Source organism: Mastigoproctus giganteus, chromosome 4 (genome assembly GCF_048544385.1).
Source record: "Mastigoproctus giganteus isolate SK-2022 chromosome 4, ASM4854438v1, whole genome shotgun sequence".
In the NCBI taxonomy this organism is placed as follows: domain Eukaryota; kingdom Metazoa; phylum Arthropoda; class Arachnida; order Uropygi; family Thelyphonidae; genus Mastigoproctus; species Mastigoproctus giganteus.
In genome coordinates, this window is record NC_143578.1 from 85,063,891 (window position 1) to 85,323,240 (window position 259,350).

The 259,350-nt window shown below is 37.0% G+C and overlaps 1 protein-coding gene across 2 annotated transcripts; it reads left to right on the forward strand.

Annotated features, from left to right (window-relative positions):
- The first annotated feature begins 420 nt into the window (after positions 1-420).
- LOC150086881 (pre-mRNA-splicing factor ISY1 homolog) lies at positions 421-235,437 on the forward strand. Of its 2 annotated transcripts, none has more exons than XM_090371648.1 (9): positions 421-511; positions 54,656-54,678; positions 71,276-71,442; positions 96,655-96,767; positions 120,849-120,910; positions 124,672-124,727; positions 177,245-177,486; positions 210,113-210,205; positions 235,327-235,437. In XM_090371648.1, the coding sequence occupies exons 1-9, from the start codon at positions 509-511 to the stop codon at positions 235,435-235,437; spliced, it is 870 nt and encodes a 289-aa protein (XP_090227774.1). In that variant the 5' UTR covers positions 421-508. The 2 variants fall into 2 exon arrangements, with proteins under 2 accessions (XP_090227774.1, XP_090227775.1); XM_090371649.1 differs by lacking the exon at positions 421-511 and adding an exon at positions 34,173-34,385.
- The last annotated feature ends 23,913 nt before the right edge of the window (positions 235,438-259,350 follow it).

The following is a 259,350-nucleotide window of genomic DNA, read 5'->3' on the forward strand; positions in this document are numbered from 1 at the left end:
AAAAATGACTTATATCTAATACTCTGTTTTAAGGGAACGTTTCTTACAATCCCATCTAAACATGTCAGTTTTACATTTTCTTTTTGTTAGTCGCATTTCAAGTTTACAAACTTTACCAAAAGCTGTACTTTGCAAAATGTGATTTTTCGCCAACCATGAAATCAAGTGATTAATATTGCCACTGCATAAATTCATCAACTCCTTTAAACGGTTATTTTTGACTTCTTCCTCAGAATAAACTGCATTTGATATGCAATTTGGAGGTTTTTGTCTGGACATAATGTAGAGTCTTAAAATTTTTTATGGCACCCATTGATAGGATTTAACCCAAATGAAAATTTAAAAAGTTAGCGGTTTAAGTGTTAAATATAGCGGATTTTGAGTATGCGGCTAGCGGGAAGCATTATTGAGAGTTGGCAACACTATTTGGAATAATTGATAAAGGAGGCTCTGTAAACAGTTTGTAAAAGTCGATTATTTTCTCTTAATCGTACTGTATAATCTAATAATGGTAAGTCTTATAAAAATAATGGAATATTTTCTAAGATGTCATTTGGAATATTTATTCGATTGTCAAATTATATTATTTAGCAATCAAATACATATGTAATGTTTTAGTTTTTTTTTTTTTTTTTGAGGCTTGATCTAAAGAGTATATTCTTCTGGTCTCGGCCTTCTGATTAGAGATAATCGGAAATAAGATGTATGATTGAGTAGTACATAAAATTTCCTGGTGTGGTTCGCCACATGGGGCTTGGATGCGTTCCCTTTTTCGTGTTTGAATGTAAACATTACATTCAAAGGCGCCTCCTTAGCCAGGTGGGAAGGAGCAGCAGTGCGTAGCACACTCTTCTTGATTAGACCGCGTTCGAACCCGTCACCACTAAATACGGAGAATGCGGAAAAGTCAGGGAATGACCACCGCATATCCTGGAGCAATATGGCCTTAGTTGATAATGCTCCTAAAAACCAAATAACAAACAAACAATTACATTCAAACACGGGGGATACAAGAACTAATAGTTTAACAGTAGCCGTAGTCAGAGGTGAAGGTGATTCTTGCACAACTATTAGAATAAGTAGCGACCTGGAGTGTTGGGGGTTTTAGGGACGGATGGCAGTCATCCTGAAATAGGTGGGTATATGGGATGTGTTAGGGTAACTAGGAGTAGGAGCATGTATGCTTGCATGTTTTTTTTTTTTTTTTTATGAAAACCCCAAACACGAAAGGTATCAAAACCTATAGTACTTAGTACCGTGCATGGATTGAAGGAGAAGTATGGGGGGAGGGGGATGCCGGAAACTTTGCTCTAGAGACTAAACATGGGTTTCACCACTTCAAGCCTCCAATAAGCAAAGTGGTGGTATTTCACCGGTTGATGAAAGTCATCTACCACCTTGTATACCAATGCTAGAAGTATAGTAAATAAATTTGAAGTGTTGGTCAAGACATCAAAGGCGGATATTGTTGGGATAGCAGAGACGTGGTTTCACACAGATATAAGGAATGCTGAACTGGAATTTGGAGAGTACAATGTGTACAGAAAGGATAGACAGGATAGAAAGGGAGGAGGTGTTATGCTGTTAATTAAGAAAAATATAAAATCAAAAGAAGTGCATCCTGTTGATATAGATGAACAGTGCACTGTTGAGTCAATTTGGAGTGACATAAGCACTGCGAAAGCAAAAATGAGAGTAGGAGTGTGTTATAGGCCTAATGACTCGAATGAGTACAATGAACAATTGTACAGAGAAATAGAGTAGGCTAGTAAATCGGAATGTCTTATAATGTGGGATTTTAACTTTCCAGATATTGACTGGAACTTGTGGGTTGGTCACTCACACACTAGTCAGACTTTTGTGGATTTATTGGATGATTGTTTTCTGCAGCAGCATATTCGAGAGGCAACCAGAGAAAGTAATACTCTTAATCTGGTTATCAGCAGTGATCATTCGTGTATTAAGAATTTGCAGATAAAGGAACCACTAGGTGGCAGTGATCAGTATACTGATGTGGGATTTACTTAAAGATTTAATTACCATCAGGGGTAAAGGAAAGGGTTTTTGCTTCCGTAAAGGTGAGTACAGTGGTCTCCGACAGTTTTTAAATTCTGTACAGTGGGATCAACTGACGATGTTACCAACAGTAAATTCTAAGTGGGAAGCATTCAAGGAATTAATCTTGGAAGCTACTAAAAGTTTCATACCTATTAAGAAATATTGTTCAAGATTTAGGCCTAAATGGTTATCTAATGAACTAATGAGACTCGTAACAGAGAAGAAAAATGCATGGGATGCATATAAATTATCAAGCGACTCAGAAGCCTATGGCAGATATAAGCTAGTCTGTAATCAGGTGACAAAGGAGGTTAGGCAGGCGAAGGCAGATTACGAGAAGTCCTTGGCAAAAGATGCTAAGAAAAACAGCAAGGATTTCTTTACTTATATAAACTCTAAAAGGAAGGGGATGGATCTGATTGGTCCACTTGACATCGATGGTTCGACTGTTGATGATCCTGCCCAGATAGCAAACAAACTGAATGAGTATTTTGCATCTACATTCACACATGAGGAATTATTAAGGTTTGAAAATGGCAGAAGGTTAGCAAATTGTAGCATGATACTTAATGATTTTGTAATAACTGAAAGCAAAGTGGAGGAGAAATTGTTGAAGTTAAACATAAGAAAAGCACCTGGGGTGGATGGGATCTATCCAGTTATATTAAAGGAGGCAGCAAGGCAACTAAGCAAACCCTTAGCCATAATTATGAGAGCATCCTTGGACTCAGGGGAGGTTCCCACAGACTGGAGATGTGCAAATGTATCCCCAATTCACAAAGGGGGATCGAAGGGTGACACGAGTAATTACAGACCAGTTAGTTTAACTTTTGTTCCGGGTAAAATAATGGAGTCACTGGTTAAAGATGCATTGCAGGATCATCTAGACAAGACTGCAGCAATAATTCAGACACAGCATGGGTTTGTGAAGGGAAAGTCTTGTCTGACAAATTTGATAGGATATTATGATGTGGTTACAAAGGAACTGGATGCAAAAAATAATTTTGATATCATATATTTGGATTTCAGGAAAGCTTTTGACACTGTTGCGCATGGAAGACTATTGTACAAATTGGAGCAGAATGGTATTAAGGGTAAGTTGCTACAATAGATAAAAGGATGGTTAAGTGGGAGAAGACAGAGGGTGGTAATCAATGGGTGCTGCTCTTGTTGGACTAATGTTATTAGTGGAGTCGCACAGGGTTCGGTGTTAGATCCACTGTTGTTTTGTATATTTATCAATGGTATTGATGAAGGTATATCAGGCTTAATGTCGAAGTTTGCAGATGATACAAAGGTTGGCAGGGTTGTTAATGACAGTAATGGCAGTGTGCTACTGCAACAGGATCTAGATAATTTGGCCAGATGGGCTAAGAAGTGGCAACTGAAGTTTAACCTTGACAAATGCAAAGTACTGCATATGGGTAGAAGTAACCCCAGAGAAACGTACTAGCTGTGTGGTACTAGACTTAAGGTGGTAGAAAATGAAAAAGACCTGGGAGTAATTGTGCAGTCAGATATGAAGTTTTCTGAGCAATGCAGACAGGCTGCCAGGGCAGGTCATGGGGTTTTGTCAATGATATATAGCAGGGAGAAGGTGGTGATTGGCCCTCTGTATAAGGCAATGATCAGGCCATGCCTTGAGTGCTGCGTACAGGTCTGGAGGCCTCATTTTAGGAAGGATGTAGATTTACTTGAGTGTGTACAGAGAAGGGCAACAAGATTGGTGAGGGGAATGAAGGGATCCTCTTACCAAGAGAGGCTTAAGTTCTGCAAATTGCAGTGGCTGGAGACTAGGCACCTGCGCAGTGATCTGATTGAGGTGTATAAGGCCTTGAATGGATTGAGCACGCTGAATTCTGATGGGATCCTTCCACTTGTTCAGATTACGAACCTAAGGGGGCATAAATTCAAATTAAGAAAAGACAGATGTAGAATAGAATAGATGTGCGGAAATTTGCCTTTAGCCATCGAGTGGTTAATTGCTGGAACAAACTTCCATCTGTCATTGTGGAAGTTGATAGGTTGAATAAATTTAAGGAGGAACTGGACAGGCATTTGGAGGGAATGGTGTGATTTTTTTTTTTTTTTTTTTTGGCTGATGCTGCATAAACTCATACACTTGCTTTCTTGCATCATATGCCACTACTACTACTACTACTACTATTACGGTATTATTTCGACTCATTTTTTCGTTGTTTGGATTTTAAGGTTAGTCGTAGGAACAACGAATAAAAAATAATGGTGAGATATTGAGTTACATTTAATAAACCACTGCAAATATTGTGTGCAGTGGTTTAATAAATTGTTTAGATCAGTGGCTGTCATTTTAGTGACATAATGACCTCTTTTAGCTTGAAACACTTTTTGCGGTCCAATAGGATTTTTTTTAAGCCCCAAGTTTCTAGAACCCAGGGGCTGTCATCTGGTGAGTATGGCATGGCACATCCAGGGTCCTGAGCTGGCTATCATCATACTTCTCTTTCTTGGTGATTCCCTTCTACTTCTGACTCTCTCTCAGAGTATTTCAGAAATTTTTTTTTTTTTTTGCCTGGTGCAGCATAAGCCTTAGGCTTCCTTGCACCATATGGCTAACAATAATAATAACGTGGGTACATCCGAGTACCGTGTTACGGGCTTGGACGGATTCAAGCAAAAGAAGTGTGGGTGTTTTTTTTTAGACCTTCATTTTTGGCTAGTGAAAAAAAGGTTAGGTTAGTTTGCGCGACTAATTCGGGACGGATTCAAGCAAAAAAAAAAAAAAAAAAAAACCGTGCCCGCAAAGTGGTACCCGTGATCCACAGTATAACCACCTTTAGGGGCCATGGACTACAGTTTGTGAAACGCTCTCCTAAAAGATTTAGCTCAGCTTTTTTTTATATAACTTTCTCCCATGATTCTGCTTTAATTGATGTAGAGTAGAAGAAAAAGGATAAAAGTAAGTTGAACATCAGAAATAAAATGAAAACCCCATCTCCAGAGTCCTGCATGACCCAACAACCTAAGTGCTGTTGCATTGGATTAAACATAAAATAACACAAAAAAAAAATTTGAACACAGAGACGTCAATGTTTAATTGCTTTTTATGCAATTACCGTTCTTGTTAGAATGAGGTGATATTAGCAAGTCCTGAAGAGTATTGTTTCAATTATGCGGTTGTGTTCAAAATTTTGTTCTGAATGTTATTATTATTATTAGTAATTTTGTAATTGCATATTTCATCCGACGACTCTTAAGAGTCATGCTTGACTTAGCAGGTGATGTCTTACTTTAATTCTGATTTCTGTTTATTTTTACTTTCTTTTAATACTGCATTAAACTGGGCAGAGTCACAGAGGTAAGTTATTTAATAAGAACCCTAGATAAATCTTTTTATATTTTTTCAACAGTTTGTTTGTAACTAGAAGCTTTGCTATAATTCTCCCAGTAATTCAGATTATCTAAATGACTAGATCTAGCTTCCAGTACAGGCAGAATTGGATTTGTAATATGGATGGTGGAAGAATAAATTATAAAATGAAATATATGCATTGTCACTTTGTTTAGCCCATAAAGAGTAGAGAGGAAAAAAAAAAAAACTGCTGACTTCAATCCACTTAGTATTGAAAACTGCATCATAACTGAAAAAAAAAAAAAATAAAATAAATAATAATGTATTTGATAAAAGGCAAACATTTCTTTGCTTACAATGAAGCACGTTTCTTGGCAGATAGAAGTATACATTGAGCAAAACTGTACTGATCTAATAATGATGGCTATGATGAACAATAGTCATGCTAATGACCAAGCAACTGGTTCCTATTGGATTTGGAAATGAGGGTAGTGATTTTCTGGAACTAAGGATATGTGCATTAGCATTAGTAGTGGCATGTGATGCAAGAAAGCAAGCGTATATAGCATCAGACAGAAATAAAAAAAAAAAAAAAAAACTACTTCCCATTTACCTATCCATCTGCTCCAAAGGTTTGTCCATTTATTCTTTGAATTTATTTAATTATTTAAACTATCAACTTCCATAATGACAGATGGAAGTTTGTTCCAGCAATCAATCACTCACTTGCTGGCTAAATGCAAATTTTCACACATCTATTCTGCAACTGTCTTCCCTCGATTTGAATTTATGACCCCTCAAGTGTGTAATCTGAGCAAGAGGAAGAATCCCATCAGCATTGAGCCTGCTCATAGCATTCAAAGGCTTATACACCTCAATCATATCACCTCGCAGGTGCCTAGTCTCCAGGCACTGCAATTTGCAGAACTTAAGCCTTTCTTGTTAAGGGCAACCCTTTTTTTCCCCTCACCAATCTTGTTGCTCTTCCCTGTACCCGTTCCAGAGGCTATTGTGTGGAGACCTAAAATGAGGTCTCCACACCTGTATGCAATTCTGAGGGTGTGGCCCGACCAGTGCCTTATATAAAAGGATAATCACCTCCTTATCCCTGCTAGCAAAGTTCCTGTATATCAGGAATGGCCAACTTAATTTCTGATGCGATCTGCTTTTTTCCTTCAAAATGTGCCGTGATCTACCATCTCAAAAATTTCATTGCACAAGGTGCACAAATTGAGGGATGACTGTATATTTAAAATTCGTCGTGATCGACCGAAATTAAATCCGTGATTGACTCGTTGGCCAACCCTGCTGTATATCATTGACAAGATTCCATGACCTACTCCTGCAGCCTGTCTGCACTGCCCAGAAAACTTCATATCTGACTGTACAGTTGCCCCCAGGTCTCTTTCACTCTCCACTGCCCAGTGTAGTATTGCACAGTTGGTACGCTACTCTGGGGTTATTGCTACCCATTTGCAGTATTTTGCATTTGTCAATGTTAAAACTTCAGTTGCCACTTCTCAGCCTATCTGTTTAACTTTTCTAGGTTCTATTGCAGCAGTGTGCCGTTGTTATTGTCATTAACAACTCTGCCAACTTTTGTATCATCTGGAAACTTGGACATTAAGCTTGTTATATCTTCATCAATGTCATTGTTAAATATAGAAAACAATAATGGGTCTAACACTGAACACTGGGGAACTCCACTAATAACATTAGTCCATGAAGAGCAGTGTCCATTGATTACCGCTCTCTGTCTTCTTCCACTCAACTATCTTTTTAACCATAGCAGCAACTTTCCTTTAATGCCATACTGCTCCAATTTGTACATCAGCCTATGTGCAACTGTATCAAAAGCTTTTCTGATATCCAAGTATATGATATCAAAATTATTTTTTGCATTCAGTTCCTTTGTGATTACATTATAGTATCAAATGAAATTGGTCGAGAGAGATTTTGCCTTAACAAACCCATGCTGTATCTGAACTATAACTTCTTTAACCGGTGACTCTATTACTTTCCCTGGAACAGAAGTTAAACTAACAGGTCTATAATTACCTGTCTTCCCCTTTGATCCTCCTTTGTGGAGGATCAAAGGGGAAGACAGGTAATTATAGCCAGGTGGGAAGGAGCAGCAGTGCATAGTACACGCTTCTTGATTAGACTGGGGCTTGAGCCCGTCACCACCAAATACGGAGGATGCAGAAAGGTCAGGGAATGACTACCGCATATCCCGGAGCAATAGGGCCTTAGTTGCTAATGCTCCTAAAAACCAAAATAACAAACAATAACAAACCTTATATAGATTACAAGGGCAAATTTAGTGGGTTTGCAAAGAGAGGGGGATTCGTGCACATTCTACCCTAGTTATTCCCAAATTTGCGTCACTCCTGTTATGCTTGGAGTTTGAAAGTCTGTGTTTGTAGTACATGCATAGAGTTTTTTTTTTCTAATTTTGCAGCACACCCAAAGAAGATTGAGACAAACCAAGATGCTGGGGCAAAGTTTGGGAACCATGGTAATCTACCCTCTCAATGATACACTAGTCAGTACAATATATACATGTTACGCGTGGATATGTCGCTGTCTATCTGTAGATTTTTTTCTCTGATTAATATTTTCCTTTTTTCCCCCAGACCTATTTTGAACTTTTCAACATGCTTAGAAGATTACCGTGTTTCTCCATATCAGATGGTGTGACCCAGGAGGATCAAGACCGGGTGCTTAGATGGTTCTGGGGGGCCCTCCCTTTTCCTACTAAAGGGATTCATGTACAGTTATAACAATTTAACAGATATTTTGGGACCCTCTTCTGCCTCAGAGCCCAAGTACATTGCATCCAGTGCACCCTTGTTTTACCTGGTTTTGAGAAGGAGGATAGTCAGTATCATCATTTTTGTTGTATAAATGGAAAATGAAGCTTTGCAGTTTTTCAAATATTTTATTGCCATATTAATTTTTCCTATAATTTATTGACTGTATAGTATTGGCATATTTATTGTTTTCCCCTGTTTCCCATGGAACCTTACCAACTGCAATTTTGCCAAGCAGTACTTTTCAGAATTGAATCCTCTGTTGTTGATAAGGGATCACATTTTAACAGAATTAAAATATTGACAGGCATTCCGAAACATATAAAATATAAGTTGATATGAATTTAAAATGGAATTTCTTGGAACTTCTTGGAATTTTATGTAAAAAAGGCTTATTTTTACATGGTTTAACTGCAAAATACATACACTGTCTGTCTAGCATTCCTGAGACTTAGTTGTGATTTTTTAGTATTGGTAATGGTAAATGATGCAAGAAAGTAAGCCTATACAGCATTAGCAAAAAAAAAAGGAAAAAAAATCCTATTTCACCTATCCATCCCCTAAGTTTATCTAGTTCTTCCTTGAATTTATTCAGACTGTTCACTTCCTCAACACAGAAGCTTGTTCCAGAAATCAACCAACCATTGGCAGTAAGCAACCTTCTGCACATCTGTTTCACAACCATCTTTACCTCACGGCCCCTCATGTGCATAGTGTTAGCAAGAGGAAGAATTCCCTCAGCACTGACCTTGTTTAATCCTTTCAACACCCCAGTCAAATCTCCTTGCAGGTGCCTAGTCTAGATGCATTTGCAGTTTGAAGCTTTTCTTGGTAAGAGCACCCTTTTGTTTTCTCATCAATAACCTTGACTGCATCTTGCTTAAAATGAGATTTCCACACCTGTATGCAGTACTCATGTAACCACTGCTTCTTACAATGGAATAATCACATCCTTATCTCTTGGGGACTCCACTAATAACATTAGTCAACGAAGAGCAGTGTCCATTGATTACCTCTGTCTGTCTTCTCTCACTCAACCATCCCTTTATCCATAGCAGCAACTTGCACTTAATGACACATTGCTCCAATTTGTAAGGCAGTCTTTTATGTGCAACAGTATCAAAAGCTTTCTTGAAAATGCTTAGGCAATATATGAAGCAATATCTTTTTTGCACTTTTCATGGTAGTTTTAGGCATTGTACAGAAAGCCTAGACATTCCATAGAATGCTGGATTACACACATTGCAGGTAGCGTATACATTAAATAACTAGTGTTTTAGGGCATTTGTTCCATATGTGTCTGTTGTCATCACCATGTCCATCTGCATATAACTCCCAGTGGAAAAATTTTGATGAAATATTATTTTTGGTTCTTTTAAAAAGATTTGTCATGTGGTCACAAATTTCATTAAAATAAAGCCAATAGAAATTTAGCAATGTTTTTCATAAAATTTTGAGTTAGTGTTAGTGAGGCCAAATGATGCAAGGAAGTAGTGTTCCCAATCAGCGAAAAAAAAAAAAAAATACTAATAATATAAGATTATTAACATTTTTTTAAATTCCCACAAGGAACAACCATCTAACTCCACTTTGAATTTAGTCTGACTATTGCTTTATCACATTGAGAGGCAACTTATTCCAGTGTTTGACAATCCCCTACCCATAGAGTTATCTCTATAACGAGTAGTCCACAAGTAAGGAATCTATTTTGAGTAACTGCTGATGTAAATATAAGTTATTTAAAAAATAGTTCATAATCTTTTTTTTAAAATTGTTTAAGAATAATTTGACTATCAAAAAATTACCGTGAGTAAAGTGAACAGACGCTCTGGATTATGCAGGACATCCTGGATTTTAGTCGTTTGCCCTGCATTGCAAACCGTCCCGGAAAATGCGCCGTATTGGACATGTAGCCTCCATACTTATATCATGAATCACGATTTTGCATTTTTTATTTTATTCTGCATCCTTGCGACATCTTTAATCTCATGATACTGCTGGCTGACCACGTAAACAGTCATTTCACATCTGTCATTTGTGATTGAAGTGCAATTTTGCTAATTCTTGCATAGAATTTTATGAAGAAATAGCAAATAAGGGAGAATTATTAAAAAAAATTTGCTGTGCGGAAAAATATATTTAATTATATTATTTAATTTATATTGTTTTTATTGTTCAAAGAAGTATCTATTATTATTATTTCACAGAAATTCCTATATAAATTGGTATTTCTGTGAAATAAAAGAAATACATGTGGGAAAAAAAAAAAACAAATATAGGCTATATTTGTTTTTTTAAGAATGTGATATTTTATTTTATAAGTTTAGTTTGATTTATATTTTGTATGTGAATATTTTTTTATAAATAAAAAATTAAAAAAAAATATGTGTACATTGCTTTTTTTTTATTATTATTTTTTTTTATTAAAACTCCAAACATGAGAGATATTAGAACCTATAGTACTTAGTACCGTGCTTGGGTTCGAGGTTGAGAAGACGAGAGAAGATATTTGTTGACATTACTCTTGAACTTCTGTAGACTGTAATTTTCAGGAAATACATATGAAGGAAGGTTGTTCCAGAAAACGGCAGTTGAATGAATAAATAAGGAAGATGAAAAGTTTGGTTCTGTGAGTTTGAAGTTGGACAGTAAATGGATGTTGGCTGGTGGCGGCATGTGTTTGGACTGTTTTGAAAGAGAGAGAGAGAGAGAGAGAGAGAGCTGGAATTATAGAACCCAGTTCAGAAGAACAGTGCTCATGGAAGTATCTGTAGAAAAGGCATGCATATTGAACAAACTTCCAGAAACAGTACATCTATGAGACAGCGAGTGGAGAGACTCTGTTACAGACGATTCATTAATTAATCTAACTGCCCTCTTCTGAATGGAATCTAGAAGCCCGAGAGAGGTTTTGGGGGCACCGCACCAGATGTGGGAACAATATTCCATGGCAGGATGGATTTGCGATTTATACAGAGTGAACAGCTGTTTGGAAGGAATGTAATGCCGAGAGCAAAAGAGAAAACCAAGTTTTTTAGATGCAGAGGAAGCAATATTTGTAATGTGCTTGTGTCAGGAGAGATTAGAAGTCAGGGTAATCCCCAAAAGAGATATATCAACTTTACTAGAAATTGGAGTGTCACCAAAGATAAGCATAGGAGCAGAAGAATCTTTTTTGCAAGGTATAAGACAAGACTGAGTTTTAGAAGGATTGAAATCAACAAAGTTGTCATTGCCCCACTGGAGAATTACCTAGAGATTGGCATTTAAGGAATTGGTAGCAGGTATTCGAGAAGTTGAAGCTGATTGAGCAGGACAAGGTTTCTCAAAATGGAAAGTGGAATGCAATCTGCTATCATCGGCAAAACTGTGGATAGGATTTCCAGTCAGTGGAAGAAGATTAAGTTAGAAGACAGAGAGCCATCTACCATCACCCTCACTGAGCGACCAGACAGAAAACTGGATAACCAATTACAAAAAACAGTTGGCAAACCATAAGATGGAAGCTTGTTTAGAAAACCTTTATGCCAAACACGATCGAAAGCCTTTGAGATGTTGAGCAACTGCTTGTGTTTCACCGAACTTTTCCATTGACTCTGTCCATAAATGGGTAACATAAGCCAGAATATCACCAGTGGATTGATACTGAGGGAATCCATACTGGCGATCGTTGATCAGACTGATGGTTTTTAGGTATTTTAAGAGTTGGTGGTTAATTGATTTCTCCATTACTTTAGAAAGAGTAGAAGTAATTGCAATGGTGCGATAATTGGATTGGAGGGATTTGTCATCCTTCTTAGGAACTGGCTGGATATGAGCAAATTTCCAAACAGAAGGAAAAACACCTTTGGAATAAGAAAGTGAAAAAAGGTGACAAAGAACAGGAGTAAGTTCAGGAGCACAGGTTTTGAGAACACGTGGAAAAATACCATCAGGACCTCGAGCTTTCTTAGCATCAATATTCGTCAAAATCCTTCTGACATCCTTTTGATGGAAGACAACAGGAGGCATTGAATGGAATGTATTGGGAATGGTGGGAGGTGTTTTACCAAGATCATTAATACACAAGTTGGAAGAAAAATGGGATGCCAGCAGGTCAGCTTTATCTTTGGCTGAAGTGACAAAAGAACCATCTGGTTTTGACAGAGGTGGGAGCAGAGATGAGCAAATGTTGCAGCAAATAGCTTTGGCAAGAGATCAAAATGATCAGCTACCATTTGGACAAGAAGCAAGTTTTCTACTCTTAGCCTGTTCAAAATCTAGTTTGGACTGATTAATAACTGCTTTACAATTGTTGCAAGCTTTGGTGTAGGCAGAAAATGAAACTGAAGAATTGGAAACAAGCCAATTACGATATGCAACATTCTTCTCCTGAATGGCCTTAGCACATTTATTGGAAAACAAAGGTTTAGATAAAGGACAAGATTTTAAAGTGGAGTGTGGAATAAAGGATTCCATTCCTACAAAAATAATTTCACTGACATGATCTGAGTAAATGTTGATATCAGAAGTTTTGAAACAGTAGTCTGACCAAGGAAAAGAAATCTCGCAGGTCATCCTATTTTGCATTCTTGTAATGCTAAAGAACACAAGGTTGGGAATAGCCATGAGATAAAGGCTCCAATGGAGAAGAGACAATTAGCAAGTTGTGATCTGAGGTGCCTAAAGGACCCCTCATTTCGACCATGTACTTCGAAGGGTTGTTTGTGAGAAAAAGATCAAGCTTATTGGCTTGGGATTGTATGGTATTCTTGTAGGTATTTGAACAATCTGTGCAAGGTCATTAGTAATTGCAAAAACCTCAGCATCTCGACCAGCTGGGTCGGTGTGACTAGAAAACAGAAGAAGAAAACTTAGAAGCCAGCTGGAGTTGTAAACATTAAAATCACCATGGAAAATTGCCTCACTGTTAGGAAAGTTGGACTGGAGAAAGTCAAGTTGCAAAGAGAGGAAGTCAAAGAGGTCCAAGTGATTAGTGGAGTTGACAGAACGGTAGAGACAACAGATGAATTTGACAGAATGAGGTAGAGAGAGAGAGAGAGATTTTAAGCCAGAGAAGATTGAAAAGAGGAGATTCCATATTACCTAGTCTCTGACAGGGAATATCAGTACGGACATATGCACAAGTACCACCTTTGAGGCAAAAGGAATCATACAGCGAATAATTTGGGCAACTGAGATGACAGTTGTTGAATCAACCGATAACTGAGATTCTTTCAGAAAAAGTAGATGGGGTTTGGCAGACTGCAAGTGGAAATGGACATCGTTGAGATTTGTGAAATGGACTAGGAAATGTTTGGGAGGTTTAGATCTTTTTGCAGATAAGCTTACTCTATTAGTTCTTCAAATTGCAGCATCTGCAGACTAGGCACCTGCGAGGTAATCTGATTGAGGTGTTTAAGGCGTTGAATAGATTAAGGTCATCGCTGATGGGATTTTTTCCTCTTGCTCAGACCATACATATGAGGGAGCACAAATTCAAGTTGAGGAAGGATGGTTACAGAATAGATGTGCAGAAGTTTGCCTTTAGCCAGTGGGTAGTTGATTGCTGGAACAAGCTGCTGTTTGTTGTGGAGTTGACGCCTTATATAAATTAAAGGCAGAACTAGACAAATTATTGGAGGGAATGAATAGATGAAATCGGAGGTGGTTTTATTTTTTGGCTGATGCTGTAAAAGCTTGATTTCTTGAATCATTTGACACTATTAGTGCTAATGACAAGTTTTAGGAAATATGTGAGATGAGAGCTACATTGTGCTTGTTTATTCCTGGTGCCTTCCTGCTGGCTCCCTCCACTCCTCCCAGTTTGATCCAGAAGCTAGTAGTAATAGTGTTTGAGATGGCAGCAAAAGCAGATAAAACAGTGTTTTCTTATGGATGAATATTACAGAGAATTAGTGAGTGAAATATGTCATGCTAAAAGTGCAACAAAGAAGGAGGCTTGTCATTACTGGTTGTTAAAAAAATGTTGTAATGGTCATTTAACAGAAACAAAAGACATACAGCCAATAAAGGAAGTAGTGTGTTGTGTTTTATATGTTTGAGTGAGTTTTTTTTTTATTTGCTTCACGAGACACATCAGTCGATGGGAACATTGGGCGAAATCCTATGATTAAGGAACTGTCTAACGGGTACAAGAATATTAGTCGATTTGATATTGAACTGTATATCCACCTGTGTGAACCTTGCCAGCAAACACAGAACTATAAGAAAGGAGTTGTGGTTAAACCAATAATTTCTTCTGAATTTAATGTGTGTTGCCAAGTTGACCTAACTGATTTCCACACCCACCTCGACAGTGAGTACAAATTTATAATGGTTTACCAGGATCATCTAACAAAACTTATGGTGCTTAAAGCTCTCAAAACAAAAAGAGCTGAAGCGGCAGCTTACAATCTTATAGACATTTTTACGCTTATCGGTGACCTTCAATCCTGAAATCTGATAATGGCAGTGAGTACTCCAACAATGTTGTTTCCAGCCTTAAGGATTACTGGTCCCAACTTAAATTGTGAATGGAAATCTTGCCATAGCAAGAGCCAGCAGATTGTAAAATGGGCGATCCAAGATATAGGGGCGCCTCCATAGCCAGGTGGGAAGGAGCAGCAGTGCGTAGCACATGCTTCTTGATTAGACCGGGGTTAGAGCCCGTCACCACCAAATACCGGAGGATGCAGAAAGGTCAAGGAATGACCACCGCATATCCCGGAGCAATATGGCCTTAGTTGCTAATGCTCCTAAAAACCAAATAACTGACTAACTAACCAAGATATAGGAAACATGCTCACTACATGGATGAAAATGAAAAACTTCCATTTGGAGTTAAGGCATACAATTTGTCCAGTTAATGAAAAATAGAGCCTACTGTGCTGGTTTCAAGAGATCATCATATGAGGCTCTATTCAGCTGCAAAGTTAAGGTTGGGTTGAGTACATCAAATCTTCCTCAGGAAGTTATGCAAACCAGTGAAGATTTGGAAAAGATTAATTCATAGCCTAGCACTCTGAAGTGTTAGAATCCCTTAACAGTTCATCATCACTACAATCCCCTACAATGGAAGCATCGAAGTTATGCAAACCAGTGAAGATTTGGAAAAGATTAATTCATAGCCTAGCACTCTGAAGTGTCAGAATCCCTTAACAGTTCATCATCACTACAATACCCTACATAGAACAACAGGCAAAGACGACGCTACAATGGAAGCATAGTCTTTGCTTATTTGTTCTAAAGCTACGAGAGGGCTCACCAGTGCCCAGTTTGTGGTTAACAATATTCATGTAATCTGTGGCAACCATACTGGAGCGATGATGGGGGAAGAAGGTTATGGGGTTAGTCATTTTTTGTCCTCTTCATATCAACAACAAAAATGCTGCAAATGGTTGACAAAATGCAAAGGATAACATAGAACAACAGGCAAAGAAAATGAAAAGACTGACAAGTTTCTGCCTTGACAAGGGGCCACAGTTCAAGTTCCTATACCTGAGGTAGATAAAGGTAGAGGAGATGCTCACAGTATTTTGGACATGGCAAGTGAAGGTTTCTATAAGTTGGGGACATCACAAGGAGTTTTAAAGCAGTTATATGCAAGATCACAGTTTTTTTTTTTTTTATGTGGGGAACATTCTACCATGGAGTCATGGATTTTGAAGACCTATACAGATGAAGGGAACTGAAATTAGGAAAATGAGTGGTCTAGATCGAACAACAAATTTAGTCCGAACGAGCAAGCGCTGATCATGACAGACATTTTAGTAAAAGAGCAAACCTGTCCATCCAACGGAAAAAAACCAAGGAAGCAGATAGTCCCCTGGTGGTTGCTCTGAACTGACTATACTCAGGAGAAGGGCAAGTAGGCATTTTCAAAGAGCCAGAACATCTTGGCCACAAAATTGAGGTGGATGCACTGAGAGATTCATATAGAAGTGCTTCCCAACCTTTTTCTTGTCAGGGCACACTTGGAAAATTATAATTTTTGTATGGCACAGAAATAAACTGGGGCAGATTGAGGTGTCTATAGGGACTTCGTTAAAAAATTTATTACATTTGTGTTATATTATATATATAATTATGATAAGAAAAGTAAAATATAAACACTATGGATGATATTAAATATTTAATACTAAATTCATACAGAACTTCAGAATAAAATCTTTTCAAATTTTTTAAATGAGAAACTTGAGCTTGCTTCTGTGAACATAACATTTTTATATCTGGTTTTATTCTTGAAATGGCTACGCATAATTCCTGATCCAAACTTTTTAATGATGATCTTCGAATTCTTGATAGTCACCATCGATGAGAAACTTTGTTTGCACAAATAGGTGGTAGCAAATAGAAGAAGAGTGTCAACTGCTTTTTCTTCGATTGAAGGAAACTCCTTTCTCGCCATTAACCAAAGTTCGGATAACTTGATTTTCTTTAAATTGTACTTGAAGGGTGTGATCATTTCTTAAATCTAACAGCTCTTCTTTTCTTTCATTCATAAATGTAATGCTGGAATTTCTAGGGAAAGCGAATGGATTTTGAAATCCAATCAAATTTTTTTACATCAAGTATTTCAAAATAGTGATGAAGTTTTCTCTCAAGCAAACACAAATGTTGCTCTACTAATCCCAGTAATTCTTCTTTAGGATTTAAATTATAACACCGATTAAACATAAGTGATCTGTTTATAACCTCATTTTTCCGAAGTTGAATTTTTTCTTCGAATCCATAAACTTTGTCCATACACATTAGTACGTTTCATGTGATCCTTGCAATTTTTGATTTAGCTCATTCAGGTGCTCAAAAATATCAGTTAAGTAAGCTAGTTTTTGGAACCAATAAATATTCTTCATTAAATCTGCAAAGTAAGAATTATTCATAAAAAACATTTTTAACTCTTCTCTTAGCTATACACTCATGATAACTCTTCCTTCGGACAGCCAATGTACTTGAGTATGAAATAGAAGAGAGTGGTATTCCGATCCCATTTCTTCACACAAAACTGAAAACATGTGACTTTAACAGCTTGAATTTTATTAAATTCACCATCTTGATAACATCATGTAATGTGGAATTCAGATCCACAGGCAAACTTTTAGATACAAGGGCTTCTCTGTGAATAAAATCTAATCTACATTCACACATGAGGAGTTGTTGAGGGAGGGGAATGCCAAATGTGAATTAAACTCTGGCAGTGAGCTAGATGATTTTGTAATAACTCAGAGCAAAGTGGAGGAGAAATTGTTGAAGATAAACATAAAGGCATCTGAGGTGGATGGGACCTATCCAGTTATATTAAAGGAGGCAGCAAAGGAAGTAAGCAAACTCTTAGCCATAATTATGAGAGCTTCCTTGGACTCGGAGGATGTACCCATAGACTGGAGATGTGCAAATTTGACCCCTAATTCACAAAGGAGGATCAAAGGGTGACACAAGTAATTACAGACCTGTTAGTTTAACTTTTGTTCCAGGGAAATTAATGGAGGCACTGGTTAAAGTAGCTTTGCAGGATCATCTAGACATGACTTCAGTTATAGCTCAGACACAGCATGGGTTTGTTAAGAGGAGTGCTTGTCTGACCAATTTGATTGGATACTATGATGTGGGGCGCCTCTGTAGCCAGGTGGGCAGGAGCAGCAGTGTGTGTAGCACATGCTTCTTGATTAGACCGGGGTTCGAGCCTGTGACCACCAAAAATGGAGGATGCGGAAAGGTCAGAGGATGACCACCGCATATCCCCGGAGCAATATGGCCTTAGTTGCTAATGCTCCTAAAAATCAAAAAACAAACAAACAAACATACAAACTATGATGTGGTCACAAAGGAACTGGATGCAAAGAATAATTTTGATATCATATATTTGGATCTTAGAAAGGCTTTTGATACTGTTGCACATGGAAGACTGCTGCACAAATTGGAGCAGTGTGGCATTGGAGGCAAATTGCTGCTATGAATAAAGGGATGGTTGAGTGGGAGAAGACAAGAGTGGTAATCAATGGACACTGCTCTTCGTGGACTAATGTTATTAATGGAGTCTCCCACGGTTCAATGTTGGGTCTATTGTTGTTTTCTGTATTTATTAATGATATTGATGATGGTATATCAGGCTTAAACAGTTCTTGAATCACTGATGAAATCTATGAACTTTGTAAATACTACCATGCATAAGGCCTGATGTAGCCAAGTGGTCAGGAGTGAGAGTGCACAGCACGCGTTCCTTGAGTGGACCGGGGTTTAAGCCGTGACTACTAAATACAATAAATATTTGTATTGACAATTTATTGGCAACTCTACTGACTTGGTTGTCATGCCGGAGTATAAACATAAAATTGATTTATTTTTTTTAATGTCCAAGTTTGCAGACGATATGAAGGTCGGCAGCGTTGTTAATGACATTGACAGTACACTGCTGCAACAGGATCTAGAAAAGTTGAGCAGATGGGCTGAGAGGTGGCAATTGAAGTTTGACATGGACAAATGAAAAGTACTGCATATGGGAAGCAGTAACTGTAGAGTAACTTATCAATTGTGGGACTACACTGAGAGTGGTAGAGAATGAAAAGGACATGGGAGTAATTGTGCAGGGATATGAAGTTTTCTGAGCAATGCAGACGGTCTGCAAGAGTAGCTCATGGTGTTTGTCAATGATATACAGGAATTTTTCTAGCAGGGATAAGGAGCTGATTATCCCCTTGTATAAGGCAGTAGTCAGGCCACACCTTGAATATTGTATATAGGTCTGGAGGCCTCATTTTACAATGTCTGGAGATTAGGCACCTGCGAGGTGATCTGATTGAGGTGTATAAAGCCTTGAATGGTTTGAGCATGCTCAGTGCTGATGGAATTCTTCCTCTTGCTCAGAATAATTGCCTGAGAGAACATAAATTCAAATTGAGGAAAGACAGTTGTAGGATAGAAATGCAGAATTTTGCCTTTAGTCAGCAGGTGGTTGATTGCTGGAACAAAGTTCCATGTGTTGTAGAAGTTGATAGCTTAAATAGATTCAAGGCAGAACTAGACAAACATTTGGAGCAAGTGTTTGGATGAAATGAGAAGGGTGTTTTTTTTGGCTGATACTCTATAAGCTTGCTTCCTTGCATCATGTGTCTTTGCTAATGCTAAAACAGTGTATTACCAGAATTTCCGGCTTTTCAGAACGAACTCTTGATGCAAAACCTTTAACGCTTCCGATCATTGCGGCTGCACCATCGCTATACAAGCTTAAGCAATCTTTCCATGATATTTTATTTGTCTCAAAGTATTCATTTACCACTTTGAATATTTCATCTCCAGTAGTGTGATTTGGCAGTTAGCATTAGTAGAGGCATATGATGCGAGAAGCAAGCTTATGCAGCATCAGCCAAAAAAAAAAAAAAAAACACTTCCTCTTCACCCCTCCGTTCGTTCAAAATACCTGTCCAGCTGAGCCTTAAATTTATTTAGGCTATCAACTTCCACAACAAGGGATGGAAGTCTGTTCCACCAACCAACTACCCGCTGGCTAAAGACAAATTTCCATACATCAATCCTACATCTGTCTTTCCTCAATCTAAATTTATGCCCTCTCAGGTGATTATTCTGAGCAAGAGGAAGAATCCCATCGGCATTGAGCATGCTCAAACCATTCAAGACTTTATACCCCTCTATCAGATCACCTCACCGGTGCCTAGTCTCCAGACACTAATTTGCAAAACTTAAGCCTTTCTTCATAAGAGTAACCCTTTGTTCCATTCACTAATCTTGTTGCCCTTCTCTGTACTCGTTCCAGCAGCTCTACATCCTTCTTGAAATGAGGCCTATAGACCTGTATACAGTACTCAAGGTGTGGCAAGGAGAGGGAATAATCACCTCCTTATCCCTGCTAGAAAAATTCCTGTATATCATTGACAAGACACCATGAGCTACTCTAGCAGCCCGTCTGCATTGCTCAGAGAACTTTATATCTACCTGCACAATTATCCCTAGGTCCTTTTCATTCTCTACCACTGTCAGTGTAGTACCACAGAATTGATACGTTGCTCTGGGGTTGCTGTTTCCATATGTAGTACTTTACATTTGTCAATGTTAAACTTCATTTGCCACCTCTCAGCCCATCTGCTCAACCTTTCCAGATCCTGTTGCAGCATCATAGCGTCAGTACTGTCCTTAACAACCCTGCCAACCTTTGTATCGTCTGCAAACTTGGACATTAAGCTTGATATACCATCATCAGTATCATTTATAAATACAGAAAACAATAATGGACCCATCACTGAACCCTGAGGGACTCCACTAATAACATTAGTCCACGATGAGCAGTGTCCATTGATTACCACTCTGTCTGTCTTCTCCCCCTCAACCACCCCTTTATCCATAGCAGCAATTTGCCTCCAATGACACACTGCTGTAATTTCTGCAGCAGTCTTCCATGTGCAACAGTATCAAAAGCCTTTTTAAGATCCAAATATATAATATCAAAGTTATTCCCTGCATCCAGTTCTTTTGTGACTGCATCATAGTATCCAATCAAATTGGCCAGGCAAGACATTCCCTTAACAAAGCCATGCTGTATCCGAGCTGTAACTGAAGTCTTGTCTAGGTGATCCTGCAGTGCTTCTTTAACCAGTGCCTCCATTAATTTTCCTGGAACAGAAGTTAAACTCACAAGTCTATAATTACTTGTGTCAGCCTTTGATCCTCCTTTGTGAATTGGGGTCACATTTGCACATCTCCAGTCTATGGATACCTCCCCTGAGTCCAAGGAATCTCTCATAGAACGAATAATTTTCTTTCAAGCATTTCTCTTCAATGATTCTAATTAGTGCTATTAATTGAGCACAGTTACTATTGTCTGTAGATGCATGAATATGCAATGAAAATTTTTTTTAGATTCCATAATCCTCTGAATTAATTTTGTTTATATGTCATATGATATGTCTTCAATGCGTCTACTAATAATGTTATTTGAAAGTGGCACTTTTTTTTCAGTTTCCTTTGATTCTCTTGCCCCAAGCATAGTGTTAACAATTTCAATGCAGACTGGTAAAATAAGCGATACTGCAATCGTGTATGAGGCATTTTGGATTTGGCTGCCATTTAGGTGACCTTATAACTAGCCTCTTGCGATCGATTTGATACTGTTGTAACAAATTAAAAAATATTCAAATCTTTTTCTGCAAATTCAAATTAAGAAAAGACATGTAGAATAGATGTACAGAAATTTGCCTTTAATGACACCATTCCCTCCAAATGCCTGTCCAGTTCCTCCTTAAATTTATTTAACCTATCAACTTCCACAATGACAGATGGAAGTTTGTTCCAGCAATTAACCACCTGCTGGCTAAAGGCAAATTTCCGCACATCTATTCTACATGTCTTTTCTTAATTTGAATTTATGCCCCCTTAGGTTCGTAATCTGAACAAGTGGAAGGATCCCATCAGAATTCAGTGTGTTCAACCCATTCAAGGCCTTATACACCTCAATCAGATCACCGCGCAGGTGATATCTCCAGCCACTGCAATTTGCAGAACTGAAGCCTCTTTTGGTAAGAGATCCCTTCATTCTCCTCACCAATCTTGTTGCCCTTCTCTGTACACGCTCAAACAAATCTATATCCTTCCTAAAATGAGGCCTCCAGACCTGTATGCAGTACTCAAGGTGTGGCCTGACCATTGCCTTATACAGAGGGACAATCACCTCCTTCTCCCTGCTAGCAAAATTCCTATATATCATTGACAAAACCCCGTGACCTGCCCTGACAGCCTGTCTGCATTGCTCAGAAAGCCCATACTCATCTGGTGAGTATGGGCTTGGCACACCCAGGGTCCTGAGCTAGATATCATCATTTTTCTCTTTCTTGGCGATTCGCTTCTCTCTCTCTCTCTCTCTCTCTCGGTAACTCAGAAAATTTTTTTTTTTCTTTCCTGGTGTAGCAAAAGTCTCAGGCTTCCTTGCACCATATGGCTGATAATGATAATATGGGTCGAGAAAAAGAATAATTATCAGAGCATACAAATCCATATTTGTTATGTTTGGCCCCCATTATATTGCTTAAATAGCAGCTTTATTTTTATTTTTTGGACTACTTTGTTTGTCCTTTGAATCTGATTACTTTCTAGCTCTCTTCAAAATGTTTTCCATTATGGTTGGTAAATAAATATCTACAAAAGTTAAATTTGGTTAAATATAAAGTATTAATGAAGCAGTTTAATAAATTTACAGCAATACCTTGCACAGTATGGTTGATGCTTTGGAAAAAACTATTGATACTGCTGACTGAATCAGCACTAAACAGGGAATAGTTTCAGTGGGAAAAATAATAATGCATGGGGATCATTATAAGTACTGATTGAAGTCGCACTGTGCGAGGTATTGCTGTATTTTTAATAATTATTTGTTTTTAGATATAAACATTGATTTTTATTTCTAAAAGTAAGCCATTATACATATTATAATACGTATTACAAACTTATTATACATATATATCTTTTCAGTAGAATAATGTGAAAGTTAGTCCAAAATAATTCAAAAAAACCAATAAGCAAAACAAAAAAATTGTGACTAAAGTAAATAAAATTAATTTTTTCACACCGGTAAGAGAAAAACATTATCGTATTATTTAAAATGTTTTTCTGAGTTTCTGATTATTTTTAAATTATAGAAATTTTTCTTGCATAAGAAATGATTTAAATCGTTTTTTGCCTTGCATTAAAAAGATATTTTTCAAATTTAAGTTTAAAAAAAAAGAGTAAATGAAAAAAAAGAAAGAAAACATGATTTTTATACTTCTCTTCCAACAAAGGTCAGAATGAAGTGCTTATAAACTAAAATCCGTGGATGTTGGAAATCACATTCAGCTATACCTGATTAGCGATACTACAATTCATTCTAATTAGGCTATTAATTATATCTTTTCCTATAATAAAATTAATTGTGCAACAGTTCAATAAATTAATATACTAAAATAAATTAATTGTGCAACAGTTCAATAAAATTTCGAACTGTTGCACAAATCGGATTTGGTTTTTTATAACTATGAAAATTTTATAAAATTAAATCTCTCGCTGGAATAAAGTAATCTTCCTGCAGCACACTAGCATGCTGCAACACACCAGTTAGGAAGGTCTAATATAGAACTCTCAAGAATCAGCATACAGCTTACATTAGAGATAAGAAAAATAATCCTGGAGGAACACTTGGTGGGAACTTCTGGAAACAATGATCCTTGGGGAATTGTCTACAGAATACCTGCCAACAACCTGCCAACCCTAACCTTGTGTTGGGTAGAATCTTTTTTGATTAGACAATATTATCCAGACTGAGCCTGGGGACTATTTCCCTACCCAGATTGACATCATGAAAGAAAATACTGATCATGGCAATGTCAATATAGAACCTCTGTTTACTATAGAATTAGAAATACACTATCTAAAACCAAGAATAATAAGTGCCCAGGTTTTGTCCTATTAGAGGTTGAAATAATCGAAAAAACTAGCTGAAATAGTACCTAACAAATTAATAGACTTATACAGTTGTATAAGTCTATTAATGAAATAATGAGACTCATGGCAGAGAAGAAAAATGCATGGGATGTATATACATTATCAGGCAACACAGAAGCCTATGGCAGATATAAGCTAGTCTGTAATCAAGTCACAAAGGAGGTTAGGCAGGCGAAGGCAGATTAAGAGAAATCTTTAGCAAAGGATGCTAAGAAAAACAGCAAGGATTTCTTTACTTATATAAACTCTAAAAGGAAGGGGATAAATCAGATTGGTCCACTTGATATCGATGGTTCAACTGTTGATGATCCTGCTCGGATAGCAAACAAACTGAATGAGTATTTTGCATCTACATTCACACATGAGGAGTTATTAAGGATTGAAAATGGCAGAAGGTTATCAAATTGTAGCAGGGTGCCTAATGATTTTGTAATAACTGAGAGCAAAGTGGAGGATAAATTGTTGAAGTTAAACATAAGAAAGGCACACGGGGTGGATGGGATCTATCCAGTTATATTAAAGGAGGCGGCAAAGGAACTAAGCAAACCCTTAGCCATAATTAAGAGAGCATCCTTGGACTCAGGGAAGGTCCTCACGGACTGGAGATGTGCAAATGTATTCCCAATTAACAAAGGGAGATTGAAGGGTGGCACAAGTAATTACAGACCAGTTAAAATCCGGGTAAAATAATGGAGTCACTGGTTAAAGATGCATTGCAGGACCATCTAGACAAGACTGCAATTATAGTTCAGACACAGCTTGGGTTTGTTAAAGGAAAGTCTTGTCTGACAAATTTAATTGGATATTATGATGTGGTTACAAAGGAACTGGATGCAAAAAATAATTTTGGTATCATATACTTGGATTTCAGGAAAGCTTTTGACACTGTTTGCAGATGGAAGACTACTGTACAAATTGGAACAGAATGGTATTGGGGGTAAGTTTCTACAATAGATAAAAGGATGGTTGAGTGAGAGAAGACAGAGGGTGATAATCAATGGGTGCTGCTCTTCGTGGACTAATGTTATTAGTGGAGTCGCACAGGGTTCGGTGTTAGGTCCCTGTTGTTTTGTATATTTATCAATGATATTGATGAAGGTATATCAGGCTTAATGTCGAAGTTTGCAGATGATACAAAGGTTGGCAGGGTTGTTAATGACAGTAATGGCAATGTGCTACTGCAACAGGATCTAGATAATTTGAGCAGATGGGCTAAGAAGTGGCAACTGAAGTTTAACCTTGACAAATGCAAAGTACTGCGTATGGGTAGAAGTAACCCCAGAGGAACATACCAACTATGTGGTACTACACTTGGTGTGGTAGAAAATGAAAAAGACCTGGGAGTAATTGTGCAGTCAGATGTGAAGTTTTTTGAACAATGCAGACAGGCTGCAAGAGAAGGTCATGGAGTTTTGTCAATGATATACAAGAATTTTGCTAGCAGGGAAAAGGAGGTGATTGTCCCTTTGTATAAGGCAATGGTTAGCCACGCCTTGAGTACTGCGTACAGGTCTGGAGATCTTATTTTAGGAATGATGTAGATTTGCTTGAGCGTATACAGAGGAGGGCAACAAGATTGTTGAAGAGAATGAAGGGATCCTCTTATCAGGAAAGGCTTAAGTTCTGCAAATTGCAGCAGCTGTAGACTAGGCACCTGTGAGGTGATCTAATTGAGGTGTATAAGGTCTTGAATGGGTTGAACACACTGAATTCTGATGGGATTCTTCCACTTGTTCAGATTATGAACCTAAGGGGGCATAATTCAAATTGAGGAACGACAGCTGTAGAAAGATATGCAGAAATTTGCCTTTAGCTAGAGGGTGGTTAATTGCTGGAACAAACTTCCATGTCATTGTGGAAGTTGATAGGTTAAATAAATTTAAGGAGGAACTGGACAAACATTTAGAGTGAATGGTTGTGTGAATTTTTTTTTTTTTTTTTCTTTTTTGTTATTGGCTGATGCTACATAAGCTCATACGCTTGCTTTCTTGCATCACATGCCACGATTACTATTACTCTGACAGAGGGAATAGTCCCAAAAATATGTGGAAAAAAAGCTATTTTAAGATTAATTCTGAAAAACCCTGAGAAACCACCTATTGATCCCAAATCATACAGACCATTAGCCTTATTCCCTGTACTATGGAAAAGATATGCAAGACTAATAAACAACAGATTATTTCATACTACACAGAAGCAGGATTACATTCTCACAATTAGTATGGTTTTAAGCAGGGCAACTGTAAGGTGGATGCCATACAACACCTACTGACAACAGTCAAAAAATGCAGAGTTAAAGTATATGTTGGCAATCTCTATTGACCTTTGTGGGGGCATTTGACTCACTCTGATGGCCTAGTGTCCTTCGGGGACTCTGCCAAACAGATGCTCCATAAAACCTCTATAAGGTAATTAACAGCTACTTTAAAGATATATGTGTCTCAGCAAACAGAAGGTTCCGGGAATTGACATGCCCTGTGAATAAAGTTGTCAGCGGGGTTGCCCTTTCTTCTGGAACATTGTTCTGGATCAGTTTCTGTCTTTGGATCTTGGGTCCGGTGGAAAGCCTAGCCTTTACCAATGACTTGATTCCCCTTGTAAAAGGTAACACGAGATTGGTTGTAGAGCAAAGATGCCTTCTTGCAGTTCCATGAGTGGGCAAAATGCACATGCTCAAAATATCACTTGACAAAACCAAACAAATACTTCTAAAATGAACTTTAGACATAAGAAGACATAAGTAGTTGTATTAATCAAAATTAATACAACTACAATAAAAATGGTAACTGAACTAAAATATCCAGGAGTTGTCTTCAACTCAAAATTAACTTTTTACCCCCATTTGGCTTACTTGGCAAAGAAAGTGAGAAATTATGCAGACATATATTGCCAGGATCAGTAGAGCAGACAAGGGCCTCAAAAGAAAGATCCTGGTAGTCATATACTGTGCAGTGTTCCTACCTGTTATAACCTATGGAGCAGGTGCATGGTTCACCCGTTCGGCCATAGTAAGAAACAGGAATAAACTAGAATCAGTACAAAGGACAATACTTCTCACTATTACCAGCTCATGCTGCACTGTGAGCACACCAGCACTGCAGTTGTTTGCTGGTGCTCTCCCACTTTATTTGGAAGTAGCCAAAAAAGACTTATATTACAGACTTAAAAAGGGCATGCCCACAGAATTTCTGGTGATAGCCCCTGACACAGCCAACACCATCAAGGCTGAAAGAAAGAAAATAGCCACAAAGCTCCATGAGCTGTAGTAAACAAATTGGGAGCAGGAAACCAGAGGTCTGATTACCAAAAGGTTTCTGCTATAGGTGGCAATAAACCACCAAAGTGGAATGCCCCTGGACTCTTCAAACATTTATATTGGCAGGTCATGGCTCCTTAAAGGCTAAATTAACTTCCTTAGGGCTGACTGTGGTGAAAGTGAAGACTGAGCACACATTTTCTATGGTTGTATAATTTATGATATACAAAGAACCCAATTAATAGCACAGATTGGCCCCCCCTTTACAGGGGAGAAGACCATTTCTTCATAATGGAAGAAGAAAATTATAAAGCATTCACAACCTTTATTCAGAAATGTGCAGAACAATCCAAAGAAGGGCAATTCAGGATAACTGTATGCAGCATCCTGACAGTTACCTGATATGACCAAACCAGATTGACCAGAGCACCCTCCCAGGGCTACCCTGCCATGTTTAGGGACTAGGGAGGGGGCTCACAACAAACAAGAAAACATGTAGAGGAGGGAGAAGTGAAAGGCAGGCAGCCAGGGAAACAGCTAAGTTGAAAAATATTAGTAAGCTAGTAGCAAGGGAATGCAATGTAGAATGAAAGAAGAATGAATAAATGTTAGAAAAAAAGGTTAAAAAAAGAGTATGAAAGACTGAGTGAATGAACTGGCCACTGAATAATAGTGAAAAAGGCATTATGGTAAGAGAATGAAAGCTAGTTTTCATTAAAGAGGAGTAATCCAGTTTGAGAGCAGGAGAGAGTGAATGAGTGTTATGATAAATGGAAATGATTGAAGGAGCAAATGTAATAGGCTAAATGAATACATATTTAATAATAACCCACAGAGTATATACACTAACAATAAAATTATTCTCATACTAACAACAAAAACATATCCACTGCATTCTCCCGCAAAACAGTTGTAGCTGAGCCTGCACCTTAACTGAAGAATAACAGTAAGTTGAAGAGGCCAGAGAGTGCAGTGATGAAATAGACTTGAGTAAATGAAATGAAAGTCAGAAGAATGAATAAGAGAGTAAATGTGTGAACGACAGAACACAAACCATAAAATATTACAGTTAAGTATACACTAACTCTAATTTTTAAACTTCTAATAACCTTACTTATCTAACCTTAATTGTTATGTATTAGTATATTAATCTGCATTACATACCATTGCATCCCCCCCCCCCTTTGGTGTGTGAGAAAGAGGATGAATGAGAGGGGAAAAAAACATACAGTAAATCCTCAATTTAACGGACCCCGATATAACAGATTTCGGATTTAACAGACCAGACAAATAATAATACAGTAAGGTACACATTAATCTCGACCATATTATTTTTTTTTAGGTTATACAAAACTTTAGTGTTATTATTAATTAAAAATTAATAATAATTACCTATATCCATTATTGTTTTGATAATTACCTACTTTTATTTTTATAATCAAATTCAGGAAATTTTTTTTTTATTCTTTCTGAAAACGTGTTTAAATAGCTTTTTTCCCAGATAACATGAGCAGGCAGTGACTTGTGAGCTGAACGTGACTCAGGACACTAAACTAGAGGTCTGCTGACTTGCTAATGTGGCACAGAAATTAGAGCTAATTGAGAAATTAGAACAAGGTGTCTGAAGTAGCATGTGTTTGTGAAATTTACGGTGTAAAAAAACAAACTGTTTCTGATATCTGTAAATTAAAGGCCAAATTGCAACATAATTTTATATTGTAGGTTACATTTGATTTAACGGGATTTCGTCATTAACAGACATCCCTTCTCCTCTATTATCCGTTAAATTGAGGGTTTACTATATAACTTAACAGAAAATGTAAGTAAAAAAGGTTAAAAATTATTATAAAATGTTATAAAAAAAGGTAAAAAAAATCATAAAATGTAAGAAAAAAGCACAAAAATAGAATGAAAGTAGTGTGTGAATGTGTATTACGAGCGAATCAAATGTCTCTTTCCCTCTTTGATAGGATGATGAGTGGATGACATATGCCCCTGCCTGTCCAAGCAGACACCATGCTGTGGCTCTTTAGCTGGCATGGTGTGCGATGTTGACTGGCCACCATGGCTTGCAGCCCTGGCCAGTGTGGGATGGAGCACTAACGCAGGTGCTCCTGCATGGGGAACCTTTCCCTGTGTTCTTTCATCCTTACCACCTGGGTCGGTTGATCTCTCACTCCCCTATCCCCTTCCCCCAAACTTGGATGGAACCCTCTGCCCCTTCGCCTGATGGGTTCCCCACTGCCAGCTATAATATCCCATTCCAGAGCAGGATGGGCATGGCGCCTCCGTAGCCAGGTGGGCAGGAGCAGCAGTGCGTAGCACACGCTTCTTGATTAGACTGGGGTTCGAGCCTGTGAGCCACCAAATATGGAGGATGCAGAAAGGTCAGGGAATGATCACGGCATATTCCCAGAGCAATATGGCCTTAGTTGCTAATGCTCCTAAAAACCAAATAACAACAACAACACCAGGATGGGCATCCTGACCTGGGGGCTCCCCTTCTATCTACCCTTTCACTTAAGTGGGTGCCTTCACTACTGTCCCCCTCTATCCTTCTACTGCTTTCTCCCTCCCACTTCCTCTCCCCACTACCATCTTTCAACTTTCACTTTTTTTTTTTTTACTGGGCTCTCCCTGTCTATAGCCTTGGCTGCCATAGGGTTTGCCCCACCAGTGCTTTACACTCCCTACTGCCTGGCCTGCCTCCTCGTGGCGCTGGACTGTAAACTAGAGGTTTTTGTGTGAAAACACCGGCCTTTAGGCTAAGAGGCTGGATGAACAACACAACCAACATAACCCCATGCGAACACTCACTAACCTACATAAATCTGGCCTTTACAGAGTTTTGTATTCATCACATTGCTTGTTGTGGAGTTGGAGGAAACCCCCGGAGCCACATTACAATATACACTATTTTCAGTTGTGGAAAAAAAAAAATAATTGCATTGGAAGACATCCCTGTCAACAAGGAAATCTCAGTAAGATCATGTGCAACTCAGCAATCTACAGTTATTGGTGAAGGATTTTTGAAGTGCATGAGCAAAACCAAGTGCCAAACAATAAAAACTTTTTGTATAAGAAAGAAAGAAGGTACTATGTAATTCCAAGTGTAATTTTAAGTCTGCATGCTGTAATAATCAGTTAGTAATCTGTTAATAAATGAGCTGGAATCAGTAACATCCACACACTAGTCAGAATTTTCAGCTCCAGAAAACGATAAGTTTTTGAAGAAATTTTGCTGTTTTATTGATATTATTGTTATATTAAATTGTACTCTATAAGTAGCTTTGTAGTCCTAGTCACGCTTGTTATTTTATTTTTAATTTAGTTTGAGATTTTGTAGGTTACTATGTAATTATCTTTGACGCCATCAATGTGTTGACACTTCTCTGCTTACTTGAAACCCACTATCTAATCCAAGGTAATATCCTCTGGTTCATAGCATCACTCCTCCACAACAGGGCATTACAGATAGATGCTCATGGACAATTGCACAAGAAGGCAATATCTGCTGGTGTTCCACAAGGAGGATCCCTATCTGGCTTGTTATTTACAGCCGTCATCACTCCTCTTGTCCATAACAATGAAAAAATCATCATGTTATTCAGACAATACAAAAGTCCTGATGCCTGTTAATTCCAACAATCACCTTGAGGCTACAGTATGTATCAATAATAGTCTCATCAACATCTCCTCTTTCCTCAAACAGTATGGACTCAGTCAGTTTTCAAAAAACAATAATAATAGCCCTACAATAATAGGCTCAACGTTCAGTGGAACTGTGATATCTGCCACTCTTACCCACACAGATTTGTGTATAGTATTTGACCCAAAACTTCGCTTCTATGCTCATGTAGACAAGCTCACGTCCAGAGCAGCCTCTCTTCGATGGATAACTAAAAAACAATTAATCTATGTTAAGAATCCTTAGATTATTAGGAAATTCATTAGGATAGCAATTTATTCTCCACTTCACTGGGGATGCATTGACTGCCTGATATTATTGAAGTACAGGGACTGGTAGCCACAGTTAAAATGGTCTCAGACCAAATCTCAACACCATCCATTTGGGATTCGTGTTACTGGCAAATACCCAAGCTAGAACTTTGGTTGACCCTGATGCTCTGCTCGAAGCATTATATATATATATAACGCAAAAAAAAAAAAAAAAAAAAAATATATATATATATATATATATATATATATATATGCATTATATATATATATATAATGCAAATATAGAAGCATTATATATATACACAGTATATAATTTTATTGTTTACATAGAGGTACTAAGCCAACCGGGCTAGCCGGGTGGGTAAAGTGCCTGCCTGGCAACCCAAAGGTCGTGGGTTCAAATCCCGCCTCGGGCTTGGATCAGAGTAGAAAATGCAAAAACTTTGGGAGGTGCATTATGGCCACAGAAGCTGATGCAACAATAACTAACAAAAAAATAAAATAAATAAATAAAAGGTACTAAGTAAACATCAATTATAGATCACCACAAAATTAAAAATTTACTGTACACCTTTTTATAATGAAATAAACATATAAATTAAAAAATAATAAGTTTAAGTAACTTAAACCCAAATTACATGGCAACCCTGGAATGTTGTTGCGGCACCCTGGTTGAAAACCACTGGTGTAAGGTATAACCATTGGTGAGCTATAGTGGGGTCGCGAGAGTCCATTGTTAATTATTTATTTTTTTTGCAAGCCTATTGTTGAAACAACCATTTATTTTACAAATTAAATCCCAAATTCAATTATTGAGTATCCAGAGCCAGAACTATGGTGAGGGTGAGCAGGGGCCCAGGCGCAACGTTTTAAGGGCGAACTTGACCAGCTATGTATTTTAAAATTGCTTCTTTTTTGATTTAATTTCAGTCGGACCCCTGTTTAATGAACTTCTTTATAGTGAATTTTTTTGAATTCCTCTTCGTAATTACATTTAAAATAGTTTCCGTAGACGAATAAATTTGCCATATAATGAATGGATTATGAGAGACAATTTTGTAAGGATTGTTCCCAACTCTAGCCTTTAGTCAATTAGAAAGAGTAAATTAAGAATTAACGGAATTACCACAATGTTAGCAGTGCCTGTAAAAAATATGTAGACACCTATCCCACATAGTGAGAAGTCGCTCTAGTCAATATGCTTTCCACAGCCAGTCAGAAGATTAAAGCATAGTCCCAGATAATAGCCTCTGGTCAACCTATGTTGCACCCCCTTTACTCTGGCAAGCAGTCATCTATTTTTCCTAGAAGCAAGTGATCCACGCCTTTCAGTAAATTTCTCATGTCTATGTTTACATGGTAGTTGAATATCTGAGTGATTCCGACAGTTTGGACAGTATTCAAAGAACTAATGGCAGTAGTGATGTTGATGAGGGGAAAATGAGGACAACTATGATGTTAAATAAATTTTCCGAAGATGAAATGTTGGCAGATTTTGAAACTGTGTTGAGGCCTTCACTGTGAACAAAATGTTCCAAAATATGATGTCATACAGGCAATAATTAAAAAAAAAAAAAAAATTGTATGTGTGCCGAGCATGCATAGTGGAAGTTAAGTGAAACTTCTTTAGAATCTTTTGAAATGCTTATAATTTCAATGTTACAGTGGTTTAAGATTTTACAAATGTTTTACAAGTTTACAAAAGATTTTACAGATCTCTCCTTTGTACTCAGTGGAGGTGGTTTCGATGGTCGCATTGCACTTATATGTGCTCTATATGCCTTACAACGCTCACTATTAGTTTTCGGCATGTTGAATTATAAATTTGTTTCCATCGAAATTTGTTATGAAATACGGTAGAGAATGACGAAAGAAATATTTTAATTTTTAAAACCGGACTGCTGCTAGAAGCTGAGCTATAGCGATTTAAAATGTAAATGCGACACGTGCAAATTACGCCGTGGGTGCGCTCTAGGGATACTGATTGTATCATGCGATGAATCACTTCTGGTTGCATTTTTGTGGCAATTTTTGTCAATCCATGGACGCAAGTTACTCCCATGTGAAAACTGCCTGGGGCGCACCTAAAGAAGTTTTGCTTCAAAAACTATATCCATTATATCGTCACTCTCCAAAAAACCAGCGCAATTTAAGGATGATTGCTAAAGAACTTTATGTGGAAATTATAAAGATCGGTTTTGTGTTCAGGCCATGATGGGAAGCTTGTACCTTGTGGATGGCAATTGCAGTTTGGAGGAGGAATTATTCCACTTTGTGCAAACATTTTGAATGGGAAGTTAAATATTCGGGATTATTAAACCAGCTTTTAAATCTGGAATTTCTTAACGATTTAGCACTAATGACATCCTCTCTTACCATTCAGAAGCTTTACAAAGTCGCAGCATCACTAAAAGCAGATAAATTAATAATTCGAACTATCAATGCTATTCCTAATTTGGAAAATTCTGAAGCAGAAATTGAGAACATGTTGAAGTTGAAAGAATTTGAAGGAACCAAAGTCGAAAGACCACATTTAAAAAATTACCTGGTGACAAATTATTAAACTGTATTGTTTTATTCTTAAAGGATGGGCTATTAATGCAACAGAGTAATTTTAAATTAAATAAAGAAAATAATGATATCATTGAAGGAAAATACCTGGAAACATGGAATATGGAAGAACTTTCGTCTCCATGGCAAGAGGGTGAAAAACGAATAAGAAATTTTTCTAATAAAATATGAAATAGAAATTAATGATTTTAGAGATTTTGTCGAAGGCAGTTTATCTTTAAAATCGAGTAAAATTGCCTTTTCAATTAAAAAAGCCAGAAATATCCCTGAAACCATTGCTATTAGCAGTGGTTTCAAGTGGTGCTGAAGCTGAGCAAGCTTTCAGTGTAATTAATAATATTGTACAATAAAAAGAACCCCTTTTGACAATTAAACATGTTGCAGATACGATGACTATAAATCTAAGTAGAAAAGCACTGCTTCAATTTGATCTGGATTGTTATGTCAAATCTTTCCTCTGTAATCATTGCTCAGCTATTGAACAAAGCAGAAGATTGACAAGAAATATTAATAAAAAAGTAAATTCTGTATGGCAATTTTTAGAATAAAATTTTCTTGAATATTTGTGAAATAATTTTTTTTCATGTAATCTGATTTTTGTGTACTTTTTTAGAATAGTTTGTTTTTATATTCTAGGCTCTGATGTGCAAATTGGTTCAGGCAGTGGTTCTGACATGCAAATCGATCATCAGACCCGGGTATAGGGGCGAAAGACTAATTGAACCATCTAGTAGCTGGTTCCTTCTGAAGTTTCCCTCAGGATAGCTGATGCTCGAGGGAATCAGTCTCATCCAGTAAAGTGAATGATTAGGGGCCTTGGGGCCGAAATGACCTCAACCTGTTCTCAAGCTTTAAATGGGTGAGAAGTCCGGCTTACTTGACTCGAACCCCAGATGAAAGGATGTGAGTGCTTCCCAGTTGGCCACTTTTGGTAAGCAGAACCAAAAGCCAGAAAAACTGCGAGCCCATTGTTAAAATATTCATAGCTCATCACTGGGTATAACATAAAACTTGATAGCGTAATACGTATCACTGCATTTAGCATCTATTAACTTAGTGTAGTATTGTCAATTAATCATTTAAATTTTCATTGATTTAATTTAAAATTAATAATAATTAAGATTAAAATTAAATTTATTAATTTTCATTGTTAATCAATTAAATTGTATTTAAATGGAAATCATGCCCCAGATTAGATAGCAAAGCAATGGGCACAAAGCAGTGGTGGTTCTATGGCTTGGGGGAGAACTGAAGGAGCGATTCTCCTATGAATCACAGTCTGATGAAATGTGCTGCTTGTACAATGTTCATTGATTTCTGGAACAGGATCTGGTGCAGCCAAAGGGGGGGGATGTCATTTTGTTTGTTCAGTGCAGTGAATGTGAAGAAATTAGGTACCTTCTTAGATTTCTGATGGGCATATATGAGAACTTGAGGAGTAGATGCCCTCAAAGGAATTAAAATGGAGAGGACCCATCAACTCTTAGCTGCCGGACTTAACACGATAGCTCACAATTGTGCATAAGGTAACATAGCAGCTGGTCCCACAGCAGGTAGTTATAGTCAGAGAAATGGGAAATGTTGTGCAAGAAGGATAGGCCATGGTATATCTGCCAGGAGATAAAATAGATGATGTAGAGCAGATATCATATTTTAAGGACACAAAAGGTGATATTGTTCATGATGGCACTAATGATATTAAGAGTAGGAGATCTGAGGATTTACTTAAGTTCAGGGCAGTGTTGGGGAAAAAAGTCGTGAGTTAGGATTAGGATTGAATTTGAAAGTTTCTGCAATTCTACCCAGACACAGCAGTAGAGAGTACATGTTGAGAGCCTTATCAGTTAATTTGGCCCTGGAGAGAATGTGCAAGGCTCATGAAGGTCGAATTTTTCTCAGTATGGTCTGTGCTTGTTAACAGAAGACTGTTTTTACAAGGATGGGATACACTTAAATAAAAGGGTGCAAGGATACTTGCTGATGCTATTGAGGCAGCGATGGTGGGATGGAAAACTGCTAGCTTGTGGGATACACAGACTAATAGATTAACTAGAGCTGCAGGCAGAGGTGAAAGTGATTCTTGCACTGCTTCTATTGGAACATGCAACAAATTGAAAAGAAAGGTGTTGAGATTTGAAGCCCTGCTATGTGTCATCATGGAACAAGCGAATATGTGGGCTGTATTAAGGTGACTAAGAGTAAGAACAAGTGCATGTATACTTGCATGTACACTAATGCTAGGAGCATTGTAAATAAATTTGTGAATTTGAAGTACTAATTAATTGATGATGAAGTATCCATAACAGAATTCTTAAAGAAGCTCACACTGGCTTGTGTTTTTGACTTGGCAGAGAAGGCGGGGGGAACCACATCGCCATCTACAATTGAAAAGTGTTGGGAGCAAGGTTTGTGTGAAGCATTTGCAATTGCAAATGCTTCAGAGGAACAGTAAAAAGATGAGGAAGAAGAGTCGGACTCAGAAGAAGAATTTGAGGGGTTTATTCAAGAGGATGTTAACAAGGCAAATGCAGTTTATCAGGAACTGGTTATGCAGTCTGGCAGTCACGACATTTATGACTGGATTCATATCGATGACAATTGCCCTACTTATGAGTGTTTAAGTGACCAGACTCTTGCAGCAAATGGTCTAACTCCAAGCCCAAATTGAAGCCACATCTTGTGACAGCAGTGACAAAGAAGAAGATGACATGCCATTGCCTCTGCTCCCTAAAGTAACAGAGGCTTTAGCAGCCATGGAAACTGCACTTCAGTGGTTAGAATCAGAGAATGCAGATAGAATTCATATCCTTCATTTGAAATCAACTATTGAAGTTGCAAAAAAGAAGAAATGGGAGACAATGAAGCAGTTAACTCTAGATTCATTTATTGAAAAAAACTGACAGTGTAATCAGGTACTATGTAGACTCCACCGAATATCTCATAGCTAAAGTGACCAGATCCTTAGTATTCCAATGCAGGATATCAATTTTACAATCTCCTCAAAAAAAAAAAAAAAAAAAAAAAAAAAACAATACACACACACAGTTTTTAAATTTTTTTATTTATAAAAACATACTCATATTCTTCTTCTTCCAGTCACATAGCTTCCTGAGGAGCTGTTGTGGCCACCAACAAATTTCTCCAACTGCATCGATCATGTGCTATACGAGCAGCATTGCAAAGTGTTATGCCCAGAAGTTCACTGATCCCATCCTTCCACCTAGTTGCAGGTCTTCCTCTGCACCTCGTCCCCTCGGTTTTTCCTTCATTATATTCTTCAACAGAAAGTTTTCCCTTCTTATTATATGACCAAAAAACTTGAGTTTTCTTTTGTTGATACTGTGAAGAAGAGTTTTAGGCTTGCCAATTTTATTCAGTACCCACTCATTTGTTCTTCAATCCAAGTAAGAAATACTCAGTATTCTCCTGTAACACCACATTTCAAATACCTCAATTTTCTTCCTGTCAACTCTTTTCAGATTTCATCCTCCACCCTTTTGCTATCAGGGAAAAGGAGGTGATTGTCCCTCTGTATAAGGCAATGGTCAGGCCATGCCTTGAGTATTGCGTACAGGTCTGGAGGCCTCATTTTAGGAAGGATATAGATTTGCTTGAGCGTGTACAGAGAAGGGCAACAAGATTGATGAGGGGAATGAAGAGATCCTCTTACCAGGAGAGGTAAGTTCTGCAAATTGCAATGGCTGGAGACTAGGCACCTGTGTGGTGATCTGATTGAGGTGTATAAGGTGGCCTTAAGCATGCTGCTGAATTCTGATGGGATTCTTCCACTTGTTCAGATTATGAACCTTAAGGGGGCATAAATTCAAATTAAGGAAAGACAGGTGTAGAATAGATGTGTGGAAATTTGCCTTTAGCCAGTGGGTGGTTAATTTCTGGAACAAACTTCCATCTGTCATTGTGGAAGTTGATAGGTTAAATAAATTTAATGAGGAACTGGACAAACATTTAGAGGGAATGTTTGTGTGAATTTTTTTTTTTTTTTTTTTTGGCTGATGCTGCATAAGCTCATACACTTGCTTTCTTGCATCACATGCCACCACCACTACTACTACTACTACTACCACCTCCATAAGGGCAACTGGAAAAATTAAAGAATCAATGATTCTCAGTTTTGTCTTTAGGGGCAGATCATGATCTCTCCATAATTTTATCAGATCAGCGACCAACGTTTTAGCAATTGCCTGTCGTCTCTTTACATCGTTTGAGCAGTGATTATTTTTATTTATTCTTGACCCTAAGTAATCAAATTCATCAACTTCTTCGATATATTGCCCATTAACCTTTACTCTACTGGAATCGAGATTATCACCAATCACCATAATTTTAGTTTTACACACATTCAGAAACAATCCTTTTTTCTTACTTGCTTCACATACTTTCCTCAGAGTTTCTTTAAGATTATCCTTAGAATTCCAAATTAGCACAGTATCATCTGCATAACAAAGGTTGTTTATCTTCAGTCCTCCAATTTTGATGCCAATCTCTAAATCTTCCAAAGTTTCACGCATTATATCTTCAGCATAAAGATTAAAAAGTTATGGTGACAAAATACAGCACTGCCAGACACCATTACCTATTGTGAAAAAGTCCGTGTTTCCTATGTTTGTTCTCACAGTTCCTTCCTGTTCATGGTACAGTAGCTTAATCAGCTGAATTATATGGATTGGGAAACCCATAATAGTCATCGTTTCCCATAGTTTCTCATGTTGAACACAATCAAATGCTTTTGCATAATCTATAAAACAAAACTACTGGAACATCGAATTCTTTGCATTTTTCAGTAATCAGTCGTAAGCTTAAGATCTTATCTCTGGTTTCCTCTACCCATTCTGAAACCTGCTTGCTCTTCTGGCATTTCTTCATGTTTTCTTGAGATTCTGTTCAATATGATTTTAAGAAGAATCTTGCCAGTGTGAGAAATTAGGCTAATAGTCCTATAATTTGAGCAAATTTTTAGATCTTTTTTTGGTAAGGGGATGAAAATTGATTTCTTCCAATCTTGATGGCCACTGTCCCGTTTCCCAAATTTTTACAATCAGGTGCTTCCATGTCAAGTGGCCAAATTTTGAAGATGGTCCCTGCTCGACCATCTTCAATTTTGTTGAAACTTGGTGTAGATGTTTAAACAGGTTTCCAAAGAAGCTGTGCAAAAATTCAGTTCAAAATATAGTATGCTTGAGGCACCAGTACTTTTTTGTGGAGGTCACTTGTATTGCGGAGAAAATCACAAAACATTTTCAAAGTTTTAAGTGTTACTGTTGCACAACATTGAGAGGTAGTGCTCTGAAACTTGGCATACTTAGTTAACTTTTGGCAGAGAATGCAAAACTTTTGGTGTTCAGGCACAAAAACCTTCATTTTTTACAATATGGTCTAAAACTGGCACCAAAAATTTGTTGCGACAAATTTAAGCAAGACTTTTGAAAGTCATAACTTTGAAATAAAACCTTTGGTACCTTCTTCTTTGGACATTCCACTTACCAACTGCATGAATTCAGCCTAACTAAATATGAGCTCTTATACTTGTTTGCTGGCTGAGCCTTCAAAGATTGACTCAAAATTTAACCTATCTTTAGGGACAAATATCTTAATGTGGGACACCTTCAATTCTCTTGTTTTTGCCACCATTGGAAAGAGCAACAAGAGTCGTGGATTTTCAGTTTTGTGTCTTGCTACTTAAGGCCTAAAAAATGGCCTTAAATATTTTATATTTTCCACCTAATATTTGCATACTTATTTGATGAAGTTTCACATCTCAATAAGGACAGAACTATTGCATTTACAAGACTGAAATTTTCTGCAGTTACTCTGCCTTTTGGTTTAAGGAGAAAGGATATATTGCCAATGCACAAAAAGATCTGTATTTTTTACAATGGGGTGCAATCATGGGTTTCTTTAGTGCAAGTTCCCAAGCCTGAAAAGTGATCTTTATTCAGGATTCCATAAAGATAATATTCTATTGGTTTCTAAGCTTGAAAGAAGTTATAACTGCAACAAAATTTATTTAAAACACAATACAATTTGAAATAAGCAAGTGAGTGTGAAGATATTGAATCACTGCTTCGTAATAGACTGGAATTTTTCATTGATGGTTGATATTACTACTTCAGGCAAGCTATATTGTCGTCCCATTGTTGTTGTTTTTGGAGCTGGAAGATTGGCAATAATTTGTTGTTCAGGAATCCAGCAGACATCTTATATAGCAGGCCAGTGAAATGAGTGAGCTGCTCCATGAGGATTCATGACATTTACCAATACATCATGTTCTTCAAATGAAATTTCACAAATATTTCCAATCCACCAATTATTGTCACAAATACAGGCAATGTATTGGCCAGGTTGTAAATTAACAATTGGCACATACTGAATATTAGTTTTACTAGTCTGATCTACATGAGCTACAATTGATGATGGTGTGTCATTTAATACTCTGCAAACACAAATCTGTCTTGCATCAATAGGAATGAAGCAATGATTTTCTCTTGTTCCAGCAATAGTATGACCATCTATGGATCTTTTCTCTTGAAATGGCCTTACTTGCTCAATTTCCTCTTTAGAAACAAAACAGAATTTTATTCCAGTCACATGCTTGTCACAAAATTCAAACATGTTTCTTGGTGTTAGGATTTGGTTTTCAGTTGGGCGTTGGAGACTTCACTTGCTGCCAATCGTTTTATTGTTCCACCAATTTCATCACATGGTGACTTGCCATGGCTAGTGCCAAAGAAATTCCATTCAGCACTGATATCAAAATCCTTCTGACGATGACACAAGTTAATAAAATTCTTGAAATTCTTGTATTGAGCTGCAGAACCATCAAGTAGTAAATGTGCCTGATTTCTGCCATGAAACTCTTCGAATATTCAATTAAGTTGGTTAGAAAAACCTGCACTGCAATTGTGTCATGTTGAAGGCAGTCACAGATTATGCAGACATATCTTCTGAAGTTCAACATCCTTGTAATAAATGACAAATGGATACAATGTGGCCTGGTTATTCTCCCAATGGAACCCTTGAACAGCATCTTGCACAATAAATGAATAATTTTCTGCAAAATCCATCAAGATGACTAATTCTCCTGTCATTAGGTTTTCCTTTGACGACTTCAAATGGTAGCTTTGATGTTTAGCAATGTAGAGATGACAGGAAAGGTTAAATATCTTTGTACTCAACTCTTTAATAAAATCTTATGTTGTTAATTGCTTTGTGTTCAGTGTATCTCTGTCAGTGTGTATCTATTGCTTGAATTCAATAATATCTTCTGGTTCATTGTTTTCAAAAATATTCTCTAGAAACTTTTTTAATTCATCTATTCCTGGATTCATCTATTTCACACCGATGAAGCATACAATCTTTTTACTAAAAATCGCAGAATGTTTTACCAATGAGAACCTTGTAATCACATTCAACAGGACTTGCTGCTAGCATTAACTTGACATTTTGATGGATTGTGCATACACATACAGAATGTGTTCCTGGTGCACCAACTGACACACCACTTTGGTTGAAGTTCACAAAATTTAGAAAATCCAATGTCAGATCCATTTCTATCTCGATAAGTTATAAAACTTTTTTATAAAAAAATGTATAAAAAAGTTATAAATTACTACTCAGCAACTTGATTTCCTTCAAGTTGCTGAGTAGTAGTCACTTTTGCATTTGCATTTTTATTCCATCTGCATTTCTAATGGAAATGTAATCTTTCTTTCCAGGGCATATCCGACTAAATTCATCATCATCTTCAAAAAATTCCATCAATTTTTGCTTTACTTGCTCAGAAAGCTTGCTTTTTTCCAGGTATGGGCACGATTCCTTCTTCTGCTTTAAGTTTTCTAGCTTTTTTTTTTTTTTTTTTTTTATGTAAACCCCAAACACGAGAGGTGTTGGAACCTATAGTACTTAGTACCGTGCTTGGGTTGGAGGTTGAGAAGACGAAAGAAGATATTTGTTGACATTGGACTTGAATTTCTGTAGATTGTAATTTTCAGGAAATATGTATGAAGGAAAGTTTTTCCAGAAAACAGCAGTTGAATGAATAAACGAGGAAGATGAAAAGTTGGTTCTGTGAGTTTGAAGTTGGACAGTAAATGGATGTTGGCTGGTGGTGGCACGTGTTCGGACTGTTTTGAAAGAGAGAGCGGGAATTACAGAAGCCAATTCAGAAGAACAGTGCCCATGGAAGTATCTGTAGAAGAGGCATGCAGCAGAAACAGTACGTCTATGAGACAGTGAGTGGAGAGACTCTGTTAGAGATGAGTCATTAATTAACCTAACTGCCCTCTTCTGAATGGAATCAAGAAGCCTGAGAGAGGTTTTGGGGGCACCACCCCAGATGTGGGAACAATATTCCATGGCAGGGCGGATTTGTGATTTATACAGGGTGAGCAGCTATTTGGAAGAAAAGTAACGCCTAGAGCAAAAGAGAAAACCAAGTTTTTTAGATGCAGAAGAAGCAATATTTGTAATGTGCTTGTACCAAGAGAGAGTAGAAGTCAGGGTAATCCCCAAAAGAGATATATCATTTTGCCTAGAAATTGGAGTGTCGCTAAAGATAAGCATAGGAGCAGAAGAATCCTTTTTGCGAGATGACAAGACTGAGTTTTAGAAGGGTTGAAATCAACTAAGTTGTCTTTGCCCCACTGGAGAATTACCTGAAGATCGGCATTTAAGGAATTGGTAGCAGATTTTCGAGAAGCTGAAGCTGATTGAGCAGGACAAGGTTTCTCAAAATGAAAAGTGGAATGCAATGTGCTATCATTGGCAAACCTATGGATAGGATTTCCAGTCAATGGAAGAAGGTCATTAATATACAAGAGGAAAAGAGTGGGTGAAAGAACTGAACTTTGGGGGACACCGGCATTAGTGGAGAAGTTAGAAGACAGAGAGCCATCTACCATCACCCTCAGTGAGCGATCAGAGAGAAAACTGGATAACCAATTACTAAAAACAGTTGGCAAACCATAAGATGGAAGCTTGTTTAGAAGACCTTTATGCCAAACACGATCGAAAGCCTTTGAGATGTTAAGAGCAACTACTTGTGTTTCACCAAACCTTTCCATTGAATTAGTCCATAAATGGGATAAGCCAGAATATCACCAGTGGATCGACACTGACGGAATCCATACTGGCGATTGTTGATCAGACGGAAGGTTTCTAGGTAGTTTAAGAGTTGGCGGTTAATTGATTTCTCCATTACTTTAGAAAGAGTAGAAGTAATTGCAATGGGACGATAATTGGATGGGAAGGATTTGTCACCCTTTTTAGGAACTGGCTGGATATGAGCAAATTTCCAAGCAGAAGGAAAAACACCTTTGGAATAAGAAAGTGAAAAAAGGCGGCAAAGAATAGGAGTAAGTTCAGGAGCACAGGTTTTGAGAACAAGTGGAGAAATACCATCAGGACCTGGAGCTTTCTTAGCATGAAGATTCATCAAAATCCTTCTGATATCCTTTTGACGGAAGACCACAGGAGGCATTGAATGGAGCGTGTTAGGAATGGTGGGAGGTGTTTTACCAAGATCATTAATACATGAGCTCGAAGAAAAATGGGATGCTAGCAGGTCAGCTTTATCCTTGGCTGAAGTGACAACAGAACCATCTGGTTTGGACAGAGGTGGGAGCAGAGATGGGCAAAAGTTGCGGCCAATAGCTTTGGCAAGAGACCAGAATGCTTGGCTACCATTAGTTCATCATAAGAAGCAAGTTTTCTACTCTTAGCCTGTTCAAACTCTAGTTTGGACTGATTAATAACTGCTTTACAATTATTGCGAGCTTTGGTGTAGGCAGAAAATGAAACTGAAGAATTAGAAACAAGCCAATTACGATATGCAACATTCTTCTCTTGAACAGCCTTAGCACATTTATTGGAAAACCAAGGTTTAGATAAAGGACGAGATTTTAAAGTGGAGTGTGGGATAAAGGATTCCATTCCTGCAAGAATAATTTCACTGACACGATCTGAGCAAACATTGACATCAGAACTTTTGAAACAGTAATCCGACCAAAGAAAAGAAGTCTCGCAAGTCATCCCATTTTGCATTCTTGTAATGCCAAACAACACGAGGTTGGGAATAGCCATGAGATAAAGGTTCCATTGGAGAAGAGATAATCACCAAGTTGTGATCTGAAGTACCTAAAGGACCTCTCACTTCGACCGTGTACTTAGAAGGATTGTTTGTGAGAAAAAGATCAAGCGTATTGGCTGTATGATTAGGATTGTCCGGTATTCTTGTAGGTAAATGAACAATCTGTGCAAGGTCATTAGTAATTGCAAAAGCCTCAGCATCTCGACCAGCTGGGTCGGTTGCCAGCTGGAGGTTTGAACATTAAAATTACCAAGGAAAATTACCTCACTGTTAGGAAAGTTGGACTGGAGAAAGTCAAGTTGCAAAGAGAGGAAGTCAAAGAGCTCCAAGTGATTAGTGGAGTTGGGAGAATGGTAGAGACAACAGATGAATTTGACACAGTGAGGTAGAGAGATTTTAAGCCAGAGAAGATCAGAGAGAGGAGATTCCAAATTGCCAAGTCTCTGACAGGGAATATCGGAGCGGACATATGCACAAGTACGAACTTTGAGGGGGAAGGAATCATTCCGCGAATAATTTGGGCATCTGAGTTGAACAGTAGTTGAATTAACCGATAACTGAGATTCTGTCAAAAAAAGTACATGTGGTTTGGCAGACTGCAAGTGGAAATGGACATCGTTGAGATTAGAATTGAGACCACGTATATTTGTGAAATGAATTAGGAAGTCCTTGGGAGGTTTAGATCTTTTCGCAGATAAGCTTGCTCTATTAGTTTTACAATTCATGGTGTATTCAATAGTAAGAAAAAGTGGGTGGGACATGCTGTATGAAGTAATTAAATTTTTGGATATGGCATACACATGGTAAGAATCTACCCAGATCCTTGACATAACGTGGTCTCGACAATGCGCCCCGCATACACACTACTCGGACTCCCTCCAGTCACTATCTGGCAGAGTAGAGGTAGCAAGATTATACACTAGCTGATCCGGAAGCCTCTTAGAGAGTTACCAATAGGTTCGGTCCGGTGTACTAATTAGCGGCCGGCCTGCGAACACCGTTTTAGAGCTGTACCCTCAAAATGTAAGGAATATTGGATCTCACCACGATGTTAATCATAACCTCAAAATTCATTAATCATACTGCATGATGGAAGAGATAGGGAAGGGTTTGACCGGAACTTAGCTCTAGAGACTAAACATGGGTTCCACCACTTCAAGCCTCCAATAAGCAAAGTGGTAGTATTGCACCGGTTGACGAGAGTCATCTACCACCTAGTACTACCTGGTAACATAGAGGGGCAGCGTTCCTCCATGTGGTGTGGGTGCCACACCTCGACCCCTGCTTACTTTGGTTCACACCTGGGTGGTCACCCACCATGTACTTGTGCATGGAGGTTATACCCAGGATTACTAACAGTCCCACCATCTTGAAGGTGTAAGCAGAGGATTTGGCTGTCATAGACCGTCCAGACTTTGCCGAAATTATGTGAGACTTGAGTGTCACCCGAATATCAGTTCCATCAGCTTTTTAGACTCCCAGGTAGCAAGTACAGCTTGTCTGGCATTTCTGAGAGAATCTGTGACAACTTCAAGGACCGCTTTCTTGACCATTATTTCTGAGACACAACTCTTCCATTGTTTTCTTTATGGACCAACTGGAGCTAGTGTTAATATTTGAAGTATATCTGAATGACTTGATACCACTAACTTTTCTTTCAATCCTTTCAGCAGCTAATTTTAATCTAAGCAGTTTCCACACTGATGACTTGCACTTGGCTCCATGATTTCATTTGGATCCAAGCCACCAATAGATGCAATTTTACTGGCAATTACATCTTGTACTTGACTTGCCTTCCTTTTGGCATAGCCTTGTGAGTCTCTCTTAGCCATTCGCTGAAATTTCAGAGGAGAAATACCAATAGCCATCAAACTTGTGTTTAAGCTTTCAGTCACATGTATTTTGTCGCCATGGTCTGATCTAGATGAAGTTGATGTTCTTGTTGCTGCTTTTTGGCTGTTAGACTCTTTTCGGCATGATGGGCACAGCTTCTGGCCTGGTTTTATATCTACCTTTGTTAGGTCTTTCAGGTAGTCTGCCATTGACAAATCAATTGATCGTAAACTTTTTTTTCACCATATGATTTTTCTTCTGGAAAGAATTGTAACATGAATGCTGAAAAAATTCAAATTTTGTCAAAAGCAAAGCTTCATGATGTAGACAAATTGTCTTCTTCACTCAGTTTTAATCCACAATGTTGACCTATCAGGTGTTGTTCTTTAAATTCAAATTCTTTAAATAATTTTAACCCAGTTTTGCATGTATATGATAGCACATGACATTTAGAATTATCCATTTGACTGATGGTGCATGAGTCCAGCTTATCTCCAGCAAAATCTTCTGATTCCATGACTTTCATGCTGACTAATAAGTGGACGTTTCTGCAAGCAATGAAAACTTAATTAACTTTATTACAGTCAAAGAATAAAAAATAGAGGAACAAAATAAACAAACTGTTCATCGTGAAAAATATTAGCTATTTATACTGTTTTTTTTGTATTCTAGAATATTCCAGAGTTCTAGAATGTTCATCGGGTTTTTTTTTTTTTTTTTTGAAATTCAAGAATGTTTTATAATACTTGGGTATTCTTCTAGAATATTCCAGAATTCTAGAATATACTCTATTTCTAGATTATTCTAAACATTAGGCAGGATTAAGGAAGTATTCTGCAACAAAAAAGATCTCACAAAATAACAATACGACACAAAAAACTATTTGATTTTTAGGCTTAATTTTAAGGCCTTAAGTGCAAAGACACAAAACAGATAAACCATGATCCTAGTAGCTGAAACTTTGCTCTTTCCAGTGTTGGCAAAAACGAGAGAATTGAAGGTGTCCCACATTAAGATATTTGCACTTTAAGATAGGTCAAATTTGACTTTCAAATTTTGAGTCAATCTTTGAAGGAAAATATCGCAGCCAGAAAACAAGTATAAGAGTATATTTAGTTAGGCTGAATTCATGCAGTTGGTAAGTGGAATGTCCAAAGAAGAAGGTACCAAAGGTTTTTATTTCAAAGTTATGACTTTCAAAAGTCTTGCTTAAATTTGTTGCAACAAATTTTTGGTGCAAGTTTTAGACCATATTGTAAAAAATGAAGGTTTTTGTGCCTGAACACCAAAAGTTTTGCATTCTCTGCCAAAAGTTAACTAAGTATGCCAAGTTTCAGAGCACTACCTCTCAATGTTGTGCAACAGTAACACTTAAAACTTTGAAAATTTTTTGTGATTTTCTCCGCAATACAAGTGACCTCCACAAAAAAGGTGCTGGTGCCTCAAGCATACTATATTTGGACTGAAATTTTGTACAGTTTCATTTGAAACCTGTTTAAACATCCACACCAAGTTTCAACAAAATTGAAGATAGTCGAGCAGGAACCTCTAGGCCACTTGACATGGAATGACCCAATCATTTTATGAAAAAATTCGGCGCCATTCACACCTGTAACTTTAATCATTTCCGCTGGGATTTCATCAATTCCAGGTGACTTGCCACACGTTAGTTCTCTGATGGCTTTTTCAACTTCCTTCAGTGGAATTGGTTCATGATCACACTCTTGTAAAGGGGGTGGCGGATCATTAGTGCCAGCAGGTGTTCAGAAGAGCTGCTGACAGTATTCTTTCCACCTTCCTTTGATTGTGTTCTCTTCTGTTAAAATTTCCCCTTTGGAGTCCTTAATTACATTGTAAGTTTTGGTTGGAACTTTTGTCTTAAGGACTTAATTACATCATACATCTTTTTAGTGTTATTTCGTTTGTTGTGGTATTCAATTTCTTTACACTTTCGATTGATATAATCCTGTTTGTCCTGGCTTAAACAGTGCTTGATGACTTTGCTTAGTTCCTGATACTCCTCATTACCTTGTACACCCTGGGCTTTTGTAGTTCTTCTCTGTTCAATAAATTTAAAAGTGGCTTCTGTAATCCAAGGTTTCCTGATCTTTGACCTTTCTCTAATGTGTCTATTTGCTGAATCCTTAATGCTTTTTGTATTTTCCCACATTTCCTCAGGCAGAATCATTGTCTAGTTCCAATAGAGCTTGAAAATGATTGCCTGTTTCAAGCATATAATCTTTGGAATATTTTCTACATGCAATCGTTTAGGGAAAATCTTATTCATGATCTTTTTCAGCTTCAGCTTGAGAACGATGTGGAGTAGCTGATGATCACTGTCACAATCTGCTCCAGGAAGTGTTTTTGCTGTGATTACACTTGGACGCCACCAATCTAATCAGTCTGCATCAATCTAATTCCTTGTTTTATGATCAGGAGATTTCCATGTGTAAAGCCTTCTCGGGTGCTGTTGAAAGCAGGTGTTACATATGACAAGACTGTTCAGATGACAAAATTCAATTAAACTTCCACCCCACTCATTTATAGTGCCAAGACCAAACCTACCACATTCCAGACTAGAAGAAACTGTCATGTCTAATTTTGCATTAAAATCACCCATGAGTATCAAAACATCTTTTTTTGGGACCAGATCAAGAGCTGACTGGAGATTTTCATAATAAACGTCCATATCTTTGTCTGTGGATGTTGATGTCTGTGCATATGCAACTAAAACTGAAATTTACTGGCTGGCTCTGAACTCTAACCGTCATCATTCTACTATTAATAGGATTGTATCGAAGAAGAGACCTTGAACATTCCTTATTCAAAATGACAGCGACACCATGTTCTTTTACTTGGTCACTTCCAGAAAAAAAAACGAAAAACCCATTTCCAGTTTTGAAATGACCTTGTCCTGTCCACATGACTTCAGTTGCTCCTAAAATGTCAATTTTATACCTATCCATTTCATTGATGACCATATCCATCTTGCCTTCTTTTAATGGCGCCTCCGTAGCCAGGTGGGAAGGAGCAGCAGTGCATAGCACCCGCTTCTTGATTAGACCGGGTTTCGAGCCCGTCATCACCAAATACGGAGGATGCGGAAAGGTCAGAGAATGACCACCGCATATCCCGGAGCAATATGGTCTTAGTTGCTAATGCTCCTAAAAACCAAAAAAACAAACAACAACAGCCTTCTTTTAAACTTTTTACATTCCATGCGGCCACGTTTACCCTCTTCTTTTTAAATTTAATTTTGCAGGGCACACAGTGGCATCTGGGATCTGGTTAACAACAGTTTTTGGAGTTGTTTTTGTTGTGGTCTCTGTGGCATCAGATAATGTGTTGGTATGTCATTGCCTACCATATGGCTGATTTTGAAAGGGGCCAGCTTTAATCATAGGGAAAAAAAATATCACACTACTTAAAAAAAAACAAAAAACAAATATAGCTTATATTTGTTTTATTTCCCATAAATAAATATTTATATAAGTATTTTTGTGCAGTAATAATAATAAAAAAATATATATACTTCTTTTAACAATAGAAATTAAATAATATAATTAAATATATTTTTCTGCGGAGCGAATTTTTTTTGATAATTCTTCATTATTTGCTTTTTTTTTGTAAAATTCTTCACAAGAATTAGCAAAATTGCACTTAAATTGTAGTATTGCTTTCAGCATTTCTATTGTCAGTTGTATTTTTTTCTGATGTTCACAACTTATTTACTATCGAAAAAAACTTTCCGTTGCATAATTGGTTCCTGACAAATGTAATGCAGATAATTTGCATTATATTTGCCGTTAAGTATGGAGGCTACATGTCCAGTCTGGGACATTTTCCAGGACATTTTGCAATGCGGGGCAAATGACTTAAATCTGGGACTGTCCCACATAATCTAGTCACTTAATAGACAGTTATTTAATAGACTCATAATAGACAGTTATTTCAATGTCAAAATGCATGTCTTGTTATATCTACGATCTTAATCTTTAGATTCTTATTGATGTTTTTTAAATTGATAATGATAAAGAGTGCAAGCATTTTTGAATTTTATGTGCATGGACTTGGTTGTTTGTGAATTTTTGTTCTTAGCTGTCACTCAAAAAAATTTGAGCGAAAACTTTATTTCTAGCACCCAAAAAAAATGTATATGATTACTACATCTTTTTTTTTTTTTTCTTTTATCTATTTTCACTCATTCATGTGTAGCGATTATTATTATAGTTATGTCCTTTAGATTGTGGTAGTTTTAATGGTCAAACATCAGTAAATTTATGTCCAAATATGTAAATTTGATAAAACGCAGACTCAGTTGTAAGTGGTCCAAAATTTTGGATCCCACAACCGTGTTATATTGGGTCTATGGTGTAATTTAGTTTCTTTCATTCTAAAAAATAATGATGACATAAAGGAATTCATGTCATTATTTCCTTGTAATGAAAGAAAGGTTTTGTTAAATTCCTCTGGCCAGGTTGATTGTATTGAGTATAAATGAAAATTTATTTTATTTATTTATTCAAATTGCCCTCTGGGACATTTTCTGGGACTTGCGATGTGGGGCAAATGATTTAAAGCACAGTTGGTAGAATCGGCATCCTCTCCACAATGGGTGGAAAAAACCTGGGTCAATGACGAGGATTTTTACTGGCCTTTTTCACAATGTGGCTGAGTTAATTGGTCTCAGGCGAGGGTAGCATGATTTTTTCCCCCAGAAACTCGAATTTTTCATCCAGCGAACAGAAAATTGACCACAGAACACACACAGTCTACATATAGCATACAGAACAAACCCAATAACAACAACATATTCAGATTGACAGACCTAAAGCACTTAAATGATTTTGGAGACAGTTGACTTTAGACATTTTAATTAATTTCGATTTTAGAAAACTCATTGCTTGCTACAGTTATAATTACGGTGACCATACTTCCTTTATTATAAAGGACAGTCCTTTATTTCAGGAAGCTGTCCTTTAGATTTATTTATTTTTCAAAAACCCACTTTTGTCCTTTATTTTTGTTTAGTCATTTAACGTTTATTGTACGAATGGAACCGCTTAATACATGTTCTGATTGCACAAAATCCTTTTCTAATGCTTACTTCTTATAATGTCATGGCTCACTTAAAATGCATAGTGTTTTTTAGTATGTGTTTCGGGGAAGACTTGATGTAGTGAGTATGCTTTGCACGGAAACGAGTGATGAAGTTGATATTGAAATTGTATTGGTGAATTTGTAGTTGTATTTGTATTAGTGGCTGATTATTAGAATAGGGTCCCCCCCCTCCAGACTGCCTCAGTCTTAGGGTGTTTATCCTCCCCACTGTTTTAAATTAGGAAAATGAGTTCCAGATGCAAAGGAAAATGAGTTCCTTCTACCCATATGCAAAGTATTGCATATGGGTAGAAGTAACCCCAGAGAAACGTACCAACTGTGTGGTACTACACTTAAGGTGGTAGAAAATGAAAAAGACCTGGGAGTAATTGTGCAGTCAGATATGAAGTTTTCTGAGCAATGTAGACAGGCTGCTAGGGCAGGTCATGGGGTTTTGTCAATGATATATAGGAATTTTGCTAGCAGGGAAAAGGAGGTGATTGTCCCTCTGTATAAGGCAATGGTCAGGCCACGCCTTGAGTACTGCGTACAGGTCTGGAGGCCTCATTTTAGGAAGGATGTAGATTTGCTTGAGCGTGTACAGAGAAGAGCAACACGATTGGTGAGGGGAATGAAGGGATCCTCTTACCAAGAGAGGCTTAAGTTCTGCAAATTGCAGTGGCTGGAGACTAGGCACCTGCGCGGTGATCTGATTGAGGTCTATAAGGCCTTGAATGGGTTGAGCACGCTGAATTCTGATGGGATCCTCCCACTTGTTCAGAATACGAACCTACGGGGACATAAGTTCAAATTAAGAAAGGATAGATGTAGAATAGATGTGCGGAAATTTGCCTTTAGCCAGCGGGTGGTTAATTGCTGGAACAAACTTCCATCTGTCGTTGTGGAAGTTGATAGGTTAAATAAATTTAAGGAGGAACTGGACAGGCAATTGGAGGGTATGGTGTGATTTTTTTTTTTTTTTTTTTTTTGGCTGATGCTGCATAAGCTCCTACACTTGCTTTCTTGCATCAAGTGCCACTACTACTACTACTACTACTACTAGATTTTAAAACAGCGGCAAGGGGGGGGGGGGATAAACATTACTTAACACTAACCACAGTGGGTTAAGCATATGTCAATCATACCAAAATTTATTCACCCTTTTACATCTACACAATTAAGAGTTGAAAAATTTAAGGAAATATGTGATGTATACGCTCAGTATAAAAAACTACTAGGTTACTTCAAAACTAGATGGTTGACTCTTCTTTCAGCTTTAGAAAGGATTTTGAAAATTTTTAAGCCGCTACAATTTTTTTTTTTGGAACAAGAAATGTTTTATAGTTCTCAAAAACTTTTGATGATCTGTTAGCTGAATCATGGTTATTTTTCGTTCACAGTCCAGCTTTAAATTTTTATAAACATATTCTAAAAATTGAATCTCAAGATATTTCTGTGTGTGAAACTTGTCAATTTAAATTAATTGAAATTAAAGTTGAGTGAACAAAAACATCAATAATTTTTACCACCGAATATTAGGAAAATCATTTCAGAATTAGAAGCAAAACAAAACAACATTGATGTAAAATTATTTAATGGATCAGTTCAATCATTTTACCAAACCTGCATTGACTGTTTTAATCAATGGGACAGCGGCCTATTTGAATGGATTGTTTTGTGAGAAATTCCATTGTGGACAAAGGCCGAGGAGGAGAAGTTTGTTGTGTTAAAAATTATGTTACTAAGGAAAAACTAGAAGAGTGGCGACAAAATGAGGAAATGACCTGCCATCATAAATGGGTTGAAATATTTAGATATTTTACAAACAAATATCTTCTAAAAATTGTAGAATTTTGCCTTTTTCTCCTGGGATGAAATGCTCCTACTGAAAGAATATTTTCAGTAATAAACGTGGAAAAAACACAACTAAAAGTTGAAACAGTGGAAGCATGCATTTGTATTAAATGCAATTTTGATATGAGTTGTATGCAGTTTTATGACTTTTTAAAAGATGAGCAAGATATTTTTAAAAAAGTACATTCATGCAAAAAATGTGAAAATTGGGTTTCTTTTTTAAATAAATTTATATACAGTATATAATTAGAAGTTAGATATTTTTATTAGAAGATGCATTTTGTTAAATATTTTTGTAAAGTTTTTCTTAGTTTTGCTCTTGAATTTTCATTTGCAAAACAAAGTAATAAAAATTTTTTTATCCTTATGAACCTATATCAGATTTGCCCTTTATTTTTTCAAGTTTGTCCTTTGTTTTCTCAGGTTTTTCCTTCATTTTTTGGGTTGCTCTTTATTTTCTCCAAGAAAATATGTTCACTGAAGTTATAAGTATTCTGCTATGATAGAAACATTTGGAAAGAGTAATACTATTATTTTTTTTTCCAGAGTGCTGTTTAAATATATCTACTACTATGTCTAATTTGTGTATTTTTTTTTTTTTTTTGTTTACATCTATATAGTATTAAACTGTCACCCAAATCTTATGCTGTTTAATTCAGTCAGTTTGAATAATAATAAATGAAGTAAATTTCCATTTATATTCAATGCAGTCACCCTTGCTAGAGGAGCTTACAGCTTCATTGTAATAATTTTATTGCAGCTGATATGCATTGGTAAAGCCTTTTTTAATGCACTTTGTACAAAATGCTGCCTTGGTGATGCTCATTATATGTGCATTAAAGGAACCATTACTTTTAGACATGTTTCCAGAGTCATTAAAAGAATAAACATGGTGGTTGGAAATGTTCGTGAAATGATATGCAAAGTGAAAAATGCTTTCTTTTCAGCTCTCATGAAAACTGCATTGTATTCAATAGGAATCAGTTTTAGTATTCAGAAAATCATGTTACCTTGCATTATGTTTTGCTGTCTGGGAACACTTTTGTCCATTCAATGAGTGACTTCCATTACATTATGGCGGCATCAGAAGATGTTTAAGACCTGTGAACATACACTTGTAAGACGTAATACACAATATAGCGACATGGTCTAAATCACTGATGCGCCTAATAACAACAACAACATGCAAACTGGCCTGTGTACAGACATAACACACAATGATGCTAACTGGCCTAAGTTGCTGATGCTCCTTAAAAACTAGTGAATGAGCTTGTGCTTGCACTCTTTATAAATGATTATACTTAACCACAAGTTGACCAAAGTTATTGTTATCAATCAATAAATGACGCAACTGTTATTTGTTAAAAATACAAAGGCATGATTGAGGCTTACACTCTACAAAGGCATTTGTAGAGTGTAAGCCCAAGCCAAGCTGTGCCACTGCAAGGATGATAACAGTGTTCCCAGACAGTAAAGACAGAAAACAACTCGGTGTAGCATTATTTTCTTAAACTATTTTGTACCTTCCTTTGAAATAGGAAGGTACAGAAATAGTTTGAGAAAATAATGCTACTCTCCTATTTCAAAGGAATGTAAAGAAATATTCTGAGAAAATAATGCTGCCCTGCTTCTTTACTAAATAGCTTAAGTTTTTCATCCAAGAAGGTTTTAGTCCATTTGTCTGACTATCCCTGATACAGAAATGGATGATCAAAAACATTTTAAAAATCCCCCTGTTTATATAATGATAAACGAATAGATATATAGATAGATAATTATATAGATAAGGGAAAGGACAAAGTCATTATGCTGTTGCATTGAATCTCGTATGTTGCAGTGCTATAACACCAAGATAACTTACCACTGGTAAGTTATCTTGGTGGTATAGCACATAATGATGTTTTATACATATTGATGCTGTAGTGTAAGGACTGTCTTTTCTTTGTTATATTCACATGAGAGACTAACAGTGCATTTTCAAGAATGAGTTGTTTGGTGTTTATCAAACATGTCAATTCTTTCCCTACAAAAATTGAGTCTAAACTCTCTCTCTCTCTCTCTCTCTCTCTCTCTCTCTCTCTCTCTCTCTCTCTCTCTCTCTCTCTCTCTCTCTCTCAAATAAAACATTTAGGATAGAATTGAACTTTTTTAATGATTTTTTCTTAATTATAACAGGTATTTACTTAATAATAAATGATTTGCCCAATATTGTGCCACCTTTATTAATTTTTATTATATATAGTATAATAAACATGTACTTTTGTTTTTAAAAACTTAATTTTTTTTCTCTCCTCCCCCTACTTCCACAGGCAAGAAATGCAGAGAAGGCAATGTAAGTAAAAAATAGAATAACTATTTATAAACATAAAAGGCAAATGAAAATGAGTTTTATGTAGCTTTATAATTTCCCAACATAATCTCCAATACCTGTTTAGGCACATATTATTTGCCTACCTCTTCTGATAATTTGTCCAGTACCCTTTTTTAAATTTATTTAGATTGCCACACCAGAAGAAAACAACCAGAAGAAAATTTATTCCAACAATTACTCTGGCTGAAAGCAAATTTCCTCATGTCTATCCTGCTTTTCACTGGAGTTGCTTGAGGATTGTTCTAGTGTATTGCTTTTAACAAAATGACTCCTTCAGTCAGACCTATAAGTTTCTTGTTTTAATGGCTTTGAAGATGTGTGAGCATTGAATCAACATGACTGTTCCACTCTGACACATGAAGTGGCACAGCAGTTGTGATTGTGCGATGACAGACGTTCCATGTGTATTTTGTTGCTTGCTGTCTGTTTTGTGGTGCATGCATAATATTTCATGTACAATCACAGTTCATCCTAAGAAAGTATTTTCTTTAGTTTCATAACACATCAGATGATGGAGGCACAAATCCATTTAAAACTGTTTCTGTTCATTATTGAGGTATTCATCATCCTATAATGCAACCAGTCATGGGTAGATCCATGGCTACTTCTCACCAGAAGAAGGATTACTGGCTTCTTATGGTAAGAAAATGGATTGTATCATGCTGTGATAAATTGGATACTTTTTACTAAGAATTCCAGTGATTTTTTTGTAAAAAAAATAGGTGCCGGTACTTATTCTTTGCTATCAGGAAAAATTGAAAATTAAAAGGATATGAAAAGTACTCTAAAATTTTTTTTTTCCTGATAGTTACTTTCGTAATAATGTTTTTGGAATAAGAACAACAAATTTAGTATATTAACACAGTTTATTAAGTATAAATTTATTATTCAAATATATATAGAAAAATAAGTGAATAAATCAGTCAACTACTGAGTGCCGGGTACTCAGGATGACACGAATTGTCATGTGTGTAGTATCTCAAATAGAGTGCTTTATGGTAACTGAAAAAAGTTTCTAGTACCCTGGCTTGGCCTAAAACTTAGGAAATAACGAAAATGTTGTCTATTTGAGTCTTTGTAGTTGTGAATACCAAGGGTATGAGACGCGACTCCGACTTCTTCTTGCAGAAGCGATTAAAGTCTTGGGGGAGAAGCGACTGGCAGGTGAGGGCCCTGCAAGACTCTGCACCGGTGCCTCCCCACCATCACCGCCGCCTCAACACCGGCTCAATGAGTACCTCCTTGCTGGGACAACCCCTATTTAGCCACCATTTTGTCACTAAAAGGAGAGTTACTTAGTAAAAAGAAGCACTTTATTGAAGTTCAGTAAATTGAAGTGCAACAAAAAAAAAGATTTTGAACTAATTTTAACACAAAAATAAATGATAGATTTCCCTTGATAAGCATCGAATAACACATAGTTAATGTGATTTTTAAATTTTTAGCTCTGTTAGCGACGGAAATAGAGGGGGGCGAAAATTACTTACATTTTCCTGTCTGACGCCACCATTTTTAATTTTAGAAATATTTTAAAATTATATTTTAAACATACTCGTTGAGCTCTTTCCAATGATATTAGTATTAGTAACGGCCGCATGGTACAAGAAAGCCTATGGCTTATGCTGCACCAGCCAAAAAAAAAAAAAAAAAAAAAATCCGAACAAAACAATGATAAAAACAAAAAAATAAATAACTAAATAATAATAATTAATAAAAAAAAAAAAAGGAAAGGAAATTAAACCTATCATCCTATGCGCTTCCCTAACCCGAAAGTACTATCCAGATGACCTCTGAATTTCCCCAAACTGTCAGCCTCTACCACCCATGTAGGCAACTTATTCGAGTAATGTATAACTCGCTGGCTAAAATAAAACTTCCTGCAGTCCAATCTAAACATTTCCTCCCGTAACTTGAATTTATGTCCCCTAGTTCTAGCATCATTTATAATCTTGAAAATTTTGTCCTCATTCATTTTACTGATGCCTCTCAGAGCCTTAAACACCTCAATCAAATCTCCTCTAAGGTGTCTAGTTTCCAAACTCTGCAACCCACATATTCGAAGTCTTTCTTCATAAGGACGCCCTTTTGCCGATCTCACCAGGTGAGTTACCTGTCTTTGCACCCTTTAAAGAAGCTCGATGTCTTTCTTTAGGTGCGGTCTCCATACTTGAACACAGTATTCCAAGTGTGGGCTAACATAAGCCTTATATAATGGGATTATCATGTCCCTATCTCTACTTGCAAAAGTTCGATAGATCATCGATAGGACACCATGGGCCTTCCTTGCAACCTGTTTACAATGCTCAGAGAATTTCATGTCTGACCGTATCGTAACACCCAAGTCCCTTTCCTGCAGTACTGGGTTTAGTTGAACTCCACCAAGTGAATAAGTTTTTTTGGGATTACTGTTTCCCAGGTGTAATACCTTACACTTTGTTGGATTAAAGCTTAGCTGCCATTTTTCTGACCATTCCTGAAGTCCATCTAGGTCTCTCTGAAGAAGCTCAGCTTGACAGTGATCATTAACTACTCTACCAATTTTAACATCATCTGCAAATTTAGACATCACGCCCTCTATCCCTTCATCAATGTTGTTTATGAAAATTAAAAACAGTGGTCCTAATACTGATCCTTGGGGTACCCCACTTCTTACATCAACCCAATCTGAGGAATAGCCATTTATCACAACCCTCTGCCTCCTGCCCTGAAGCCATCCTTCAATCCATCTAAGGATTTTCCCAGTGATTCCAACCTATTCCAGCTTATAAAGCAACCGCTCATGTTGGACTGAGTCAAAAGCTTTGCTTAAATCTAAATAAACAATGTCGAAATTATTCCCTAAATCCAGCTCGTGAGTGACCCTTTCAAAATAGCGAACCAGATTTGTTAAACATGGTTTTCCCTTTACAAAACCATGCTGTGAGCATCCTTGAGAATTCCATTTCTATCCAAATGATCCTGAATTCCACCCTTGATCATTGCCTCCATGATTTTCCCTACTACTGAAGTCAGACTGACAGGTCGATAATTTCCAACTTCACTTTTAGAGCCTCCCTTATATATGGGAGATACATTTGTACATTTCCGATCCAAGGGAATCTCCCCAGAGTCTAGTGATGCTCGCATAATTAGCCTCAAAGGTTCAATGCACTCGCCGCCTCCCTTAAGATTATAGGGTATATTCCATCAACTCCAGGAGCCTTACTGGTCTGTAGGCTCAAAAGTTTTTTCGTTAAATAATCTTGCGAAATTTCAATATCATTAATTACATATTTTTTAACTTTGCTCCCACAATTTCCCATTGCCACAAAAGGCTTTTCATTTGTAAATATCGATGCAAAATAACTGTTGAGTTTATCTGCAACGGCAGCTGGTGTATTTATTACTATCCCCTTTCCCTTACGTAAAGGTCCGATCTGGTTTGTCCTGCTCTTCTTGGCATTTATATATGTGAAGAATTCTTTATCTCCCCCCCCCCCCCTCTTTGCTCTGTTTGCTAGTGATTTCTCATAAACTGCCTTTGCCTGTTGAACCTTTTCTGTGGCTCTATTACACATCACCTTGTAGCTGATACAGGCTTCAGTACTTTTTATTGCTCTGTAACCTTTCCATCCCACCTTTCTCTGCTCAAGTAATGTGGCAACTTCACTATTCATCCAACTTGGAACCCTTCTTGTGGAGTATTTTTTTAATGGTATATACGCATTCAAGGCATCTGTGATTAATGTTTTAAAAGCGTACCACAGTTCAAATGTATTCATTCTCTGCGCGATATCTACCCAGTTAATAGAGGCCATCTAGTACCTTAAGGCATTGTAATTTACTTTTCTGAAATTAAAACCCATTCCTTTGCCGTTTACTTCTGCTACCTCTCTCGTCATCATCCACCGTAGAACTCCGTGATCACTTCCTGCTACTGGTTCCTCTACTGTCAGCATTGTTATGTCATCTGATTCATGTGTGATGATGAGGTCTAGGATATTCTTTTCTCTAATACTTTCCCTGACATGTTGATACAAATAACAGTGATCTAGTTGATTTAAAAATTTTGTTCCCCATGTCCAGTTTCCTTCCCATTTACTCCACTCAATTAGAGGCAAATTGAAATCACCCATAATAAGGCATTGACGCTTACTTGCCCATTCCATTTGCACGTAGAGGCTTTTGTCATAATCTTCACAATCACCTGGTCTGTAGATTACTCCTACTCGCATTATACCTTTGTTTCCAACTATCTCACACCATACAGATTCTATACTAGCATGTGAAATGTCTGAATCCGGGAAAGCTATCGTCGCACTCAGGCTGCTTCTGATAAGAAACATTACCCCACCATCCCTTCTATCTATCCTATCCTTCCTAAATACATTATACAAGCTGTACTGAAACTCATCATCCCCAATTTCCGGGTGGCACCACATCTCTGTAAGCCCTATTATGTCCGCATTACTTGTTTTAACCAGCAGTTCGAATTCGCTCATTTTATTGACGACACTTCTAACGTTACTGTATAAACAATTAAGATTTACTGTTCTTGTATATTTAACAACCCTTGAAGTTTTTTAGGCTCTCTTCCCTGATATTAGCTACCCGCTCACGTGAAACGTTTCTGCCCCCAGAACATCTAGATAATACGTCCAGTTGGGGTAACAGATAAGAACTCTTAAGGTATGTGCAAGAGTTACTTTCACCAATATTATCAGATAAACACGTGTCAGTATTACCCACACCCTCCCCTAACTAGCAGTTTCCCTGAACCTTTAAGGTATCCTCAATAATACTGGCAAAAACTTTTGCACCACCTTTGTTTAAGTGTATCTCATCTCTACAAAACAAATTCCTTCTACCTACAAGTGTGGGCCATGCTGATAGAAATTTCCCCCCAAAGCCTTGCAGATTCCTTCAAGTCTTGAGTTAATAATCCCTCGTATCGTGTCTGGGCAGAATTGCAGACACATAGACATTATGGCCTAGCTCGCGACATTTCCTCAGCATGGTCCTGTATTTTTCCAACAAATCATCAGATCGTGTATGTTTAATATCATTTGTCCCCACATGAATAATAATATTTTCTTTACCTGTTGGTGACATCATCAATAGTTGCTCCCGGCAGACATACCCTGGTTCTGCTCCACCTATCCTTATTACAAAAAATATTCCGTTTCCCTGACAAAGGAATCTCTTTGGATTGGAGAAATGGAATCACGTCTAAAGATGCCCTTGTAATTAACCTCAATGGTTCAATGCACTTCCAGGTGGTCTACCCCAAAACTACTGGGTATATGCCATCAACTCAAGGAGCCTTACTTGCTTTTATGCTCAAGTTTTTCTAATAAACATTCATCTGTAATTACAAAATCACTAATTTCATATGGCTCTGCCTCACTCACACAGCCTCTTCTCAGCATGAAAGGTCTTTTGTCAGTAAAGACCAATGCAAAGTGCCCATTCAGTTCATCTGCAACATCAGCAGGGTTATCCAAGACTTTCCCAATTCAATGCATAAGATCCAATCTGATTAGCTTTCTTCTTCTTCGTTTTATTCATATACATGAAAAATTCCTTGCCTCCATTCTTTGCTCTCTTAGCCAGATCTTTCGCATATGCAGCCTTGGCCTTTCTAACCTTATCTGTTATACTATTACTGATCAATTTGTACCTGTTGTTTTTTTTTTGTTTTTTTTTATGAGAACCCGAAACACGAGAGGTATTAGAACCTATAGTACTTAGTACCGTGCTTGGGTTGGAGGTTGAGAACACGAAAGAAGATATTTGTTGATATTGGACTTGAACTTCTGTAGATTGTAATTTTCAGGAAATACGCATGAAGGAAGGTTGTTCCAGAAAACGGCAGTTGAATGAATAAATGAGGAAGATGAAAAGTTGGTTCTGTGGGTTTGAAGTTGGACAGTAAATGGATGTTGGCTGGTGGCGGCACGTGTTTGGATTGTTTTGAAAGAGAGAGCGGGAATTACAGGAGCCAATTCAGAAGAACAGTGCCCATGGAAGTATCTGTAGAAGAGGCATGCAGCAGAAACAGTACGTCTACGAGACAGCGAGTGGAGAGACTCTGTTAGAGATGAATCATTAATTAACCTAACTGCCCTCTTCTGAATGGAATCAAGAAGCCTGAGAGAGGTTTTGCGATTGCAAATTTGCAATTTATACAGAGTTGAGCAGCTGTTTGGAAGAAAAGTAACGCCGAGAGCGAAAGAGAAAACCAAGTTTTTTAGATGCAGAGGAAGCAGTATTTGTAATGTGCTTGTGCCAAGAGAGATTAGAAGTCAGGGTAATCCCCAAAAGAGATATATCATTTTGCCTTGAAATCGGAGTGTCACTAAAGATAAGCATAGGAGCAGAAGAATCCTTTTTGCGAGATATAAGACAAGACTGAGTTTTAGAATGGTTAAAATCAACTAAGTTTTCTTTGCCCCACTGGAGAATTACCTGAAGATCGGCATTTAGGGAATTGGCAGCAGATTTTCGAGAACTTGAAGCTGATTGAGCTGGACAAGGTTTCTCAAAATGGAAAGTTGATTGCAATGTGCTATCATCGGCAAAACTATGGATAGGATTTCCAGTCAATGGAAGAAGGTCATTGATATTCAAGAGGAAAAGAGTGGGGGAAAGAACTGAACCTTGGGGGACACCGGCATTAGTGGAGAAGTTAGAAGACAGAGAGCCATCTACCATCACCCTCAGTGAGCGATCAGAGAGAAAACTGGATAACCAATTACTAAAAACAGTTGGCAAACCACGAGATGGAAGCTTGTTTAGAAGACCTTTATGCCAAACACGATCAAAAGCCTTTGAGATGTCAAGAGCAACTACTTGTGTTTCACCAAACCTTTCCATTGAATTAGTCCATAAATGGGTAATATAAGCCAGAATATCACCAGTGGATTGACACTGACGGAATCCATACTGGCGATCGTTGATCAGACGGAAGGTTTCTAGGTAGTTTAAGAGTTGGCGGTTAATTGATTTCTCCATTACTTTAGAAAGAGTAGAAGTAATTGCAATGGGACGATAATTGGATGGGAAGGATTTGTCACCCTTTTTAGGAACTGGCTGGATATGAGCAAATTTCCAAGCAGAAGGAAAAACACCTTTGGAATAAGAAAGTGAAAAAAGGCGGCAAAGAATAGGAGTAAGTTCAGGAGCACAGGTTTTGAGAACAAGTGGAGAAATACCATCAGGACCTGGAGCTTTCTTAGCATGAAGATTCAGCAAAATCCTTCTGATATCCTTTTGACGGAAGACCACAGGAGGCATTGAATGGAGCGTGTTAGGAATGGTGGGAGGTGTTTTACCAAGATCATTAATACATGAGCTCGAAGAAAAATGGGATGCTAGCAGGTCAGCTTTATCCTTGGCTGAAGTGACAACAGAACCATCTGGTTTGGACAGAGGTGGGAGCAGAGATGGGCAAAAGTTGCGGCCAATAGCTTTGGCAAGAGACCAGAATGCTCGGCTACCATTAAGGCAGGGAGCAAGTTTTCTACTTTTAGCCTGTTCAAACTCTAGTTTGGACTGATTAATAACTGCTTTATAATTGTTGCGAGCTTTGGTGTAGGCAGAAAATGAAACTGAAGAATTAGAAACAAGCCAATTACGGTATGCAACATTCTTCTCTTGGACAGCCTTAGCACATTTATTGGAAAACCAAGGTTTTGATAAAGGATGAGATTTTAAAGTGCAGTGTGGGATAAAGGATTCCATTCCTGCAAGAATAATTTCACTGACACGATCTGAGCAAACGTTGACATCAGAAGTTTTGAAACAGTAATCAGACCAAGGAAAAGAAGAAAAGAAGTCTCGCAGATCATCCCATTTTGCATTCTTGTAATGCCAAACAATACGAGGTTGGGAATAGCCATGAGATAAAGGTTCCATTGGAGAAGAGAAAATCACCAAGTTGTGATCTGAAGTGCCTAAAGGGCCTCTTGCTTCAACCTTGTATTTAGAAGGGTTGTTTGTGAGAAAAAGATCAAGCGTATTGGCTGTATGATTAGGATTGTCCGGTATTGTTGTAGGTAAATGAACAATCTGTGCTAGGTCATTAGTAATTGCAAAAGCCTCAGCATCTCAACCTGCTGGGTCGGTGTGACTAGAAAACGGGAGCCAGCTGGTGTTGTGAACGTTAAAATCACCAAGGAAAATTACCTCACTGTTAGGAAAGCTGGACTGGAGAAAGTCAAGTTGCAAAGAGAGGAAGTCAAAGAGCTCCAAGTGATTAGTGGAGTTGGGAGAACGGTAGAGACAACAGATGAATTTTACACAATGAGGTAGAGAGATTTTAAGCCAGAGAAGATTAAAGAGAGGAGATTCCAAATTGCCAAGTCTCTGACAGGGAATATCAGAACGGACATATGCACAAGTACCACCTTTGAGGCGAAAGGAATCATACAGCAAATAATTTGGACATCTGAGATGAGCAGTAGTTGAATCAACTGATAACTGAGATTCAGTCAGAAAAAGTACATGGGGTTTGGAAGACTGCAAGTGGAAATGGACATCGTTGAGATTGGAATTGAGACCACGTATATTTGTGAAATGAATTAGGAAGTCCTTGGGAGGTTTAGATCTTTTCACAGATAAGACATTGTAGGCTTCATTGCATCGGATAGTTAGAATATTGCACTGTACCTATCCCACACTATCTTTTCTGCTCTGTGTGACTGGCCAGCTCTGCAGTCATCCATTTCGGCATTCTCTTCCTTCAATATTTTCATAATGATATGTATGCTGTCGGTCGTGGCTTCTGTGATTTTTAGTTTTAAAGTATTCCTATCTCCCCAGTAGCATTCACCACCAACCTGATTGATGTTGTCTGCAGACAACATCAATAAATTGAACTGTGACATTATCCAATTTAGACTTTGAAACACCAGGACCTGACTAGCCCTTACATGGGAAACAAGACATGGATTGACACCTAAAATCAGTATCTGAGTTGGGAAGTGGCAATTTGGATTATTACAACAGTCGATTTGGACTTTGGAGACATCAAGAACTGGGCTGTCCCTTCAAGGGAAATCCTCAACTCACCATGATAGAGATCATTGGCCTCTTGATGATCTACACTGGGTTCTCTTACCCACTGTACTTTTAGCCCTAATCCCTGGATCCCACTTGCCTGATGGATAAAAAAAAAAAAAAAAAAATATATATATATATATATATATATATACTAAATAGATACGTTATAGTGTAAAGTTAATATCTTTAAAGTTTGAAAATCCATATAGCCATAGTCCTGCCATATCTCCAGTATACATGAAAACCAAAATATAAATCATATTAAGTAAATTAATAAAATAATAAAATAATAAGCCCAACACAGGAAAATTATTTTGCAAGGAACTTTGTCGAGGGCTAAACCCTTACAAAATAACCAACCCATGCTAGACTGAGCCATCGGTTTCTGTTATCATCTGCCTGTATACTAACGCCAAAATAATATAATAACTATAATATAATAACTATAATAAATATAATAACCACTTTAACTATAATTTTACATCTTTACAACCTAAACTCAGTAATTTTATGGATGCTTTATATATATATATATATATATATATATATATATATTGGTACTTCGATCTTTTCACCATGGCGACGATTTGTATAGTGATTGAAATGCAGCGATTCCATGACCATTATTGGCCTCTTGGTCCTCTGTCGATATGGGGCATGATGGTCAGTCCATTTTATTTTAATTTATTTTGATTTTGTTATCGTTTGGTAGATCCTTTAACCCTTTTTTGGTGATATTTCACGTCTTTCGGAACTGGTACCTCTCGGGGGGTACCGTTAAATTAATATGTAATTGGCATTATCCTAAATTTTGTACAGTTTTTGTTAATTGGATTTAAAGTTCGAAATTATACAAGGGTTTCTGGGCTACTATTTACGTCTATTCTTTCTTTTCGTTCGTTTGTTTATTTGGGTTATTTTTATGTTAATTTTCGCTCTGCAGTTTTTGCCATACTACTGGCTTATGTTTTATTTTATTTAATTTAAAATATTGGATGTATTTCAGCTTCATATGGAGGAATTGCACATTGCTGCCTCTAATGAATGCTTAATTATTTATTTATTTATTCCTTTTATTATAATTTAACTTATGTTAATATTCAATATAATTCAATGATAGTATATATATATCTATATATATATATATATATATTTTTTTTTTTACTTGATTTCCATCCAGGAAACTCAGGCAACTCTGGCGGAGACCAGCCAGAGAAGCAATCTTTACTACCTGGCTCACCCCCTATTGGTGAATACAAGCAACGTGGGACCCCCGTGGCCAAGTAGCCAGAAGAACAACGGAACACGACACAAAACTACATAAACCACACATACTTCTGGCATTTATAGAATACTGTGTTTGCTCAGAAGAGTACTAAAGGTGCAGTTGTGGGAAACCACTGGTGGTGCCTCACCTCAAACATTATGCAGACTATGTATTTGCCCTCCCTCAGCAATCCATCTAATTAATAGATGCCATATAGCACTTTAAACTGTCAAAGTTCCCTCTTCTGAAGTTAAAACCCATACCTTTATCTTTGACTACTGCAACATCTTTCTTCATCATCATCCAAGTGACAATTGTATGAACACGAACCATTGTCAGGAAGTGATCATATGCTTTCAGCATATGATCACTTCCTGATGATCCTACCATTGTCAGGAGGTGATCATATGCTTTCAGCATATGATCACCTCCTGACAATGGTTCCTGTACTTTAAGCCCCGTGATGTCATCTGATTCATTAGTAATGATTGGGTCAAGAATAATCTCAACCCCAAGTACTTTCTCTAACATGTTGGTACAAATAATAATCACCCTGAACCCTTATGGTATCCTCAATGATACTGGCAAAAATCCTTGCACCACCTTTGTTCAAATGAATACCATTTCTACAAAATAGATTCCTTCAACCTACAAATGTGGGCCACACTGATAACCCCCCCCCCCCCACAGAGCCTTGCAGATTTCTTCAAATCTCGAGTTAATCCACAAGACTTTCAGCATATAATGTCTGGGCAGAATTGCAGACACATCATCATCAACCATTTTCAATCCACTGCAGGACAAAGGCCTCTCCAACAGCTTTCCAATTCCTTCTGTTTTGTGCAATAGCCATCCATTTACTGCCCACTAACTCTTGAATTTCATCTGTCCATCTCCATTGTTGTCTTCCATGTTTTCTTTTAGCTCCTCTTGGGTACCATTCTGTTATTTTCTTAGTCCATCTGTCATCATATCCTTGAGTTGTGTCCTGCCCAAGTCCATTTCAGCTCTTTAGTTTTGAATAAAAATGTCCTCGTGCCTCCGTAGCTAGGTGGGCAGGAGCGGCAGTGCTTAGCACGTGCTTCTTGATTAGACCAGGGTTCGAGCCCGTGACACCAAATATGGAGGATGCAGAGAAGTCAGGGAATGACCACCGCATATCCCCAGAGCAATATGGCTTTAGTTGCTAATGCTCCTAAAAACCAAATAGGACAAAAATGTCCTTTACTTGAGTTTGCTGCCTAATCCATGTATATCTCTTATCCAACAGTCTGATTCCTAATGTAATTTGTTCCATTCTTCACTATGTAGTTTTCAGCTTCTGTTCTATTCTTTTGGTGAATACCCAAATTTCACTTCCATAAGTCATGGTGGGGAGTATACATTGGTTCATTATTTTACGTTTCAGATGAATCTAATTATTGTTCTTCACTGTATGACTATATTTCCTAAATGCTATCCATCCGAGATTTATTCTTCTCTTGACTTCCAGCCATTTATCCTTATTACAGTTAATGACTTGTCCAAGATAAGTGTATGAATCCATCTTTTCAGTTTCTGCTCCTTCAATGATTATATCCCTTTCTGTGGCATACAGTCAGTTTTGTTATAACGTGCATTTTTGTAACACGAATTGGCCCCAACGCAACTGATATATTAGGGAACAATGTGAGTATAACACGATTTTCACTTTGGCTCGTGCACGATTTCGTCTGTGAGTAACACTAGGTGAATGCAAACTTAGCACCAAGCTGAACATAGCAACCTACGCAGCAATACATACAAGTTTACGAAGCTTAAAAATGTCAAACAGCGAATGTATGAGAGCTGTATTTTCCATTTACTGTAGTGGTATTGGTTGGAGAAACACTGTTGTTATTTGTTGTATCACAAGATAATAGGTGATATTGTAGGCCGACTGTCATTTTCAGGAGCTCACATTTTTCTATTTGAACAGAAATTTCTTGAGGCGGGATCGTGTGAGCGGAGGAGCACATTTCTGGAGGTCACTGCCATAAAACAATAAAAACAATTTGGTTTGTTGGGCTTTTCTGTTAGTGCAATCTAATTATAAACGGGTAGTAAACTCGATCTTATTGCATTTGTGATAATACTGATAGCTGGATTTTTACATTATTATGGTGAAATGTGTTTCCCCTTCCATGAAATCTTCAATCATATAAAAATCATAAATAAATTTTCAGAATATTTTCTTCATTCCTATTTTTTAAGCTTCGTAAACTTGGCTCATTTGCACAATTTGGGCGTCCCATGTTTGTCATTATAGATTGCTTATCTTTTTTACTGTTTTAAATTTTACAATCCAAAAAAAAAATGTCACTGAACAGAAATATCAATCAAGCAAGCTTCATATTTTGTCAAGGTAAAGTGCTATATTTACTGTAATGTTTGTTTATTTATTTATTAGAAATTTAAGATGCTTAAACCTGTGTTAGCAATTTTATCATGTTTCTAACTTTTTTTAGTGTTTTACTTACCAGGCTGAACTTTTTTTTTTTTTTTGAGTGCTCTCCCCTACCCTTATTTTTCCCTGTTGTTTTTAATGCGCAAAATACCATAACGCGGTGAATTTTAGGAACACATATAGAGTGTTATAGCAGAACTGTAACCTGCTTATTCATCATTACTTTTGTTTTAACCATATTTATCTTTAGTCTGAAATCCTTACTAATTCTGCATAACTGATTAAGATTTTCCTCTAATTTTTTTGGATCATGGCTTATGATCACAACATCATCTGCAGATTGTTAAGTGGTTTAGGTACTCTCCATTCACACTGATTCCTTTCTGCAACCAGTCCAGTCTCTGAAAGCTTCAAGGTCAGCAGTAAACAACTTCGGACATATTGTGTCTTCTTGTTGAATTCCTTTCCCAATTTTAAATTTGCGACTCTCTTTGTCTAGTCTAACAAAGGAGATAGCATTCGCATGTATTTTATTCAAAATCCTAATGTTATGGTCTGTCTATGCCTTGTCTTTCCAGTGCCTGAAACATTGCCTTAAGCTTTATGCAGTCAAATGCCTTTTCATAATCCACAAATGCCAGGCATAATGGCATTTTATATTCATTTGTTTTCTCCATTAGCTGTGATATTATGTGAAGGTGATCCAGAGTTGAGAATCCTGTCCTAAAACCAACTTGCTCTTTTGGTCGATTCTCATCAAGTATTCTTTCTGTTAGTAATGACCCTTGTGAACAACTTGTAGATGTGGGACAACAGACATGTTGCAGACACATGCATTCTGAACTAATGGAATTTTTTTAGCATAGTCCTATATTTATCTAACAGATGGTCAGGTCATGTACCTTTAATGTCATTAATCCCCACATGAATAATAATTCTCTCTCTCTACCTCCCTTAAAATCTGACATTCTGTTCGTAACATCAATTGTTGCTCCTGGTAAATGCACTCTGGTTCTGGACCACCTATCTTTACTATAAAAAATGTTACCCATTTCCCTGACAATAGAGTCACCCAATAAAACTAGATCACCTTTGACCAGAGCAGTCTGCACTTGACTTTTCCTCTCTAGAACCCAAATCGGCAGTGCATCACATGGAGGGTTAGGAGATACTTGAGCTCCTGATGAGCTCCCAGTTATGTTTGTTTCTAGGCCAAGCACTCCTTTCTTCAGTGACTCAAATTCTTCTCATAACTCACCAAGTTGTAATTTGAGATCAGTACACTGGTTGCAAAGAAAAGAATCACCAGATGAGTTAGGTCTGTCTACTAGACCAGCCTTAGAATACATGCCACAGGCTATACAAACAACAGTTGTGACTCTCACTGGAAATCCCTGCAGGAATTTCTGCTTTAGTCCTGCTAATCTTGAACTTTGTATCTTTTTTAATACCTGTTTATTGGCCACTTTGATATGACTTGCCTGTTAATTAATCATTTTGATGTGTAATTTCATTTGTTAAAAGTTAAAATTTTGTGTTGAGAATTATTATCAGTGGTTAAAGGAGTACTGCAGGATCATCTTGATAGGAATATAGTTAAAAACGAAAATCAAACAAATTTGTTAACGGGAGACTGTGTGACCAATCTGATTAGGTACTTATGATTTAGTAACAAAAAAAATAATTTTGTCATCATATGCTTAGAATTCACTAAAACTTTTGACCTGATCCACACGAAAGACTGCTGTATAAATTGCAGCAATGTGGCATTGGGGCAACTTACTGCTACGAATATAAAGGGAATAGCTGAGTGGCAGAAGACAAAGAGCAGTTATAAATGGGTACTGCTCTTCTTGGACTGATGTTATTAGTGTAGTCTCTCAGCATTCAGTTTTTGGCATCCCTTTCCCATATTGTTTACAGTATTTAATGATATTTATGAAGGCATATCAAGCTGACCAAGTTGAGCAAGGTGGCAAGGCAATTAATGACAGGAATCAAGACATACTACAGCAGCAAGACTTAGATAAGCTAGGCAGATTGTCTGAGGAGTAGCAATTGAGATTTAATATCGATAAATGCAAGGTACTGCATGTGTAATCCCAGAATATCATACTGGCTGGGTAATATCACACTCAAGGTGGTGGAGAATGAAAGAGACCCAGGAGTAATTATTTATGTATAGTCTGACAGGTAGTTCTCCATGCCGTGTAGACAGACTGCTAGAACAGCTCATTGGGTTCTATCAGTGACAAACAGGAATTTTTTCAGCAGTAATAAGGTGGTGTGATTATCCTGTTGTATAAAACAGCGATTATAAAACATCTCAAATATTGCATACAGATCTGCAAGCCTCATTGAAGGAAGGATGTGGAACTGTTGGAACAGGTGCTGTGAAGAGCAGTAGATAAGTCAAGGACACAAAAAGGATATTTTTATCACAAAAGACTTGGGTTCTGAAAATTGTAGTGCTGGTAAATAGGCACCTGCAAGGAGACCTGATTGAAGTGTTTAAAGCTCTAAATGGATTAGTAAAATAATTTCTGATGATATTCCCCCCCCCCCCCAGCAAATCACATTAGAGGACATAAATCGAAAAAGGATGGTTGCAGAATGTCTGAAATTTTCTTTTAGCCCAAGAGTGATTGATTATTGGAACAGACTTCCACCTGATATTGTGGAAGTCAATAGTTAAAGGAAATTTAAGAAAGAATTGGACAAATTATGAGATGGATAGATAAGGTGGGTAGAATTTATTTTTGGTGATGTTGCATAAGCTTCCTTCCTTGCATCAATTGCTACTTATAATACTAAATGAGAAGGATGATTCTGACCTGATAAAAAGTGGTGTTTTTATAATCGCCAGGGAGCACAAATTTCATCAGCTGGCAATGCGTCATCTTTATGTATGAAATTTTTTGTGTATTAGTTTCCAGTTCTTAGTATTATTGAAGATAAAAGGATTAGATGATGAATTAGATGTTTTCAGTGTGAGAACTTATCAAAAGCTATTAGGAAAGAAGGAAGAATTGCTGCACAGTGATCCTTGGTTGGGAAACTGACTGAATCATTTCAAGTTCTTTTTGCCATTTTAACAATTTCTCACAGCAGTGCTGAGTGTAAGGATATTCAACCAGGCAAAAAAAAAAAAAAAAAAACTCTCAGTTCAGTCTCTTTTTGCATAAACAATGTTGACTGAACATTTCTGAAGAAGGCAAGCCCTGCAGCAGTGTATTCCTTGAAGCAAGTATAATCAATTGTTAGTGGCTAACTGACAATCCAAGCAGAGATTCATGGACTGCAAAAGCCTAGATGTGCTAATGTTTGAAAGCATACTGTATTAGTAAACAGTACAGTGGCCTTATCTTAATATAAAATGCATATGCTTTCACTGAAATTTAATTTAAAGAAATTCCTGTTTTACTGTTCTTTTTCTGAAAAAAATCATGAAATACTTGCCTCCTTCTGATAAAAAAATTATGAAATCTTTTGCTTTCTGGAAGTCAGAGGTTGGCAGCTTAGGCACTTTACTCAAAGACAGTTGTGCCTGCACCTATTTATCATTATATTCCAGCTATTACATTGTATGGAATGTGACAACTTTTTTTTTTTTTTTTTTTTTTTTTCATTTTCTTAGCTGTCTGCTAAAAATTCAGATACATTTTTGAAACTTGAATTTAAAATTGCATCACTTTGTTCACTGAGGTAGCTAATGTAATGTAATTAGTGAGGTTAGAATAGCTAATGTAATTGATATCAGTAATGATAAATAATATGTTAGTATTTGATCTTTAAGATTTTTTATTAATAAACTCTTTTTATAGGACCACTCTTGCTAGATGGAGAGCAGCCCAGCTAGCTGACCAAGGTAAAGGACAGCAAGAAAGACGACCATACCTGGCATCAGAGTGCAGTGACCTTCCAAAATCAGAAAAATGGAGAATGCAAATTATCAGAGAAGTGGCAAAAAAGGTGGCTCAAATACAGAATGGTAAATTTTGAATTAGAAAAATGTTCATATTATTTTTTATAACTTGCACTTTTTGGAACTAAACTTTTGTTTATTTTACAGTTAAAAGTTGAAAAAATATTTTATTTGAAAATTTAGTTATAAACCAAAAAAACACTTCCTAGCAATTTTTTATGTACTTAATGTTTCTTAACCCTTCAGCCCTCAACCAGGTTTCAGAATATGGTCACATGGGATCAAAAATAGCCCCAAAATTCAAACACAGTGCAGATGTTTATGAATATTTTTATAAATTGTGTTTTTCTTATTATTTCATCTATGTTCACCATTAAATTTAGCATTTCTGGAACTTATTAGTTATTATTATTATTATTTTTTTTAATCTTAATTTTTTTTTGAAATGCCATGTTTTGATATCCCAATTTTTTGGAGATTATAGGTGGCTTCTGATAGATGTCTCTGATTGAGATTTATAGAGTCTGGTCAATAATACTATATGGACTAACTAAATATTTACAATAATTAGTTAAAAATCTCACAAAAGTATTTTAATGCCAAAAGTCATGACATGAATATTTTCACCTGAATGTTTAGTAGCTTGTAAGTGTGATTGTGTATGAGTATTTTTCGTTACTTTTTTTTTTTCAACTAGTTACTGATTCTGTGGCCATGCTAAATATATGATATCCATTTTTAATAGTTATTAAAAAAAATAACTTAAGTGATCATGTGAGCCAGTTGCTTCAGTTTTAGTTGTTTGTGCCGGCAGTAGTTTTTGAATTGAATTGTGTTATATTTATAATGTTTATAAACACAAACACTCCTGAAAACAAAACCAAAACTTGAACTGGTTTTGTTTTAATAAGCAGTTTTGCAGTATTTTTCACTTAGATGTTTAGTTGTTTATTAAAACAGTGTTTGAATGTTGTCACTGTTATTTTTTTTATCCTCATTAGTGATGCTATAACTGGGGGAGAATAAGATGTTGATTGCAGTTTCACTGGTCTTTCTTTTTCTTTCTTTTTTTTTTTTTTGTAATATAGATAAAATTAATCTTCATGTATAGTTCTGCAAAAAGAAAAAATTGTTTCTGCACTACAAGTTAGGATGAGAAAACACAAAGAGCTATTCCTAGAATAAAAATGCTGCTTGTACAGTAAACCCCCGCTATTCGCGGGGGTTACGTTCCTGAGAAATGGCGCGAATACCAAAAACGCGAATACTGAGTTCTGGCTTCCATAGTAATAAAGGGGTTCCGTTCCAAAGTATGAAATATATAAGAAAAACTAGTCTAAAATTTTCTCTATGTATGTATTATACGTACCTTCATAATATGACTATGTACATCGACAGTATATAGTGAAATGCAAGCATATGACATCGAAATGAAAATAAGAAACAATTTAATATTAAATGTAATATTTATTAGAAATTTCAAGCAAATCTTTCAATCCAACGCTTTTGCTTTAGCTAAAAAACTTATTCCGCCAGTTCTATCACCAGTTTCGCTAAAGTGTTGATAAAGGAGTTTTGCCTTTTCACGAATGATGAAAAGGGGAATTTTATTTTGAGTTCGGTCTTCTATCCACAGATTTAAAGCCTTTTCCATTTTTTCTAATTTAACATCACGAGTTACAGAGCAAATTTTTGAAGCAATTAGCGCGTTTTCACGGACGCTACGGTGGATTTTTTCTTCCGATTTTTTGATTGATCATACCTTGACTCATTGATTTTATATTGTTTTGCCACTGAGGAGACACTTTCACCATTAGAAATTTTGCCTAATAACTCAATTTTATTCGCCAATGTCATCACCTTCTTTGATATTTTCACATTTCCCTTGTTATTCGTAGCCATATTTTTGTACGGGTTAGAAAGAACTTGTCCAAATAAAGTCACTTTCTTCCATTAACACACTCGAAAAAGTCTGTTTTACATTGTAAAATGGTAGATTTATCACTTTTGTAAGCATATCAATTATTAAATTGATAAATTTATTCAATTTATAAGCATATAAATTAAAAGCAAACGACGAAACCTTCCATGGCAAGCACATAACACATACTGAACAAGGATTAGCGAGAAACATACAAACTCGCGATTTTGTCACCCCTCTCCCCCCACCCACTGAGCACTGTTTTGACCGGGAAAGATAATTTTAGCCACGCCCATGTTTTTTTATGGCGGAAAATGTTCACGGCGCTTTAAAATTCGCATTTTTTTAGGTTTCATTTTATATTAAATCAGCGATCGCGAATACAGATACCGCAAATAGCGGGGGTTTACTGTACTCACTTTGACTTAGGATACTTTTCCTGTCAAGTGCTGTCAAAGGTTACCTAAACTAAGGGTGTCTAACTCATGGCCTATTGCTTTGTTTTGTGCAGCCATGAAGTCTAGTTTGCTATACAGGGGTCCATAAAAGTACTTCCAGCTTTCTGGAACTTGTTCATGATTTTACATAGCCATTTGGTTTCTTGGGATTATATTGTTATATAAAATTTGTTTGAAAAAATTGAATTATCTAAAGAAAAATTTAGAGCAGTTACATTTCTTTCTTTCCTTCTTTCTTTTTTGGTAATGTAGATAATATTGAACCACTTTGCAACAATAAACTTGCCTCAATCACATTGCCAAATTATACAAATAAAAACATTGAAAACCTAGAGCACAGTTATGATAACACAGATTATATGACATCAGATATACAATGCATGAAATGTTAAAATCCTCGATTCACATCGTTCACATGTGAAGGAAATTCAGCAGCTGCAGCTAAATAATACCAGCTTCCAATTGAAAATTTTAAGTGTGGAAATCATTGTCGGTCTGTGTTTACTAATTTGGAAGTTACTGTTGATCTGTGTTTACCAATGTGCAGGAATTTTTAAGACTATAGAACAGTAATATAATGTAGCATTATTGGCAACCATGTTCTTTATGAAGTAATTAGTGAAAAATCAACCAGCATTTTCTGAATCTCTACCTACACAAGGATTTTTTATATTAAAGTGTGTTATATGTTATAAAGAGAAAGGATTACATCCTTATTATGTGCAGTGGGTTACATGGACTACCACTTGGAGATGTTAATGACAATCATATGCCATTCTCTTGATAGCTTTTGTATAAAGCTTGTCTCAGTTTCATAAGCTGTATACTGTGGGTGTGTAAAGGCCAATTTGTTAGAGCAGGATTACAATAATACCTGTTTAATTCAAAGTTCAAGGGTAAAAAATATTTCTATTTAAATAGTTCAAAATATCTGTACGAGTTCAAATATTTATAGTTTAAATAGTTTAAAATATCTGTCACCTTTAGATCTCCCTTTGTGAATTAGGGATACATTTGTGCATTTACAGTCTGTGGGGACTTCCATAATTATTGCTAAGAGTTTGCTTATTTCCTTTGCCACATTCTTTAATATAACTGGCTACATCCCATCTGCCCCCAAGTGCCTTTCTTATGTTTAACTTCAACAATTTCTCCTCCACTTTGCTCTTAGTTTATTTCAAAATCATTAAGCACCTGTTACAGTTTGATATACATCTGGCATTTTCTTCCCTTAATAACTCCCCCATGCGTGAATATAGATTGCAGAATACTCATTCAGATTGTCAGCTATCTGAGCAGGATCATCAACAGTCAATCCCTTGATATCAAGTGGACCAATCTGATTCATCTCCTTCTATCTAGAGTTTATATAACTAAAGAAGTCCTTGCTGTTTTTCTTAGCATCCTTTGCCAAAGGTTCCTCATAATCTGTCTTCTCTTGCCTAAATTCCTTTGTGATTTGATTACAGATTAGCTTATATTTATTTCACCTGATAATTAATACGTATACCATACATTTTTCTTCTGTACCATGAGTCATTAGTTCATCAGAAATCCATTTAGGCCTAAACATTGAACAGCATTTCTTAATTGGTATGAAAAGCCCAGTAGCTTGCACGATTAAATTCTTGAATGCTTCGCATTTGGAATTTGCTGCTGGTAACATCATCAGTTGCTCCCACTATATACAATTTAAAAACTCTGTAAGACCACTGTAGTCATCTTTATGGAATAATATCTTTAAGTAATTCCATATCAGTACCATGCGATCACTACCACCTAGTGGTTCCGTTATCTGCAAATTCTTAATACACGAATAATCAGTGCTGATAACTAGATCAAGAGTATTACTCTCTCTAGTTCTCTCTCTAGCATGTTGCTGTAGAAAACAATCATCCGATAAATCCAGTCTTGCTAGTGTGCAAGTGACCAACCCACACGTTTCAGTCAATATCTTGGAAGTTAAAATCCCCCATTATTAGACAATCTTATTTACTGACCCACTCTGTTTCTCTGTACAGTTGTTCATTGTACTCATCAGAGTCATTAGGCCTATAATACACTCCTACTCTCATTTTTGCTTTCCCAGTGCTTACATCACACCAACTGTCAAGGAACAATATAACCTTGTCGTTTTTTCACCATAAAAAACCAAAAACCAACCAACCAACATTACACCAAACTGACTCAACATTGCACTGATCATCTATGTCAACTGGATGCACTTAGATTTTGTGTTTCTTAACTAATATCATAACCCCCTCCTCCCTTCCTATCCTTTCTGTTCACATTGTACTCCTCAAATTCCAATTCTGCACTGCTTATATCAGTATGACACCATGTCTCTGATATTCTGACCAACACTTCAAATTCATCAAATTTATTTAATATACTCCTAGCATGGGTGTACTTGCACCTGTTCTTATTCTTAGTTACCTCTAACAGAGGCCATGTATTTATTTGTTCCATGATGACTCCCACCAGTCTCTGAAACTCCCAGCACCCTGCCCTCCAATCCAATAGAAGCAGTGCAAGAATCACTTGCACCTCTGCTTGCAACTGCTGTTAATCTTTTAGTCTGTGAATCCCCCTCAAGCTAGCAGTTTTCCGACCCATCTAACACTGCCTCGATAGCATCAGTAAATATTCTTGCACCCATTCTATTTAAGTGTATCCCATCTCTGTAGAAGCAGTCTCTCCTGTTAACAAGCACAGACCATTGTGAGACAAATTCTACCCCATGAGCCACAATCTCTCCAGGGCCAAATTTATTGATGGAGCTCTCATCATGTACTCCCTCCTATCTTGTCTGGGCAGAATTACTGACACTTTCAAATTTAACCTAACTCGTGACTTTTTTCCAACATTGACCTATACTTGTTAAGTAAGTCTGCAGATCTCTTACTCTTAATGTCATTAGTGCCAACATTTATGACAATATCACCCTTTGTGGCGCCTCCGTAGCCAGGTGGGCAGGAGCAGCAGTGCGTAGCAGACGCTTCTTGATCAGACCGGGATTCGAGCCCGTGACCACCAAATACGGAGGATGCAGAAAGGTCAGGAAATGACCACCGCATATCCCCGGAGCAATATGGCCTTAATTGCTAATGCTCCTAAAAACCAAATAACAATAACAACAATAACAATCACCCTTTGTGCCCTTAAAAGATATCTGCTCTACAACATCATCAGCTTTTGCCCCTGATAGATGTACCCTGGTCCTATTCCACCTATCCTTTTTACACTATATATTACCTGTCTCCTTAGGGACCAGCACATTCTGCCTTGGAGAATCCTGTTGCCTTGCCTGATGCACAAGAGGGAGCTCTGCCATTGAGTTGGGCAGCTGAGGGCTTGATGGGTACTCCACTTTAATACCTTTTGAGGGCATCTATCCTGCTCATCAGAACACTGAGTTGGCACCTAATTTCTTGACACTCTCTGCACCTAGCATACACAAAGACATCCTCCTTGGCTAGATCATATCCTGTTCCAGAATGATCTGCAAACATATCACATGCTGCACATATTTTGACGCTGTGATACTTTGGAGAACCACCGCCCTCGGTTCTCCCTTGAGCCACAACACTCCTGTTACTTTGTGCTCCTTGCTTTGCTGCTCTAGTCTGGGGCATGATATTTAATTGAATACAATGAAAATTAATAAGATTAATCAATTTAATTAATCAGATATCAATACCACACTATATAATAGATTTCTAAATGCAGTGATACGTACTACACTATCTAGTTTTATGTTAGCTATTTTACCACAACTAAAAATTTAAATTCCCTACCACTTGCTCTATACTATCACAGTGGCAGCAAGATTAGAACGAAACAATGGGGTTTATATGTATTAAGTTGTAACCTACAAAATCTCTATCTATATTAAAAATAACAAGCGTAACTAGGTCTATAAAGCTACTTATAAAGTACAGTCAGTTCTGCTATAATGCACATTTTGGCAATGCGACTGATATTTTTGTGAACAATGTGGGTATAATGAGATTTTTGCATAGGCTCATGCATGATTTCGTCTGCAAGTAAAATCAGGTGAACGCAAAACCTGGCACCAAGCTGAACATAAAGACCTGCACAGCGATACATACAAGTTTACGAAGCTTAAAAATTGTCAAATGGGTGAGAGCTATATTTCCCATTTACTGTGGTTGTACTGGTCAGGAAGACACTGTTGTCATTTGCTGTATTCACAAGATATTGTTGGCCAACTCATGTTTTCAGTAGCTCACATTTTTCAGTTCTAACAGAAATTTTGTGATAGCGTGAGCAGAGGATACATTTCTTGAGGTCACTACCATAAAGCAATAAAATAATTTGCAGTTCACAGTTTATTGGGCTTTTATGAGGCCTCCGTAGCCGAGTGGTCAGGAGCGGGAGTGCAGCAGCACACGCTCTTTGAGTAGACTGGGGTTCAAGCCCCTGACTGCTGAATACGGTCGATCTGCCAGCCCGCACTGGACCAGCGTGGCAGACTATGGTCCATTTCCCTCAGAATGAATTGTTGAGGAGGCTTCCATCCTGCAGTGGGTTGATAATGGCTGCACTTTACCTTTTTTTTTTTAGTAAACTCGATCTTATTTGCGATAATACCAATAGCCGGAATTCTGTGGATTTTTACTTTTTTATGGTGAAATGTGTTTCCCCTTCCACGAAATCTTCAACCATATAAAAAAAAAAAATAAAACATTTTCAGAATCTTCTTTTCATTCCTATTTTTTAAGCTTCCTATTTTTAATGCACGAAATTATTACTGCCTATTTCACTTGTGCGTGCCGTGTTTGTCGTTATTGATTGCTTATCTTTTTTACTGTTTTACCATAAAAAAAAAAAGTCAGTGAAATGAAATATTAATTAATATGTATATATTACAACGCTATATTTATTGTAATATTATTCCCAGCCCAGATAAAGGGTGAGGGTTGGTGTCAGGAAGGGCATCCAGCCGCAAAAATTTCATGCCAAAACAATAAAAACGCTTACCCCATATAATGGGAAAAAGTGAGAACAAAAGAAAAAAAAAAGTTATTGTAATATTTATTTATTTATTTATTAGAAATAAAAGATGTTTAAACCTGTGTTAGCAATCTTATCGGGTTTCTAAATTTTTTTTAGTGTTTTACTTACCACACTGAACATTTTTTTTTTTTTTGAGTGCTCTGCCCCACCCCAATTTTTCCTGTAAGCCCTGTTGTTTTTAATGCGTGAAATGCCATAATGCAGAGATTTTTAGGAACACGTGTACCTCAATATAGCAGAACTGACTGTACAATATAATATGACAATCAAGTAAATAAAATGGCAGAAAAACTTATATTTCTTGGAGCTTGAATTTCACTGCATCCACTTGGAATTACTCTCAGCACCTTCTCCAATCTCTGCATGTTAATATGTTAAAATAAGCGTTATGTTGTTTATTATGTATAAATGTTTGTTACATATTTTTGCAGAATATTATACAATATTATACAAAGGAATAAAAGAAAAACATGATTTTTTACAATAAATTCTGTTATTTTTGTTGTTGGCTTGTTTTCACTTTTCCTTTAAATTTTTATTATCTATAGTAGTAGTAGTAGTAGTGGATGTGATGCAAGAAAGCAAGTGTATGAGCTTATGCAGCATCAGCCAAAAAAAAAAAAAAAAAAAAATCACACCATTCCCTCCAAATCCTGTCCAGTTCCTCCTTAAATTTATTTAACCTATCAACTTCCACAACGACAGATGGAAGTTTGTTCCAGTAATTAACCACCCGATGGCTAAAGGCAAATTTCCGCACATTTATTCTACATCTGTCTTTTCTTAATTTGAATTTATGCCCCCTTAGTTTCGTAATCTGAACAAGTGGAAGGATCCCATCAAAATTCAGCGGGCTCAACCCATTCAAGGCCTTATACACCTCAGTCAGATCACCGTGCAGGTGCCTAGTCTCCAGCCACTGCAATTTGCAGAACTTAAGCCTCTCTTGGTAAGAGGATCCCTTCATTCCCCTCACCAATTGTGTTGCCCTTCTCTGTACACGCTCAAGTAAATCTACATCCTTCGTAAAATGAGGCCTCTAGACCTGTACACAGTACTCAAGGTGTGGCCTGACCATTGCCTTATACAGAGGGACAATCACCTCCTTTTCCCTGCTAGCAAAATTCCTATATATCATTGAAAACCCCATGACCTGCCCTGGCAGCCTGCTTGCATTGCTCAGAAAACTTCATATCTGACTGCACAATTACTCCCAGGTTTTTTCATTTTCTACCACCTTAAGTGTAGTACCACACAGTTGGTACGTTTCTCTGGGGTTGCTTCTACCCATATGCAGTACTTTGCATTTGTCAAGCTTAAACTTCAGTTGCCACTTCTTAGCCCATCTGCCCAAATTTTCTAGATCCTGTTGCAGTAGCACACTGCCATTACTGTCATTAACAACCCTGCCAACCTTTGTATCATCTGCAAACTTCGACACTAAGCCTGATATACATTCATCAATATCATTGATAAATATACAAAACAACAGTGGACCCCACACCGAACCCTGTGGGACTCCACTAATAACATTAGTCGACGAAGAGTAGCACCCATTGAATACCACCCTCTGTCTTCTCCCACTCAACCATCCTTTTATCCATTGTAGCAACTTACTCTTAATACCATTCTGCTCCAATTTGTACAATAGTCGTCCATGCGCAACAGTGTCAAAAGCTTTTCTGAAATCCAAATATATGATATCAAAATTATTTTTTTGCATCCAGTTCCTTTGTAACCACATCATAATATCCTATCAAATTTGTCAGACAAGCATTAACAAACCCATGCTGTGTCTGAATTATTGCTGCAGTAGATGATCCTGCAATGCATCTTTAACCAGTGACTCCCATTATTTTACCCAGAACAGAAGTTAAAGTAACTGGTCTGTGATTACTCGTATCACCCTTCGATCCCCCTTTGTGAATTAGGGATATATTTGCTCATCTCCAGTCCGTGGGGGACCTCCACTGAGTCCAAGGATGCTCTCATAATTATGGCTAAGGGTTGGCTTAGTTGCTTTGCCGCCTCCTTTAATATAACTGGATAGATCCCATCCACCTCAGGTGCCTTTCTTATGTTTAACTTCAACAATTTCTCCTCCACTTTGCTCTTAGTTATTACAAAATCATTAAGCACCCTGCTACAATTTGATAACCTGCCATTTTCAAACCTTAATAACTCCTCATCTGTGAATGTAGATGCAAAATACTCATTCAGTTTGTTTGCTATCTGAGCAGGATTGTCAACGTCGAACCATCGATATCAAGTGGACCAATCAGATTCATCCCCTTCCTTTTAGAGTTTATATAAGTAAAGAAATCCTTGCTGTTTTTCTTAGCGTCCTTTGCCAAAGATTTCTCGTAATCGCCGTTGCCTGCCTAACCTCCTTTGTGATTTGATTACAGACTAGCTTATATCTGCTGTAGGCTTCTGAATTGCTTGATAATTTATATGCATCCCATGCATTTTACTTCTCTGTCACAAGTCTCATTAGTTCATTTGATAACTATTTAGGCCTAAACCTTGAACAGTATTTCTTATTAGGTATGAAACTTTTAGTAGCTTTCACGATTAATTCCTCGAATGCTTCCCACTTAGAATTTACTGTTGGTAACATCGTCAGTTGTTACCAACAGCTGACGATGTTACAGAATTTAAAAACTGTCTGAGAACTCTGTACTCACCTTTACAGAAGCAAAAACCCTTTCCTTTGGTAATTATATCTTTAAGTAAATCCCACATCAATACACTGATGACTGCCACCTAGTGGTTCCTTTATCTGCAAATTCTTAATAAAATGATCACTGCTGATAACCAGATCAAGAGTATTACCCTCTCTAGTTGCCTCTCAAACATGCTGCTGCAGAAAACAATCATCCAATAAATCCACAAACGTCTTACTAGTGTGCGAGTGACCAACCCACAAGTTCCAATCAATATCTGGGAAGTTAAAATCCCCCATTATAAGACATTCTGATTTACTAACCCATTCTATTTCTCTGTATGATTGTTCATTGTACTCATTTGAGTCATTAGGCCTATAACACACTCCTACTCTTATTTTTGCTTTCGCAGTGCTTATGTCACACCAAACTGACTCAACAGTGCACTGTTCATCTATATCAATTGGATGCACTTCTTTTGATTTTATGTTTTGCTTAATTAACAGCATGACACCTCCTCCCTTCCTATCCTGTTTATCTTTTCTGTACAGATTGTACTTCCCAAATTCCAATTCTGCATTCCTAATATTGTGACACCACGTCTCTGATATCCCAACAATATCTTCCTTTGATGTCTTGACCAACACTTCAAATTCATCAAATTTATTTACTATACGTCTAGCATTTGTATACATGCAAGCATACATACACCTATTCCTATTCCCCCTGACACATCCCATATACCCACCTGTTTCACGATGATTGCCATCAGTCCCTGAAATCTCCAGCACCCCTTGCTCCAGGTCGCTACTTATTCTAATAGAAGTTGTGCAAGAATCACCTTCACCTCTGCCTGGGGGTACTTTTAACCTTTTAGTCTGTGAATCTCCCAAGCTAGCAGTTTTCTGACCCACCTAACACTGCCTCGATAGCATCAGCAAATATTCTTGCATCCTTTCTATTTAAGTGTATCCCATCCCTGTAGAAGCAGCCTCTCCTGTTAACAAGCATAGACCATGCTGAAAAAAATTCTACCCCTTGAGCCTTGCACATTCCCTCCAGAGCCGAATTGATTGACAAGACTCGTGTACTCTCTCCTATCGTGTCTGGGCAGAATTTCAGACACTTTCAAATTTAATATATTTAATAATTTTTTCTTTCAACAGTCAGTGTGAATGATAGGATTAACAGATTGGGCTGGATATGGTCTGAAATTGAAGATGTTTCTTCCTAGGTGTGCAGAAAGTTGTTAAAATGTAAAAATTCCAAATAGTTTTATTTTATGGAATGGGCTAGTTTTGTAGTACAAACGAGAATAGTTCATCAGTCATTTCATAGATAGAGCCACAGGAAGATGTTAACTGTTAAACAAACAGTTGTGTAGGTTGATAAGGCATTTTTTTTTTTCTGATTAACAGTTTGCACTTTAACTATTTAACTGATTAACAATTTGCACATTTGCACAATTGTGTCCTTTGTTCCAAAAAAAAACTCTGCTACCAATTGCGTATCTTAAAATAAAGAACTAATCATTAGGATTCCACTGCGTTGCTCACTATATGTCTCTACATTGCACACGTGAGCTTATACACTCATTGCCATTTGTTACGTTTAATATGTTCAGAACTCATCATTTTATAGTTATCAACTTCGAGTTTACTTGCTTTCTGTTTTGAGGTTATTTAAGCTAAGTAATTTGGAAGACATGTCCGCCGCTATGCTACTCTGACTGGTCATGTTGAACATACCTTGCAGCAAAGAAGAAACATGCCATTTCGTGTTTCTGGAAATGTATTCAGGATTGTTCTTAAAGACTGATTAGGAATACATTTACACGTATATATTGATACTACATGGGTAGTACATTTCTTTAGGACAGCTAGAGAAAAACTCTGCTACCAATTGCGAAATTTCGTAATGGTTACAGCTAGCTGTAGCCATTGCACATGATAGGCTTAACTGGTTTTGTCTCAAATTGAAGATATTTCTTCCTAGGTTTGCAGAAACATGGGAAAATATAAAAATTCCGAATAGTAAAAAATTACAGAAAGGGCCAGTTTTCTCTATTAGTGCTGCCTACCTTAAAAGACAGAATAATTTTATTTTACAGAAATAAGAAATGAGAGAGGATTCGACACATACTGGCTTACCTGCTCATGATCAAACATGGACTACGTTTCTTTAGGAGAGCTAGAGAAAAACTCTGCTACCAATTGCAAAATTTTTGCAATGGATACAACTAGTTTTTTTTTTAAATGCTGGATTATTTATTCTCTTGGCCAGCATTTTTTGCTGTGACAATGCAGTCATATTAGCCACTAGAAAGCACAGCTGACTTTCTGAATGAAAATTACTTCTGGAACTAAAGTTAAAAGCTAGATTTCTTCTTTTATTATAGGTAGAAATTTCACACTATTAATTGTAAACACCTAAAAGAATCTAACCTAATCAGAATTAGCATTCCAAAAGGTAAGAATTAAATTTACAAAATAACACAGAAAGTAACTTGAAAAATTATCAGAATTAAGTTTATAATATTATAAAAATTTAATATATAAAATATTAAAGAAATTAAGTAAAAGAAAAAGTTAGTCTACTGAGTTATTTATCTAAACCACTAATTCTTTAGGTTTTGAACCCGCATCTGTATAGCAATAAGAGAATATGTTGATACAAGGATAGTTTATTGCCTCCTTGGCAATGAACTACCCTTGTATCAACATGTTTCAAAAATTCCTTGTTCCCTTGCTTTGCCTAAAGAGGGTAGAGAATGAGAAATTTCTGGCTTCTCAGCTGGCTTCAATTTCTCATAATCTGCCTTTGCCACCCTAACCTTTTCTGTGTTACGATTGCAGATTGACTTGTAGATGTTATAGGCTTCAGTACTTTTCATCGCTTGGTATTTTTCCAATGCTTTGTTTTTTCTCATCCATTGAACTGTTAGCTGATTATTCATTCATCTTGGCATTCTCTTTATGCTATATTTTCTTAGTGGTGTATTTGCATTCATGGTTTCTGTGACCTATGGTCACAGAAACCATGAATGCAAATACATCATAAGGTATACTTAATATACCATAAAAGGTATACCATACCATAATTCTAATGTATTTGAGCACTTAAAGTGGTTAATTACATTAGAATCACCTACTGGGGAGAAAAATACAAAAAAACACCATTTTTGTTTCTGTTTCATTACAGGCCCCACTAGGACTGCAATGGAAAAAAAAAAAAAAAAAGGTAAAAAATAACAGTATTCACTTACGTTGTCAGACACCAAACACCCCTTGTAACTAATAAATTGACAAAACAAAATTGAAAATACTCTCTCATCATTTAGAGAAAATTGGTGGAGAAAGGTATATGGAAGGATATTCTCAAATTTAAAAAAAAAAAAAATTTAAAACTGAAAAGAGTCGTATGCATCAGACACCAGTGACAGACACTCTTTTGACAGGGATTTTGGTAAGCCAGGAAGAGGGCTATTCCTCTTCGTGCCTTACCAATCCAACTTTTTTTTTTCTGTATGAGACCAAGATGTAAATGCCTCAGTGTGATGCTATTCAGACTAAGGCATTTAATATAAAACTGTCAGTTATATACATTTTCTATATATAACTGATAATAAATATTTTCTATCTGTCAGTTAATATATTTTTAAATAAAGCAAGGCACCAGGGAGTCAGTATTTTTTCCACCATCACCTTGCATCAGCCTGCCAAGCATGTGCAACATCAGTAATCCGAATATTCAGCAAGGATGCTCTGAACTCGAGCTCTGAATAAGCTTTAGTTGGGGATTCCGCTATATGATGCAGCAAAATTTCAAGCACATGTGTCACAATAAGTAAAGCAGTAAACAGTTTTACATTTAATTTTTCTTTTTTTTTATTTCACAGTACATCTCATTTCATAACATTCTAGCAACTGTGGCAACTATATTTATTTATTTTGTTTAATAGAATTGGATTTAATAGGTAGGCCTCACACACCTGTATAATTCATTAAAGTGTGGTTTTACTATGTGACACACACAAACACACACGGTCTGGCAGTAAAATTCCCTGAATGGTACAATAAAAAGAACAAAGGGAAGAAGCTCAAAAATGGTTTTATTTTTATTCAAAATAATCACCATCTGACTGAATTCACTTATTACACTGTTGTAAAAGTTTCTGAAAAGAGTCAGCAATGACATCCAAAGTGATTATGTTCAGTTCTGCTGTTACATTTTTCTTTATGTCCTGAAATCTCTTTTGAGGGCAGCCCTTGAGGAATAGGAAGACATCTGCTGATGCTAGATCAGAAGAGGGGTTGGATTATTGATCAGTATAATATAATTTTTCATCAGAAATGTATTCAAAACAAGTGCAGAATGCATGGGGCATTGTCATGCAAGAAGAACCAGCTGCTTTTCTCTCAAAATTACAGCCTCACCCAGGAAATGCTCTTCAATGATCTTTCAAGCATATATGTAGAGCACAGCATTGATGCAATGTTCTACATACAGATGGTACATATTCCTTGTGAGTTAGACCGTGTTTGTCAAAAAAACATGATCAGCATCATCTTGGTTTTTTTTTTTTTTTTATGAAAACCCCAAACATGAGAGGTATTAGAACCTATAGTACTGTGCTTGGGTTGGAGGTTGAGAAGATGAAAGAAGATATTTGTTGACATTAGATTGAACTTCTGTAGACTTTTCAGGAAATACATATGAAGGAAGGTTGTTCCAGAAAACGGCAGTTGAATGAATAAACGAGGAAGATGAAAAGTTGGTTCTGTGAGTTTGAAGTTGGACAGTAAATGGATGTTGGCTGGTGGCGGCATGTGTTTGGACTGTTTTGAAAGAGAGCGGGAATTATAAAGCCAATTCAGAAGAACAGTGCCTATGGAAGTATCTGTAGAAAAGGCAGGCAGCAGAAATAGTACGTCTATGAGACAGTGAGTGGAGAGACTCTGTTAGAGAGGAGTCATTAATTAATCTAACTGCCCTCTTCTGAATGGGATCTAGAAGCCTGAGAGAGGTTTTGGGGGCGCTGCCCCAGATATGGGAACAATATTCCATGGTAGGGCAGATTTGCGATTTGTACAGAGTGAACAGCTGTTTGGAAGAAAAGTAAAGCCGAGAACGAAAGAGAAAACCAAGTTTTTTAGTTGCAATATTTGTGATGTGCTTCTGCCAAGGGAGATTAGAAGTCAGGGTAATCCCTAAAAGAGATATATCATTTTGCCTAGAAATCGGAGAATTGGTAACGGATATTCGAGAAGTTGAAGCTGATTGAGCAGGGCAAGTTTTCTCAAAATGGAAAGTGGAATGCAATGTGCTATCATCAGCAAAACTATGGATAGGATTTTCAGTCAATGGAAGAATGTCATTAATATACAAGAGGAAAAGATTGGGGGGAAAGAACTGAAACTTGGGGGACACCAGCATTAGTGGAAGTTAGAAGACAGAGAGCCATCTACCATCACCCTCAGTGAGCGATCAGAGAGAAAGCTGGATAACCAATTACAAAAAACAGTTGGAAAACCATAAGATGGAAGATTGTTTATTAGATCTTTATGCCAAACATGATCGAAAGCCTTTGAGATGTCAAGGGCAACTGCTTGTGTTTCACCAAACTTTTCCATTGAATTTGTCCATAAATGAGTAACATAAGCCAGAATATCACCAGTGGATCGACACTGACGGAATTCATACTGGCGATTATTGATCAGAAGGAAGGTTTCTAGGTAGTTTAAGATTTGGCAGTTAATTGATTTCTCCATTACTTTACTAGAACCATTATTTCGCAGACTTTTCAAGTTCCATATACAGATTACACATTATCCATAAAGCATGTTATAACAGCTGGTCATTAATTTGGAAAGGTTATCCAGGAAATAAAATCTACCAAATAAAACCTGAACCAAAGCTGTGGCTCTCCAGCTTCCGAAAAAACAGGCGAGATAAAATAATTTTAGGAAGGCTAAGGATTGAGCATACTCACCTGTATCTATTAACTAATGACAGCGCTTCCCAATGTACATCATGTCAAGTACAACTGACCATTCGCTGTTTGTTAGTGGACTGTCCCCACTTTCATAATATCCACTTAAACACCTTTAAATCAATAGCTAATACACAGTCATCAATAAATTTATTACAGATTCTGGAAGATGATATTAATGATAAAGAACTATTTACTTTCCTAAATCGTATAGGAATATATCATAAAATATAGTTATCACAATGAAGCTAATATTTCATATTCACCATTAGAAAGACACAATATGGCCCTAGCAGCCTATGTGTCGTTAAACTCAACAACAACAACATCCATTACTTTAGAAAGAGTAGAAGTAATTGCAATAGGGCAATAATTGGGTGGGAGGGATTTGTCATCCTTTTTAGGAACTGGCTGGATATGAGCAAATTTCCAAGCAGAAGGAAAAACATCTTTGGAAGAAGAAAGTGTAAAAAGGCAGCAAAAAACAAGAGTAAGTTCAGGAGCACAGGTTTTGAGAACAAGTTGAGAAATACCATCAGGACTTGGAACTTTCTTTGCATCAAGATTCGCGGCACCTCCGTAGCCAGGTGGGCAGGAGCAGCAGTGCTTAGCACACGCTTCTTGATTAGACCGGGGTTCGAGCCCGTCACCACCAAATATGGAGGATGCGGAAAGGTCAGGGAATGAACCACCGCATATCCCCGGAGCAATATGGCCTTAGTTGCTAATGCTTCTAAAAAAAAAAAAAAAAAAAAGTCAAAAAAAATGTCAGAGGCATCAAGATTCGTCAAAATCCTTCTGACCTCCTTTTGATGGAAGGAGCTAGATGTTGAATGGAGCGTGCTGGGAATGGTGAGAGGTGTTTTACCACGGTCATTAATACATGAGTTGAAGAAAAATGGGATGCCAGCAGGTCAGCTTTATCCGTGGCTGAAGTGATAACATAATTATCTGGTTTTGACAGATGGGGGAACAGAGATGGGCAAAAGTTGCGGCCAATTGCTTTGGCAAGAGACCAGAATGCTCGGCTGTGATTAGGGCAAGAAGCAAGTTTTCTACTCTTACTCCGTTCAAAATTTAGTTTGGACTGATTAATAACTGCTTTACAATTGTTGCAAGCTGTGGTGTAGGCAGAAAATGAAACTGAAGAATTGGAAACAAGCCAATGCAACGTTCTTCTCTTGAACGACCTTAGCACATTTATTGGAAAAACAAGGTTTAGATAAAGGACAAGATTTTAAAGTGGATTGTGGAATTCCTACAAGAATAATTTCACTGACACGATCCGAGCAAACATCGACTTCAGAAGTTTTGAAACAGTAATCCGACCAAGGAAAAGAAGAAAAGAAATCTCACAGGTCATCCCATTTTGCATTCTTGTAATGCCAAACAATATGAGGTTGGGAATAGCCATGAGATAAAGGCTCCGTTGGAGTGGAGACAATCACCAAGTTGTGACCTAAGGTGCCTAAAGGACCACTCACTTCGACCGTGTACTTAGAAGGGTTGTTTGTAAGAAAAAGATCAAGTGTGTTGTCTGTATGGTTAGGATTGTCCAGTATCCTTGTAGGTAAATGAACAGTCTATGTAAGGTCATTAGTAATTGCAAAAGCCTGAGCATCTCGACCAGTTGGGTCAGTGTGACTAGAAAACAGAAACCAGCTGGAGTTGTGAACATTAAAATCACCAAGGAAAATTACCTCACTGTTAGGAAAGTTGGACTGGAGAAAGTCAAGTGGCAAAGAGAGGAAGTCAAAGAGCTCCAAGTGATTAGTGGAGTTGGGACAACGGTAGAGACAACAGTTGAATTTGACAGAATGAGGTAGAGAGATCTTAAGCCAGAGAAGATCAAAAAGAGGAGATTCCAAATTACCAAGTCTCTGACAGGGAATATCGGAACGGACATATGCACAAGTACAGTCGATTCCAGTTATTTGGGACTCATCGGGACTAGTGCACTTTGGCCCGATTAAGCAGCTGCCCCAATTATCCAAAGTTTCATATAAATAGTTAAAAATACAATGTACCACTTCCTTTACAATTAGTTCACTCTGCAATCAAATCTCATTATGATGGACTTGCCATTGTAAAGTACCGTTCACTATATGATGTGTAGTAAGCGCCTGTCATTGTGACTATGTTTGTGAATTGAATTTTAATTCTATTAAACAGCAATTCTAATGAGCGAAAATAGGAGGAATATTATCCATAGGCTATAAAAGTAAAGATATATTAAGTACCTTTATTACCTTACCAGTTAAAAAAATAAATGATACGTGAAATTCGGAAGAATATACATGATAATCGGAATAATTAATACGTACTGTAATATGTACATACTAACTAAACTAGTTGACATTTCTGTTCACTGACATTTGTGGGTGAGAGTTAAAATTTAAAACAGTAAAAAGATAAGCAATCAATAACAAAAAACACAGCACACACAAATTGCAAGTAACACAATATGTGCAAGTGGGAATGGAGTAACAAGTTACAAAGCTTTAAAAATAGGAATGAAGAGAAGATTCTGAAAATTATTTTTTTTTTATGATTGAAGATTCCATGGAAGTGTAAACACATTTTAACATAACCCACAGAATTCCAGCTGTCAGTATTATCGCAAATTCAATAAGAACGAGTTTACTATCCGTTTATGATAGATTGCACTAACAGAAAAGCCTAATAAACAGGTGACTGCTAATTGTTTTATGGTTGTGACCTCCAGAAATCTGACCGAACTACGTGGTACGGTCGGAGACAATCGTAGGGTAATCTCCAGTGCTGCGGTCTCCTGCCCCGATTAAACAGTATTTTGTTCCAATTAAGCAAACTAAATCCTGGCTATTTTCTTGATTGGATTCTGGTTTTTAAGATTTGTCCCAAATAAACGGCTGTCCCGATTAACCGGTGGCCCAAATAACCGGAATCCACTGTACCACCTTTGAGGCGAAAGGAATCATACAGCGAATAATTTGGGCAACTGAGATGAGCAGTACTTGAATCAAACGATAACTGAGATTCTGTCATAAAAAGTACATGGGGTTTGGCAGACTGCAAGTGGAAATGGATGTCATTGAGATTAGAATTGAGACCATGTATATTTGTGAAATCAACTAGGAAGCGTTTGGGAGGTTTAGATCTTTTCACAGATAAACTTACTCTATTAGTTTGACAATTCATGGTGTATTCAATAGTAAGAAAAAGTGGGGGGGCATGCTGTATGAAGTAATGAAATTTTTGGATATGGCGTACACATGGTAAGAATATACCCAGATCCTTGACATAACGTGGCCTCAACAATGCCCCTGCATACACGTTACTTGGACTCCCTCCAGTCACTATCTGGCAGAGTAGAGGTAGCAAGATTATACACTTGCTGATCGGGAAGCCTCCTAAAGAGTTACCAATAGGTTCAGTCCGGTGTACTACGTAGTGGCCGGCCTGCGAACACTGTTTTAGAGCTGTACCTTTGTTTGGCAAAAAAAAACGTGATTAGCATCATCTTAATTCTGGACGTCTGTAAACAAAACTTTCTGAGCCTTGGTGATGATTTTGAAGTCCACTGCATGCTCTGATGCTTCGTTTCTGGGTCATACTGAAACACCTATCACTCATTTCCAGTGATAATACAGTTAACGAAATTAGGATAGTCTTGACAAGTCTGGATGGTCTCTGCGCGATGGCTTTATTCATTGCATCTGCTCATTCATGAGGCTGTGCAGCACAAATTTCACGGACCTTTTCTCTAAATTTTCATGCAGAATTTGGCAAATCTTCTCCCTATTCATATCCAACTCATCAGCCATCATTCTGATGGTCAAATGACTATCTTTTGCCACAATTTACTCAAACCTTTGCATTTCTGTCCTCATTTTGACAGGTTGATGGGCACTCATTTCTTGGGTCTTCACAGACATCCGTACATCCACTGTGAACTGCTTATACCATTCAAACATGCTGGTACAACTTTCATCACCATAAACAAATTTGAACATTTAATAAGTTTATACTGCAGAGTTTTCCAGTTTAAAGCAAAAATTAATATTTGTTTGTTTGATCCATTGCAAAATCATGACATGGAACATTATAGCACTACTAACAAAAAACATTTCTACTAACAATCTCTTTACCTCCATCTGTTGTAGGAAGTTTGAACTACAGCATACCACTTCCATTTATTTTCAAACTCATGGAACAGGACCACAACAGCACCAATTTGGGAACTTTATCACTACACCTCGTATATATATTCAGCAAATGTGCTGTAATGTGCCATCATACAATGCGTATATCAAGTTAGATGCATACTTATTTGTCATCTGGTCTGCCATTGTGTACAACAATGGCAGACCAGAAGGGATCCTCTTATCAAGAGAGGCTTAAGTTCTGCAAATTGCAGTGGCTGGAGACTAGGCACCTGTGCGGTGATCTGATTGAGGTGTACAAGGCCTTGAATGGGTTCAGCACGCTGAATTCTGATGGGATCCTTCCACTTGTTCAGATTACGAACCTAAGGGGGCATAAATTCAAATTACGAAAGGATAGATGTGCGGAAATTTGCCTTTAGCCAGCGGGTGGTTAATTGCTGGAACAAACTTCCATCTGTCGTTGTGGAAGTTGATAGGTTGAATAAATTTAAGGAGGAACTGGACAGGCATTTGGAGGGAATTGTGTGTTTTTTTTTTTTTTTTTGGCTGATGCTGCATAAGCTCATACATTTTGCTTTCTTGCATCACATGCTACTACTACAAATTTGAAATTATGTGCATGAAACCTACACACTACCACGTTACTTTTTCTTGATATTGTCATATCAATTTTTGGTTGTCCATCAATGCGTATTACATATTTTGATCTATTATATATTTTGTGTATAAAAAGTTTTATTCAGTTCCTATGTGTAGATAGTCTTATTACCTGTAATGTAAATATTGAAATAAAAATTGAACTTTTAAAGTGGTTTCTAACATGGTTACAGACATTGAAAGAAGTTGTACATTCAAAAAAAAAGGATGATCTGATGAACAGCTACATATTATTTTAAAACAGAAAAAAAAAACATTCTAGACAAACGACATTGTTATTTTTTTTTAAAATGCGATAAGTTCCTCTGCATGTTTGTTTTCATTTCAATAAATTTTTATTATTTTTGTTTATTAACTTTTGAGAAATACTTCCGTTTTTGATAACTAATTGTTTACCAGTCATAGCATAATATGTACTGTGTGTTTGTGCGTGGGGTTTCTACCCATTCCTCTTTTAGCAGGTTTGTCTCTGTTTTTATATATTTTTTTGTCCCTAAAACATCCCATTTTTGACCACATTCTGTATTTTCTCAAAACTTTGAAGGAACATGACAGCAGAGTCCTGACTGTCATTATCACCATAGTTGTTCAGAAGCTTCTATTGTTATATTCCTTCCCCAGTTATGAGTACCAGTGGCCAATTCTAGACAGAATTTAATAAGCCATAATTTGCTTGTTGGTGAAGTGTGAGTTGAATTAAAAAAAAAAAAAGCTGACTATCACAACCTACTAAAAATGGTAGAGTATATCTTATCAGTTCATATTAGCAGTGCCAGAGCAGAAAGAGTATTTACAGTACATTTGTGGACTCAAAAAATTTGTGGACTGATGTAAAATAGAGTAAATGTAGAGTTTGTAAGAGCAGAACTATAAAGTAGAATTATTTCAATAAAAATTGTTCAGAATGTTTTAACTGTTGGAATGCAACTAAAATTAAAAGCAGCTATAGAGGTAACAAAAAAATTTATTTAAAATTTTTGAAGTTTGTTATAATATTTGTGTAATATAATAAAATTATAATATACAGGGTGATTCACTACCAGTGCGACGAACTTGCAGGAGGTGTAGGGGGCACAAAGACGAATCGGAATCGCATAGCATTGGAGGGTCCAAAATGCCTTCGTCATGCGGTAGAGGACGTTGAATGGGAGGTCGCGTGAACAGCGATCCTGCTGGAAGTCAGCATTTGCGAACCGTTTCTGTTGAAGAAACCAAGTAGCAAAAGTCCTCCAGAGTGGATAATCCGCAGGCTCCAATGATTGGACGTGTTGCAGATGGTATGAACTCATTTGGTTTGTTGACAGTATTGTCCATACAGTGGATTGGGAAATACCCAATCATTGGCCTATCGCTCGAGTACTCGTACTCGGATTGCCTTCTGCAAGACGTAGAACATTCTCCTCATTGTCTGGTGTCCTCGTCGTTCGCTCTTGATTCATGGTACCTCTCGTGAAACAACCAGTCTCATGTAACCTTCTGTGCACACGTGCGAAAATCGTATGATGAGGAGCACGCCTGTACGGGAAACGTTCCTGGTACAAGCGCAGAGCGGCGCGCCCATTACAGTCCGCAGCTCCATACGCGAGGTGCATGTCAGCCAGTTCAACGTTTGAATACTCTTCTATCCTACTGCCTCGGGAACCGGTTCGCAAATGCTGACTTCCAGCGAGATCGCTGTTCACGCGACCTCCCGTTCAACTTCCTCTACCGCATGACGAAGGCATTTCGGACCCTGAAATGCTATGTGATTCCGATTCGTCTTTGTGCCCCCTACAACTCCTGCAAGTTTGTCGCACTGGTAGTGAATCACCCTGTATAACAGGGGTGGCCAACAAGTCGCTTTAATTTCGGTCGATCACAACGAATTTTAAATATATTTGATAAATTGATTAGTCAAAATCTAAATATTATTATTATGCACCCCACTGCATAAGCTTATTACAAATCCGCTGAACCACGTGACTACTCTTGTCGCCACGCAGCCGCTAGGCTTATCAAGTGAAAATTCATGCAGTTACATTGTGGAGAGCATTGTGTGTGTATGTGTCGAATTCTTATTTAGCTTACTTAATATTAATAACTGGACAGTACTTAAACGTTAATATAATAACCTTTGATTTAAAATGAATACTACGAAATGGAGTAAAATGTATCATTTTCATCAAGAGTGAGAACTAGAATACTTATTTGTAATGTTGTTTGATTTGCAATGCTTCTGTGGCCATACCCAAAAAAGGAAATTTAGAAAGTGCACTTCAGTGCACTCCATGGTAAATACCAATCGGATTATCCGCCTAATAGTGACCTTAGAAAAAATAAATTAAAAGAATTTAAATCTAGATTATTTGCACAACAAAATTTCTTCATTTACAATCTAAAGCAGTAACTGCAGCATCATTTGAAGTGAGCCGTCTTGCAAAAATATGCAAACCATTTTCTGATGGTCAATTCATCAAAGACACATTTTTAGAAATAACAGATTCTCTTTTTGAAAATTCCAAGAACAAAAATGAAATTAAAAGTGCTCTTTAAGATCTGCAATTATCTCGAAATACTGTGATGTGCCGCATAGTAAAAATGTGAGCGAACAATTGCGTGCTCATATTGCTAATTGTGCCCTTTTCTTTACAACTGGATGAATATACAAATGTCAGTGACATAGCTCAATTGCTCGCTCGTTTTTATTCGTATGGTGTTTGATGATTCTGCCACTAGAGAAGAACTGCTGGGTGTGGTTTCGTTAAAAGAAAGAACTGGAGGTCTTGATATATTTAATACATTCAAAAATTTTATTTGCTTAAATTGCCACTATTTAAGCTCGTATCAATAATAACAGATGAAGCTAAAGCAATGACGGGGCATCTTAACGGATTCATTGCATTGTGCCAAATGAATTCCCAGATTTTTTGAGTTACCACTGTATCATCCATCATAAAGTGTTAACCAGCAAAAGATTAAATACTAAAAGTGTTATGGACATAGCTTTAAATATCGTGAATTCCATCAGAGGACACAACCTCTTCAAAGGAGACTTTTCAAAATGCAACTTGATGAAAATTAACCAGATCTGATATTATACACAAATGTGAGGTGGCTGAGTCGGAGCAAGTTTCTACAGAGATTTCGAAATTTGCTGAATGAAATTAAAAATTTGTTTATCAAAGGGGAGATGATTATCAGTAAACAAAAAAATATGGAGTGGTTATGTCATCTGTTTTTTTTTTTTGGCAGATTTCACCAGTAAATTAAGTAATCTGAATTTGGAATTACAAGGAAAAAAATAAAAATGTGGATGACATGATTAATAGTATTTCTGCATATATAAATATCAATTTTCACAATGGCTAAAGATCTGAAAGAAAAAAAATTTGATCATTTTGCAAATATTAAGATCATATTGTTTCTGAAATTGAGAAAGTTGTTGATGATTTTAAAACCAGATTCAGTGATTTTAAAACAATTGAAGAAATTGTTCAATATATTTCTTATCCATTTAATGTCGACTTAGATACAAAACAAATTTCAGAAAAATCTCTGAGATTTTTCACATGCAGAAAATATTACTTGAAAATGAAATTATTACATTACTAAACGATATCTTCTTAAAAGCCAGATCATCAGAAAAAGACTTTTTGGAAATATGTTTGCCGAGAAAAGTACCCAAATGTAAAAAAATGCAGTGAACTTTTAAATTCCTGTTTTGGTTTCACATCTCTATGCGAATCGGCCTTTTCTTATTTGAAACAAGCAAAAACAAAGAATATCTCTACTTTTACGGACTTGCATACAGAAGATTCTTATCACAGTATATTCCCAATTTTGAAAACTTGGCAGATGACATGAAGCCACCAACTTCACATAAATTTAAAATTTAAATACACGTGAATTTAAAATAAGAATTCTGAATTGTATTTAATTTTAAAATTTATAAACAACATTTTTCAGTATGTGTTGATAAACTTTTTTAACCATGTGTAATGAAATTCTTAAGATGGTAGATCGTGGCACATTTTGAAGAAAAAAGTAAGATCGCATCACAAATTAAGTTGGTCACCCCTGGTATATAATAATAATAGACTAAATGTTATGGTGGAGGTTTTTTTGTCCCACTTTTTTTGCTTTTGAAAAGTGGACTCTATGTATATATAAATGGGATAAGTAATGACAATTTATAACTTTTATGGAGCCTGTTGCATACAAATGTGCATGCTACAGCATTCATTTCTACTATGCTTTTTTTCTCCCTACAATATGTTTTGCACATAATATTAGGATCAGATGTGTTTATGTGAGATTTTCTTTCAAAATTAATTTTTTTCAAATAATTAATGCACACTTCCACTTGATAGTTGGTAGAGCAGTTGGTCACTTGTAATGTAATAGTTTCTATTTACAGCTGGCTTGGGAGAATTCCGAATTCGTGATTTGAATGATGAGATCAACAAATTACTCAGAGAGAAAGGTCATTGGGAAACTAGGATTAAAGAACTTGGTGGCCCTGATTATTCAGTTAGTAAGAAAAGTAAAACTTTGAAAGCTTTAAATTAAGAGGTCTTGATTATGTTTCTGCATCTTATCTTTCACACTACTAGTTTTAAAACAATTTGCTATTTATAACTAACAAAGATCTGTGTGTTAGCATAGAGTTTTTTTAAACATCACACATATTGAGATAATACTGAACAATAATATTTTTTAATTCTTTTCAAATAGAAATACAGTAAACCCTCGATTTAACAGACCCTGATATAACGGATTTCAGATTTAACGGACCGGACAAATAATAATACAGTAATGTACATATTAATCTCGACCATATTTTTTTTTAGGTTATATAAAACTTCAGTGTTGTTATTATTAATTATCTATTTCCATTATTGTTTTGATAATTACCTACTTTTTTTTTATAATCAAATTCAGGAAATTGTTTTTTATTCTTTCTGAAAGCGTGTTCAATAGCTGTTTTCCCAGATAACATAAGAGCATGTGGTGACTTGTGAGCTGAACATGACTTGGGGCACTAAACTGCAGGTCTACAGACTCGCTTTGTTTCAGTCTCAGTATGCCTCAAGCTATCGTGTGGTCAAGTTGTATACAGAGTGTTTCTGTGATTTCTGAATTGTGACTTTTATTAAATAGTTTTGCAATCTTTACAATTTAAAATGGCATCATGGGATAGAGGACTTAAAAGAAAGTGTGTGAATTTAAATGTGGCACAGAAATTAGAGCTAATTGAGAAATTAGAACAAGGCTTCTCAGTAGCACGTGTTTCTGAAATTTATGGCGTCAAAAAACAAACTGTTTCTGATATCCGTAAATCAAAGGCCAAATTGCAACATTTTTCTTTAAAATACAGTGTTGATAGCTCTAAATGTGGTTCTACAGAGGGGAGTAGAAAACACATGAAAGTTGCACAAGATAAAAAATTTAGAAGAAGCTGTGTATAAGTGGTATGTTCAACAGAGATCTAGTGGTGTTAATGTATGAAATTTGAGTTGAAATCTGCATATGAGACCCTTGGAAAACACATTGGATTTAATGTTAAGGCAAGTGATGTGTGGCTGTGGCATCTTAGAAAAAGGCATGGCATTGTGAACAAGAAAACCTGTGGTGAATCTTTAAGTGCAGACACTTCACAAGTTGAGCCATTTAGAAAATTTATAAATGAACTTATTAAATCTGAGGGCCTTATTTTATCACAGGTTTACAATGCCGATGAAACTGGCCTGTTCTATTGTGCTGTTCCTGAAAATACACTGGCCTACAAACATGAACACTGCACTCCTGGTCACAAGTTAAGTAATGTGCGAATTTCTGCTTTAATTTAATTTCTGCTTTAATTTGTGCAAATGCTGATGGCTTGCATTGCCTGAAGCACCTGGTGATAGGGAAATCAACGAAACCACGCACTCTTATAGACATTATGAATCAGTTGCCTGTTATTTACACCAGCTCAGAGAATGTGTGGTTTACTTCAGAGATTTTTTCTGACTGGTTCTTCAACCACTTCGTCTCTGATGTAAGGCACTTCCAGACAGAGGTTCTAAAAATTTCCCCCAATAATGTAAAGGCATTGTTGCTTCTTGACAACGCTCCTGCTCATCCTAGTGTTGAGAAGTTAGGATGGCAGAATTAAATATCTTTTTTTTGCTTCCTAACACAACTTCAGTTGTTCAGCGAATGGACCAGGGAATAATTGCAGCTTGCAAGAAGCTGTATAAGAAGAACTTTTGGAAGAAGTAATGGTTGTGTTGGAGGATGAAGAAGATGCAAAACAAGTCACAAGAGGAGCCAGGACACTTCAGAATCTGATCCCACAACATTAAGTCTGCACTTTTAACTTTGCAGCTGCTTGGAAGGAGATGAAGACTATGACTTTGGCAAAAGAAGTTGTGCAGTCCATTCCATTCCAGTTATTTGGGACACATCCGAGACTAGTGCATTTTGGCCCAATTAAGCGGTTGCCCCAATTATCCAAAGTTTCACGTAAATAGTTAAAAATACAATGTACCCCCCCCCTTTACAATTGGTTCACTGTACAATCAAATCACGTTACAAAGAACTCAACATAGTAAAGTACCGTTCACTATACGATGTGCTGTAAGCGCCGGTCATTGTGATCATGTTTGTGAATTGAATTTTAATTCTATTAAACAGCGATTCTAATTAGCGAAAATAGGAGGAATATTATCCACAGGCTATAAAAGCAAAGATATATTAAGCACAAATTTACCCTTTATTACGTTACCAATTAAAAAATTAAATGATACGTGAAAATTGGAAGAATATACGTGATAATTGGAGTAATTAATACATACTGTAATAGGTACATACGAACTAGTTGCACGTAAATAGTTAAAAATACAATGTACCCCCCCCCCCCTTTACAATTGGTTCACTGTATAATCAAATCACGTTACAAAGAACTCAACATAGTAAAGTACCGTTCACTATACGATGTGCTGTAAGCGCCGGTCATTGTGATCATGTTTGTGAATTGAATTTTAATTCTATTAAACAGCGATTCTAATTAGCGAAAATAGGAGGAATATTATCCACAGGCTATAAAAGCAAAGATATATTAAGCACAAATTTACCCTTTATTACGTTACCAATTAAAAAATTAAATGATACGTGAAAATTGGAAGAATATACGTGATAATTGGAATAATTAATACATACTGTAATAGGTACATACGAACTAGTTGACATTTCTGTTCACTGACATTTCTGGGTGGGGGTTAAAATTTAAAACAGTAAAAAGATAAGCAATCAATAACAAAGAACACGGCACATACAAATTGCAAGTAACATGATACGCACAAGTGAGAACAGAGTAACAAGTTACAAAGCTTTAAAAATAGGAATTAAGAGAAGATCTGAAAATTAACTTTTTTATATGATTGAAGATTTTATGGAAGTGTAAACACATTTCTTCATAATAACCCACAGAATTTTTTATTGTTTTATGGTTGTGACCTCCAGAATTTCGACCGAACCACGTGGTACCATCGGAGACAATCGTAGGGTAATGTCCAGTGCTGCAGTCTCCGGCCCCGATTAAACGGCATGCTGTCCCAATTAAGTGAAGTAAACCCTGGCTATTTTCTCGATCGGTTTCTGTTTTTTAAGATTTGCCCCAAATAAATGGCTGCCTCGATTAACTGGTGGCCCAAATAACCAGAATCCACTGTACAATATTGAACTGGATTTAGATTTTGATGGATTTGAGGCAAATGACTTTCGGCACACCCTTATAAATGCTGGCAGCCAGGAAACAACTGAAGATGATGTTCTGAAATTACTTGAAAATGATGGTGATCCTGGCTACCAAGTCCTCATTGAAGAAGAAAATGTGGACAAGGTTCAATATGGAAGAAGAAGACATTGAGGAAGAGCAAATTACACCAGCACGGCCTACACTGTCTGAAATGAGAAATCTCACAGACATCACCATCCACTACATAGGGACATCTTCTGACCCTGAAATTGTCCCCTAATATGAATATTTTCGGCAGTTGAGGGCAATCATTATTAAGAAACAACAGAATGGTAAACAACTGAAGCTGTACGCTTTCTTTAAGCGAACGTCACCGACTTCCACTCCTACTTCACCTCTAATTTGTGAACATTTCAGAAGAATCTGAAGCTGAGTATTCCCCTTCACCTCTACCTTCAGATATTGAATAACAACTACTATACTACTACCTCTGTGGTCACGGCAAAATACTCTTCAACTACACTGTCAAAAAAGTGTGTAAATATTACGCATGCTTTATTATAATATAATAATTTTATTTTGTACAGTACTGATTATTGTATTAAAGCTTTTTTAAGAACAAAAAAATGCCCCCCTCAGGTTACATTCAATTTAATTGACTTTTGGCATTAACAGACACCCCCCTTCTCCCCCTATTAGTCCGTTAAATCAAGGGTTTACTGTACATGATTCTGATGTATTTGAATGCAGTGAATTTAAAATCCTAAACATTGAGATGGTAACAAATTACCCATATTATCAAATTTTATCTGTACTTTTAAATTACAAAGGAAATATTAAAATTTGATATCACCTATCAGTTTTGTGGGAAGTGGAAACAAAAATTGTTTATATTTGAAACTCCATCACTATTAGCTTGTACAGAGATTAGATTGTATTTAAGATTCTTTCTTTTTCTTTTTTTTTGTGAGGCATCCACCACACTCTCACGTATCCATCATTGCTAAAACAAAGTGAATTGTGGTTCTATGACAGTCCTCATTTAAATGTGTATAGTTTACCTTTTAAGTATATTTCTTATTTATTGTGTTCTTACTAGTTTACCAACACCATATGGACTATAATGGTAAAATATTAGGGATGCCAGAAAGTAATGTTTTGTAGCAAATGACAAACCTGTTTTTCAGTCAGATAATGAATTATATAATTGTTATTTTTACCAAGCACAATTGCCCATCTTGAAACCAAATGTTTAATCTCCTCTTTTATAAGAAGAATTTTGAGATTCTCAATTTCACCTCATCAGTATTTTTAAGAATTTCACCACTTAGTGTTTCAGAGAGCTGAACAAATGGTAGTGTGAAAGTACTTCATCCTGCAGAATGACATCTTTCTCATTGACAAATGCTGGATGTTTTTCTGTTAAAGCTTCATTCAGACATTCCATTTATTGACAATTGATATTGGTTGTGGTGGTCTTATCTGGTTCCTAGTACTTCAAAGTGAACTGAACTATGTTTCAACCAAACATGCTACAAGACGACTTTTTTTTTTGGGTGTGGAACTGGCAGCTGACCTGGAAAACACCACTGGTGCTTGCATTTTCTGTTAATTGGCAGAACTAATTTCTTATCTCCACTAACAATTTGATTTAAAAAGGTTCCTCTTCCTGTTTTTCAGCAAAATGTTGCAAATTGTTGATCCTGTACCTTGGACTCTGTTTTAAGCTGACAGTTCATGTGGAGCCCAAATTCCTTGTCTATTGACGATGTTGCTCTTGCACAGTAGACCCCGATGAATTAGGTTTTCTTGATAACTTCATGATGATATGACATGAATGCGCCTCAGTGTTTGAGAGTACAGCTCTGTTAGCCTTCCTGAACAGAAGGCATCAGAAAGGCTGAAATTTCTGATTGGGATTTTATGAACCAACCTTGCAGGCAACTAGTGTCTGCAAATGCCAGTGGCTGATTCATCTAGATGTGCCAAGATGAGGGAAGTAGGCATTAAAAATGAATAAGCTTACAACCTAGTGATGAGAAATATCCATAATGTGTGAGATAGGTGTAGTAGATGAACAGAGCAGATCTTTTTCGTGGTCATTATTGATCTCTTACCCTGTTGAAATTCACACAATGATAAGTATCACTCTCTCTAATTGTTTTGTTAGTCATCCTGTATGGGGATACCTAGAAAGAAAAATTGCTATCAAAATTTAAAGAATAACATCTGTTTCATCTGAAAGCACATTTTGGCATATATTTTATTTTTTTGGCACTGCTTAATATCTGATGAACAACATCCAAAGTTAAGTTACATAAAAAAACATTTTTTTTACAGCATCCCCTACATTACACCTAATTCTGTTTTTGCACCAACTTTTTTTACATGAATTTGATTTAACACGAATTCAAAATAAATATTTCATTCTCTTTTTACGCGAGTCATTTTGATTTAACACGATTTTTGTGAATTTTTTTTTTGCCTAAATTCTAAGAAAATTATTTGTAACATATTTGTACCATTTCTATATTACACGCACCAATAGATTGGATAACAGCTAGTGTGTGCATTTTGAAACGCGTGCTTTTGTTTACCAATGTGTACGTTTAGGTATCTATGGATCATTGTTTTTATTGAATTTGGTGCACATCTACAGTATTCGTGCATTGTATCTTCGGAAGACATTTAGTAGTAAGCTCTATTTCAAAGTGAAAGACTTTAGTGAAATTTGTGCACATATAAATTTATTAATTTTGCTGATAGTCAATAAATTGTAAGTTTACAAATTTTTCATACATTTTTTTATTAAATATAACAGATATTTTTCAGTAGCCCTTATATAATGTCGAATAATTCGCCAATTACCAAAATGAAAAGGAAAGTGATTTCTTTGGAACTTAAAATTCAAATTTTAGATCGTCTTGCAACTGGACAAGGGGCTACGTCTATAGGAAAGCATTTTGGTGTACATGAAGCTACCGTAAGAACTATTAAGAAAAATGAAGCTGCAATTAGGAAGTCGGTATGTTCTGAAACAAAAGTGTTAATTCATCATCATATACAAGAGATATTGTCAAGGAAAAAATGGAAAAGGCTCTGGTAATATGGATAGAAGATCAGTCACAAAAAAAGTACCAGTAGATGGAAATGCCATCAAGCAAACAGCACTAAGAATTTACAGACAGATTAAAGAAAAGGAGCCAAGCACTTCATCTCAGTTAAACTTAACGAATTTCTCTATGTTACGAATTTTTTCGCAAAACATTGCACCTTGAAACGAAATTACATGTAAAATTAACCCCCCATAGTGAAGTATTAGGCTCTCTATAACGAATTTTTAAAAAAATTAGTAAAAGCATTTTAAGGTTTTCAAGCATTTACTGCTAAACGACTGCTCAAATATACTGCCTCATTCCTTCCGAAATTGCGCATTAGCATCTGGAATTAAATAATCATCCTTTTAGTGAACACTTGTGGCCATTGATGCCCGTAGGAGGGTCTTTATTTCATTTTTGTTGCAGTTATTAAACCAAATGGGTTTTCTTAAAAGTGGTCGTAAAATTTACAATAAATAGGGTAGATTTGTAAATTGATGTTGGCTCAGGGGAAAACGAAATTCGCTGCGGTAAACTTGAGCATGCTGCGGCGGCAATACATAGAATGCTACCATAGTCGGTTTTTAGTAACGCCTACTGAGTGACATTCGCTTCTCTCCTCAACTGTACCATGTGACCTTCCTGTCAATCATTATATGATATGTCTGTTCTCATCTAACTGGACTCCCGGTAGATTGTTTTCGTGAATTTTTTTTTTAATTTCGTTTGTCATCAATCACATAGGCTATATGCTCTTGTATTTTTTTTTCTGAAAAGTAACATACAGCAGTAACCATAAATTTTCTTTTGTGTATATATGAATGAAAGCAGAATAAAAGAAATTCACAGTCGTATATTTCTTCAAAGTGATTGATAGGAAAGGTCACGTGATACTGTTGAATTAGCAAGTGAACGTCATTGAGTAGGCAGTTCTAACAATTCACTATATGGCCAGCGCAGCGAAGTTTGCGGTGTATGTATCGGCAAGAGCTGCAGTCGAGTAATTCTTACAATTGCGGAAACAATATCGAAAAGAAAGTGTTTTAAATATTAATGATAAAGCAAAGATTGTTATGATATTGACCAAGGTTTTAAGAAAAAGATGTTGCAGAGAAATATGGCATACCTGCAAGCAGTTTATCTACGATTTTAAAAAATCGAGAATCAATTTTAAATGCAATTGAAGGAGGAGCAGACAAGAAATGAATTAAGTTGTGTATATACGAAGATGTTGATAAAGCTATTCTAAAATGGGTGCAAATGATACGTGAAAAGAATATACCAATATCTGGCCTAATAATTAAGCAATAAGCTCTGAAATTTGCACAGTCCCTTTGAATTTCATTCCAAGGGACTGTGCAAATACAGAATTTAATGCGAGCACTGGGTGGCTAGATAAATTTAAGAAGCGCCGCAGAATTGTGGAAAAGGTTATTTGTGGAGAAAGTGTTAATGTAAGCAAAGAAGATTGCAACAGTTGGAGGAACAATACCTTAAAGAAGACTTTGGAAGAATATGAGCGTAAGGATGTTTTTAATGCTGAAGAAATGGGTTTATTCTTTTAAATGTTTACCGAATAGAACACTTGCTTTTAAGGATGATAAATGTTTTGGCGGAAAACAAAGCAAAGAAAGAATTACTGTGCTAGTTGGAGCAAATATGACAGGAAGTGAAAAATTAAGACTTTTAGTCATCGGAATATCAAAAAACCCAAATTGTTTTAGAGGCACAAAATCTTTGGAAGTTGACTACACCTTTAATAAAAAAACATGGATGACAAGTGATATTTTTGAAGAATGGATATTAAAACTAGACAAGCATATAACAAAAAAATTAAAAAAGAAAATCGTGTTGGTAACTGACAACTGTCCGGCACATCCTGCCAAACTTAAAAGTGCGAAGTTGTGGTTTTTACCACCAAACATAACGTCAAAACTCCGCCAATGGACCAAGGCATTATTAAAAATTTTAAATTTCATTATCGAAAGAGAATAATAATGCAGATTGTCAATCCATTATCAGAAAATAGAAACTTGGAGGTTTAAATTAAACTTAGAGATTGCATCTCTGAACTGGCAAGAGTTTGGACAAACGATGTCACTGAATACACTATTCAAAATTATTTTTCGGAAGCGGGATTTGCATTGAATACAGAAGTCGAACAACGGCTGGACGAACAAGATGAACTGCCCCTTTCACAACTGAAAAACTATTGGACATTATTAGAATTGTCCTGAAACATCGAATATGAAATAACACTAGATAGTTATGTTTATGTAGATCACAGCAGAACATCCAAATGAAGATGAAATACTGCTGAACAGTGTTAGACATGACCATGATCACGAAGAAATTAACAATGACGCTGAAGACGCATCAGAACAACCCGTAGAAAAGCCGACTCACGAAGAAATGATTAACGCTTTTAAAACAGTTCGTATGGGTCTACAGTTTTGTGAAAATGTTCCTGATAATGTTTTAATGCTTTGAATAAATGTGAGGTTTTCTTTGAGAATCAGACAATTTTTTTAATTGTACTGTGCAAACTAAAATTACAGATTTTTTAATTTGTGATACTTACCGACGAAAATTGTGTAAACGTAATTTAAATAAGTATGTTTTTGAAATAAAATACATTAAAAATAAATGTAGATTCGTTTTCATTTTCTAATTAGATAACAATTTCAAATAAAAAAGATATTCTCTGTATAATGAATTTTTTCGCTGGATTTATCGAATTCGTTATAGAGAAGTTCGACTGTATTTACAATACAAGTTTTTTTATTTTTAATCAATGTACACAAATCAAAATACCTAAAAGAAACATGAAGATTAGTAACCCTTATGGAAATTATGTCATTTTTTGCATTGCATTTTCGTGACAAATTAGTTTTACTTCGGTCAGAAATTTAGTAGGTACTGCCAAAGATGTGAAAACATCTTTGGCAGTACCAAAGTAAAAGTATATGATATAAAACATCTTTTATATCACATACTTTTGATTTCAGGAAAGCTTTTGATACTGTTGCACATAACAGACTGCTGTACAAATTGGAAGTGTGGCCTTAGAGGAAGTTACTGCTATGGATAAAGGGATGGTTGAATAGGGGAGGACAGAAAGTTGTTATTAACAGACACGATACTTTGTGGATTAATATTATTAGTGAGTCCCCAGGGTTCGGTGCTGGGCCCATCATTATTTTCTGTATTTAGTAATGATATTGGTGAAGGTATATGATGCTTAATCTCTAAATTTGCAGATGATATGAAGGTTGGCAGGGTGTTAATAGCAGTAATGATATTATGCTACTGCAACAAGATCTAGAAAAATTGTGCAGTTGGGTTGAGAAATGGTAACTGAGGTTTATCATTGTGACAAGTGCATAGAACTGCATATGGGTAGCACATTACATAGCACATAGTGTAGTGGAAAATGAAAAAGACTTGGAGGTAATTTTGCAGTCACATATGAAGTTCTCAGAGCAGTGTAGACAGGCTGCTAGGACAGCACATGGGGTTTTGTCAATGATGTACAGGACTTTTGCTCGCAGGGATAAGGAGGTGATTATATCATTATATAAGACACTGGTCAGGCTACATCTTGATTACTACATACAGGTGTGGAGGCCTCATTTTAGGAAGGATAAAGAACTACTGGAGGGGGGCTACAGAGAAGAGCAACAAGGTTGATGAGGGGAACACGGGGGTGCTCAAGAAAAGGCTTCTGTTCTGCAAATTGTAGTGTCTGGAGACTACGCACCTGTGAGGTGATCCAATTGAGTTGTTAAGGCTTTGAATGGACTGACCAAGCTCAATTCTGATGGGATTCTTCCTCTTACTATGCACATGAGGGGACATAAATTCAAACTGAAGGATGGTTGCAGAATAGATGTATGGAAATTTACCTTTAGCTACTTTAGTTGTGAAAAATCAACCACCTAAAGTGGTTGATTTTTCACAACATTGCCTGGTGTTGTATAAGCTTTCTTTCTTGCATCATTTGCCACTACTAATAATAATATTAAGAATTAGATATTATTAGCAGGGATGGAATGTCTTCTACGCACTTGGTTTGACTTCCTTGTACAAATGTATGCAATAACAAATTTTTGTTTGTATCTGTTTAATAGTTTTGAATTTTATGGAATGAGAATATATTATATTAAATATCTAAAATTTTTAAGCTGTAGTATTTTTTACTATATATTAAATATAATATACATGGAGAATAAACTCTATAAAAAATTAGATAAAAATTATGATATAAAGACTTTGTTGTTATTGTTGGACTGGATTGTATTCAGTTTAACAAAACTATCCCTTCCAATCAAGTCAGAGGAGTGGTATATTAATTAGATGCAAAAGGTATGAAATAGCATGAAAATGACATTAGGCAGATTGAACAGAATGTTGAATGGGCATTGGCAAGATTTGAACAGTTTGATAAAGTGTGTAAGAATATTAAAAGGGTATCTTGATTCCTCTTGCGTATGTGATATCATTAAAAAAAATTTTTTTTTGTTTTCACTGAAAAACAAAATGTAACGGTAATTTTTAATAATCTAAACCTATCCCAAGTTGCATTTTAGTAAATATATTTTGATAAAATTATAATATTTGACTTTTGAGCAGTACTGGAAGCAAAATGCAGAGGAAGTATACTGTGTATATGAGGATTAATTTTACCCGCTGTCTTGCATAACATTCACATGATCACAAGATTAATTAGACATATGGTGCCCTTGAAGCACAAAAGTGACAGCAGGCAAAGTGAAGAGAATTTTGTTGTAGGTGTTAGCATAATTTGAAATAATATGCCAAAAAATTTTAAAATGAATGACTGTGTAAACATTTATGGCTATTGCTGATTCTTTTCATTTAGGAAAAAAGCATATATGAAACTGCCAGATGTTAGTTTCATGTATATATTATTATTATGTGACATAGAGCAAAACAGAAAGAAAAGAAAATAAGTTGCAGCTGAAATATGTTTAATGTTAAAAAATACATACAGGAAAGTAATACAAAGCTTTTGGACAGTATGGTGCCCTTCATCAGTTTTGATTAATCTAAAAATCTAGAAATATAGATAGAACCTATATTTCTAGGTGTAATGACAGTCATGTATGGTGAACTGCGTGTATGTATGCAACAATTAGCTGTTAGAAGGCAAAGCTTGTGGCTGTGATGCATGGAATGTTGTAAATGCCAACATTTGTCAGCCATGAGGATGGTTGCTTCACTAATGGGATGGACATGACGTCCTCTGTTCCTGTTAAAGGAATCGTTACAGCATGAGATGTGCAGTGATTCCAACCAGGCGTGCCGACGGTAATGACAGGACTGATCAATAATCATGACATCGTGGTGTGGGTCAATGTCGTGCTGGGTTGATCAGAAGTGCTCAGCAATGGCTGAGTGTTCCATGTCCGCTAAATGGATAGTTCTTTCGTGTTCAGAAATGCGATTGCTGAGCCTCCTGCCAGTTTTCCCAACATAGCAGCTAGTGCAATCACGGCAGGAAATACGGTAGACTAATCCATGCTGCAGCAAGGGGGGGGGGGGAAACCAATGTTTTAACTCTGGAGTCTGGAGACGAGGGAGCGGAATTTCCTCCCCGGGAGTTGTAGGCATTTTATCCCATGAGCCTTTAAGACTCTAGAAATCTGCTGTGATAGGTTTGGGTAGAATGGGATAAAGGCAGTCATTACTGTGAATGGTCCTGTTGGCTGCTACATGGTCACGAGCCTGTAGGTCACACCTATTGAGAGTATTGGTGGGAGTAGCCACACCTCGTAAGATCTGTCTTGACCCTTGTAATCTCAGTGTGCCTCTCATCTGCAGAACTAGAGTGGGTCCAGGCACGGGTTAACAGGGCTTGCACTGTGCTGAGAAGATGGCTGCACACGTGTGCTAATCGGTAGTTGGTGAATTGGCCAGCACACATCAGCTTGCAATAGACTGTTGTCTTCAAATGTGTGCCCTCGCACCAGAAAAGGGTATCCAATAATGGAAGGGTATTGTCTGACTCCAGCTAGATGAATTGTATAAAAGGCAACAGAGAGTTAAGGTGGTGCAAAAGCCGGTTTCATTATATTTACATTTTTATTAAAAATAAATGCGGCACCCACAACATTAGTTCAAATTCGCCTAACTCTCAACTGAGCACCTTACATCTTAATAAATAAAACATTATAAAAACATAAAATATATAAATTAATTAAAAAAAAAAAAAATTACACTAGCAACTCATCCATATCTTAGATAATTGTGGCCACCAAACAATTCTAACATCACAAACAGACTTGTAAAACTCTAAATATTGTCCAGGTCTTGGTAAAAATCTTATAGAATTTTATCTTCAGACATGATTGAACTGTTATTTAACAAAAATAATAATAATAGTTGACATGATAATATAATAGAAACACCAATTTGATAGTATGAACCAGAGCTGTAATGCTCAATACTTTCTATGTTGATATCAATATTTGTAAAATAATAAGAGAAGTTTACCTCAATGTAATACATAGAACACTTCCGTGTGATACTCTCCAGCAATTAAAACAAAAAGTCGAAAATCTCACTGTAAAAAATAATTAAAAATCAATTGAACACAAAAATAATTAAAAATCAATCTAAGGCAATTAAAAATTAAATAAATTAAAAGAAATTTGACGAAAAAATTGGAAAACAATTTTCCTTCCTCCTTCAATTTCTTTTAATTAATTTATTTAATTTTTAATTATTTTTTACTGTAATGTAAGATTCGATTTTTTAGTTTTAATTGCTGGAGAGTATCATACAGAAGTATTCTACGTATTACATTGAAGTAAACTTCTCCCTAAAATCCACTCATGCACACCTTCTCGACGGTAAGCCCTGTTACGTCACTTAGGTGGCAACGAACGTGTAGAGTGGTTCTCTTTCAAGACGCCTGGTCAGCGTGAAGAGGAAAAGACCAAACCCTCCAGCAATGAGAGCACAACAATACAAATGGCCCTCAGTCCCCAGCAGCTTTCACTCTCCCTCTTACGGCAGCGAGAGGATCAGAGTGGAAGCAGAGGGCGCTAAGAATCTCTGGGTACGACCAGGCTGCCATGCACAGAAATTGAACTTGGCCTGATATAACGTACGATCACTCATCGGTGGTCCTTGAGGTTGTCACAGACATTCTCTCAGATATGCCAGACAAGCTGTACTTGCTATCTGGGAGCCTAAAACGCTGATGGAACTGATATTCGGGTGACACTCAAGTCAAGTGGACCCAATTTCGGCGAAGTCCGGACGGTCTGTGACAGCCAAATCCTCTGCTTGCACCTTCACGATGGTGGGACTGTTAGTAATCCTGGGTATAACCTCCATGCACAAGTACATGGTGGGTGACCACCCAGGTGTGAACCAACGTAAGCAGGGGTCAAGGTGTGGCGCCCACACCACATGGAGGAACGCTGCCCCTCTATGTTACCAGGCAGTACTAGGTGGTAGATGACTGTCATCAACCGGTGAAATACCACCACTTTGCTTATTGGAGGCTTGAAATGGTGGAACCCATGTTTAGTCTGTAGAGCTAAGTTCCAGTCAACCTTTCCCTATCTCTTCCATCATGCAATATGATTGATGACTTTTGAGGTTATGATGAACGTCGTGGCGAGATCCAATATTCCTTACATTTCGAGGGTACAGCTCTAAAACGGTGTTCGCAGGCCGGCCGCTAGTTAGTACACCGGACTGAACCTATTGGTAACTCTCTAGGAAGCTTCCGGATCAGCTAGTGTATAATCTTGCTGCCTCTACTCTGCCAGATAGTGACTGGAGGGAGTCCGAGTAGTGTGTATGCGGGGAGCATTGTCGAGGCCACGTTATGTCAAGGATCTGGGTATATTCTTACCACATGTACGCCATATCCAAAAATTTCATTACTTCATACAGCATGTCCCACCTACTTTTTCTTACTATTGAATACACCATGAATTGTAAAACTAATAGAGCAAGCTTATCTGCGAAAAGATCTAAACCTCCCAAGGACTTCCTAATTCATTTCACAAATATACGTGGTCTCAATTCTAATCTCAACGATGTCCATTTCCACTTGCAGTCTGCCAAGCCCCATGTACTTTTTCTGACAGAATCTCAGTTATCGGTTGATTCATCTACTGCTCATCTCAGATGCCAAAATTATTCGCTGTATGATTCCTTTCGCCTCAAAGGTGGTACTTGTGCATATGTCCGTTCTGATATTCCCTGTCAGAGACTTAGCAATTTGGAATCTCCTCTCTTTGATCTTCTCTGGCTTAAAATCTCTCTACCTCATTGTGTCAAATTCATCTGTTGTCTCTACCGTTCTCCCAACTCCACTAATCACCTCTTGGAGCTCTTTGACTTCCTCTCTTTGCAACTTGACTTTCTCCAGTCCAACTTTCCTAACAGTGAAGTAATTTTCCTTGGTGATTTTAATGTTCACAACTCCAGCTGGCTTCCGTTTTCTAGTCACACCGACCCAGCAGGTCGAGATGCTGAGGCTTTTGCAATTACTAATGACCTAGCACAGATTGTTCATTTACCTACAAGAATACCGGACAATCCTAATCATACAGCCAATACGCTTGATCTTTTTCTCACAAACAACCCTTCTAAGTACACGGTCGAAGTGAGAGGTCCTTTAGGCACTTCAGATCACAACTTGGTGATTGTCTCTTCTCCAATGGAACCTTTATCTCATGGCTATTCCCAACCACGTGTTGTTTGGCATTACAAGAATGCAAAATGGGATGACCTGCGAGACTTCTTTTCTTCTTTTCCTTGGTCGGATTACTGTTTCAAAACTTCTGATGTCAACGTTTGCTCAGATCGTGTCAGTGAAATTATTCTTGCAGGAATGGAATCCTTTATCCCACACTCCACTTTAAAATCTCGTCTTTTATTTATAAATTTTGGTTTTCCAATAAATGTGCTAAGGCTGTTCAAGAGAAGAATGTTGCATATCGTAATTGGCTTGTTTCTAATTCTTCAGTTTCATTTTCTGCCTACACCAAAGCTCGCAACCGTTGTAAAGCAGTTATTAACCAGTCCAAACTAGAGTTTGAACAGGCTAAGAGTAGAAAACTTGCTTCTTGCCCTAATGGTAGCCGAGCATTCTGGTCTCTTGCCAAAGCTATTGGCCGCAACTTTTGCCCATCTTTGCTCCAACCTCTGTCCAAACCAGATGGTTCTGCTGCCACTTCAGCCAAGAATTAAGCTGACCTGCTAGCATCCCATTTTTCTTCCAGCTCATGTATTAATGATCTTGGTAAAACACCTCCCACCATTCCCAACATGCTCCAATGAATGCCTCCTGTGGCTTCCGTCAAAAGGATATCAGAAGGATTTTGATGAATCTTGATGCTAAGAAAGCTCCAGGTCCTGATGGTATTTCTCCACTTGTTCTCAAAACCTGTGCTCCTGAACTTACTCCTATTCTTTGCCGCCTTTTTTCACTTTCTTATTCCAAAGGTGTTTTTCCTTCTGCTTGGAAATTTGCTCATATCCAGCCAGTTCCTAAAAAGGGTGACAAATCCCTCCCATCCAATTATCGTCCCATTGCAATTACTTCTACTCTTTCTAAAGTAATGGAGAAATCAATTAACCGCCAACTCTTAAACTACCTAGAAACCTTCCGTCTGATCAACGATCACCAGTATGGATTCCGTCAGTGTTGATCCACTGGAGATATTCTGGCTTATATTACCCATTTATGGACTAATTCAATGGAAAGGTTCGGTGAAACACGAGTAGTTGCTCTTGACATCTCAAAGGCTTTTGATCGTGTTTGGCATAAAGGTCTTCTAAACAAGCTTCCATCTTATGGTTTGCCAACTGTTTTTAGTAATTGGTTATCCAGTTTTCTCTCTGATCGCTCACTGAGGGTGATGGTAGATGGCTCTCTGTCTTCTAACTTCTCCACTAATGCCGGTGTCCCCCAAGGTTCAGTTCTTTCCCCCACTCTTTTCCCCTTGTATATCAATGACCTTCTTCCATTGACTGAAAATCCTATCCATAGTTTTGCCGATGATAGCACATTGCATTCAACTTTCCATTTTGAGAAACCTTCTCCACTTGTCCTGCTCAATCAGCTTCAACTTCTCGAAAATCTGCTACCAATTCCTTAAATGCCGATCTTCAGGTAATTCTCCAGTGGGGCAAAGACAACTTAGTTGATTTCAACCCTTCTAAAACTCAGTCTTGTCTTATATTTCGCAAAAAGGATTCTTCTGCTCCTATACTTATCTTTAGTGACACTCCGATTTCTAGGCAAAATGATATATCTCTTTTGGGGATTACCCTGACTTCTAATCTCTCTTGGCACAAGCACATTACAAATATTGCTTTCTCTGCATCTAAAAAACTTGGTTTTCTCTTTCGCTCTCGGCGTTACTTTTCTTCCAAACAGCTGCTCACTCTGTATAAATCGCAAATTCGCCCTGCCATGGAATATTGTTCCCATATCTGGGGTGGTTCCCCCAAAACCTCTCTCCGGCTTCTTGATTCCATTCAGAAGAGGGCAGTTAGGTTAATTAATGATTCATCTCTAACAGAGTCTCTCCACTCACTTTCTCATAGATGCACTGTTTCTGCTGCATGCCTCTTCTACAGATACTTCCAAGGGCACTGTTCTTCTGAAATGGCTTCTATAATTCCTGCTCTCTCTCTTTCAAAACAGTCCGAACACGTGCCACCACCAGCCAACATCCATTTACTGTCCAACTTCAAACCCACAGAACCAACTTTTCATCTTCCTCATTTATTCATTCAACTGCTGTTTTCTGGAACAATCTTCCTTCATACGTATTTCCTGAAAATTACAATCTACAGAAGTTCAAGTCCAATGTCAACAAATATCTTCTTTCGTCTTCTTAACCTGAAACCCAAGCACGGTACTAAGTACTATAGGTTCTAATACCTCTCGTGTTTGGGGTGCACATAAAAAAAAAAAAAAAAAAAGACAGGATATTAGAGCTGGAAAAGGAATTAGAAAATGTGAATTGGAATATCATCGGTTTGGCTGAAACAAGAAGAAGAAATGAATCACTTATAAGTTTATCAAGTGGAAATCTGCTGTACACCAATGGAAACAGTGAAAGGAGTGAAGGTGGAGTTGGGTTTCTGGTCCATAAAGATTTTAAAAACAACATTTTGGAATTCAAAAGTCGAGCACAGAGGGTGTCAAGACTAATACTCAAGATTTCTAAGAGGTACAAGCTAAAGATTATAATGATGGCACCAACATCGAGCCATGATGATGAAGAGGTTGAAGAAATGTAGACTGAAATTGAGAGTCTTCTAGATGAGCAGAAAACCCACTACACTATTATTATGGGGGACTTCAATGCTAAGGTTGGAAAAAGGCAGAACAGCGCAGAAAGAGGAACTATAGGAAATTTTGGAATTGGTGAAAGAAATAAAAGAGGTGAAAGACTTGTGGAATTTGCAGAATCTCAAGGAATGTCAGTAATGAACACTTTTTTCAAGAAAAGGGTGAACAGAAAGTGAACATGGAAGAGTCCAAATGGATTAACAACTAATGAAATCGACTTCATCCTCACTAACAGAAGATATATTGTGAATGATGTTACCGTCCTGAATAAGGTAAATGTTGGAAGTGATCACAGAATGGTAAGATGTACACTTGATATAGATGTAGGAAAGGAAAGGAAAAAACTGACTCGAGTAAATAATACAAAGGTCTTTGAAATAACAGAGGAGGAGAAAAAGCAGTATGTACTGGAACTTAAGAACAAGTTTGAGCTTCTGCAGACTGCTCAGGACCAAGATATCGACGAGGAATATTACAACTTTCTGAAAGTGATAAAGCCCAAGAAACCTATAGGGAAACAGAAATCCAAAGAAGAAAAAATTAGCCAAGAAACACTTGTCATGATGAACCAAAGACGACAAATGAAGAGCAAGAAAAACACTGACAGGGAGAAAATTGAGTATACTGAGTTATGCAAAGCCATTAGAAAGAGACTCAGAGAGGACATAAGAAGATTTAACACAAGAAAAGTAGAACAAGCATTAAGGGAAAACAAAGGATTTAAATCAGCAGCCATGAGCAGTAATACAGAAAGACAAATGATACTGAAACTGAAGAATAGCAATGGTGTACTTATAAACAGCAGAGAAGGCATAATTCAAATAGCAGAAGACTACTATAGAGAATTATACAAGGAGCGAGGGAATGATACCAGCAGTGGGGAAGATGGATTGCAAAGTAGCAACACATACGACATACCCGATATTCTTCCTGATGAGGGAGAACATGCATTGAAGAAAATGAAGAATCGGAAAGCCCCGGGGGAAGATGAAGTTACTGTAGAGTTGTTAAAATTGGAAGGAAGAGACATAACACAAAAACTGGCAAGGCTCTTCACAAAGTGCATTAGAAAAGGTGTGATGCCTAAGCAGTGGAATAATGCAATCATAGTTTTGCTGCATAAGAAAGGAGATAAATCAGAAATTGGAAATTATAGACCAATTAGCTTGTTATCCCATATCTACAAGTTGTTCACAAGGGTCATTACTAACAGATTAGAAAGAATACTTGATGAGAATCAACCGAAAGAGCAAGCTGGCTTTAGGACAGGATTCTCAACTATGGATCACCTTCACGTAATATCACAGCTAATGGAGAAAGCAAATGAATATAAAACACCATTATGCCTGGCATTTGTGGATTATGAAAAGGCATTTGACTCCATACAGCATAAGGCAATGTTTCGGGCACTGGAAAGACAAGGCATAGATACTCCATATATTATGATTTTGAAGAAAATATATGAGAGTGCTACCTCCTTTATTAGACTAGACAAAGGCAGTAGGAAATTTAAAATCGAGAAAGGAGTTTGACAAGGAGACACAATATCTCCGAAGCTGTTTACTGCTGCCCTTGAGGAAGCTTTCAGAAGATTAGACTGGTCGCAGAAAGGAGTCAATGTGAACGGAGAGTACCTAAACCATTTACGATTTGCAGATGACATTGTGGTCATAAGCCACGATCCCAAAGAATTAGAGGAAAATCTTAATCAGTTATGCACAGTTAGTAAGGATTTTGGACTAAAGATGAATATGGCTAAAACAAAAGTAATGATGAACAAGTATGCCACGGAAAGGGAAATAATGATTGAAGGAGCAGTAATTGAAAAGGTGGAGTCATATACTTATCTGGGACAAGTTATTAGCTGTAATAATGATAAATGGCTGGAAGTCAAGAGAAGAATAAATTTTCGATGGATAGCATTCAGGAAATATAGTCACATACTGAAGAGCAATATCCCAGTTTGTTTGTCTGAAACGTAAAATAATGAATCAATGTATACTCCCCACCATGACTTATGGAAGTGAAACTTGGGCACTCACCAAAAGAATGGAAGAGAAGCTAAGAACTACACAGCGAAGAATGGAACGAATTATATTGGGAATCAGACTGTTAGATAAGAAGAGAAACACATGGATTAGGCAGCAAACTCAAGTAAAGGACATTCTTATCAAAACTAAAGAACTAAAATGGTCTTGGGCAGGACACATAGCTAGAAGACATGATGACAGATGGACTAAGAAAATAACAGAATGGTACCCAAGAGGAGCTAGAAGAAAACCTGGAAGACAAAGGCGGAGATGGATAGATGAAATTCATGAGTTTTTGAGTAGTAAATGGATGGCCAGTGCTCAAAACAGATGGAACTGGAAAGTTGCTGGAGAGGCCTTCATCCTGCAGTGGATTGAAAATGGCTGATGATGATGATGATGAAACTTCTCTTATTTTACAAATGAAAACACCAATAAATCAGGTCTATCTGGGCATGATACATTGTATGTACTAACATAACACAAAGAACTAAATTCCAAATATGGTACCCGTCAAACCAAAACAATAAAACATAAGCGCAGTAATTCCACAGTATTAATTAAAACCACGTGTTAAATCCAACATATCTTCCAAGCAGTTACAAGTCATGACTTAAAATTTAATCAAGAAAACATTTACCAGTTGGTGTGTAAATAAAGAAGTTATATAACGTCAAAAACAAAATCCACTGATATGTTCAATCCATTCTAGAACCGTTTATTACTAGTAATTTCTAATAGGGCAAAAGTCGGTTGCCCGACTCCCGGGGAATAACCACAAACACATCACCCATGTAGCAACACCAAAAGGCAATGAGATTTGGTAGACCCACAAATGTGCGACTCCCCAATTCCTCCATTGCAATGTCTGCTGTGACTGAACTAACTGGGGAACCCCTGGCTGTCGTGTATCTGCTGGTAAATGGAGTCACCAAACATGATGGCCCCACCAATCAAGCACAGTCTAAGGGCAGCGCAAATGTCCTCTGAAGTTAGAGAAGTCCTGTTGCTTAGGGTCTGGTCGCTATCCAGAAGCTCCTTGGCACACGTGATGGCTAGTTCGACAGGGATTGAACTGAAAAGAGAGACCACATCAAATGAGGCCATAACTTGATCATTCAAGATGTATAGGGTACGAATCCGATCTATAAACTCCCCACTGTTGGAAACGTTGGCAGTCTTGCCCACTAGGGGGGGGGGAGAGAGTAAGCTCGAGACGAACTTACTTGTAACTTGGTGAACCACAACAGGAGACGATAGGTCTTAAGGGTACTCCTTCCGTATGGACTTCTGGTAGTCCATAAAACGTGGGATCTGGAAGCCAGAGGCATGTAGACAACAACGTGCGGATTCGGTGACCTTCCCTAATTAAAACCAACTGTTGATGAGGTTGTTTACCTTGGACCCCCATTGTTCCAGGGTCTTGATAGGAGAGATGTTTACTGCTTGGTAGACTGAGGCGTCTTTCGCTTCTTAGTTGGAATGGTTCAAGACAACTCTTCGATGCCCTTTGTCTGCTGGAAGCACAACGATAGAAGTATCCTGCTTCAATGCGCAAGAGCAGAGATTTGTCGGCCACTGAGATTGGACATGACAGGGCGAGCATGATGTAAGCTTGCTGCGGTTTTTATGATAATCATATTCACCACCTCTTCATAAATGCGTGTCAGTGATGCTTCAACACCCAAGGAAATATCAGTAATGGGTAGTCTGCGGGGAAGAATGGCGAACTTCATTCCTAGGGTTAGTAAATCTAATTGTCCCACAGATAAGCGTTTATCTAAGTTCGTCTCAGGCTTACTCCCTACCTTAATGGGCAAGACTGCCAACACCTTTTCCAACAGTGGGGAGTTTATAGATCAGATTCGTACCCCATCCATCTCGGATGATCAAGTCGTGGCCTCATTTGATGTGGTGTCTCTTTTCAGTTCGATCCCTGTCGAACTAGCCATCACGTGTGCCGAGGAGCTTTTGGATAACAACCAGACCCTAAGCAACAGGACTTCTAACTTCAGAGGATATTTGCGCTGCCCTTGCCCCTAGACTGTGCTTGATTGGTGGGGCCATCATGTTTGGTGACTCCATTTACCAGCAGATACACGGCGCAGCCATGGGTTCCGCAGTTAGTTCAGTCCCTGCAAACATCGCAGTGGAGGAATTGGAGGGTCACGCATTTGTGGGTCTACCAGATCCCATTGCCTTTTGGTGTCGCTACGTGGATGATGTGTTTGTGGTTATTCCACGAGAGTCAGGCAACCGACTTTTGCGCCACCTTGACTCTGTTGCCTTTCATACAATTCACCATCGAGCTGGAGTCAGACAATACCCTTCCATGCTTGGATAACCTTGTCCGGTGCAAGGGCATGCATTTGAAGGCAACAGTCCATCACAAGCCGATGTGTGCTGGCCAATTCACCAACTACTGGTCAGTGCACACACACGCAGCCATCTTATCGGCACAGCACGAGCCCCATTAACTCGCACCTGGACCCACTCTAGTTCTGCGGATGAGAGGTGCACTGAGATTACTAGGGTCAAGACAGATCTTTCGAGGTGTGGCTACCCCCACCAGTACCTTAGATAGGTATGATCTGCAGGCCTGTGACCACATAGTGTCTAACAGGACCATTCACAGTAATGACTCCGCCATGACTGCCTTTATCCCATTCTACCTAAACCTGTTACAACAGATTTCTAGAGTCTTAAAGGCTCATGGGATAAAGTGCCTACAACTCCCAGGCAGAAAGTTGCGATTCCTCATCTCCAGCGTTAAAATATTGGTTTCCCCATTGGATTAGTCTACCATATTTCCTGCCATGACTGCGCTAGCTGCTACGTTGGGGAAACTGACAGGAGGCTCAGCAGTCACGTTTCTGAATACGAAAGAACCGTCCATTTTGCAGACGTGGAACACTCAGCCATTACTGAGCACTTCTGGTCGACCCAGCACAACATTGACCCACGCCATGATGTCATGATTATTTATCAGTCCCACCATTACTGTCACCGCACCTGTTTGGAATCATTCCACATCTCGTACTGTACCGATTCCATTAACAGAAACAGAGGATGTCGTGTCCATCCCATTACTGAGGCAACCATCCTCATGGCTGACAAACTTTGGAATTTACAATGTTCCCATGCATCACAGCCACAAGCTATGCCTTCTAACAGCTAATTGTTGCATACATGCAGTTCACCAATACATGGCTGCCATTACACGCATGTAGGTTCTATATTTCTAGATTTTTAAATTAACTGTCAAAACTGATGAAGAACACCATACTGTCCGAAAGCTTTGTATTACTTTCCTGTACGTATTTTAACATTAAGCATATTTTAGCTGCAACTTGTTATTTTCTTTTCTTTCCATTTTGCTCTGTCTCACTTAGTAATAATATATATAATGAATCCAGAGCATGTAGGCCTTTATACTTATTTTACAGTTTCAGTTGGGATCGCTTACAGTGGTCACGTTGGAACATTTTCTTTAAATCATACATTACTAATTCACGCATACTCAGACTTGTTAAGTATCACTGATAATATACTTACCATAAATTTAATGTTTTGGCAGTGAAGATATTCCCTCTCCCCCTCTCACATTACTGTCATAATATGTTTTTTGTTAGTGTTGTAGGTGCCTCTGTAGCCAGGTGGGAAGGAGCAGCAGTGCGTAGCACACGCTTCTTGATTAGACCGGGGTTTGAGCCCGTCACCACCAAATACGGAGGATGCGGAAAGGCCAAGGAATGACCACCGCATATCCCGGAGCAATATGGCCTTAGTTGCTAATGCTCCTAAAAAAAAACCAAACCAAAACCGTTAGTGTTGTTGGCCGACCTGGCTAGCCGGGTGGGTAAAGCGCCTGCCTGGCAACCCAAAGGTCGCGGGTTCGAATCCCGCCTCGGGCTTGGATCAAAGTACTGCAAAAAACCTTGGGAGGTGCACTATGGCCACAGAAGCCGATGCGCCAATAACTACCAAAAAAAAAAAAAAAAAAAAAGTTAGTGTTGTTTTGATTGGAACTGTGTGAATCAGTGAAATTCCCATGAAATTTCAAATCTTGATGCCTGTGGATTTCTTTTGTAGAGTGCGGCAAAAATTAAGATATATAAAAAGAAATATATAGTAGTTGAGGATCTTTGCAGATTGTTGGTATATACCCCCACTTCTATATAAGTGGGCATGTTTAGTTTTTCAATAAATTTCAAATTGTGTGTGATTCTGGTATGGCCATTTTTGAATATCTACACTAGTACCTTGTATAGATTTCATATAAAACACCTCCAAATTCTGTTGGCCTCTTAATTTTTCCTAGTCACTCTGTTCTATATATATTTGTAAGTGATTTTGCTATCATGTCTTAATGTTGTACTATATTTATAGAAAGTTGGTCCAAAAATGTTGGATCATGAAGGTAAAGAAGCACCTGGAGATAGGGGATATAAGTAAGTTAAAATATTTTTGTGGTTATTAATAAATAAGTTTAAAGACTTATTTCTTTGTTCATAAATACAATTTAGAAACTGGCAATAGTTATTCATTAAATAAGCAAAACAACTGATATTTTAAGGAGTCCTTATGTGCTGTGATGTAATGACTAGATCGTAAATATAGCTTAGCTTAATTTTCAGCACTCACCTCATAGTAATCCGCTTAGTTGGTTGAAAGTTTTACCACATACATGGCGCCTCCGTGGGCAGGAGGAGCAGTGTGTTACACACGCTTCTTGATTAGACCGGGGTTCGAGCCTGTGACCACCAAATACGGAGGATGCGGAAAGGTCAGGGAATGACCACCGCATATCCCCGGAGCAATATGGATTAGTCTACCTAATCCATAAATTGAAAGAAATTGAAAGTGTCTGCTGCCAGACATGATAGGAAGGAATACATGATGAGAACCTTGTCAATCTCTTTGGCCCTGGAAAGTCTGTGCAGGACTCATGGGGGTAGAATTTTTCTCAGAATGATGTGTGCTTGTTCACAGGAGAGACTGCTTTTACAGGGATGGGATACTCTCAAATAGAAGGGGGTGCAAGAATATTTTCTTCTGGATTGGAAACTGCTAGCCTGGTAGATACACAGATTAATAAATAAGTGCTTTTTGCACTGCATCTATTGGAACATGCAGCAGCCTGGAAAGCAGGGTGCTGGGGATTTCAAGGCCTGCTTGGGCTCCTCATGGAACAAGCAGCATGGGCTGTATTAGGGTCTAAGAGTAAAAACAGGTGTATTTACTCTTAGATGTTTATACTTTCATGTACATTAATGACAGGAGCAAAGTAAATAAATGTGATTAATATGAAGTGATGGTCAAGTCATAAAATGCAGGCATTGTGGGGATAACATACATCAGGTAACTCAGATGTAAGGGATGCAGAATTTGAATATGGAGAGGACATTATACTCTTAGTTAAGAAGTGCATTCATTTGATATGGGTAGCCAGTGCAATATTGAATCAGTTTGGTGTGACATAAGCATTGGCAAAACAAAAATGAGAGTAGGAATGAGTTATAGGTGTAATTGACTGTACAACTGTATAGTGAACAACTGTACAGACATATAGAGTGGGCCAGTAAATTCGAAAATCTTATAATGTAGGAATATTGACTGGAACTTGTGGGTTGGTCACACTGGCAAGTGTTTGTAGATTTATTAGATTACTGTTTTCTACACCAGCATATTAGAGAAACAACAAGAGAAAGTAATACTCTTGAACTGATTATCAGCTGTAACTTTTCATGTATTAAGGATCTGCAGATGAAAGACCCGCTTGATAGCAGTGATCACAGGGTGTGGGATTTAATTAGAGATGTCACTACTGTTAAGGGTAAAGGACAGGGCTTTTGCTTTCTTAAAGGTGACTACAGTGGTCTCGGACAGTAAATTCTCAGAAAGAAAATTCTAAATAAGGAAATATTCAGGGATGTAATTGTAAGCTACTAGGCTTTTTATCTCAACTAAGAGATACTGTTCAAAGCTTAGACCCAAATGGATGTCAGATGAACTGATGAGAATGTCGGCGGGGCATTTCATGGCATGAGGGTATGGTACAGCAACAAGATCTAGAAAAATTAGGCAGACAGGCTGAGAAGTGGCAATTGAAGTTTAGCATTCAAAGATGCAAGGTACTTAATATGGGTAGTAGTAATCTTAGATTAACATAACTGTATGGTAGCACTTAGTGTGTAGCGGAGAATGAAAAACACCTGGGGGGTAATCGTGTGGTCAGATATGAATTTCTCTGAGCAGTGCACACAGGCTGCCAGGACATCCCTTTGGTTGCTGTCAATGATATACAGGAATTTTGCCAGCAAGGATAAGGAGGTGATTAAGTCGTATCCCAATGTATAAGTTAATGTTTAGTCTTTGTCTTGAGTACTGTATACAGGTCTGGAAGCTTCATTTTAGTTAGGATGTGGATCTATTGGAATGGATGCAGAGAAGAGCAATGAGATTAGTGAAGGAAACAAAAGACTGCTGTTACCAGGAAAGATTTCAGTTCTGCAAATTGCAACATCTGAAAACTAGCAGCAACATGGAGGCCTGATTGGTGTGTCTCAAGGCCTTAAATGGATTGAGTATATTAAATGTGGATGGCACCCTAACAAATGAGGTAGGTAGTGTTTTTTTTTGGCTGATCTTTTATAAGCTTGTTTCCATGCATCATTTGCCACTACTGATACTAATACATATGGGAAAAAGTTAGTGAAATTTACAAGTGTTGTCAAGAAGATTTGTATGCTCATATGGTTCCATGAAGTGCTACAACTTCAACATTTAAGACTGTTAGCACATACATGTTGTATAATTATGAATGAATTTGGTAAATTGCATTCTGTTTGGCAGCCATCTGATTTTCTGTTGCAAATTATTAAGACCAAGGCATGTTTCCTTACACAGTTATAAATTCCCAGCTGGTTTATTGCAAACATTAAGTTAAATATTGACATTAATTATAGCCTGATGACCTCTGTTTACTCTGTGTTACTAATCTAATATTAAAAAAACAGGCATTTTTTAAATTCCTTACCTCTTAAATATTTAAATTTAACTTAAATATAATTGTCTTTTGAAATGCAGTTCACCCCATATTAAATTCTATTCAGAGAACAAGTTTTTTGAACCAGATTGAAATGAAGTTTTGCAAAAAAAAAAAAAAAAAAAAGCTGGAGGAAATTTCAGTACCTTTCAATATACCATTCAAGGTAAAGAAATAGATTTTTGCTGGTCATTTCATCAAAATCAATGTGAAAGCCTACTAGATGCTACTGTGGAAGAAATAAAAATTGATATATAGTGGTCTTTAGATTAGAAACTGAAAAATGCACATGGAATCATGAAATATGGCAAGTTATACCAAGTTATTCTTGGCATTTTAATAAATCCTCATACCGAGACTGTCACAGCATATTCAACCAGGGGATGGACAGACTGAATTCAGATCTTCACCTTTTGTCGCAATTTTGGAAATTTTCTTGACAGCCAATTCTGAACAGCACTGCCATTGTTATAAACATCCTGCTAGGCTGTGGCTGTTTATGGGTGAATCCTATTGAATTAATAAATTGATAGTAGTAACAATAATAATAATAAACAAAACTTTGACAGCATTTCTGAAGAGGTGCAGATTTCTTCTACAATATCTTTCTTGAAGCAGTCATAATCAGTTGATATCTAACAGATTATCCAAATAGGCAGAAAAATATTAAATAAGCTGATGTCTGTATTTTAATATGAAATGTGTATTTTGCCAGTTAAATTTAATTTCTAGTGCACTGTGGACTTTTAAATAACCTCCTGTTCTGTCCAAAAAATTCTCTTGTTTTCTTCCTGTATTTTGTGAAAAACACTTCATTTTTGCTCAAAAGCTTCCTCTTTTTTTTTGCTGCCTACAAATACCCAACTTTGTGTGTGTGTGTGTGTGTGTGTGTGTGTGTGTGTGTGTGTGTGTGTGTGTGTGTGTGTGTGTGTGTGTGTGTGTGTGAGTGAGTGAGTGAGTGATTAAAAGTTTATTACTGTAAGAGAGAAGTATAACCTCAATAAAGACTTGCCTATTTTCTCAGGCTTAGAATAGTAAAAAGGAAATAGTAATACAGCAATTCCCTTGTTTCCAGTAGCCTCTAGCTGACCCTTCTTTGTATTTCTATAAAATATATTTTGCCATGTTTTGTTCATTATAAAACTTTCTTTTTCAATTTTTAAGGTATTTTGGTGCAGCCAAAGACTTGCCAGGGGTGAGGGAACTGTTTGAACAAGAACGTAAGCAAATAATTTTTTTATATGATTATGTTCAATGAAAAATGAAATGAAAATAAAAATATTCTAATTAAATATTTTTGTTGCACTGCATGGATATTACCTAGTTACTGTTAGTAGTAAGATATTGGTAAATGATTGGCTCAGAGATCAATCAAGTGTAAATCAGCAAAACTTTCATTTTTGCAGATTAGTAAAGTGATCATTATTTCACATTGTGGTCATACCACCACCTTACTTTTCAAAGGTCCAAAGGACAAAAAAAAAAAAAAGAAGCATGTTTAGATTTCAGATTTAATTAGTACAGTGGATTCCGGTTATTTGGGCCACCGGTTTATCAGGGCAGCCGTTTATTTGGGACAAATCTTTAAGAACAGAACCCAGTCAAGAAAATAGCCAGGGTATACTTCGCTTAATTGGGACAACATGCCGTTTAATCGGGGCAGGAGACCGCAGCACTTGAGATTACCCTACGATTGTCTCCGACCATACTATGTGGTTCAGTCATATTTCTGGAGGTTACAACCGTAAAACAAAAAAAAAAAAACAATTAGCAGCCCCCTGTTTATTGGGCTTTTCTGTAACTGCAATCTATTATAAACGGATAGTAAACTCGATCTTATTGAATTTATGATAACACCAACAGCTGGATTTCTGTGGGTTATTATGGTGAAATGTGTTTACACTTCCATGAATTCTTCAATCATATAAAAAAAATAAATTTTCAGAATCTTCTCTTCATTCCTAATTTTTATGCTTCGTAACTTGTTAGCATTAGTAGAGGCATACTGTGCATATGGTATGTAGTACTTGCTGCTGCAATTTTCAGAACTTAAGCCTTTCTTCACAAGAGCAACCCTTTGTTCCCCTCACCTATCTTGTTGCCCTTCTTTGTAATCGTTCTAGCAACACAACATCCTTCCTAAAATGAGGCCTCTAGACCTGTACACAATACTCTAGGTGTGGCCTGACCATTGCCTTGTTTAATGGGATAATCACCTCCCTGTCCCTGCTAGCAAAATTCCTATATATCATTGACAAGACTCCATGACCTGCCCTGGCCCATCTGCACTGCTCATCGAATTTCATATTCAACTGCACAATTACCCCCAGGTCTTTTTCACTTTCCCCTTCTCTGAATGTAGTACCACACAATTGGTACATTTCTCTTTGGTTATTGCTACCCATATGCAGTACTTTGCATTTGTCAATGTTAAACTTCAGTTGCTACTTCTCAGCCCATTTGCCCAACTTATCTAGATCCAGTTGGAGTCATCAACATCATTGATAAATAAACAAAACAACAATGGGCCCAACACCGAATCCTGGGGAACTCCACTAATAACATTTGTCCATGAAGAGCAGTGTCCATTGATTATCATTGTCTTCTCCCACTCAACCATCTCTTTATCCATTGTAGCAACTTACCCTTAATGCCATATCTCTCCAATGTGTACAGCAGTCTTCCATGTGCAACAGAATCAAAAGCTTTCCTGAAATATATATGATATCAAAATTATTTTTGGTATTCATTCCTTTGTGACCACATCATAATATCCAATCAAATTGATCATACAAGACCTGCCTTTAACAAACCCATGCTATGTCTTAACTATTACTGCAGTCTTGGCTAGATGATCCTGCAATGCTTCTTTAGCATTAGCATTAGTAGAGGCATACAATGCAAGAAAGCAAGCTTATGCAGCATCAGCCAAAAAAAAAAAAAAAACGCTCTGATTTCACTCCTCCGTTCATTCCAAATATCTGTTCAGCTCAGCCTTAAATTTATTTAAGCTATCAACTTCCACAACAAAAGATGGAAGTTAGTTCCACCAATCAACTACCCGTTGGCTAAAGGCAAACTTCCGCACATCTATCCTACAGCTGTCTTTCCTCAATTTGAATTCATGCCCTCCCAGGTGATTATTCTGACCAAGAGGAAGAATCCCATCAGCATTGAGCATGTTCAAACCATTCAAGGCTTTATACACCCCAATCAGATCACCTCGCAGGTGCCTAGTCTCCAAACACTAATCTGCAAAACTGAAGCCTTTCTTCGTAAGAGCAGCCCTTTGTTCCATTCACTATGTTGTTAGAGCAGCCCTTTGTTCCATTCACTATGTTTTTATAGCAACCCTTTGTTTCATTGTTACTCCGTTCTCACTCGTGCTTATCGTGTTGCTTGCAATTTGTTTGTGCCATGTTTTGTTATTGATTGCGTATTTTTTTTACTGTTTTAAATTTTAATCCCCACCCACAAATGTTTGTGAACAGAAATATCAACTAGTTAGTATTTAAATATTACAGTATGTATTTAAGCTATGCACATTAGCATAAATTTATTTTTATTTTGCTTGCTAACCTGTGGAAAATATTCTTCCGATTTTCACACATAATTTAATTTTTCAATTGGTAAGGTAATAAAGTGTAAATCTGTGTTTTATATCTTTACTTTTATAACCTGTGAATAATATTCCTCCTATTTTCGCTTATTAGAATCGCTGTTTTTTAATAGAATTAAAATTCAATTCACAAACGTGATCACAATGACCAGCACGTACTACATATCGTATGGTGCACAGAGTAATAATATCTTACTACTCTGTGGTATAGTGAACGGTACTTTACTATGGTGAGTCCATCATGATGTGATTTGATTATATAGAAAATCAGTCATAAAGCTGTATTTTTAACTATTTACGTGAAGCTTCGCTTAATCGGGCCAAAATGCACCAGTTCTGATGTGTTCCAAATAACTGGAATCGACTGTATTAGTATTAGTAATGGCCACATGGTGCCTTATGGCTTATGCTGCACCAGCCCAAAAAAAAATAAAAATAAAATAATAATAAGAAAAAAATAGCAAAAAATACATAAAATAATAATAATGAAAACAAAATAATAATACTAAGAAAATTAAAAAAATAATAATGATAATAAAAATTAATGAGAAAAAAGGAAATGGACAACCTATGCATTTCCCCCCCTCCCTTAGGTAATTATCCAGCTGACCTTTGAATTTCCCCAGACTGTCAGCCTCTACCACCCATGTAGGTAACTTATTCAAGTAATTTATAACTCACTGGCTAAAATAAAACCTCCTACAATCCAGTCTAAACAACTCCCACCATAACTTGAAATTATGGCCCCTAGTTCTAGAATCATTTATAACCAGGAAAATTTCATCCTTATTCATTTTGCTTATGCCTCTCAGAGCTTTAAACACCTCAATCAAGTCTCCTCTAAAGTGCCTAGTTTCCAAGCTCTGCAACCCACATATTCGAAGTCTTTCCTCATATGGACGCCCTTTTGCCAATCTCGCCAGGCAAATTACTCGTATTTGGACCTTTCAAGAAGAACAATGTCTTTCTTTAGGTGCAGTCTCCATACTTGAACACAGTATTCTCTGTGTGGTCTAACAATAACCTTATATAATGGAATTATGACGTCCTTAACTCTATTAGTGATTGTTCAATAAATCATCGATAGGACACCATGAGCCCTCCTTGCAACCAGTCTACAATGCTTGGAGAACTTCATATCTGACTGTGTCGTAATATCCAAGTTCCTTTCCTCCAATACCAGTTTTAGTTCAATTTTTCAATTCCTAAAAAAAGTCTGCTAAACACTTTAAAGAAAGTCTTTTAAGAAAGTGGTAAGATATTTGTCATATATGACTTATTTCATTTTTGGTCTGATAGAAATTACACCTACTTACTTGGAAATTATAACAATATTTAAATCTCTACATTTTGAATGTTCATCTTTAAAATATACTGGCCTGAGCCTTATAACATTTTAGGAGTTATTCATCTAGTGAATAATCACATCAGTACTACTCTATCAGTTAACCTTCAAAGGAATCAGAGTTAGCCGAGTGGGTAAACTACCTGCCCGGCAACCCAAAGGTCGCGGGTTCGATTCCCGCCTCGGGCTTGGATCAAAGTACTGCAAAAACCTTGGGAGGTGCAATATGGCCACAGAAGCCGATGCGCCAACAACTACCAAATCAAAAAAAAAAAAAAAAAAGAATCAGAGTTGTAATATATTGGGGAAGGAACACTGCTGAGACTAAACTTGAAAGATTTGATATATTACTGAAAAAATGGTTTAATCAATTCAAAGTAACTTTGAAAAGTCTGAAAAACAGAAAACTTTTGAACAAGAACGTAAGCGAATAATTTTTTTATATGATCATTGTTAAATGAAAATAAAAACATTCTAATTAAATATTTGTGTTGCTCTCATGGATTCTACCTAGTTGTCTTGTCATTCATGTGTTGTACTGTATTATATTATGCCCAAAAAGGAGAATCATCAGACATTCATCCTTGAACATCTGCTTCTCCTTTGAACGGTTTTCTTGATTCTCCTTGAATGATTTTAATAATACAGTAAACTCTTGATTTAATGGACCTCAATTTAATAGACATCAGAAATAACGGGTACCATCCACCAAACCAAGCTGTACAGGAATTGGTGATGTGACTGCCTAAGTCTGATATTATTTACTATCAGTTAAAATATTTTCACAATAAAGAAAATTTAATTTGCATTAATGAGATGGCTAACCTTTCTTTCACATATCAATATAGTTTAAGAAAATCAGATAGTAAATCCAAAATACTTTGTGAAGCATTTTTTTTCTCTTTCTGGCTATTGAAGTAGCACGTTGAAAAACTTTACCCGAGTTGTGTTTACAGTTGCAGCTGTTATGAATAAACTATAAACAAGTCCAAATTTATATATGGGGAAAGAGTCCAATTTATAAGCAAATCTCATGCATGGCATGAGAAATTTTGCTCTTGTAATTTAGCTTATAATGCTTGTAATAATACATTCAGCATTGCCAACAAGAAATTCTGTGTAAAGTTTTAGGAGTTATATACTTTTCTGAGTTTTTATCAGGTGCTGTAGTTCACAACTTTGTATGCTATTTTTCCCTTTTTATAATGGCATCTAATAAGGGTAGTGAGAAAAGAAAGTCAGTCTGTAAATCTGACCATTCCTAATAAACTGAAGTTAATCGAGAAGTTGGAGTCTGATGTTTTGATGGATAGTGTGTATGAGGAGTATGGGGATGTCGGGGAACCAACAGTTTTTGATATTTGTAAGATCAAGGAAAAGTTCAAGCAGTTTGTTGTAGAGTTTGATGTTGGTTCTACCCGAGCAAAAGTCAGGAGTAAATGTATTGCTTGTGTTTCACACCACCTCTTCATGTTGAAAAACTGAGTGTCTAAGAACAGTAATGCTTACTTTCAGAAGTCAGTAACACAAATAATGTGGGTGAAAGGTACGTGGAGAGAGAGAGAGAGAGAGCAAGAGAAGAGCTAGCAAATAACCCTTTGACTGCCTATTGATTTTGCTGACTAAAGTGGAATATTGATGGTTATCAAAAACATGAAGTTGGCTAAGGACAAGGAACCAAAGCTGTGGCTCATTCCAGCTTCCTGAAAAGCAGACGAGAAGAAACAATTTTAGGAAGGCTAAGGATTGCGCATCACCTCACTGACCTGTATCTATTAACTAATGATAGTGCTCCCCAGTGTACATCATGTGAAGTACAACTGACCATTTGCCATTTGTTCGTGGACTGTCCCCACTTTCAAAATATCTGCTTAAACACCTTTAATCAATTGACATTACACAGTCATCAATAAATTTTACAAACTCTGGGAAATGATCTTAATAAAAAAGAACTATTTACTTTCCTAAATCATATAGGAATATACCATAAAATATAACAGGTATTACATGAAGTTAATATTTCATATTCACCATTAGAAAGACATAATATTGCCCTAGCAGCCTATGGACCTTAAACTCAACAACAAGGATAAGGATTATCCTCATAATCATATGGCATCATTTGAACTTCTAGTAGTATTCAGCAATTCTCGAGAGACTCTGAATAAGCTTTATTAGTTTTTACTGCCACTATACAACACAGATATTATTTAAAATCCTTCTAACCACATAATTGGTAAATGCAGTAAAATTCAGTAGAATATTGCAGTGTTTAAAATTTAAAAAAAAAAAAATATATATATATATATATATATATGTTATATTAGATCACTTTTCCATAACATTCTAACAACTTTGGCAACTATATGAATTTCTTCCAAGTTTAACAGGCCGTTTTTTTTTTTTTCTGAACATTTTTCCCTTTCTGGTAATGTATCGCCTTATTCGTATGGGTGTGTGTGTGGGGAACCTAGTAACAAATTGAACAGTGTGATGATGGTGAAATTCAGTCTGTAGCACAGACTTGAGTCGACATGGCTTGTTTATTCGAGGTATTAAAGTATTGTTGATTTCAATAACCCTACTTGAGGTTACCATTTAAAAAATAATAAAAGTCAGTTATTTTCTAATGAAGCCACCCACTGATTTGCTTGATGAAGTTATTGTTTATTAAACTATAACTAACATCTAGGACTTGTAGTACTTCTGACTGTTTTGCATTTACTTAACATTATTTCAAATAATTCCGTTTTCACAATTTCTTTAATCAAAGCCTCTGTAATGGAGTAGTAGTTAAATCCTTTTTTTTATCCCCATATGTTTTCTCATTTTTTTTTCTTTGTTAGCACTGATAATTGTTTCGTTATTTTTGTTACTGCTCATTTCTAAATACAATTTTTTTTTTTTTTTTTTTTTTTCTTTTTGGTGCAGGTGGGCAGGAGCAGCAGTGTGTAGCACACGCTTCTTGATTAGACTAGGGTTCGAGCCGGTGCTCACCAAATACGGAGGATGCGGAAAGGTCAGGGAATGACCACCGCATATCTCCAGAGCAATATGGCCTTAGTTGCCAATGCTCCTAAAAACCAAATAACAACAACAGCAATTTTTTTTTTTTTTTTTAAACTCAGTTATTCAATAATTAGGCTTTAGTAACATTTCTACAACTGAATTAGTGCAAAAATATTTCAGGTTTATCAATTCATCAAGTATTACCACATATTAGAAATTCGTTAGATAGTATGAATCAGAGCTGTACTACTCAATATGTTCTACGTTGATAATAATATTAGTAAAATAATAAGAGGAGTTTACCTCAATATAGTGCGTAGAACACTTCCGTACGATACCCTCCAGAAATTAAAATGGAAAAAACGAAAAAATTGACAACTTACCGGTACATTAGAGTAAAATATAAATAATTAAATAATCAATTTAACACAATTCAAATCAGTTTAAAACAATTAAAATTCAAATTAACATCGAAACAGGCCTATCTAACGAATCTAACGAATATATTCGTTAGATTCGTTAGATTCTTTTAATTGCATTAATTTGAATTTTAATTGTTTTAAATTGATTTGAATTGTGTTAAATTGATTATTTAATTATTTATATTTTACTCTAATGTTACCGGTAAGTTGTCAATTTTTTCGTTTTTTCCGTTTTAATTTCTGGAGGGTATCATACGGAAGTGTTCTACACACTATATTGAGGTAAACTCCTCTTATTATTTTACTAATATTAGAAATTCGTATATAGCCAGGCCTCGCATAACGAGTTTCATTAATGCATTTTTTAGTTACCATGATTTGAAAAAATTGTACCACTTTTTACTTTACACAATGCAAATTTCCAGTTAACGTGACCTTTTTTATGTGATAGTTGAAAAAGATTTGACTCGCGTGCTAAGCATCAAACGGCCAATAAACAAGTGTTTACCTGCTGCCTGCCTCAACGTGTTCGATCAACCATCGGAAGTAGACGTGTTACTTGTTTGTCTCCTGCTAATAAAGTCACATGCAGACACATTTAAAAATTCAAATTTTCTACCACTGTTAATTATGGATAAAAGAAAGAGTGAAAAACTTGAAGTTATTAAAAAACATGAAAGTGGTGCAAACCATGCAAAAATCATAAGAGATCTAGGATACAGTGAGTCTAGCTTGAGCCATAAGGACAAATATAAAGAGAAAGGTAAAGTTTCATCAACTTCTTTTGTTTTACAAAATACTAGAAACAGCTCCAGTAATGATTGAAATCGAAAGACTTTTATCAATTTGGATAGAAGATTGTAATCAAAAAAGAATTCCATTATCTAAGGAAAATGTTCAGAGCAAAGCTATTAACATTTTTACTAAGTTCAAAGAAACAAAATATCAAGGGAAGACTGAAATGTTCGTTGTTAGTTCAGGGTGGTTTGAACTTTTCAAAAATCGAGCAGGATTGCATAATGTTAAAGCAACAGGGGAAGCTGCTAGTGCTGATGAAGATGCTGCAGCCAAATTTCCTGCAGAATTGCAAAAAATCATTCAGGATGGTGAATACAATGATCGGCAAATAAATAATGTAGACGAAACAGGCCTATTTTGGAAATGGATGGCAACTAAAACTTATTTGGCTGCAAATGAAGCATCACAACCTGGGTAAAGGTAAAGTGAAGCCATTATCAACCCACTGCAGGATGGAAGCCTCCTCAACAATTCATGCTGAGGGAAATGGACCATAATCTGCCACGCTGGTCCAGTGCAGGTTGGCAGATCGACCGTATTCAGCAGTCAGGGGCGTGAACCCCGGTCTATTCAAAGAGCGTGTGCTACTGCACTCCTGCTCCAGACCACTCGGCTACGAAGGCCTGGGTATAAAGTCTCAAAAGATTCACTAATGCTTTTATTAGGGAGTAATGCTGAAGGTGATTTTAAATTGAAGCCTATGCTTGTATACCGTACACAGAATCCTAGGGCTTTAAAAGGATACAGCCATCGAACTCTTCCAGTCATTTTGCATTCAAATAAAAAAGCATGGATAGCCAAAGCCCTATTTGAAGACTGGTTTATGTCTCATTTCTGTCCAACAGTTGAAGCCTATTGCCAGAAAAATAATCTTACTTTTAAAGCTCTATTGCTTTTAGATAATGCACCTGGAAATCCTTCTGCACTTGGTGACTTAAATGAAAATGTGAAAGTTTGTTTTTTTACTGGCAAATACGACTTTGTTATTGCAATCCATGGAGCAAGGGACAATTGCAACTTTCAAGGCTTACTATCTCCGTAGAACATTTGCACAGGCACTTGAAGCTACAACAGGAGACAATGCAATTTCTGTACCAGAATTTTGGAAAAAATATAACATACAAGTGGCCATTGAAAACATTCATGCAGCATGGGAAGAAGTGACAGCCAGCAATTATGAGAGCAGTTTGGAAGCATCTTTTACCCCATTTCGCAAACAATTTTACTGGCTTCAAAAAAGCAGTTCAAAAAGTTATCGAAGGCATAATTAATATTGTTAATGACCTTGGTTTCAAAGGCTTGGATACGGCTAACATTCGAGAATCGCTGAATTCGCATTCAGAACAGCTTAGTAGGCGCCTCCTTAGCCAGGTGGGAAGGAGCAGCAGTGCGCAGCACACGTTTCTTGATTAGACCAGGGTTCGAGCCCGTCACCACCAAATACGGAGGATGCGGAAAGGTCAAGGAATGACCACTGCATATCCCGGAGCAATATGGCCTTAGTTGCTAATGCTCCTAAAAAAAAAAAAACCAACCAACCAACAGCTTAGTGACAACGATCTCCTTCAAATAGAGGAACAGCATGCGTACAAATAAGCTGAAGAAAAAGAGTATGAGCCAATTGAAAATGTTACCGCAAAGGGGATAACGGTAAAAGAACTAGGCAAAATCTTTCATATTGCAGAGAATCTTAAAACGTAATGGACGTTGATCCTAACATCGAAAGAAGCATGTTATTTTTCCAGGGCCTAGAGAGCTTTTTGTCGGCTATCGGAAATTGTATGAAGAAAAGAAAAAGAAACTAAAACTGTTCAAATATTTCCGTAGCAAATAGTTAGTTTCTTCATTATGTATTTTATGCAATAAACATGTAATTCTATAATTATTTTTATTATCTTTTACATAGTATACAGTTAAAAAGTTTATTTAAAAGGTATTTTTAAAATTCTTTATGAACCTTCCCTGAAGGCCATGGACCAATTATAATTTTTCTTTTCCTATTAATTATTATATTCGATTAACACATTTCCGTTTTGTGCGATGCTTATGGGGCAAATTAATCCCATTAATCGAGGCCAGCCTGTATATATATATATATATATATATACATATATATATATATATATAATCCAATTAATCCAAAAATTAAATAGAGAGAAATTCATATTTATAGATAAATTCATTTTCACTCTACTGGTTTGCCATGCTACTGGCAAAAATCCTATTTTAATTTAGTTTTTATATATATATATCAGTAGTTATTCTTTAGTGTGTAAAGAGCTAGAAAACTACAAGATAAATTTTTATAGATGGTTAATGTAACAAAAAATATAAACAAAAAAAGGTCACAGACATTGAGAAACACATTACATAAAAATTTTTTTATGTAATAATTTTTTGTTTAAAAATTGAGAAACATATTACATAAAAACATAAATAGGGGACTAATCAAGATAATTATAAAATAACCTTAAAAAGTAGGGGCGAAAATCATCACCAGGTTAGTATTAACTTTCATTCACCATTTTTCTTAATGCTGTCTGGTTTCCTATTATAACTTAATTACTAGCGATAGTAAGCACTCTTTTCTCTAATGCTATCCCATTGATTATTTGGTTAGTTACTCTCCCTTCTTCAGTCTGTTCTACATGCCCATATCATCTAAAGTTTGCTTTGTTTAACTTTGATTGGATGTTTTTTACCTAAAGTTTCCTTATTTCTTCATCTGTAATATGGGCTTGCCATTGTTTCCATCTGTTCCATTAATTTTTCTTAAAACTCTGATATCTGAAGATTATAATTTTTGATTATTTCTTTTATTTCTTCCCCAGCTGTTAGATCCATAGGTTAAAATAGATTTAAAAACTGTTATTGAACAGTTGGTTTTGTCTTTCAGCTAATATCTGTTTTGATCTAAATGTAATTCTCTAATGAGCCTCTTACATTTTGTCCTTTACTTATTCTCCCCCCCCCCCATGTTTAATCTTCCAACTTCATTAAAAGTTCATTTCTAGATACACAAAATTATTAACATGCTCCAATTTTTGGATATATTTAGTCTGCACTCCACTATAAATTTTCTTTATCTTTTCTAATTTCATAACTTTTGTTTTTGTGCAGCTAATTTTCATGCCAAATTCTCCGAGGAACCTTTATCTGTTTTATTCAGATTCTTAAAGCTGTTCCAAGCTGCTATTTAACAGCACTGTACTACCTGTGTGTAATAATAATCCAGTTTTTACTTCTTCCACACTAAACTTTGTCTAATTTTTGTTCATTCATTCATTACATGATCCTTGAAAATTAAAGATAAGTGGTGGTACGGGTAGCCTTGATTCATTCCCAGTTTAAGCCATACTCCATTTCCTTTGATCATTTTATTATTTTTATATAAACTTTTTATTTCACTTAAAGGTGCCTTTTTTGTTTATTTATTATTTTTTTTAAGCTCAGTAAAATCCTAAATACAGGTTTTTATTATGTTTCCATTACTTTTCTGTAATTTGTCTTAGTGTAAATATTCGATCATACTATCTCCTGTTTGGCTTAAAACTTGACTGCTTTTCCTGAAAGTTGTATTCAACAATATTTCTAACCCCTCTTCTCTAAGATACTTGCATGGCTTTTACATGACTAAAGAATGAAATACTTCTGTAATTTTCACATAAAACGTCTGTTTGCTTCCTTTCCATATTTGATCTTTTTCCTGACCTTTTCTAACTCAGTATCAACAGTTTGTCAGCTTTCAATGATATCTTCAGTTTTTTTCATTCAGCAGTTTGTTAAAATATTTACTCCATACTTCTAAAATGTGCTTCTCTTCTGTTTTAACTTTTCCCTTTTCATTTTTATATGCATTAGCATTAGGGCTTGCATAAAACCGAGAAATTTCAAAACTGAGTTTAACTGAAGTTTACTCTTAAAACCGGTTTTAAAACCGATTTTCTCAGACTTAGGGAAAATAATTAAAAGCTTATAACACAGGTATTTATTTTATCTTGGGTAGATTGTACAAATCGTAATCAAATCTTTTAAACAAAATCTATCACCTCTTATAGTAAAAAAAATAAAAAAAAATAATTAAAATGCTCCAAAAAAGTAACCTGCTGGAGATTATACAAAATTACAAATTGTATTCAAATCCTTTGAATAAAAACTATCTTCTCGTATAGTAAACAAAAAAAATAATAATAAGCCCTATAATAATAATAATAAATAAATAAAACTAATGTGAAAAAAAAAACAGCTTGGAGAAATTACTTTACTATTTATTGCTCAGCTTTTTTCTGAAAATGATCCTTTAAAAAACACAGTATATTAAGAAATTTTCCTGATAGACTTGACCTTATTTTTGTGTTAAAGAGACCAGTGATCGAAAACACTCTCTCAGATTGGACACTTGTTGGTTTAATGGTCAGCAGTGCTCTATAAACTTTCTCTAGCTTTTCACTTCTACTGTTAGTTGCCTCCAAAATTTTAAATTCTTTGCTGATTTCCAATTCACTCGGATATTTTGAAGGCTCTTCAGTTAATCTCTTTATTACACTATCATACTCTCGCATGAGTGTATCTCCAACATCGGAACTAGAAGAGTCTTTGTTTTCTTCTAAAAGAACAGCTTGAGATTCGTTTATTTTCAGTTTCTTCATTCAACGCTAAGACTCTTTCGGAATGTTTTGCAAATAATCTGTGATAAATCTCTTCAGCATGCTTTTTCAAAACTTGCTTACTTGGAACATCAAAAGTTCTTGAACCTGAATCTTCTTTCCTAAACTTTTTGGGTTTGTGTAGATAGCTCAGTAAAGCCACAGTTGAGCAATTTCGTCTTGCATTGTAACACTGCAAAAGGCTTTGGTGAAACTTTAAAGCAAATGGATTTTCTGCTGTATCAAGCTTAGCAAGCAGAAATTCTATTGAAGACTGCTTTAAGTAAGTCTGTATCTTCTGAGATTATAGCCTTCAGAATAATTTCAACTGGTCGCAAAGTTTCACAAAGCAATTCAAGTGTTTTCCAGTCATCGTCAGACACAGCTTCAGTTAACAGTACTGCACATAGAGCATTTGGAATGCAATTTTTCAATTTCAAAAATCTCTCAATCATATAGAATGTGCTATTCCATCTAGTCTTGCAATATAATATAAGTTTATATTCTTTCCCATTAAATTTTGCTTTAACAAAATTTTGTAATATGTCATTTTTGGTAGGCGATTTTCTAAAAAAAGCTTGCAAATTTTTCTGACTTTGTTAATAGTTTGTGCAATATTGGCCACTGGATTGAAGAAACAAATGAGCTCATCGGTAAAGTCAGCTTGATAAAGCATGCCTTGCTGTCTTTCTTCACTCATCACTATTTTCTTCATTATTTTCATTTTCTTCATTGTCTTTGGGAGACTCCGAGACTGTGGCACCATAATTGATTGCCTTTTCATAAAGTACATCTATAACTGACAGATGTATACAATGGGCTATACATTGTTGATGATTAGGTGTAATTTTCTTGACAAACTTAATCATCATTGCTGCTCCATCAGTGGTGCAGGCAGCAATATCCTCATCCAAGTTCAAACCAAATTCCTTCAAGTGTCCATTCACAATTTGCTCAGTTCTTCTGCTATCAAGTGAACCATTAATCTCAATAAGACCTAACGACCAATGATTGTCTTTTGAATGCACATTTATATTCATATACCTTTTATTTTGTATAGACGTATATTCGTCTAGAGTCAATGAATACCGTGCACCCAAACCAATGAATTTTTGAAATGCTGAATTAGTTCTTCTTTTAGTTTTATAATAATTCAGAACCATATTTTTAATTCCATTCACTGAGCTGGTGGTAATTTGTCGTATTTATTTCTCTGAAGGTGAAGGCTTGATTGTATAAATTCACTCTTGGCAATTGAATTAAAAGAAAATCCATCTAAAACAGCTAATTTTGAAATCTCTTCTTCCATAGATTTTTTAACGATAAAGTTTTCTAATGTTCTTACCATTTTTACGGGAGGTTCACTGTTATCTTGTTTAATGTCAATGTGATGCATTTTCTTTAAATGCAACATCAAAGATGATGTAGATCCTCCAGACGACTTCATTATCTTCTGACATTTTGACCATTGTGCTTCATCTTTGCTTTTTCGAGCAAAATAATTCCATATATATGATTTCATCATATTAAGAGTAATAAATATTAATTAGTAGGAATTTATATCACCGACAATTTTAAATAAAAATATTGAAGATAACGAAGGCACAATACTATGAGTCACTCCCGCAAGCACTGAATGAAGAGTCTAAACGAGGCAAGTTTCAAAATTTTCACGAAAGAAATTTTTTTTTTATTTACTTGCAATTTTTTCCCCCAATTTTTTTTTTTTTTTTTTATGAGAACCCCAAACACGAGAGGTATTAGAACCTATAGTACTTAGTACCGTGCTTGGGTTGGAGGTTGAGAAGACGAAAGAAGATATTTGTTGACATTGGACTTGAACTTCTGTAGATTGTAATTTTCAGGAAATACGTATGAAGGAAGGTTGTTCCAGAAAACGGCAGTTGAATGAATAAATGAGGAAGATGAAAAGTTGGTTCTGTGGGTTTGAAGTTGGACAGTAAATGGATATTGGCTGGTGGTGGCACGTGTTCGGACTGTTTTGAAAGAGAGAGCGGGAATTATAGAAGCCAATTCAGAGGAACAGTGCCCATGGAAGTATCTGTAGAAGAGGCATGCAGCAGAAACAGTACGTCTATGAGAAAGCGAGTGGAGAGACTCTGTTAGAGATGAATCATTAATTAACCTAACTGCCCTCTTCTGAATGGAATCAAGAAGCCTGAGACAGGTTTTGGGGGCACCACCCCAGATGTGAGAACAATATTCCATGGCAGGGTGGATTTGCGATTTGTACAGAGTGACCAGCTGTTTGGAAGAAAAGTAACGCCGAGAGCGAAAGAGAAAACCAAGTTTTTTAGATGTAGAGGAAGCAATATTTGTAATGTGCTTGTGCCAAGAGAGATTAGAAGTCAGGGTAATCCCCAAAAGAGATATATCATTTTGCCTAGAAATCTGAGTGTCACTAAAGATAAGCATAGGAGTAGAAGAATCCTTTTTGCAAGATATAAGACAAGACTGAGTTTTAGAAGGGTTGAAATCAACTAAGTTGTCTTTGCCCCACTGGACAATTACCTGAAGATCGGCATTTAAGGAATTGGCAGCAGATTTTCGAGAACTTGAAGCTGATTGAGCAGGACAAGGTTTCTCAAAATGGAAAGTTGAATGCAATGTGCTATCATCGGCAAAACTATGGATAGGATTTCCAGTCAATGGAAGAAGGTCATTGATATACAAGAGGAAAAGAGTGGGGGAAAGAACTGAACCTTGGGGGACACCGGCATTAGTGGAGAAGTTAGAAGACAGAGAGCCATCTACCATCACCCTCAGTGAGTGATCAGAGAGAAAACTGGATAACCAATTACTAAAAACAGTTGGCAAACCATAAGATGGAAGCTTGTTAAGAAGACCTTTATGCCAAACACGATCAAAAGCCTTTGAGATGTCAAGAGCAACTACTTGTGTTTCACCGAACCTTTCCATTGAATTAGTCCATAAATGGGTAACATAAGCCAGAATATCACCAGTGGATCGAGACTGACGGAATCCATACTCGCGATCGTTGATCAGACGGAAGGTTTCTAGGTAGTTTAAGAGTTGGCACAATTGATTTCTCCATTACTTTAGAAAGAGTAGAAGTAATTGCAATGGGACAATAATTGGATGGGAGGGATTTGTCACCCTTTTTAGGAACTGGCTGGATATGAGCAAATTTCCAAGCAGAAGGAAAAACGCCTTTGGAATAAGAAAGTGAAAAAAGGCGGCAAAGAATAGGAGTAAGTTCAGGAGCACAGGTTTTGAGAACAAGTGGAGAAATACCATAAGGACCTGGAGCTTTCTTAGCATCAAGATTTATGAAAACCAGGAAGACCACACGAGGAAGACCACACAAACAAGGAAGACCACACGAGGCATTGAATGGAGCGTGTTGGGAATGGTGGGAAGTGTTTTACCAACATCATTAATACATGAGTTGGAAGAAAAATAGGATGCTAGCAGGTCAGCTTTATCCTTGGCTGAAGTGACAACAGAACCATCTGGTTTGGACAGAGGTGGGAGCAGAGATGGGCAAAAGTTGCGGCCAATAGCTTTGGCAAGAGACCAGAATGCTCGGCTACCATTAGTTCATCATAAGAAGCAAGTTTTCTACTCTTAGCCTGTTCAAACTCTAGTTTGGACTGATTAATAACTGCTTTACAATTGTTGCGAGCTTTGGTGTAGGCAGAAAATGAAACTGAAGAATTAGAAACAAGCCAATTACGATATGCAACATTCTTCTCTTGGACAGCCTTAGCACATTTATTGGAAAACCAAGGTTTAGATAAAGGACGAGATTTTAAAGTGGAGTGTGGGATAAAGGATTCCATTCCTGCAAGAATAATTTCACTGACACGACCTGAGCAAACGTTGACATCAGAAGTTTTGAAACAGTAATCAGACCAAGGAAAAGAAGAAAAGAAGTCTCGCAGGTCATCCCATTTTGCATTCTTGTAATGCCAACCAATACGAGGTTGGGAATAGCCATGAGATAAAGGTTCCATTGGAGAAGAGACAATCACCAAGTTGTGATCTGAAGTGCCTAAAGGACCGCTCACTTCGACCTTGTACTTAGAAGGGTTGTTTGTGAGAAAAAGATCAAGCGTATTGGCTGTATGATTAGGATTGTCCGGTATTCTTGTAGGTAAATGAACAATCTGTGCTAGGTCATTAGTAATTGCAAAAGCCTCAGCATCTCGACCTGCTGGGTCAGTGTGACTAGAAAATGGAAGCCAGCTGGAGTTGTGAACGTTAAAATCACCAAGGAAAATTACCTCACTGTTAGGAAAGTTGGACTGGAGAAAGTCAAGTTGCAAAGAGAGGAAGTCAAAGAGCTCCAAGTGATTAGTGGAGTTGGGAGAACGGTAGAGACAACAGATGAATTTGACACAATGAGGTAGAGAGATTTTAAGCCAGAGAAGATCAAAGAGAGGAGATTCCAAATTGCCAAGTCTCTGACAGGGAATATCAGAACGGACATATGCACAAGTACAACCTTTGAGGCGAAAGGAATCATACAGCGAATAATTTGGACATCTGAGATGAGAAGTGTTGAATCAACTGATAACTGAGATTCAGTCAGAAAAAGTACATGGGGTTTGGAAGACTGCAAGTGGAAATGGACATCGTTGAGATTAGAATTGAGACCACGTATATTTGTGAAATGAATTAGGAAGTCCTTGGGAGGTTTAGATCTTTTCGCAGATAAGCTTGCTCTATTATTTTGACAATTCATGGTGTATTCAATAGTAAGAAAAAGTGGGTGGGAAATGCTGTATGAAGTAATGAAATTTTTGGATATGGCGTACATGTGGTAAGAATATACCCAGATCCTTGACATAACGTGGCCTCGACAATGCTCCCCGCATACACACTTCTCGGACTCCCTCCAGTCACTATCTGGCAGAGTAGAGGTAGCAAGATTATACACTAGCTGATCCGGAAGCCTCCTAGAGAGTTACCAATAGGTTTGATCCGGTGTACTATCTAGCGGCCATCCTGCGAACACCGTTTTAGAGCTGTACCCTCGAAATGTAAGGAATATTGGATCTCGCCACAACATTCATCATAACCTCAAAAATCATCAATCATACTGCATGATGGAAGAGATAGGGAAGGGTTGGCCGGAACTTAGCTCTAGAGACTAAACATGGGTTCCACCACTTCAAGCCTCCAATAAGCAAAGTGGTGGTATTTCACCGGTTGATGACAGTCATCTACCACCTAGTACTGCCTGGTAACATAGAGGGGCGGCGTTCCTCCATGTGGTGTGGGCGCCACACCTCGACCCCTGCTTACGTTGGTTCACACCTGGGTGGTCACCCACCATGTACTTGTGCATGGAGGTTATACCCAGGATTACTAAAAGTCCCACCATCGTGAAGGTGCAAGCAGAGGATTTGGCTGTCATAGACCGTCCGGACTTCGCCGAAATTGGGTCCACTTGACTTAAGTGTCACCCGAATATCAGTTCCATCAGCGTTTTAGACTCCCAGATAGCAAGAACAGCTTGTCTGGCATATCTGAGAGAATGTCTGTGACAACCTCAAGGACCATTTAAATCTATTGTATTTTAAAAATTACATAAAAGATAAATTTGGTGAAGCTGCTTTTTGGAGAACATTTGATCGCAAATTTAATAGGAATAAAGAAGCAAAAAACTTTCTATGATTGTAATTTGATGCAATATTCAACGAATCCGTTTCTAGTGGGTAACCATCAATAAGGCGCGTTCCATAACTTGCCTGGCGAACAAGATAGATGGAACGGAGAAATGTTGAGCATTTTCTTTTACGCTATTGCTCCGACTCACTCAGTCGTAAATGAGTACACCTGCATCGTGCCATGATACAGGTGGGAAGATAAACGGCACACCTCCTAGATTTGGGCCACTTGCCCATGAGATTCGTACCTAAACATAAAATAAAATTAAAAAAACATGTTTAAAACGTAAAGCAGTTGAACGATCCAGACAATCGAACAAACAAAAGGAAATGTGCCTAACAAAAAATTATATTCGAGGGCTAACTAAAAAAAATATTAGAATCTGGTTTTAGAAGTTCGGTTTCGGTTTTAACAACTCAATATGAAAACCGGATTTAACCGGTTTATAAAACCGGTTTGCAAGCCCTAATTAGCATATATGCATAATGTGCCTATTGTTTTCACAATGACCGTCCATCCATATGTAGTACTCCTAATTGACAGATTTTCATAAAATTTTATATTTAGTTCTTTTAATAAAATTTGTCTAGCCATTCCAAATTAAAATTGGTCCAATGGAAATCTGGAATTATTATTTTTTTGTCCATCCATCTGCATGTAATAACCTGCAGATGGATGTAATAACCTGCAGATGGATGTAATAACTTGCAGATTTTCATGAAATTTTATATTTTCTGCTTTTAGAACGATCTCTCAAGCTTTCCCAAATTTCTGGGAAAGCTTGACAGATCGTTCTAAATTAATCATAAATCTGGCAATTATTATTTCTTTATCTCTGCCTGCATGTAATAAATTTTATATTTGGCTCATTTGGAAAGATTTATTTAGGCTTCCCAACTATTATTAAAATTGAACCAATATAAATCTGGAAATTATTATTTCTTTTTTTAATGTATATCATATAGGCCAGGGGTGGCCAACTTAATTTGCGATGCGATCTACTTTTTTTTTTTTTTTAATGTGCTGCGATCTACCATCTCAAGAATTTTATTGCACATGGTTAAAAAAAGGTAATCAGCACATATTGAAAAATGTTTATAAATTTTAAAATTAAATACAATTCAGAATTCTTATTTATTTTAAATTCATACGAATTTAAATTTTTAATTTATGTGAAGTTTGTGTCTTCAAGTCATTTGCCGAGCTTTCAAAATGAGGAATATACTGTGATAAGCCAACCTTAAAGAATCTTCTGTATGCAAGTCCGTAAGAGTAGAGTGATTCTTCGTATTTGTTTGTTTCAAATACGAAAAGGCCATAGATATGTGTAACCAAAACAGAAATTTAAAAGTTCACCGCATTTTTTTTTACAATTGGGTATTTTTCTCAGCAAACATATTTTCAAAAGACTTTTTCTGATGATCTGGCTTTTAGGAAGATAGCATTTCACATTTTCAAGTAATATTTTCTCCATGTGAAAAATCACAGCGTTTTTTTTTTTTTTTTTTTTTTTTTTTTTTCTGCAATTTGTTTCGGGTCTAAGTCGACATTAAATGGATAAGAAATATGTTGAACAATGTCTTCGATTGTTTCAAAATCATCCACAACTTTCTCAATTTCAGAAACATATTTCTCACTATTAAATTCAAAAACAACATATTTTTGCAAATGATTTTTCATATTTGCAAAATGATCGAATTTTTTTCCTTTGAGCTCCTTAGCCATTGCCAAAAATTGATATTTATATGCAGAAATACTATTAATCATGTCACCCACATTTTTTCACCAATGAGGCAAAACATTATGACCATCTACCTAGAAGTCTTCAACTTTAAGTCTTCCAACACCTGGAAGTCTTCCTCATGTTCCGCAAACCAGTCTTAAACAATCCAGGCGGTGTGGCATAGCACATTATCCTGTTGAAAGACGGCACTGTCAGAGGGGAAGACCGTTGTCATGAAATGTTGTACCTGGTCAGCAATGATGTTTAGGTAGGTGATAGACATCGGAGTGCCTGTTACCTGGATGACTGGACCCAGGGTAGTAGTAGTAGTAGTGGCACATGATGCAAGAAAGCAAGTGTAGGAGCTTATGCAGCATCAGCCAAAAAAAATGCTTTCGGCGATGTTAAGCTGGGTATCCCAGCTTAACATCGCCGAAAGCATGAACCGCTGCCACCGGCTTGTTTCATCCCACAGTGCATGTGCGCACCATCACTTCCACAGATAAACGACGCACATGTACCTGGCCATCCACATGGTTCAACAGGAAATGTGATTCATTAGACCAGACGACCTTCTCCCAATTACCCAAGGTCCAGGTTTGATGCTCGCGTGCCCATTGTAGGCGCTGTCCTGCCAGTGAACTGTGGTAAGCACGGCACCCGGAGCGGCCTGTGGCTATGCAGCCTCATTTTCATCAGAGTTCGATGTACTGTGTGTTGTGACACATTACTCCCCCATCACCTGCCAAGGTGATGGGGAAGTAATGTTGAGGGGAAGTTGTTGAGGAGGCTTCCACCCTGCAGTGGGTTGATAATGGCTGCACTCCCATCACCAGCATTCCAATTACTGATGAGTTGCACCACAGTAACCCTTCTGTTGCCACGTACCAACCGAGAGAGCCTTCGCTCACTTCGCACATCGATGAGCCGTGGTCATCCAACATCTCGCTGGCAGTTCGTGGGTTTTCCCTCCTTGGACCACTATTGGTAGGTACCAACCACAGCTGACTGTGAGCATCCCACCAGCCATGCCGTTTTGGATATGCTCTGACCCAGTTGTCTGGCCATTACAATTTGGCCTTTGTTAAATTCGCTTAAGTCCACTGCCTTTCCCATCTGAAGAACAAGAGTAACACTGATTAACGGAGCTCAGTATCAGGTGTTTTTTATACAGTGTCCCGACCCGTGCACATGCCATAGTTCACCTGCAGTTCCTTCGATTTGCGTAACAACTCGCTGGTTGTCTCATCAGTGTATTTTTTCCTTGTAATTCTAAATTCAGATCACTTAATTTTCTGGTAAAATCTGCCACAAAGCTAGATCACACAACCACTCTGTATCTTGTAGCTGCTGTTAATCGACTCCACTTTGAACAACAAATTTTTTAATTTCATTCGGCAAATTTCGAAATCTCTGCAGAAACTTACTCCGACTCAGCCACCTCACTGTGTGTAATATCAGATCTGGTTCATTTTCATCGAGTTGCATTTTGAAAAGACTCCTTTGAAGAGATTGTCCTCTGATGGAATTCACGATTTTGAAAGCTATGTTCATAACACTTAGTATTTAATATCTTGCTGACTAACACTGTTGGTGGATGGTACGGTGGTAACGCAAAAAATCTGGGAATTCATCCTTTTGGCACAATGCGATGAATCCGTTAAGATGCCCCATCATACTTTGACTCCCTCTGTTGTTATTGATATGAGCTTAAATAGTGGTCATTTAATTTTTTCAAAAAAAATTTTGAATATGTTAATATATAGACCTCTAGTGCTTTCTTTTAACGAAATGATCCCCACCAGTTCTTCTCTAGTGGCAGAATCATCGAAAAACATAAGAATAAAAACAAGCAATGAGTTGTATCATTGACGTCTGTAGATTCACTCAGTTGTAAAAAAAAAAAAGGACAGACCATTAGCAATATGAGCATGGAATTGTTCGCTTACATTTTTACTAATTTTTTTGATGCATTGCATCACAGTATTTCGAGATAATTGTGGATCTTGAAGAGCACTTTTAATTTAATTTTTGTTCTTAAAATTTTCAAAAAGAGAATCTATTATTTCTAAAAATGCACCTTTGATGAATTCATCAGGAAATGGTTTGCATTTTTTTGCAAGAAGATGACTCACTTTAAACGATGCTACAGTTACTCCTTTAGATTGTAAATTAGGTGTCATGAAGAAATTTTGTTGCATGAATAATCTGGATTTAAGTTGTTTTAATTTTTTTTTTAAGGTCACTATTAGGCGGAAAATCCAATTGGTATGGAGTGCGTTGAAGTGCCTTTCTAAATTTCCCATTTTGGGTATAGCCATGGAAGCATTGCGAATCAAACAATATTTTTCTTTTATCATTACAAAAAAGTATTCCAGCTTCCACTCTTGATGAAAATGATATGTTTTACCCTTTTTTGTAGGATTCATTGTAAATCAAAGGGTATTAAATTAACCGTATAAGTACCGTCCAGTTATTAATATTAAGTAAGCTAAATAAGAATTTGACACACACACTATGCTCTCCACAACGTAACCGCGTGAATTTTCAGTCCACAAGCCTAGCAGCTGCTTGGCAACAAGAGTAGTCACGTGGTTCAACGGATTTGTAATTAGCGTATGCAGTGGGACACATAATAATAATAATAGCATTAAGATTATGACTAATCTATTTTTATATATATTTAAAATTCATCGCGATCGACCTGTTGGCCACCCCTGATATTAAAGAATAGTACCCCCCCTCCGAAAAGTGGAACGTAGCCTTTTTTCACTTGTGAATGCATATAAAAGCCTAATAACATCTTTACGCTTTCATATGCTATAAACAGACTGAATGGCCGACAATAAAATGACACCCGACACCCTTCAAGGACTTCGCTGCTGAGTGTGCCATGCCGAAAAAGTGGTCCAAGCATCGAAATGAACATGGATATAATTGAAAACCACCATATAAGCGGGGCCCCTTCTGTATTTTAGCCGAAGTACTAGATATTATGAAGTAATGGATATTATGTATTCTGATTGAAGGTACAAATGGGTATATGGTGGACGCACAGAAGTATAGAAGTACTGAAATGCTTTCAGTTTGTGCATAAGTCATTGCTTGTTCCTTTTTGATGTGAAAACATCATTGGCGGCACCTACTAAATTTCAGACAAGTAAAACCAATTTGTCACGATTTTGTAAAGTCATACCCGATTTGTAGATTTGGTCGGCAAACTGGAAATGGTGATATTGCGACACCACGAAATTGTAACAGAATAGTGAATTCCAAGGGGACAAAAGAGGTGTCAGTAATGGAAATGATGTCATTGGACGTAATTTCCAGTTTATCAATCAAATCAACAAACTGAAAATCATGATTTTGCATGGAAATGATGATTCTGTGGCACGGCATTACCACAGAATCATCATTTCCATGGTACAAAATCACGTGTCGACATGTTTTTGTTGATTTTAAGCACCATTCATGCGACAAGGCACGAATGGTGCTTCAAATCAACATATCTGTTGTTTATCTGGCATTATTTTCTTGTAACATGTGAATGTATGTTTGTGAGTTTGAAGCTTCAAGCTCCCCGTAGCCTCGCTAGAGGAGACACACTAACTTGTCGATCATTGCAATAGCATCTTCTTTCTTCTCACTCAAAGGATCTTTGGGAGCGTTATTTAGCCACAGCAAAATGCGCACACGTGGACTACTGCAACGTTGAAATTCTGTGTGCTTGAAAAAGTTGATCATGTAAAATTGACCAAACGGGCTATAACGTTTCGCCTGCAATATGTTCATAATTACATCCACAATCTTCTTCAAGTATATCGCACAAGTTACAGCGTGTTCGTTCACTAGTGTCGCCTTCTGCACTAATATCATACCCCTTATTCTGTAACTTCTACAATAGCTGAAGCAAGCATGGCCAACTGATTTCATTGGCACTCAGAATCAAGAACATTGTAGGTTTACTGAGCTGTCTAATCATAGTGAATAGATTGCACTTATGTTCAGCCTAGTAGTGTAGTAGGTAGAGTTTGGAATTGTCCTTAGGAAGGCCAAATTGTTTTCAATACAGCTGTTAATGTAGTCTTTGGATTGAACTTGCTTGCAGGTCATTTTGTATCTTTACCTATGTATTTGAAAACAAAATACATAGGTAAAGATTAGAGATTTTGTCTTCGACAAAATCTCTAAAATCATTAATTTTTATTTCATATTTTATCAGAAAACTTAAATTTCTTATTCGATTTTCACCGTCTTGCCAATGAGAAGAAAGTGCTTTTATATTCCACGATTTTGGGTAGCATATGTTTAAAATTTCTTTCAATGGTATCGTTATTTAATTTAAGCTCACCCTGTTGCATTAATAACTAATCCTTTAAGGATGAAACAATGCATTTAATAATTTCCCTCGAGGTAATTTTTTTTTTTTTTTTTTCAATGTAAAAAAAAAAGCTTTAATACAATATACAGTACTGTGCAATATGAATTATGTTGCAATTTGGCCTTTGATTTATGGATATCAGAAACAGGTTTTTTTTTTTTTTTTTCGGCGTAAATTTCATAAACACGGCGTAAATTTCATAAACACATAAACATAAACTACTGAGACGCCTTGTTCTAATTTCTCAATTAGATCTAATTTCTGTGCCACATTTAAGTTCACACTTTCTTTTAATTCCTCTATCACTTGATGCCATTTTAAATTGTAAGGATTATAAAATAATTTAATAAATAAAGTCAGAAATCACAGGAAACACTGTATACAACCTGACTGCACGATAGCTTGAGGCAGACTGAAACAAAGCAAATCGATAGACCTGCAGTTTAGCGTCCCGAGCGCTGTTCAACTCATAAGTCACCGCTTGTGCTTATCTGTAATCTGGGAAAACAGCTATTTGAACACGTTTTCAGAAAGAATAAAAAAAAGTTTCCTGCCTACAATTTCCTGAATTTGATTATAAAAATAAAAGTAGGTAATTATCAAAACAATAATGGAAATAGGTAATTATTATTAATTTTTAATTAATAATAACGCTGAAGTTTTGTATAACCTGAAAAAAATATGGTCGAGATTAATATGTACATTACTGTATTATTATTTGTCCGGTCCGTTAAATCCGAAATCCGTTATATCGGGGTCTGTTGAATCGAGAGTTTGCTGTACTTGAATTACTCCAAAGAAATCCATAGTTCAAAACAGTAAAGGGAAAATGATTGAATGAAACATCATTTACCTTGCTTGGTCTCCAATTTTCTACACCAGCATTGGTTGGGCGCCTCCCTAGCCAGGTGGGAAGGAGCAACAGTGCGTAGCACACGCTTCTTGATTAGACCGGAGTTCAAGCCCGTCACCACCAAATACGGAGGATGCGGAAAGGTCATGGAATGACCACCGCACATCCCGGAGCAATATGGCCTTAGTTGCTAATGCTCCTAAAAAAAAAACCAAAACAAAAAACAACCAGCATTGGTTGACAGCTTGTCATCAATTCCTTCATCACTGTTACAAGATATTGCCAGAATCAAAAATAACATCGTCACTACCGGACAAAAGTAAATCAAATTCTGAATCGGAAAGCTCTAAAAATTTCTCAATTTCTTCATCAGAAAGGCCTTTACAAGATGGTTGATGCCATGACTAAACACAGTTTCTGGCAGATAGTAAATACCCAATGAACAGTAAAAATGAAGAAAAACTTCGGTCACCAGCTGTTAACAGTTGAATGTAAACAATCAGTTAATTTGTCAAATTATTTATATGAAGTATAAATAGAAGGCAATTCAATAATTACACCAGAATAGTGGAAAACAAGCTATATAATTAAAGCTAAAACAAGCTTGATGCAACATTAGACTGGAAGAGAAATTTTACGATGGTGTGTGAGATAGGACATTGGACCATAAAGGGTTAAGAATTACTGTCTACTTTGTAATTCAATTATTTCTTTCTTTTAAAAGTATACATCAAACATTTTATTACGCTGCTCCGAACTGTAAAGAAAGCAGAAAATGTATACAGTATTCCTTCATATAGAAGGTCATGTGAAACCAACAGGCATAGGCAGAGACAAGACTTCACTTTTATTGATGCAATATGTACAGATGGAAGACTGTGGACATACCTAAGCCACTCCTTGTTGGCTGTTTAGTGTGGCCCTGCAAATTAGTTTCTCTGTAAACAGTGCCTCAATATGGAAGTGATTTTTTCTATAAGAAATTGATAATTATATTGTTGTTTAAAGTGCAGTTATTTTCAGAAGAAAAAGAATGCTGAAATGTTTCCAGCTGAGCTTTTTGTTTGCATTTGCGAGATAGGCTGGACAGATGAAAGAGTCAAGATTAAAATCTTGAAAGGTCAACTTATGTTACAATATATTGTACAGTTAAGGATATTAATTTTTTTTTTTTTAAGATAACTTTTTCAACATTGCAGTAAACTGTTTTTAACATAAACTTGTGCTGAGGCAAAAAAAAAAGTGAACTTTCACATTCGCAGCTGATGATAAAAACTTTGATTTTATCATTGTGATGCATTTCACTAAGGGAATAACATGATTTAATAATTATCAGAAAGATGTCACCAAGTTATTTGCTATTTTGCTTTCCACTACTTAGATTAAGTTTATTGTTGCTATATTTAAATAAAAGATAAAAAGTTAAATTATTTAGTCTGCAGTAGCATAAACCATGAGGTGGGATGATTGCAAGTATGGAAAGAGAGAGAGAGAGAGAGAGAGAGAGAGAGAGAGAGAGAGAGAGAGAGAGGGTAAAAAGTAACAGTAAAGTAGGAAAGTCAAAAGATATGTGAATAAAGTGTAACTATACCAGCTGTTTCAAATAAGTATATTCCTGTGACAGATAAGTTTACATTGAAGTTTCTAATTTTGAAAGTTCTTTCAAAATTAGACACTTTGTATACTGTAAGTTGTGTCTTTTATTTATATTGAGCATATAACAAACAAATGAAAGGAATGTTCATTATAAAAAAGAAAATCATTCAAATTATTGACTGTATTTGTGAATATTTAATTTACAGTCAGATAAGATGAAGTGCATGGAGCAAACATTTTCTTTGGTAAAAGCAAGCAAATTTGGAGCTTGCAAAATAAGTTATAAAGTTTCCTTTAGTAACTAGATATTTTTAAATTGCACAAGCTGAACTAATGAATGAGGGCGCTGACTCTCTTTAAAAATTATAGCTGTGAATTACAGGCTCCGAAAAAGCGATAAGTGTTTGCCTTTTATTTACCTAATTGTTATTTTATATTGTACTTTATACGCAGTCTTATAGTTATAGTTACGCTGGTTATTTTTAATTTAGATAAAGAGTTTTTGTAGATTACTACTTAATATACATGGGCGCCTCCGTAGCCTGGTGGGAAGGAGCAGCAGTGCATAGCACACGCTTCTTGATTAGACCAGGGTTCAAGCCCGTCACCACCAAATACGGAGGATGCGGAAAGGTCAGGGAATGACCACCGCATATCCCGGAGCAATATGGCCTTAGTTGCTAATGCTCCTAAAACCAAATAACAAAACAAACTTAATATACGTAAAACTGTTATTTCGTTTGAATCTTGTAGCCATTGTTTTTGTATAGAGTAGTAAGAAATTCAAATTTTTAATTGTGGTAACTAGGTAGCTCTAATATATAATTATATAGCGTAATACACGTCACTGCACTTAGGATTCTATTAGATAGTGTAATATTGACAATTAATTAATTAAATTGATTAATCTTATTAATTTAAAATATCATGCCCCAGACTAGAGCAGCAAAGCAACTGGCACAAGGTGGCAGGAGTGCTGTGACTCGGGGGAGAACTGAGGGGGGCTATTCTCCAATGCATCACAGCCTAAAAAAATGTGCAACTTGTGAAATATTTCCGAACTCTCTGGAACAGAACATGATCTAGCCAAGGAGGATGTCTTTGTGTGTGCCAGGTGCAGAGAGTGTCTAGAAATTTGGCATCAACTCAGCATTCTGCTGGACGTCTATGAGAGCTTGAGGTGTAGGGTAGATGCCCTCGAATAAATTAATATGAGGGGCCCTGTCAAGCTCTCACCTGCCCAACTCAATGCCAGAGCTCACTCCTGGGCATCAGGCAACACAGCGGCAATCTCCAAGCCAGAATGTGCTGGTCCCAAAGGAACTAGTTATTGTTGGTGACTCTGTTGTCAGGGAGACAGGGAATATATTGTGTAAAAAGGATAGATGGAACAGGACCAGGATATGTCTGCCAGGGGCAAAATTAATGACGTTGTAAAGTATATATCATCTTTTAAAGGCACAAAAGGTGATATTGTTGTACACGTTGGCAACAATGACATCAAGAGTAGGAGATCTGCAGATTTACGTAACAAGTACAGGTCAATGTTGCAAAAAAGTCGTGAATTAGGGTTAAATTTGAAAGTGTCTGCAATTCTGCCCAGACACAATAGGAGGGAGTACATGATGAGAGCCTTGTCAATCAATTCAGCACTGGAGGGAATGTGCAAGCCTCAAGGGGTAGAATTTTTTTTCAGTGTGGTCTGTGCTTGTTAACAGGAGAGACTGCTTCTTCAGGGATGGAATAAACTTAAATAGAAAGGGTGCAAGAATATTTGCTGATGCTATCGCGGCAGTGTTAGGTGGGTCGGAAAACTGCTAGCTTGTGGGGATTCACAGACTAAAAGGTTAAAAGTAGCCTCAGGCAGAGGTGAAGGTGATTCTTGTACAACTTCTATTAGAATAAGTAGCGACCTGGAGCAAGGGGTGCTGGAGGTTTCAGGGACTGATGGCAGTCATCGTGAAACAGGTGGGTATACGGGATGTGTCAGGAGGAATAGGTGTATGTATGCTTGCATGTATACAAATGCTAGAAGTATAGTAAATAAATTTGATGAATTTGAAGTGTTGGTCAAGACATCAAAGGCGGATATTGTTGGGATATCAGAGACGTGGTGTCACAGTGATATTAGGAATGCAGAATTGGAATTTGGGGAGTGCAATGTGTATAGAAAGGATAGAAAGGGAGGAGGTGTTATGCTGTTAATTAAGAAAAACATAAAATCAAAAAAAGTGCATCCAGTTGATATAGATGAACAGTGCACTGTTGAGTCAGTTTGGTGTGACACAAGCACTGCAAAAGCAAAAATAAGAGTAGGGAGTGTGTTATAGGCCTAATGACTCAAATGAGTACAATGAACAATTGTACAGAGAAATAGTGGGCTAGTAAATCAGAATGTCTTATAATGGGAGATTTTAACCTCCCAGATATTGACTGGAACTTATGGATTGGTCACTCATACACTAGTAAGACTTTTGTGGATTTATTGGATGATTGTTTTCTGCAGCAGCATGTTCGAGAGGCAACCAGAGAGGGTAATTCGTGTATTAAGAATTTGCAGATAAAGGAACCACTAAGTGGCAGTGATCACAATGTACTGATGTGCGATTTACTTAAAGATCTAATTACCATCAGGGGTAAAGGGAAGGGTTTTTGCTTCTGTAAAGGTGAGTACAGTGGTCTCAGACAGTTTTTAAATTCTGTACAGCGGGATCAACTGACAATGTTACCAACAGCAAATTCTAAGTGGGAAGCATTCAAGAAATTAATCGTGGAAGCTACAAAAAGTTTCATACCTATTAAGAAATATTGTTCAAAGTTTAGGCCTAAATGGTTATCAAATGAATTAATGAGACTCGTGACAGAGAAGAAAAATGCATGGGATGCATATAAATTATCAAGTGACTCAGAAGCCTCTGGCAGATATAAGCTAGTCTGTAATCAGGTCACAAAGGAGGTTAGATGGGCGAAGGTAGATTACGAGAAATCTTTGGCAAAGGATGCTAAGAAAAACAGCAAGGATTTCTTTACTTATGTAAACTCTAAAAGGAAGGGGATGAATCTGATTGGTCCACTTGATATCGATGGTTAAACTGTTGATGATCCTGCTCAGATAGCAAACAAACTGAATGAGTATTTTGCATCTACATTCACACAAGGATTATTAAGTTTTGAAACTGGCAGAAGGTTTTCAAATTGTAGCAGGGTGCTTAATGATTTTATAATAACTGAGAGCAAAGTGTAGGAGAAATTGTTGAAGTTAAACATAAGAAAGGCACCTGGGATGGATGAGATCTATCCAGTTATATTAAAGGAGGCGGCAAAGCAACTAAGCAAACCCTTAGCCATAATTATGAGAGCATCCGTGGACTCAGTGGAGGTCCCCATGGACTGGAGATGTGCAAATGTATCCTCAATTCACAAAGGGGGGATCGAAGGGTGACACGAGTAATTGCAGACCAGTTAGTTTAACTTCTGCTCCGGGTAAAATAATGGAGTCACTGGTTAAAGATGCATTGCAGGATTATCTAGACAAGACTGCAACAATAATTCTGACACAGAATGGGTTTGTTAAGGGAAAGACTTGTCTGACAAATTTGATAGGATATTATGATGTGGTTACAAAGGAACTGGATGCAAAAAATAATTTTGATATCATATATTTGGATTTCAGGAAAGCTTTTGACACTGTTGCACATGGAAGACTATTGTACAAATTGGAGTAGAATGGTATTAAGGGTAAGTTGCTACAATGGATAAAAGGATGGTTGAGTGGGAGAAGACAGAGGGTGGTCATCAGTGGGTGTTGCTCTTCGTGGACTGATGTTATTAGTGGAGTTCCACAGGGTTCGGTGTTGGGTCCAATGTTGTTTTGTCTATTTATCAATGATATTGATGTAGGTATATCAGGCTTGGTGTCGAAGTTTGCAGATGATACAAAGGTTGGCAGTGTTGTTAATGACAGTAATGGCAGTGTGCTACTGCAACGGGATCTAGAAAATGTGGGCAGATGGGCTAAGAAGTGGCAACTGAAGTTTAACCTTGACAAATGCAAAGTACTGCATATGGAGAGAAGTAACCCCAGAGAAACGTACCAAATGTTTGGTACTACACTTAAGGTGCTAGAAAATGAAAAAGACCTGGAAATAATCGTGCAGTCAGATATGAAGTTTTCTGAGCAATGCAGACAGGCTGCCAGGGCAGGTCATGGGGTTTTGTCAATGATATATAGGAATTTTGATAACAGGGAAAAGGAGGTGATTGTCCCTCTGTATAAGGCAATGGTCAGGCCATGCCTTGAGTACTGCGTACAGGTCTGGAGACCTCATTTTAGGAAAGATGTAGATTTGCTTGAACGTGTACAGAGAAGGGCAACAAGATTGGTGAGGGGAATGAAGGGATCCTCTTACCAGGAGAGGCTTAAGTTCTGGAAATTGCAGTGGCTGGAGACTAGACACCTGCGTGGTGATCTGATTGAGGTGTATAAGGCCTTGAATAGGTTGAGCATGCTGAATTCTGATGGGATCCTTCCACTTGTTCAGATTACGAACCTAAGGGGCCATAAATTCAAATTAAGAAAAGACAGATGTAGAATAGATGTGCGGAAATTTGCCTTTAGCCATCGGGTGGTTAAATGCTGGAACAAACTTCCATCTGTCGTTGTGGAAGTTGATAGGTTAAATAAATTTAAGGAGTAACTGGACAGGTATTTGGAGGGAATGGTGTGTGTGTTTTTTTTTTTTTTTTTTTTTGCTGATGCTGCATAAGCTCATACACTTGCTTTCTCGCATCACATGCCACTACTACTAACTGTTGGCGGCCAGAACATCTTTAAAATGCTGATTTTAAATGAAAAAAAAAATACAAAAATGTTTTTAAAAAATTTTTAAGAAAAAGATGTCACAAATCTTACAAACTTTTATCCAAAAAAGTTGAATATTTGTTACATTTTGGTTTTATAATGTGCATTGAATGAATTTCCTTATGCTTGATTTGTTAATTAATATAAAGAGTTTTAACTTTAGAAGTTGTCCTTTTAAACTTAGCATATTAAAGATGTTATATCTGTTTCTTAAAACTGTAATGCAAATCATCTGAAGATTTTCTGTGCCATTACTAAAGAACTCTTATTTCAACAATGCCCTCTAGTAATTTTTGAAGTTACACAAACAGAAATGAATCTATTTATCAAAGGGTGCTTAGGTATTTCCCTATCTGTGTCTGTAATGAGAGAAATCCAAGAAATGTCAAGGTTATAGCGGCTAATCTAATATTATACATAATATTTTAATGTCTTAAATATTCTTTTAATGGCATGGTGAACAAGTATATCAAGAACTGGAATTTGGTGAAATAATGAGAACTTAAACCTGTATGGGGTGTAATCTTCAATTAAGTAATGCTGCCCTTATGACACCATCAAGGCCTGTAATACTTCTCTTTACCACTAACACCTGAAATACTTCTGTTTTTGTTTAACGAATGCCTTCAGAAGGGTACTTTTCCAGAGGCTTGGAAAATAGCACTGGTCACTCTAATTTCTCGTTGACATAAAGGGTTTTTCTTCTGTAAATATCGATGCAAAGTAACTGTTGAGTTCATCTGCAACTTCAGCTGGGGTATCTAATACTATCTCACATCCATTACATAAGGGTCCAATCTGTTTTGTCCTTTACTTTGCATTTATATATGTGATGAATTCCTTATTCCCCTCTCTTTGCCAGCAATTTCTCATTATCTGCCTTTGCCGGCCTAACCTTTTCTGTGGCACTATTACAGATCAATTTGTAGCTTTTATATGCTTCTGTACTTTTTATTGCTCTGTAACATTTTCATGCTGTCTTTTTCTGCTCAAGTAATCTGCCAACTTCATTATTCATCCAACTTGGAATCCTCATTGTGGAGTATATTTTTTAATGGTATGTATGCATTCAAGGCTTCTGTGATTAATGTTTTAAAGGTATACCATAGTTCAATTGTATTCGCTTTCTGTGAGATATCTACCCAGTTAATAGAGGCCACGTAGCACCTTTAGCCATTGTAAGTTCCTTTCCTGAAGTTATTTCTTTGCTTTTACTGCTACCTCTCTCTTCATCGTCCACCATAGAACTACGTGATCACTTCCTGCTACTGGTTCCTGTACTGTCAGTCCTATTATGTCATCTGGTTCATGACTGATGATGAGGTCTAGAGTATTGTTTTTCCTAGTATACTTTCCCTGACATGTTGATACAAATAGCAGTCATCTAGTTGATTTAAAATTTTGTCTCCCATGTGGAGTTTCCCTCCCATTTGCTCCAATCAATTAGGAGAAAATTAAAATCACCCATAATAAGACATTCACGCTTAGTTGCCCATTCCATTTGCATGTAGAGGCTCTCATCATAATCTTCACAATCACCTGGCCTGTAGATTACTCCCACTCTCATTATACCTTTGCTTCCAACTATCTCACACTATACAGATTCTATATTAGCATGCCAAATGTCTGAATCCAGGAAAGCTTTTGTCGCGCTCAGGCTGCTTTTGATAAGAAGCATGACCCCACCACCCCTTCTATCTTCCCTAAATACATTATACATACTGTACTGAAACTCGTCATCCCCTGTTTCCGGGTGGCACCACATTTCCGTAAGCTCTATTATATCAGCATTATTTGTCCTAACGAGCAATTCGAATTCACTCATTTTATTGACGACACTTCTGACATTACTGTATACACAATTAAGAGTTAGTGTTCTTGTGTAATTAACTACCCTGACACACCCCTTAAAGTTATTTAAGTTTGCTTCCCTGGTATTAGCTGCCTGCTGATTTGAAACGTTTCTGCCCTCAGAACATCTTGCTAATAAGTTCTGTTGCAGTAACAAACAAAAACTCTTGATGTAGGGTTAATTTTCAAGTGTTAATTTGACCAATATTATCACATTAATGCATATATATATTACCTTTATCCTCCCCAAACTAGCAGTTTCCCTTAACCTTTAATGTATCCTCAATAATACTGGCAAAAACTTTTGTATCCCATCTCTACGAAATATTCCTTCTACCTACAAGTGTGTTGTTAACTACGCATAGCATATAATATTTCTGCATATAATCCTTCCTTTCATGCCTGGGAAAAATTTCAGACACAGAAATTGTGACCTAACTTGCGGCATTTCTTCAGCATGGTCCTATATTTGTTTAACAAATTGTCAGATTGTGTATGCTTAATATCATTAGTCCCCACATGAATAATAATATACTCTTTAACCCCCTTCCCCCTTAAAATCTGACATATTGGTGATATCATTAATAGTTGCTCCTGGCAGACACACCCTGGTTCCAATCCTCCTATTCTTATTACAAAAAATATTTTCCGTTGACTATTAGCCACTAGTTAACTTAAATAAAATCATGAAGGCATGTCTAAGGTTCTACATGCTATAAAATACCAGGATTGTGGATGAAACATTTGCGGTGAGGTACATTTAATCAAACAAGATGAGTTGAATGATTTAGTTCAAGACTTAAATTTGCTGAAAGAACAAGCTGTACTTTAGGTTCTAGGTTACAGCAGTGGAACATACTTGCAGCAGGAACGAAGATTTCAGTGTTTCGAAAAAGACATGAAAAGTTTTCGGAATATTTTGCTATGGAGGACAGTATGTGTTTCTGCAAAGACATCATTGGCTTTCTGAAAGAACTAGGTGTCGTGCATAAGTCAGATGAATGGCCTGTATTTATAGATGCCTCAAAATTAAGTTTAAAAGCAGTTTTGCTTCATAATGGTAACAAATTTCCATCGGTTCCTGTGTTTCATTCGGTTGGACTTAAAGAAAATCATGAATGCACACCAATAACCTTAAGATCACTGCACATGTGCAGTGATCTTAAGGTTATTGGTTTGCAGGGGAGAGTTCACAAAATGTTGTTGTTTTTTGTGTTTGTGGGACAGCTGTGCGACAGAACATTATGTTGTGCAGCATTGGGACAAGTGGGACGAGTTCATACCAGGACAATGTAATGTAAAATATATTCCTTTAGTGCAATCAAACAAGGCTCTTCTTCCACCAATGCACATCAAACTTCAATTGATAAAAAATTTAAGAATGGAATAGATAAAGAAGTTAACGGATTTGCATACTTGAGAAGTGTGTTTCCTAATTTAACATATTCCAAACTTAAGGAAGGAATTTTCGTAGGACCCAAAATTGGAAACTCCTGAAAGATAATGTTCGAAACCAAGTTAAAGGAAGTTGAATTGGCAGCTTGGTGATCATTTAAGACAGTTTTACATGGTTTTTTCAGTAATAGGAAAGAAGAAACTATGAAATATTGGTGTCTAATTTACTGAAATGCTACGAAAACATGGGCTTTTGAATATCGTTGAAAATTCATTTCCTTCATTCCATTCTCAAATTTTTCCCCGAAAATCTGGGAGATATGAGTGATGAACAAGGGGAGCAGTTTCATCAAGATATTTCCACGATGGAAAAGTGGTACCAAGGTCTCTGGGATTCTGTAACGATGGGAGATTATTGCTCGTTCCTTGTGGAGATTATCTCCCTTTTTAAAGGAAAATTACAGGTGATTATTTATTCTTCTTCTTCTTTAATGCTGCTGAATGGTGTTTGCGACTTCGTTTTGATATTGTTCTCTGTCTAGCGCTGCGTGTAGAATTTGTGCTGTTGTCATGTGAAGCCAGGTGTTGATGTTATCTAGCCATGCCATTTTCGGTCTGCCTGGGCGTTTCTTGCCTTCGATCTTTCCCTCCAGGATGAGTGGTAGTAGGTGATATTTTTGTTGGTTCCTAGCGATGTGACCTAGGTATTTGCATTTCCTGCTGATGATGGTTTTGAGCAGGTCCCGTTCCGTGTGCATGTCCTGCAGGACCTGTGTGTTGGTTATCTTGGCTGTCCACGGAATTTTCAGCATTCTTCGGTAGAGCCACATTTCGAAGGCCTGGAGCTTTTTTGTAGTGGCTGATGTTAGAGTCCAGGTTTCTACACCGTAGAGCAGTATTGGGCAGATGTAGCATTTCAATGTGTGTAATTTGAGCATGATGTTCAAGCTTCTGTCGGTGAGGAGGGTTCTCCATTTGGTGAATGCCTGCCTGGCTTGTTCAATTCTGCTTTTGATTTCGGCCTCATGGTTCAGCTGGTCATCAGTGAGTACTCCGAGATACTTGAAGTGGTGTATTTGCTCTAATTTTTCGTTGTTTAGTTTGATCGTGATTTTGCTTGCAGTCCTGCTGACCTTCATCACCTTTGTTTTCTTTTTGTTGATTCGTAGCCCCCATGCTTGGCTTTCTATGTCCACTTCATTCAAGATGGTCTGTAAATCTTGTTCTGAATCCGCTATTAGTGCTGTGTCATCGGCATATCTTAAGTTATTGATGTAGTGTCCATTAACTTTTATGCCGATGTTCTTGTCAGCCAGTGTTTGGTCGAAGATAATTTCTGAATAGATGTTAAAAAGAATGGGAGATAATGGACAGCTTTGCCGGACGCCTTTTTTTATTGGAATTGGGTCTGTCAGGTCGTTGTCATAGCGAAGCTGGGCTGTTTGATTCCAGTAGAGAGTTGTAATAAAGTTGATATCATTGTTTTCAAGCCCAAGTTTTCTCAGTTGGTCAATTAGGCGGTCGTGGTCTTCTGAATCGAAGGCTTTCTCGTAGTCAATAAAACATATATACACGTCTTTTTGATGTTCATAGCACTTTGTAGCAATATTTGTAAACAGAAAATTGCTTCTCTGGTGCCTAGTCCCCTGCAGAATCCGAACTGTGTGTTTCCTAGTGCACTTTCGCACTTACATCTTATCCTTGCTGAATCACCTTGAGGAAGACTTTTAGCACCTGGCTCATTAGACTGATCAGCCTGAAGTCTTCGTATTTCCGGCTGGTAGCCTTTTTTGGTAGGGCCACAAAGATGGATTGGAGCCATTCAGATGGAATGTCGTTGTTGTTGTAGATTTGATTGAACCATTTCGTTAGTTGTTGGATGTTGCTGTAGTCTAGTTGTTTCAGCAGTTCCACATGAATCTGATCAGGTCCACAGGCCTTGCCTGGCTTTGTTATTCGGATGGCATGTTCCACTTCGGATGTTAATATGTGGAGATTGTCTTCCTGTGTTTGTTGTTGCGTTTCTGCCGGTTTTCTGTTGGTGCCGAACAGATTGTATATATAGCTCTTCCAGGTGTCGAGTTTGGCTTGTTTGCTTAGTATAGGTTGATTGTTGTCCGTATATAAACTTGGGATAGGAGCCGGTTTGTAGATGTTTCCAGCTTCTTTAAGCTTCTTGTGCAGGTTATAGTTGTCATTTTTCTTGATTAGGTCTTCGATTTCTGCACACTGATCTTCCATCCATTTTTCCTTCGCCTTCCGGATTTCCTGTTTGATCTTTTGTTGTATTTCTTTGTATTTTTCCCGGTTATTGTTGCTTTTGAATATTCTCCGTTCATCCATTAGGTCTAGTATGTGCTGGGTCATCCACCATTGTTTCTTTTTCGACGCCTGATGTCCTAGCAGGGTTTCTGCTGTTTCATTGATGCACTGTTTGAGTGAACGCCCGAATGCTTGCACGTCTGTTGTTACTGCTTCGATCGATCGGATTGTAGTGTTGAGATGAAGCTGTACTTGTCGCCTGTTGGCGTTGTTCTTCAGTTTCTCCAGGTCGATTCTTTTTGTTGTGCTTGTGCGTTTGACTGCTCGTAATTTGAGACGTAGTGTTGCTATTACTGGGTTATGGTCTGATGATATGTCAGCTCCGGGGTAAGTTTTTGCCTTGAGGACACTTGACTTATATCCGATGTTGATTAAGATGTAGTCAGTTTGGTTCCTGACGATATTGTTGTCAGAGTCTTGTGGTGAGGTCCAGGTGTATAGTCGTCGAGGTGGTAGTTTGAACCAAGTGTTGGCAATGCTAAATTTTTCTTCTTGGCAGAACTGGACGAGTCTGTCGCCTCGTTCATTCCATGTCCCCAAGCCATGTTCTCCGACTATGTTTTGTAGCTTTCCTTGACCGATTTTGGCATTAAAGTCACCGAGGATGACCGTCATGTCGTGCTTCTTCAGCGACTTTAAAGTGTTGCTTAGCTTGTCGTAGAACAATTCAATTTCTTGATCGTCTTTGTTCGCTGTTGGTGCGTAGACCTGGAGCACATTCAGGTTGATCTTGTTGCCTGCTAGCTGTAGTAGTGCGATTCGTTCCGATATTGGGGTGAAACTGGTGACTTTGTTGGCCAGTTGTTTGTGGACAACGAAAGCGACGCCGTATGTCTGCTTGGTGTTCTCTTCTCCTCCGGAACAGAAGACGTGGTGGTCGTTTGATATAAACTTCTTTGTTCCAGGCCATTTGGTTTCACTTAGCCCAAGTATCTTGATGTTAATGCGTTCCATTTCTTGTAAAGCATTGGCTAGTTTTCCTGGTTGTAGTAGGCTTCCAACGTTCCATGTAGCTAGTTTCAGAAAATTCTTCGACGCAAGCTCGGAGATTCTTAGCACCCCTGTCCCATTCAAGGGACGCCGAGACTCGGGGCCGTGGTTTATTTTGCTTGCTATCATTGAAGTTTTCAAGGGAAGGATAATCCAAGTAGTTTCCCGTTGCTTTCTTGGATCACAATTTAGTTGAAAAGGTCGTGTGTGGACCTTTTGAAACGGGTTTCGTCTGACGTCTCCACTGAAACCTTTCCGCCATGGGAGGCCCTTCTGGGAGCATATATCTTTCGGTGCTTTAGTAGTTTAACAAATTAAACTACTAAACCTGCCGCAGCCATATAAATGGAGTAGCTGTTATTCAGTGATGAAGCTGCCTCGTGATGTCATAATTTTACGCAATTTATGCCGAATTTCTAGTCACCATTGACCAAGCAGGTGGCACTGCTGTAGTTTTATCTCCTGGAAACATCCAAATGGCTGACTCGGTAAAATTACTGTGACCTTGAAAATACCAATAATGTATAACTCAGCAAAATGTGAGTATTTTTGAATACAATTTGGTATCCTGAAAACTTCTACATCAAAGCTATCATGTAGCACAACTATTCTACTAAGAATTCCCAGTGACTGATTATAGTTCCTTAAAAATTTAATGACCTTGAAATTTCCTATGTCCGAACATAATAATGATAACCATTTTAAAAAAGTTCAGTCCGAAAAATAAAACCACGTTTAGGTCCCAAATCTTAACCTATCACTCACCCACACTTATTTTATCTAAAATATAACTTCTTTTTGAGCAACACTCCCGAAAACCTTCTTTATTTATTAATTTTTAAAAGTGCACTAATTTAGCTAGCATACAGCTGGTGCCACCAGCGCCACACTTATTTATTTATTTATTATTGAAATATAACTATTTTGCAATGAAATATGATATTTTTTCCGAAGTTAAATGAGTTATAGAGAATGTATATTTTTTTACACGTATTACAAACTTGAGAGGTGCCTCCGTAGCCAGGTGGGAAGGAGCAGCAGTGTGTAGCACACACTTCTTGATTAGACCGGGGTTCGAGCCCGTCACCACCAAATACGGAGGATGCAGAAAGGTCAGGGAATGACCACCGCATATCCCGCAGCAATATGGCCTTAGTTGCTAATCCTCCAAATAACTAACTAACTAACAAACTTGAATTATACGTATATATATATATACACAGTCCAACTTCCCTATAACGAATTCGATAAATCCGGCAAAAAAATTTGTTACAGAGAAATTTCGTTATACAGAGAATATCTTTTTTATTAGAAATTGTTATCTAATTAGAAAATGAAAACGAATCTACATTTATTTTTAATGTATTTTATTTCAAAAACATGCTTATTTAAATCACGTTTACGCAATTTTTGCCAGTAAATATCACAAATTAAAAAAAATCTGTAATTTTCGTTTGCACAGTACAATTAAAAAATTGTCTGATTCTCAAAGAAAACCTCACATTTATTCAGAGCATTAAAAACATTATCAGGAACATTTTCACAAAACTGTAGACCCATACGAACTGTTTTAAAAGCGTTAATCATTTCTTCACGATTTGCCTTTTCTACGGGTCGTTCTGATGCGTCTTCAGAGTCATCTTTAATTTCTTCGTGATCATGATCGCGTCTAACACTGTTCAGCAGTATTTCATCTTCATTTTCGATGTTTCCAGATGATTCTAATAATGTCCAAAAGTTTTTCAGTTGTGAAAGGGGCAGTTCATCTTCTTCGTCCAGTCGTCGTTCGACTTCTGTATTCAGTGCAAATCCCGCTTTCGAAAAACAATTTTGAATAGTGTATTCAGTGACATCGTTTGTCCAAACTTTTGCCAGTTCAGAGATGCAATCTCTAAGTTTAATTGTAACCTCCAAGTTTCTATTTTCTGATAACGCATTGACAATCTTCATTGTTATTCTCTTTCGATAATGAAATTTAAAATTTTTAATAATGCCTTGGTCCATTGGCTGGAGTTTTGACACTACGTTTAGTGGTAAAAACAACTTCGCACTTAAGTTTGGCAGGATGTGCCGGACAGTTGTCAGTTGCCAACACGATTTTCTTTTATTATACGCTTGTCTAGTTTTAATATCCATTCTTCAAAAATATCACTTATCATCCATGCTTTTTTGTTAAAGGGTGTAGTCAACTTCCAAAGATTTTGTGCCTCTATAATATCTTGGGTTTTTTGATATTCCGATGACTAAAAGTTTTAATTTTTCGCTTCCTGTCATATTTGCTCCAACTAGCACAGTAATTCTTTCTTTGCTTTGTTTTCAGCCAAAACATTTATCATCCCTGAAAGCAAGTGTTCTATTCGGTAAACATTTAAAAGAATAAACCCATTTCGTCAGCATTAAAAACATCCTTACGCTCATATTCTTTTTTAAGGTGTTGTTCCTCCAACTGTTACAATCTTCTTCGCTTACATTAACACTTTCTCCACAAATAATCTTTTACACAATTCTGTGGCGCTTCTTAAATTTATTTTAAGAAGACTATACTATAAATTTGTATAGTCCAAGGGACTGTACAAATTTCAGAGCTTGTTGCTTAATTATTAGGCCCGATATTGAGATATTCTTTTCACGTATCATTTGCGCCCATTTTAGAACAGCTTTATCAACATCATCATATATATACAACTTAATTCGCTTCTTGTCTGCTCTTCCTTCAATTGCATTTAAAATTGATTCTCGATTTTTTTAAAATCGTAGATAAACTGCTTGCAGATATGCCATATTTCTCCGCAACATCTTTTTTCTTAAAACCTTGGTCAATATCATAACAATCTTTGCTTTATCATTAATATTTAAACACTTTCTCTTCGACATTATTTTCGCAATTATAAAAATTACTGGACTGCAGCTCTTGCCGATACATACACCGCAAACTTCGCTGCACTGGCCATATAGTGAATTGTTACCGCCTACTCAATGACGTTCGCTTGCCAATTCAACAGTATTACTCACTTTGAACAAATATACGACTTTGTGAATTTCTTTTATTCTGCTTTCATTCATATATTCACGAAAGAAAATTTATGATTAACGTATGCTGTATGTTACTTTTCAGGGAAAAAAAAAGAAAAAAAACAAGAGCACATAGCCTATGTGATTGATGACGAACGGGGAAAAAAAAAAATTCATGAAAACCATCTACTTGGGGGGGGGGGGGTCCAATTAGATGAGAACGACGGACATATCATATAATGATTGACATGAAGGTCACGTAGTACAGTTGAGGTGAGAAGCGAATGTCACTCAGTTGGCGTTACTAAAAACCGACTATGGTAGCATTCTATGTATTGCCGCCGCAGCATGCTAAAAGATTACCACAGTGAATTTAGTTTTCCCCTGAGCCAACATCAATTTACAAATCTACCTTATTTATTGTAAAGTTTACAACCACTTTTAAGAAAACCCATTTGGTTTAATAACTGTAACAAAAATTAAACAAAGACCCTCCTATCGGCGTCAATGGCCACAACTGTTCACTAAAAGGATGATTATTTAATTCCAGATGCTAATGTGCAATTTCAGAAGGAAGGAGGCAGTATATTTGAGTGGCTGTTTAGCAGTAAATTCTTGAAAATCTTCAAAAATGCTTTTACTAATTTTTTTAAAACTTCGTTATAGAGAGACTAACACTTCGTTATATGGTGTTAATTTTACATGTAATTTTGTTTCAAGGTGCAATGTTTGCGAAAAAATTCGTAATATAGAGAAATTTGTTAAATAGAAGTTCGTAATCGAGAAGTTCCATTGTATATCGCTTTATTTAACATTAAACATTGCTACATATTTTAATATAGACTTGATAGACTTTTTATGGCGATTTTCGGAATTAGCATGTTTATTTCCTCTATAATCACATATATTTATTGTGGCAAAAAATATTTTTTTGTCACAATAAATATATGTGATTTATGGCCGGTGCTGTGTAAGCTTGTTTCTGTGCATCATTTTTCCACTACTAATGTTAATATTGTGTCCAAGTATGGAGGCCACACCTATTTAAAGGCCTCCATAATTGGACCTTAAAAAAATAAGCCTGTCCAGTTACCTCTAAATAGGCAGTGTGACTAGATGAGATTGGCTAAAGAGTGCTCATATGAGGAGAGGCTTTGAATATCTGTTAGAAAAGATCTCAATTAAGGTTTATAAGGCTTTGTGGTGTGGATAGTAAACAAAAGAATAAAGATAAATTTTCACAGTATTAAATGATACTAGAACCAGGGTATAAGGTAACTATAGCAGTAGTTGATATTTAAGAACATGGCTATCTTTCATTTTGTGTTATTAATCCAAAAATATTTATAAATTTAATGATTTTTCATATAAGATGTAATACTGTTAAATATTTATAAAATTATAAAGTTCAAATTTAAAAAAAAAATTCGCAAAAACAAGTACAGTCAGTTCTGCTATAACGCGGTACATGCATTCCTAAAAATCTCCGTGTTATGATATTTCTCATATTAAAAAAAAACAGGGCTTATGGGAAAAATAGGGATGGGGCAGAGCACTCACAAAAAAAATGTTCAGTTTGGTAAGTAAATCACTAAAAAAAAAAAAAAAAAAAAAAAAAAAGTTAGAAACCCAGTAAAATTGTCCAATAACACAGGTTTAAATATCTTAAATTTCTAATAAATAAATAAATATTACAGTAAATATAGAACTTTACCTTGACAAAATATGAAGTATGTTTGTTTGATATTTATGTTCACCGACAGTTTTTTTTTTTTTTATTGTAAAATTTAAAACAAAGAAAGTAAAAAAGATAAGCAGTCAATAAAGACGAACATGAGACGCACAAATTGCACTAGTGAGACAAGTTTACGAAGCTTAAAAAGTCATGGAGGGGATGTAAAAACCCACAGGAATTCCAGCTATGGGTATTATCACAAATGCAGTACGGTCAAGTTTACTACCCATTTATAATTAGACTGCACTAACTGAAAAGCCCAATAAACTGGGAACCTTATTGTATTATGGTAGTGATCTCCAGAAATGTGCTTCTCAGCTCACGCTATCATGCCTCATGAAATTTATGTTCAAACAGAAAAATGCAAGCTCCTGAAAAACTGAGTCGGCCTACAATATCACGTGTTATCTTGTGAATACAGCTGATGACAACAGTGTGTCTCTGACCAATACTACTACTACAGTAAATGGAAAATATAGCTGTCACACATTTGACGTTTGACTTTTTTAAGCTTCGTAAACTTGTATGTATTGCTGTGCAGGTCACTACGTTCAGCTTGGTGCTGGGTTTAGCATTCACCTAGTGTTACTGGCAGACAAAATTGCACATGAGCCAACATGAAAATCGCGTTATACTCATTGTTCCCTAATATATCAGTTGCATTGGAGCAAATTCGCATAGTAAAATGTGCATTATAAAAGAACTGACTGTAGTTGATATGAGTAAATATTGTAAATGTGAGTAGTTGTGCATTTTTGTACCAATACATACAAAGAAGTTTTGGTATCTTGGAATTTTTTGTTTTAGCAGTCAACTTCAGTTTAATTAGAGAGAAGAAAATTGCATGAGTTGCATATAAATTATCAGGTGATACAGAAGAATATGGTTCATATAAACTAGTCTGCAATAAAGTCACAAAGGGGTTAGGCAAGCTAAGGCAGATTATGATAAATCTTTGGCAAAGGATATGAAGAAAAACTGCAAAGACTTCTTTACAGTATGTAAACACTAGAAGGAAGGGGAGGAATCACATTGGTCCACTTCATATCTATGGTTTGACTGTTCATGATCCTGCTCAAATTGCTGACAAATTGAATAAGTATTTTTTATCTACATTTACACATGAGAAATTCTTTAAAGAAGTAGATGCCAGTAGTTTATCCAACTCTAACAGGGAGCTAAATGATTTTGTAATAACTGAGAGGAAAGTGGAAGAGAAATTGTTGAAGTTAAACATAAGAAAGGCACCTGGGATGTACAGGATCTACCCAATTATATTAAGGGAGATAAGCAAACTCTTAGCCATAATTATGATAGCATCCTTGGATTCAGGGGGAAGTCCCCGTGGACTGGAGATGTGTAAATGTATCTCCAATTCACAAAGAGGGATCAAAATGTGGCACGAGTCATTACAGACCTGTTAGCTTAACTTCAGTTACAGAAAAAATAATGGAGTCACTGATTAAAGAAGTAATGCAGGATCATATAGATGAGAGTGCAGTTATAATTCAGTCACAGCATGGGTTTGTTAAGGGGAAACATTTCAGCAATTTGATTGGATACTATGATTCGATCGAGTGAACTGGATGCAAAAAATAATTTTGATTTCGTATATTTGGATTTTAGGAACACTTTTGATACTGTTGCCCATAATAGACTTCTGTACAAATTGGAGCAGTGTGACATTAAGGGCAAGTTACTGCTATTAATGGATAAAAGGATGGTGGAGTGGGAGAAAACAGAGAGCTTATCACTGGACACTGCTCCTTGTGGATTAATGTTATTACAGGAGTTTCCCAGGGTTTGGTGCTGGGTCTATTGTGTGCAAGCCTCACTTTCACATTTTCCTTCAATATGAAGAGTCTTTCATCAAATTAAGATCAATGTAAAGTATCTGTTCAAATTCATCAGCATCATCGGTTGCAGTTATCTAAGACTTTTCCACACCCATTACACTGGTCAACATGTAAAATGTTATAAAAACAAAAAATCTGGACTAATTTCATGCTAGTGAACATGAAATTCGCAGTAAAATTGGTTGATTGGTTCTTGTTTTCGAATTACAGTTGGGATCTCGTATTAGTGAGTTACTGTATATTATCAACTACGCCTCTCGTCAAAACGCATCACCGCAATTTCAGTATTGCTGCGCTCTTATCACACGATTGGCTCACTGTGCACCACATGATAAGTTGTTGCCTCAAATGCATCTTCAACTATGTTGCAGTAATCCTTGAATTCGGCGTCACTGGGTGATTTCTTCTCAGTTAATGGTTGTTCTCTGTGAGATTCCTACTTTTTTGCAGTATTTATGTCGTGTATGCCTAATATATCGTGTAATTGTGTGAATAGTCTGAATGACTTCTGTTACATATGTGGAGAAGTCATGTTAGCTTCAAGAAAGCGTCCCTTAACTCGAGCCATAAAAAAAGGCTTACTTCTTGTACTTAGAGTGTAAAGTAGGTGACCAGGACAAGAACTGGGCTATACACATATGCTGCACTACCTGTTAATCAGAACTCAATGCATGGGTGAATTGGAAGGGATGTTTTATTCCTTTCGCAGTACCCATGATATGGAGGCAGCCAACAAACTGTCACAGACTGTTACTTCTGTATGGTGTCATCCTATTAGAAAAGGGATGCCAATGAAGAAAAAGTGGACAGTGACACACCCAAATATACCATCTGCAATTCATCCTGTGCCTCATGGTCAAGTACTACCTATTCCTGAACCACCCAACCATTTTTCTGTACATTCTGATTTAAATGACTCTGATGAACTTCAATTTGATGTAAACGAAGTACAGCAGCTATCTACATCAAGGGGTCCACTATTTTGTCCAAACCTTTATCCTTCTGTATCACATATGGTCACAGAAAGTGAGCTTAATGACCTCATTGGGGATCTCGAACTGCCAAAGAATGAGGTAGAGCTTTTGACCACAAGGCTACAACAGTGGAATCTTCTGGATCATTCTGTGAAAGCGACAACATTTCGTACTTGAAATAAAGACTACAATAAATTCTATCAAACAAAAGGTGAACTCATTGTTTGTATGTTGATGGTCTAATAGCAGCAATTAACATCAGGCACATTCCCTAAGAATGCCGACTATTTATAGACACTTCTAAGGTTAGCCTAATGCTGTGTTATTAATCATCCACAAAAAAAGAAACATACGCAAACATGGAGAACATCCTCTTAAGTGTGCACTATTAAAAGTATGAGTGGCAGATATGTGGTGATTTAAAGGTAATCGGCATTTTATTAGGACTACAAAAGGGTTACACTAAGTATTCTTGCTTTCTCTGCGAATGAGATAGTCGTGCCAAGGATATGCACTACGAGAAGAGGAGTTAGTCTCAACGAAAATCATTAACACCTGGAATGAAGAACATAGCATTTGAACCTCTGTTAGATCCAAATAAAGTTTTGCTTCCACCACTCTACATCAAACTGGGGCTTGAAAAATTTTGTTAAGACTTTGGAAGTAAACGGACTTGCATTCATATACTTGCAAAAGAAATTCCCAAGACTTAGTACAAGGAAGATTAAGGCGTTTTCGTTGGTCCACAAATAGGCAACTTCTCAAAGACGAACGGTTCAAATGTGTCCTTAGTGATAGCAAGAAATCAGAATGGAAAGCCTTTCTCTGCAAGTTGGATAGTTGCGCCAAGGATGTGCACTACGAGAAGAGGAGTTAGTCTCAACGAAAATCATTAACACCAGGAATGAAGAATGTAGCATTTGAACCTCTGTTAGATCCAAATAAAGTTTTGCTTCCACCACTCTACATTTGGTGCCTCCGTAGCCAGGTGGGTAGCAGCAGTGCATAGCACACACTTCTTGATTAGACCGGGGTTCGAGCCCGTGACCACCAAATACGGAGGATGCGGAACGGTCAGGGAATGACCACCGCATATCTCCGGAGCAATATGGCCTTAGTTGCTAATGCTCCTAAAAACCAAATAACAAACAAACCACTCTACATCAAACTGGGGCTTGAAAAATTTCATTAAGGCTTTGGAAGTAAATGGACCTGCATTCATATACAGGAATCCCTCAATTAGCACGATTAATTGGTTCTCCAAAAATGGCGCTATGCGATTCTAATTTATTCCAAGAGCTATAATATTACAATCTATTTTTAAACCTTAAGTATTATTATTAATAATATTTAAAAATTAAGTATTATTATTATTAAAAATACGTTTTTTTTATGGCAATTTAATGTACAGCAGTATAAAAGCAAAGGATAATTAAAAATATTTGCAATACAGTAATCAAAAGTTTATTGAAATTAAAAAATTACAATATATAACTCACTTTATTTCTTTGTAAAATATTTCAAAAGGGTGGTTTGCGTAGACTTTTCTTTTTTCCTTTCATCATAAATTCGCTTGTATGGATACACATCTTTTTCACTGTTCCTGTGAATTTGCATACTGTGCTCGATATCTGGGATGCATCCATGATTAGTTGTTTCAAATTTTAAGCTGCATGAAATATTCCTTCAAGTTCTTTTAATGTTAACTTCTTTTCTTCAACATTTTCTTCCTTGTAAATTTCCACCTCATCATATGCTCATTGTTCATCAATAGGTCAGAATCGCTTAATTGTTTTGAATGTGATTCCAGCAATTTGCGAACATCACTGTTGTCAATTTCATCAAAGCCTAGATCTCTTCCAATATTTGCTATTTCATCAATAACGGTGTTGACATGAGTGAAACTACAGAAATCATTTGTGCAATGTGGCAAAATATGCTTCCAAACTGCTCTCATATTGCTGGATGTTACTTCAGACCATGACTCACAAATATTGTCTGTTGCTTTCCTGATGTAATTTCTTCAAAATTCAACTAAAACTGCACCATCTCCAGTTGAAGCAATTGTTGCTTCAATTGCTTGCGCAAATGTTCTGTGTAAATAATAGGCCTTAAAAGTAGCGATTATGCCTTGATCCATAGGCTGTAAAAGACTTGTCGTATTTGGAGTTAAAAAAAAATAACTTTCACATTTTCACACAAATCAGAAAGTGCTGGTGGGTGTCCAGGGCATTGTCTAAAATTAATAAAGTTTTGAATGCAAGATAATTTACTTTCGGACAAAAATAGCTAGTGAACCACTCTTCAAATGAAGCTTTCGTGACTCAAGCTTTTCTATTAGAGTGCCAAACAACAGGTAGGCTTGCTTTATTAAAACCTTTACCGAAAGATCTGGGAGTTTCATTTCTATAGATATAACCATGGGTTTTAATTTCAAATCGCCTTCTGCATTGCTTCCCAATAAAAGTGTTATTCCATCTTTGGAAACTTTATAGCCTGGTCGAGCCTTTTATTATTTTATTTTTTTGCCATTCGTTTCCAAAAAAGGCCTGTTTTATCGACATTAAATATTTGTTGATCTGTGTAGCCACTGTCATCAACAATTTTCTTTAAAATTTCGGGATATTTCATGGCTGCATCTTTATCTGCACTTGCCTGCCTTTATCTGTGCTTCTCCAGTCAATGCAACATTATGCAGTCCTGTTCTTTTCTTATAATGTACAAACCAGCCTTTACTGGCTGTGAAATTTTCTTCCGTTTCTGCTTCAATCACTTTTTCTTTTGAAGAACTTGCTTGAACATTTTCTTCAGCTACCGCCCTACCCAAGTTTTCTATTGTTGACTTTTCCTTTAACATTGAAAAAATACTCAAGGCTTTTGTTTTTATGGTCATTGTGCAGATTGGAATTCTTTTTTGATTGCAGTCTTCTATCCAAATGGCCAAAAGACGTTCCATCTCAGTCGTCGGAACACTTCTATTTCTTGTGTTTTGTGTGCATGCTGACGATGAAGCAAGCGTACCTTTTTCCTTATATGCACTGGCTGTACTTAAAATCGTCCGAACCATTGATTCAGGCATTCCAAGATGTCGAGAATTTGTGGTTTACTATCACCATCTTCAAATCTTTTTGACTTCATCAACTTTTTCATCTAGCATTATCACTTTTCTTTTTACCAGAGGCACTATCAGATACACTTTTCTTTTTATCCATAGTTAATAATTACATAATACTATATAAAAAAATTTAATAGAAATTAATGTAATTAATTAGTATGCACAGTAATTAATGGCGGTAGATACACGGGAGTCTACACGTTAACACGTAACGTAAGAACAACCGAAAGCAACTGATCTGCATATACGTAATAAATGCAGCGCGGCCGGTGTTGTCCTTCAGAGTGCATAATGTTAGAAAATATTTCAATTGTTGAAATAATCCATTGAAATAATTTCAATGATTCAAAGAAATGGTTTATTTCAAACATACATGTTTGAAATAATCCATTTCTTTTTATTTTCTTATGGTAGAAAAACAAGGTTCCTACACCGTATGTTGCATTCATTTTTGTTTATTTCTCGATAACGCTTTTCGATGGAGAAGGTATGACGTAATGCAAAATAAACTGTAAATCCCTTTTGTGAACAGAGCCATGCGCTCACTAAGAAAACAAGCTATGTGTTTCTATAATGTTCTCTAATGTTATGCATACTTTAAGCCCACATGTACAACAATATCACCTTTCTGCCCTTAAAAGATATCTGCTCTACAACTTCTTTACCTTTTGCACCTGGCAGACATACCCTGGTCCTGTTCCACCTATCCTTTTTGCACAATATATTTCCCTTTTCCCTGTGTATTTACATTCATAGCTTAGTACTGACTTTTGTAGCATCACCAGCTTCAGTTTCTTTAGGCCAAGCCAAAATACTGCGCTAATTGAAAATTGGTCGCTAAATATAAACCGTGCTAATTCGAGTCTCGCACTAATCTAGGGATTTCTGTACTTGCAAGAGAAATTCCCAAGACTTAGTACAGAGAAGATTAAGGCGTTTTCGTTGGTCCACAAATAGGCAACTTTTCAAAGACGAATGGTTTGAATGTGTCCTTAGTGATAGCAAGAAATCAGCATGGAAAGCCTTTCGAAATGTTTCATCTGGTTTTCTAGGAAATGTTGAAGCCAGCAACTATAGGCAGCTTGTGGAAGATCTCATTACTTTTTACAAAAAATGGGTGCAAAATGTCATTGAAGATGCATTTCACTGGATCCTCAATGACACCAAATTTCTTTCTGCCAAACTGTGCTGCTGTCAGCAACAAACATGGCGAGCGCTTCCTTCAAGACATGGTGCCTCCATAGCCAGGTGGGAAGGAGGTAGTGCGTAACACACGCTTCTTGATTAGACCGGGGTTCGATCCCATCACCACCAAATACGGAGGATGCAGAAAGGTCAGGGAATACCACCGCATATTCCCGGAGCAATATGGCCTTAGTTGCTAATGCTCCTAAAAAAAAACAAAATAACAAATAACAATAACCTTCAAGACATCAGCAATGGAACAAGGATACAAAAGCAAATGGAGTGCTGCCATGTTAGCCGATTATTGTTGGATGGTGAAAAAGGATGTTCCCAAAGCTGAATACAAGGAAAAGTCAAAAAGGTCTCGTGCTTGATACAGGTATGTTTGTAGTTACATCTTACTGACGTATAAATAAAAAATACCTGGTATAAATATAAAAAACTACTTTTTTTCGAAAAGAAGAGCCAATCTGCCTTTAAGCACTATTTCTGTGTTTAGAACCCCAAAATCTATAAAGTAAACTTACTTTCATGCCCGTAACAAGATATGACCCAAAATTTGTTGTTCAGTGTTATTGGTGCCCACATGTACAACAATATCACCTTTCTGCCCTTAAAAGATATCTGCCCTACAACTTCTTTACCTTTTGCACCTGGCAGACATACCCTGGTCCTGTTCCACCTATCCTTTTTGCACAATATATTTCCCTTTTCCCTAACAATAGAGTACCAACAATAATTATATCCTGTGGGAACTGCATGTGTGTTGCCTGATGCACAAGTGTAAGTTCTACATTGATATGGGCAGCTTAGAGCTCTATGCCTCCCCATCATTTTATATTGAAGTGGAATATACTTAATGATATTACTATTTTAAAGGGGGCGCCTCCGTAGCCAGGTGGGAAGGAGCAGCAGTGGTAGCACACGCTTCTTGATTAGACCGGGGTTCGAGCCCGTCACCACCAAATACGGAGCATGCGGAAAAGTCAGGGAATGACCACCGCACCGGAGCAATATGGCCTTAGTTGCTAATGCTCCTAAAAACCAAATAACAACAACAACATATTTTAAAGGGGAAGGGATTTTGTTGTTGTAAAGGCAATTCCTTTCAACTGATGATGTTACCAACTGCAAATTCTAAATGGGAGGTTTCAGAGAAGTAATCATAGTAGCTACTAAGTTACTGTTATTGATAAAGTGATGATTTGAGTGTAGAAAATACAGGGTGGTTATAAATGGGCCTTTCTCTTGGAGTAATGTTATTAGTAGAGTCCATCTGGGTTCAGTGCTTGGGCCTCTTACTGTTTACACTGTTTATTAATGAAGAAGGCATATCAAGCTTATTGTCTCAGTTTCCAGATGATTCTTTTGCCAGAGTGGTTAATGACAGGAATCTAAGCATGCTACTGTCTCTAGACCTTCTCAACCCATATGCTTATATATTAGGCAGATGGGTTGAGAAGTGGCAATTGAGTTTTAATATTGGTAAATAGAAGTTACTGAATATGTACAGCAATAATCCAGAATCACATACCAATTAGGTGGTTCATGCTGAATGTGGTGGAGTATAAAAGAGACGTTGGGGTAATTGTACACTCCAACAACGTTCTCTGAGTAGTGCAGACAATGCTGGTGGGATTCTGTCAGTGATATTTAGGAACTTTGTCAGCAGAGACATACAGATCTGGAAATTTAATTTTAAGGAAGATGTGGATCTCTTGGAACAGGTACAGAGAAGAGCAACCAGATTAGTCAAGAAGACAAAGGGATACTCTCACCACAAAAGGCTTCGGTACTGCAATTTGTAGCACTTTCAAGAAGACCGAATTAAAGCGTTTAAGGTTTAAAATGCATCGAGTAAAGTTGAGGATGGTATTCTAGCTTTTTCTGAAACAATGTGCCCAAGGGGGACGTAGACTTAAATCAAACAATAATACCTGCAGGGTAGATATGCAAAAATTTGGTTTCACCAGAGAATAATTGATTGTTGGAACAAACTACCATGTGGTTTTGTGGAATTGAATAGTTTGAATAAATTTAAGGAAGAATTAGTTATATTATTAGAAGGGATAGACAGATGAGGTAGGTAGTGCTCTGTTATTTATTTAGTTTTATCTGTTATGTATAAACATGCTTTTTTTGCATTGTTTTCCAGTACCACCACCACCACTACTACTATTATTATTACTAATAAACAATCAGCTGTGAAACAAAGCTCAGAATGAAAGTGGCATTATTTTTTTAGTGTCATTTTTGCATGACTTTAATCCCTCAGAAACATTAAAGATGTAATTTTAACTTTAATGAAAGTTAGTTGTTGACTTTTAAATAAAAAGTATTCTTAAATTTTTAACTTTTAAATAAATTATATCCATTTATTTATAATTTTAGCCCCTCCACCACCAAGAAAAACACGAGCAGAATTGATGAAAGATATTGATGCTGATTACTATGGATATCGTGATGATGATGATGGCATACTTGTCCCTCTAGAGTTAGAGAAAGATCAAGAGACTGTAGAGGATGCCTTAAAGGAGTGGAAAGCTAGGAAAGAAGCTTTGATATGTGGTGATACTCAAGTATCTAAAGAAAATGATGAAGTGGATATCTATGCTATAGCAGATGAGCCTCTTGTAGGATATAATTTTTTTTTTTTTTTTTTTTTTTTTAATTTTTGTACTTTATTTTATTTCTGCCTACATTTCATATTAAACTTGTTATAAAATTTGAACACTTCACTTACAAAAACAAAGTTTTTTTATAGTTTAAAATAAATTAAAGGCAGCTGATATAATGTAGTAATTTCTGGAAATGAAGAAAATCATTGGATAATATTTTGGGATATAAAGAGTGGAAAGCTGAGAAGGAAGCTTTTATATTTGGTGATATCCAAGTACCTAAAGAAAAACAATAAGGTGGATATATGTGCTATAACAGAGAGCCTCATATATAGAATATAATTTTTTTTCCTTTCTGCTTTAGCTTGCTGCTGCAAAAATATGAGAGGTATTTCATAGTATTTCAAAATGCAAAAACCACAAGTACAGAAACCAAGTTTTTTGATTAGGTTTGTATGTGGAATATTAACTCTAAATAATATAATTAAATATGACACTTTTTTTTTTCTACTTGACAAAATTATAATTTATTGGAACAGTTAAAATTTTAAACAGATTTCCTAATCATGTACAGTAACCAAATAAACTAGTATTATGACTTTTCTGAACTGAGCTGTAAAAATTTGTCTTTGGGCAGGAAATGGGTTTCCTACATGAATTTTAATTGGAAACTGAAATTATTACCACAGACTAGATCTTAAAATACTACAGTTCAGCACTTTCACCAGAAATAATTTTAAGGTGTAGTGGAAACAAAATTAAGGAAAATATTTTTTAAAGTATGAACAATAACATAAACAAGAATAATAAAAGAACAAATTAAAATAACCATCTTTAAACCTCCCCTGTAAAAATCATTACTCTTGCTCTGGAGGGCTCGCAAACACTCTGCTTGAACTGGTCGCCATCTGCAAAATGGTTTCCATGGAGTGCCTTCAGCAGGCCGAAGAGGTAATAGTTGGAAGGTGCAAGATCTGGGCTATGAGAGAGGTGAGGAAGAACAGTGCACCCCAGTTTTGCAGTGACCTCCATCGTGTGCAGACTGGTGTGGGGTAGTGTGTTGTCATGGATAAGATTTGTGTGTTGTGATGTGGCAGTCCTCTTAGATCAGCACATTGATCTGGCTCTTGTTGTCTGTTGTCACTGACATTACTGGCCAGCCACTTTTGGGCTTGTCAACAATGTCACTTTCCCTAAAAAAACTCAAATCCTGCACACCGCCCTTGAGGATCTCATGAAAGACTGTAACAACCGGATAACCACTGGTGTTAGGGGACAGATTGTTTCCCTCTGGACAAAGTTGGGGACAATTCTCTACCAGACGAACCTAAAATATGAAACAACTGCTGTGAAACTGGAGGCATACCTAGACGGTGGGGCAAATAAAATGCAACAGTATGCCCCATCTTATGCACAAGCATTGAGGACGTCAGCCGGTGAATCAACAATAAAAAGCAGTGCACCTGCTGCAAAGAAAAAGACCTTGCCAAAACAACCACACCTGGTGGTACTGCGACCAACAACCATTGAGGAAAATCAAACAAGTGAACAACTAAAGATGCAAATCATGACCAGCCTAAAAGAGGAATTCAAGACAACCAGAATAAAGTCGGTCAGGAAAACTAGAAATGTCAGAGTACTGATAGAGAGACAGAAACAAGGGATGAAGTGCAAAAAAATATCACTAATACCAAAATCACTGAGCTGGGGCTCACAGTGACTACCGCTAAAAGAAAAGGGCCCTCAATAGTTATATATGACCTGGATAAAGACCTGACCCCGGACCAACTAACAGAGGAAATCTATCAAAGAAACCTGATGTCTGCTCTCCCGGAACACAGAAGGGATTAAGCCTGATATACCTTCGTCAATATCATTCATAAATATATGAAACAACAGTGGGACCAACACCAAACCCTGGGGGACTACACTAATAACATTAGTCCACGAAGGGCAGTGTCCACTGATTACCACTCTGTCTTCTCCCACTCAGCCACACTTTTATCCATTGTAGCAACCTGCCCTTATTACCATACTGCTCCAATTTGTACAGTAGTCTTCCATGTGCAACAGTATCAAAAGCTTTCCAGAAATCCAAGTATCTGGTATCAAAATTATTTTTTTGCATCCAGTTCCTTTGTAACCACATCACAGTATCCAATTAAATTGATTGTGAGACAAGACTTTCCCTTAACAAACCTGTGCTGTGTCTGAATTATTACTGCAGTTTCTAAAATTTCTGCAGATCAGCACACAGAGTCAGAGCAGTAGCGGATCAGATCCGTATCAGTGCTGAAGAGGAGAAAGTAGACATCGTGATAATACAAGAGCCATACTTACACATGAAGATGGTCAGGGGATATCCCCTGACCTACAAGATAGTAAAATTTGAGGACGACACCCCTTGGACCACAGTCACAGTCAGAAATCCTGATATTACTGTGACCAAAATCACACAGCTTTGCACAGCCTGGGATGCATGTGCCCACCTCACCACAGCTCTGGGGGCATTTTATGTTATTGCCCTCTACTGTCACCTGGGTGAAGATATAACCTTCACCACAAGATACCTCCAACTGGCTGCCGACACCCTTCCCAACGCTAAAATTATAGTCGGTGCAGACGTGAACTGCCAGTCACCAATGTGGCATAGTCACACGCCAGACAGACATGGCACAGAAACGGAACTATATTGGAAGAGTTCCTTGCAAATTTAACGTTGACAGTGTTAAATCAACCAAACAATCTGCCCACATTCAGTAATACACTGTGGGAGGCCACCATAGATGTCTCCTTGACTTCCAGGAACATCGCTAATAATACTACTGACTGGTCTGTCCAAGAGGCCTGGACAACGTCCGATCATCGAGCCATTATGTTCCAACTCAACAGATCACTGAATAGGGTGCTTGCAGCTAGACAAACTGCTCACAGATACTCCATATCCAAAGCAAACTGGGAACTCTTCCAAAGTACCTTAAAAACCAGCATACAACAAAGATAGGGGAGTTTGAGCGCCTCGAAGACCCAGATCACCTCCAAAACAAGATAAACAGAGATCATAACGCACACAAGCGACATTGCTATTAAAAAGAAAAATCCAAACCCTGGGGCTGTGCCCTGGTGGAACCTAGAACTGCAATGACTCCGGAAAAAACACAAACCAGAAGAAAGGCCTTTCAGCGGGCCAGGCACTCCTGGCCGATGGCGGAGGTCAAAGTACACCGACAACGCTACAAAGAAGCAAGGAACACTTACACAGCCCAAATCAGAAGCTGTAAACAGCAATCGTGGGAGCGCCTGGTCTCCACTATGGGAAACGAGAACCCCTGGGGAATCGTCTACAAACTGACCATGAATAAACTCCCCCGAGGGGAAGTTATTGCCGCCACCATATTGACCAAGGAGGCATGTCCACAACCTGAGAGCAGACCATTTTCAATATCCTGGACATAGTCTTCCACCCGGCTATACAACTGGAGACAACAGAGCAGATCCGACTCTGCTTAGAAAATGAAAGCTATCAAACAGCAACGACAGAACCTCACTTCACCGTGGAGGAGCTCAACAGTGCTGCCACCCTCATTAGGGGAAATAAATGCCCTGGACTGGACCTTTTGGAGCCCGAAATTATCAAAATGACAGTAGAGAGTGCCCCAAGCCTGTTGCGCAACCTCTTCAACCTCTGTCTTCACTGTGGCACCTTCCCGACCTCGTGGAAGAAAGCAAACGTCAAACTAATCCTGAAAAATCCGACCAAACCACCACACCTCCCAGAGTAGTACAGACCGATCACACTTCTCACAGTTGCAAGTAAACTACTCGAATGCCTCCTCTATGGACGAATACAGCAATATTATGACGGCTGGCCTCACCCAACCAATTTGGCTTCAGGCGGGGTTGCTCAGCTGTGGACGCCTTAACACACCTACAAGAACAAGTAAGAAAATGCACCAAGAAGTATTTCCTCGTGATTGCCATGGACTTTGCTGGGGCATTCGACACACTTTAGTGGCCGAGCATCTTGGCAAGGCTTCGGGTTGCTGGGATCCCAGGCAGCCTCTACAGCGTCATCAAGAGCTACCTCACAAACAGATCCATCAGGATTGTTGCTCCCTATGGGACCCTCTCCAAGAATACATTTCGCTGCTGTCCACAGGGTTCGGTCCTTGGACCACTACTGTGGAACATAGTAATGTACTCCATCCTAGCCATAGACCTTGACGAGGTAAAATCACAGGCCTTTGCTGACGACCTCTTACTAACAGTGTCAGCGGACTCAACGGCACAACTGGAGACATTAGCAAACCGGACTCTGTCCACCCTTCGGGAATGGGCAAAAACAAACTCCATTCTGCTCAAGGGGTGCCTCAACCTCAGGCGGCCTCCACAAATCAAGATTGACCAGAAAAAAATTAAATTCTCAAAGCAGCTAAAGTACCTAGGCATGATTCTAGATCTGAATCTATCAATTCAGGACCACCTGAAATACTTGCACACAAAAGTCAGACGATACACTGCATTGGTTGACAGAGTCACTCGCAGATGGGTGCTACGTCTTTTCTATAAAACCATCTTCACCCCAATAGTCACGTATGCATCTGGCGCATGGTATCACAAAGCCATAACTGTTGTAAATAAACGAATCATTGACTCAATTCACCGATCAATCCTTCTGACCATTACTCGAGCTTGCAGCACAGTGAGCACGTATGCCCTGCAAGTCCTTGCTGGTGTCCTTCCACTGGACTTAGAGATCATTCGATGGGGCCTCACGTACCACCTGGACAAGGGTATCCCACAGACATGTTTGGAATTCACCACCGACATCGTCAATAGCAAGACTGTGGAAAAGAAAAAGCTGCAGGTGTGGCAGGATAGATGGGCCACCTCGCAAAAAGGCGAAAGCAGCAGAAAGTTTCTGCCCAACATTGGCCGGGTTTTTCCGAACTTCCCACCCTGGTTTTCCCCGGACCTACAAGTAACATACCTACTGACAGGACATGGAGCTCTGAATGCAAGGCTATCCCTATTCGGAATACAAGAAGATCCCACCTGCACCTGCGGGGAGCTGGAGAGCTGGCAGCACCTCATGCACGATTGCCAGCTCTGACGACCTCCGCAGTACATTCATTACCAAAATACAGTATCTACCATACGGCCCGTAGTACCATATCTTGGACACCAAGGAAGAATATCAGAATATCAGGCTTTCTCCAGCAATGCACTGGCCCTGTTCACAAGACGGAGAGCTCTTATCGCAGTGAACCACAATCAACCACTGACACAATAAGGAAATGAACAAACCTCGAAGGAAATCGTCCCGCGGAAGATGCCTGGAACCCAATGGCCTCCGATAATCAAGGCACTAAACTCTGAAGTGGACCTAAAGTCGGATCAATGAGAAATGACTCTATAAACAACATTGATGCAAACACTACATGGATGGGAAATGAAACAAGAAAGACCCCACAAACACCGACAAGCAAACCCGGACCTTTTGACTGTAAAGACTGCAGAATGGACGGGAACCACCCCATGAACGATCACGCTTTGGTCCGATCGTTCCTGGGAATGGACTAGGACCACCAGCAGCTCCGCTGCCAAATGCTATATGGTGAGCTGAATGGGGGGTACCCTTACCCTATTCACCTTAAATTCCCTATCCCCGGCCGGAGGGAGAGGAGACGTGCTCTGTTTCCTCCCTCCCCTGCCGACCCATCTCTTCGCCTGGTGAGGCATGGGCTTGCCTCACTGACCACCTGGGGTCGCCTTCTCTATCGTCCCCATGCTGCCTTTCACCCCCTCCCCCCAGTCTTCAGCCTCTTCTCCCACTCTACCTGTATACCTTATCCATGTCAGGGGAAGATAAATCTTCTTCGTCTCCCCCACCCGCCATCCAAACTTCCCTCTGGTGTGGCATGGGCATGCCATACTGCCTAGCAGGGGTCATCTCCTCTATCGACCCCTTACTTCTACTCCCCAGTCTTCAGCCACCCTCCCTCCCACCTTTATCATTCATCTAACATATAGCCCACACGTCTAAATTTAATAACAACAAAATTCTGCCCGACCTATTAGGCCTTTTAACACATCTCTCTAGCATTCAACCCCAACCAGCGATTTGCTAACAACAATCTTATTAAGAATTAACGCAAACTCATATATATATATATACAAAGGGTACTAGGAAAGTTTTGCAATATGACGCAACAATGAATCACAGGAAGCTGCTTGTTGCTGCATGTTGAGACATGTTCATACGTGCATAGTAGCCGCCGCGCCAAGTCGATGGACTCAGTTATTCATTAGTAGTGAGAGTGTAAAGTGCTTGCGATGGCATCGTGGTCACGAAATGAGATAAGGACAGTTTTTCTGTATAATTTCGTGCGTGGTTTAACCATAGACCAGTGCTTAGAAGAAATGACTCTTGCACTAGATGATGATTGTCCACATAGTACAACGATATTCAGGTGGTATAGAGAATTCCAAAGGGGAAATTTCACTCTGGAGGATTCTGAGAGGCCGGGAAGGCCACGAACGTCAGTTACGGAGGAAAACGTTACTGCTGTGAGGAAAATGCTTGACGAAAACAGGCGAGTGACCTACCAACAGATAGAGGATACTTTGGGCCTAAATGCACCAGCAATTCGTTCGATTCTGCAAGATCATTTGCACGTGAAGAAACTTTGTTCTCTCTGGGTGCCGCATCAACTGACTGAAGAGCAGATGACACGACGTGTGACTTGGTGCCGGGAGATGTTAAAAAAGTTTGATAAGGGACAATCTCGGTATGTGAACAACATCGTGACAGGTGACAAGACTTGGCTGTACTATTACGATCTGCCGACCAAGGCTCAAAACAAAGTTTGGGCCTTTGATGATGACGACACACCCGTAATTGTCAGAAAATCCCAATCTGTAAAGAAGAAAACGATAGCTGTATTTTTCAAATCGAGTGGAATTGTGGAACGTGTTTTTTTGGACACGCAGAAGACAGTCACAGCTAAGTGGTATACTGAACAATGCCTGCCTAAAGTCATTGGATCTATGAAGAACCTGCGGCCAAAGTCAAGAATGGACACCTGGTACCTCCATCACGATAATGCTCCAGTTCACCGTGCCAAAGCCTGCACCGAATATTTGACCACGACAGGACTGAAACTTCTCGAGCACCCTCCCTACAGCCCAGACATTGCTCCCTGCGACTTTGCACTGTTTCCGCATGTGAAAATGAAGCTAAAAGGGAGGCGGTTTTCCAGTGATGAGGACCTTCTACGGGCTTGGGACAATGAGTGTGCTTTACTCCCTAGTGAAACTTGGCAGAACTGGTTTAGATTGGTTTCGGAGGATGGAGAGGTGTATTGAATGTAGAGGAAATTACTTTGAAAAAATTAAATAAACAAAGCTGTATTGCAAAACTTTCCTAGTACCCTTTGTATATATATATATATATATATTTTTTTTTTTTTTTAGGTCCCAGGAAACTAGGTGGCAGGACCCACTAGGGGCCTGGCAGCCAATAAGCCGGACAAACAATGGGCACAACACATCACACTGCAGAGACATGGCCCACTCACTTTCAAGTCTCTGGCTTGAAAGTGTACTGTCCTCGATACAGCGAACACACGCAGAGATGGGAGAAATCCCAGGTGCCGTCTGACACGAACATACCTTATAATGTCACTTTCCCCACTCTTAAGGTGTCTTTCCCAACGTCTAACTGTACTCGCATATGTACTCACGTACAGATGGATTTCGATAGGTGTCACTCCTTGGTAAGAAATTCAATCACTACTCTTTGCTTGATATGTATATCTGTCACATCCACCATTTTGAACTATCCGTGTGCTGCACTCACGAGACTTATCACGGCACCACTCAGTGTGGTGAGACTAGAGACCTCTAGTGACCATTCAGTGACACGCAAAATGATCTACAGTGCAACATTTGAAAGCAAAAAATTAGGAGGCATTACTTTCGTACTGGTCCTCGCAGTTTAACTTCTGTTCCAGGGAAAATAATGGGGTCACTAGTAAAAGAAGTAATGCAAGATCATCTAGACAAGGCTGCAGTTATACTTCAGACATAGCATGGGTTTGTTAAGGTGTTTCTTGTTTGAACAATTTGATTGGATGCTACAATGTGGTCACAAAGACACTGGATGCAAAATGTAATTTTGATATCATATACAGTAGGCCCTCTTAATGTGGTTTGCTTTATGCTGATTCATTATAACATTGTTCTTATATTATAACCTGTCTCTCTAATTCTGTCACAACTTACTCTAATGCTCTTTTAACAGCGATGAAAAGTTGTGCATTGTGTTTGCTTGTATGTACATGAGCTCTGTGACCACAGTCATCACTCAGTACCGCATCCGTAATGGACAGTTTACTCTAACATTGTTACAAAGCAATTCTGATCATGGACAAGGCACCAGGACATCCCAGCAAAAGAGGGCTTAGAACATGTGAACAATCATATGAAATTTTTTTACATGCCGCCAAACACTACATCTCTGATTCAACCAACGGGCCAAAGTGTTATTGCCCTATTTACAGCCTGCTACATAACGAACACCTTTTCCCAAGCTTAAAGCGATCTATATTGGTGAAAATGTACCGACACTAAAGGAGTTTTGGAAATACTGCAACATTAAAGCTGCCATCTAAAATGTTTCCAGTGCTTGGGAAGTGACTCAGAAAACCACGATTGGAGTGTGCAGGAAAATTTGGAAGGGCTGCTTAAAGGATTTCCAAGAACCTGATGATTTGGTTGAGAATGTTAAAGTGCAAATTGCCGATCTCACAAAAGAAGCAGGATTGGATGAAATTTATGATGACAAGGATGACCTCTCTAATGAAGAACTTGTGGAAATGACAAAGGAAGAAGAGCATGCAATTGAGAGAGAGAGAGAGAGAGATGATCAAGACCCTACAAATGAAGAATCAATAAAGTTGCTAACTGCGAAAGGATTTAGTGAAACTTTCAAACACTTTGAAAAAATGTGTGATTATTTAGGGGAGAATGACTCTGGCATGGAAAGAAGTTTCAAGGTAATAAAAAGTTTAAAGAAAAGAATCCGTACATGATTTTGTACAATGAGAGGAAGAAGGCCAAAGAGCAACCCAAAAATCAACACATTTTTCAGTCCAAAGATATGAAAACTCGACAGCCTAGGTGAGGGGGTCGGCAACCTGTGGCTCTTTAACTTTTAGCCCACATGAAGCACAATTTGAAATGGAAAAAATCAAGGACATGTGGAGTGCAAGACTAAAATGCCTTATAACTGAAATTAAGGATTTGGAGTGGTAAAAGGCTGCCCTTGAAATTCTACACAAATGGATGGCAATAGATGTGTTTGGACTTCTCTCAGTTTTTGGTTCGACGAATTTCTTCTGGCAAATATTTTTGATCGTGAACTATATTAAAAATAAATCATGAAACCGTTTGAACAATGCGAGTCACTCAGCATATTTACAGATGAAAATTATGGCATACTCGCCTGATGTTGAGAGACTTGCTCAAGATGTTGAGCAGCAAAAGTCACATTCATTCGTACCTAATTGGACATTTGTTACATTTTTTCAGTATTAATAAATAATATTTCAATATATATTTTTTTAATAAAACACCTTCCCACTCTATTCCATTTCTTAAAAAACTCCTCCTCTCCCAGCTTGAGCTGAGGTGCAGCTCTTCGGATTCTCTCTCGTTTTTTTAATTAGATCAAACACGGCTTTTCACTCAAAAAAAGGTTTCCGACCCCTGGCCTAGGGCCCATCAAATTAATAAATTCATGATTTTAATTGATATTTTAAATTTTAATTTTGATTCATAATGTAGTTATTTACCACATAATTATGTACGTATTTAAGTAGAAAATTTTATGTAATTTTTTACATACTTTTATATATAAAGGTACTCCCTGACTTACGTAAGGGTTGTGTTCCGCAGAACTCTACGTAAGTCAAATTTTATGTAAGTCAGTTTCCCCAAATGCTTATGCAGCACTCGCAACTACAAGTACTGAATTTGATTGAAGCAAAAATACATGTTCAATGAGCATTAAATAGAATTATTCAATTTTTTATCTAATGCACAGGAAAAATTACAAAAATTTAAAATTACAAAAAGAGAGAGGAGACTGGCACAATTGTCAGCAAGTTTTGCCTTTCGAGCATCGTTGCAAAAATAACTCTCCAGCTGATAAGTACATTGCTGCGGAAGTTGAGGGCTATGGAGGTTTAGAAGAGTTTTTTCACCAACACATCACAAAATTTATCTGCAGCTGCAGAATCGCCACTGGCAACTTCACCACATACTTTAAGGTTGTGGAAACTAGTGTGATGCTTGAACCTATTAAACCACCCATTGCTTGCCACGAACTTGGCTTGGGGTTCGCCATACTTATCCTTAATACCTTCATAAATACTTCTTGCTTTTGCTTGAATGGCCATTGGACTTGGGGGCACTTGCTTCTGAATCTGATTTTCGATCCATATTATGAATAGCTTTTCCATTTTTGATATAGCACCTGAATGCTGTTTTGTAAACACTGTTGATCTTAAATGCGTTGATCCATGTTCTTTGATATGTGCATTGTCCTTTAAAATAACATTCACTGCTGAAGCATCATCATCATCATCAGCCATTTTCAATCCACTGCAGGATGAAGGCCTCTCCAGCAACTTTCCAATTCCTTCTGTTTTGAGCACTGGCCATCCATTTACTACCCAAAAAACTCATGAATTTCATCTATCCATATCCGCCTTTGTCTTCCAGGTTTTCTTCTAGCTCCTCTTGGGTACCATTCTGTTATTTTCTTAGTCCATCTGTCATCATGCCTTCGAGCTATGTGTCCTGCCCAAGACCATTTTAGTTCTTTAGTTTTGATAAGAATGTCCTTTACTTGAGTTTGCTGCCTAATTCATGCATTTCTCTTATCTAACAGTCTGATTCCCAATATAATTCGTTCCATTCTTCACTGTGTAGTTCTCAACTTCTCTTGAGTGCCCAAGTTTCACTTCCATAAGTCATGGTGGGGAGTATACATTGGTTCATTATTTTACGTTTCAGACAAACTGGGATACCCCTCTTCAGTATGTGACTATATTTCCTGAATGCTTATCCACCCAAAATTTATTCTTCTCTTGAGTTCCAGCCTTTATTATTATTTCAGCTAATGACTTGTCCCAGATAAGCATATGAATCCACCTTTTAAATTACTGCTCCTTCAATCATTATTTCCCTTTCCGTGGCATACTTGTTCATCATTACTTTTGTTTTAGCCATATTCATCTTTAGTCCAAAATCGTTACTAACTGTTGCATAACTGATTAAGATTTTCCTCTAATTCTTTGGGATCGTGGCTTATAACCACAATGTCATCTGCAAATCGTAAATGATTTAGGTACTCTCCATTCATATTGACTCCTTTCTGCGACCAATCTAATCTTCTGAAAGCTTCCTCAAGGGCAGCAGTAAACAACTTCGGAGATATTGTGTCTCCTTGTCGAACTCCTTTCCCGATTTTAAATTTGCTACTGTCTTTGTTTAGTCTAATAAAGGAGGTAGCACTCTCATATATTTTCTTCAAAATCATAATATATGGGGTATCTATGCCTTGTCTTTCCAGTGCCCGAAACATTGCCTTATGCTGTATGGAGTCAAATGCCTTTTCATAATTCACAAATGCCAGGCATAATGGTGTTTTATATTCATTTGCTTTCTCCATTAGCTGTGATATTACGTGAAGGTGATCCATAGTTGAGAATCCTGTCCTAAAGCCAGCTTGCTCTTTCGGTTGATTCTCATCAAGTATTCTTTCTAATCTGTTAGTAATGACCCTTGTGAACAACTTGTAGATGTGGGATAACAAGCTAATTGGTCTATAATTTCCAATTTCTGATTTATCTCCTTTCTTATGCAGCAAAACTATGATTGCATTATTCCACTGCTTAGGCATCACACTTTTTCTAATGCACTTTGTAAAGAGCCTTGCTAGTTTTTGTGTTGTCTCTTCCTCCCAATTTTAACAACTCTTCAGTAACTTCATCTTCCCCCGGGACTTTCCGATCCTTCATTTTCTTCAATGCATGTTCTCCCTCATCAGGAAGAATATCGGGTATGTCGTATGTGTTGCTACTTTGCAATCCATCTTCCCCACTGCTGGTATCATTCCCTCGCTCCTTGTATAATTCTCTATAGTAGTCTTCTGCTATTTGAATTATGCCTTCTCTGCTGTTTATAAGTACACCATTGCTATTCTTCAGTTTCAGTATCATTTGTCTTTCTGTATTACTGCTCATGGCTGCTGATTTAAATCCTTTGTTTTCCCTTAATGCTTATTCTACCTTTCTTGTGGTAAATCTTATGTCCTCTCTGAGTCTCTTTCTAATGGCTTTGCATAACTCAGTATACTCAATTTTCTCCCTGTCAGTGTTTTTCTTGCTCTTCATTTGTCGTCTTTGGTTCATCGTGACAAGTGTTTCTTGGCTAATTTTTTCTTCTTTGGATTTCTGTTTCCCTATAGGTTTCTTGGGCTTTATCACTTTCAGAAAGTTGTAATATTCCTTGTCGATATCTTGGTCCTGAGCAGTCTGCAGAAGCTCAAACTTGTTCTTAAGTTCCAGTACATACTGCTTTTTCTCCTTCTCTGTTATCTCAAAGATCTTTGTATTATTTACTCGAGTCAGTTTTTTCCTTTCCTACATCTATATCAAGTGTACATCTTACCATTCTGTGATCACTTCCAACGTTTACCTTATTCAGGACGGTAACATCATTCACAATATATCTTCTGTTAGTGAGGATGAATTCGATTTCATTAGTTGTTAATCCATTTAGACTCTTCCATGTCCACTTTCTGTTCATCCTTTTCTTGAAAAAAATGTTCATTACAATTTCCTATAGTTCCTCTTTCTGCGCTGTTTTGCCTTTTTCCAATCTTACCATTGAAGTCCCCCATAATAATAGTGTAGTGGGTTCTCTGCTCATCTAGAAGACTCAATTTCGGTGTACATTTCTTCAACCTCTTCATCATCGTGGCTCGATGTTGGTGCATAAATCATTATAATCTTTAGCTTGTACCTCTTAGAAATCTTGAGTATTAGTCTTGACACCCTTGGTGATGTACTTTTGAATTCCAAAATGTTGTTTTTAAAATCTTTATGGACCAGAAAGCCAACTCCACCTTCACTCCTTTCACTGTTTCCATTGGTGTACAGCAGATTTCCACTTGATAAACTTATAAGTGATTCATTTCTTCTTCTTGTTTCAGCCAAACCGATGATATTCCAATTCACATTTTCTAATTCCTTTTCCAGCTCTAATATCCTGTCTTCACCGATGAGTGATCGTATGTTATAACAGGCCAAGTTCAGTTTCCGTGCATGGCAGCCTGGTCGTACCCAGAGATTCTTAGCACCCTCTGCTTCCACTCTGATCCTCTCGCTGCCGTAAGAGGGAGAGTGAAAGCTGCTGGGGACTGAGGGCCATTTGTATTGTTGTGCTCTCATATGCTGGAGGGTTTGGTCTTTTCCTCTTCACGCTGACCAGGCGTCTTGAAGAGAACCACTCTACACGTTCGTTGCCACCTAAGTGACATAACAGGGCTTACCATCGAGAAGGTGTGCATGAGTGGATTTTAGGGAGGCAGGCCAACCGGACATCTCCTAAATCTTCTGGAATAGATAGATATTGGACCCATCAGTGTTTTAGGCTGAGTGTCTGATAACACACAGGAAACCTGTTCCCCTCTAAGTTGAATCAGCGAGACCTAATTCCATGCAATAGATGACAAACTTTGTCCTGCTTCGTACTCCCACCACTTGCACTTTCTGTTGATCGCTTTCCCTTCATCATTATAATAAGTAAATACAAATTAAGAGAAGATTCTGAAAATTTATTTATATGATTGAAGATGTCAGTGAAAGGGAAACACATTTCACCATAATAACGTAAAAACCCACACGATTCCAGTTATCGGGATTATCGCAAATGCAACAAGATCAGGTTTACTACACGGTTATAATAAATTCCGCTAGCAGAAAAGCCCAATAAACCGGAAAGTGCAAATTGTTTTTATTGTTTTATGATCACGACCTCCAGAAATATTCTTTAGAAAAATATCAACAAAACCATTCAAAATTGATCCTTATAACGGAAAATATGATAACGATGAAAGGGTAGCATTCCATTATAAAAATGACCTTTTAGAGACATAAATAGCTTAGTTATATAGCAAAAATTTCAACTTCCAAGGTCTTGTAATGAATTACCAAAAAAAAAAAAAAAAGTGTTACTGGGTCCACATTGCGATGTTTTCACAACACCTCCACTCATTCCTACGGGATACAAAATACATTTCCACGATTTTTTTAAGTTTACACCAGCTGGCAAAAACTTATCTAAAGTCAAATTTACGGTAGTCGAGTATTACGTAAGTTGGGAAGTGCCTGTATTATAAATTATTTTAAATAATTATATATAAAATAATATTTATATAAATAATATATGTATATAATTTTGTATATTAAACGAGTCAAATATGTCAAAATATTAAATATTTTGACACATTTGTGCGTCTATTCACTATCATTTATTATTGATCAGGAAATATCCTATGGCACAGACTGCACAAATGCATGTTACCTTATGGGAATGTGGTGCTCACTTATCATCGAATCACTTAGTGCTCTGTGTATTCAGATCAAATTATCAGCATTAAGCAGGGGTCACCTGTACTTGGATTTCAGGAAGCTTTTGATACTGTTGCACTTGGAAGACTACTATACAAATTGGAGCAGTGTGACAGTAAGGGCAAATTGCTGCTATGCATAAAGGGACGTTTGAGGGGAGAAGACAGAGTGTGGTAATCGATGGACATTGCTCTTTGTGCAGTAATGTTATTAGTGGAGTCTTCCAGGGTTTGGGGTTGGAATCGTTGTTTTCTTTATTTTTCAGTGATATTGATGAAGGCATATCAAGCTTAATTTCCAAGTTTGCAGATGATACAAAGAATGGCAGGGTGGTTAATGACAGTAATGATAGTATACTTCTGCAACAGGATCTAGAAAAATTAGGCAGATGGGCTGAAAAATGGCAATTGAAGTTTAACATTGACAAATGCAAAGTACTGCATATGGATAGCAGTAACTCCCGAGTAATGTACCAACTGTGTGGTACTACATTCAGGGGTAATTGTGCAGTGAGATATGAAGTTCTCTGAGCAATACATACAAGGCTGTCTGGGCAGCTCATGGGGTTTTGCCAATGATATACAGTAATTTTGATAGTAGGGATAAGGAGGTGATTATCCCATTGTATAAGGCAATGGCCAGGTCACATCTTGACCATTGCCTTATACAGGTCACTGCATACAGCTCTGGAAGACTCATTTTAGGAAGGATGTGGAACTGCTGGAACGAGTAAAGAGACGGGGCAACAAAATTGGTGAGGGGGGGGGGAAAGAGGTGGTCTTACCAAGAAAGGCATTCAGTTCTGCAAATTGCAATGTCTGGAGACTAGGCATCTGTGAAGTGATCTGATTGAGGTGTTTAAGGCTTTGAATGGATTGAGCAAGCTCAATGCTAATGGGATTCTTCCTCTTCCTCGGGCCACACACATGGGGCCACAAATTCAAACCGAGGAAGGTTGGTTGCAGAATAAATGTATGTGTGGATGTTTGCATTTAGCCAGCAGGTGGTAGATTTCTGGAACAAACTTGCACCTGTTGTTGGGGAAATTGATAGCTTAAATAAATTCAAGGAAGAACTAGACAAACTATTCGGAAAAATGAATAGGTGAAATGGAAGGTGTCAGTTTTTTTTTTTTTTTTTTTTTGGCTAATGCTGCTGTACAAGCTTGCTTTGCATCATATGCTAATGCTAAATAAAAATAAAAAAATAGAGAGAGAGAGATTCTTTCTTATTTAGAGTAACTTTAAAACTTTGGTCATAAATGATATTTACAAAACTGCAAAGTCTGATGCCAAATAGCAAAAATCTTTTTCAATTCTAATATTTTAACTTGTTAAAACTGGCTCTTTACTAATAAGCCATTTCGTGGTGACGTTTTCTCTATCTTCAGCATGTAGTAAGGTAATAAGGAAGTTTGCTTTTACCATATTCCTATGGCTTCTGGCTATAGTATATACTTCTGTGATGAAAATATTTAATTACTTATGCTCTGTGGATATTTCTCTCTTGTACCTTTCAGTATTTCAATTCAGTTATTTTAGCTCAGTTATTTCAATTCAGTTATTTTAGTTCAGTTCATTTCAGTTATTTCAGTTCAATTCAATTATTTCAATATTTCAGTGACCCTTCTTGTCGTCTGCAATACAATGAAAGATAATTTCTACACAAAAACAATGATGTATGCTTAACACCAAAAGAAAATATTAGCACTTTGCCAGCATATACCTTATAAATTAAAATTTTCCATTTATTCTTGAGATGGGTGAGGCTAGAAGACTATAATTAAGTAGTATATTCTTTGTGACTATGAATAATAGTGTGTAGTCACAAGCTAAAAGTGGATACCTTTGGTCATATAACATACAATGTGTTTTAATCCAATTAATAATTTTTTTTTTTTTGTTATGAATTCTCTTATTAGAAAACAAACATTGTGCTTCGGATAGCATAATGTAGAAAAGTGTATAATATTTCTTAATATTATACATAATATTTTATACATAATACTAAAAGAATATTTTAATATCTTAAATATTCTTTTTGTGGCATGGTGAATGAACAAGTATATCAAGAACTGGAAATTGGTGAAATAATGAGAACTTAAACCTGTATGGGGTGTAATGGGGTGTAATCTGCCTTTAATTTCTTACAGAATTACAGATTATTCTCAGACATTTCATGCTACTTTCTGTACCACTTCTTCAATTAAGTAATGCTGCCCTTATGACACCATCAAGGCCCTGAAATACTTCTCTTTACCACTAACACCTGAAATACTTCTGTTTTTGTTTAACGAATGCCTTCAGAAGGGTACTTTTCCAGAGGTTTGGAAAATAGCACTGGTCAAACTCATAAAAAAGCCTGGCAAACCATCATTTCATCCAAAATCTTAGACCAATAGTGCTGTTGGCAAACTTGAGAAAATTACTGGAGCGTCTTATGGCTATCTGTCTACACAACCTATTACAACCACAGGATTTAATATTTCCAAACCAATATGGTTTTTGTCATGGCAGGTCCTGCGAGGATGCTTTGGTAGACCTGGTTGTTCATCTGGTAAACTCAACTTATAGTTATGTTTTAGCTATATATATTGACTTCAAGGGTGTTTTCAATTCCCTTTGGTGGAAAAGTGCCCTAGAATGTCTTCATATTGCCAAGTGTCCTCTACAACTATACTTCCTTTTCCAGAGCTATTTTGACAACAGAATAATAACCATAAAATCTAAGTTCAATCAAGTTTTTAGGCAAGTCTTATGAGGGTGTCCCTAGGGATCTATCTTGGGACCACTTGTCTGGAACATGGTCCTGCAGTAGTGGATTTCTAGAACCTTTAAAAATGTTAAGATTTGTTAAGATTATAGCCTATGCCAATGATCTGACTATCCTTGTCAGTGGCAATACTCGGGCTGAGTTGGAATCTGTTCCCAATAGTACACTTCAGGACCGATATGAATGGGCTCTTCTTAACAAGCTAAAGATTAGTTCTCAGAAATCAAAAATTATGGTAATCGGAGAAAATTTAAATATCTCTTGTCCTCCTCAAGTTAAAATCAATAACGTTCATCTTTCTTTTGTCACAGAAACTAAAATCCTTGGAGTAACAATAGACAGAAAGCTAAATTTTATGACACATGTTACTAACTTGGCAGTTAAAATCAAGAACTTTGCTAGAGCATTAACAAGAATTTCAAGTGCTGAGTGGGAGCTCTTGAGAAGGACTTTAAAAATTTATTATAATGCAGTATTTATCCCAATGGCCACCTATTCCGCCAGTGCCTGGTTTCACAGAGCATTAATTGTTAGAATTAGAAACAAGTTACATTCTTTGCAGAGAACAATTTTATTATCTATAATTAGAGAATGTTGTACAGTGTCGACCCCTGCCTTACAAGTCTTAGCTGGAGATTTGCCCTTAGCTTACATTTGATCTTTAAAGGATTGTCTTACAGGTTAAAGAAGCAAATCCCGACAGAGTTTATGGGAATCCCTATTGACTGTCAGTAGGATATCAAGTGAATTATGGGACCTATTGACTGTCAGTAGGATATCAATATTGAATTTGAGAGTGTCTGCAATTCTTCCCAGACACGATAGGAGGGAGTATATGATGAGAGCCCTGTCGATCAATTCGGCCCTGGAAAGATTGTGCAGAGCTCAAGGGGTAGAATTTTTTTTCAGCCTGGTCTGTACTTGTTAACAGGAGAGACTGCTTCTACAGGGATGGGATACACTTAAATAGAAAGGGTGCAAGAATGTTTGCTGATGCTATCAAGGCAGTGTTAGGAGGGTCGGAAAACTGCTAGATTGGGGGGATACAAGGACTAATAGATTAACAGGTGCCACTGGCAGAGGAGAAAGTGATTCTTGCACTGCTTCTATTGGAATGAGCAGCAGCCTGGAAAATAAGATGCAGGATATTTCAGGGACTGCTGGGAATCATTGGGGTACAAGTAAACACATGGGTTGTGTTAGGGTGGCTAAGAGGAAGAGCAGGTGCATGTATACTTGCGTGTACACCAATGCTAGGAGTTTAGTAAATAAATTTGATGAATTTGAGGTATTGCGTAAAACATCAAAGGCAGATATTGTTGGGATTTCAGAGACGTGGTGTCACACAGATATAAGGAATGCAGAACTGGAATTTGGGGAGTACAATGTCTACAGAAAGGATAGACAGGATAGGAAGGGAGGAGGGGTTATGCTATTAGTTAAGAAACACATAAAATCCAAGGAAGTGAAGCCAGTCGACATCGCTGGACAGTGCAGTGTCGAGTCAGTTTGGTGTGACATAAGCATTGGGAGATCAAAATTGAGAGTAGGAGTGTGCTATAGGCCTAATGACTCTGATGAGTATAATAAGAAACTGTACAGAGAAATAGAGTGGGCCAGTAAATCAGAGAGTCTTATTATGGGGGATTTTAATTTCCCAGATATTGACTGGAATTTGGGGGCTGGTCACTCACACACTAGCAAGGCTTTTGTGGATTTATTGGATGATTGTTTTCTACATCAGCATGTTTGGGAGGCAACTAGAGGGAGTAATACTCTTGATTTGATTATCAGTAGTGATTCTTCATGCATTAAGAATCTGCAGATAAATGAACCACTAGGTAGCAGTGATCACAGTGTTCTGAAGTGGAATTTACTCAAAGAGGTAACTACCATTAGGGGTAAAGGGAAGGGGTATTGCTTTCGTAAAGGCGACTACGATGGACTGAGACAGTATTTAAATTCTATACAGTGGGATCAACTGATGATGTTACCAACAGCAAATTCAAAATGGGAAGCATTCAAAGAACTTATCTTGGAAGCTACTAGGCTTTACATACCAACTAAGAAATATTGTTCAAGGTTTAGGCCAAAATGGATGTCAGATGAACTAATGAGGCATATGGCAGAGAAGAAAAATGCATGGGATACATACAAATTAATGGGTGACATGGAAGCCTATGATAGATACAAGTTGATATGCAACCAAGTTACAAAGGAGGTTAGGCAGGCGAAGGCAGATTACGAGAAATCCTTGGCAAGGGATGCAAAGAAAAACAGCAAAGAGTTCTTTACTTATGTAAACTCTAGAAGGAAGGGGATGAATCAGATTGGTCCACTTGATATCATTGGGTCAACTGTTGATGATCCTGCTCAGGTAGCTAACAAACTAAATGAATATTTTGCATCGACATTCACACATGAGCAGTTATTCAGCGAGGGGAATGCCAGAGGTGTATTCAACTCTGGCAGTAAGCTAGAGAATCTTGTAATAACTGAGAGTAAAGTGGAGGAGAAATTGTTGAGGATAAACACAAGAAAGGCACCTGGGGTGGATGGAATCTATCCAGTTATATTAAAGGAGGCAGCAATGGAAGTAAGCAAACCCTTAGCCATAATTATGAGAGCTTCCTTGGACTCAGGGGAGGTACCCATGGACTGGAGATGTGCAAATGTGACCCCAATTCACAAAGGAGAATCAAAGGCTGACACAAGTAATTATAGACCTGTGAGTTTAACTTCTGTTCCCGGAAAATTAATGGAGGCACTGGTTAAAGAAGCACTGCAGGATCATCTAGACAAGACTTCAGTTATAGCTCAGACACAGCATGGTTTTGTTAATGGGAAGTCTTGCCTGACCAATTTGATTGGATACTATGATGCAGTCACAAAAGAACTGGATGCAGGGAATAACTTTGATATTATATACTTGGATCTTAGAAAGGCTTTTGATACTGTTGCACATGGAAGACTGCTGCACAAATTGGAGCAGTGTGGCATTGGAGGCAAATTGCTGCTATGGATAAAGGGGTGGTTGAGGGGGAGAAGACAGAGAGTGGTAATCAATGGACACTGCTCATCGTGGACTAATGTTATTAGTGGAGTCCCTCAGGGTTTGGGTCCTTTATTGTTTTCTGTATTTATAAATGATATTGATGATGGTATATCAAGCTTAATGTCCAAGTTTGCAGACGATACGAAGGTTGGCAGGGTTGTCAAGGACACTACTGACACTATGCTGCTGCAACAGGATCTGGAAAGGTTGAGCAGATGGGCTGAGAGGTGGCAAATGAAGTTTAACATTGACAAATGTAAAGTACTACATATGGGAAACAGCAACTCCAGAGCAACGTATCATCTGTGGTACTACACTGACAGTGGTAGAGAATGAAAGGGACCTGGGGGTGGTTGTGCAGGCAGATATGAAGTTTTCTGAGCAGTGCAGACGGGCTGCAAGAGTAGCTCATGGTGAATTGTCGATGATATATAGGAATTTTTCTAGCAGGGATAAGGAGGTGATTATTCCCTTGTATAAGGCAATGGTCAGGCCACACCTAGAGTACTGTATACAGGCCTGGAGACCTCATTTCAAGAAGGATGTAGAGCTGCTGGAACGAGTACAGAGAAGGGCAACAAGATTAGTGAATGGAACAAAGGGGTACTCTTACGAAGAAAGGCTTAAGTTTTGCGAATTACAGTGTCTGGAGACTAGACACCAGCGAGGTGATCTGATAGAGGTGTACAAAGCCTTGAATGGTTTTAGCATGCTCAATGCTGATGGGATTCTTCCTCTTGCTCAGAATAATCACCTGAGAGGGCATAAATTCAAATTGAGGAAAGACAGATGTAGGATAGATCAGCGGAAATTTGCCTTTAGCCAGCGGGTGGTTGGTAGGTGGAACAGACTTCCATCCCTTGTCGTGGAAGTTGATAGCCTAAATAAGTTTAAGGCTCGGCTGGACAGGTATTTCGAACGAACAGAGGGGTGAAGTGGTTATTTTTTATTTATTTATTTTACTTTAATTTTTTTGGCTGATGCTGCATAAGCTTGCTTTCTTGCATCAAATGCCTCTACTAATGCTAATGCTAAGTGTGAAAAAAAGAGAATCTGGAATGAATTGTTGAAGGAGTGGCAGACCTGCTGGGACATAACCTCTTTGGGATTGGTGACAAGATGCTTCTTCCTTTTTTCACAATAAAAAAGTACACTCATGGCTTTCCATTGATCTATACATGTCTTACTTGACCACAGGACACAGATCATTAAATCGGCAACTTTTCAGGTTCAAGTTGGCTATTACAGATTTATGTCTTTGCAGTGAGACAGAGAATTGGGATCACATATGATATTCATGTACTAACTATGAGGATTAGAGAAGAACTCTCACAAATTGTGTTCTACAGCCTGGCCAGGAATATTTGCTTATCCAGAATGCTGAGATTTTTTGGGCATTTCAAACTTTTGCCAGAGAAGTTTTTAAGAAAAGATGGCAGCTGTTATCTACAGTTTAATCTTCTCCTGGATCATCTGGGATCGGGATCATTACCTCATAATTGTTCTCATGGTCTTGAAAGGGACCTTGATTGAGATCTCATTTGATACTGTAACTTCCTTTGTCTTAATTTTTATATCAGGTGGCCAATGAGTCGATCACAATCTACCAGTCGATCGCGGCATTAATTTCGGTCAATCACGACGAATTTTAAATATACAGTCATCCCTTGATTTGCGTGGTTGGGTATAGTACCAAAATTTTATATTTCACAGTGGGTTTCGCTACCTGTGCGTTATTTATTTATTATTTTTTTTTTATGAAGCTTCAAAAATAGGAATGAAGAGCAGATTTTGAAATTTTATTTATTTATTTTTTTGCATGATTGAAGATTTCATTGAAGGAGAAACACATTTCACCACAATAATGTAAAATCCCACAGAATTCCAGCTGTCGGTATTATTGCAAATGCAATAAGATTGAGTTTAGTACCCGTTTGTAATTAGATTGCACTAACAGAAAAGTGCAAATTGTTTTTATTGTTTTATGGTCGTGACATCCAGAAATAGCTTTAGAGAAATATCACAAAGGCATTCAAAACTGATTCTTATAAGGATATAACCAAACAGAGCAATGAACGGTGATGTGTTTGTCCGGTTATTTTGGAAACAACTTCCTCATTCGGGAATCCTCTTCATCAGTTATCCTACGTTAGCTCTTCTTGATTAGACTGGGGTTCGAGCCTGTCACCACCAAATACGGAGGATGCGGAAAGGTCAGGGAATGACCACCACATATTCCCGGAGCAATATGGCCTTAGTTGCTAATGCTCCCAAATAAACAACAACAACCTACGTTAGCTGTTCACACAGAATATTTTTCAGGTTCGCACAACTTAAAGTGTTTTAGTCGGTAAGCATTGCTTTTGCTGATTTAATAACTGGACAGTACTTATATGTTAATTTAATACCTTTTGATTTAAAATGAATACTACGAAAAAGAGTAAAACGTATCATTTTCATCAAGAGTGGGAACTACAATACTTTTTTGTAATGGTGAAAGAAACATGTTGCTGTTTGATTTGCAATGTTTCTGAGGCTATACCCAAAAAAGGAAATTTAGAAAGGCACTTCAACGCACTCCATGGTAAATACCAATTGGATTTTCCTCCGAATAGTGACCTTATAAAAAATAAATTAGAAGAACATAAATCCAGATTATTCGCGCAGCAAAATTTCTTTGTGACACCTAATTTACAATCTAAAGCAGTAACTGTAGCATCATTTGAAGTGAGTCATCATCTTGCAAAAAAATGCAAACCATTTGCTGTTGGTCAATTCATCAAAGATGCATTTTTAGAAATTACAGATTCTCTTTTTGAAAATTTTAAGAACGAAAATGAAATTAAAAGTGCTCTTCAAGATCTGCAATTATCTCAAAATACTGTGATGCGACGCATCGAAAAAATGAGTAAAAACGTGAGCGAACAATTGTGGCCCATATTGCTAGTGGTGTATCCTTTTCTTTACAACTGAATGAATCTACAGATGTCAGTGATACAACTCAGTTGCTCACTTTTATTCGTATGGTTTTCGATGATTCTGCCACTACAGAAAAACTGCTAGGTATGGTTTCGTTAAAAGAAAGAACTAGAGATCTTGATATCTTTAACTCATTCAAACATTTTATTGAAAAAATTAAATACCACTATTTAAGCTCATATCAGTAACAACAGATGGAGCTAAAGCAGTGACATGGCATCTTAACGTACTCATCGCATTGTGCCAAAAGGATGATGAATTCCCAGATTTTTTGGGTTACCACTGTATCATCTACCAAGTGTTAGCCAGCAAAAGATTAAATGCTAACAGTGTTATGGACATTGCTTTCAAAATCGTGAATTCCATCAGAGGACAATCTCTTCAAAGGAGACTTTTCAAAATGCAACTTGATGAAAATGAACCAGATCTGATATTACACACAGATGTGAGGTGGCTGAGTCTGAGTATGTCTCTACAGAGATCTCGAAATTTGCTGAATGAAATTAAAAAACTTGTTGATCAAAGGGGAGATGATTATCAGCAGCTACAAGTTACGGAGCAGTTGTGTAATCTGGCTTTTTTTTGGCAGATTTTACCAGTAAATTAAGTAATCTGAATTTGGAATTACGAGGAAAAAATAAAAATGTGGGTGACATGATTAGTAGTATTTCTGCATATAAATATCAATTTTTGGCAATGGCTAAGGATCTCAAAGAAAAAAAATTCAATCATTTTGCAAATATGCAAAATGATCATTTGCTAAAATATCCTGTTTTTGAATTGAATAGTGAGAAATATGTTTCTGAAATTGAGAAAGTTGTCAATTTTGAAACCAGATGCAGTGATTTTAAAACAATTGAAGACATTTTTCAATATATTTCTTATTCATTTAATGTCGACTTAGGTACGAAACAAATTGCAGAAAAAATCGCCGAGATTTTTCACATGGAGAAAATATTACTTGAAAATGAAATTATTACATTGCGAAACGATATCTTCCTAAAAGCCAGATCATCTGAAAAATACTTTTGGAAATATGTTTGCCGAGAAAAGTGCGCAAAGGTCAAAAAAATGCAGTGAACTTTTAAATTCCTGTTTTGATTTCACATATCTATGTGAATCGGCCTTTTCGTATTTGAAACAAACAAGGATGAATAATCGCTCTAATCTTACGGACTTGCATACAGAAGATTCTTTACGGTTGGTCTTATCACAGTATATCCCCAATTTTGAAAGATTGGCAGATGACACGAAGACACAAACTTCCCATAAATTAAAATTTTAAATACATATGAATTTAAAATAAGAATTCTGAATTGTATTGAATTTTAAAATTTATAAACAACATTTTTCAATGTGTTGATTAACTTTTTTAACCTTGTGCAATGAAATTTTTGAAATGGTAGATTGCGGCTCATTTTGAAGGAAAAAAGTAGATCTCATCACAATTTAAGTTGGCCACCCCCTGTTGTATATAATGTTTAGCTGAACAAAAAAAAAAAAAAAAATTTTTTCTCTCCATCTGGAGTGGGCCCCCAGAGGGATCTGGGTCAGTGGCTCAAATTGGGACAGTACGAGTACTATTGGAACTGGTCCATCTTCCCGTGGTGTGGACACACACACATACACAATACACACAAACCTACATTCCCACATCTGGCCCTTTTCCAGGGGTACTGTTCTCCACAGAGATAAGAGGCAGAGTTGAACTAACGTTCTAGGAGCTGCCCTTTACATATAAATGTGTCCACATGTTATGGCACCATCAGCCTCACATACCAACAAGTTGAGGCTGATAGTGTCATAAGGACAGCATTACAAGAGTTCACTGAAGAAGTGGTACAGGAAGTACCATGAAACATCTAAAAATAATCTTTAATTCTTTAAGAAATTAAATGCAGATTACACCCTATGCACGTTTAAGTGCTCATTGTTTCACCATAAGAATGCGTGGCATACTGGGGTATAAAGTTCATGTGGCACATGATTTGTATGGACAAGAATGATTTTTTTTTTTTTTTTTAGTTGTTGGCGCATCGGCTTCTGTGGCCATATTACACCTCCCATGGTTTTTGTATTTTCTACTCTGATCCAAGCCCGAGGCGGAATTTGAACCCACGATCTTTGGGTTGCCAGGCAGGCACTTTACCCACCCGGCTAGCCTGTCGGCAACAAGAATGAATAGGTGAAATCATAAAACTAATAATCTGAAGTCAATGATGCAAAATAATATGTGCAAAAACTCAAGCTTCTACCCATTGCACTGCAAGATGGTAGGCTCCATAATAGAGTGGATTGTGATTTATAAAGTGGGGCCCATTATAAAAATATGATTATTTCTGAGGTTGAGGTCATGGTTTCTTTTGATGTAGTCTCCCTGTTCATATCTGTTCCACTACAACAGACAGTAACCTGTACAAGATGGATTTTGGACTGGGATTCTGCATTGAAAGACAAGACTTTTCTCTCCACTGATGACATTTACACTGCTTTAAGTTTGTTTGACTGGTAGTGTGAGTGTATTCAATGACTCTTTGTACTGACAGATCTAGGGCACAGCTGTGAGTGCCCCCGTTAGTTCCATAATGGCTAATATTGCCACGGAGGAACTAAAAGGTCATATCAGTCTTTGTTATTGATATATATTGATGATGTCTTAGCATTCATTCCAAAGGAATCTGAAGTACAGCTCCTTTAGCATCTCTCTCTCTCCCTCTCCCTTTCCCCATCTTTATACAGTTGATCATAGAACTGCAAACAGACAACATTCTGTTTTGGATGTCTTGGTGTGATATGTAGGTACACGTTTTTCAACTACTACCTATAGGACACCTATGTGTGAGGGCCAGTTTACCAACCTGACGGTTTGCACACGCTCCTGGATACTTACACAACACCTCTCGGCCAAGCATGGGCATGTTCTGGTTCTACTTCATAATAGAGACTTCTGAGGTAAGGGCAGAGCTAACTGGGTGTGGTTATCCTTCCCATGTTCTTGATAAGTGTGAGCTAAAGCCCTGTGACCATGTAGCCCATCTGAATTGACTTTCTCATGAAGATGAGTTTGTCTCCACCGCATACCCCCCCCAAACTATCTCAATATTTGCAGTCACCTTGCCAAAATTCTATGAATCTACCATATACAATGTGTGCTTGATAGAAAATTCAAGTCTATTATTTTGAGGGCGAAATTACCCATCCCTTCATATTTGCAGGGTGGCTTTGTTTACCGTATCAAATGTCTGGATAGTGGAGTATATTACATTGGTGAGACTGCCAGGAGATTAGAAGGTTGCATTTCAGAGCATAGGGAGGGCCATTTTGCACTGATAATTTTGATTTTAATTTCGCTTGCTCTGCTGTTGCTGAACACTACTGGAGTGAGCAACACAACCTTGATCCCTGTTGTGACATCCAAGTTATTGACTACTTGCATGATTACCTCCAGCACTCATGGGTTCATTGTGAATCACAATGTTGGGATCTGTATCCACTCTGTTATGAAGTCAACCATCTTTCAATGCAATAACTGCTGGCATGTACCTCGTACATATTATTTTGCATCACCAATCTCAGATTATTAGTTTTTATAAACTCACTCAGTAACTTTTCCATACTAATCATGTGCCATATGAGCTCTATTTATACCCCAGTATGCTGTGCATTCTTTTAAGCTGAAGAAGAGGCACCTTGCCTTGAAAGCTTACTGTATTTTAACACCTATTGATTTTATTAGTTTTCTTTTACTAAATTTGTATTTTATTTAATTCTTCTCTTTTATTATTTTGTTTATGTAACTATATGAAAGTTTATTTTAACTATAACTATATATATTTTAATATTTTATTTAATATATTTTAACTCTGGATTGGTTGTTGCAAGAAATTTTCTGTGTTGCAGCATGAATTTCCTTTGTTTGCCTTAGTTATTATTTAAGGCATTATTCCTCAACAATTAAAAAAAAAAAAAAAAAAAAAAAGACAAGAAAATTTCAGGACAACCAGCCAATTTGACTGTTTGAATTCAGCAATGAGGAATGCAAAATTATTTTATTATTCTGTGTTTTATCATTCTGGAATAATTTTAGACTGTCTGAAATTGGCTCTGTACATTGCTGTTTGGTGGTGGTCAATAAATTTTATATTATATTAGAGAGAGAGAGAGAGAGAGAGAGATGTAATATTTTTTATACATATTGCACATGCTTAGGTAAATATACCCATTTCATGAAATGGAGTGCTCCTTCAGTAACTGCATCATGGTTTTATACCATGTGATAGAAAGATATTATATGATATGCTGTAGTATGCAATTCAGCTTGACAGTGGGCAAGATGAAAGACTTTGTGACTTTGAATGTGGCATGGTAGTTGGCATCAGGTGCACTGGTATGAGTATCTTGGAAATTGCAACCCCTGCTGGGGTTTTTACATATCACTGTGTCTTGGGTGTATTGAGAATTAACAAATAACCATATAACATTCAGCCAAATCCATTCCTGTGGTCAGAAACAGCTTGTTGATGTAAGAGGCTAACAAGGCTTGTGCAGGGTAACAGCAAGGCTATAGTCAATCAGATAATAGCCCAGTACAACATTGTTAACTAAATAGATATTTCAGAGCAATTTTTTATACCTTGTTAGAGTGCTGGTATTGCAGTTTAGGACTGAACCTGGTTTCACTCCAGTTATCAAAAAAACGAGAAGATATAGTTACAGTGGTCTCAGCTAGGGCTTACAATTTCGGTATTTTTAATTTATGAAACTGGGATACCGGTATTCCAAAAACAAACATTTTTCTCAATAAATTTCGATGACAATTAGATGCAATAAAGCAAGGAAAAAACAACTAGTGTAATTACTTGAATTCATGTTTTAAATAAACTTTTATTGCAATAATAAATATTCTGAAAAAAATCATTAAAATACGGTTATTCTAAAAACAAAAAAATACATATTGTTACTGCAAAGTTTAGTTATGTTTAAGCATCCACACTACCTGTCCGAATGAAGTGAGCTCTTAAGAAACATAAGCAATCAATATTAGTATCATTTAAAATGGATCTGATTTTGGTACATATTTGATTAGCGACAGAAAACGCCCTTTCAGATTCTATTCTGGTACTATTGTACTCAGATAATCGTAGACGATCTCAGTCCATATTTTCTAGACTTTCAACTTTTTTAGCAAAAATAGTTAAAAGTATTTCATTAATTTCCGACTCAAGTTCATCTTTTAAAATCTTATTGGAGTCGGGCAATTTCTTATTTTGGAAAGAATTTGTGGAACACTGATGTTCTGTTCCATGTTGGTCTTCCTGGTTGAATTATGTTCATCATTTTCTGAAGGAGAAAGACGTTTTATTAAGCAAAATATAATTTTCACTAGTATCTTTACTGAGTCTTGGAGAGAGCAAAGAGTGGGGATAAAGAATAAAGGGTGCAAAGAGTGCAGTTAAGGAATTCTTCACATATATAAATGCAAAGAACAGAAGGACAAATCAGATTGGACCCTTATGTAATGGATGTGGTATAGTATTAGATACCATAGCTGAAGTTGCAGATGAACTCAGCAGTTACTTTGCATCGATATTCACATAAAAAAAAAACCCTTTGTGTAAATGAGATATTATGGAAGTGAAGTTGAAAAAAATGTAATTAATGATGTTGAAATTTCAAATGATTATTTAATGAGAAAACTTTCGTGCCTATAGGCAAGTAAGGCTCCTGTGGTTGATGGCATATACCCTATAATCTTAAAGGAGGCGGCAAGTGAGTACATTGAACCATTAAGGCTAGTTATGAGAGCATCACTGGACTCAGGAGAGATTCTGTTGGATTGGTGTAAATTGGAACATAAAGGTGGTTCTAGGAGTGTAACGGGAAATTAGTGACCGGCCAGTCTGACTTCAGTAGTAGGGAAAATCACGGAGGCAATGATCAAGGGTGGAATTCAGGATTGTTTAGATGGAAATGGAATTCTGTAGGATACACCGCATGGTTTTGTAAAGGGAAAATCAAGTTTAACAAATATGGTTAGCCATTTTGACAGGTCACTCGTGAGCTGGATTTAGGGAATAATTTCGACATAGTTTATTTGGATTTCAGCAAAGCATTTGACTCAGTCCCACATGAGTGGTTACTTTATAAGTTGGAGCAGGCTGGAATCATAGGGAAAATCCTTAGATGGATAGCTGGATGGCTTCAGGGCAGGAGGCAGAGGGTTGTGATAAATGGTTATTCCTCAGATTGGATTAATGTAAGAAGTGGGGTTTCCCAAGGATCAGTATTGGGACCACTGTTGTTTTTGATTATCTTAAATGACATCTATGAATGGATGGAGGGCATGAGGTCTAAACTTGCAGATGATGTAATGATCAGTAGAGTAGTTAATGATCGCCACCAAGCAGAGCTTCTTCAGAGTGACCTAGATAGACTTCCGGGATGGTCAGAAAAGCGGCAGCTATGCTTTAATTCAGCAAAATGCAAGGTCTTATACCTGGGGAACAGCATCCCCAAAATAACTTATACACTTGGTGGAGTTGAACTAAAGTCAGTAGTGGAGGAAAGGGACTTGGGAGTTATGATGCGGTCAGACATGAAATTGTCCGAGAATTGTGGACAGGTTGCAATGTTGCATGGTATCCTATCAATGATTTATCGAACATTTGCTAGTAGAGATAACGTCATAATCACATAAAGGTGATTTTATAACCTTTATGTGATTAAATTATAAACAATTATTTTATTTTTTTTTTTCAAATTAGTACCGAAAAACCGGTATTTTTTGTATTAATTCCAGTATTTGAATACCGGAAAAAAATTACCTAGATCTCGGTATTGCAGGCCCTAGTCTCAGCATTTTGACAGTGTAGGATTGGATAAACATTGTCTGGTCTGATGAATTTTAATTCCCGTTGTTTTACACTGATGGAAAGATCAGACTGGTGAAAACAGCATGCTTCCACGAATTGATCATACCAGGTGTCAATGGTGCAGGCTGATGGTGGTATGATGATGTTGGGAGTTTTTCACGCACATTGGGCACCCTTTGATTACTAATGGAGAAACATTTGGATGGCACAGGTTATTTGGAAATTGAATCTGACCAAGTGCATCCCTTCAGTGCCATAGTGTATCCGTCTGCGAATGAATTTTTCCAACAGCATAATGCTCCATGTTATAAAGTCCAAATTGTACAGAACTGGTTCCAAGAATGTGAGTGAATTCAGCCTACTATGGTGCCCTCTCTCACCAGATCTTAATCCATTTGAGCACCTGCGGAATGAGGTGGAGTGAACTATTCAGAGTAAAGATTCACAACCAATCCAATTTGCAACAGTTGTGGGAAGTGGTTAAAAGCATCCCTGTAGTGTGCCTTTGACACTCTGCTGCTGAGTCCAGGCTAGCCTTCAAAACAGCCTGGATGAAATGGTACCTAATAAAGTGACCACTCAGTTTTGTTTGTAAATGTTATATTTTTTTACTGTGTAAGTATGTATAAAATGAAAAGTTACAAATATAAAGGAATACAAAAACAAACATGCTTATGGTAACAACTTGGAACACAAGATGTGGCAATAAATTTCTGTTCTGGTCATGTTTTTTGAGTTTGAAAATCAACGGAAGTGGTATATTGTACTTCAAACTTCCTGCAGTACCATCAGCTTCATGAAATGAGTACAGAGTTGCAAAAGTTTGGAAAATTATGGCAAGTGAGATTTTCGTTTGACTCTAAGAATGATGGCTGATGAGTTAGACATGAATAAGGGGATGATTTGTAAAATTCTGTGTGACGATTTAGGGAAAAGCAAGGTTTGTGCAAAATTTGAGCCAACATAGCTTCACGGACTAGCAGAAGTAATGTAGAGTGTAATCATAATTTACTTGATTGTATTGTCATTGGAGATGACTGTTGGGTGTTTCAGTACAACCCAGAGAAGAACAATCAGAGCATGCAGTGGACTTCACCAAGGTCCAAAAAGTTTCATTTACAGAAGTCCAGCATTGCTTCAATGCTGATAATTTTTTTTGACAGACGGTGTGATTCAAAAGGAATTTGTACATTAAGAGGAGAGAGTTGGTGCTGTATTCTACATACAGGTGTTTCAAAGACTATTGAAGTGTATTTCCCAGGTGAGGTCACAATTTCGAGAGAAAGGCAGCTGGTTCCTGTTGCAAGAAAATGCCCTTGCCCATTTTGCACTTGTTGGGAAGACAATGATGAAAAAACATGGCATTATACAGATCAATCATCCACCTTAATCTGCTGATCTAGCACCAGCTGACTTCTTCCTCTTTCCCAAGATGAAAACTGCCTGAAAGGAATGCGATTTGAAGATGTTGAGGATATAAAGAAAAATGTAACTATTGAACTGAACATTATCTCCTTTGGATGCCTCTGCCAACTGTTGAGAAACTTTTAGAATGGTGTAATGAGTGCATTCAATCAGGCGATGATTACTTTGAATAAAAATAAACCCATGTTTGAGCTTCTTCACTTTGTGTTCTTTTTATTACACTAGTTCAGGAACTTTATTGCCATACCTCGTATGCAAAAAAAAAAGTAAGGATAATGTTTCATTTTAACAATGAAACCTTAATTACAATAGAAATAATATATTTATACAGCTTTCCAAGTAAGAAAAAAAAAAAAAAAAAGACACATACTTTAAATAGAATTAGTTAACACATTTGCTGCTAACTTGACCTATAACCTTAATGAACTGAATTCCAAAATTACAGGATTGAGTCAGTCTGAATTGGGGAGGGCAGAGGCATTTTTGGGCTTTCTCCTCACTATGGCTGAATTAGTCAGCCACTGGTGAAGTTGCTTGACAAAAATATCTGGTTTTCTTCTGTCAAATTGAAAGAAAATGGTTCTTAAAGTCGGGGAGTTTTTCATCCATATGGATTAAAATCCCCTTCATGCACAATTGCATCAACCAGCAGTGACTGTTAATCAAGCAGATTCATTCCTTCAATGGGTTAAAGTGAGTCTAAAATACGTTCTTTCACTTTTTCATTAACAAAGTTGCATGTATAAAAGTAATACCAGTTGGGAAGTTGCTGCTGTATTTAATTTACATATGACATTTAGTAGATTATACTTTAATTTCTTTTTGCTGTATAGAGTGACGAAGAAAACAGTATATCAAAAACAGAAACAGATGAAGATGGACAGCTAAGGTTCATTGCTCATGTTCCAGTTCCTTCACAAAAAGAGGTAATACTATTTTTGTACAAATCATTGTTATTTACCAAGTCTTTAAATGCAGTAGATACCATGTTGGATTCGAAGAAAAACCCTGAATAAAAATCCTTCCAACCATTCTGTAATGAAATTGGAGTTATTTTTGATTAATACTAGGGGAAAACTCAGGCTGTAACATATAAATGCCTCGTATGTCAATTGCATATTTTTAAAGACTAGTAAAAAAAAAAAAAAAATTCACATTTAATTAAGTTGATGGGATAATGAATCTACTTTGATTCTTCTATGTTATAACTAAAACTAAATTCATGGAGTTCATCATTATCATTTTTCAAATCTGTTATATCCAGTGAGTGACGCGCTCCATTCACTATTAACTTTTACGGAGTCCAGTTTCCATTAGATTTTAGCCCTAAGCCTTACTCTAGCTAGGATGAGCTGCCTTCACTGGCCTAGACAGAGTAAGGTATTATTCTCTTTATGTTTACTTTTTTTGATGCCATCAACCTACCCTCCTCCTTGTTCCACTTAAGTAACTTCCATCCTCTCTATGTGCCCATACCATCCTAAGTTTGCTTCACTTACCTCTCTGATTGAATATTTTTACTCCGTTATATTTTCTTTTCATTATTTGTAGTATGACCTTGTTATTGTCTGTTAGTTCCATTTATATTTCTTAAAATTTTCATTTCTGGGGATTCAATTTTTGATCAGTGCCTTTATTTCTTACTAACTCATAGCTTAAAATAGGCTGAAAAGCTGTTTATGAATACGGGATTTTTGCCTTTTGGCTAATTTTTCTTTTGCACCAGATGAATTTGTTTAACTATCTTCTGTACTTCGTGCTTTATTTTTATTGCTTATTTCCATGTCTAATCTTCCAGCTTCATTAAAGATTGTTCCCACTGTGGCTCTAGCGATTCTCAGAGAACTCTTACCAAGTGATATAGTTCTATTTATTTTCTAGTGCCATTTTCTGTTTAGTTTACTCCAAGTTCTGTGGTTCTGTATTTAAAAAGTTTTCAAGTGGAAAAGGAAATCCACCTTTATTTTCATAGCATATACAGTAAACCCCGCTATTCGCGGTATCTGTATTCGCGGTTTCGCGTATTCGCGATCGCCGATTTAATATAAAATGAAACCTAAAAAAAATGTGAATTTTAAAGCGCCGTGAATGTTTTCAGCCATAAAAAAAACATGGGCGTGGCTAAAATTATCTTTCCCGGTCAAAACAGCGCTCAGTGGGTGGGGGAGAGAGGTGACAAATTCGCGAGCGTGTATATTTCTCGCTAATCCTTGTTCAGTATATGTTATGCGCTTGTCATGGAAGGTTTCGTCGTTTGTTTTTAATTTATATGCTTATAAATTGAATAAATGTATCAATTTATAAATTGATATGCTTAAAAAATGATAAATCTACCGTTTTGCAGTGTAAAACAAACTTTTTCGAGTGTGTTAACGAAATGTGGCTGGCCTAAAAATCATTCAGAAACTGCAATCTGGGGATTTCCTTTTTGAAATGACTGAACATAGACATCATGGACAAGTTCTTTCTAACCCCTACAAAAATATGGCTACGAATAACAAGAGAAATGTGAAAATATCAAAGAAGGTGATGACATTAGCGAATAAAATTGAGTTATTAGATAAAATTTCTAATGGTGAAAGTGTCTCCTCAGTGGCAAAACATTATAAAATCAATGAGTCAACGGTACGATCAATCAAGAAATCGGAATAAAAAATCCGCCGTAGTGTCCGTGAAAACGCGCTAATTGCTTCAAAAATTTGCTCTGTAACTCGTGATGTTAAATTAGAAAAAATGGAAAAGGCTTTAAATCTGTGGATAGAAGACCGAACTCGAAATAAAATTCCGTTAAGTTCACTCATCATTCGTGAAAAGGCAAAACTCCTTTATCAACACTTTAGCAAAACTGGTGATAACAGGCGCCTCCGTAGCCAGGTGGGAAGGAGCAGCAGCAACACTGCGTAGCACACGCTTCTTGATTAGACCGGGGTTTGAGCCCGTCACCACCAAATACGAGGATGCGGAAAGGTCAGAGAATGACCACCACATATCCCGGAGCAATATGGCCTTAGTTGCTAATGCTCCTAAAAAAACCAAAAAACAAACAACTGGTGATAACACTGGCAGGATAAGTTTTTTAGCTAGCAAAGGCGCTGGATTGAAAGATTTGTTTGAAGTTTCTAATAAATATTACATTTAATATTAAATTGTTTCTTATTTTCATTTCGATGTCATATGCTTGCATTTCACTATATACTGTCGATGTACATAGTCATATTATGAAGGTACATATAATACATACATAGACAAAATTTTAGACTAGTTTTTCTTATATATTTCATACTTTGGAACGGAACCACTTTATTACTATGGGAGCCATAACTCAGTATTCACGTTTTCGGTATTCGCGACATTTCTCAGGAACGTAACCCCCGCGAATAGCGGGGGTTTACTGTATATCTATTAACTTAACTATCTCTAACAGTTGTTTGGTCATTGGTGGCGTCGCTGCTGCCTCCACATGGCAGGGCTATAAACCTGGGAGAAGAAAACAAAGCCAGGACTAAAAAGATCAACAGTGAATGACAACAAATAGTTCCATTATGAATATTTTGATTCAGTTCTTTCATACAAACAAGACAAACCAAATGCATCTAATGCAAAGAGACAAAGAAAAGAGAGAGAGAGAGAGAGAGAGAGAGAGAGAGAGAGAGAGAGAGAGAGAGAGAGAGAGAGAGAGAGAGAGAGAGGAAGAAGAAGGAACAGAGACCCCCTACTGCTCCTTTTTTTTTTTTATATTTTGCTTTTTATATTTTATATTTTACAAACTATCCACTGAGTAAGCTTCCCCCATTTTTAATTCAGAAATGTCTTGAAAATGTGGCTGGCCTAAAAATCATTCAGAAACTGCAATCTGGGGATTTCCTTTTTGAAATGACTGAACATAGACATGCAGAGAGAGAGAGAGACTAATGAAAATATTCACCATCTGCAGAATTACCACAAACGTGACCCACATGTCACCCTGAACCCCTCTAAAGGGGTTTTTGCAGAGTGGGATCTGCCCAGTGTATCAGAGAAGGAAAATGTACAAGAACTAAAAGATCAAACAAAGTGAATACTAAAAGAATAGTTATTAAAAAAAGGGGGAATGCTTGTTCCTACTCATACAGTTATCCTCACTTTCAAAACACCAATAATTATAAAAGCTAGATACCTAAAGTGCGACCATACATTCTAACCCAATCTAATGTTTTAAGTGCAAAAAATTTGGTCACTCATAAACAGCCTGCAGAGGTGTAGCCCTTGTTCCATGTGGATCTAAAAAACACACCCACAAAAATTGCACTTCTCAAGTCCAAATTTGTCCAAAATGTGAAGGTGAACATACAGACCTTTTCAAAGGACTGCATCCCCTGGAAAAGAGAGAAAAAAATTCAAAAATATAAGGTTGAGCATAAAGTCCCATACCAAGAAACAAAGAAGTAGTTTCTGCTACCTGGTAAATCATCAACATATGCATCAATAGTAGATAAATCATCAATATATGCATCATCACAAGCTACATTTTATATCAACACAGACTGATTGCTCAGTGTGTCCGAATACTTCAATATCTGACTGGGCACGGTCGCTGCTCTCCTTACCAAATGAATAACTGTCCCAGAAACCTATCACACTTGCTGTGAAGGCATTGCTAATGATATCTCCACATAAAAATCATACTCAACAACCAACAGAACAAAGATAATGTTGTGGATACTGAAGAAATCTCATATCGAGATTGATGTAATTCTCGAAATTCATCTTAAAGATGAGATGGACATTTATTTATTTATTATACTAAGCATTCCCTGCCAAAAACTGGCATCTCCACCATATCATACAATTCCGTACTTAGAGACATCGATACATGAATCCACTTATACAGTATATGTAAATACACATAAATACCTATATTTAAAACACAGATCCAGTTAGTAAAGTCCAATGAAAAACACTCAGGAACTACAACCCCATTAGATGAAGAAGTGTACTAAAGCATGAAGCATATAGTAGTAACGTACCAGCTTGTGCGGTACTAAACTCAGGGTAGTGGAGAATGAAAAAGACCTGAGGGTAATTGTGCCGCCATCAGATATGAAGTTTTCAGAGCAGTGCAGACAGGCTGCCAGAGTAGCTCATGGGGTCTTGTCAGTGATATACAGGAACTTTGCTAGCAGGGATGAGGAGATGATTCTCCCTTTGTATAAGGCGAAGGTCAGGCCACACCTTGAGTACTGCATACAGGTCTGGAGTACTCAAGGTGTGGGTATTTTAGGAAGGATATAGAGTTGCTGGAACAAGTACAGAGAGGGGCAATGAGATTGGTGAGGGGAACAAAGGAGTGTCTTACCAAGAAAGACTTAAGTCCTGCAAATTGCAGCATGTGGAGGAGGCCCTGCGAGGTGATTTGATTGAGGCGTTTAAGGCTTTGAATGGTTTGAGAAAGCTCAATGCTGATGGATTCTTCCTCTTGCTCAGATTATGCACCAGAGGGGAATTAAATTCAAATTGAGGAAAGACAGTTGTGGAATAGATGTGTGGAAATTTGCCTTTAGCTATCTGGCAGTTGATTGCTGGAACAAACTTCCATCTGTCGTTGTTTTGGAAGTTGATAGCTTAAATAAATTCAAGGAAAAAGTGGACAACCTTTTAGAGTGAATGGATGTGTGAAATGGGATTTTTTTTTTTTTTTTTTTTTGGTTGTGCTGTATAAGCTTGCTTTCTTGCATCATATGCCTCTACTAATGCTAATATAATTAAATTACAATAAAATAGTTTTATTTTAATGTAATTTAATTAAATGTTACATAAATTATTTTGCCTATAAATTACAATGAAATACGGTGCAGTAATATGTACACTAAATATAGTTATGTACATATCAATCTTTTCATATTGTGAAATTCTACTATTTTGATATAACTTGTTCATTGTATTGAATTATTATTAATTGGTATTGAATTAAAAGACCATCCTTAAAAATGTTCCGAAAGAGGAGTCAATTTGGAGTGTCATGTTTTTAATCAAAGGTGGACTGAAGGCTTTCTTCATTGAGTACGAAGAAAAAGCAATGTGTTTGATGTGTAAGGAGATTGTGTCAGTTTTTAAAGAAAAATGACACTGCAGCATAAATCTTATGGTCAATATAAAGGAGTGTTGCAAAAATAAGTGTTCAAAGTTACAAAACAAATTAAGAAAACAACAAAACACACTGAAAATATATCATGCAAGAAATTTATCTTCTGTAAGTGTCAGTTATCAAGTGACACATTTGATCACTTTTGAAAGTAAACCATTCAGTGATGGTGAATTTGTTAAAGTGTTTGTTAAAAGTTGTGGAAGAAATTTGTCTGGAGAAATGAACAATGGTACAAGACATTAGTTTGTCTCAACAAACAATTATGCAAAGAGTAGACAATATTGGAAAGAATTTGTTCGAACAACTTTTGGAAACACATAAAACAAATGAAATATTTTAGTATGGCACTGTATGACAGTACTGATGTAAATGACACAGCCCAACTCCTTATGTTCATATGTGGAATTAATGATAATTTTGTATCAGTTGAAGATTCAGCTGATTTACAGAGTATGCGTGGAATAACTACAGGTGAAAATCTTTTCCAAAGTTTTTGCCAATATATTGAAAAGTTAGGATTGAATATTAAAAACCTGGTAAGAGTCACAACTGACAGTGCAAAAAATATGATTGGGAAAAACATTGGACTATGGGTAGAATAACCAAGAAAATGATAGATATCGGAGCTGAACCTATGATTAGAATTTACTGCATTGTGCATCAAGATAAAGTATTGGATCTCCAGTAGGTTATGAATGTGGTTATTTCAACTGTAAATTTTATATGATCATATGGCCTTAATCACTCTTTGTTTCAACTGTTTCTTTCAGAAATTGAAACTGAATACAAAGGTGTAATTTTACATAGTGCAGTGAGATGGCTTAGTTGTGCAAAGTGTTATATCGTTTCTTTAAAATGCATCATGAAATTGATATTTTTATGACAGAAAATGGGAAACCAATAAAATAACTATCAAATATGGAGTGGCTCTTTGATCTTGAAATTCTTACAGACATTTCTCGTCATTTAAATGCATACTTAAATTAAAACTACAAGGGAAAGGAAAATTGGTCTCTGATTTGTATGGTGACATCAAATCATTTCAGAATAAGTTGTTATTATATAAATCCCAAATTGAGCAAGACAATTTAGTTCACTTTGAATGTTGTACCGAGCTAAAAGAGAAACATTTCCAAACACTCGTTGTCTCTTGTTATTACAGTTACTTTTTGATGAGTTTGAGAGTTGATTTGCTGATATAAGATCCCATGAAAAAGACATACGCTTGTTTGAGAATCCATTTACTTCTGTGGCTGAAAACTACAATCCCAGCATGCAACTTGAAATTATTGATCTTCAACCCAAAACATGGCTTTTAAAAAGTATTATAGACTGCGAAAATAAATTTCTTGAATTCTACAAGGCTTTCCCATCTGAAGATTTTCTGCTAATAAAAGAAAATGCCATGAAAATGGCTATTTGTTAGGATCAATGTATGTTTGCGAGCAAATTTTTTCACACATGAAATCAAATATTTAAAAGAAAGAATAACCTTCATTCCATATTGAGAATTGGCTTCAAAAATTTTCAGCCAAATTTTGAATAATTGTCTAAAACCATCCAGCCTTAATAATTTCATTAAATGTTAGGTTTTGTTCAATAAATGTTATTGTGCATATTACTTAATAATAACATTTTTGAATATTTTCAATTTTAGGTGTATCATTATATTTGTTTATTCACCTTAAAATTGAAAATTAGTGATCTTTTCAGGTTGTAAATTTTCTAAAGAGAGCATTTAAAAGCAAAAGTAAGATATTTTTTTAAAAAACAAAAGTAAAGTTTTTTTAAAAAATCAAAATTAAGTAATATTTTTATAATTTTAATAAAATCTAAAAAAATAAATCACTAACATAGATTCATTGCACATAAGTGTTGGGAAGTTGCATTTTTTATAAATAGCCTGAAAGTAAAAAATGGTAACATGAAAATAGAAACTTCCTTTTACATGTAACAAGATATGGAAAATGTAACACACTAATTTTTTGAGAATCACTCAGTGTGGCTTGCGAAACAAATCTAACTTTGAATGTGGCTCCTGTATAGGAAGAGGTTGAACACCACTGCCTATGTCAGTAAGGCCAGAATTGTACAGAACTGGTTGCAGGAATACGAGAGTGATTCAACCTATGGCAGTGGCTGGAGCCACTCACCTAATCTTAATCGAACTGAGCTCCTGTTGGATAAGGTGGAACGAGCTCTCAAGAATAGAAATCCACAACCATCCAATTTGCAACAACTCTGGGAGGCAGTCAAATCAGTATGAATTCAAGGTCAAGGTGCGTTTGATTAATTGCAGTTTCCAGGGTTTCTCCTATATGCTGCTTTAGCATTAGAAAAGGCAATTTTTTCAAATGCTAGACCTTATTTATGTAGGTGTGCGAGTATGTGTTTTGTTATGTTGAGTGATGGCACCTGGCAACTTCGCAGCCAGGGGACACCGGGTCCTGTGCCCCCTGACTCCCAACCTTGGCCACGAGGAGGCATGCCAGGGTCCACATTCTACCTGAGACATTATTATTATTGAAACAGATTTTTTAAATGGAACATATTCAATTTAAAAAATCTGTTTCAATAATAATAATAATTACTGAAGGATTTCTAAAAAATAGCTGATGCACTTTATTACTATTAAATTATTACTACTAGATCATTTACTGTGGCAATCAGTCAAACCTGGAGCCCCAAATTTTCAAAGAAAGGAAAACAGAAGGAATAGTGTGGGAATTGGATGAAAGCAAGAGGATAAAAGGAAAAGGCATCCCCGAAAAGAAGAAAATAGAAGTAGAGAGAGAGATACAAAGAATTTAAAGGAAAGGAGAGGGAAGATACAGGAGAAGTAGGGGAATTGATTAGGGAGGAAAGAAATAGAAGTATGGGAAGAGGGAGATATCCCCTGAAAAATAAGTGAGAAGATTATAACAGTTAATTGAGTATAGAGAAAGAAATATAGTGGAGATAATCAGCAAATAAATAATATTTCCTCATCTGCAAGATTAGCAGCATGGGGAAAGAAAATAAGTTACACTCAAAAGAAGATATGGAGGCAGCCAACACCTTCTATATGGTGCCTCCTTTTAGAAAAGGGATGGCAGTGAAGAAAAAGTGACGGTGATATACCCAAATATGAAATTTGAAATTCGTCCCATGCCTCATGGTGAAGTACTACCTATTCCTGAACCACTCTATTGTTTTTCTGTACACTCTGATGAAGATGAAGACACTAATGAACATCAACTTGATATACACGAAGAAGTACAGCAGCCGTCTACGTCAAGGGGTCTACCGTTTTATCCAAGCCTTTATCCTTCTGAACCACAAGATTATAGAAAGTGAGTTTAATGAACTCATCAGGGATCTTGAACTGCAGAAGAATAAGGCAGAGCTTTTGGCCTCGAGGCTACAACAGTAGAATCTTCTAGATCATTCTGTGGAAATGACAGCATTTCATACTTGAAATAAAGACTATGATAAATTCTGTCAAACAGAAGTTGAACTCACCGTTTGTAGAGATTTGATGATCTAATGGCAGCAATGAACATGAGGCACGTTCCCAAAGAATGGCGATTATTTATGTATGCTTCTAAGATTAGCCTTAAGGCTGTGTTATTACACAGTGGAAATAAGTTGCCTTCAATACCTCTTGCATATGCCATCCACAAAAAGGCGCCTCCATAGCCAGGTGGGAAGGATCAGCAGTGCGTAGCACATGCTTCTTGATTAGACCGGGGTTTGAGCCCGTCACCGTCAAATACGGAAGATGCGGAAAAGTCAGGGAATGACCACCGCATATTCCCGGAGCAATATGGTCTTAGTTGCTAATGCTCCTTAAAAAACCAAACAACCTTCCTAAACAACCATCCACAAAAAAGAAACATATGCAAACATGGAGAACATCCTCTTAGGTGTGCACTATCAGAAGTATAAGTGGCAGATATGTGGTGATTTAAAGGTAATCACCATTTTATTAGGACTACAAAAGGGTTACACTAAATATTGTTTGTTTTCTCTACGAATGGGATAGTCATGCCAAGGATATGCACTATGAGAAGAGGAGTTGGCCTCAACGAAAATCATTAACATCTGGAATGAAGAATGAAGCATTTGAACTTCTGTTAAATCCAAATAAAGTTTTGCTTCCACCACTTTACATTGAGTGGTGGAAGCAAAACTTTATTTGGATCTAACATGTCCTGTTCCGAAAGGTTCAAAGAAAACTAATAGTAGTAATTTTAGACCAATATAAAGTGCGTCACTTTTTTTTTAGAAATCCTTCAGTGATTATTATTATTATTGAAACAGATTTTTTAAATGGAACATATTCAATTTAAAAAATCTGTTTCAATAATAATAATAATTACTGAAGGATTTCTAAAAAAAGGTGATGCACTTTATATTGGTCTAAAATTACTACTATTAGTTTTCTTTGAACCTTTCGGAACAGGACATGTTAACCAATCCTCTGGAAATCACCATGTTAATTAAAAATACTAATATTTAAATACAGAAAAATCTTGCAGCTTTAATACAGTGGGAATTTGATAGTTAGCAATTGCAGATGTATTGGAAAATTACTTTTTGATTTTCTTAACACTCGATGCCATAGTCATCATGCATAAGAATGTTCAGCAGATGTATCTTCATATTTAACTGCATATCATTAATAGTGTACAGTCAAAATATGAGCTATCTAATCAGACACATTGGCATTTACCATTAAATCATTTTCCATACAGGGCCACATGCCTTAAAATGTACCTTTTTTTTTTTTTGCATAATTTTCAGTCTCTGTAATTCTGTGTACAGTCAGTCCTCGTATAGCACGATAGTTGTGTTCCTAGAAACCCTCGTGCAATGCAAAATTGTGCAATATAAACAACAGGCCCTATGAGAAAAATGGGGTTAGGTGCCAACCACCCAAGATTGAACACACATTTGTAACGAAAACATTACCAAACACAATAAATAATCATAATAAAATACTTACGCATTTTATTACGACTATTACGTAATAAAATATTGCTAATGCTTTTACTTCTATCGTAAGCAAACTTGTTTTTTGTTTGATTTTCTATCCAAACAGATGACAGGCGTTCCATCTCTACCAATTCTTTGTGTCTTAATCTAATGGATTTTAATTACACTTTGAGTTGTTCCTGCTATGAAAGTTGTTTTTATTTTCTCTGCATTCTTTCTAATTCTCGGCGTTGCCTCATTTAGGTCTGTAGCATGTGCAATATCACATGGTCTTTCATTTCGCTCAAAGCGTTTCACAATTTCATATTTTTTTTCTCTATCGACAGAGGCGGACTGGCCTAAGCCTTACCGGGGAAACCCCTGTGGGCCAGAGGCCAGTGTGATTTTGGCCATAAACACTAGTATGAGGCCACTATAAAATTTCCTAGGTAAGAATTTTTGACCCAGTTCGCCTCTGTTTATCGATATTGCTTTTCTTTTTCTCTCTGAATCTGCAGTATCTTCACCAGGACGCTTCCTTTTCACACCTTTTAAGTATTTTACTCATTTTTAGGGAATAAAGCACAATTACAAAATGAGGGGGCACGCTTGATACACATAAACAAAGCTGCGCGTGTGTAGAGCAACTGAATAAACAACACCATAAAGGCAGAGATACACTATTAACACTTCACATTTTACTAAAGCACATTTCTAGGGGTTACTACCATAAAACAATAAAAAACAATTTCCAGTTGCGTTTCTGCTAGTGGAATCTGTTATAAACTGGTAATAAACTCGATCCAATTGCATTTGCGATTATACCGATAGCTGGAATTGTGTTGGTTTTTACGTTATTATGGTGAAATGTGTTTCCCCTTCACTTATATAAAAAACATAAATACATTTTCAGAATCTTCTCTTCATTCCTATCGTGTTGCGTTCGGTTGGGATGCTGCGTTCGACTGCCATTTCTTGTAAACACAAAGGCGAATCGTGCATAAGCGAATTTGGTTCGTGTTATATAAGATATCGTTCCCCTGTTTATAAATCGTGTATGATCGAATTCATGTAGTGTAAACACGTGTTATACGAGGACTGACTGTACTATTAAAATGATCTTGTACTCAAACTTACATCTCCTGAAGGATCACTGTGCTGTAATTTATACGGTGCTTTCCTTTTATGAAAAAATGAAGATAGTCTTTGACTGTGTGGTAGTTACAGCACCACAATATTCTATATACCTTCAACATGGAGTTCCCAGTAATTGGTGCCAGCCAGTGAGAAAGCAGGCTAAAACACCTTTGGTTTGTAGAGTAACTATTAATCAGAACCCTATTCATAATAACTGCACAATCCTACACCAACCATTATTAAATAAAATAAATAAATAGTGTTGTGTTATATTAAAATAATAATGATGCAAATAAACAAAATAAATAGAATGATATAATTCCATCGAATAAAACTGATATCCTTGTAATAAGTAAATAGAAATGAAGAGCAGATTCTGAAAATTTATTTGTACAGACAGGGTAACTGTCTGTACAATAAAATATGAAATTTTAAACTGTAATGAATAAATTACAATAAACAATGTAGATAAAACACAGGATAATAAAGCATTAAACACCATGGCTTTCAGAGGCATCCACCTCCTTTTTCAAGAGTGAGGCTTATCGTACAGTACATCCATAAATATCAGCAGGCTCATTAAAAAATTTTTGGCAAAAACTTATTTCCCAGTACAGCCACTCCCTGACTAATGTAAGGGTTGCGTTCCGTGGAATGCTACGTAAGTCGGAATTTCCCTGAGTAAGCATTTAGGGAAAATTCCGCACCCGCAACTATGCGTGCTGAATTTGATTGAAGCAAAAAAGAAATGTTCAACGAACTTGAAAATAGAATTATTCAATTTTTTTATCTCATGTGCAGGAAAAATTACAAAAGTGTACCAAATTATAAAATTACAAAAAAGAGAGAGCAGACAGTCATAATGTCAGCAGGTTTTACCTTTTGAGCATTGTTGCCAGAATAACTCTCCATCCAGCTGAAAAATACACTGCTGCGGAAGTTGACGGCTGTGCAGATTTAGAAGGGGTTTTTTCCAACACATCACAAAATTTTTCTGCAGTTGTAGAATTGTCACTGGTGACTTCACCGCATACTTTAATGTTGGGGAAACCAGCATGATGCTTGAACCTATTAAACTACCTGTTGCTTTCCAGGAACTTGGCTTGGGGTTTGCCATACTTATCATTATTTTTATAAATACTTCTTGCTTGAATGTCCATTAGACTCAGGGGCACTCACTTCTGAATCTGATTTTCCATCCATATTATTAATAGCTTTTCCATCTTCTTATAGCACCCAAACTCTGTTTTGTGATCACTTTTGGTGTGGACTGGCCCTAGTGTGAAATACGTTGATCTTTTAATATGTTCTTTTATATGTTCACTGTCCTTTAAAATAGTATTCGCCGCTGAAGCAGTGAGACCTAATTCCCATGCAAAAATGACAAACTTTGTCCTCCTTCGTACTTGTTAATCATTTTCATCTTCATTTCTAAATCAATTTTGTTCCGTTTCCTAGCACTGCCACCACTTTCACTTTCTGTTGATCGCTTTCCCCTCATCCTCGTAATAAATAAATAGAAATGAAGAGAAGATTCTGAAAATTTATTTGTTTTTTATATGATTGAAGATTTCAGTGAAGGGAAAACACATTTTGCCATAATAACATAAAAACTCACACAATTCCAGTTATCGAGATTATCGCAAATGAATAAGATCAAGTTTACTACGTGTTTATAATTAGATGCACTAACAGAAAAGCCCAATAAACTGGAAAGTGCAAATTGTTTTATGGTAGTGACCTCCAGAAATGTGCTTTAGAACAATATCACAAAGGCATTTGACATTGATTCTTATAACCGAACATTATGATGATGAAAGTGTAGTGAAATTTCCATTATAAAAATGTCCTTTTAGAGAGATAAATAGCTTAGTTATATAGTGAAATTTCAATTTCCAAGGTCTTGGAACGAATTACCAAAAAAAAAACAAAAAAAAAACGAATGTGTTATTGGGCTCACATTACAATATTTTCACTATACCTCCATTTATTCCTATGGGATGCAAAATACATTTCCACGATTTTTTTTTAATGTTTGCACCATCCAGTAAAAACACGTAAATTTGAATTTCCGTAAGTCGAGTGTTACGAAAGTCGGGGAGTGCCTGTACTCACCTCCTAAACAGGAAAGCTGATAATTCTAGGCATATTATCTTCACTCTGTTTTTGTTCCTCTCTTCTGGTTCAAATAAAGCAGTTTGCTTGTTTTTTAAAATGTTATGCCAGCATTTGAAAATCCAAACGTAACGCTTTGGATTTTCTGTGCAAATTTATTATAGAGGAGAGGTGAGTACTGGAAATAAGCTTTTGCTAAAAAAAAATTTAATGAATTACCATAGATACTCAAGTACATTTTGAGTACAAGTTGACCTAGCTTTGGGTCTCGAGAAGTCAGAAAATGTATTGAGCTGTATAAAAGTCAATATTAGAAAATGTATTGAGCTGTATAAAAGTCAATATTAGAAAATGTGCTTTGAGGACATAGTTGAAACTGGCCAATTCCTATGGGTGAAGCATGCAAAACTATTCGATCCAAAATCTTTTTTTTTTTTTTTTTTTGATAGTAATGAATTGAATATTTATGTTAATGTATTTTGTATTATCAAAGATATTGTTTATCACTTACTTTAATACGTTAATAAGTAAGAACCGTTTGAAGTTGTGTGAAAAAAATTTTTATTGGCAAAAACTTTGAAAAAACAATTTTATTCAGAGCCACCAAAGTCCTCATCTTCATCATTTTTATTTCTGGATGATTATCATACATGTCAAATGAGTCATCATTGCTAGTTTTGAATTTGTCTTTGTTATCTGATTCCTCAAAAATAGTGCCATCTTCAGTACTATTCATAGCATTACTAATGCTGCATTTTAAAAAAGCACATTTATTAATGTCAGAAGGTAAATTCTCCTGTGCTAGTTTTGCTGATCTACAGATAACACTCAAAACAGGGTTCATTAAATTGTTTGCTTTTGTTAACTTTGCTTTGCCTGAGGTTATCCATTGAATTTGCTGCTTTTGAACTTGGTCTTTAAAAAGCTTATTGATGCACACATGAAGTGTTTGCAAAATGTTCTGGTTTCAATTTCCAACTACAGTCTAATCTCATTAATACAAAGTTCAAGGGAGCTAAATTTTCATGTTTTGTATTAACGAGGTTCCCCAAAAGTGTTAATTTTACTAATAAATTAATTAATAAATTTTACCTTATTTATTTATTTTTTTTTGTTACATACTATATATCTAAGAATAATAATAAATAATATCAAAAATAAATGAAAAAAATAATTAATTTAAATGAACAAAATAAAATAATAAAAATAAAAAATAACTAAGAATAATAATAAATACAGGTAACCCTTGTATAATATGGTAATTTGGTTCCTACCAAATCTTGTGTAATGTGAAACCGTGTTATATGGAACTAAGAACCAGTACAAAAAGGGTTTTTTTTTTATAACTATCGGAAACTTAATTTTTATAGTAGTAATAACTTAATATTTTAACTTTATTTTTATAATAGTAACTTAAATAGTAATAACTGAACAAATGTCTTACCGCACAAACTGTGATATTTATATGTGAGATAATGTACATTTATATAATTTTCTTCCTCTTCGTGGCTGCTAAGCACAATCTCTTCTGCAGATTCTAGATTTCATATATCTTCTGCTCTCTTTAAAGTCACAATTTTTTATGGTCTCAAACAAGCACAAGTTCAATAGCACAGAACCCAGGGATCTCTCTACAAAATACAGTGGACCCCCACTTTAAATGATACGTGAAAATTGGAAGAATATTTTCCAGTTCGCAAAATAAAAATAAATAAACGCTTACGTACCTAGCTTAATTAATACGTACTGTAATAAGTACATACTAATTGATATTTCTGTTCACTGATTTTTTTTTTTGTTGTAAAATTTAAAACAGCTTTTAATTGCTTATCATTTAAAATTTTTTAAAATTTAAAATGATAAGCAGTTAATAACAAGAACATGGCACGCACAAGTTACAACAAACACGATATGCACAAGTGAGATATGGAGTAATAAGTTTCTGAAAATTTATTTGTTTTTTTTATATGATTGAATATTTCATGGAAGGAGAAACGCATTTCACCATAATAACGTGAAAACTCACAGAAATCCAGCTATCGGTAGTATAGCATATGCAAGTTTACTTAAAAGATCGAGTTTACTACCCATTTATAATTGATTACACTAACAGAAAAGACCAATAAACCGGAAACTTTAAAAGTCATGGACTGCACGCTTTGAAGTCACAATTTTTTATGGTCTCAAACAAGCATAAGTTCAATAGCACAGAACCTAACCCAGGGATCTCCCAACAAAATACAGTGGACCCTTGCTTTAAAGATATAAAGCACAAATTTAACTTTATTACCTTACCAACTAACAAAGTTAAATTTTACGTGAAAATCGGAAGAATATTTTTCAAGTTAGCAAAATAAAAATAAATTTACGCATATGTACATAGATTAATTAATATGTACTATAATATGTACATACTAACTAATTGATATTTCTGTTCCCTGACTTTTTTTTTTTTTTGTAAAATTTAAAACAGTAAAAGTAATAAGCAATTAATAACAAAGAACACGGCATGCACAAGTTGCAACAAACACGATATGCACAAGTGAGATACAGAGTGATGAGTTTCTGAACATTTATTTATGTTTGTAATATGATTGAATATTTCATGAAAGGGGAAATATTCCCCTTCCATTTCACCATAATAAAGTGAAAACCCACAGAATTCCAGCTATTGGTACTATAGCAAATGCAAGAAGATCAATAAACTGGGAACTACAAATTGTTTTTATTGTTTTATGGTAGTCATCTCCAGAAATGTGCTTTAGAAAAATATCATGAAAGTGATAATGACTAGCTAGTCAACAGCAGGGATTCTCAAAAAGGAATGGAATTGTTGAAAACATAATAGGGTTTTCCCAGCACAGCTCAAAAATAATGTTATGCAAGATTTCCCGCAATTCTCAAACTGTGTTGTGCGAGGATTGCCGTAATTTATCAATTGTGTTAGAGCGAAACCATGTTATATGGCAGTTGCCTGTACTGCATTTTTCAGCAGTAACTCCAGAGAAATGTACCAACTGGGTGGTGTTACCTCAGAGTAGTGGAGAATGATTGACCTGGGGGTAATTGTGCAATCAGATATGAAGTTTTCTGAGCAGTGCAAGCATGCTGCCAGAGTAGATCATGGGGTCTTGTCAATGATATACAGGAATATTGCAAGCAGGGATAAGAAGGTGATTATTCCCTTGTATAAGGCAATGGTTAGGCCACATCTTGAGTACTGCGTACAGGTTTGGAAGCCTCATTTTAAGGAATGTAGAGTTGCTAGAACAAGTACAGAAAAGGGCAACAAGACTGGTGAGGGGAATAAAGAGGTGCTCTTACAAAGAAAGGCTTAAGTTCTGCAAATTGCAGTGTCTGGAGACTAGGCACCTGCGAGGCGATCTGATTGAGGTGTATAAGGCCTTGAATGGATTGAGCAGGCTCAATGCTGATGGGATTCTTCCTCTTGCTCAGATTACAAACCTGAGGGGGCATAAACTGAAATTGAGGAAAGACAGTTGTCAAATAGATGTGTGGAAATTTTCCTTTAGCCAGCAGGTAGTTGATTGCTGGAACAAACTTCCATCTGTTGGTGTGGAAGTTGATAGCTTAAATAAATTCAAGGCAGAACTAGACAAACATTTGGAACGAATGGGCGGGAGAAATGGGAAGGGTTTTTTTTTGGTTGCTGTGCTTGCTTTCTTGCATCATATGCCTCTACTAATGCTAACACGGAAGATGAATTATAATAAATATATTTTTTTATGCAGGAGTTGAAAGCAAAAGAGTGTACTAAGTTATGTGGTTTATTATTTTTAAGTTATTTATTTTTAATCTTTTGTTTGCTATCAGCCAAAAATTAAATTGTACTTTTTTAAATCTATATATGCTTGCATCATGTCTCCCAGTAAAAATTATTTTTCTTTATGCCCTACTGCAGGAGTGGGCAACTTTCAGCCCACGAGTGTGCATAATCTGGCCCATGGTCATTTTCAAAATATATATAAATAAATGGCCCAACGTTTATTATATATATTCTTGAATTAATGGAATATCTGAATTAAATTTTGAAAATACTCTGCACGTTACCACGACAAATGTCGATCCACATATCAATCCTGATAACAATAAAATATTGCAAATTTTCGTACTGAAATTATTGGAATTGTATTTGTATTTTGTTATTATAATTGTATTTTTGTAATTTTATCTTGAATTTGTATTTTGTTTTTGTTATTGATAAAATTAATTATATGTACGTGTATGTATAAATATTACAATAAATAATGTAAAACTGCTTATGACAATTTTTTCATTATACACCATTTTATTAATCCAAAAATAATCATAAAAATTATAGAAACCTAAAGAAAATTTGGTCAATGTGTACCTCACAGACGTTTTATTTGGTTTGCCATTTATAAAGGTTGCCCACCCCTGCCATTCTGTATATGCTTCTAATTAAAATAATATGTACATTCTGACACACCAAAGACTGTAAGGTGAAACAATAAACTGAATAATTTATTATTAATTTTTACACCTAATAATTGAACTTGAAAACTGAAGAAAAAAATTGTATGTAGGAAAAAAATTTGCATTTGCCATCCTTTGTAACATCGCTGATGCAAGCCTCCTTCCCCCCCTCCCAATTCTGGATCTACCCTTGTTAGTTTATTTCAATACAGTAGTTGAAATCAGATAAAATACATACACTTCCCTGTGTTCAATTTTTATCAGGGATTATTTGCTCTCCATAAAATATACCTCTGTAATCCCATAGTATTGTGCCCATTGTAGTCCAATTCTAGTAGTTTCATTTAAATAAAAACTTCCATTCCCCACTTGGGAATGGAAGTTTTTATTTAACTTTATTCCCAGTTTGGCACAGGGGCAAATTCAGGGGTGGGCAGAGGAGGGATATACCCTCCCCTTAACCAAAAATTTGAAATTAAAGAAAAAGAACGCTGGAAGTATTCTAAAAAAAACTCAAAAGCCTGTTCACCATGCTACCCCTTACGATGATACCTGGACCTAGTCGCCATACCCTCCTTTACGGTGATACCTGGATAAGCCACTGGTTTGGCATGCATTTGTCAGTAAAGACTAGCCAACAGCTGATGAGGTTCCGTTAAGCTCTGAAAGAGCTGCCATTGCAGTGTCATAGTGGAACATAAGCCAAAGCTACGAGATTAAATAGTAGTAGTAGTAGTAGTGGCATGTGACGCAAGAAACCAAGTGTATGAGCTTATGCAGCAACAGCCAAAAAAAAAAAAAAAATCACACCATTCCCTCCAAATGCCTGTCCAGTTCCTCAAATTTATTCAACCTATCAACTTCCACAACGACAGATGGAAGTTTGTTCCAGCAATTAACCACCCGCTGGCTAAAGGCAAATTTCCGCACATCTATTCTACATCTGTCTTTTCTTAATTTGAATTTATGCCCCCTCAGGTTCGTAATCTGAACAAGTGGAAGGATCCAATCAGAATTCAGCGAGCTCAACCCATTCAAAGCCTTATACACCTCAATCAGATCACCGCGCAGGTGCCTAGTCTCCAGCCACTACAATTTGCAGAACTTATCTGCAAATTCCTTTATCTGCAAATTCTTAATACACGAATGATCACTGCTGATAACCAGATCAAGAGTATTACTTTCTCTGGTTGCCTCTTGAACATGCTGCTTCAGAAAACAATCATCCAATAAATCCACAAAAGTCTGACTAGTGTGTGAGTGACCAACCCACAAGTTCCAGTCAATATCTGGGAAGTTAAAATCCCCCATTATAAGACATTCCAATTTACTAGCCCACTCTATTTCTCTGTACAATTGTTCATTGTACTCATTTGAGTCATTAGGCCTAGAACACACTCCTACTCTTCCTTTCGCAGTACTTATGTCACACCAAACTGACTCAACAGTGCACTGTTCATCTATATCAACTGGATGCACTTTTTTTGATTTTGTTTTTCTTAATTAACAGCATAACACCTCCTCCCTTTCTATCCTTTCTGTACAAATTGTACTCCTCAAATTCCAGTTCAGCATTCCTTATATCTGTGTGAAACCATGTCTCTGCTATCCCAACAATATCCGCCTTTGATGTCTTGACCAACACTTCAAATTCATCTAATTTATTTACTATACTTCTAGTATTGGTATACATGCAAGCATACATGCTCCTACTCCTAGTTACCCTAACACATCCCATATACCCACCTATTTCAGGATAACTGCCATCTGTCCCTGAAACCCCCAACACCCCACGCTCCAGGTCGCTACTTATTCTAGTGGAAGTTGTGCAAGAATCACTTTCACCTCTGCCTACGGCTACTGTTAAACTATTAGTCCTTGTAGCCCCCCCAAGCTATCAGTTTTCCGACCCACCTAACACTGCCTCGATAGCATCAGCAAATATTCTTGCACCCTTTCTATTTAAGTGTATCCCATCCCTATAGAAGCAGTCTCTCCTGTTAACAAGTACAGTCCAGGCTGAAAAAAATTCTACCCCTTGAGCCTTACACATTCTTTCCAGGGCCGAATTGATCGACAAGGCTCTCATCATATACTCCCTTCTATTGTGTCTGGGCAGAATTGCAGACACTTTCAAATTCAACCCTAATTCTCGGCTTACGTTCGGTACTTTCCTGTACTTGTTAAGTAATTCCGCCGGTCTCCTACCCTTAATATCATTAGTGCCAACGTGTACAACTATATCACCTTTTGTGCCCTTAAAAGATGACATCCACTCTACAATGTCATCAACCTTTGCCCCTGGCAGACATACCCTGGTCCTGTTCCACCTATCCTTTTTACAAAGCATGTTTCCCGTTTCCCTCACAACAGAGTCTCCAACAACTACTAGTTCCTGAGGGACCAGTGCATTCTGCCTTAGGGGTTGCCGCTGTGTTGCGTGATGACCAAGTGCAAGCTCTGGCGTTGATGTGGGCAGCTGAGAGCCTGATGGGCCCCTCAATTTAGATCTTTTGAGGGCATCCACCCTGTCCTTCAAACTCTCATATAGGCCCATAACAATGCTGAGTTGTCGCCTGATTTCCTTACACTCCTTACATCGTGCACACACAAAGACAACCCCCATGGCAATATCATGTTCCGTTCCAGAGAGTTCGACAAACATTTCACAAGTTGCACATTTTTTTAGGCTGTGATGCGTTGGAGAATCGCCCCCCCCCCCCCAGTTCTCCCCCAAGTCACAGCACTCCTACCACTTTGTGCCCGTTGCTTTGCTGCTCTAGTTTGGGGCATGATACTTTCAATAAATTAAATTAATTAAATGTCAATACTACGCTATCTAATAGAAACAGTGGAGTGTATTACTCTATAAATTATACGTTAGAGCTACCTAACTACGTCAATTAAAAATTTGAATTCCCTACCACTATATACAAAAACAATGGCTGAAAGATTCGAACAAAATAACAGTTTTACGTATATTAAGTATTACGTATATCTACAAAACTGTTTATCTAAATTAAAATAAAAATAACCAGCGTAACTATAAGACTACGTATTAAGTACAATATAAAATAACAATTATGTAAATAAAAAGGCAAACACGTATCGTTTTTTCGGAGCCTGCAACTGACAACTGTAATTTTTAAAGAGAGTCAGCGCCCTCTTTGGTCCCAAGTCCTCAGTGAGCTGAAAACTCTTCATGTTCAGAGCTCAAACACAGTAAAGTGTACAAAATTTATTTGGCAATGTCTCCTATCAGTTACACTTTCAAGCTTTTATTTTTCAATATTGATATAGTACTAACTGGTATCCCAAACTCTTTAACAGTGTCATACTTTTTCTTTGCACCATTGTATATTTCTTTGAGAATTTTTTGTCTTGTTCTCTGAAGTTAATGAATTGTAAACTCCTTTTGTTGATTTTTTTTAATGATTAATCAAAAACAAAATGTTATTCAATAAATTCTGTGCACTGACAATAGCACTGAAGTTAGTAATGTTTGCATGAAATCTACCTTACTTTATTTTGGACACTAAATGACACTCAGCAGTCTCTCTCTGATTGATATTGTTTACATGATGTAGAATTCTCTCTTTTTTTTTTTATGAATAAGAAAGAGCCCTTATGGAGAGGAGAAAAAAGTATGGATGGGTGAAGGATTACTGGGATTAGTTGATTTTGTGGTGCTAAGTTTTTTAAACCAGTAGTTTGATGCTATTAGTACTTTAGCACTCCAAAAAATACAAAATGAAGGGTTTGCTATGTTTTACATACCTTTGAATAGGTTTACCAGATAAGAGCACCCTTTAGTTCCCTTCTCAGGTCATTACTTAAAAGTGGGGTTTTTTTTTTTTGGTACACACTTCATTCAAAGTTGTATGTGTACTCTATGAAGAATATTAAACTTTGAATTATTCAAGGTCCTTATTTAAACAATAAAATATCTTTGATAATGTGAAGACCTTGGATAGTAGTAGCAGTGGCAAATGACACAAGGAAGCAAGCTTATATAGCATCAGCCAAAAAACGATACACTTTCAAACTGGCCACTTCCACAATAACAGGTGGAAGACTGTTCCAACAACCAACCAACCACTGGCTGAAGGCAAACTTCCCTACATCTATCCTGCAACCATCCTTCCTCAACTTAAATTTATGCCACCTCATGTGAAGTCTTGGTAAGAGAAAGAATGCCATCTCATTCAACTAACTCAATCCATTCAATGTCTTAAACACCTCAATCTGATTATCCCTGCAGGTACCTAGAAGCTGCAGAACTGAAGCCTTTCTAGGTAAGAGTACCCTTTAGTTCCCTTTAGCAATCTGGTTGTCCTTCTCTGCACCCCTTCCAGCAGATCTACATCTGTCCTAAAGTGAGGCCTCCAAACCTATATACAGTACTCAAGGTGTGGCCTAACCATGGCCTTGTACAAAGGATAATCACCTCCTTATCAGTGCTAGCAAAGTTTCTGTATATCACTGACAAAACCCAATGAGCTGTCTTGGCAGCATGTTTGCACTGCTCTGAAAATTTCATATCTGACTGCAAAATTATCCCCAGTCTTTCATTTTCCACTACCTTGAGCATAGTACCACACAGTTGATAAGTTATTCGGGATTAACTGCTACCTATATGCAGTACATTGCATTCATAAACTTCAACTATCCGCTCAGCCCATTGATCCAATTTTCCTAGATTTTGTTGCAGTAGATCACCCTGCAAACCTTTGTATCGTCTGCAAACTTTGACATTAAGCTTGATATACCTTCATCAGAAATCATTAATAAATATTGAAAACAACTATGGACCCAGCACTGATAACAATAGTCCACAAAGTGCAGTGCCCAATGATAATCACTGTCTTCTTCCACTTAACCATCCCTTTATCCATAGCAGATACTTGCCCTTAATGCCACATTGCTCCAGTTTAGACAGCACACTTAGATAATTCAGTTTAATATTCCCCATAGAGTACACATACAACTTTGGATTAAGTGTGTACAAAACAAGAAACACAAACAGTTTTGGTAGAAGAGGCCTACTAACATCCTCATCAAATACTGCTGAACACTATCATCAGCCTTTTTATAAAACCTAAAGAAGTAATAATTGGATATCAAGAAAACAGAAGACAGCTTGCACACACAAAGTTCAGTCTGTGTTCAGTCTGTTCAGTCAGTGTGTCATTTAACTGCACAGACTGAACTTTTACTAGCTCCCTGACAATGTAAATCCTACATACCTTGACTACAATTAATATTAAGTTTTGTATCCAGGATGCAAAGAACTAAGTTTTACACTGGTTTATGAGTGTAACCAACAATCTCCATATGATCAGGATTTAATTGATCTTGTTTCCCACAGTAATTTTAAGTCAAGACAGAACTGTCAGAATGGGGTATGAATTGCCATTCCTCCAGATCCTAGAATGATAGAGAAAAAATAAAATTTCCATTCCAGTTTAATATTTTTGCATGTTATTATATGATTTTTTAGAATGCAAATAGCTTTCAAAATTACTGTATATCCAGAACACAAGATGCATTTTTTCTCTTGGAAAATATTGGCGAAGATTCCCTTGTGTTTTATGGTCCAAATGTAGTAAATACATATAGTAATATTTTTATCCCTAGCTGGTCAAAATGTGGTGGCTTTCTGAAAAATCTAGCTTTTTTTAGTGTGTGATCATTTCAGACCACATGTAAGAGATTATCAATAAAGCACACATACTAATTGAATGTACCTTGTTCAACACTGCCCGGCAGTCTACTTTCAGCTCCATCTCAAACCCTATGTCACTCAGCAGCATCATATGCAATGACGCAGAACTCTGAATTTTTCACTTGAAACGAATTAAAATGTACGATTGATTCTAATTGCTGCCAGAGCAGTTATCACATGTACCCTCACTTACTTTGATAGGCACAATATGGCCTATGTAGCACTTGCACCAGAAACTCCCACAACAACAACGTGTAAGAAATGCAACAAAATGGGTGGTTGCTGGATTAAACGTCGAGTTAGTTATAATTTGAGAAGGTTTTAGCCAGCAGCCACTGAATATCTCAATTAACAAACCCTTTTAAGTATTCATTCATTCATGCATGATGGGATAAAAGCACTAATTTGTTGGCATTAAGTGACTAAAAATTTTAGGGGTATGTGAATGGATTTAAAATTCATGGGAATTACTGAAACACAAGATAAAAGGTTGCTATATTTAACAAAGAAATTTGTGGCAATGTTCTTGTGGCACTGAAGATGTTACACACTCTGAAAAATCTGAATGTTCAGATTATAATATTAGTAATAGAGGTGTGTGGGGCAGTAGATTTTGGTTAGTAAGACTTGTGAATAATTTCAATTCACAAGTCTTACTTGTGAATTATTTCAATTATTACTAAAATTCCCCCACCCCCAAAATTTGCTTTCGAAAACATGGATACACCTTATATCATCCAGAAAATATAGTATTTAATGTGTGCTACAATGTTTTAAACCAGAGGCCAACAACCTTTTCCGTTGCACAGCCACATTAAAAATAAATGACGTTGCAAGGTTGATCTCTCACAATATTTTACAGGTGTATCATTATTTTAAATAAAATACCCTATTATAGAATAATTAAAATTTTATATTATAAAAACACATTTGTAAGCACCAGTTCTACCTGCTTACAAATACATTTGTAAGCAGGTATATAAAAATATTGAAGTAAACTTAAAAATTAATTCAGGCAAGTAATTCATGAGATTTCTGGCATTAGTTATTCTCCAGAAAATTATATTTTTATTTCTATGCACTGTGTTTGTTTTAAACTGTGGCATTGATAAGGCCCTAAACTGAAATCGGAAATCTTTACACGTAAATAGTTATCACAAAGGTCCTTTTAGTCAGAAAGTAATCTAAAAATGTGTATTTTATGTTAAAGCTTTCAGGATTGCTGATCCCCTTCCCCAATAATGTTAGGGATAGAGTGTAATACAGATTATAGTTAATAATATGAACTTTACTTATGGTTCAGTTTACATTCAAACAAAAGATTATAAAGTTATTATTCAGTGCTAGTATTAGCTCTACATTTTTCCTTTGGTTCTCTTCAAATTTGTGTGCAAATTTTACTCTAGTGAAAATTTTATTTATTTTATTTTATTTTTTTTGGCCAGAAAGTTTGAAAATGAATAGTGTCATGTTGCTTACATCTATATATCACATTGTTGAGTGTAATGCTTGAAATATTATCTTTTATGTAGGTTGAAGAAGCACTGGTTCAGAGGAAAAAAGATGAATTATTGAGGCTATATACAAGTGATTCACTTCAACAAGAGACAGAAGAAGTAAAAACACTACTTGGCATGCGATGAGGCATTTTGTAGAAATTTAGTAACTGAGATTATGGTATGTTACTCAGTTATTGAGATTTCAGATTAAGTTTCTATTTGAATTATAAATGCTGTAGGTTTTCAGCCCTAAAAATGTATTAGTTGAAGAAGCTTTGTAATTATTCATAAGGTATCTCTTTGATATATACTAATTACTAGAAAAAGGTTTTTTTTCTTTGTCTAAAGTCTATTTATTTTTTAAAAACAAAGCTTAACGTCATACAGTATAAAAGTTCTCTGTTTTAACCAATCACATAACCGTTATGATTTTTTTTTTATTTAGTGACATTCAGGATTTTGTACTAGATTCTGTTATCACAAAACAAATGATTGATTACAGATACAAAAATTTTTTTATTTTTTAATGGAATATAAAAGTTTTTTGAAACTAGTAAGCACATTTTTGACAATCTTCTTGTGCTCCTTAGATTTATAAATGCCTATCCTAAAATATTTTTTGCAAACTTCTTGAATACTAACCAAGCCTTTACTTCTTTCTGAGACATGTCATGAAATTATCATTTTGCTGTAGCTCATTGATTTGTGGACCATTGAAAACACAAGTATGGGTTTAGCATCACTTTTCTCAGGAATTTTTTAATTAATGTATGAGGACAGCCTCCCTCTTATCTATGGTCTTAGCAAACTGTTTTGTTAGTCCCAGTTTATATGTGGTGGTGGTAGCAGCAGAAGCACTTTACTTATAGAGACAAATACTTCTTTGTTGTTGATATTTTTGCTTCTAGGTCTGAGATTTTTTTTTTTTTACCACATTTTTCTAATCTGATGACCAAATTTAGTTTTGCTGTTCTCCACAAAGTATGGTTGGCACCTTTAAATCACTATATGATGTGATATTTCACATTTTTTAAGAATTTTAGACTGGCATAATTTCTTTTGTATATGTCAACATGTTTTTGCAATGCAAAAAACATCAACAGAATTCCTCTTAAGTGCAGTATTAAGCTGTCGTTTAAGAATCTCCATTCTGACGGATCATGCATAACAACCAGGGCATTAATTATACTGTTTAGGTCACAGAGAACATGGGATATCTCTCCATGGGAGTAGAAGGGAATGAATTTTTTCTCTCTATACCAAATAAAGTTCCAGTCATCAATTCTAATCCCAAAATAAGCATGATACACTTTCTTCTAAAAGTCAGTGAAACTTTCTCTCAGATTTTATGCTGTAACATTTGGAAATTGGTGAAATAATGAGCACTCCCACCTGCATGGAATGTAATATGCCTTTAATTTCTTAAATAATTACAGATTATTTTCAGACATTTTGTGGTACTTTCTGTACCACTTCAGTGACTGTAAAAAAAAAAAAAAAACTCATAAATTATGGTGACTATATTTACATAGAGTTGTTAATTTGATTACAAATTTCTTACTTGTTAATATTTACTTAGAAATTAAAGAAAAATTTATGCACTCAGCCCCACTGATTTCCTTATAATCAAATCTTCACTCATTTTCACGACATATACAATCTCATAAAAATAAATAGAATGGCATTATTTCATCACCAAACCTTGAACACAGTTCTAAGAAAGTGGTGAGTTATTAATAATGAATTTTTATACCTTATGAGTTTTGAAAATATTCTAAAAAATCAACAAAAAGTTTTTTTTTTTTTTTTTTTAATTTTTTATGGAATTTTAAATTCGAGATGTGATTTTCTGAGCAGGTCTAATTCCAGCCTCATTCTAATTTTATAATCTTTTAATATATATATATATATATATTTTTTTTATTATTAAGGAAAAAAATGGTACTTATATCTAACACTGAAACTGATACATAGAAAAAGCAATTCAACAATATACCAACAGAAATCTTTGATCGGGATCAATTCTGACTCCAGCTGATATGCAAAAATGATTTAAGGATGTAATGCAGCATTGTTCATACAAGAATGAAATCCTAAAAGAATAATCATAGTACAAAGGGTACTAGGAAAGTTTTGCAATAAAGCTTTGTTTATTTAATTTTTTCAAAGTAATTTCCTCTACATTCAATACACCTCTCCATCCTCCGAAACCAATCTTTAAACCAGTTCTGCCAAGTTTCACTAGGGAGTAAAGCACACTCGTTGTCCCAAGCCCATAGAAGGTCCTCATCACTGGAAAACCACCTCCCTTTTAGCTTCATTTTCACATGCGGGAACAGTGCAAAGTCGCAGGGAGCAAGGTCTGGACTGTATGGAGGGTGCTCGAGAAGTTTCAGTCCTGTCGTGGTCAAATATTCGGTGCAGGCTTTGGTGCGGTGAACTGGAGCATTATCGTGATGGAGGTACCAGGTGTCCATTCTTGACTTTGGCCGCAGGTTCTTCATAGATCCAATGACTTTAGGCAGGCATTGTTCAGTATACCACTTAGCTGTGACTGTCTTCTGCGTGTCCAAAACGACACGTTCCACAATTCCACTCGATTTGATAAATACAGCTATCATTTTCTTCTTTACAGATCGGGATTTTCTGACAATTACGGGTGTGTCGTCATCATCAAAGACCCAAACTTTGTTTTGAGCCTTGGTCGGCAGATCGTAATAGTACAGCCAAGTCTCATCACCTGTCACGATGTTGTTCACATACCGAGATTGTCCCTTATCAAACTTTTTTAACATCTCCCGGCACCAAGTCACACGTCGTGTCATCTGCTCTTCAGTCAGTTGATGCGGCACCCAGAGAGAACAAAGTTTCTTCACGTGCAAATGATCTTGCAGAATCGAACGAATTGCTGGTGCATTTAGGCCCAAAGTATCCTCTATCTGTTGGTAGGTCACTCGCCTGTTTTCGTCAAGCATTTTCCTCACAGCAGTAACGTTTTCCTCCATAACTGACGTTCGTGGCCTTCCTGGCCTCTCAGAATCCTCCAGAGTGAAATTTCCCCTTTGGAATTCTCTATACCACCTGAATATCGTTGTATGATGTGGACAATCATCATCTAGTGCAAGAGTCATTTCTTCTAAGCACTGGTCTATGGTTAAACCACGCACGAAATTATACCGCAAAACTGTCCTTATCTCATTTCGTGACCACGATGCCATCGCAAGCACTTTACACTCTCAATACTAATGAATAACTGAGCCTATCGACTTGGCGCGGCGGCTACTATGCACGTATGAACATGTCTCAACATGCAGCAACAAGCAGCTTCCTGTGATTCATTTTTGCGTCATATTGCAAAACTTTCCTAGTACTCTTTGTATGACCATGACTGATCAACTTGATTAGTTACAATAGGATTATCATAAAAAACTGGATAACTAATAAATTTGATCATTCACTTAGATGCTAACAAAGCTGTTGATGCAGTCAACCCAATTAGTAGCAAGTTTCTCTTCTGGATAAAAGGGTAATTATAAATAGCTACTGCTCTTCATGGACTGACGTTATGAGGTACTGCAACCTTTTTGTGTGCTTCAGTTTAGCCTTTTGTTTTGCAGATGCATAATCCCTTGGAGTTCTGTGTACAGGTCAACAGTGTGTATCTTTTAGTGCAAACTCAGCTGCTGCCATCTTAATTCTTTGGTTTCTGAGGTGGTATATTGCGTTACGATAGAATAACTACTCTGTATTAAGAAGGTAAAACATTTCTTAAATATTTACAATAATCTTGCATCCAGTATTCTTTACATCAAGCACGCTCTCTCTCTCTCTCTCTCTCTCTCTCTCTCTCTCTCTCTCTCTCTCTCTCTCTCTCTCTCTCTCTCTCTCTCTCACATTCCATCACTCACAACACATAGTGGTAAACAGAAACCACTTCTTTACTGGTAGCAAATATGTAGCTTGTGCTTCATGAGAACAGAACAAGATAATAATAAACTTGTTTATGTTTATGATATATTTTAGTGCATGGTAAGTGCAATATTTTTTATTTTTATTTTTTAATATTAAATAAGTATTTTGATATATCATTATGATTAACATGCTGTTGTCCTAATAGTAACCCATCATAATGATTGCTAGAGTACAACTTTATTATTTATGGATTATTATAGGCATTGATGATCCCTTTACAATTAGTTGCATTGGATATATTTGTCCTCCATTTATAGTTATTAGTATTATTATTATTTATTAGTAGTAGTGGCATCAGTGTGAGAAAGCTAACTTAGCATCAACCAAAAAATAAAATAACATAAATTCATCTCCCACATCACCTGCCCATCCCCTCCAGTCATTTGTCTAGTTCTTCCTTGGATTTATTCGAACTGCTCACTTCCACAGATGGAAGTTTGTTCCAGCAACGAACGAACCAACCAACCAACCACTTTCTGAAGACAAATCTCTGCACATCTATCCTGTAACCATCCTTTCTCAATTTGAATTTATGCTCCCATGTGTGTGTGTGTAGTCTGAGCTAGAGGAAGAATGCCATCAGCACTGAGCTTGCTCAATCTGGTCCAAGTCTGAAACATGTCAGTCAGATCACCTCGCAGGTGCCTAGTCTCCAGACGCTGCAATTTGCAGAACCTGAAGCCTGTCTTGGTAAAAACCACCCTTCAGCAATCTTATTTCCCTTCTCTACACCCATTACATCTGCTATATCCTTCCTAAAATGAGAACTCCAGACTGTATGCAGTACTCAGGATGCAGCCTAACCATTACCTTATACAATGGGATAATCACCATGAGTTCCAGTCAATATGTGGAAAGTTAAAATCCGCCATTGATTTACTGGCTCGCTCTGTTTCTCTGTATAGTTTGCTTCACAAAGATCTCAACATGTACTCTCTCCTATCATATCTGGGCAGGATTGCCGACACTCAAATTTAATACTAGCTTGCGACTTTTTCCCAATATTGCCCTGTACTTGTTAAAGTTCTCAGCTCTCCTACTCTTAATATCATTAGTGCCCTTGTGCATAACAATACCACCTTTTGTGCCCTTAAAAGTTGATATCTGCTCTATGCCATTTACTTTTTTCCCTGAAGACATATCACGGTCCTATTTCACCTATCCTTTTTACAAAATATATTTCCCATTTCCCTGACAATACCATCAACAATAACTACCTCCTTTGGCACCAGCACGTTCTGCTTTGGCGATTGCCATTGTTTTGTTGCCTGACATTGAGTTTGGCAGCTGAGAGCTTGGTGGGGCCCTCCCCATTTCAATTCCTTCAAGGTCATTCACTCTGTTCTTCAAGCTCTAAATGCTCATCAGAACAATGCCAAGTCAAAGAATCCTGATCAGAATCAAAGGGTTTCACTTTTCTCAGGGGGATGCCTCTTCTCCATCCCCTGATGCCTAATACTTTACCTCTCCCTTTCCTGAAACCTGACTTCTCCCACTGCCATACAATCTTCCTTTCACTCTCACCTTTTTAATTTTTTTTTTTTTGGGGAGCCTAGGGGATGGTACCTTTAAGGAGGAGGAGCTGCTTCTTGGGCTACTCAGTCAAGCACTCTGGTGGTGGACCTTGGCGTGCCTCTACATGGCTAGGGATGGGAGGCAGGGGCAGTGAACCTTCTTGTTAAGTGTGGCACCTGGCATTCATGCCTGCATGAATGCCAGGTGCCACACTTAACAGACCAAACACACCCACACACACCACTCTGCTGGCATTGGCACATTCCTAAACAAATGCTATAGCAGCTAATGGAGGAAACTCTGGACATTAGAAGGCAGTACTGTAACCGGTGCACGCTACTGTACTGAGGTAATCCTTGCCCACATGCATCTGTTCTGAAGTGCCATTGGCCCCCAGTACGTGTTTATGGATGATAACGCCACACCTCATCACACTGCAGCTGTGATATGCTTTTGGAAAGTGAGGATATTGTTTGTATGGATTGGCCTGCCCATTCTTTTGTTCTAAATCCCATCAAACACATATGGGATGCTCTGGGGAGACGCCTAGTGACACGTCCACACCCACCATAAATGTTCACCAGCTGAAGATGGCGCTGACAGAGGAATGGACAATGTTACCGCAAGAACTTATCGACAACATTGTTCTAAGTATGAACAGCTGGTGCAAAGCCTGCATCGACATTAGGGGTGGCCATATCTCCTACTGAGGACCACCTCTTCCCTTTGTTCTATCTTAGGCAGTGATGCATCTGTATCATGGCAGCCAGTGCTATGTTGCCGTTTTTGAATAAAGTCCCTCTGTACTGTTTTGTTTCCGTTGTTGTGTCGGTGTTGTTTCTTTCATCATTTCTGTACCTCATGAGGTTCCTTTGGTATGCTTTTCCCATATCCAGGCCACTCCTATGAAAACCTGACTGTCCTTAAATTTTGCACACCAATGTATGTAGAAACCTTCAAGTATTACCAATATCAGTACTACAGCAGTGGTGGCAGAAGTCGACTGTGGTTTTTTTTTAAGTAATTACAAAGGCCAAGTAAAGAACAAATGCACCAACTTAATTAGAAAATTAGAAATTATTAATGGATATTACATTAAAATTCAGGTTTATGCGTTCTGCAAACACATAAATAGTCGGCAACATAACAATTTTTCAGCTTATTTTACATAGATAAATTAAAATTAAATTTGTTTTATAATTAACATAAATACAGTAAAATGAAATGAAATTTGTACCCAAAAAAGTTACATTGTATGACAAAAAATTATTTTCATAAAAATTCAACATGTAACTTTCAGTAGAATTTTTTATAGTGTAGTATAGCACAGTATGTTAATGTAACCTGTAAATTACGAAATAAACATGTGAACTTATATTAATTTTTATTTTATTATAATGTTATTTTAATTTTTGTGTCTAATAAGATTTATTGTTATTAGGGTATGTTATTTCAGAATCTCACAAAATAAGATTGCACTGTACCCATGAAATATATACATTTTTTTCAAGAGAGCGTGTATATACAGTAAAACTCTATAACATTCCCTGCAGCACTATCCTGCTTTCAGTGCTCTTTAATTCTTGTTTCATTGTATATGTATGGTTGAAACGCTACAGATTTGTTGCCCATGTTTACAAGTAATAGAGCAGTTTTTGTATTTATGATAGTTTCAAAATTGGTTTAGGAGAGTGTACCATTTCAAGATGATATGCATTAATAGAAATTCTCTGGAATTTGGATCTAAAAATTGAAAACTGAATGAAATAATACACATATAAATATAGAGGATGTTATTAAAAAGAAGAAAAATGAGTTTTATTTTTTTTGACAATAATGCCACTCTAATGTTCAGCTATTAAAGTCCAAAATAGGAAAAATAAATTAATATTTAAAAACATCTATATTGCATGCATGCCATGTAGAAACCTACTCTGAAACGTGCTTAAACTGAAAAAATGCAGTCTTGCATCTGGGATGAAAGATATGTAATCTGATATGAAGTCCAATGAATAGTATAGACAGGCTACTATAGTGGAGAATTGTATAGGCATTTGAAGGTCATTGAAAAGCTACCTTTTCACTCACTTCTTACATATACAGTGTTTCTTAGACCAGTGGTCTCCAAAGTGGGGTGCACAAAATAATACTCAATAAAACCACGAGGACTGTTTTCCACACTGATATACAATCTAGATATAATACATTTTATCTAGATATAATGCATATCATGTAAATTATTTAAAAATAAAACAGTTTTGCAATACATTTGCTTCACTTGTTACATTAATGATTTTTTATCATTTTGTACTTGAACTTCAATTTAATTTGTTTTGTATTTTTTTATTTGTGATTTTAGATATAACGCCTTCCACGTAAATGATTTATAAATAAAAAATATATATTAAATTTAAGTATTTAATTTTTTTTCCGGGGTGCATGCTAGTCCTTTTAAGTAATATAAAGGTGCACAACCAAAAAAGTTTGGAGACCACTGTCTTAGACCAACAGTTTGCTCTGGTGAGATGAGGTGAAAATGTGGAATAGCTAGTGAATAACCTTCACCTGCATAAAGAAAGTCTTTCTCTACTATAGGACAACTCAGAGTTCTGTCAATGATATATAGGAACTTTTCCAGTAGAATACAGAGGTGATTACTGCATAATATAAAGCAATGGTTAGGCATATCTTTAATATTGCATACAGGTTTGGAAAGAGTACAGAGAAGAGTAAAACTCACTTAAGTAATCCGATTGTAACTACTTCCTTTCCCAGGTAAGAACAGTGCAGGGTGATTTAACTATCTGAAATTTAACTACATTACCAAAATTCAGCAAGAGGTAGGTATGGCTTAAGCTTTTGCTCAGTTAACGAGGGTTTAGGTGTTATACTGTATTTGTGTGTCTAACTAATTTTGCTTTTGTATAAAATTTTGAAAATCATCATGTTCAGAAATTATAAGAATTCTGATTTAACACAATATTCAGAAAGACCAATCAAAAATAAGTCAACTGCATTGGAAAAATCTGTATCTGCACACTTTATTTCATAATATAATCTATAACAATAGTCATGTATTGAGATCTATATTTTCAGATTTACACTTTTAATGTTTAAAGTTATTCTAAATAAAAGTTGCGCTTAAACTCATCAGAAATACTAACAAAATATTTACATAAATTGATACAAGCTCAAGTATGAAATTTATAGCTTAAACAATGGTAAAAAAAATAATGTTATTACCAGTTTAAAACTAAAAGAACAGTCATATTTGAAATTTTTTTTTTTTTTACTGTATATGCCCAAAAGGCAAAAATACAATCACATTTCTTACATATACTGGGAAATAGACTAAATATGGATAAAATATTGCCACAGCGATTTTTTGAGCATACTACAGCATGTTAATTTGTAGGACTCTGAAATCATGAATATCATGATCACAGTTCCTACATAAATAGTTCCTTATGGAGTACCTGAGAAGGGGAAGATTAAATGCTTTATCATGGCAGCATCCCATTAACTGATCACAGAAGTTGTTGTTATTTGGTTTTTAGGAGCATTAGCAACTACAGCCATACTGCTCTGGGGATATGCGGTCGTCATTCCCTGACCTTTCCGCATTCTTCGTATTTGGTATCACAGAAGCAGGTATAGTATTATACACACACATCAGAACTAATGAAACTAAACTACACTGCTTTATTTCTTTTTACAAAGAAAGGTGTATCTACAATTAAAAGAAGACATCAACAATGAATAACTTGTTGAAATTTGAAAGCTAGTTGGCTGTGGAAGCATTGGACCTATAATAATTTTATTATGGAAACAATTTTTGCACCTTTTAGTTATTTTCACTATAAGTAATGAGTGTAGATTTCTATAAAAATGAAAACATAATCTTGCAGAGATATTTGATAACTTAAAGGCAAATATGTCAGCTGAAACTGCTATTATAAAAGAATTTTTATTTTTTTTAACAGTATTCTCATGCTATTTTCTTTCATTATTTGTAATTTTTTAAGTACATTGATTAATAATATTTTTTTCAATGGGTATGACAAAAAAGTTGAATTATAATAGTGAACTAATATAATTTAACTTCCACTAAACTGTCAAGAAATTACTTAAAAGTATTTTTAATATTCCGATAATAACAATGTTTTATTTAAGATTGCTAGTATTCTGTTTCTAATGAATAACTTAAAATAGTTCAGAGGTCAAGACAATAGAATAATATTTTTAGATTGATAATAGTCAAATAATATGTACTGAACTCATAAACAAGTTTTGTGATCAAAAGCAAATTGTAAAATCAAAATGGTCCTGTACAACTGAACCACTGAAATGTGTTTTATAATCCCTTTAAAGATATTTCACAATTATAAATGAGTAGGACATATTGGCTAATGAAAGCAAAACTGCTTTCTTTCTTTCTGCAAGAAAAATATAATATAGTTATATTATGCTTAGTTATATTATGCTATATAATATATATATAATAAAGTAATAAGAATGGCAGCAGCAGCAGCAGTACCCATTCAGAATCCTTAGATTATTTTTGAACACTGGAGGACACAAGCCTGGAATGTGTTACATGATCTGGTGCATCAGTGTGGATTTGATGCTTCCATTGTTCAGCTGTACTATGCTATGAAACAGCAATGACTATGAGAAAATGTATAGTTGAACTCTACTCATAAAGGAATGGACAAAGTAGAGGCCCTGCCACCCAAGCAGTAAGTGATGCACTTATTAAACCACCAATCAGCAAAAGCAGTTTATAAAGTTTGTGAACACAGGAAATGTTTTGACCCCCTGCATACAGGCCAATTAAAAAATTCTGCCATAGATGATGCTATGAGATATAAATTTCTCATAGCCTATGAGATGTTTATAAAACACCAAATCAGTTTGACAGAGAACTTCCAAGTTTTTCTTGGCACTAGTGATTTTTTAGTGAAAAAACACTGGTGCCATATCACAAGAGAATGAAGGAATGCCATTCAAAGAGTTCTCTGTTTGCACACACTACACTGAGATGGAATAACAATATGTAGACATTTAATATTCTTAGAATAGTGTCTGTTAATACAGAATATTCTAAGAATATTGCTGTCTCCCCCGTATGACAGGCATCAGCTTAAATCTGTTGGTTGGTTGGAGTGGGATTTATTGGCGCAAGGGCTGCTATGACCATATTGCACCTGTTACTTTGGAGTGTTGGTCAATCTTAAATCTGTCATACAATTTAAAGGTCTGGTGTTTATTTCTGAGTTATTCTTCACATTGTGGAAGAATGTAGGAAATTTAAAATAACAAATCATTCATAAAATTAAATTACCCCATTTATCAATGGGGTAATTTAATTTAATTTAATTTAATTTTTTTTTTAATGCCAGTCAATAACTTCCACCAGTTCAACTGCTGACAATAGGAAACTGGAATATTTCTTTTGGAATTTGCTTGCTGAGCCCTTCATATCACAATCTGCCTTGCCAAGTTTACAATGATTTGATGCCTACCCAACTTCTTGATGAAATGATATCATAAAACAGTTATCAAGATAGTGGTTGTTTGCTACTATAAATAAGTGGCAGTAAGAGCTCTGAAATCGAAGTACTGATGTATCAAAGCTAGGCAAGGAAATGATATTATGGAAATAACTGCCATTTAATCCTAATAAATTTAGTTTGTCAGAATAGTATAGTGGAGTCACATGTCCTGCTGTTATTCTAATTAATTTTGTACTCAACTACAGATAATATGTTGAGCTGAATCACTTGTTTAATCTGTAGTTGTGTGAGGTGTATATCTTATCCCAACCATTTAAATTTATAGCACTGCCATATATGAATATTCAATTTTTTCCAGCTGGCCTGGAGTGCCTTATGTTTTTTATCCCTGCAACATATATTTTAAAAAATGAAAAGTGTGAGTAAGTGTAGCCTCCTGTTATTTCATGCTGTTCATGAATATTTCTCATTGCATATTTTATGATCAATTCTAATCTCAAAAATGTCAAACGTTGCTCATAAATGCTATATCAAAACTGAAATGCACAGCAGAGTTTAATTTAGAATATAAGGACAATGAAACTGGGGAACTCAGAAGTTTTCTATAGTTAAAATGTTTATCAATAAATCTCTCATACTGTCCATAAATCATTTAGAACAGCATGCCACAGGCAGGAAAAAACTGTTAATAGTTATTAGCCATATAGGCATGGGAGCCATAGACTTTTTCTGTACCAGCCAGGAAAATAAACTGTCTTTCCTCTTCAAATAGTTAACATATTCTAGTGAGCTAAAAAAAAAACTTCATACAATCCAATCTAAACATCATTCTGGACACTTGGTGCCATCCAGAGATAAGGGATAAAGAATTTCATTATGGTGAGTAGTGTGTATTCAGGTTGAATGGGAAAGGAGAAAGTCATGCCTCTTATCAAAAGCTCTCTGAAAGCAATCTAACTGTACCCATAGTCACATCAAGTTCAAATGGATATCAAGTCTGTGTAGTGCAAGACAACATTTGATAAAGGAAAGATGATAAGTGGGGAATCATTTGGCCTGTAACACAGGAGTATGATCAAAATCTCTATTGGCCATTTGAATGGGCAACCAAGTGTAGTAAGAGGAATGAGGATATACAGATATGGATGATTAATTTTTGACAATAACGAGAAGGAGAGAGACAAATTACAGTTCAAAATCTATCATAAATCCACAAATAGGGATATTTTTACACCATACTAGCTGTCACCCTTTCACCTACAAACGTTCCATTATTTTAAATCAGTTTAAAAATGCATATAAATATAAGACAACTTAGACTGCATTAGATAAAGAAATTGAAGAACTCACATACAGGTTTTTAAATAGGGGATATTTACTTTATATCATTAACAATATTAGCCTACAGGCCAAAGAAAGGTTGAATAATACAGAAAAATAATAATACAATTGGGAGAAAACACTATTACAATTCCATACATTCAACAGTGGCATAAACAGCTCAATGTTCTTGTCAAAGACATTGAATTTAGAGTGATAGCGAAACCTATACAGAAACTTCATTCCCTATTAAAAAATCATTCCATACTTCCCTCTTCACCCATAAGAATGCATGATGTAGTATATAGTATCTCATGTGGAAATTGTGATTCCTCATATGTTGGGTCAACAAGGTGTCTTTTGGACACTCGTCTGAAACAACATGCTGGTCGGTTAGGGCAACATGCTATGGTGTCAGAGCTATCATTCCATGTCGTAAACGAAGATCACATTTTCCTGTTCAGCGTAGCTAAGGTTTTAAATGTATGTACAACACAATTACACAAAGCTTTTAATTGCGGAAACCTTATAAATGAGAATACAAAATAATTCAATTAACATATAATGCTCATCTCGATTTCATGGACTTTCACGTGCATGCATATTAACAAGTAATCTCCCAGTAATAAAATAAATAGCATGGGGAATGCACATTTGTATTCCATCCTGTGAACACGACGAAAGTCAAAGTTTGGTGGTCCCCTTAAGGAAGGAAAGTATTAGAAAATCATTTTCATCATCCAAGTTTTAGTATATTCCATGATATTTTTAGTGGCGTTTACTTTTAATTTTGACAATGTCTTCAGTCACTCAAGGTTTCTTGTTGAATTGGATAGGTCTGGAGTTGGGTTGGGGCTTTTGACTATGATCCCGGGGGGGGGGGGTGTCTGATCATTCATGGACTAAGAAGATTGAACACATTTAATTGAATTTTAATGAAGTTTTATGTATTTTAAATCATTTTCAAATGTTTAAATAAGTCACTTTAGGAGAGTTGTGCATAGAAGTCACCCTATTGAATGAAGAGATTGAGGTAACTCTTTTGTAATTTTGAAAAAAAAAAAAAAATTTATTTGCTAACTTTTAACTGAAATCTACAATTCATCAGATAACAGAGCCATCATGGATGTGTGCACACTCTTTGATTTCCAACAGCAAGACTCCAGTATTGACATTTCAGAGGACTCTTTATTAGAAAAATGTTTAAGCCTAAAGGCCCCTAGAGTTGATGGCATATATCCAGTAATTTTGAGGGAAGGCAGTGCACTGAACCACAAATTTTCATTGTGAGGACATCTTTAGACTTGGGTAGAGTGACCAGATGTCCTGATTTTCTGGAGGCGCCTCCATGGGCAGGAGCAGCAGTGCGTAGCACACGCTTCTTGATTAGACCGGGGTTCGAGCCCGTGCCCACCAAATACGGAGGATGCGGAAAGGTCGGGGAATGACCACCGCATATCCCTGGAGCAATATGGCCTTAGTTGCTAATGCTCCTAAAAACCAAATAACAAACAAACAAACCTGATTTTCTGGGATTGTACCAATTTTGGGTACAATGCCATGGTGTCTCCCTCCAAAAAAAAAGTTTTGTGGATGCTGCTTTGTCCCAAATTTTCTGAAGTAAATATATGATGTTAAAATTAATAATATATAATTCTGTTAATTTAGCATAGCTGTTAACATTATCAAAATAAACAGCAACATTTAGACTTCTTACTTTGACGATGTTAGATGTAAGAAGTGAAACATTTGCACTTCTTCTAACATTGTTGAAGTTTCTTTTTTTGTTATTATCAGTATTATTTTTTATGAAAATACCAAACACGAATGGTATTAGAATAAAATAGTACTTCATACTGTGCATGTGTTGAAGGTTGAGAAGATGAAAGAAGATACTTGTTGACATTAGACTTGAATTTCTTTAGATTGCAATTTTCAGGAAATACATGTGAAGGGAGATTTTTTTCAGAAAACAGAAGTTGAAAGGATAAATAAGGAAGAAGAAAAGTTGGTTCCATAATATTCAAGTTGAACAAGTGGGTGTTGAATGGTTGCAGAAAATGTTTGGACTGGTTCAGAAAAGAGAGCAGGAATTATAGCAGCCAATTCAGAAAAACAGCAACCCTGAAAGTATCTGTAGAATCGGCATGCAGCAGAAACAAAACATCTATGAGACAATGGAGAGACTGGAAGAGATGGAGGCGCATCCGTAGCCAGGTGGGAAGGAGCAGCAGTGCGTAGCACACGCTTCTTGATTAGACCGGGGTTCGAGCCCGTCACCACCAAATACGGAGGATGCGGAAAGGTCAGGGAATGACCACCGCATATCCCGGAGCAATATGGCCTTAGTTGCTAATGCTCCTAAAAACCAAATAACAAACAACAAGCAAGAGATGGATCATTAATTAACCTGACTTCACTCTTTTGAATAGAGTCTAGAAGCCTGAGAGTGGTTATGGAGACACTGTCCGAAATGTGGGAACAATATTCTGTGGTAGGATGGGTTTGAGATTTGTACAGTGTGGATAGCTGTTTAGAAGAAAAGTAGTGGCAAGAGCAAAAGAGAAAACCCAGTTTTTTTTTTTATACAGAGGAAGCATTATGTGTGATGTGCTTATTCTCTGAGAGATTAGAAGTCAGGTCTGAATGTCTTTGGTGACATTTGGTGACTGGAAGGTGGAATGCAGTGTGCTATCAGCAAAACTCTGGAGGGCATTTCCAGGTAATGGAAGATAGTCATTAATATAAAAGGCCAAACCATCAGGTGGAAACTTATTTATACAAACACAATCAAAAGCCTTTGAAATATCAAGGGCAACTGCTTGAGTTTCACCAAATTTTTCCATTGAATTTGTTCCTAGATGGGTAACATAAGCCAGAATATCACCAATGGATCGACACTGATGGAATTCCTACTGGCGATCATTGATCAGATGGAAGTTATCTACAAAGTTTAAGTTGGTGGTTAATGGATTTTTTCATTATGTTACAAAGATTGGAAGTACGTGCAATGGGATGATACTTGGATGGAAGGGATTTATCACCCTTATTAGGAATGGCTGGATATGAGAAAATTTCCAAGCAGATGAAAAAACACCCGTGGGAAAAACAAACTGTCACTCATTCCATGTGCATACTGTCTGTCAAATGTTAATAATACTAAATATCCCCCCCCCAACAATATATTTTGGAGGTACTTGAGCAGAAATCTTGCCATGCACTATCTAGAAAGAGAAAAAGAACTAAGCCACATAATTTCAACAATCAAAAAGAATGAAAACAGAAAAGTTAAGGCACAGAGCCATAAATTTTACTTTAGATAGATTTAGGTGGGTGCAAAGTAGCTGATTTCTTCCACCTCAAATTCATAACTACCCCTTTCTTTATAATGAAATACAGGCAGTTCCCGTTGTAAGTTTTTTTTTTTTTTTTCCCAAGTATCAACAAAATCAAAAATATGAAGATTAATAGAGCAAGCTTAAGCTTATCTGCGAAAAGATCTAAACCTCCCAAACACTACCTAGTTCATTTCACAAATATACGTGGTCTCAATTCTAATCTCAACGATGTCCATTTCCACTTGCAGTCTGCCAAACCCCATGTACTTTTTCTGACAGAATCTCAATTATTGGTTGATTCAACTACTGCTCATCTCAGTTGCCCAAACTATTCGTTGTATGATTCCTTTCGTCTCAAAGGTGGTACTTGTGCATATGTCCGTTCCGATATTCTGTCAGAGGCTTGGTAATTTGGAATATCCTCTTTTCGATCTTCTCTGGCTTAAAATCTCTCTATCTCATTGTGTCAAATTCATTTGTTGTCTCTACCGTTCTCCCAACTCCACTAATCACTTGGAGCTCTTTGACTTCCTCTCTTTGAAACCTGCCTCTCTCCAATCCAACTTCCCTAACAGTGAGGTGATTTTAATGTTCACAACTCCAGCTGGCTTCTGTTTTCTAGTCACACCGACCCAGCTGGTCGAGATGCTGAGGCTTTTCCAATTACTAATGACCTTGCAGAGATTGTTCATTTACCTACAAGAATACCGGACAATCCTAACCATACAGCCAACACACTTGATCTTTTTCTCACAAACAACCCTTCTAAGTACACAGTCAAAGTGAATGATCCTTTAAGCACCTCAGATCACAACTTGGTGATTGTCTCTTCTCCAATGGAACCTTTATCTCATGGCTATTCCCAACCTTGTATTGTTTGGCATTACAAGAATGCAAAATGGGATGATCTGCGAGATTTATTTTCCTTGGTTGGATTACTGTTTCAAAACTTCTGATGCCAATGTTTGCTCAGATCGTGTCAGTGAAATTATTCTTGTAGGAATGGAATTCTTTATTCCACACTCCACTTTAAAATCTTGTCCTTTATCTAAACCTTGGTTTTCCAATAAATGTGCTAAGGCTGTTCAAGAGAAGAATGTTGCATATCGTAATTGGCTTGTTTCATTTTCTGCCTACACCAAAGCTTGCAACAATTGTAAAGCAGTTATTATTTAGTCCAAACTAGATTTTGAACAGAGTAAAAGTAGAAAACTTGCTTCTTGCCCTAATGGTACTGGGCATTCTGGTCTCTTACCAAAGCTATTAGCCACAACTTTTGCCCACCAAAGCAGTTATTATTTAGTCCAAACTAGATTTTGAACAGAGTAAAAGTAGAAAACTTGCTTCTTGCCTTAATGGTACTGGGCATTCTGGTCTCTTACGAAAGCTATTAGCCACAACTTTTGCCCACCTCTGTCAAAACCAGATGGTTCTGTTGTCACTTCAGCCAAGGATAAAACTGACCTGCTAGCATCCTATTTTTCTTTCAACCTTGGTAAAACACCTCCCACCATTCCCAACACACTCCATTAAATTCGTCCTGTGGTCTTCCGTCAAAAGGATGTCAGAAGGATTTTGACGAATCTTGATGCTAAGAAAACTCCAGGTCCTGATGGTATTTCTCCACTTGTTCTCAAAACTTGTGCTGCTAAAGTTACTCCTGTTCTTTGCCACCTTTTTTCACTTTCTTATTCTATAGGTGCTTTTCCTTATGCTTGGAAATTTGCTCATATCCAGCCAGTTCCTAAAAAGGGAGACAAACCCCTCCCATCTAGTTATCGTCCCATTGCAATTACTTCTACTGTTTCTAAAGTAATGGAGAAATCAATTAACCACCAACTCTTAAACTACCTAGAAACTTTCAGTCTGATCAATGATCGCCAGTATGGATTTTCTCAGAGTCGATCCACTGGTGATATTCTGGCTTATGTTACCCATTAATGGATAAATTCAATGGAAAAGTTCAGTGAAACACAAGCAGTTGCTTTTGATATCTCAAAGGCTTTTGATCGTGTTTGGCATAAAGGTCTTCTAAACAAGCTTCCATCTTATGGTTTGCCAACTGTTTTTTGTAATTGGTTATCCAGTTTTCTCTCTGATCGCTCACTGACGGTGATGGTAGATGGCTCTGTCTTCTAACTTCTCCACTAAGCTGGTGTCGCCCAAGGTTCAGTTCTTTCCCCCACTCTTTTCCTCTTGTATATTAATGACCTTCTTCCATTGACTGGAAATCCTGTTCATTGTTTAGCTTTTTTTTTTTTTTTCTTGTTAGTTCTTGCCGCATCAGCTTCTCTGGCCATAATGCACCTTCCAAAGTTGTTGCATTTTACTGTGATCCAAGCCCGAGGCGGGAATCAAACCCGCGACCTTTCCTGGGAGCACCTAGTCTCCACAGTTGGAAATTCTGCTCCATGGGGAATGGTCTACAGAGTAATCACAAACAAACTCCCCAGGGGAGATGTCATCAAGCCGCCACAAGGAACGTATACAAAGACATGGTCCGAATCTATAAATAACATCCTTGACACCATATTCTATCAACAAACGCCACCAAACACCCAAGAGCAAATACTACTATGTGAGGAAAACAGCGCATACACCACGGTACAAGTGGAAGACAGCTTCACCAAGGAAGAACTGGACACCGCTGCAGCAAAAATAAAAAACAAGAAATCTCCAGGAGAAGATAAGCTGGAGCCCGAGATTGTAAAGAAGGCTGTTGAAACCATCCCAAATGAGATCTTAAACCTCTTCAACCATTGCCTTGAAGCAGGCCATTTCCCAGCAGTATGGAGATCTGCAAAATTAAGGCTTATTCTCAAGAATCCGACAAAACCACAAGACCTTTCGGAGTCTTACCAGCCCATCGCTCTTCTATCCATACTAAGCAATCTCCTAGAACATCTTCTAAGCAATAGAATAGAAATTCATTACTCCATGGCTGGCCTTCACTCTGAAAACCAATACAGCTTTAGTCTACCATCCACGGTGGATGCCTTAGAGAATATCGTCAAAGCAGCTACCAGCCATAAATACTTCCTTGTCATTTCAGTGGATTTTGCCGGGGCGTTTGACTCCCTCTGGTGGCCAAGGGTCCTCGGCAGACTCCGGAAAGCAAAACTACCAGCTAATTTGTACAATTGTATAAAAACCTATCTTGCAAACAGAACAGTAACCGTCAGTGCTCTGTACTGTTCAGTCACACGACCAGTCTATAGAGGATGCCCACAAGGCTCAGTACTTGGTCCACTTCTCTGGAACGTGGTGTTCGACAGCTTTCTAAACCTCGACCTTGGTGATGTGAGGTCACAGGCCTATGCGGATGACTTGATCCTGATGCTGGCGGCAGACTCGAGCTCAACTAGAGATCTCTGCAAACCATGCTATAAATATCCTACAAGACTGGACCACTTAAAGAACAGGTGCATGTATACTTGTGTGTACACCAATGCTAGGAGTTTAGTAAATAAATTTGATGAATTTGAGGTATTGCTCAAAACATCAAAGGCAGATATTGTGGGGATATCAGAGACGTGGTGTCACACAGATATAAGGAATGCAGAACTGGAATTTGGGGAGTACGTCTACAGAAAGGATAGAGAGGATAGGAAGGGAGGAGGGGTTATGCTATTAGTTAAGAAATACATAAAATCCAAGGAAGTGAAGCCAGTGGACATCGCTGGACAGTGCAGTGTTGAGTCTGTTTGGTGTGACATAAGCATTGGGAGATCAAAATTGAGGGTAGGAGTGTGCTATAGGCCCAATGACGCTGATGAGTATAATAAGGAACTGTACAGGGAAATAGAGTGGGCCAATAAATCAGAGAGTCTTATAATGGGGGATTTTAATTTCCCAGATATTGACTGGAATTGGGGGGCTGGTCACTCACACACTACCAAGGCTTTTGTGGATTTATTGGATGATTGTTTTCTACATCAGCATGTTCGGGAGGCAACTAGAGGGAGTAATACTCTTGATTTGATTATCAGTAGTGATTCTTCATGCATTAAGAATCTGCAGATAAATGAACCACGTGGTGGCAGTGATCACAGTGTGCTGAAGTGGGAGTTACTCAAAGAGGTAACTACCATTAGGGGTAAAGGGAAGGGGTATTGCTTTCGTAAAGGCGACTACAATGGACTGAGACAGTATTTAAATTCTATACAGTGGGATCAACTGATGATATTGCCAACAGCAAATTCAAAATGGGAAGCATTCAAAGAACTTATCGTGGAAGCTACTAGGCTTTACATACCAACTAAGAAATATTGTTCAAGGTTTAGGCCTAAATGGTTGTCAGATGAACTAATGAGGCATATGACAGAGAAGAAAAATGCATGGGATACATACAAATTAACACGTGACACGGATGCCTATGATAGATACAAGTTGATCTGTAACCAAGTTACAAAGGAGGTTAGGCAGGCGAAGGCAGATTACGAGAGATCCTTGGCAAGGGATGCGAAGAAAAACAGCAAAGAGTTCTTTACTTATGTAAACTCTAGAAGGAAGGGGATGAATCAGATTGGTCCACTTGAGATCGATGGGTCAACTGTTGATGACCCTGCTCGGGTAGCTAACAAACTAAATGAATATTTTGCATCGACATTCACACATGAGGAGTTATTCAGCGAGGGGAATGCCAGAGGTGTATTCAACTCTAGCAGTAAGCTAGAGAATCTTGTAATAACTGAGAGCAAAGTGGAGGAGAAATTGTTGAAGATAAACACAAGAAAGGCACCTGGGGTGGATGGGATCTATCCAGTTATATTAAAGGAGGCAGCAAAGGAGGTAAGCAAACCCTTAGCCATAATTATGAGAGCTTCCTTGGACTCAGGGGAGGTACCCATTGACTGGAGATGTGCAAATGTGACCCCAATTCACAAAGGGGGATCAAAGGCTGACACAAGTAATTATAGACCTGTGAGTTTAACTTCTGTTCCCGGAAAATTAATGGAGGCACTGGTGAAAGAAGCACTGCAGGATCATCTAGACAAGACTTCAGTTATAGCTAGGACACAGCATGGTTTTGTTAAGGGGAAGTCTTGCCTGACCAATTTGATTGGATACTATGATGCAGTCACAAAAGAACTGGATGCAGGGAATAACTTTGATATTATATACTTGGATCTTAGAAAGGCTTTTGATACTGTTGCACATGGAAGACTGCTGCACAAATTGGAGCAGTGTGGCATTGGAGGCAAGTTGCTGCTATGGATAAAGGGGTGGTTGAGGGGGAGAAGACAGAGAGTGGTAATCAATGGACACTGCTCATCGTGGACTAATGTTATTAGTGGAGTCCCTCAGGGTTCAGTATTGGGGCCTTTATTGTTTTCTGTATTTATAAATGATATTGATGATGGTATATCAGGCTTAATGTCCAAGTTTGCAGACGATACGAAGGTTGGCAGGGTTGTCAAGGACACTACTGACACTATGCTGCTGCAACAGGATTTGGAAAGGTTGAGCAGATGGGCTTCGAGGTGGCAAATGAAGTTTAACATTGACAAATGTAAAGTACTACATATGGGAAACAGCAACCCCAGAGCAACGTATCAACTCTGTGGTACTACACTGACAGTGGTAGAGAATGAAAGGGACCTGGGGGTGGTGGTGCAGGCAGATATGAAGTTCTCTGAGCAGTGCAGACGAGCTGCAAGAGTAGCTCATGGTGTATTGTCAATGATATATAGGAATTTTTCTAGCAGGGATAAGGAGGTGATTATTCCCTTGTATAAGGCAATGGTCAGGCCACACCTAGAGTACTGTATACAGGCCTGGAGGCCTCATTTCAGGAAGGATGTAGAGCTGCTGGAACGAGTACAGAGAAGGGCAACTAGATTGGTGAATGGGACAAAGGGGTTCTCTTACGAAGAAAGGCTTAAGTTTTGCAAATTACAGTGTCTGGAAACTAGGCACCAGCGGGGTGATCTGATAGAGGTGTACAAAGCCTTGAATGGTTTGAGCATGCTCAATGCTGATGGGATTCTTCCTCTAGCTCAGAAAAATCACCTGAGAGGGCATAAATTCAAATTGAGGAAAGACAGATGTAGGATAGATGTGCGGAAATTTGCCTTTAGCCAGCGGGTGGTTGGTGAGTGGAACAGACTTCCATCCCTTGTCGTGGAAGTTGATAGCCTAAATAAGTTTAAGGCTCGGCTGGACAGGTATTTCGAACGAACAGAGGGGTGAAGTGGAAGTGGTTATTTTTATTTATTTATGTTACTTTTTTTTTTTTTTTTTTGGCTGATGCTGCATAAGCTTGCTTTCTTGCATCAAATGCCTCTGCTAATGCTAATGCTAATCCCCAACAAAAACCTGCTCCATCCTACTTAAAGGTTTTCTCAATATCAGAAGGCTTTCCTAGATTCAGGAAACAACAATTAAGCTTTCCACCGAACTTAAATATCTTGGTATTCTGCTGGATAAAAATCTGTCATTCACACCCATCTTACTTACCTCTGAAGCAAAATCAAAAAATATTCTGCACTAATAGCTAGAGTCGTGACTGGGGGCTTAAGAAGAGGACCCTAGCCCTCTTCTATAAGGCAGTCTTCTTACCAGCAATAACATACGTATCAGGAGTCTGGTTCCACAAGGCGGTAACAGCAGTAAACAAAAGGAAGCTAGAGACCATTCAACGTTCAGTCCTACTGACAATCTCGAGAGCCTGCTGTACTGTAAGCACCCCACCCTCCATGTCCTCTTGGGCACTCTCTGCCTGGACCTGGAGATCTTCCGCTGTGGGTTGCTTTATCAACTATCCAAAAGCAGAGCAATCACCTGCCTAGACTACACAACTGATCCGGCGAACGATCGTAAACTCGATAAAAAACGCCTTCTCACCCACCTACAGCAGGCCTGGCAAATCCGCTGGACGACTTCAACAAAAGGGGAAGTCACCTGAAGATTCATACCAGATAATCAACTAGTGTTTCCCAAAAGCCCAAACTGGTTTTCACCGGGACTGCTGACATCTTACCTACTCACAGGACATGGTGCAATAAGAGCAAAACTCTCCAGTTTCAATTTGAGTGACACCACTCTCTGCCACTGTGGACAGCCAGAGACATGGGAGCACCTCATGCAACCCAGGGGCTCACATCTGGTGAGTATGGGCTTGGCACACCCAGGGTCCTGAGCTGGATATCATCATTCTTCTCTTTCTTGGTGATTCCTTTCTATTTCTCTCTCTCTCAGGGGTAACTCAGAATTTTTTTTTTTTTTTTGGCTGGTGCAGCAAAAGCCTCAGGCTTCCTTGCACCATATGGCTAATTATAATAATAATAATAATAAAAAAAATAACCACTGCCAACTATACGAAGATCCGCTGCCTCTTGATAACCAGAATACGTTTCTCGCCAATAAACCAAGAACAATATCTCCTGGAGAGTGAGGACAATTATAAAGCCTTAATGCAGTTTGCGCAGGATCAAAGATCCTTAGACAGAATAAAGATCCTTAGATGTGTCAACCAAACAAAAACCTAACAGCTACAATCTGAAGAACAACTAATTATTAACTTAACCTGGATCTGGCTTAAACTGGAGTCATTATCTGGACTTGACCACTCAGACGGATGGGACATGTCCCAGGAATGGCATATGAAGACCCGACAAAGACATGCAGTTTGCCGAAGCATCATTAGGCGATCTGAACTGGGTACCCTCACTTGGTTCACTTTCCATCCCTTCCATTGGCAGGGGGATGGATACTCTGTACCCCCCCTGCAATCCCCTATCTTCACCTGGTGAGGCATGGGCCTGCCCCACCGACTTTTGGGGTTATCTTCACTATTGCCCCATATTTCTGTCTTTCACCCCCCCACTCTTCAGTCTCCCTTCCCTCTCTAGCTATCTTGCAACTAGCATTTGACCCTTGTCAAAACTACACAAGCCCCACACTAAAAAAAAAAAGAAAAAAAAAATTTAACGCTACCCCGCATAACTTATATCTCTTTCGGCCTGACCCAATTTCTAATGTTTCTCCCCCACACTTTTTTTTAGGTCCTTGCCACTGAAATCTCAGGAAATTAGGTGGCAGGACCTCCACGAGGTTTAGTGTGGGCAACGGTGGGTCTCATTTGAGACCCAATGGCTAAAAGACCAGATGAACAGCGGCACAAAACATTACACACCACAATATCCATACACTTTTAAATATCTGGCCTCTACAGCGTTCTGTATCATACCACAATGTATACTATAATGGGAGTAGTGGCATGTGATGCAAGAAAGCAAGTGTATGAGCTTATGCAGCATCAGCCAAAAAAAAAAAAAAAAAAATTTACACCATTCCCTCGAAATGCCTGTCCAGTTCCTCCTCAAATTTATTTAACCTATCAACTTCCACTACAACAGATGGAAGTTTGTTCCATCAATTAACCACCCGCTGGC

Coding starts and splice junctions, on each gene's coding strand:
- LOC150086881 (XM_090371648.1), top strand. Junction 124,728..177,244: donor GGAACTGTTTGAACAAGAAC/GTAAGCAAATAA, acceptor TTATAATTTTAG/CCCCTCCACCACCAAGAAAA. Junction 210,206..235,326: donor CAGTTCCTTCACAAAAAGAG/GTAATACTATTT, acceptor TCTTTTATGTAG/GTTGAAGAAGCACTGGTTCA.